Raw genomic sequence first — 288,358 nt, 5'->3', positions numbered from 1 at the left:
CTTTGAAGGCCTTTGCGTCATATTCCTTTCCGAGAATTATTCTTTCTTATGTTATTTAAAAAATAATGCACCACTCACTTCTCTAGACGCAAAGGTCTGCAGGCCAAAATCTCTCTCTATTACGATCCCATTTCACAGGCCCTAAAAACAAGAGGAGGCGACATATGGCAGGAGTTTCACAGACACAACCACACTGTCTGACTCACACATTGTACCCCGGTACACACAACGTGCCCCTTACTTCCGCTCTCCTACACATTGCGCCATTGTGCTCAGTGCAAACAGACTGCTTCTTCTGACTTATGAGAATTGAATGTTCCTCTGACTTCAGTGGTAATGCAGAACAGCTGTTGTGCTTTCCGAAGGACGCATTAACTGTGTCAGCAATCTGGATACTCCTCTGGATTACACTTCTGAACTTGCAAGGAAAGTCAGAGAAGATAATGTATAGCTTTCGCTAAATGTAACCTGTTTATTAAATACCTCACCTTTCCTTCAAGGGGGAGCAAGGCGGATTTTTACTGAGAAAGCAGGAATAAATTTTGCATGGAGATTGCTACAAAACACCCATACATATGGCATATAAAGGATTAAAATGATTACTTTTTCCATGAAGCAAGATTAACAAGGTGACCGGAACAGGTTTTTGGACCAAAGGTATATTCAACCCAGCTGCTGAACTTGATGTGAAGCATTTTACATAAACAAGAAACTTTGCACTGCAGATCCACACAAATTACATCAAATACAGATCATACTGGACCACTGTAAAAAAAAAAACACACACAACTACTACACACAATGATTAATTTAGTCGGCAGTCCATAATAATTTATTTCTGTTTCAGTAAATTAATTTCTGTTTCAATAAATCAAGGGCAATCAGATAAAGAATGTCTTCTCTATCCTTGACTGTGTTCTAGTGTAGAAGACATTTCCCAGTAGTGCTATGGTGTGCTCTGTGACTAGACACCAACAATTTTTCAGAGACACCTCCCTCCCCTTCCCTCTACGCCTCCCTATCTACAACTTAATCACTAAATGTTGCGTTTCTTCCCTTGAAAACTGTATATTCACCTAAGAAGCTTTCTGTAACACAACTACCCATTTGGTTACACGTACAGAGGTAAATACCTAAATATGAGGAGCTCTAGTATTCTCTTAAAAACATTTATCTGGGTAATAAAAAGTACCCCTGTGTGACTAACCACAATTTCACGATTACATCGCTGTAAGATGACAGCACCAAGGACAATAAACTATTAAAGCAGCTCAAAATACCATTTTGAAGTACTGGTCATGTACAGTAACTAGTATAATTTATTCTGATTATTATGATTTTTTATTACACCTAAAAAGTATAAACAACCTATTTGTAATGTATCATACAATAGCAACAGCCTTTTTTGGCTGAAAACTGAACATGAACTGTAGTAAGGTGATGCAATCACACCTTTAGTTAATGCTGCAAATTTGCTCAGTTTGCATTTCCTTCTCACAACAAACTGCGCTGTCACTTTATCAGCTTTCACTGTAACAGATGCTTTTTCGAAAGCTTTTCTTGCAATTGTTATTTTGTTCACTTGGAGCAGGATGCCAATCTGAATACGGTTTGACCAGGGCTCTGAAATAAAACACATTCAAGGCCAGCGTGTCTCCATCTGTGCTTGGACACCAACATAATGCAAGTAGAACAACCCAAGCAAGCGGCTCCAGGAACAAGCAGCTGTCTCCAATCACGAGCATCACTTTCCATTTTCTCAGAGTTTCCCTGGTTGCCAGCTGTCATCTTATAAATTCAACTTTCCACTTACCATTAAGAGGATGTCCACTGTCGCTGTCCATTGAGCTCTGGTAGCAAGCGAGGTACCGTCTGCCTCTACACAGCCCTGATAAAAAAAAAAGAAAAAAACAACAGCGAATTAAAGCAATTGCATAAAATCCTGCCCTGCACCCAGGTTCATCTTAAGGTACCAGGTAAAACATTATGTTCTAATGATAATTATCCTACAACATGGTTATGTCACTACTGGTTGTTCCTATAACCAAGAAAAGATTTGGATATAATGCAAATTGTTTCAGAATGATCAGCACTTTAAAAACCCTGCCACAGACAGCCTTCTGAGCAAATTTAAAAAACCACAAACAAATTCGAACTGATGTTCAGTTCCGTATTCTCTACAAATAAGCTTGGACTATGAACAAGAGCAATACAAAAGACACAATTTATATGTAAATTAAAGCGTACCATGTTGGTTGTTCTTGTCAGTTCCCCTGCAAATAAACATTTATAAACAAAAATTAATTTGTAAAGAAACAGCCTTTACAAATCAGTTGGTTTCTATATACAACTGAGTGTGCATGTTTATTTAATCACAACCTGAGCTTCAATCCACAACAACGAGAGATGATTGCATGTCCATCAGGGAAAACTACAGCATGAATCATAGCCCAAACAAAGCGGTACTCTAAAATGACAAAACCAAGAATCTGTATGCATGCATTAAGAGCATCCTCCAGTTGCAAACTACATGCTCTGTTTCTCTGAGCAGAAAATTTATTTTTCAAGGTGCATGAGTAATTTAGTTTATGCCTGTTACAAATGCACAATCTACTGTCAATTTCATTTACAATTAATTTTTTTTTTCACAAACCTGTACATAAGAGGGAAAAAAACTGGGGAAAAAAATGAAGAAATGATTCATGTATTTGATGTGGCATATTGAACTACTGTGAAATTTGTGGAATTTTACAAATGAACACAGAAATATAGAGGGAGCAGGGAAATCTTTTACTACCTATGAGCAATAAAAAGAGTCCACGTACTGCATCTACACTCCAACTCGACCACAAGAGCGTGTTTCCAAAATCGACCACTAGATGTCGCCATTCACCCAAAAATGCTACTGTCGAAGCTCCTTCAATCGGTCGCTGCGCATGACAGCCCTACTTTGCAGGATGCTACTTACTCTTCGGCTCTTACAAACTCAACTCCGTTAGGCACAAGACAAAATTATTACTTTCAAAACATGACAGCAACAAAACTGGACGGATTCGGCATCTGTTCGCCCGCTGTCAACTGTCAACCGCTGTCAAAATCTGTAGGGCACAACAACTTTGTGTTCTAGGGAATGAAAACAGATGTCACGAACGTACAATATATATATATTCCATAGAAATGTGGAAATAGTATGGAAAAAAAAAAAACTTGTAAAACCTCGAACGCATCTACTGTGCGGCTTCACTAGCCAGCGTCATTGAGTGTAACTGTTTGGGGTTTAATTCATTTTCACAAATTACACCACCATGTGCGCGTCCCATGAGAGGGTAGAGTGTGTCAGCATTTAAAAGGTTGAACGTCATTGCTTCTTCAGCTGTCATTTCGTCCAACTTTTTTTTTTTTCGTCGCGGAAAGTCATCTACGAGTTAGATTAGGGCATAGCGAAATGAAAAGGTTAACTGTGCTTTGGGGGGGGGGGCTCTTGTTTTAAAAAATTACCTGTTACTCGCAGAGTTGGGGGGGGGGGTCATGATTTCCAGTAAAGTGGTTAAAGGGACGTGTGGAATGCACGGTCTCGGTCTCCTTCTCGTATTTCAGTGCCTGGGACTGTTGCAGGACGTGGATGGAGACTGCGCAGTCCGGCCTCGCTTCTCAAAGAAGGGTTGCGAAAACAGGGCGCGAGGCACCATTCGGTCCATCGCGCTGCTTCTCACAAAACGCACACACACACACACACACACACACACACGGACACGACACGCACGCACACGCTGACTCGTTCGTACGTATGATCATATAAGTAAAACCGCAGAAGAGGCTGCTGCGCTCTTTCTACACGGGACTCTCTTCACCGGACAAAAGATGGAGCGTGAACGTTTTTTCCGCCCCAGGCATCTGCTGAAAGTGTTTCTGCTGCAGCTGATCGCCTTCCAACAAGCGCTGGCTGCACCTTCGCCCATCATCAAGTTTCCCGGGGACGACACGGCGCCGCGGACGGACAAAGAAGTGGCGCTGGTGAGAGTCCGCTCTCCTCTCTGAGCACCGATGACTGCACCCTTCCTTCATTTACATTGCACTGGCGCGCCTTTTTTTGTTGGGGGGGGGAAACATTGTTTTTATTATTCTCTTACTTCGTAACGACTCTGTGTGTTTAAAGAAACTTAGTCTTCGCGAGACCGCACAAGAATTAGACCACACATACACAGAGGCTTTTACAATGTATTCGGCTTATGCCAAAGTAATCCTTGACAAGCGGCCCACGAAACATAACGTTGTGAGATACACGTATTAAGTTGCTCTGAAACAAATCAATACATACATATTATAATTATATGGTGTCATTAAGCCTACAGTCATTGCTCCGTAAGAGCGCTACGTTCCCGGCGGCGTCAGTGGGCGTGGCTATAGAAGTGGGCGTGGTCATAGAGAACGCCTGCCCAATAATAGTTCGCCTTTTCAAATGTACGAATTTTATACTGATCAATTATTAATGACCTGGTTTTGCCACGAGTGAACTGGAAGCAAATATTAAACAGAGTTACTAAAACAGACGTAGAAGGCCTGCTAATCACATACTTATGTGCTGTACTGCTGTTATCGCAAGATGTGCAGTTAATAAAAGAACAGAGGACCGTTTTTTTGAAAATAGCCCTTAGCTTAATTCATCGTTCATCCTGTAAGTTACGCCACAGACACCGCCAAAGTAAATATAACTATAGCACGATTTGTAACAATAATACAGACAGTAGGCCTATGGCCGTAACAAAGCTGACTATAACAGACACCAAATTGATGTCAACAGTCAAAATTTCATACCTGAAGACTTTCTTTGGACCAAAGATCCACCAACCCACCTTCCTGCTCGATTGTTTTTCACCTGAGAGGAACTGCCGACTGACAGGAAATTTATCTTTGCATGATAGTGAATTCTGTGGTAAAACTTGAGTTGTTTCATCTTTCTACGCCGTTATGTAGCCCCCTCTATAGGTATAGTGAGCCAAAAGACCTTTTAAAGTCTTTTTTGCCCACCTTGGTCAGTGTGCTGCTGCAGACACCCACCGGACCCCTCGAAGGTCCACATCTCGTCAAAGACTGTAGAAAGAAACAAGACCCCGTCACTGCGCGCGGCGAGGAAACCTTTAGGCCTGGTGTCTTCTACATCAGTTTCATAAATTAACTACCAGTTTCCCTCAGCATTTGACATTCATACAGAGCATAGAAACTGACGTTTCCTTCAAATAATAATAATTATCATGAGTGTATTTCTCGAAGATATGAGTAATGATGTTGGGATTTTGAATACAGTCTTGAACCAATAGCTTGAGACATTTGAAAGGATGCTTACAGTTGTAACTGTCCAAAAAAACTCTTTTGTTCTGGAATTAATGAACAGATTTATGAACATGCTGTATTTTATGTGTGAAAAGAAACGAGTGCAGATATGTGATGTTCCATGCAGTGGAAGGATTAAGTAGGCAGTTGGCAGCATAGTGGTTAGAGCTGTGGCTGCTGGATCCTAAAGCTGCAGGTTTGAGACTCATCTCTGGCTGTAGTACCCTTGAGTAAGATACTTACCCTAAAATTACTCCAGTGAAAATGTACCCAGCTGTATAAATGGGGGAATAATTGTAAGTAACTTAATAGTATATGACACTTTATGGAAAAGCATCTTTTAAATGAAGTAATGTGAAGTGTCACCATGAGGTGCCTTCCATAACATTAGGCCCGTTCACCATACATAATGCTAGTGAAGTCACAATATAAATGATATTTCTTGTAATTCTCATATTCAGTGCTGGAGCCCTTTGCTACTAGTAAAGTAAATCAAAATTCTAGCCTAACTATCCTTTATCATAACAAAATGTTATGTGTTTTTTTAACTACAGTATTTAATTCCTTTGCTTGTTCTTTATCATGCCTTTGTGGTCACCCTGCACATGTATCAACAGCTCTCTAAGACATGTTTGCCTCTCTTTAAAGCATTACCTGAACAAGTTTTATGGATGCCCAAAAGACAGATGTAACCTCATGGTGCTTAAAGACACACTGAAGAAAATGCAAAAGTTTTTCTCCCTGCAAGAGACTGGCGAGATTGATCAGAAGACATTGGAGATCATGAAGAAGCCTCGTTGCGGCGTACCGGATGTGGCCAATTACAACTTTTTCCCCAGAAAGCCAAAGTGGGAGAAGAATGCAGTTACATACAGGTAGAAAGGTTGTCCAAGGGAATGTTCTGTACCTTTCTCAAATGAAAAGCATGACTTTCATACAGTATTGCATCTAACTGTAGAAACAAAAGAATACATTTTCTTCTCTGCAGCCACTTCAAACTATTTGTGTTTTTGTTTTTTCACAATTCTACAACTGCCTGAACAGTGAGGTCAGTTTTTGTGAACACAGTTTTAAAGTTAAACAAAAACAGCGAAAAAAACGAACGGGATACAAAACCAAATGAACCACATCAGCAATCTGAGACGCTATAGACAGGATGGCGGACTGAATCATTTGCAAAGAATTTCAGACAGCTGACTCAGGGGCACAAACAAAACTCAAATCACCTGGGGAAGTCACAGCTCAGCATTTCAGTCTTCTGAGCAGAGAAGGACACAGTATGTGTCTTACAGTGTTTTCCAAACTCTTCATTATCATTACCCATAATTCTTTACAATTACATTTATTCATTTAGCAGACATTTTTCTCCAAAGTGACGTGCATCTCATAGAAAACACAATGTGTCCATTACATCAGCAGAAAGAGAGACGTAGATGCAGACACGTGATTCTAAAGTAACTTTCCACGATATGAACCAATGTACATATCACGAGTTGCTGCATGAAACTTTCTGAGTATCGACGATTCCTAATCACCTTCCTAGTAATATATATTTATATGTATATGTATAGGTGTATTTATTATATAAACATTTATGTTACTTTACATCTTTGTTGTATCTCTTGTCTTCCAGGCACTGCTGTCTCTTAAGGTCCTATGTTAACTATTGCCAAAAAATGTAGCACAGGCATTTAACAACATGTATAGTTGGTGTTTTTTAATATTTTAATAGTAAACTGTTTCTTCGAGTGTTGAAGTTCTGGCAATATTTATTCTGCCCTGCAGGATTTTAGGATACACTCCAGATCTGGATGAGGAAACGATAGATGATGCTTTTTTCCGGGCTTTCAAAGTTTGGAGTGATGTCACTCCACTCAAATTCACACGGATTATGGATGGAGAGGCGGACATAATGATCAACTTTGGACGCAATGGTATTTTAAAATTGTTTTCATTAATAAAGTCTTTGGCCACAAAGCGTAGCCTTTGGCGTCACTTAGGATGAGAAGGAATATGATTCATCATTTGAGGCTGATTTTTTATAGTTCAATTTTGTGGTCCATATCTTTCTCAATGTTGGCAGCACGATGGTAGTTTATGAATCCCTGAGAAAATATCCTTACAGGAAGGCAATTATAGACAAGAAAGGCAAGAAAAGTAAAAACAAACCAAAGCTATGTTCATCTTGGGTTTGTAGATTGGCGCACTTTGTGGTATAAGTGTTTATAGTCTAAACCACACTAGCAAAGGGAGGGCAAGCTTTAGACAATTATTCATCACGTGAGCAAAACTTATGGCATGCATAACCTCAGCTGGACTTGACCTGGAGGGAAACAGTGTAGCTGGCAAAGATGAGAACAAAAAACAGAGCACAGATGCTAGGAACAATTTTCATTACACACTCAGTGAACTCTGATATGTTACTGCAAGCCCATCAGATTTTACTGGCAGCAGTGTGCGTAGATGTTAGCATTTATAGTCAAAACAGTGTCAAAGACCCAAGTATTTGGTCTGAGACGACGGGCTGAAAGAAGTGGCCGGAACCCAGTTGTTTAACAAATGGAAACATGATTTAGCATGCTTATCTCATCTGCAGAGCATGGAGATGGATATCCCTTTGATGGAAAAGATGGACTTCTGGCTCACGCTTTTGCCCCTGGTGTTGGCATCGGAGGTGACTCCCACTTTGATGACGATGAACAGTGGACACTGGGAGAGGGACAAGGTATTCTAATCAGTTGTTTCCACTTCATACCAAAAGTGATCTTCTTACTGCAGCTATGACTATAATAATCTAGCTTGAAAATCCTTCTCATAAACTACCTTCAAAAATGATATTCTACCTTGACATTAAAGGTCATCTTTTAGGAAACCAGGTAATCCTAGAGGGAGCATCTGTGTCTTTGCGCACAACCCTATGTCCTCCGTGCCATGCAGGCGCTGCCTGATATAAATTCAAAAATTAAAGGGGCTCAGTAGTGTAATCTCTTGTCTTTTTCTCTGTCTGCTAATGGGCTTCCTTCAGTGGTGAAGGTGAAGTATGGAAATGCAGATGGGGAGTTCTGTAAGTTTCCGTTCCACTTCATGGGAAAGGACTACACAAGCTGTACATCTGAAGGCCGTGACGATGGCTTCCTCTGGTGCTCCACCACGTACAACTTTGACGAGGATGGAAAATACGGCTTCTGTCCCCACGAACGTGAGTGTGGCGTGACGCAGATAAGAGACTGCTATACAGTAAATACAGTAGAAACGGAACAACAGTAAACCGCTGTTATGCATTTTTTGCATATCAGTTTTTTGAAATTCAGCTAGATGAGATTACATTTAGGAAGTCATAAATTCATTTTCACACATAGTATTTTCTTGTAGGTCTTACATTTACTCATTTAGCTGATGCTTTTCTCCAAAGCAACTTACAACGTTAAGCTGTCTATCATTTTTCACATATCTATGTAATTATTTCTACAGTTGGGTAAGTTTACAGGAACAATTCAGGGTAAATACCTTGCTCAAGGGTTCTACAGCAGGAGGTAGGATCAAACCCTACAAACCTGTCATAGTCAAACCTGTGACTCTTGGGTCCAAAGGCAGCAGCTCAAACCTCGACGTTACCAGCTGCTGCAGGCCTTAAACTGGTTACTGTGAAATACAGGAGAGGTCCCAGAAAACTGGCACTTTATTCGACTACGAATAATTTCATACTTTCCTCAGTCTACCTAAAGGTCTAAATTTAAAGCAAAGTCAGAACATTCGTCATTAATTTGTGCATATGTCCTTTATGTTCAGGGTGACAAGGTTTGCTCTACGTGGAGGTCGTTCCTGACCCTATTAGTATTAGTATTAGTCCTCTTCTATTAGAATCAGAAGAACCATTTACTGCTGTTCTGCAGCATTTTCCATTACTTTAAAATAAAATAAGCAATTGGCCTGATTGGCCTAAGAAAATAAGCAGCCTGTGCTGCTGTGGTTTGAGCTGGCCCATTATAGAGAGCTCAGTGATCCTAGTATAAATTGTACTTTACAGAAATTAGTATTTTCTGTGACAGGAATAATATTGCTCAGTAGGGTCCCAGCAGATTAAACAAATGAGGCGTAGTGAGTTTACTGACAGGCTAAGTAGTTCCTGTCTGTTTGAAAGGTTTTTAACATGAAAAAGAAAATGTGATTTCGGTGAAGTCACTGGAGTGTTTACAGCACTGCAGATATTATCTGGTGACAAACAACATAAATATTCACAAGTGTAGGCAGATTTGGAGCCTGGAAACAGTACACAACATTATACTGAAAGTTAATAGTATTTTCCTGTGAAATATGTCATGACTTACATTGTGACCCAAGGAATGGTCAGACAGTCACTTTTCATGTATAGTATTTATATTTTATCAAAAAACTTAAAAGCCTGACTTTTCTTTTATATTTTATTCCAACAGAGTCACTAGAAGAAAATTGATTGCCCCCACTTCGAAGTATGGGGTTATGGTGATAGTGAAGAACAGCAATATCGTTTCCACTGAACTGTGTGTCATTGCTATTGTGGGACTGATGCTCAAATATGGTGTGTTGCGTCTGTGTTGCAGTGCTGTTCACCATGGCCGGAAATGCGGAGGGGGCCCCGTGTAAATTCCCATTCGCCTTCCAAGGAGAGAAGTATGATAGCTGCACCACAGTGGGCAGAGATGACGGCTACCGCTGGTGTGCCACCACTGAGGATTATGATCGAGACAAGAAGTATGGCTTCTGTCCAGAGACCGGTGAGCTCTGCTTTCTCCACTGCTGGATCAGATCTGCAGCTTGCACAAGGTCCTAAGGGTAACTGCTATTCTACAGACAGTTGTAAGGCTCTGTTACTTCCTGAAATGCGTGGCAATCACTTCGTAAGTGGACAGATGCACTTCTTAGGCATGGAGCGCCTCTTTTCTTTCGCACATTTTCTTCTGCCTGATTTATCAGGTTGACACCTACTGTGGAATAAACAAAAAAGCCAGGTTAGTTTGTTTAATTTACACACACATGCATTGTCTGAAACCGCTCATCCCAAGCAGGCTTGCGGCAAACCAGAGCCTAACCCAGCAACACAGGGCACAAGGTTGGAGGGGGAGGGGACACACCCAGGATGGGACACCCGTCCATCGCAAGTCACTCCAAGACCCACCAAACAGCGGCACCTAGCCAAACCCACTGCACCACCACACCCCTCGGTTAATTTCACTAGCTTTTAAATTTAACCTCGCCAGCATTTTTATGGACGAGGTGACGAAAACAAACACAGTCACATTAGGCATAATAACAATTCTTGGTTGCTCACTTACCGCCATGTCTATTTCCAATTAAAAATACAAATTGTTTTGCAAGAATAGGCAGCAAAGTCTCGCAGTGTGACAAATTCTTTAAACAAAATCCATCTGCTCGTAGAAACTAGAAGTTCACATTAAAAAGTGCAAGCTATGCTTCTATCCTGCCCCACATCCCAAAAAAAAACAGAAACATAGCACATTCTTGCGCAGTCTGGGGATGTGTTGTGTCTGGAAATGCACTATTTATCGAAGCCCCAAACCGAGCCTGTCCACAGACAGTTATACTACCAACACTGGTAAAAAAATGGTTAAGGCAGACCACGTACTTCATTCATACACCATACCACCACTGACATCTTTTGTTGCGTGTTCCATGCAGCCATGTCGACAGTCGGCGGCAACGCAGAGGGAGCGCCTTGCGCTTTCCCCTTCAAATTTCTGGGCGACAACTACGACAGCTGCACTTCCTCTGGCCGCAGTGACGGGAAGATGTGGTGTGCCACCACGCAGAGTTATGATGAAGACCGCAAGTGGGGGTTCTGTCCAGATCAAGGTACAGTACACACTGTACTCAACCAGAGCCCCTGCTAAACCACGCTAAGCTTAAAGTGACTTACGAGGGGGAAAGTGAGAAAGTCAGTTTGAGTGCGGTCACTTTCCCAAGCTTGAAGCACTCCGGTGTTAAGGACTGAGATGTTTCTTCTGACAGGCCAGGTGTGTCTGAGTCTGTTGTCACTGGTACATGGATGAGTGACTCACTGCAAAGTGGCGTATCTACCATTGTAAACCATCTTGGCTGAATAAGGTGTGGGCTGGTATTGCTGCAGTGTTCATTGGAAGTCACTTTGGAGAAAAGCGTCTGCTAAATGACTCAATGTTTATGTGTTTCCCCTTCTTCCTCCAGGATACAGCCTCTTCCTGGTGGCAGCTCATGAGTTTGGCCATGCTTTGGGGCTAGAGCACTCGCAGGACCCCGGGGCACTGATGGCCCCAATTTACACCTACACCAAGCATTTCAGGCTGTCCAACGATGACATTAGAGGCATTCAGGAGCTCTATGGTACAGCGTGAAGGCAAAGCACATTCAGATAATGTTGAGAACACAGCACATTTCAGAATGTGGGGCAGCTGGTAGCGTAGTAGTTTCAGCTGTTCCCTTTGCACCCAAAGGTTCAAATCCTGCTTCTGGCTATTGTACCCTTGAGCAATGTACTTACCCTAAATTGCTCCAGTAAAATTACCCAGCTGTGTAAATGGGTCAATAATTGTAGATAGCTTAATATTGTCAGTCGCTTTGGAGAAAAGTGTTGGCTTTAATGTCAGTGATGAAACTGGCAAGATTTACTAAGTTGAGGGATAGCCTTTTCCAAGGAAATGTACTGTGATATCAAGTGAAACATACGCTATATGGTATTACTGAACATTGGAATGATCTCCAGTGCTTTCTTATTGCTTGATTTATACTTGAGGCTAAATAGAGTTAACTAAGAGGAAGTCTCCACTACCAGGGGTTCCAACGGACAAGCCGCTACCACCCACCCAGGGTCCGGTTACCCCCATGGACCTGTGTAATGAAGACATTTCCTTTGATGCGATCGCCCAAATCAGGGGGGAGACGTTCTTCTTTAAAGACAGGTAACCACAGTAAATGAGTGAAACACGAGATAAATAACAGGCCCAAAGAGGTAGAGGATCGAAGTAAAGCAGGAAGTTCCTTCTCGCAAATTTGTTTGTTCTTCACTCTCATATTTTGCGTAGTCATCATTTCTTCCTCACAGTTCAGGGGAGAGGGTTACCTCATATCTGTGGGCGCCTCTGGGTTCGGTATCCAAAGCAAACAGTACGGCAGACGAAGCAGAAAAGGCAACACTCATACTGCCAGCCCACTCTCCCCCAGACCAGAGCCAAAGCTCTCAGTACCACCCACAAACCCTGCACGTTAAAGTAAGATTTGTGTTCGTTCCTTTCCGAACGCTTCTCTGTAGAGCCCTGATATCACAGCATTTTACCTTTTCAGGGTGTAGCTTACAGCTCGGCGTGTTTCAGTAGCACATTTTTAAGTGTACTGCTTTCTGAGATCAAGAGGAGCTTCCTTTCATAAGGGTGAAGCATCCAAAATCCGAGGACCGAAACTGAATGCAATGAGCCCGTGGATCAGTCTAGGTTTTAATGGAATTTCATAAATCAAATTTACCTGAAGTGAAAAGGTACGGATGCGATGCTTTCAGTTACCTCACAAGTTTGCTGCGTGGCTGTCTTTTGTTTTTGAAAGTAAATGATGTGTGAAAAATTGTAAGTCTAATGTTCAACACCCCGCTGCAATGAACGAGAGGTACATCGTCCACTAGTATTTTACTAGAACACTGTTCACACCAGCGTGCAAAAATATCACTTTTTAAAACTGGGTATTAGATTTAAGGTACTCATTATTATAGGAGATCATTAATTATACAGAGGAAGCCGATGATGTGTAAATTGATCATTCACTCAGCCACCCTTCAAGAAGAGCCCAGCGAGGTACCTGGTGTACAATGGGAACCTGGGCTTATGTGGCTTCACACAGTCTGTGACCTTCATGGCCCTCCTCCCGTCCTTACAGGTTCTTATTCAGGACAGCCAATTTCAGGGCCAAAATCAATGGACCTATGCTGCTGGCCACCTTCTGGAGTGAGCTTCCGGAGAAGATTGATGCTGCGTATGAGAACCCGCTGGAGGAGACTACCGTGTTCTTCTCAGGTACAAAGTGTGTCGTACATTACTGAAGCGGCACAATCCATTCACCACATCACCGAGTGCTGGTGAACTATAGCTGCCCTTAAGCAGGATAGCTGGTAGTGTAGTGGTTAGCTCAGCTGCCTTTGGACCCTCAAGTCACAGGTTTGAATCTTATCTCCAGCTATAGTACCCTTGAGAAAGGTACTTACCCTAAATTGCTCCAGCAGAATTATCCAGCTGTATAAGTGGATAAATACTTGTAGGTGTATTAACATTGTATAAGCTCTGGTGTGTTGGGACAAGCAGTTGTGGACATTGTGTGGAATAACAATGTAAGTCACTTTGGGTGAAAAGCATCAGAAAAAAATGAATAAATGTAACTGCATGGATGAGAGGCTGCTAAAAAGTCCTGATGGGTAGTGGTTTTGATCTGTGCTGACCTTTGTAGCATCTTCCTTGCCTCTTTTAATGTAAGTCCATTGGCATCGTCTCTGTTTGTGAGCAAAACTCGGTGACCGTGGGCTGCAGTGAAGCAAAACGATTTATTCTATCTGCAGATGGGTAGCGTTCAATAATGGCCAGATTCATGATCGAAATGACAGCAGACTTATTCCCATACAAGTGCACCCACTGCACAGAAACAGTTCTTAACCTCTCAAGTTCATACTAGACGTTTTTAAGCAAGCATGGTGAGCATACATTGTCTCCAAGTTTAATTCTACCAAAAAATAGTCGCCGATCGCCGTGAACCATGAACGCCGAATTAATACAACTAATGCGCTACTCCACAACGTAGTCCTATTAAAGCAGCCTTTTAGATCTGCTTTTAGTAATACGAGTGGGGCTAATTGAAGTGGTCAGTACACTGGTACCTTTTCCCAGTTCCCCATTTAATTGGGTCTACTGTGTGTGTCCTTGTCTAGGGAACGAGGTGTGGATTTACAAGGCCAGTACGCTGGAGAGGGGGTATCCCAAGAGGATCTCATCCATGGGGCTGCCAGCAGACTTACAGCGCCTGGATGCTGCCTTCTCGTTCAGCAAGAGCAAGAAGACCTACTTATTTGCTGGAGATAACTTCTGGAGGTGATCCTTCCCGTACTTGATCTTCCCAACCACTTTGCTCATTCTGTTTGATGTCAGCACGTGTTTCGCGTGGTTTTCCGACACACTTTCAGCATTCACAACAGTCCTTCTTATTGATCAGTGGTATTGAAAGGACCGCCTGTATCCAGCACCGCTGAATCAGTTTTTCTCATCCAGTATTTTCAAAATGTTGGTTTTGTTGCGGGGGTGCGGTGGCGCAGTGGGTTGGACCACAGTCCTGCTCTCCGGTGGGTCTGGGGTTCGAGTCCCGCTTGGGGTGCCTTGCGATGGACTGGTGTCCCGTCCTGGGTGTGTCCCCTCCCCCTCTGGCCTTACGCCCTGTGTTACCGGGTAGGCTCCGGTTCCCCGTGACCCTGTATGGGACAAGCGGTTATGAAAATGTGTGTGTGTGTGTGTGTGTGTGTGTGTGTGTGTGTGTGTGTGTGTGTGTGTGTGTGTGTGTGTGGTTTTGTTGCGCCTATGGAGCACACAGAACTGGAAAATATATTTAAATGTTATTCACTTTGTATTCCGTATAAGAGCACGGCCTGAAATTAATTCATCAATCTCCCAGGTACAACGAAGCCAAGAAAAAGATGGACCCGGGCTTCCCCAAGCTTATTGCAGAATCCTGGAATGGCATCCCAGATAACCTAGACGCTGCACTCAACCTGAATGGGCATGGTATGGGCAAACACACGGCTGCCTCACCGCTCGGGCCTCTCCTCTATGTAACTGACTCAACCGTACGTTGCTTGCAGTTACGAACCGGCACCTAGTCGTTTTCATCGTGTGTGGCACCTTTCCTTTGTCAGCAGCCGGGTTTTCACTACAAGAAGACCAACGAGGAGAAACCGGGCGAGTGGCGTAACGACTGAGCAACGCATTTGGAAACTGCGGCAGGGCTTACCCTTGTTCCGCTCCAGGCTTTCCTGTGCTGCGCCTTCTCCTCCTCCACACACACACACATATATAACTTACAGTTCCTCAACATCCTCAGAAAACATTTAATAGAGTGAGCCTGTGTTTCCTCACAAAGGCCCCTCTGTCTGCTCCCTAATTAATCAGCACAGAGCATGCTGGGTAGGCGCTGCTTCAACAGCTTCTTTTCCTTGCAGCTCTTCTGGTTTTGCCCTCCCCTCCAAGCACCCCTACTGTACTCCGCTGGTCTAGCTAATTCGGAGCTGCCGAGGAATCACATGAAGCCTCGAGAACATGCACCCCACTTTAATGGATCCCTCGGTGGAGCACGTTAAGGAGTTGTCATGTGGCCTTGTGGGAAATTTTCTTGACAGTGTTCCTTTTCTGTAAATTAGAACCACAGGAGGCCTCTTACCACTGTACCCAGAGATGTTTATAAGTGAGTTACTCAACATTCTCTTCTTTTTTTACAGGGCACAGCTACTTTTTCAAAGACGGATACTATCTCAAACTAGACGACACGAGCCTCAAAATTGTCAAAGTCGGGGACGTCAAAATGGACTGGCTGGGCTGCTAAGCACTAAATGTTAAATGGTAGGCGCTGGTGCTGTGGGGGCCCTGGTCGGGGTGACCCGCTGTGAGAGGCCACCGCACGCTTCACTACGGCTGGTAACATCATATGTGCTTAATCACACTTACCAGCGTATTTTCCTTCTTTAACACGGAAATTTAATTCAACGTTTGGTTCTTGTTGTCAAACTGAATATAGGTTATGGAATGGATTTTTAAAACTGTATTATATCACTTGTAATTTAGATTTTTTGATAAACTCGTGTTCGACTGGTCTGATTTAGATTTATACTGTTCACCCTGAAATAACTCGGACTGTATTTTATATGGTAGGAGTGCAAACTGAAACACTGGTACTTGCCTTATAGTAAACTGGCATCAGGTACGTCCATACTGAAGCCAGGTGAGATGTCGACGTCTTCGCTCCAAAAGACGGACATTTATCATTCTGTGTTTGATCACAGGTGAAATGTGTCTTATCAGATCAGTATTAAGTCTCTGTTACTCTTGTTTGTTAATGTTAAAGAAAGGTTTTAAGGCACGGGTTGCCCAAAGGTTATGTGTAGTGTGTTGCATGATGGAGTCATGACAGAAATATACCATTAAAGTGTTGTTCAGTAACAACTGATCTTACTGCTGTCATTACTTTTCTGTCCCTTTTTTAAGTTTTCTGTTAGTTTTCTCACTGCTGTAGCTTATTTTTATATTTAAAAGTAAAATTAAATATCCATTTCATTTTTTTATATTGGCTAAATTCAGACAGTCCTTACGGAGTGGGAATGACTATAAAACCTCTGTTTTCTCACACATGCTCTGGTCAAGGCTTTGGGATATATAATCTGTTCTCTTAAGGAAAACAAACTCTGGTATATGCCTTGGCCCAGCCCCTTTTTTTAAAATATTGTGCATGTTTGTTTAAAATAATAAATGCCAATAAGGACATTCATAATTCTTGCTCTCAATTTTAAACATTCCAGTTTGCAACAGAGGTCATGCTTTTGGGTGGCCTTGGAGTTATTACAAAAAAATGATTCCCTTTCTTACTGATCTTTGAGGTCATTACAAGGTCATTATTATTATTATTACTAGAACAATAATAATAATAGTACTGTCATTATTAGTTGGAGCCCTTATAAATACAGTACCTTTGCAGCGACTCAGTCTATAAAACACTTATGAAATGCTGACATCTAGTGGCAAATTGCAGCCATTCTCGTTAAACGTATTAACTGTGAAGAATGCAGGTCTGTGTCACTTCATGAATTTAAAAAAAATAAATAAATTGAAGAAAAATGTGTTTTGTAGCATATAATATTTTTTAGTTGTACAAACAAGTACAAGGATACAGAATACAGTGCAATCATAACCTGTAATTTTCCTACGTTCTTCACACCAAAATCCTGAATGATGCAATTCTCAGAATGGACAGCAGATGGCAGCAATACCCAACATGACGGAGCCGCACTGCGTACAGTACAGCCTGGCGCTTTAGTGCTGCACTAACTGTACATGTACAGTACACAGGGCCACAGTCACAAGGCAATGCTTCCAGGTTTTAGTGTTGTTCACACTTTAGGTTCTGTAAAATCTTCTGTCTAGCTAAAATAAACAAAATACTAAGACTTAATACTCCATTAATCCATATTAAATTTAGATCAAAATTCAAAGGAATTTAAAAAAATAATTAAAAATATACTCTTCAATTGACCTCAAGAATAACCTTATAAATTTGCACGCTTTGTCGTATTGTGTTGACGCAAAATGCCTGAAGATGGTCGGTTTTCACCTAGTTTCGCTGTGCTGCTGGTGTGTTTGGGTACCACAGTATTACTCTGTACTGCAGCAGTCACTGCGAAAAAGTACCCCGGTAATCTCCTCTGACTTTACTGTAAGTGTCCCAGTAAACTGGTCATCTGCGCCACCTCAGCGAACACGGTTCACATCCAAAGTATGTGTGTTTTAAAGACTTCTCTCCATGTCTTCGAGGCCTGTGTTCCAGAAAAGTCCGAAAAAACAAGTCCATAACAGCACTACTTAGGCAAGTCTCCTGTGTCTGTGGCCCTACTTATCCACAACTGAGCCTGGCATCAGTTACTCATGTTTTAAACGTATGGGTCATAGCACGAGTAAGAGTGCTACTACCAACCAGTCCATTCTGACCCAGAACAGGGAATAATTCAATTAACTCCACCGCTGAACTCAACGGCATCGCTTAACGATCTTAGTAATAATAATAATAATATTATTACTTCATCCATAGCGGGGGTGCGGTGGTGCAGTGGGTTGGACCACAGTCCTGCTCTCCGGTGGGTCTGGGGTTCGAGTCCCGCTTGGGGTGCCTTGCGGCGGACTGGCGTCCCGTCCTGGGTGTGTCCCCTCCCCTTCCGGCCTTATGCCCTGTGTTACTGGGTAGGCTCCGGTTCCCCGTGACCCCGTATGGGACAAGCGGTTCTGAAAATGTGTGTGTGTGTGTGTGTGTGTGTGTACTTCATCTATCCATTGTTATTAACTGCTTGCCCTGATCAGGGTTGCAGAGGTCTGGAGCCTATCCTGGAATCACTTGGTACAAGGCTGAAGATAGGTACAGCCTGCATGGGACTAATAATAATAAATCATCATTATTCTTCTTCTTCTTATTATTATTATTAGAACATTAGTACTTATAATTAAAGAGAACCTAAAGGTGGCTAGTGGCAAGTCTGTGGTAATACTCTTTGAGCAGTGTGTGTACGGTGAATAGATCCAGTAAAAATACAGTACCCAGCTGTACAAATTAGTTAAAACACTGTGCGTACCCCGGGAAAAAAGGGATCACCGATGCAGGAAATTAATTTGCTCCTTTTCTTGTTTATTTGTACAGTGGTCTGCATGTCTTAAAATTTAACCTGAGGTCACTGGCTGTGTTGACCTAATAAATTCCTGAAATAGGAAACATCCTTTCAAGCTGGAGGAAGGGAAATAATGACTGCATTAATATTCCTTAAACGAATGACTCCGGACTGTCCTATTCTGCTTCAGTTTTCAAGAAATCTCAGTGATAACGAGAACAGACATCTTGGTGTAAGGCTATAGCTGAAGAAATAATAATAATAATAATAATAATATGATTATTAAAAGAATGCATATTAAGATTTATTATAAGAAATCCTTGAATGATACTTATTGCCTGAGTATAAGGCAGCGAGACAGTCCATCCAGTGGTGCACAAAGGGAATAGAGGACACAGATGATGTTGATACTTGCTGGGTGAGTGTGAGCAGCATCAGCAATGTCCTGTTGACAATGATAGGGAGGGACAGAGAGGGACAGAGGGGGACAGAGAGGGACCAGAGAGGGACAGTGTCCTGGAACTTTTCTTATTAGAAGGAAACAGACACTGTGTGAAAGTGGCAGCAGAGTAACTACACACTTTTCATGAGCGAAGAGGACTGGCTGCACTCACACACTCTCTCTCTCTCTCAGACACACACAAATACACCCAGACAATGTTGTTAAAGTTGAGGCTTCAGTTGTTTAACCGCCAATTACCTTTTTTTTCCCGTTTATTGTCGCAAAATACCCCTTGTTCTTAAAATTATTGAACCACTGGTTTTGCAAGACATGAATGTATAACTGGTGGTCATGTTCATAAACTGTAGAGTGACTTGAAGGAGAGGGACAGGGACAGGGACAGAGGTAGGACGGCGGTGCAGAGACAGAGGGGCGATGCGCGTTCACGCGTTTCTCGCGGCGCCGGCGGTGCCTTTAAATGTTTGTACCTGTTGCGGTTCCCCCGCATTAAATTTTGTGGAGGACAAGGACTTGTCCACTAAGTGCACGTGCCGGGCTGAGGGAGGCACGGTGCCGTGGCGTGGGGTATAAGTGTGCTTTTTACTGCGCTCCGAGTGCTCTCGATCATTACCGCGCTGCTCTGTCGACTCTAGTCCCCTGTTGTACCGTGTTGCTCCGTCTTGACAAGCGTGTCCCCGTCCTTCATGCAGCTCGAGTCCGTCCGTGTCCCCACGTGTCGTGTCTCGGCTGCACCGAAGCGCAAGATCCAGTGCCGTAACGCCGGGAGCGCGCTTCTCCCGCCATTGATTCGTTTCCTTTTTTTCAGAGACAGTGAGTGTCATTTCTCTCTTGAACTCTTCCGCCTCCATTCAGTGTCCAAGACTAAGTATCTATCTCGTCGTTTTTCAACTTTCCACTACGGGGGGAGGGACAGCTCTGCGAAGCACACGCGCTTCCACGGCCACGCCACGTGCCGTGCGCGCGCCAGCATTTACGGCTTAGTTTGCGTGTGTGTTTTAACACTTCACTCGTGTTCGGGGAAACCGCTTCGCTTGTGTGTGTGTGTCGTGTGCGGACGTCACGGAGAGCACCGTATCCAGATGGCCGCGGCGCTGACAAATCTCCACAAATCCCACGTCTCAGCCTGAGGCTGGTGAATAACGAGGCGCCCCCACGCCGCGAAGATACCCGTCTTGGCCACGAACCGCGAGCGGCGTCACCCTCGACACCCACCCGCCTCCCCCCTCCACACACATCATCACCGTCTTAACTTCTTCACTTCGCCGTCCAGTCGCGAGGCTCTGCGCACCTGCCCAAGGAGGAGATGAACCTCAGCCTGCACGTGGTGTCCGACTACAAGCTCGCGCCCGCCGTCCCCGCGGCGGCCCCGCGCGGCGCGGAGCTCGGGGACGTGGTGGAGCTCGTGCCCGCGAAGGACCCCAGCAGCAGCAGCGCCGCGAGCTCGGCGGACGCGCAGCCGGCGGAGCCGCAGAGGGAGACGTGGAGCAAGAAGATGGACTTCCTGCTGTCCGTCGTCGGATTCGCCGTGGACCTGGCCAACGTGTGGAGGTTCCCGTACCTGTGCTACAAAAACGGAGGAGGTGGGGGCGTGGGGACGGAGCGGGGCGCGCGCGTGGCCCGAGCGAGTGCCGCTAATTAACAATGGCCGCGTGACGAATTCGGCGGAGCGGCGGTGGGTGGTGGGTGTGCACGCGGGTGGGACGGTCCCGGGTCCCGGGTCCGAAGCGAAGCTGCTGAGAGATTCATTTCGTGGCGAAACCGGAGAACTGAGTGAGTGCGGATGAATGCACTGACTGAGCTCAATCAATGCATAGTTTGAGCAACACTGAATCAGTAATAATAATAATAATAATGATGATGATGATGATGATGATACCGTGGGGTAGCTGCTGGCCTTAATCTGTCTCGCTCCGTGACGAGTCTGCCTTCTGTCCGTGTATTTCGGTCTCCTCCCACAGTCCAGAGGTGTGTTTCAGGTGGACTGGTCACTCTAAATTGCCGTGTGTGTGTGTGTGACAGAGAGTGGCTGCACTGTGATGGACTGGCGTCCTGCCCAGGATGGACCATACATCTCTTACACCTTGGATTGGCTAAGTCCAACAATGGATAATAATAATAATAATAATAATAATAATAATAATATAGTCGTATGACCACCTGTACTGGAATACAGTAATGTATGACCTATGGGTGACCTTCAGCTTTCATCCAGCACTTGACTCCACGACCCTTTATCAATTGCAGGTGCCTTCTTAATACCCTACACACTGTTCTTATTCATTGCTGGGATACCTCTATTCTACATGGAGCTGGCGGTGGGCCAGTACCACAGAGAGGGGGCTGCCACTGTCTGGAAGATCTGTCCTGTGTTTAAAGGTAAAACATGGTTTTTCTCGTCTTATCTCATGATTTTTGCTTGTTTTTCGTACCGTTCTTATCAGAACCCATCCGTTCTCCGTGTTTTCAGTCTCGTTGCTCCTCTCGTCTGTCCTGGAGCGGTTTCGGAAAATACCGGCCCATTTATTTACGAATAAGTTCTATAATGTAGACGTGAATTAAGTTTACGTTTTCGTTAAGGCTTCATTCTCTTTCGCTCGCCCTTTTCGGTGGATGTCGTGCATCGTGCCGAGTAAATACTTTCTCCCATTAGAGTCTGTGGCCAAAGCCATAAGAAGGGACAAGTCTTGCGAAATCACTGCTAGTAACAGTAGTGCGTGCATGTTTGGCGCCGCTCTTATTAAGTCATTCTAGACAGATCGCATTCACATTGTGTGGAACATTTGCTGATCGTTTTATGAGGACCGCCTATCCGTGCGAGCTCTCATTATTGTGTCTTTATCGTCTTTTCGAAGGTGTGGGCTACACGGTCATCGCTATAGCGCTGTACGTAGGCTTCTACTACAATGTCATCATCGCTTGGGCTCTCTACTACCTGTTCTCCTCATTCACAAACGAGCTGCCCTGGCTCAAATGTGGCAACAGCTGGAACAGCCCCAGATGCACTGACCCCCAGCTCCTGAACGGCTCCGTCCTCGGGAACGAGACGTTCTACTCAAAGTACAAGATCACGCCGGCTGCTGAGTTCTACGAGTGAGTGCCCTGGGAGCCGCTGACACGCTGTGTCCTGGCCTGCTCGGGTGCCGTGGGGGGAACGAGAAAGGGCACATCACCCTGGAGAGTTTGCCTCCGGAGGCACGGTGAATCCTGAGGATTAAAGCGCTGGAGTACAGGCGGTCCCCAACTTACGATGGTGTTACGTTCCGCGAAACCCATCATAAGTCGAAAATATCGTGAGTCGAAGATGCATTTCATACACCTAATACACACCTCGAGTGACAGACTGATGCAGATCGCTGCCGCTGCACAGCATCGCGAGAGAGTATCGCACCGCATATCGCTTTCCCGGGAAAAGAATCTAAATTCAAAATTCGAAGTACGGTTTCTACCGAATGTCTATCGCCAACTCGCCATCGTAAAGTCGAAAAAATCCCAAGTTCAAGCATCGTAAATCGGGGACCGCCTGTACTGGAATACGGTAATGCGTGACCTATGGGTGACCTTGAACTTATGAATGGGAGGGAGGAAGACTAAAGGTGAGCGTGCTGCAGTATACAGTGCTGTAAGGCTCTAAGATCGTGAGTCCAAGACCGAGCTGTGCTCTTTCCTATGCGCATACCGCCGCTCTGTGAACACACACACACACGGTGTGCATGCGTGCATTCTGGAGACCCACATACACTACTTATCTGGTATGCGATCTGCTGTTGGTGTCAACTCCACAGCTGTAGAAATAAAAACTAAAGGAGAGCGAAATGGCTCAGCTTCACTTTCTCTGTCCTCGCTTACCTGGACGTCCTTTGGTACCACGGTGAAAGTTTCCCTGGGGCCAGGTCAGAGTTTATATCTTATTAATTCCTAAAGACGAACGACAATATAAGTACATGTCAGCAATATCTGAAACTGTAGGATCATCCACAGGTCGCTTTTTACAACTTGCATTCGGCTGATTTAATTCCGAATTCAGCAATTGGCAGGAAATCGGTTGCGATACGGCACGTTACATTCCTACAGCACGTCAAGCTTATGTCCAAAACGTTGCGACGTTTCTGAGGTCTTAACTGGAGAATGTAAAGAGTCTGCCCTCTGTTCTGGCTGTGACGCCCCATGGTTTGGTGTTGCGAGATAGCGCTCTATTCTGAACGGACCGCTCTTTCTCGGAGTCTGTTGCTGCAGTTCTTTCCTGATGCTAAGGGATCGCCGTGCAGAAAATCGGTGCGTCGTTCTATAAAACTCGGACAGCGATCGCATCTGTACGCCTGCGCTGTCAAAAGAGACGTTCTTCACGAAGCGCCAAAATCCGTTCCCGGTTAGAAAGCGTCCGTTGGCACTTTTGATTGCCGTTTTTAGGTGTTGTGCGTTTAAATGTGACAAAGACGTACACTCAAGGTCGCCGAAATGTACTTGCTCATCTTCCTCTGTGTTGCTGCTCTCGATGCCGCTGTTACCAAATTAAAAATCGTGATGATGAATGATTTGTTTCCATCGAGTTAAGGTATTCATCCCAGAAGACAAAAGTCACGCTTCGTACGCCGCCTCTTCCGGGTCACTTTTGTTCAACTTCTGTGCATTGTCCTCATGTCCTAGGGAAGGTGTTGCGCAATCGCGGGCCATAGGGCAGCCGTTCCAAGACAGCTTTAGCTGCAGCGTTTGAAGTCCGCAAGAAAACATCCGTTTGTACTTCAAAGGGAGATAATTTTTGCAGCGTCTGTGTAGATTGGTTCTGCGGCCCAGGGGAAGTTGAAGGAGGAGGTGAATGGAGCAGGACAATGCGAGGCTGTATCATTCAGCTGATGTGCAAATCAAGTGGGACCAACAGCCAGAGGATGCTTATGTTTTTTGGCCTTTTTGTGTACTTTCATAGTCTTTCCCGTGGAGAGGATTCATGCAGGCCTGGAATAAGGTAGTGTCTCTGTGAAACAAACACTTTCTCGGTCATGCTAACCCCTAGTATGTACCAGCTGAAGCTGCCGTTCAGTTTGGCGATTGACCCGGAATTGACGGGCAGGAAGAAGCGCTTGATTCCTCCGGCACATGTTCAGTCGGGCCTACGTTGACAAATAAGTGAATTAAATAAAGGAGGAAATGGCGTTGTTGCAAGAGAGTGGAGGACAAGGGAACAGCCATCTGTCTGTGCACTGTTCATTAACATCTCTTTGGGGATGAGGTCTCTGGTCCGATTTTATCGGGAGGTTACCTGTCTCCCAACATGCTCATGTCTTGTACTGGTAGCCATACTCTGTGCTCATGACAGGGTCACAACAGGATCAGGTCAAGCCCCTCAGTGTGACGGGCATGGGCACGTGACATCCTAGCAATGGGGTGTGCTGTAGCGTCATATCCGAGGGAAAACTTGTCATCGGCTTCCTCTAAGGGGTCGGAAGCGGGTGGGCGAGCGCAAGAAATTTTCCCGGATGTTTGGCTCTCTTTAGTATTCGGTTTGGAAGGGCTTCACCCTTGATGATGATGAGATCTGCATTATTTAGATTTTCCGTTGTATGGGAACACGAAGGAACGGAGTTACAGTTTTGTCAAGAACTGCGTTCATCTTTCTTCTGGATAAAAACTGATTGTACATTGCGGGTTATTGAGTTCCTAATACATTCATTGTGCGTAATAAAATGTACGCAAATGAGATGATGTTAGCAAATGTATATAGGGACAAGATCACTTACTCATTTTTACTCCAGTCATATCGGATACACAGAACCATTACCTCCTGGCAGCACGTGGACTACAGCCGACCTGGGATCATATCCCACTTTCTTTGCTATAATATGACAAGATGTGGAAGGCAGGCTATAGATAACGTCATTTGGTCTTTAATGAAAACACATGCCCGATTATTCAAAATCTAAGTTCCGTACCTCCAGTTTATCAGCAGAAGACCGATGAGCCAATAAATCTACTTTTTTCCAGTTCATGAAGTTCTCTGAAGACTTTGATCCAGTTTACCATTGTTTTCCTTTGCCTCCATCAGCTTAGGCTATAACACTGCGGAATTCACAGTAGTGTACACCTCTGTCCCTCTTCCACGTGGTCGTCCGGAGTAACCGGGGACACAGGAGATAAACAAACTTTGATGTCATGACTGACTCCAGCGCATGGCGCTCTGTCATTGGCACTTGCTTATGTAGAGAACACAGGTTTATCTCTTTGTTCCGATCTTAAGTAACATTACCATCCCGATCTCCATTCCTTGAAACCTCAGGTCTCTGGATTCATTTAAAGATATGATTTAAGAACTGGATGAAACTGAGGTGTTGGGTTGGGTTGACGTCACCTCGACTGGTGATGAAACGTTTGCAACCTAAATGCCAAGCTCGGCGAACAGCCCAACACCTCAACCATCAGCCCGAGCTACGAAGACCGCCAATATTCTCTATGATCTTCAACTGGATAAAATGCATGTAAGAGATTCCGTGGCGTGCCTTAGCATTCGCACATTCCATGGCGATTTAAGTTAAAATGTACTTTTGCTGTCTGTCTGTCGAACGTGGGTATGAGATCGGAATGTAATGAACCATAACTGTCTTCCAAGGTCGTCACAAAACGTTTGTGGCACGTCACGCCCTGAGTACCGGCTCAACGTAATTGACTTAAGAAATGAAGGCAACTTTGAAATAACGTCTCATTCTGGAGTGACATTTTTAGTAGGCTTTTAATTTCTCTGTGGTGGCAAGACGGGGCTCAGTCTTTGACTCGGGAGACAGCAGGACCTTGGGTTTTCGTCGCTGTTTGCTTTAGTTTCATCTGAAATTACATGTCGCTGCACCATCTCTGATCCTTATTCCCTATGCGTGAAATTGCTGCTTTGCTCTATAAACAGTAATAATCAGCGGGACCTACTGTGTTTATTTACTTTTCCCTCTGTCTTGATTAAATACAAAAAGATTATCAACTTGATCTGATATACGTTTTTAACAGCGATGAAAAGCCAACTGACATGTTGCCTTTCTGTCACCAAACCAGCAGGACGCTTCTTGGCCTTGGACCAAACGTGTAAAGTTTAAAGTGCAAGAGTGCAGCCGTGGCAACTTCGCTGAAATGGAAAAAGAAAGTGTGTTTTTTGTTTGCTGGTTTTTACTGGTGTTGAAGTGAAAGGTTTGGGTCAGAGGAACCGTTTCTCAGCAGATCTCCTAGTTTGGAGTTCGTGCTGTCAGTGCACTCTGGGGGGCGAGTCACGTCGCCATAAATCCGGTGGCTGCGAAGGTTGTTTAAGAAGCAATGGCTTTTGTCAATATGGGAAAAAAGCCACAAGGTCCACAGCGGTCGCAGCAAATTTTGTTTTTCTTTTGGCATGAGCGGTACAAGCTGATGTTACAGCCTATCGACCTCTGACTGATCCCGCTCTTTGTTTTGAATATTCCATCTTGTCCGGTCGCATTAATGCGCAGCGCGCCGATCTGCGTCTTCAGCGGTTCGCTTCCTTCGCTCCTGTGGAGTCTCGGATGCGTTGGGCCTTTTTTGTTATGGGAAATATCAAATGTCACATTTACTCAACCCGCCCCCGAACGGCGCTACACGGTCGTAGTGTCCCGATGGATGTGTAAGTAAATGAGGATATAGTGACAACCAGCTTGACTTATCAAAAAATTCCCTTCCGTCTGTCGTGTTTTTATGGCGTAACTTCTTAAAGTTAAATTACCTAAGATCTTACAAGAAACACATCACCTGCCCTGAATGATAAGGGAGGGAGATTACACACACATCCTCTGAAACCACTTGTCCCCTATGGGGTCGCAGTGAACCGGAGCCTAACCCAGCAACACAGGGTACAAGGCTGGAGGGGGAGGGGACACACCCAGGACAGGATGCCAGTCCATTGCAATGCACCCCAAGCAGGACTTGAACCCCAGACCCACTGGAAAGGAGGCCCTTGCAAAACCCACTGCACCACTGCACTACTGCAACCCAGGAAGAACTAGTGGTGTGTAAAAAAAAGTCTGTGCTGCCCTCTGGCCTTCCCAAAACTCTCTTCTGAATAACATAGGTAAATGCAAAATACTAAGAGATTCATTTAGTAATTGACATGCAGCAAAAATAGGCTTTATAATACGTTTCTTTGAGAGAGGGCCTCTTCGTAATGGAGTCGGTGAGCATTCTGTTAACTCGGTTACGGGGCTGTGACTGCTCATATCTGGGAAGAACTGGAAAGTGTAAATGTACCAAGCTGAGCTGCTCATAGTGACTCAACAAAAGTATGAAGTGTTCTTGATCACACGGAATGGTACAGTAATGCACTGGCTTCCCTTTTCAGCGGCTGTCTAGACAACAGATGGCACTGTGGATGGAGAAATGTGAGAGGTCCTCCATGCCAACTGGTCATCTGTCACATGTGCCCCTGTCACCAGGCGCGGAGTGTTGCACCTCCACGAGAGCAAAGGGATCCAAGACTTGGGTCCTCCACGCTGGCAGCTCACGCTGTGCTTGGCCCTCGTCATATTCGTCCTCTACTTCAGCCTGTGGAAAGGGGTCAAGTCTTCGGGCAAGGTACCCCTCCGAGTCAAACCTCTTCACCCGTACAGTGTACCAGTTGCTGTCTGAAACCCACTAACAGCCTTGACGCAAGTAAATGCCGAACAATGCGTTCATGCACACACTTGACTTAAGGACTGAATACCGAGCCGTCGTCAAGTTTTGTGAATTCCAAGCTGTATCTGCAACATAAAGCAGTATTTGTTAGCTTCGAAACGGTTTCTCCTCCACCGTACGGTTAAAAATTTTCTGCCGTATAACCTGCGGTTGCCATGAGACCCGTACAGCTTTTAAGGTGGAGTCGGCACGTTTTCGAGCGTTCCGTCATTAGGGATGAAACATCGCGCGGTATTGAGAGAAGGTTTAAGTAGGGGTTCAGGTGTGACTGTGAGCGAAAGGTACTGCGATGCTGCGTTTACCTGTGTGCAGGTGGTGTATATCACAGCCACGCTTCCCTACGTGGTGCTGTTGGTGCTCCTCATTCGGGGCGTCACTCTGCCTGGAGCCATGGATGGCATCAGGGCCTACCTCTACATTGACCTCAAGCAGCTCGGAAATCCCACGGTAGGGTATCCTTCGAGTACCTCAACGATGCGTACGGCTCACTCTCGTATTGGCATCAGAAGGGCGTGTCTGTACGTGTTGAAGTAATCGCTTGATCATTTGAGAAGAGCCCTCTGTAAAAATACCTTGACTTGAGCTGAATTAATGTCTGCACGTGTATTTTTTGCCAATGCAACCTAGTTAGAAGTTCTTATATCTTTGCTGCGAACAAGAATACTAAGAGCCATCAACTTCTGCTCATGCTTCAGACCGCTAAACTGTTACGCACACGTCTGTCGTGCGTGTCATTTCAAAGCCTCGTTTTGAATACGTTTTGAAGCCTCGAATACATGCAAATTAGCTGATATGCTGACCCGTTTTTATGAATTGATCTTTTGGTACTTCTGGAAATTCACTATGAATTTTTATTGTTTCTGGGGCAGCTGGTAGTGTAGTGGTTAGCGCTACTGCCTTTGGATCCAAAGGTTGCAGGTTCAATCCCCTTCTCTGGCTGTGATACCCTTGAGCAAGGTACTTGCTCTAAATTGCTCTAGTAAAATTGCTGAGCTGCTTGAATGGGTAAATCATTGTAACCTTAACATTGTTAGTTGCTTTGGAGAAAAGTATCTGCTAAATGAGTGAATATTTTTTGCCAATAGAAAGGAGACACTGTAACAATGAAAACCAGAACCACAATTGTATTTAAGGTACAGAGATACAGTAATGTGGGTTGTGTATATGTGATACATCTAACGGCTTGTTGTTACGTAGGTCTGGATCGATGCAGCAACTCAGATATTCTACTCCCTGGGAGCCGGATTTGGTGTTCTGATTGCGTTTGCCAGCTATAATAAATTTGACAACAACTGCTACAGGTACCGTGAAAACAGAAATCGAATTTTAAACTAACGAAAATTAATTTTTGAGGCCATTATTTCTAATGGTGTGGCCGAAATGACCGAAAAGGCGTTTGGGCATATTAATCTGCTTGATTTTTCTTTACTCTTTAATGCAGTTTAATTACATCCTTTAGTTCTCATTCACGTGAATTTGTAGAAAAGATTTACATCTCTTGCTATCCAGCCCGGATTCCTGGGGTGACAAATGTGTTTCACCATGAGGGGGCAGGTAGTTAAGATGATGAATGTTGAGTTTTATATTTCTTCTGTGGGACAGGAGTCATCACATGCAATTATTCATGAGATCTCTTAGTCTTCCCTGCTAGTGTCACATGGGACAAGAGGGAAAACTGTTTTCTCGTTAAGTTTCTGCACCCCTGGTCAGGAAGAACTGAGAGGGAGAAATCCAGCTCTGCTGCGTTTGCACAAGCGCATCGGATCGAAAACTAACAGTCTGTCTCCTGTTCTTCAGTAGCAAAGTATTTGTCTGCATATTGACAGGAGGCACTTTGAATCCTGCAATATTTCTTCTTATGTACGGCCCTGTCCTGAAGGCAGGCTCGGAGGATGTTCACGGGGTTACGAATAAAACAAAAGACAAGCCATAAGCACTGACATTACTATCTAGAGGCATTCATAAACATTTTTATCTTCTTGGTAATATTCAGCATATGAGTGGCTGAAATGATCTTTATAATACCATTTATACTTTGTTATATTGGGCAAAGTTGCAGTATGATGCATTAACTGTGGCCTTGTACATCCTGCAGGGATGCCCTCTTGACCAGTGTGGTCAACTGTGTCACGAGCTTCTTCTCAGGTTTTGCCATCTTCTCTGTGCTCGGCTACCTGGCTTTCAAACACGGGGCCAAGATTGAGGACGTGGCCACTGAAGGTGTGCATTTCTTATTAGGTCTATTTTAATATCTCTTTTGCAGCATTATACTATTTTGTAGGCTCTTGGAATGATGGTATGGAAAATTGCTGGTGATATTCTGTGCTGTGATATTCATGAAATGCTATATTCCGTGATACGTATTCCATGGCTTTTTGTTTCCGTAATAAATATCTATGTATATTTACAGAGAAAAAAAATACAGGGTCACTTCAAGTACTTTCCTGCCTAATATTAAAAATATTGACTTATTTGATATCAGATTGCTTGCAAGGCATATTGTTTAGTTATTTATTATACATTATACATTTCTGATGTATTAAACCTGGAGAAAATGCTGCACAATTTTCTGTGCTAGTTGAACTGTTAGTGGCTGCCTGTCAGTTCAAAGGTTGTAGGTTTGAATCTCGACTCCTGCTGTAGTTCCCTCGAGCAGGGTACTGACCCAAAAAATATTTCAGCAAAAATAACCCAACTGTATAAATGAGTAAATAATTGTAAGAAGCTTAACATCATAAGCTGCTTTGGAGAAAGGTGTCAGCTGAATGAATAAAGGTGATTGAAGTGAGTATTTTGAAGAATCGCCCCCATGTTTTTGCACACAATAGCTTTTTAGTGCCTATCACTTGTCTGTATCGCGGAGCAACATTTGTGGTAAAGAACACGTCGGTCCTCCGCTAGACTCTGAACTCGGTCTTTTTGTTTCACTCGTTGTCCTGCTCTTGTTTTTCCTCTCCTTTTCTGCACCTGCATCTAATTCTGTCTTGTCCCCTTCTGCCTCTTCTACTTTCTGTACATCTATTCTCATTATTTTTACCATGTTTTCGTTTAACCTCCCTTCACTTTTCTTTTTTCTCTCCTGTCCAGTCCTGCTATAGCCTTCTCTTATCTTCCGACTTCTTCGCTTTATATCTGGGGTATTGCAAAATGCGGAACTGGGCTGTCTCCGTCGCTCCGTAACACAGTGACATTTTTACTGTTATCAGTTCCGTATGTTTCTGTTGAGTTCTCGTGATTTACATATACGGTAATAAAGTGTCTTTGTCCTCTGGTGAACGAAGGGCCAGGACTGGTGTTTATCATCTACCCAGAGGCTATCGCCACCCTTCCAGGCTCAACCCTTTGGGCCATAATCTTCTTCATAATGCTCTTGACACTTGGCATCGACAGCTCTGTGAGAACCTTGCACAATACATTAACAACCATATTTATTTATTGCTGTTTGTTTTCACTCAACTGTAACATCGCTCATTCCAAAAGGAGCAGACTAGCTAATTATTCATAATGGAAACGACACAGATAGAAACAGTTCTAGCAGAAATACTTGGATAGAAATAAGTTGGAAAGAGTTACTGATAACGTAGCATTAGCCGATACAGCAAGTTACAGCGGATATGTGACCTGCGACTGTTTCTCTTTTCTCTTGAAGATGGGAGGTATGGAAGCAGTCATCACGGGCCTTTCAGATGACTTCAAGGTCCTTAAGAGGAATAGGAAGATGTTCACAACGGTGGTTGCATTTGGAACCTTCCTAATGGCTTTGCTTTGTGTTACAAATGTAGGTTGTTTCTCGGTGCATGTTGTTGAAAAAGGGATTTTTTTTACCTATTATTGCCACTGTGATTATTAAAAAAATGCTTCTCAGGGACATGCATGCCTTCGCTTGGCAGGGTAATGAGAGAAGCAGTTCGAGAACCTCCTCCTTACGGTAATAAATTTAGATCGATTCCATCACCTGTTACTTTTCACGCATTAAATGAGTACCTTATTTTTACGCGTGTTTGTGGAACACTGGCATGCCACTGAAATAGGGAGAAAGTCTCATGGTTCGGCTCATATGACCTGACACGTACATGTGTAATAGAAACATTTCACGGTACATAGTGGCTGTGGTAGTAGCTACAGTAAATACTGCCTACGGGGACAGAAGCAAAAAGATCTACAGGGAATCACTGGATTTGTCAATCTATCACCTAGGGCAGAAAGAGAGCTGTTTGAAACAAGAACGTCTCTTTATCCTCTTGAATGAGAAAGTCAGAATATGCAGGAAATGGTGCCAACTTCTACTTTCTCAATTTTAGAAGCTCAGTGTAGAATTAATGCATATATAGAGGTATATAAATGTCACGATTGTCAGTTGTTCAAAATTATTGCAGGCAAAAAATATATAGTTGTCACACGCAAAGTAGATGTTAAAATAATGTACACAGGCTTCTCGCACATAACACGTGTAATCGGTTCCTGAAGATGTGCTTGTGAACTGAATTCTTGCGAACCAAAGCCTTTATTACCCTTTATTTTATATGGGGAAAATAAACATACTGAGTCCTCAACTTGCAAGTACTTAGAGATATTGCCTTTTGGCTTTTAGTTGCCTTTTCATTTTTTAATGCTTTCTTTAAAATGTTTGTGGCTTAGGACTCGTTATTACAATCTCATTAGTACAAGCTAAAGAGTTGCAACGTTTCCGAGTTGTGTGCGAACAGGCACAAGGCCGTGAGGCCACCTGAGATGTATGGAAGAAGCCGTGCTCTGCATGGCGGAGAGGCTGTTTGTGAGGTACTCTACATCAGCAAGGCTTGTATTTTGAGTGGAAATTTTCCCGTGTGAACCAGTTGCTCATTGTCAGAATTTATACCTACAAATTAAATTCGCTCGTAAATTTCAAATTTCGTAGAAGGAATAATCATTGCGCTGTATAAGGGAAGCCTCTATTTTCATCATTTGCCAGTGGTCCCTACAAATCAGTGTGCATTCTGGTATTCCGGTGTCATAGTGGTATGATGTGCATTCTGGAATTTCAGGGTGGAATTTATGTTCTTACCCTGCTGGACACCTATGCTGCTGGAACATCTATTCTTTTTGGGGTGCTAATTGAGGCCATTGGGGTGTCCTGGTTTTATGGTAAGTTACTCCAATCCTCACCTATGCACACAGCCTAAACGTTTTTTATTCACCTTAGAATAAGTCCTTTTTACATTTTATGAGCCTTTCTTACCTGCATATGAGAGAACCCATTTAGCAATATATTCAGAAATTATTTGCAGAAAACTGTAAAATACATTTAAGGTACCTACCTAGTACATAAGTAAAAGTAAAGGAAACATATTGCTGGATTTTGAATGAATCACTTTGTAATGAGTGGTCTGTACCGGGTCAGACTCTCAACTTCCTTATTCTTCATTTCTCTTTTCCCACCTCAACATCTAGGTGTAGACAGATTCAGTGAGGACATTGAGCGCATGATGGGCTTCAAGCCTGGACTATACTGGAGGCTCTGCTGGAAGTTTGTCAGTCCTGCCTTCCTATTGGTTCGTTTGTTTTAAGGGTTGGTTCTCTGAGCTTTTGTAATCATCAATCGCTTATGACTGATAAGATACATTGCCGTTAATTCAACGCTGCTTCAAATTTCAGGAGTCAGAAGTATTAGACTGGTTGTGCGTTTGAGTGAATGCTTGGTGTACTTTCCATACGGACCTAGAGCCTGTCGCAGGGATTGGACCTGCTATCGAGCAAGGTTGCGGACTTGGTGGACTCTAAGCAGCTGGAATTGAAGTGAGGTTAAGCACTATGCAGATATAGTAGAGGCTAGGACTTGCATGGACTCATAGGAGGCTGAGCAGATAATAGCAAGGGTAGTTAAAAATACAGAGTAGTGTACTCTCTAGTGCATGTTAAGGCATGAACATCATATCGAGGGAGAACACATGCATAAAATATGATTGCATATTTTGAAATGCAAAAAATAAATTGCTTTACTGCACAAAATTGAATGTGTTTGAACAGAGCACTCTTCTTGGCAGAGTCATGCACAGCGCTGAACAACGGGCAGTTAGAGAACCAGAGATGACGTATTGCTGAGTTGGAAAGGTTGGCAACTGAGGACAGAGAATCAAGAAGCTCCCAATCATGATGGGAGAAAAATAACTTCTGGGTGTCAAAGTTCCTTCCTCTCCTCTCAGCTGGCTTACTCTGATTTTAACTATATCGGTTGTGTCTGTTAAAATTGTACTTTAGCATCATTTACAGTAACCTTGCTCAGCGCTCAGCGTCACTCTGGTGGCTCGAGGAAAATAAATTGAATTGGATTGAACTTCAAAGGACATTTCTAAACATTGGTGGTGGTTGCTTTGTTGCTCGTTCGCTCAGGGTTAGGAGTTTGCGTGTAGAGCAAGTGGCGATGCTGGCACATGATGGCAACATGGGGCCATGTAGAGGTCTTTAGTGGTGCTCAATGACGGTTTGGAGGTCACAGTGGTGTTGGTATTATTTAGAAGGAGGTGAATCAATGGAACAAAGAAGGGTAAAGAAACCGCTACAGAGAAAGAAGTGCAGAACAAAAGTGGAAACGGAAGCCTCAGCCCATACGGGACGTGTCGCTTTGTAGAAAACGGTGGGCGCAGGGTGCAGAGCTTAGTGGGCTTTATATGCGTTGTGCATGATTGACAGCTGGGCGTGGCCAGGCGTTTGGTCTAATACTTCTCTCCCGAAATTGAGTTTTGACAGACTCCAATGTGGACCCCTGCGAAAAGTACACAGTTGTGTATTGCGGTGTCACACAAATATCGTAATCCCAATAGAGCAACGTGCAGGATACACACGTTCACGTATGTTTTCTGTGTTCTGTTTAAATGAAACAAATCTATTAGCTCCTCTTTCTGAGTTCAGCCTGCCATCGCTTGGAAGATATTGTTTGTTTTGTCATAGCGAAACTTTAATATGTAACATATACGGGTGGTCCCGACTTACGATGGGGTTACGTTCCGCGAAACACATCGGAAGTCGAAAATGTCGTAAGTCGAAAACGCATTGAATACACAGCTCTGCGTGACAGACTGGGAGATGCGAATCGATGCCGCTGCCCAGCATCGCAAGAGAGTATCGCACCGCATAACACTTGGCAGGGAAACAAATCAAAATTCCAAATTCGAAGTACGGTTTCTACCGAACGTCTATCGCCAGCTCATCATCGTAAAGTCGAAAAAGTCGTAAGTCGAACCATCGTAAATCAGGGACCACCTGCACTGAGCTACAAAACTACATTGCACTAGAATATTTTGCTTTTTGAAAGCACTTTGTGAAAATGTAATGGTGTCTAAATTCCCCTGCTGTACATGAATTCATGTTCATATATCACACCATTATGACAGCGATAAGGTGTTCGGTAACTGAATGGCTGATCGTAACGCAGTGATCTTGTAGCGCTTCAAGCTACTGCATTTGTTCAAAATAAGAACATGTCTTATAAATAAGTATTTCTTGTCCATCTCTCTGCTTCCAGTTTGTTGTGATCACCAGTATTGTGACATCCGGTGGCCTCAGATATGATGACTATGTCTTTCCTGGGTGGTCCAACGTGGTTGGCTGGGGGGTAGCGATGTCCTCAATGCTCTTTGTCCCAGGATATGCCATCTACAAGTTTCTCACAGTGCCGGGAACTTTCAAAGAGGTCAGAATAAAACGCTCAAGCGTTTTGCTTCGTGTTGAAATTGTCCGTGATCGCAGTACGGTTTGGAGATTTTGCCTTTTGCCGCCGTAAATTTCGGATTTTATCTGCGAATGAGAATTTTAAAAACAATGGCATGAACTGAATATTTTTGCAGTCCAACGTGTGTTTTTACTTTGATGTTTTACATTTCAGAGGTTAGCTTACTGCATCACACCGGAAAAAGAACATCATCTTGTTGCTGAAGGTAGTGTTCGAGGATTCACGGTAAGAATCGTCAACCGCAAATATCTGTTCGGAGCTATTTAGAGCACTTTATAAAGCAGTCTCTTCTGTTTTCTGTTGAAATTGTGATTATATTTTATATTTGCGTTGCAATGTGCTTTGGGACCCTGGCAGGAGAGATTTTTTATCTCAGTGGGACTGAGATTAAAGGGAAGTTAAATTTATAAATAATTAAAAGGTGAATTTATAAAAAACACAGGAAAGTGGTGGACAAATTAGTTATAAATGATGGCGAGGAATTAAAAGGATGTTACTAACAAATATAATGATTTGGTTTCAGTTAAAGCACTGGTTGGCCATCTGACTCCAGCATCTTCCTGCTTCCATCTGAAATGTGTGGTGATGCAGAGCGCTGGGAGATCTCGGTCCCCAGAAAGGTTTTACATCCAGGTGACCTTCAGCTAGGTGAAGGCTTTTGAGTTATTAAAGATATTACATATCCGCTGTTCCATTTATATTGAATGGTATGACTTCTGCTGCGTTCTTTGGGAACGTTCTCTGTTTCGCTTCTCACAATGTGACGGCGCTTCTCAAATTTTGTATTACTCAAGACACTTCGGGAACTTTCCAGTGTAGCTAGGAGCTGCACGGCTGTTTGTTAACCTTACTTTTTTTGGAGCATTAATAGTTTTGTTGTTGATCGATCGGTAGCTCCGCTTCCAAATGCATCATAAGGTATTTGGGACCTCCATGAGCTCCACAGCTTTTTGAAAGACTGGCACAACTGAACACCATATTTTCTTCATATATTGCATTTATTAAAGACAGTTATTACAATGTTTTGTGAAAGAAGCTGTTTGGAGTTTTGAACTGTTTGTATAATTTCATTGTCTAGTTTCATTCTGTCTTACCAAACTGTTCTGCCTTGTTGTAAAATAACATTTTTTTTTTTTTCTTCCAAAGATTTATCCAGTATTTATCTTGTGCTTGTGTTGTGATGAATGAAGCTTTTCTAACCTGACCACACTCATGCCGTTCTTTTAAATCAAAGCTCGGAGCTTTTTTGTATCATCCGAAAACATTGTAACTGAGCTGCTTTTTATAGATTTTTTTAGATTTGCACAGGGAGCGTTGGCAGAGTAAAAGTATCATCCAGTGCTGGGATCAGTGCTGCTGTCTTTGGACTCAAAGGTTGTAGGTTCAAATCCCACTTTGTGCTATAGAGCCCTTGAGTAAGGTGTTTACCCTGAAATGCTCCTTCAAAGTTTACCCAGCTGTACAAATTGGTAAATAACTATAGGGGGTGTAACATTGTCACTCTGGATAAAAGTGTCAGCTAAATATAAAAAGTGCCATAAGACATTATTTTTTATTTGATGTTGAATTAATATTTAAATGTTAAAACGCTGATCCTGTTTGTAAAAATATATGATGGTTCTGAAGAGAATGCCGCCCATATAAAATTATGTGTTATGTTAATCTATCATATACTGTTATTCATGTACCAAATCATATTTATAAGCCTGCTAATGAGAAAAAGTGCATTACATGAATGTATTTTCATATCCGTTTCCTCGTATACCATGTTGTCTGATGCCAGAAGAGAAGATGATACACAAAGCGATCACTACAATGCAATGCTGCTACATGAATGGATTGAAATGTCCACCCGTATTGGTGAAGTGAGACTATAGGTCACTACCAAGTAGAACACAATCTCAAGAAAGCACAATAAAGGACTCCTTCGCACACATGCCTGTGGACATGGTGGAATGGTGGGCTTCTTACGGACACAACCGGCGCGCTTTATAACGCTTTATAAGACCATTTTATCCGAAAGCATCTTCCTGTGCCGCCCTGCAATGGGCTGGCGTCCCATCCAGGGTGTCCCCCCCCTGAGCTTCGTGCCCAGTACTTCCGGGATAAGCTCAACAAAGTGTTTTTTGACAATGGATAAATGCAGTTTTACTGTATCACATATTTATGGATTGATGGATATTACAGCGGTAATGGGAAAACACTGTGAAATTTCTGGGACTTTGAGCCAGTACAAAAGCAGGACATAACACGTGTGAAACTTATTTCTAATGCTGGTGAAAAATAACGACACAGCGAGAAATATGAATGTTAGCATTTCTAAAACAAATCGCTCTTTAGAATAGCACGTTGCGGTTCATACTCAAAACCGCTCATGAGAAACTGAGCAACTGTGCAAACGAATAGAACTGGGGCAAAACGCTATGAAATGAGGGAGGGAAAAAAAAAAAAAAAAAAAAAACCTTTTTTGGAAAAAATGCTTGTTTCTGTGCAATCTGTGGTTTGTTTTCAACTCGTACACCAGCTAGCAGAGATTTTTCCATAATTAAGATACAATCTTTCGTTTGTTTGGGAAACAGGCTCTTTACATAAAGCCATATCAAGAGCAAAGACAGGGTGGCTCTGCCAAAGTTATAACGGTGTACAAATACACTAAGAGCCATACTGGAACTGGTTGTGGTTCAGCACCAACATACATACATCGTCTGAACCGCTCATCCCATACAGGGTCGCGGGGAGCCAGAGCCAGAGCCTAACCTGGCAACACCGGGCATAACCTGGAGGGGACACACCCAGGACGGGACGCCAGTCCATCACAAGGCACTCGAACCCCAGACCCACCGGAAGGCAGGACCCAGTCCAACCCACTACACCACTGCACCCCCCTCAGCACCAACACGAAACACAGTATAACAATATGTAAAGCGGTGAAGGAGAAGACAATAACGGCAACCTGATGAAGTATCTGGCATCCGCTATGAAACTTCTAGGGAAACATCCTAACTGGTGAAACTCATTTTTCAATTTTATGGCAAGGGTAAACTTCTAAGAAAAGCCACGGTGATGAAACACCATCAAAAATAGAACACATTTTTCCAGATTTCAGTCTTTCGATTGTTTTTGGAGACTGGATCCTGCTCATGCAAAGGACAACATTCACTTTGTTATGCCAGTCTTCGCTCATATAGCACGGTGCTACAGTGCCCTCACCGATAAAGATGGTAATGTGTCGCTGGTGTATATTTCCGCTCTTTTTTTTGATACCTCTGGAAAACTGTCTTTCAAAGGGTCTCAGTAATTTTGCAAAGCAAGGAAGTCCTTCTTTACTCTTATTCTGGAAGGTGTTTTGATACATTTAACTAATCACATCATATCGGCACTTGAGACAGTACATTCAGGTAGGCAGCAGTTGTGCATTTATCCACAGTGGAGAACACACACACACACACACACACACACACACACACACACACACACACACACAGACTGAAACCGCTTGTCCCGAGCGGGGTCACGGCAAGCCGGAGCCTAACCCGGCAACACAGGGTGCAAGGCCGGAGGGGGAGGGGACACACCCGGGACGGGACGCCAGTCCATCACAAGGCACCCCCAGCAGGACTCGAACCCCAGACCCACCGGGACCCGGCCAAACCCGCTGCGCCACCACACCCGGTATCAGCGGGGAACCGGAAACATTAAAAGATTAACATCCTACACCGAACTCCTCGTGTGCGACTTTAAATTCAATCTCAAAAAATCAGAATGTACTCTATACGTATTATTACATTTGAAATGTCCGCAATGTATATCGATTATCATCGACGCTAAAAGAACGTCATCAGTTCAGTAACGTGACACTGTTACGGAAGACGGGACCCTCACAGCAAAGATACCGTGTTCGCAGTGCCGTGTCCTGTCGTACATCGGGTTCAAAGGTAGTCCTCCAGCACAGCAAATATACTCCTCCTTGTTTTTGTTGGAAAGGGAAGGGAAAGCAAACGGGGGGCGCTCTGTTTCTCCGCTCTATTTTTCACTCCAGGCAGAATCAGCGGGTGACTGTGAAGATAGCAGGGCCTGATATTTGCCTCCGTTGTTCGTATATTTCACGAGCCGTTCCGTTTCCACTGCTTCGAGCCAAATACGTTGAATGCATTACAGCATCACCCCACAAGAAGGAAATATACTCTCAAAATGTAATTAGGTATCAGATTGGAGGAGAGCAAAAATATCTACATTAAAGACTTATGGACGTGGGAGACGCCGAGTACATTAACAGTCGCTTTTGTAGGAATTAAGCAGCGGAAGTAAAAGTACTCAAAATACCACAGATAGGTATGGATATTACAATAATCTTCTTGTAAATTTTTGTAGTAGTGAGAGTATCTGTTGTCCTCTGTGTTCACGCCGTGGTCCAGGAAAAGCGTCATTTCACTCCTATATATCATGTACTAAACTTATTGTGGGGATGACAATAAAGCTGACTTTAGGTGTTACACTACTAAAATCACGACAGCTGTGAACATTTTTTCCATTAACATTTTTCCATTTCTTTCCAGGCCTGAGCATGCATCCCCACGCTAAATTGTAACACACAAAAAAATATAATGCATTTACTGGAAGTATGTCAGTCACTACCACTTCAGGCCAAAAGTTTAAGCCTGGGCGGCATGGCGGCACAGCAAATAGTGCTGCTGTCTCTCAGGCCTGGGTGGTGAGAGAGGATGTGGGTTTGATCCCTGCTTGGTCTGCGTGGAGTTTGCATGTTCTCCCTGTGTCCGTGTGGATTTCCTCTGGGTGCTCTTGTTTCCTCCCACACTCCAAAGAGATGCTGTTCAGGTTCCCCATAGTGTGTGAGTGACAGACAGAGAGAGTGTGTTCCACTGATGTATGGATGAGTGACCCAGTGTAAGTAGTGTATCTAGCAGTGTAAGTTACCTTGGTGAATAAGGTGTGTGGGCTGATAACCCTACATAGAGTTCACTGGAAGTTGCTTTGGAGAAAAGCATCTGCTAAGTAAATGTAAGCCAAGAGAGGCCAAGCTGTTAATTTAAAAAAAAAAAAAAAAAAAAAATCATGGTTAAAGGGGATATATTTAATGGTGAAACAATCCTTTACAGCAACACAGAACTTAAAAGATTTTTTGAAATCCTTTACTCCTGCAGTAAATTGGCTCCCATGCCAACACCAGAGAGCTGCGTATCTACAAAGGCCACATCAGAATGAGAACGACATGTATCGGCCACATTCTCCATACCAATCCCAGCATCTTTTGCTGAGGACTAAGAGGGCTGGAAAAGAAGGTGTCGTGGAAAAGCCCAGAGCTCTACATACAGCACCCATATGCAAATGCGGTACTAGGGGGAGGGGGTGTCAATTTAATGTTATATACTGCTCATTGGTAATGTTTAAAAACTGCTAAAAGCTCTCAGCCACAGAAACATTACATTCGTCTGTGGTCACCTGAGCAAATATGCTCAGAGATAATAAGCTGAGCAAGAACATTTATGTGCATTGCTGAGATTTGTGTTTTATTCCAAAGTATGAGATCTGTTAAGGCACGAATTATTATTGTTATTTCAAAATGATTACTATCTTACTGGCTTCATGCTCTGACTTGTTTATGATTGAACAGCACTTCCCTTTAATGGAGGATCCTGGATGCAACCTCATGACCAGACTGGTCTGATGGTTGAACCCATGATGTTACTCATGTTCAGTGTGATTTGTGAACAGACCAGCAGTGCAGCAACTCACAGGAAACCTACTGCAAATACATGGAAGCCCACAGAACAGAGAAGCTTCTGGAATGAACCCTCCTATGAAGCTCTTCTATGATTCGCATCATGTTAATTAAACAGCTGGAAAATGGCAATATGTAGTAATTTCAGTATATATTTTTGTTGAAACAACACATTACACAGTAACAATAAGGACCAAAGCTGCAAAATGAATTAAGAAATGTGTGGCATGTTAGAGTACGGCCCTGCTCACCTGCTAGTTTATTTGCAGCAAGCGCGACTATAGAATTTTACCCATAGGCCTTAATGGGGCAAGTGAAGACGCACGAGCCAACAAGATGGTATGGCGAGGGAGAAAAACTGGCACCTCGATTTTCCAACTAACTGCTGAGTAAAGTTCAACAAAACCGCCCTGTGCGAGTTGGCTTCATAAAACTTCCCTCATTAAACAAGAGTCATAACGAAAGAAATCAACAATCATTCAAAACGAAGGACATACTGAAAAACAAAACAGTAAAAAAAAAAAAACGAACAAGTTTGCTTAAAACGAACACATGTCCACTACTGTTGCGAAATATATCAAGACATCAAAATCTGCAGAAATGATAGATGGATACATAGATGATGTGTTTTATGCAGCTACTCGTGTGATGAACATCAGTTCATGTGGTGGAAAGAAACTAAATGCACTTAATCACGTGTCTTCATCTAAGTGTCTCTTCCTACTAATGTAACAAACATTGTATTTTCTATGAGATGTACGTTGCTTTGGAGAAAAGCATCTGATAAATTAATAAATGTAAATGTACACACCTTATTCACCGTGGTGACTTACACTGCTAGGTACACTACTTACACTGGGTCACTCATCCATACATTAGTGGAACACACACACTCCCTCTGTCACTCACACGCTGTGGATGAACCTGAACAGCATGTCTTTTGAGTGTGGGAGGAAACCAGAGCACCCAGAGGAAACCCACACAGACATGGGGGAGAACGTTCAAACTCCACAGACTGAGCGGGGATCGAAAGAAGAGAAAGTGAAAATGCAAATTATTCCCAGTGAGACAAGAGGCAAATTTGAGGGAATTTGACACAGACACAGCTTTCAGAGGTTTGGACGAGGTGGAACCTGCTCAAGGGCCATAGGTGATCATGATACAAAGGAATATACTGTGGGAAACACAGTAAGCTTTAGCTCTGGACAAAAAACTTTTTCCAAAACAGCTTTCTCATTCTGCTATGTCCGCGAAGTCGTGGGAGGCATCCGATGGCAAACAAGACCGCAAAGCTGGGAGGCCCAGACACGGAGGATGCACCAAAGTCTAAATGTTTTCACATTTTTTGTGCATTTTTTTTTTTTCCCCTTCTATAGAATTAGTAATGCCCGTGACTGAGCGAACGGTTCACGGAACAAAACCAACACCGCCGTTCCACGTCGGGTCTGTTCTCAAAGCACCGCTTGCAGTTTCACTGCATTCCATGCACTTAAAGAACGCGTAACCCAATCCACTGCAGCATTTATCAGCAGCACTTCCGAGCTCTCAGCCTTGACACACGAACTACAAAAAAAGACGGCGAGGAAAGCATTCCCGCAACTACTTTCGTAAACCGTTTTGCTTCGCAATATATTTCAAAATCCTCAAGATCAAACAGCATTGCTGCCTTCCCGAATGGCGTTCTCACTGTCATAGTAACCAAGGAACTCCTTACAGAACCATTCATGCAGCCCAACGAACACTATTTTATCACACTGCCGTGCATCTACTTTGCTGCATTATCAAGCTGTGACATAGATTATATCCAGGCTAGATTTATTTTTTTTATATTCCAGCAGACTCACTTCCTGAGAAAAGCTGACCCATCAGCAGAAAAAATATTTTATGCAAAGGAATGTTTAAAAATTTATTTCAGACAGTAATAAACTGCCCAAGACTGTGACATTGTGACAACAGGTTGGGAACTTTAACTGCTGTCAATATAGTAAAAGCAGGGATCTTTCCCAAGCTGGGAAATTTTTCTAAAAATTCATAAACTAGTGAGTTGTTCCCTGCACACCCCTCACCAAGAATGAGAGTGAATTTCATAAAACAGTCATATATACTATGCACTGGGCGCTGAAGAATAAAGGAAAGAACAGCTACTCCAGCACAAAGCCTGCATCAGTATTGGCATACAGGGGAGTACGAGTTCGGGTTTTCAACAAGCAAAAATTGCACCTTGGTTCAATGTCATGGGCTAAGAAATATCGCCTACAAGGCAGCAAGACTTATCTCCATCACCTTATTGAATAATACTCGTTTCCACAGATGAACTGTCATACATCGCATACATACAAGCAAAGTCTATTATTGCTGAGATGGCATGCAGAATTCAATTTACAATAAAACACATTCCAAATTCTTTAAAACATCCCATACGATTCCAAATATCAGTTCTACAAACCAAGTTCATGCTTCAGATATATGGATCAAGCTCTCAGGTTTATCTTGTCAGACGAGGGGTAATGTAGCATCCCAGAGCTCTTGCTGGACAATAGCAATGAATAGACATACCTGCTATACCAGGATATTTGTCATGTAAGTTTTTCCATCCAGTTCTTTGCACCATGGAGTGACTAGGAAGCAGACGGCCCTAGTGGTGCCACAACCTGAGAAAAGATGCCCGAGTTCATCCATGGACCCACAGCAGGTCCTTTCGGCTGAATTCACATCCACGTACCTTCCCAAGGCTCAAAAAAAAAAGGCCATATGTGTCTAAGGAGGGTATTGTATGGACTTACCCCACTTAATGTAGTTGTAATGGACTGGCAATGATACTCATGGGTGAAACAAGTAGTGATACAGGTGCTAGATGGGGGCGCAAAGCAGGAATAGAGATGCAAGAAACACAAGAAGCGTTACTTGAGGGGGGTGGGGGAGATGGGAACATCAGTAAGCACAAAAATAGATTAGGAGTTTTCTACTAAAAAAAAAACACAGTTAAAAAGACTGAAGAAATACATTGAATGAATTATTTTCTGAATAAATTATGTCTAGACTTCCCATTTTGTCACCAGTGTAAATATGCAGCATACAACTTAATGCTGCCCTCAAGTGGAGCTTCTGGGTAAATTGTTCTTTTCCCCACACAAATCCCCAGATCAAGTTTTGAGTAAAAACCTTCACTAAAAATGGATTTTGTAGAACTGTTGAGGAGGAGGAGCAGCATTTGATGGTAGTTCAACTTTATTTTAATCACTTTACATTTGTAATGCATTGGAAAAATTACAACATTTCTAATTATTCCTTTGCTTAGGCACAGATTTGGATATGAAGACCAGTCCAATGGGTAATGCATTCTTGTATGACAGTATACATGTGTAACTTGGAAAATATATTTAATCAGTCAAACAAGAGGACAGAGTCAGGTAGTCCACAGTATATTAAAAAAATGGGGAAAGTAACTGTCGCACAGTGCAAATGAGCTAGGAAAGCACAGATAATTCTTGCATTTTTTAGACTGGTTTTTCCTGGTCCCGGAAACTCACCGTGCCAATTGATCATTTGTTCCAGCTGAGCTTAATAAAATAAATAATGCACTAATATAATGACACTGCAATTCCTGACAGTTCTAAAGTATCTATAAATGAAGTAAGACAGCAACCATTTCTTATTTTCACCCATTATAATCTTTATGGTGGTGTATATCAATAACTGAGCTAATGGTTACCTTATAAGGCAAAGCTGATCAGGAATTAAGTTGAAAATAAAATCTGTCGAGCTAATAGTAAATACTTACAATGAGCCTTACTAATGACGACGACGACAACTGGAACAAAGGCCAGCATATACAGCGGGTCCTCGGGCGCAGGGCCACGAACATTACGTCAATACTGAAAACTTTAAAATTCATCTGTGCATAATGGACATCAAAAAATGACTCAAAAGAATTTGGACGGATTTGTCTGAATAAAAAAAGTTCTTTGGACGGGTTTTACTGCTCTCCACTCGACAGTCATGCATAAAAACATAGCAGAAAATAAAAGTACACAATCACAACATGTCAAGGCAAAAGGTCTGGCAGCAACTTGTAGCACTCAGTACTGGAACTGGTGACAGCCTGTATGCGGAACACAGACAGCGGTCATGAGACACGGGTTGTGCTGACAAATGACAGTGACTTCAAACACGAAACGGCCACACAGACGAGAGAGACGTCCATCGCTGGCTCCCGTTACAAGACTCGGACTACAGTCAGACAGTTCTCGCTTGCTTTCACGAATTACAGATGACAACACCTGTATCCATTCTAACATTGCTCATATATTTGTACTTTAATGGAAACTAAATGGACCATCAGCATAAATAAAATGGTATAACAAATACCAAATGGAATAAAATATGAATACCAACTTTTCGCATTTTGCCCACATACTGTTATGCAAAAATTTTGGCAGTGTTCTTTAATAATGTCCTTTGGAATAATAAAAGTGTACTAGTATTTTTAAATGAAAACTGTTAAACAAGTACACACTGTTGCAATGCAAAGTGGACACCATTAAAGTAGAAAGAGGCATCCAATGGAGAGTGATTTATTGGAAGAAACGTTCTGGTTTGAATGTTTCAGTATAATATGTCATACTAGACCGCCGCTAATAATTAAAACAGTAACTAAGAAATCTGAATATCATCATGAATTTGTATGATCAAACTCAAAAGTATTAGCAGCAAAAAAAAAAAAGGGGGGGGGGGAAATAAAACAATTGCTTTTTATGTGTGTAAAATATTCATGCTGCATACAGGTACATACAGACACTTTGTGTGATCAGTGTTGTCTTGGCAAACACAGGCGCTGCAATAAAAACAGCGACATGTAACCTGTCTGAAACATACCCCTTTCACACAACTGTGGTTTACAACCTCTTCACTTCTGGCACACTATACCATGTACAAACCGCTCATGCTGTTAGGAGCTCAATACTAACGACAGTACTTTCCATCATCACTTTCCATCTTTTTTGCAGCATTTCAAAGCCTCACGTTTCTTATTCAGTTAAGCATATTCCTTGACCATCAGGCATTAACACTGTGCACAAATATATTTCTCTGCGGACAAAGTTATATAGAAATTTCAATATTATGTTTTCCATCTTCCATCCAATAAAATTTATATATCCAGATCACATCTGTCTGGAGTTTTAAAGAGTTGCACATCCAAATAAATTTAAAAAGATGCAGAAGATGTCCTAAGCACAGGGCAACTTCTATTAAAGCCTTCTGTATTAAAGTACATTCATATTACAAAAAGAAACTTCAACACAAAGAAAAAAAACCTTCAGCATCTTTTAAATTTACAGCTGATTCTTAACATCTTTTCAAAATAAAAATTTCTCTTGAGATACCATTATAACATTGGTCCTGATTCTAACCAAAACCCAACTGGTCACAATCAGAAAATGGTTTGCACATGTCCATCTCACCATAATGTATGGAACGTACGTATGAGACAACCTGCTCGCTACACAGCTCCTATACTCGATGGGGTGCGTTTCCTGGGTTGAAAATTAAAGGTTTGAACTCCCAAGACATAGTTGGGCTCTTGAAAAGGTTTTCTTGCTAAAGCAACCCAAAGCAGCATACCAAAGTCACAGCCTAGCAAAATATCATGCCTGTTCCAACATATTTTGGAAAAGAAAGAACAGCAGGAGAAATTTTTCTTTCATCAGGATTTCGACATTTAGAATTACAGGGTTCCAGGCAACAAAATGTATTGCAATGAGTTTATCAGGCTTTAAATTTGATTTTTTCATGTTTCTGGAAAAAAGACTTTCAGAGGTAATTAACAGTGCATAAGAAACCTACAGATGCAGCATTTCTGTGCCAATAACTAATTCTCAAAGAACAGCACTCGGAGCCCCACAATTCCAAAGTCTGGACCTCTAAGAGTCAGTCTCTAGTGCACGCGCACACACACACACAAGGAGACTGTTGCTGGTGTGAAGATACACTCCCAGTGGTTTCCTGCTCCAACCTCACTGGGACAAGTCCTGGGGCCTGTGCAGCCGGCGCTCTGCAGCGGCAGCTAGCATCAGGCGGCGCATTGAAGCCAAGTCTGACCCAGGGGAGTTGTCCTCCAGCCTGGTTAAGATATCTTCATCATCATCTTCCTCAGGGCTCTTGCTCAGGTACCGCCTGTGGGCACACAGGTAGAGGTTTTTTTTTTTTTTTTTTTTTTTCTTCACTGGGTAGGAACACTGAAGAAATCCATTTAAAAACAACATTTAATATTTATACAAGACGGAAACCACCATGAACCAGTAGAAATCAGCTTATAATTCAGCAAATTTAAAAGCTGTGCTTCTTGGTGCCCTGTCTAGTAAGCTGATCCCTGTAGTCCCTGCCCTGGTGCCTAGCAGACACAGTCTGAATGGCCCTGTGCTGTACACAGGACTAAGGGATAGTGGCACCTGCGTGCTTGCTGCAGCAGTTCCTCCTTCCTCTGTAGCAGCATCCTTTGCCTCTCTGCTGCTGACTTGGAGAAGCGGTTGCCCCTGATCTCTGTGTCAGGCACTTGGCCTGGTGAGACATCCACTGTCCCGCCACTGGCCTCCAGAGGCTCATCTGAGGTGGAGCTCTCCTGGACGGAGGGCCGCTCACTGGGCTGAGGAATAAGATAGCATCAAAGCACTTCATCAGCTCATGAACTAACCTAATCCACCTGCACCAAACCTTTATCATAATCCTTTGAAAGGGTAAATATTTTCCTTGTTATGTTAGACATACAAAATTTCACCAAACTTTTGGACCCAACCTCTGCTCATACAGTCTCCTGTTCGGGCTTGACAAACACCACATACCGGTGCAGTGAAGGGCACCTGGATGCGACCCTCCAGGATGTTATCAGTAGTAATCTCCATGGAGCGCGTGAGTTGTAGGTCCTGCAGCACTAGGTGATAGGGCACCTGGGGAAACATCTCTTGGATCTGGTGTGCCTACAAATTGGAAAAAGGTCAGTTATCATGGCTGAACCTCGGTGCAGCGAGTGGTAGGTAACAAACTAGGTTTGTTTGAGACTTTCATGTCTGCAGTTGTCTCCTTCTCTTAATGTAATGCATGAATTGTACTTTTGCTGAGATGTACGTCGCTTTGGACAAAAGCATCTGCTAAATGGATAAATGTAAATGAACAGAGTCCAGCTTTGGGGATACCAGAAGATTCAGAGTACTTACCATGACATTCAGTTGATAATTGTTGGCCTGAACCATTCCCAGGATGTTGGTGGTGTGCATGACCTCCACAGAAAAACTTGGCAACCAACTGGCAATGCGGGATCCTGCATTGGGGTAAGTAAATTTCAGTCTGTAACTTTGTATCAATGAGCTGGGAAAATACTGCATTGCATACCCTCTATGAGTAACAAGGGAAATTTCATTTTCTTTCTGATTTCCACTGAAAAGCTTCTTGTGTAAAACACATAGGTGGATGTAGCCAACTGAAACATCTTTAGGGGAATTTCTTCACAGGAAACTATACATAACTAAGCATCTTCTCCACACAAATCTATGCAGTGTATAGAATTTACTGAACAAACTGCACAAACAAATTTTTGCACGATAGTGTCAGCAAAAAATGTATTCCCCATGCACTACTTATCTGTGTTAATTGCATATTACCATCAAAGTGGAAGAAGTGGTTGTGCTGATTGTGAAGAGGTCGGGCTTCTGCTCCAGGCACAGCGCCCATGTTGTCCTCCAGGGCCTCTCTCTGCCGCTCCCCCTGAGCCTGGTCACCCTCGTTGATGTTCAGAGACATGCGACATGTAGGACAGGAAGTATCCTGTTCTAGCCAGGATCGCAGACAGGAACTGTGCCCAAATAAACATGCACCTTACCTAAATAAGTAAGTTTATTTATAAGAGTGCAACTTACTACAACTCTACACTCATGGTGGAAACTCAAGTGACTTCAACTTAAGAGGCCAAGTGACTCATTTGCTTACTTGTGAAAGAGATGTCCACAAGGAAGCTTGCGTGCAGCCTGCATAGAATCCCAGCAGATGGCACAGTCATCACTGTTGGCAGCCAGCTCCTCTGGGGTGGCCACCTCAAACCTGAACATACCTCATATTTCAGCACAGCAAACCTGCCTAACACAATGAAAGTCAATGCAGTGACCAGAAAAGAAGAATAAATAGGAAAGAGCTTGAACTCCAACCTGGATTCCATGTTATCGATAACACGTAGGTAGTTCTTGTGGCGTTGGATGCGCCGCTGAACCTCGTGGAAGAGGTAGCGGAGCTGCATGAAGATCACCAGGCTAGCCATAGACAGCCAAATGTTGCCGAAGAGCTGAGGAGGGACAAAGGGAAAATCAGGATCCATTATGATAAGGAGCACCTCACCTGACACAAATTATTGGCAAAACTGTAAACCGCTAAAAACAGAGGCTTTTGTTTATTTACTCTGTGTCCCATTCTATAATATTAAGGCACATGTACAAAACTAAATGAGAAGCCTGTGTGAAAAGTTTCAGTGGTGTTGGACTACAGCTCCTCTACCAGCATGTGGATATGGTGCATTAGGTCCAGGGTCAGCAAGGCCAACTCCATGATGAAATCTGTGTAGTACACATAGGTGCCTTTGCTCTCCCAGGTACCCTCATGATTCAGGTCCCACAGGTGGATGGTATAGCTGCAATTAAAAAAAATCATCAGGTCTCTTAATAAGAACAAACTGTCACCATAACTTCTTTTTCTGTTTTATTGCTTTCTGATGGAAAAAACACAACTTTTCTTTGCTAAAATGTAACAAAATTTGGGAAAAGAATAACCAAAACAAATGACTAGATAATCCAGAAACATACTGAAAACTCACCGCATGATAACATGGCCAGTGCGGACAGTAACGAGCAGACACTGGAAAAACAAGACAGGAAAACTATTGCCACAATTCTTAAACAGCATTTATACAGTGACCACCAGCATCCAAAAATGTAAATAATATTAATCATTTATGGATGAATACACATGTACAATTTGTAATGTAGTATGACCCACTCAGGTACACTTTTATACACACACATGCTAAAATTTCCTAGCAACAGCAACTTTTTTTTTTTTTTTTTTTGAAATTTGAAGAGTATTCAGTCAGTTATTCATTTACCTGACACTTTTCTCTATGTGACTCATAGTTTTAACCTGCTTACAGCAATTTACCCATTTACAAAAAGCGGTAATTTTTATTAGAGCAATTCAGCTAAAGGGTACAATGGCAGGAGGTAGGAGTCAAGCTTACATGCTTTGACCAAAGGCACAGACTAAGTACTATATTCCCTAAAGCCAGCATGAAGTAAGCATTCAGTTTTCCACAAAACTGAAATAATCTTAAAACAAGTTTGCTCATGCAAACCAGCCCCTACCTCTGCAGCCATGAAGGCCACTGTGTGGAGGCCATGCGGAACCCCCACCAGCCCACAGAGTACTGCCATGCTGCCACAGGAGACCAAAACTGCCACCAGCAGTGAGAGCACACGCACATGGCTGCTCCTTGGCGTGGTGGGTGAGAAAGACAGCTGTGAAGGGAAAGAGTAGATGAGCCTAGCATGACCAGAACGTGTCTCAGCAAAACCAAGCGCTCGGAGATCCTACAATACAATGCTGAAGTGTTAATAAATCTGACAAATACCCATTCATCCAACCAGTTACTCTGCTGTAGCAGTTCAGGTCAAGTACTGTGACCAAGGCTACTACAGTAGGAATCCTACCCAGGATTTTGACAACATTCAAGTCCAGCCCCTGAACCAGAAAAGCCATCTTGTTTCACCAGAAGACAGAGGAAGAGAGGCCCACTGCCAATTAAACCTACATATTCAAAGCGGTCTTTGCAGAGCTGAACCATGAGGTGGAGGAAGATGAGTGCAGCAAACCACAGGCACCACATGACCACCTCCTCCAAGGTTTGCACATTCAGCACTCCAAAGATGAAAATGAACTTGTAGAAGATGAAGTTCCAAAATTTGTCCTTCAGATGCTGGAATGGCAGTAAACAGACAGGTCTGGTGAGAGGAACATAAAGGGCAATTCATGTACTACAGAAAAGATCGCAGACAGCCTGACAATGAGAAGTTCACCATCTCGAACTTTTATGAAAAGTTAGTATTTCACTAAAGTCAGCTAGTGAGGTCTAAACAGGAATTCACATTTGCTTTGTCCAGCTCTGTAAACAACATGGTTAAGCAAAATTTAACCTTCAAAGATTCAAAGGCAAAGGTATTTATACAATTACAATAACAGAGTGATTTTTTTTACAATTACAGACAACAATCTGATAAAGAGAAAAGCCAACCGATCATTTTCTTCCTCACCTGTTTTTCACTGACCCTGAGTGGTCCAAACACTATACACTGAATCGCCTTGGCAACCAGCATGAGGAAACAACAAGCTGTGTTCACCAGCACCTATGAAAATAAGCAGTTATTGGAAAGAGCGCTGTAAAAGAGGCAACTTGTCTTCCACTTGTACTCGCTAAAACTTGTCACTGCTGCACGTTCAGTCCAGTCAAAGTGTACCGTGGCAGAAGCGATGTATTTCTCACCCACACGAAGAAGCTGTCGTAGAGCAGGTAGGACAGCACACCTGAAGCCACCCCGCCGCCGGAGCCGGAAAGCTCCTCTTCACCCGCTTCCTCCGAGAGCCCCAACCCCGGATCCGTCACCGTGCTGTAGGCGCTCAGGACGCTCCCGGCGAGCAGGGCGGCACTCAAGGCTGTGTAAGTCTGCAGACTGGGCCAGGGAAACCTCTCCAGGAAAAGTAGTGGCATTTTTGAACACTCTCACCTGGATACACCTGACTTGATACTGAAGTGTACCGACTCGACTGGTAGTCAGAGTCAGGGACCCATGTGGGTCTGGAGCAAAGCGGCTCACGGTTCTACACCCAGTTTATGACGTAAAAGGCTATTTTTTGGTACCCAGTGCCACAGAGCTACACAGGTCAGGGCGTGACTCTCGGGTGAGACTGTTAATTACGTGCGTCCTAACTGCGTAACACCTACTTCCGACCAGAATTACGGATCCACTTCAGCTCCATTCCAAAGTACAGATTACACAGACGAGCCGGAGGTGCTGTGTCTGAAAACAGCTCAGGAGCTAACTCAACTGGTTCTAGTTGAGGCGGCAAAAGTATAATACGGCATTCCTAATACGCTTCCCGACTAGTCGAACATTTGGCACTCCCAGTAAAAGAAATAGAACAAAGTGACTTTTCGCTTAATCCTGTTTTTGACTCAATATTCACGTTTTCTGCTTGACACAAACAGCGCCGAAGCTGGAGCTCTTAACCAGAGCTATCCAGCATTAACGAGCCCTCACTTCCGCTTCGCCGTAATCACTTCCGGTGCATCCGGGTCTTTTCATCCTGGGTTTCAAAGCCATGGTTTTACCGCCTGTTTTGATAGACATATAGTAACGCGGGTTTCTTTTAGGGCTCGAGATAAAGACAATCCGGCAGAGAATGTTCAGTTTTCAGTTATAATTTGTTTCATTTACGGTTTTTGTATATTATAACCACTGTCTGTTGTTGGACTAGACTGTAACTAAATGTCAAAATGTTTTTCAATACAGGGCAAACAGTGGCACAAACAACTAAATAAGTAACAGAGGGCAAACATAAGTAACCAAGGGCACCAGAGTAAATAAACAGCCTGCTCTCTTTTTAACTCTTTTTTAGTCTCTCTTTTAACTGTGAAGTCATCTTTGGCATCACCTTCTTTTGTTCTCAAGGGAAAATAGCCAGTAGAGACAGCAGTATGGCATCCAGAAATAACTGTTGTATCCAGAATCATAGTAAATAGCTCCAACTTCCACCATAATCATCCAGTAGAGCTGCCCTGCTAGATTGCAGAAAATCAAAACTGCTCTCATCTGCTGAGGAATGACGTTGTTTGGCACGTGTGCTATAATTTGCTCTTTGTTTCACCTCAATGTCTGACCTATTTTCTGTGACTTTGTGAAAAAATTATTTTAAAATGAATATGTTAAAATAAGTTTAGTATGAAGGATTAACTAGCAGCTTCTTTCAGGTTCGCTTCGTTTAAAAACACTCAAAAAGAGCCGTCAGTATTATGAAGCGAAACGTAAAATTGCCTGGGATGTGTTTGCGCTTTAAAAAATCGGATGTTGCGTTCTGAAAGTGTCGTACGCACATCAGTTGAGATATTTACATGTTATCATGAACTTATGCTTACACTCGTTTATATGATATACACTGACTGAATAGTTTTTTTTCCTTCAACACAGACAACCCAGCTATGATGCAGAATTTCTCAAAATAGTCTTTTTCATTTCAGGCTAAATGCATTTTTTGTTACACTTGTCTTCTGCCTGAGGTGACACACATTTTCACTATTATCTCACAGTGCAAGAATGAAATGTATGAGTCACTATTCTCTGCCGTGCAAGAGACCTCCCAAGAACATTGTTCCTCTTCTTGTCAAAGTCGTTTTTTGACGGGAACAGAGTTGTTGCTTGTACAGTGGTAAGCTTTGTCTGCGCCTCCCAGCATACCGGGGAAGACATGAATGGCACAAGCACATTGCCCAGCAAGGAAATGGAAGCCTTTGACGGAGGATCTGTGGCAGCCTGCGTAATTCTGAGCATCTCTTTCCTGGTGGGCACACCGGGGAACATTCTAGTCATCTGGACAATCTTGCAGCATGTCAAGAAGCGGTCCCACACCGTAATGCTGATCCTGCATCTGGCTATTGCTGACCTCCTGGTGCTTATCACGCTTCCTCTCTGGATTTTCTCCTTCATCCACTCCTGGCTCTTTGGTGAGGCTGTATGTAAAGCCATGGTCTACATCGTCAACTCCTGCATGTATGCCAGCGTGTTCCTCATCACGTTAATGAGCATGGAACGATTCATTGCTGTCCGACACCCCTTTGCCTGTGTCAGCTGGAAGAAGAGGAATTTGCTGAACAAGGTACTGTTGCCCTTGTGGATTTCAGCCTTCCTCCTCAGCATTCCCGTCATCCCCACGCAGATTCTGGATGACGAGGAGCAGTGTCTGTCCAGGAACTACACCTCGGTTAGTCAGGAGGTTGTCTGCTTGCTTCTGGAAACTCTGCTCGGATTTGTGATCCCTTTCTCCATCATGGTCATCTGCTACAGCTGCCTGTGGAGCCGCATTACGCAGATGACCTTCAAGTCCAAGCAGAATCCTATGGTTTTAATTATTAGCATCGTTGTCCTCTTTGCCTTGTGCTGGATTCCTCACCATGTGGGAAACATCCTGTCCCTGGTAGCACTCATCATTGAGAATTCAAGTTCATATTCTGACTTGATGCAGAGTCTGGAGTCTGCCAGGGAAAACATGGCCTTCGCTACAGGGGCTTTGGTTTTCATCAGCAGCACTGTGAACCCCATTCTATACGTCTTCGCTGCACGCACATTCCGAAGTTCGCTCTGGGAGAGCGGCATGCTGAAGCTCTTCCGCCACATCTCCAGCTCAGCTACAGGTGAAGGGACCAAGGAACTGTCATTTGTGTCCAAAAGACACAGTTCTCAATGTGAGCCCTCTGCATGCAGCACAGATCCAAAAGTTTTTGTAGACATTGATATAGGCGAAAATGCTTTTTCCTGAGCAGCTTTCCAAAATGGTGTTTTTATTTTGTATGTACTTACTGAATGGAATTTTTTTTTTCCTATTTCTGTAACTCGTGTTTCTGTACAGAAGATGTTATGTATTAATTTAAACTGTCAGACTCATGGATATTATTTCATTTATTTTTGGTTCTTTCCCCAGAGCCATCACGGGATTGCAGTGATTTTAATTTCACAGACTTCATACTGAACTGCAGTCATTGTAATGATGCTTTTGAGAAATATTCATTTTCTTGACCATTCGTGCAGTAAGGTTTTAGCTTTACATTCAGCTGTTTGGCATAGATAAAACTAGTTGTAATGATATTAGTTCTCTGAAGTCCACTGTCGTTCATATTTTGTTCAGATTCTGCTGACATTGATAGTTTTTCACTTCATTTAACTCTTTTTGTTTGTGATCATTGTGTTTTAAATTAGAGAGCTTTTCAGTCACATTACATTTGCATTAAGGAAGCATGTTTTAAAAATGAGGCTGCTCCTTTTACAAGAGATCACGTATGGATATTTCTATAAAACTTTGTAATTGTTTGTTAATTTGATAATCTGTTTTCACACCTCAGGTATTGTAAAATATGCATCTGAATGTTCATCAGTTTTTTAAAAGCAAGTTTCGCAGTTCATGTGCCGCAGTTTTAAACACTGGGGTTTCTACTTCCTTTTTGTGAATTGCAACATGAGAATATTTCAAAATTCCCCCCGAGCTTTCAAGGCAAAGACGCAAAAGAGGAATAAAGTCTACACCACATTACCAAAGGGACACGGTAAAAGGGTTACAAACAGGATTCCTCTCTGTGGAAATGTCTTTTGTTTATTTTCCATTAAAAGTTTTGCCCAAAAACCTGCTTTTCCCAACGATTTCTACATTGCAGTTACGTCTGAAAAGCAGAACACTCAATGTCTCTTCGCATGTAACTGTCACGCCCACGACAGCAAGCCAAGCGACCGCACCCGTTGCCAATCCGAACGACCAGGTATAAATGGAGCGCCGTCGCCCCACAGGGTTGCGGAATCTTACAATGCCTTCCTGCTGGGCTTGTGATTCAGCGGTCCGTTCCCCATACCCGTTTCCTCGTTCTTTGCTCCTGACTCTCCTGGCTCCTGACCCTTGCTTGTTCACGCGGTTTCTGAGACCTGCTTCGCCCATGAAAACGATGCCCGCGCCTCGGAAGACCCACTCCTGTCCATGACCTTTGTTCTCTGTCTGCTCTTGCGTTCTGCCACGAAGTAAACAAACCCGCACCTGGGTCCAAACCCTACCTTCTGTCTCCCGTCCTCGTCGATGACGGTAATTCTGTAAGGCAAAAACTTCTTAGGAATGTAAAGAGGAAAATAAAACTGAACCAGAACCCCACTGGTGAGAAAATAGTTACCTGAAATGGACCACAATAAAATGAGGTAAATACACAAGTTAGCGTCTGAAACATTTTGTAGAATTTCATGAGAAACTATAGGAAACCCTGAAAGCACCACAACAACCCACACGCACAGAGTCTGAAACCACTTATCCCAAGCAGGGTCGCAGTGAGCCGGAGCCTAACCCAGCAACAGAGGGTGCAAGGCCGGAGGGGACACAACCAGGATGGGACGCCAGTCCAACGCAAGGCACCCCAAGCGGGACTCGAACCCCAGACCCACCGGAGAGCAGGACCCAGACAAATCCACTGCACCACCGCACCCCCTCACGCCAATCTGAATAAGCAAATATGTTGTAAAGCCGATCAAAGCTGTTGCTTCGACAAGATGAGTATGGAAGAGGAGGAAAACAGGACACTTCCTGCACTGCTGTTTTTATTTAAAGAAAACATCTATTTTGCGTTCTCGCATTGTGCAAACTCTACGTGAGCACTTGAGTCTCAGGCCAAAGACAAGAGGAACTGAATCCTGCGGAGAGAAAGTCTTTCTCACAAAGAAAAGCAGATAAATTGGACTGAAAGCATCACTAAATGTGGACCTGCGGTCTAGTTTGTTTGTTGTGTGGCCGTCATTAGCTGCATTCATTTGCGTCTACAAGGGGAGGTTTTGCATGAGCCAGACCACCTGCTTTTCTTTCTGCCTTGACTTTCTGGGTCCGTACTTGAGTGAGGCCTCCAGGCACTCATCGCTAGGCTGGGTTTCACTTCTGCTGTGGTACGCACAGATATTCCATATTTTGACTCATAATCAGCCTCATGTTTATGCTGCGTAAGCCGAAAAAGCGGCGATGCTGGTAACAGTTGACACTGTGTCATTCCACATGTCTTCACCAGAATGCAGTTTATCGGGCTAATTCCATAAATATTTCCCTTCTCGGATAGTCCCTGTGTGTTCAAGAGAAATACTGAACGATACTTGCTGAATATACTGAATGTGCAGACGCTGTGACTGATGCTTAGGATTAAAAAGAAATCGTGGTAGAAGAATCAAAGCTTGAGAACTTATGCGGAAAACTATCACAATGCATATTTTAATACATTTCTTTGTGTTACTAAGGCATCACTCATTCTATTAAAAAAATATAAATAAATAAAAATAGATTATCTGAGGAACATGAAAGGCAGCACTTGGACAAAGTGGTTACAGATATGTATATTTCTGCTGAATATTAAGTGCCCTGAAGCTGTATCCTTAAGAGAAGTGTTCGGTCTGAATTGCTCCAATAATATACTGTATGGGTGACTTGTTTCCTAGTACTAAAGTGCTGAATGATGAATGCTCTTCTGTGTCCAGCCTGTACATCTCAAAGAAATCTGGACAAGCAATGGCGGGACGCAGTGTGGGTGCCGTGGAAGTGCTGAACAAAAGAATATCGGTGGCTCTAGGAAAATGCAGAGGGAATGACTTTGGTTCAGTGACGTGTCCTCATGAATATTTGTTTTTTAATGTCAGGTTAAAGGACACAGTGGGAAAGGGTTATACATGTGAGTTACAATTGAAATAAACAAAAACGCAGTGTGAGTGCGTGGCAGGGAGGCGCTGAATGGCGGCTCTCCGACTAGTTCTTTTGCCCTAAAAACAGACAACGCTATTAAGCTCATAACTTATGAGAAAATGGGTAGCATGGTGGCACAGTGAGCAGTGCTGCTGTCTCACAGCACCTGGGTGGTGTGAGAGAACAGGGTTTTATCCCCACTCAGTCTGTGTGGAGTTTGCATGTTCTCCCCGTGTCTGCGTGGGTTTCCTCTTTCCTCTGTGTGCTCTGGTTTCCTCCCACAGTCCAAAGAGATGCTGTTCAGGTTCCCCCACAGCATGTGAGTGACAGAGAGAGTGTGATTCACTGATGTATGGATGAGTGGCCCATTGTAAGTAGTGTATCTAGCAGTGTAAGTCACCTTGGTGAATAGGGTGTGTGGGCTAGTAACACTACATAGTATCTATTGTAAGCCACTTTGGAGAAGAGCATCTGCTAAGCAAATAAATGTAAAAATAATGACACAAGAACTCCACTAACCCTTTCTAACAGATCTCATACAGTAAAGACCACAACTTTGAAACCTTCATTATCACACTGCTGCTGAAGGACCAGAAATATTTTCGTATTTCCTGGTGCTGCATGAGCGGAGCCCAGAATGCACATCCTGTGGTAAGTCTTGTTGAACATGTCCCAATAAACCTGTACTAATTTGCATTCTCTAAGTACCATGAAATGAAAGCCATTCTCTCTCCTGAAACAATTTTGATCTTATAGGTTTTCTCCAAACCATACATAGGCAGCAATGTTTGAGGACAATCACAAAGGCAAAACTTCATAGCACTTTCCTAGAGTTTTTTTGTAAACATCTCAGTATAATAGGTGTATATTTTTGTTTAAAAAACTGCATATGGTTTTAAAAGCTAAAAAGACAATCTGACATTGATAAGTAAGTGCTTGCAGCTTTGATTTATTGTGACAAGAGCACTCAGTCCAAAGTTTGAACTTCCCATTAGTGGTGGTAATAGTGGCTAAAGAACTGGTGCTTTTCTTAACTTTGCAGTTGGAGTTTGCAAAATCTCCACATAAGGGCTTCTTTACAGGCACAGCATTCACTATAATTTACCTCTCCTTGTGCAGTGTAAGGACCTTTTAAACAAAGAATGAATGCGAAATCCCCTCCGTGAACCGCCACCTTACCGTGGTGGAGGGGTTTGAGTGCCTGAATGAGTCCAGGAGCTATGTTGTCTGGGGCTATATGCCTCTGGTAGGGTCTCCCATGGCAAACAGGTCCTGGATGACAGACGAGACAAAGCGCGGTTCAAAAACCCCTTATGAAGAAAAAATCAAGGCTTTCGTTTATCCCGCCCGGTATGGGGTCACCGGGGCCCCACCCTGGAGCCAGGCCTGGAGGGGGGGCTCGCATGCGAGCGCCTGGTGGCCAGGTCTATGCCCACGGGGCCTGGCCGGGCTCAGCCCGAAGCCATGATGTGGAGCCGCTCTTCGGTGGGCTCACCACCTGCCGGAGAGACCGTAAGGGGCCGGTGCATTGTGATTTGGGCGGTGGTCAGGGCCGAGTGCCCGGCCGACCCAAACCTCGGGCGCCAATTCTGGTTTTTGGGACTTGGAATGTCACCTCACTGGGGGGGAAAGGAGCCTGAGCTGGTGCGGGAAGTTGAGAGATACCGTCTAGATATAGTCGGGCTCACTTCCACTCACAGCTTGGGTTCTGGAACCACTCTTCTCGACCAAGGGTGGACTCTCCACTATTCTGGCGTTACCCAGGGTGAGAGGCGGCGGGCGGGTGTGGGTTTATTAATAGCGCCCCAGTTTATCCGCCATGTGTTGGAGTCTACCCCGGTGACTGAGAGGGTCATCTCCTTGCGCCTTCGGGTCAGGGAACGGTCTCTTACTGTCGTTTGTGCTTATGCGCCTAATGGCAGTGTAGAGTACCCGGCCTTCTTGGAGCCCCTGGAGGGCATGCTGGAAAGCGCTCCCACTGGGGACTCTGTTGTTCTACTGGGGGACTTTAACGCCCACGTGGGCAGCGACAGTGATACCTGGAGGGGCGTGATTGGGAGGAACGGCCTCCCTGATCTGAACCCGAGCGGTGAGTTGTTATTGGATTTCTGTGCTAGTCACGGTTTATCCATAGCGAACACCATGTTCATGCATAAGGGTGTCCATCAGTGCACTTGGCACCAGGACACCCTAGGTCGGAGATCGATGATCGACTTTGTAGTCGTTTCTTCTGACCTTCGGCCATATGTCTTGGACACTCGGGTGAAGAGAGGGGCTGAGCTGTCAACTGATCACCACCTGGTGGTGAGTTGGATTCGATGGCGGGGGAAAAAGCTGGACAGACCTGGCAGGCCCAAACGCATAGTGAGGGTCTGTTGGGAACGTTTGGCGGAGGCCCCTGTCAGAGAGGTCTTCAACTCCCACCTCCGACAGAGCTTCAGCCAGGTCCCGAGGGAGGTGGGGGACATCGAGTCTGAATGGACTATGTTCCGCGCCTCCATTGTCGGGGCGGCAGTTCGGAGCTGCGGCCATAAGGTCTCCGGCGCCTGTCACGGCAGCAATCCCCGAACACGGTGGTGGACACCGGAGATAAGGGATGCCCTCAAGCTGAAGAAGGAGTTCTATCGGGCCTGGCTGGCTCATGGGACTCCTGAAGCAGCTGACAGGTACCGACGGGCCAAACGGAGCGTGGCTCTGGCAGTCGCCGCGGCAAAAACTCGGGCTTGGGAGGAGTTCGGTGAGGCCATGGAGGAAGACTTTCGGTCGGCCTCAAAGAGATTCTGGCAAACCGTCCGGCAACTCAGAGGGGGGGAAGCGGTGTTCCACGAACACTGTTTACAGTGGAAGTGGTGCGCTGCTGACCTCAGCTGAGGATGTTCTCGGGCAGTGGAAGGAGTACTTCGAGGATCTCCTCAATCCCTCCGACACGCCTTCCGTAGAGGAAGCTGAGGCTGGGGACTTGGAGGGGGACTCGTCCATTACCCTGGCTGAAGTTGCTGAGGTAGTCAAAAAACTCCTCGGTGGCAAGGCTCCGGGGGTGGATGAGATCCGCCCCGAGTTTCTCAAGTCTCTGAATGTTGTGGGGCTGTCTTGGCTGACACGCCTCTGCAGCATCGTGTGGAGTTCGGGAGCGGTGCCTCTGGACTGGCAGACCGGGGTGGTGGTCCCTCTTTTTAAGAAGGGGGACCGGAGATTGTGTTCCAACTATAGGGGGATCACACTCCTTAGCCTCCCTGGGAAAGTCTATGCCAGGGTACTGGAGAGGAGAATCCGACCCATAGTCGAACCTCGGATTCAGGAGGAGCAATGCGGTTTTCGCCCTGGCCGTGGAACACTGGACCAGCTCTATACCCTCACTAGGGTGCTGGAGGGTTCGTGGGAGTTTGCCCAACCAGTCCATATGTGTTTTGTGGACCTGGAGAAGGCATTCGACCGTGTCCCTCGTGGCATCCTATGGGAGGTACTTCGGGATTATGGGGTTCGGGGCTCGTTGCTACGGGCTGTTCGTTCCCTGCATGACTGGAGCAGGAGCTTGGTTCGCATTGCTGGCAGTAAGTCAGACCTGTTCCCGGTGCATGTTGGACTCCGCCAGGGCTGCCCTTTGTCACCGATTCTGTTCATTATCTTCATGGACAGAATTTCTAGGCGCAGCCAGGGAACGGAGGGTGTCTGTTTTGGTGGCCGCGAGATCTCGTCTCTGCTTTTTGGTCCTGTTGGCTTCATCAAGTCAAGACTTGCAGCGTGCACTGGGGAGGTTTGCAGCCGAGTGCGAAGCGGCGGGGATGAGAATCAGCACCTCCAAATCCGAGGCCATGGTTCTCACTCGGAAAAAGGTGGATTGCCCCCTCTGGGTTAGGGGGGAGTTGCTCCCTCAAGTGGAGGAGTTTAAGTATCTCGGGGTCTTGTTCACGAGTGAGGGAAAAATGGAGCGGCAGGTCGACAGACGGATCGGTGCGGCGTCCGCAGTAATGCGGTCATTGTACCGGTCTGTTGTGGTGAAGAGGGAGCTGAGTCTTAAGGCGAAGCTCTCAATTTACCGGTCGATCTACGTTCCTACCCTCACCTATGGTCATGAACTCTGGATCATGACCGAAAGAATGAGATCGCGGATACAAGCGGCAGAAATGAGTTTCCTCCGCAGAGTAGCTGGGCGCACCCTTAGGGATAGGGTGAGGAGCTCAGTCACCCGGGAGGAGCTCGGAGTAGAGCCGCTGCTCCTCTGCATTGAGAGGAGCCAGTTGAGGTGGCTCGGGCATCTGTTCCGGATGCCTCCTGGACGCCTCCCTGGGGAGGTGTTCTGGGCATGTCCCACTGGGAGGAGACCTCGGGGCGGACCCAGGACACGTTGGAGAGACTACGTCTCCCGGCTGGCCTGGGAACGCCTTGGGGTTCCCCCAGAGGAACTGGAGGAGGTGTGCGGGGAGAGGGAAGTCTGGAGGACTCTGCTCGGACTGACCCGGCCCCGGATAAGCGGAGGAAGATGGATGGATGGATGAATGCGAAATCGAAAAGACAATGGCTTGCCTGTTATTTCTCTTTCCCACTTACTAGCAACATGAGGGAACATTGCAAATGTTCCGAAATGTGTCACAGGAATTAAATAAACATGTTGTATGGATAGGGGGGCGCGGTGGCGCAGTGGCGCAGTGGGTTGGACCACAGTCGTGCTCTCCGGTGGGTCTGGGGTTCACGTCCCGCTTGGGGTGCCTTGCGACGGACTGGCGTCCCGTCCTGGGTGCGTCCCCTTCCCCCTCCGGCCTTACGCCCTGTGTTGCCGGGTAGGCTCTGGTTCCCCGTGACCCCGTATGGGATGCGCGGTTCAGAAAATGTGTGTGTGTGTGTTGTATGGATTAAATAATGTTATAAAGATAAATTAAAATAAGTCCAGTATGAGGGATTCTCTGTATCTGAGAAGGACTGAGAAACAGCTCTGTATTCAGTGGAAATTCAGAGGTTGAAATGCAAAATGCCCCCATGTAGCTAGGAATAATTAACATTTTTGGAGGCCAGAGTTTCACATGTCAGAGTTTTTAATGAGTGATGAATGTTGATGAATGGATGCTGCCTTTTTAATACTTTGTGCAGCCTAGTGTGTCTGACTTTCCTGCACAAAATCAAACCTGTGTCTTCAGATCAACACTGAAGCTCATGTCACATTGCATTGTGACAGACTCAACATATAGCTCAACTGCACGTCTAGTCTATGTTCATCATCAGTGCTGATGAAAAAGCAATGTCATTTTTTTATGTGGTGTTTTTCAAAACGTGGGAATTAATTTTTGAGTCTCAAGGCACAGTCAGATATTTCAGCAATACAGCTGCAGGAAATCACGTTGTCCATCTTGCCAGTGTCAGCAAGTCCGCATCTGTTCTGGAGAAATTGGTAAATGTCAGCTTTGGTCATAACCAAGACTGAACCAAACATCTGCACCTTCAAAGCCAAAATTGTGGAACTGAGAATAATATTTAACATAATAAACAAAGCGAGACTAAGGATTTCTTGAATGACTTTACTGTAATACATAGTAACATTTTCCAGTTCTTAGTGTTTGTTGTTTGTAAATATAATGTGCATTCTTTCTTTTGAGGGCTGCGTCCATAGTTTTGTAGGCGTGATGTTTCTAACAATAGTTACACACTTGGGCTTTCTAAAAAACTTAGTTACAATATTAGTAGGTTTATTTTCATTTATTCATTTAGCTGATGCTTTTTTCCAAAGCAACTTACAATATTAGTCCACCTGCAATTATTTACCTATTTATACAGCTGGGTAACATTACTGGAGCAATTGTAGGGTAAGTACCTTGCTCAAGGGTACTACAGCTAGATGGGGGGGGGTCAAACCTGCAACCTTTACATCCAGAGGCAGTAGCTTTAATCACTACGCTTCCAGCTGTCCTGTTTTAATTTCAGCAAAGTGAACAGTTAAAACGATAACAAAAGAAAATATGGTGAAAATCTCCTTGGGCTTCAATTGAGGAGGAAGGGAAGGATGGAAGGAGGCAGATGGAGCATTGAAGCTACATTTGGTGAGGAAATCGTCATCTGTTTCTCAGCAAGAGCCACATTCCTGCATTCTAGATACTGCTGCTGTATTTTATGTCCGTTTACGTTCCCAAGATACGAAAAAACAGTTGTGACACATTCTTCCCTTGCTGTTGCGTGATCTTACAAAATGAGCTTGCCAAAAAAATGTGACTGAACTGATGTCTTTTCGATGTATGCAATCACTTGATCTGTGGTGAGAGCAAACATAATGTCCTAGAATTTTCTTTTATTCTATGAACAAGTTGACATCATTGTATCAGTGAATCTGCCCTAGATGCATCACTGCTGCATTGGAATCTTTCGGATGCTGGGATATGTGCTAACAAGACCAGAAGCTTCAAAAACACATTTTCACTTGTTTTCATGTAATTATGTTCAGTCATTGTATATTAGGGAGGACCCATCTTGTAGTTCACTTGACCTTCACCAATCAGTAGTGTGTGTTTTTCCACGGTAATAATGCTTTTTAATTGTAAATAGAGGGGGGGCATGGTGGCACAGCAGGTTTGGCCTGTGGCTGCTCTCTGGTGGGTGTGGGGTTTGAGTCCTGCTTGGGGTGCCTTGCAATGGACTGGCGTCCCATCCTGGGTGTGTCCCCTCCCTTTCCAGCCTTGCGCCCTGTGCTGCTGGGCTAAACTCCGGCTCACCATAGCCCTGCTTGGCACAAGCTTCAGTCAGTGTATGTGAATTATAAATAACTAAAAAGGAAAGTCCCCCGTTGCTATAAGGGGAATGGTGTCTGGAAAAGCTATACTCGAAACTGATTGCCCAATTCTTGTACAGGGAGAACCAGATGACCACCTACATGAATTGTCCATGGTTACTCATGAGGTCATACAGGTAGAGCTACAGGCACCCACAGTTTGGAAACCTCACATATGACCCTTTTGGTATAGTCTGGTGCTAATAGGAAGTACTACACTTCCAATTCACATTTGAAACTGCTATGGTATCTTTTTGACAAAAGGATCTCATCAGCATCTCTGGCTGCACCACCAGTCTTACCTTCATCTTAATCAACAGAGGACCTTTCTTTTTTGAGTCACCCTTGGAGATGCCTCCAGTCAGATGAGGTCAATGAACAGGCCAGAACTTCTTCAGGAAGGAGAAGAAGGGTCATTTTGTGGAAGCATTCCAGTGGTTTGTAGATGAAACGTGTATGGTACTGATGGGGGTACATTGGACCACAGCGGGCTGTTTGCGTTCCACCCTGCAAACTATCATGTGCTGTTATTATCACCACACCTCATGTTCAGTAGTTGCAGTCCTAGCCACAGTAGGCCTCACATAAAGAATGTAAACACTTTACTCTCTGAAGACCAAAAAGTACAACCAATGATTAAAAAATTATAAATATCTATAACAAAACTAGAAAGAACAGGCATATGCCTACATTTTCCTGCGACTGTGTGAATCAACAGGAGGATGCCAATAGGGTGTTACATATGGTCCCAGAAGTATTTCTTTCACAGTACATTGGGTATTCATGTTATGAATGTCTGAGACAAATTTTTGAAGTTACAAATATTTTTCTGTTTAACTTTATTTTTAATTTTTTTGGATTTGTTTTTAAATTGATCCTACCTATTTCTAAAAATGATATAGAAATGGTGGCAACTGGTTACAGTTGCTGCCTTTGGACCCAAAGGTTGCAGGTTTGAGTCTTATCCCCATGTGCAGTACTGTTGAGCAAGAAACTTACCCGAAATTACCAATATCCCAAATGCGAATGTTTGTTGTGTTTCCACATCTTGACAGTAGTGGGCAGTAAAAATACATAAAGAGGAAAAAGAATGTAGGACCAGATTGACTGAACTTTCTTCCATCATGCTTACTGTTCAAATTTGGTTTTTCTCAGTGTACCCATGATCAATAACAAAAGGAGAAACTTTGCACATGTTTATGAGATATCAGTAAACAAGAATGAAATAAGATTTAAAAAAATTTCAGTCATATTAAATCAGTTTTAATTTTAATGCATCTCAAGGTAAACAAAAATGTTAAAGCTCTTATTGTAGCTATATCCAGGATTTCAGTAAACTTGCCCAGTAAATAAATCAAGGTTCGTCTGTGATGTTGTGAATATTGTACATTTCAGATTAAACATACTGATATTTATTCATTTTTTACATCCTTTTCTCCTAAGTAACATGCACTGATTACTGTGTATTATATAACACACAATGATTACTATGTATTATATAACTTACCATGTATGATATATCACCGTAAATCTCCTTGGATAATATTATATAACATTATCCAAGGAGATTTAGAGTGATAGTTACCTTATACTGTACTAGACTCCATATAATCATTCACCCATCTATACACCATAGCAATGCAAAACACATTTACAAAGATATTACTGGGAAATGTAGGGTCGCCAGTGCACTTGAAACACGAGTCTTTAGTGACTGGATTTACGAACAATTCGTTACAACCAGGCTTCCTGCCCCAGTTGTGTTCTTAAGTTGAGGATCCAGCGCATTGCCAGGGCAGCCACCTTCACTCTTAGTGTAATCTGCTCTCATGGGAGTCTTACAGCAGGTTCACCTGGTCAGGTCTCAATACCCCACCCCCCTTGCAGTGCAAGGTCACCGGTCTCCCGACCGCGGATTGAAGGTGTTTGTGTGCAAATATAGCCACAGCTACAAAGTCTGTGTTTACACTAACCCCAAACCAGAGCACAAGAGCACTCGTATCTACAAGTCTGTTTAAAGTACAGGTGTTGGATGACTGAAAACCGAGCAGGGCTATTTCTAACCGCTGTATTGCTCTCCCTTCTCAGTTAAGTAGGTACGTTGATATCGAACATTGATGTTGGGTTGCTGAATTTACTCTTCAAACAACCCTTCTGCCTCTAGCAAGTACAGGCTGAGAAACACGCTTGTCCTGCGAAGGACTTCTTGCGTTGCGGAGACATTGTGCTCGTGAAGCGAAATCGCTGTGTAGAGGGGCTGCTGGCTCAATGCAGCGCTTGTAAGGGCGAAGCGGGGGGTGGAGGTGCTGCATCGCGACAGGTGAACGTGACACTGAAAAGCGTTGGGTGCACGTTCGGCCGACCTGTCTTGATGTCGCACCGTGTTAAAGTGACATACAGAGTCCAGTGCTCCTCACTTCCGTAGCGCAAGTGCTTTTCCCCTTTCATAGACACAGCGGTAGGTAGTGCCGGTACCTCAAAACTCTAGGGATGTGTGTTGAAAGGAGTATTCGAATCTGGCTCACTTTGCGTGTTCCCCTCCCACAGTCCCAAGAGATGCGTTTCAGGTGTTCACTCCAAACTGAAAGTAGTGTGTTTATGTGTCCGTGAATAAGTGAGCGCGATTGCCCCGCAACAGACCGCTATCCCATCCAGGCTGTGTCCTGCCTCATCGCCTCTGTTTCTGGGATGGGATCTAGACCACCATAATCCTGGAATGGACAAGCAGTTTTTCATAACAGACGGAGAGATAAAGCAGCATCGTGAAGCTGACGATCAATCTCTCGAGTTACAGTCACCCATTTAGCTGGTGCTTTTCCACAAAGCAGCTATCAGCTAACTGCAACTCTTAACCCATTTATGCAGCTGTGTAACTTTTGACTGGAGCAACGCAGGCTAAGGGCACTACAGCAAGGGATGAGATCTGAACCTGTGACATCGCAGTCCAAAGGCAGCAGCACCAACCACCGTGTTACACACTGTTCCTTACATCGCGTGCTTATGCGATGCTGTTTTTTTTTTTTAAATAACGGCTGTGTTCAGACAGCGTATACGTTATTTCTCCTCGACACCTGGGCTTTCTCATATATTTCCCTTCAGCTTCCCTCAACAAACTTTCTTGCAGGGCCTCTTCAACTTATTAGGGGTTCCAGTGAAATCACACGGAACCATGCTGACTTGCACATTCATTGTGTGTTCATCGTTCCCTTGTATATTCTTGCATTCTACATGAAAGGCTTAACGCTGATGGATGCAGTAGAAGGCACTGTGCTTGTCACTGATTTGGATTAAAAGCCGCTAATAAAGGCAGGACTGTTTTGAGTACGCTAGAGACCTGGTTACGGTGGTAACCCTGGAGACTGTCGTCAGGGCCCAGGCTAAGCTTGTAGCACGCTGTGCTGAAATCCCACTCAGACACTGTCCTCCTGCAGAAACAAAGTGAGCAGGCAGTGAACTGCAGAGGTGCCACTGGCCTGCTCCGGCAGGAGGCCACGACAGCAATGGAGGAGCACTCCAGCCTTCCCCTCCTCCGCAGGCTGGTGCAATTCAAAGCCTTCCATCGAACAGAACTTCATCCGAAGTTTTGTTTGGAAAGGAAAAGGCACCAAAAAGGTGCATATCGACTGTAATAGTTTCTCACCCACCCTATTTTTGTTTTTCCATCGTCACAGCTGGAAAAAAAAAATGTTTCAGTAGACAAGTTACACGGCAATATTATACAAGCAACACAAAGATAAAATCGATGCTGACAGCCTGTCTTTTCGTGCATGCAAACATTTGACATCCAGGTTCAGTCTGGAAGCTGAAAAGGGCGAGATTTTTATGTTTAATCTCATACTAATGCATCCAGGACAGAAAGTTTCATATCATGTTACATTAGTGTAGATGGGGTGTTTGACATAGGTGTGCCGTGGAAATTCTGCAGGCACAGCTTAAGTTTCATGAGAAACTCAATCTGCTACAGCCTGTTCTTAAGGAGAAAACTGGCATCAATTCTTGAGACTTATTTTATGTGCTTTTATGGACCAGAACATTCAGCCTCCTTCTCTGTGACACTCTTGGTGGACACAGCCATACTGTCATCCACTAATTGCCAAGGTAACCATGGCAGTGACTTTTAAAGTAAAGAATAGGGCCACCCTCACTCGTCAGGTTTGGCACATACTCCTACCCCCAGAATTTGTACCTTCGTGGCATGAACGCTTTTCACAGGGGTTCCCATTGTCTCCTGAAACCAATGTGTGATCATCACACACCAAACATCTTTTGAGCTGTTGTCAAACCTGATTTCGGGGGGGGGGGGAACACAGAGGATGACCTGCAATAATATTAAATCCATCCCTGTGTTTAAGTTTTGGTGCATGTAGTAAATGGTATTCCTTATTTTAGACCATGGAGAATTAATATTTCTAAATTTCTAAATACCATCTAAATACTTATTCACAGAGTCTTCCAAGTCTACCAGCTACCGTGTTCCCTGAATCCTTCAGTCACCACATTTTTCAGGTCTCCTGGTTTGTGCACAGCACAGATTCTGCACTAATCACCTACGCACTTGTATATGCACTCTGCACTAAAATTCACAGACAATCCACGTTCGAGTGTTCATGATAGCATCAGAGACTCAAAGGGGCAGTAACGGCTAAAGCAGAGGTGGCAGACAGACTAGTGGACAGAGCTGATGCCTTGCACTTAAAGCCCTTGGTTCAAATCCCACCTCCTGCTGTAGTACCCTTGATTAAACTAAATTGATCCAGTTGGGTAAATCATTATAAGCAGCTTAACAACAAGTTGTCTGGAGAAAAGCACTAGCTAAATAAATGTAAAATTCTCCGGAGCTCAACGGTGGGGGGGTGAAAAAAAAAAAAGCATTAAAATGACTTGAGAGCACCCTTGCTCACCAAATCAGGACTCAAGAGGCATTGTCCTTACGGGAAAGCTTACTTTGAAACTTGTTTTTGCTCCACTTTTAACTGCAGTTACCTCACCTGGTTCTCCAGACAGAGTAGCAGGGTGGAGGCCAGCTGTGCTCTTGTGAGATTAACAAGAGGTTTGCTTTCTCCACAGAGCCCACAGCACACCAACAGAAAAACACAGACAAATTCGTATTTTTTTTAATTTTTTTTTTTTATTGATACACTACCAATTAATAGCCTCAAATGCACTTTTAGTTTTTCCTTGGAAATTTTCATAAAAGCACTGCATTTAATTACAAAAACATTAAAATACATAATGTACATGAAATATTACAAGCTCTGTAAACATACGCTAAACCTGTACTTCCCTTTTCACTTTAACAACTCTTTATATGTTTTTTTTTTTTTCTCTAAACCTTTAGGAATGAAATCCACCTAGAGTATCAAAAATAGAGTTTTAAAGTCTGTGTTCGGACTGGTGAGTAAAACGTGAACACAACTGTTCAGTCTTTGGTACAGAAAAGGGACGGCAGCATGCAGACAGCGGACGCCGGTATCATCTACAAACAGCACCCACTGCACTGTCCTGCCTCTCGCTTCCTAAAGAGCGTACTCTCAGACAATAAAAGCTACTCATGTTAAGGCTTTCCTAGGCTACACTTGTGATCAGAATTTGAAAACACGTCAATCGTTTTTCCTACTTAACAGATGCGCTTCTCGCTAAAATACAAATTAGGAATTTCAGTATGGGAATTTCATACATTTGTACTATTTGTACTTTATTTCAATGCAACGTTGCGTTACATTCTTAGTTTGCATAGTTGTGCATTTCTGTGCTTTGTCTTCATTGAAATTCAGACATTTTAACAGTCTTGAATCTACAGTTTATTGGAAGCAAACAACAACCCAGTAAGATGCTCATATTAAATGCTTTTCTCCAAAGTGAAGTAAATGGAAACAAACATGTCACCCCTGCACAGGGAAGCGAGTGTCTTATTTTTCAGTGGAACTACATTAAAGCATCTCTACAGCTGCTGCTTCTTCAGGCATCAATGTTCTTTTTGAAAGGCATCAGACAAAATTAGTGCATAGCAGGTTTTGTCTCACCATTGCAATTCTGCAATTCCACACACCTCTGCAGTGCTGTGTCAACACAGTCTCAGAAGATCTCCACAGTCATCCCTAAAGTGGCTGTACCAACTCTTAAAATATAAAAATATACACACACCAGTACCACTACCACAACAGATAAAAACTGGTTAAGGCAGAGAATAAATACCATCCTGCATAGAGACGTTTATACAGTATCACCTGAACACATCCGGTATGAAACTACTTGTATAGAGAAGCTATAACCATTTCTACGTTGTCATTCATAACGTAAGCCTGCATGCAAATCTTTCATAAATCAGTTTTAACAAAACGTGCCTATGATCTCTTCAGCTTTTAGTCTTGTTTGGATTTATTTTTAATGCTAAACATTAAATTACCCCATTACACCCCCTTAAAGAGTTTGTTAACTATGTTAACTAAGTCTGATAACATTTCTGCAAAAAGTATATCGTAACAAAAACCGACAAAGGTCTGGGCTGATTATAAAGTGTTTGTACTCATTAAGGACTAACTTTGTGCTATGATCTGTACTCGCACACAGTCAACGCGAACCAGTGTTGTCCATGGAGGCTTTTCACCTAATGAACCCATCATCTCATCCCTTTCCAACACCACGGGAGAGAGAAACCGTGGGGTCGCTTCTTGAGGAAAGCGCAGGCGAGTTTGTTCTTTGTACCGTTGCTGTCGGACACATCTTGTTCTTTGGGAATTTGCCAGTTTTCTTATTCTGTTTCCTGAAGCCTCCTTTGTACGCTCAACACTGTGATATAGTAATCATTAGTAGCTCAGAACTTGCAATTTATATCGATCAGAATGTTCGGGTTCAACTGGAAGGCACACAGGAAAACCCCTGGAAACCAGGAGTAATATTTCCTGGTAGAGCTGCAGATCATACCACCAACCGGCAGGGGTCAACATCTGTCTCTTATTCACTTTTCACCCCACGTGGTTTTTTTTTTTTGTACAAATGATCAAGACTTACCACTGCACCTTAATTAAAATATTGAAATAGTTTCTTTTTAAATGGCTCCTCAGCAAATCTGATGACATAGTGATAAAGCAACCAGGCAGTGACCATTTGACCAACTTTACAAGCATTTCCTGATCCGCCATCCGCTATCTACAAATAGGCTGAGCTATTTTTAAAAAACCTTTTTTTTACTCTTTATAAGATTAACATTAAGATTAAAGTCAGCTATATAAAAACAACATTCTATTAAAAGCTTCTGACATCTTTCAAAGCGACTATATGTTTATAAGGCAACTGTGCATCCTGAAGAGGGGAAAGGAAAATATCAAAAGTCAACAAGTTTCAAAAAAAAAAAAAAAAAAAAAAAAAAACAACAACAGAAAACACTCTAAGTGTGGAATGTTGCATATTACAAACCCTCACGGAGCTCCAGGGCACAACAGTCTTTTCCATCTTCAATTCCAAGGCTACTCGAACAACTCTGCTCCAGTCACCCAAGCTGGACGATCTGTCTCGATGACCCACAGAGCACAGGAGGGTGACAGACCTTCCCCGGCAGGGAGCGACACTGGACTGTGCCTAATCCCTGCCCCATTACCTGCTGTGCTGCGGCTGAACGAGCTCAGCCTCCACTTCCTAGTCATGGCTGCATCTCTTCTACAGCGGGGATACAACCTGTGTGCTTCTTAACATCATTCATTGGTTTTAACCTGTGACATTACAGCAGGAACACGATGCTCTTGACAAATTCCATATTTTCAAAACAACTGCTTAACAGCTCGGCATGCATCCTCTGCTGCTTAGTAACTTTTGGAGCGTAGTTGTAGTTCTCAGCAGCCAAACTGGACCAGGCCTCACGATCAATGTGAACCTTTTACTTGCAAGATGTCCAAAACAGGGCTAACAAATCAGCTGCTTCTGCAGAAAGGAAAAAAATCACCTCCTTTAATCTTCTGTTGTTATGGTCTCCATGCCACTGAACCCACTGTGGAGTATCTTGTGCCTCTCCCAGCTGCTGCGTCTGGAGTCCTGAGAGGGGGTGGCCGCGATCGCTCCTCTTTTCCAGCAGGGTCCCGCAAGGGAACGCCGCAGTGCCGGAAACGCAGGTTAGGGAGCACTGCGTCCGGTCAAGGGGGTCCTTTCTTGGCTGTGGGTGGAGCTACGACTGACTGCGGGAATCTGCTGGCCCGTGGGAACCTGGGGACTGGGACATATCACGTCCAATGATCTCGTTCACTGCAGAAAAAGGACACACAAGCATGCAGGTGACGATGACTTACGGGACAGGTATCAAAAAATGCGCATTTCACCGCAGCTCTTAGTGAAAGAGCGCAGATGTTCAGGACACACACCTGAAAAGAACAGTCACAGAAGAGTAATGTACAAGTCTTTCTCCAAGATGCGCCCATTCGATTGACAAGACTCTACCTTTACTGAGAGTTTCATTTAATGCCTCTACTTCATCTTACAATGCAATTCTTTGTGTTTATGAGAACCGAATTTGGATTATGTGTCCCTCCCAACGGATGAGCAGCACGAGACATCTACATTCATTCAATTAGCAGACACTTTTCTCCGGGACATCTTATAATGGTTAAGTATTATTCAGCTGACATATTTATCCAAGGTAATTTACAATGCTAGATACAGTATGCTATAAAGAATTTACACAGGAAGGCAACATAAAACAGTGTAAATACTGCTTCTGCAGGAAGGAAAGATCACCTCCTTGAATATTCTGTTGTTGTGGTTTCCATATACACACACTGATGCAACACGAGCCATTGACAGTCAATAACGCACCCGAAACGCATCTTTGGGAGGAAAGCCACACGGACAACACGTAAACATGTAAACTCCGCACAGCCTGAGCAGGAACTGAACCCACGTTGAATTTCACATCTCAGGTGCTGAGAGACACTGCGTCAACATATTCCACGAGTGTGAATTCACATGCATTGTTTTCATTGAGTTCTTTTGTCTTTACTGGTACATTTTTGTTTTTTTGCACTGAAAGTTAAATCAACACCTAAATATTATACAATTTAAGTTTTGTGACTGTTAAATATATAGCCATAAGACAGCTGAAAGAGTGCATGTGTATTGAATAAAAGTATTAGAGTAATTAATGAAGGGAAACTGCCTAGTTATGTTGTGACATGTGACTAATGTTAACTTGGGGTAATTGTGTTATTTTAATGTGATTGGTAGTGATATTTTAACAAAAAAAATCTCTTTAGGGCTCAGTTATGCATAAAATCATACACCGTTGAAACTGATTGCAACTATGAATTAATTTACAATAATTCAAAATACAAAGGGTTGCTGAGAAACGCACAACCCTCAATGTGGGGGAAGACCCTAACTGCGACAACAAAAGTCATCTGGTTTGCATTAAAGCGCAAGATACAAATTAGACAGCTTCGTCTAAGGCAACGCTAAACTACTCACAGTTCACTACCAATTCATTGTGCAGTGCAGCGGTGTGTGTGTCACACACACACACACACACACACACACACACACACACACACTGCATGCAATTCAGAGTCACCAAGTCATCTGAATCATCTGTATTTGGACTTTGGGAGGAAATCGGAACACCAGGAGGAATCCTAAGCAAACATGAAAAATGTGCAAATTTCGCACAAACTGAGCCGATTTCAAAACGCACAACCCCAGTGGCACTAGTGTTACCTGCTGTGCCACCATACCACCTTGTACACGTACACCATTATTCAAAGGCTACAGCACAGCAGGGGAAAGTCTTTTCTACCACGTTTTCTTTTTAACCACACTGGGGCAGTATTGTCGCTGCCGAAGGACTGCGTTCACACAGAAATCTAGAGAGAAGGCGACAAAGATGCACCAGCTTAGAATGAGCTTTGTTGTGACAAGTGGAAAGAAGCTATTCTGGTGAGGTTTAAAGTGCTGCAATCTGGGCCATGGGTCACTGTGCTGTACTAGTGAGATTTGACCTTTTGATGGTACTATGACAGAATGCATGTCTTAACCCAAGGTAACTCGCTTAAACATCAACCCATTTGCACGTCGGCTGCAAGTAGGCCACTGCTCAGATAAACTTTACAGAAAAATGAGAGCTGCAAATCGTACAAAGCTCACCAGAAGCACCCTGGAAGCTTTAACTAGGCAGCAGCGGATATACTGGTCAACAAATCAAACATAACCATATCTTGGAAGTTGTCCGTTTCAATCCCCGGACAAGTCCTGTTACACAACCATTGAGCACAGACCATTACAGCACTGTCTAAGTCAACAAAATATGTCTATTACTGTGTTCATAATAAAATTGATAAATAATCGGGCACAATTCTGGTGAAGCCCATTCTTTTAGGATCTGCTGTGGAGGTTTTCTTCATAATCAACTGGTTGCTTTACAGTGAAAGAAATAACAGCCAGTGATGCCAGCTGTGGCCAGTAAAACCCGTGAGTCAACAACAAAATCAAATTCATTAAAGCTGCTTTCGGGAGCACTGACTCAACAAAGCAAGGAGCATGGCGAAAGAAAGTTGTCCGTACCATCGGAAAAAGTGATAAATATTTTTGTCGTCTCATTGATAAAATGACTAATAAATTTTCTCGTTGATAAAATCTCATTGGTATATTTACATTTGCTCATTTAGCACAAAGTTTTATCTAAGGTAATGTTACGGGTTGTTAAGGCTAAGCCAAAGGATAATTGTCACACGTGTAACAATTTTTAAACTTAAGTCTAAAAATCTGCTAAAAGTAAGACCTACAAATCCAGTTACTGTCAACAAAAATTACACTTTTTTTTTTTTTTTAGCACTTGTTCACTGGCTCTTATGACAGTTCTGGTCCCTGAATTAGTTGCTAACATGTCCCTGAATTAGATGCTAACATTTTCCATTTACAAGCATCTGCTGGAGGGCATTTCTTAAATTATTAAGCACAAATATCTAATATAAGGTTACAGAAGCATTTAATACTTTGCAAAGCAGAGTATCAAGAAAACACAAAGAAAGCAGAGGTGCGGGCTGCTTTTTCTGGTACCTATTTAAATTGTGAAAAGAAAGAACCCACAAATGCTATAAATAAGCGCCTATGAATAGGCTGCGCATGGAAACACGGAGAAGGCTGCGTGCCCCGTGGCTGAGACTGCTCTGACAGCAGGTGAGAGGGAATGAATGGGCAGGTAAACAGATCCGCACGCCGCGGCAGCTCGCCATTGTGGCCTCTCTGGATCGCTCAATCAACGCAGCCTGATGTGGCCGTGCTGCACCTGTAGCCTTCCTCTCGGAGCAAACTCACAGGGACAGCAGGAGAGCAGAGCATCACCCACCCACACACGAACAAACAGGGGAGGGAAAGCACTCAAGAGTGGTACGAAAAGACAGTGTTAAGGTAAGAAAAACGCTCAGCTCACTATTAAAACGCTACTTCAAACGACGGGAGAAACACTGTCATTAGCACGTCAAAGCCGGCGCAGTACATTTAAAGGTCAGTATTGTATCGACAATGACACCCAATACAACACTTTCATGTTGAGTTCATTCTCACAGAAACAGTTATTTATTTGTACTGTGGATATTTACAAGCTGAGAAAAAACACGCGCATGAAAGTGCACACATGCAATTCAGGTCACTTTATTGCACGTTACTGCAGTTTTATTTTGTATAAGTGGTATTCGAGACATGAAGCGGTAATAAAGAACCGTAACAGCAATGTTACCCAGAGAAGAACAAAAGAATATGTCTCCATGAGGTACCAAATGGATGTCCCTGCTCTCCATGTTACGGAAGTTTACTCTACTTTGCCCACTTAAAAGGCACTTTTAACCCTAATTTGCATAACCCATTTACAATCTACTCCCTGTTTTTCTCCTTCATGCCACAGGCGAAACGGGAATTCAGCAAGTGGCTTTGAATAATTCATTCTGCAAGCAGGAAGGACTCAAAATGGAACATCTACAAAACATCTAGTGCTGGGGCGGATGGTTTTAACACCACAGGATGGTCAGGGACAGCAAGAGTTTGAGTTTCTGCGCATACGTCTGGCCCACAATGACAGAGGACAATCTTTTCGGGTTACTTTCTCTACTCTGCAAAGTGTACGGCAACTATGTAGTGGCATTTCCAAATACTACGCCATGTATCAAAGATTCAAGAAGAGATAAGTTATTAAATATGAACTACAAATACACTTCAATTCCCCAAACATCTTAAACGCATGAAAATACAAATATTTCGTAAGACAAGAATGAAACGGTTGTGAAACAAAAAAATGTGAAAATAGATATCAAGCACAAGTGAAGAAGTTTGTTTTTATGTTTGCTTCCCCAGAAGATGTGAGAGATGTTCGAGCAGCCACAGTCGGACTCCATCCTGTTCGTGTGGGCGTCTTCCTCTCACAGCCACACACTTCTTCACACCACGAGAAGACCGAGACCTTCAGACTTGTTACTCTTCCAGGTTTCTGCACAACTTTTGTTTACATCAGAAATTTACCACAACAGCTGTGTGATGGTAGTTGACGGCTTTTTGTGACTTTTCTGTTTTTTTTTTTTTTCTTCTCCTCCCCCTTTGTATTTTTCGATTGTAGTTTTTCTAATAAAGGTTCAATTTCTGCTCTCAAAACACCTTAAAAATAAGTTGCTTTTTTTTTTTTTTTTTTTTACAAAAAAACTGCACTGGGGAACTTACTGCTTAAAATTCTCCTATTGATATTACACATTACACAACTCTTTCTGCTTTCATTTGTCGTACACCTTACAGAACAAGTATCGATTAATTTGAATTATGCAACCGAATTTCACTATTTATTTTGGAGGGAAAAATTGTGACGGTTTAAAGAGATATGTTCAAGCAATGCATCAAGTCAGATGTATCTAAATGCGCTCTGCATTTAAGAGCTTGTGCAACTTTGCTGCAAAATTTAAACACTCTTGGTTGACTCGTTTGTTGAAAAGGAGACCCCTGAAGATGACTTGTGGGGGCCTCCCCTAGATTATTGCCAGTATTGTCCAATGAAGTGTGTGTTTCTGTGAAGTACTGTAATGAACACACACTAATGTCTCAGTCTGTTTTGTTCTCCCTCACGGCCCTTACCGTCTTTATCAAACCTATGAGGTCATGCTAGTGTGTACGTGTTCCATACCTGCTTTCTTCTAGACACATGTTGATTTTTGATCAGTTAATTTCTTCCTCGTTGGCAAGAGTATCACGTCACCATTCTTTAAAAAGAATTTTTAAGAGGGAAATCTGCAATGTTTCAGCCCTAATTTTAAATGGTCATAAGAATATCACAGCTCCGCAGCTTGTAAAATTTGAAGGTAAACACTAGACCTGGCAGCTGCACTCTCCAGCAAATACATGTGTGTAAAAAACCATGATGTATCAGTTGCTTCGTTGTGTTGAGCCAAATTTCACATCACATACTTGTAATTGACGTAGAAATTCCCTTTCATGCTGTGTGCCAGAGAACGTCCATTCATCAAAAACCACATTAACCATATAGGTAAAACATCCCGGATCAAACCCGTTTTTCAAACAAATGGCACACAAACAGGAACGGGACACAGTGACTCAATAAAAAGCTCTTTCACTTCAAGTCACCGAGAAGTCCGTGCAAAAACTGCTTTGACATGCAGTGAACAGTAAAGAAATGTAACTACAGTGTTCCATTCAACCCAACAAGTCCTGCCGTAAATGACGACACGCTTTCTGCTTACTACTTCTCAGCAGTGAGAGAATGCTGTCCATGGGCACACATTATATCTGATTGACCCTTCCCATACGTAGCCAATAAAAGTACCGTACAAGCTGCAAAAAACACTCTCAAAACAAGTTGAAAATGCAAGGAATTACAAAGCAGTGCAGGGATTAAAAATGACCCATTTAGTCCCATAAACAGTTTAGAAAGATCGCAGCTTATTTTTAGACAAGATATCATGGAAGCAAAACCGAGAAAAGCAAAAAGTAGCATAACCACACTGTCAAAACACTGTGTGAGGATATATATGCATAATAGTAGGAGGAAACATGAACTGAGTGTCTATCTTTAATCATGTAAAGCCAGCTAAAATGGTCCGAAGTTACTTTTAATGTAATTTTTAAGATGAATTTCACGTTCTGCTATTAACCTGATGAGACTCGTTTCACGTGCTGCCCTAAGCTTATGTTCTCACTGTGGTATGGCGCAGACATATTTTCTAATGCTGCAGACCGGCCGCAGCCTTAACCTAAATGGACAGCAAATGTATCTCCTGAGCATGAGCTGGCAAAAAAGGGGAGGAGGGGGGTGGCACTCATTGTTCTTCTAAACACTACTGAAATAAATCTGGAAAATGTCTCAGGGCTCCACCTCATTTCTCAAAGGAAGCATCTGAGACCTCACATGACAAGTCATGTGTCCTGAGACCTCTGATGTCCGAACCTATTAGTTAATTTAAATATAAATCTCACCTACATCCAACACTGCTTCTGGCGAACGGAGTAGATGTATCTCTACATTCTTCTCCTAAAATGCGCTCTGTACTGTGCTCCAACAGTCCCGCCCCAGAGACACCCTGCGAGGCAGCCCGACTCATCGGAGGCTACGGAGCCACAGCGACCTGTGAGCTGGCGTGGCACATTGTGTCTCGTGCCCAACGGCGCACGCCCCTGCCAGCGGGCCGCTGTCAGCACAGAAGGCCTGGCCTATTATTAACCAAGGCTGCAGGGCTCTGCTGGAGCGCTACGCAAGACGGGGACATATGGCTCGCGCAGACAGCAGAAACACCATGCAGCGTGAGGTGATTAATTAAAACGCACGGGTCCTCGCCATAAGATTTTGACAGTTTATCGCCATGACAGGTGTAATTATGTTGACGAGAGTACAGGCGCCATTGCCGGTGGCGTTCGGAGGTACCCCTGTGTGCGGAAGCCGTGTGCCCCGTACCCTGCAGGCTGTACTGTGGCAACAGTTCAGCACACTGCTGAAACTCTGGACTATGTTCCTACCCCCAACCTGGCATCATACAGCACAAGTTAACATACTGAAGCCTGATGGGAATACTAACTGTACTCAATGCTTTCATAACTGACCGATTATGCCTTTCTAATTCTGTAATTATGTGATGTTGATAAAATACCTGCATTTCAGCACGTGCGCTCAACTCCAACAGTCACTTGGTAACAATGTCAGCGAAACCGAACGGAGTGTCTCAAGCACTTGTGGTGAAACGCAGTCAAAGACCATCTGAATCACAGGGAAAACTCTACCGGAGGGTCTGATCAGTTCATAAAGCAGTGACATTTGTACTTTCTGAGGCTGTGAAACAGGGAGGATTAGAGGCGGTTGACAGGAATGAGAGACTCAAACAGGTGAACTGAAAACTCAAGCATGTCAAATATTTTTATGAACAGCAGCTCTAAGACAAGAGCCAGTTACAGCCCTTACCATAGACCTATGGGAGGCACGGTTAACACCAACTGGAATTTTACTGACGCTGAAAGATTTGATATAAATCTGTGTACCGATCCGAGCGGTGTATTTTTTTTTTTTTAGTACTCCAAAATAAATTTCAGGCAGCATAATAATCTCTGCTGCACTTCATACTTATAGCTAAATCCACTTTATATCTCATAAAGCTACTCTGCATTCCTGACCTTTTTTTTTTAAAAAATATTTTTAAAATAGTCCTTCTTACAGTGCAATCCTTGATATGATGTCCAACAGAGTCAGCTTTCTATTTATAGAGAGCCCTTTGGGGAGTTTAATCCATTGAGGAACCTCTGTGCCAAAATCCAAAATTTCCTTTATAGAACACCGCCATCCCAGTCCAGCATGGGCGGACCCACTATCCCCGCGTGCGCTACTCCCTTTGCTCCATGCTTGCCTTCGCACGTGTCGAGCAGGAACGGTGGAGCTCACGGGCTTCTCTAGATGCATTTCACAACAGGTTCATGCCTGTGTACCTACACCCGTTTGCATAATCCCAGCTTGAGCCTAGGAATTCCTTGCAGGGTTCATAGAAGTTGCTCATTAACAAAAGGCCCTTTGGCTACTCATTTGTACAGGTCTGAGAGCGAAGCTCAAAGGAGCAGCAGGAAGTACAGTGGTTATGGCCATGGACTTGTAACCATATGTTGCTGGTGTTGCTCAGTCATTTGGTGCATATCCTTCAGTTTCTGTATAACAGTCTGTTTTGGATGGTAAACACAATAATGAAAAACGAGAAGACTATCTCATACATGTGTACTTAACAGCAACCTCTATTAAGATTAGCATGGAAAGTTACTAATTCGTTGGAAAGTTTTCAAGGATGTTTGGTTTTCATGCAAGCTAATTTTAGGTCTTGCCTGAAAAAATGTCTTGTCAGTACATATGCTCTGCATCTGACCACTGCTTCTGTGAAAAACATTTGAAGATTTTCCTTTACCACATCCTCTATACGCTAACTGCCACTTCCCTTACAAAAATGGCTTGTAAATTCACCCAAACTGAGGATCATTACCTCAAGCTGAAACAAATGTTCAGGAAGCCTGCTGGACATGCAATGTGCCACACATCACATGCATTCAGGCCCGGAGGAAGCGTTTAATGAACCATGTGAACCGGATTCAGTTTCAGCGGTGCTGACGTGAAATTGCGTGGGCCAGAAGGTCTAAAGCCACAGCCCTCCACCACCCTGCTGCATCTCCGCTTACCACAACAAGTGTAAAGACAGAGAGCACAATGTAGGCTGGTGGCACATGGCCTACAGCCCACAACTTCCCTCCATTCGCTGGCCTGGATCCCCATTAATCCTTGCTTTATTAGCGATATAAAAAGGTCTCGTATTAAAATTATTTATTATATTTATGTACTGTATACCTATTCGGTCACTCGTGATTATGAAAATACTTTATTGCTTTTATAATTAAACAAATTTTCTCTATAACGCAAATTTTTCAAGGAATGTATTTCAAGAATCCAACAATATTCAACTCATTAGAGCAGCTTAGCGATCAGCCGTTCAAAACCCAGATACAAGGAGGACAGAATTAAAGAACGGTTTTCCTTCTACGTAGTGAGAGAGGGAGTAGAACTGGAAGCATTTCACTTCTAGTGATTATGGAAACGCATGAAAAACATACAGGTGTTTACACTATGAAATTGCAACAGTAAGTAAAACGGAATTTGAGAACTACCTTCAGCGTCACTCGTTTCACAGAAAAAAGTGAGATGAATGCAAGTGCCGTGGTGTTCAGCCTTACCGTCATCCAGGGTGATGTCCTGCAGACCGATGGATCGGAAGGTGAGCTCCTTGTCCTCTGGTTCTTGCTTGATGGTCAACCTCTCAACTTCTTGAGGAAAGGGCTGCTGGGCAGCCAGGGGGTGCCCTAATGGGCCCACTGAAGGCAGGCTGCTCATGCTGGGGCTTGCTGCTTGAGGGGAGGGCTGGCCGTGTGAGAGGTGTACAAGAGGGCTACCAGCTGTAGGCGGGGGTGAGGAGGTTGAGTCTGGAGTGGATGACTGGTATGGAAGCGAGTGGAGCTGGGGGGAAGAAGGCCCGGAGTGTGGAGAGGCTGTGACTGACACAGGGCTTGTGGTTGGAGATGGGCACGAGGCTGACCTCTGGGTGGCAGAGTGGTAGCCAAGGGCATGCTGGAGCTGTGCTGGTGTTTGTGCCATGGGGTGGCTGGACGATGAGACCTGCAGCGGGTTGGGGCAAGGGAACCCCAGTGAATGCAGGCGTGGGGGGCCGTGGCTCAGGGGCTGGCCAGTGCCAGAAGGGGAAGTGGAGCCAGAAAGCGAGGCCATTGAGGAGTGGTAGCCAACACCCATCCCCAGGGTCTGAGAGACTGCTGGCTCACCTTGGAAGGGCATCTGCTGAAAGGGTTGGGTGGGGACCGCATTCATGGGAAGACTGGTCTGACCATTGGTCAGCAGGTTGGGTGGCAGAGGCTGGTACGCCTGCCTTGGCTGGGAGTGGAAGGCGATAGGCGGCCCTATCAACTGGCAGTTGGAGCCTGCAGAGAGCCCAGGGCCCTGGAGCTGTGGCAGGTGCTGGAGTGAGTGGGAGCCTAGCGAAGGGTATTGGGGCTGGGCCGGAGGAATGCCAGGCACCAGACCCCGGGAGGAGCTGGACAGCATGCTGTGGTGGGGGTGGGCCTGGTCAGGGGAGGACAGCTGGGGCCTGGCGGGGTGAACCAGTGGCAGGGGCAAGGGGGCAGTGGGTAGGTCTAAGTCATCCCTGTGCTCTTGTTTCACCAAGACTAGGAGGAAAACACACAACAAACAACGGTCAGATCGTCACTGTGGCCCTTTTCATTTGAGATTGGCAGTCAAATGCAATATTAGATACAGTAAACCCAAAATGCAGATCTACACACATTTCAAAAATACAATACATTACAAAGACACATGCAGGGGAATGGTTAAAAAAAAATAGTAAATTTTAAAAATTAAATCAACATTTTAATATGACACATAAAACTGAAGTATATGTATATTAGAATGTGAACGGCAAATATGAGACGATGACATCTGTATTCTGACTCTGAGGAAGATTTTGTTTGTCATATTTTTTTGCCATGCTAGTGATGAGCCCAGAAAACACATTACTTTAAATCTAAACTTTAAATCTAAATTAGGACATAACATAGATAGAGCAGACCAGCATCATCAACAGTAACCCATTTCTCAATCTGGTGCTCACCAAACAAATGCTTTAAGAGATTATTTTTATCCAACTGCAAAGCCAAGAGGGCATATGTTGTTTGTCCTTGTGCCATGGACACCATTTTGTGGGAAAGAGAGAGCACCCCGAGGCTACGGCAGCCCAGGGACAAACCGGAGAAACATGGGTTTGCAATCCTGCCTGCTCTGCACTGTAGTTTGCCAACCCCACTGCCTCTTCGACAACAAGAAAGCGCAACAGCAGGTACAGGCAGACTTGGATGTTGCTGAAAAGGGTAACTGTCCCTTGAAGCAGTAACACAAAAGTGATATTGATATCCTATGCTCGATTAGCACCGTGACAAAGGGAGAAGCTTCTCAATTTGCCAAACCTAAACCGATGCTGTTCTCTGACTGCCAGAGCAGAGCAGAGCAGTTGGACTTCGTTGACTTAGAGGAGGTAAGAGGGCCCTTGCCACTCAGACACCATTATTGCAGTAGAGAACAAAACAACAAGTATGCCTTTACCATGTATCCCTTTCATCAATAAAAAATTATGTGAAAATGAGCATTTCTAATTAATTTACTTCAAGTAAAGTCTTCCTAACTACACTTCCCACACAGCTCAAAGACCAGGCTGCAGTTTCCTGAAAAGAAGAGCTTTGCATGCTGAAAACTTAAAAACAGTTGGAAAGCATTTCACAAACAGTTGCACAGGTGTGAAACATAACTGCCAGTCACGTGACCTCTCCCTAACCACATCACATACAAACAGCCAAAGGGAAAGCTCTTCAGAAGGTGAGGCAAGAAATGGCGGCCATGGGTTCAAACAGAAGGTTCCCGTTGGGCCGGGGGCGCCTTCCTGTACCTGACAAGTAGGTAAAGCGCTGGGACTGGCTTCGCTTCCTCTTCCCGTTGCATACGTAGAACTGCACCTGGACAGCGGAGGTCACGGCCTTGCTGTGGTAAGGGGGGACCTCCACCACAATGTTTGACTACAAAGAGAAAAGCGAGACAGCTCAGGCTTCCACTGCTTATGCAGCCGCGTGTGCGCACATCTGTCGAGTCTCCTTGCAGTACAAACTTCTGCTCCATCAATCTGTCGTTCATGTTTCAACTTCATTTAGAACACAACGGTATTCTGCTGAACAATGTATTTTCAGATATGATAATTTAGACAAATTTCTACTTACTCCGTGACTTTTTTCTCGTATTATTTTTGCATCGACTTCCCACTGCGCACGTCCATCTGGAAGGCAAAATTAAATTGAGTTCTGCTGCTCACATACAAAGTTGGCCCTCCTTGAGCAATAGCACAAATACTTCTGCAACACAACTTTTGCTGGAGCTGCAGTAAATCTCCTCCTTATGAGGAGTCTGGGGAAAAAGAAAAAAAAAAAAAAATGTTTTGCTTCTTTGGGAAGTTGGGTCTTTTTTTAAATTTTGATCAGTCCTGGAAAATCACCTGAACTTTTCACTTGGCACTGGAATCAAAATGTGCCTTACCATAAAAAAAAAGAAATGATAAATATCTGTATTTTCCAGTTTTAAACATCACAAATTTAATTTGTAATAAATTAATGAACAAACATAAAAAACAAAGAGCTTCAAAGTCCCTGCTTTACCCCACTTGCTCCCAAGAGTGTTTGTTCATGTGTTGTTCATGTGTTCCTTAGAGCCAAGGAAAATCATCATCATACAGTTCCCTGAAATAACCCCCACAAATCATGCATTACTATCACTATAATAACAGTGTTACGCAAACCTTTTTACAGTGTTCAAAAATTTATGAAAAAACAGCAGGAAACAACAAGTATGCCACGATAAATGAAATCTGTGGTCTTTAGCAAACAACACCTCCTTTCCAAAGCAATCTCTAGTACAATGTGCTTAAATTACAACTTTTTTATTATTATAAATATCAGTTGAGTTAGGACCCAAGATGTGCCCATTCAGGTCACAAGAATTCAGCTTTAGGACAAGTACTTACATTTTACGCCTTCTCTTGGCTGAGAAGACATTCACATTTACAAGGAGAAAATCAGGATTTTTTGCACCTCTTGAGAGCTGTGTCCTGTTCTAATCTCGGTAATCATGGCCTGTTTGGACTGTCTAAATGTCTTCAACTTGCTCTAAGTTTCAGTTCATTTGCATTCATTTCATACCTTATTTTAGTACTGTTCAGTTGCATTAAAGGTTGAATTAATACATAAACACCGAGCATCACTTTAAAGGTGAAACTGGTGCAGATTGGGTCCAGAGACAATGATCTGTCTGAAATGCAGTCTTGAATAAGACGCGATAGACAGTACAGGAACTAAGACCAAACATGACCGAAACCCATGTATATCACTCCCAACCATACAACGGCTGTCCACAGCTGCCTGGCCCAAACAGAAATCCCACAATGCACTGTGAGGCAAGCACTGGAATAAACACTAGTAAGAACCAGAACGGTAACCTCACTGACGTATGTAGAAAAACAAAAACGGGCTTGGCAGAGGGAACAACAGGGGAATTCATTTACAGTTTTCTGCCTTAGCACCGTCACAATGTGTGTGTATCTCTTGTTTGTCAGCATTGGTTAAATGTACGTTATGGAATAGCTCTAAAAAAGCTGAACGAGCACAGGTAGACAGTTATGCCGTATTAGAGTACCTAATGAAAGAAAATAGCCTTGTTACGTTGTATTACGGTAACTACTAATATAAAGATTTTAACCTAAATGGGTGTCAATTTTTGGGCCCAAAAACGCATTAAACCATCTACCACTGAAAGTAATAGTAATTGGTAGGAAAGCTGGCAGCGTACTGGTTAGATCTGCTGCCTGTGGATTCAAAGGTTGCATGTCCAAGTCTCACCTTCAGCTCCAGGGCCCTTGAGCAACGTACTTACCCTGAATTGCTCCAGTAAAAATTACCCAGTTGTATAAATGGGCAAATAATTGTAAGTAACTTAACACTAAGTCACTTTGGAAAAGAGCATCAGCTAGATGAATAAATGTAAGTTTTCAATTTATGAGAATTCACTTGAATCATTTTTCAGAAACAACCTTCATACGATGGGAGAAGACTATAATATGTTTTAAAATCAGAGATACATTTCATCATGCTGTTGTACTGCACATCAATATCTGTTATCTCATGTTATGCTTACAACCAGTTTAAAATGGTGAAAGTGATTTCAAACTGACTAACCTTCACAGAAAACAGAGAATGTAGGATCACGACTTTGGTGGGATTAGTTGTCCATCCCTACAATCCATGTTTTCAGTGCCACTGGTCAATTAAAAACTTAATATAATTTTCAGTAGAGGACACATCAGCCACAGAAAAACCCACAGTGATCTTATGTCCCTGTAATAACAGACACAGACTCCAACTGACTTATGCTCCATAACGGTACGTTTGCAGTCACTGAAAACCAAAAGAGTTAGATATCATATACTAATGGGAGTCCAAAAAGTGTACAGTCTGGAAGACAGAAAGATGAGCGCAGTCCTGCTGTTCATTTAAAAAAAAAAAAAATCACAAAAGAAATTATTCACACAGTCAACATTCTATTAAAATAAGTTATTACACATACTTAAATACCTGGTTACCATATTTAAAAGAATAATTTAGATGAGGAAAGCTTAAGTGGGGAAAAAACACTCAGTTGCCTTGGGAAAAGGCAGGGTTACTACAAATATTAATGCTCATACTGGGATCCCAGAAGCAGAGATGAACAACAAGTTCCACTCCTATGTTCCCTGTCCGATAAAAAAAGAAATATCACGAGTGGAAACCTCCCTTTAAAGCCTAATGTTACGTCAGTACGATAGAAGCAAGTGTGATCTTGCACTTGACGTCTATACCAAGGGATCTGGCAAAAAAAAAAAAAAGGGGGGGTCAACCCGCTTCTATAAGGCCACTAGGCCAAAAGATAAAAAGTCATTCGGTATATAATGCCTAAATCCGAGTTTATCACGTTACCTAGAAAATATTTCTTGTACTACCGTAAATAAGTAAAATTAACAAAACCGTTCATAGTTGTAATAATCCAGCGAATGACCTCTGGGCCACTGCTATTTTAGCACAGGATATTTTCTGCAACAGTGTGAAATTTCACACTGCAGCAGAGGGAAGACCCACATCTGAACAACTTCAAAAAACAAGTTCAAACTATAATCTCAAGCCTCACTGGGAGCCTCTGACACCAACCCATATAAACCAAGTTTCACAGTCTCACAATAGCTAAAAAGATGCAGAATTTTATAATAATATACGTAACCCTACAATGATTAAACAACTTAGGAGAAACTTGCTCGCACAATGTCCTGAATACAAAAATAAAGTTAAAATCAGTAATATATTTTTGCATCCAGTCCTTTATGAAAACTTCCCCTAGAATATAGGACAACCAAAGGGAAGCTTTCTAGGGCTGACTACACATTTTGATTGGCTGTTTCTGTTGACACGGCAACTATGTGCTAAACTGAAGCTCTCAAATTGATCAAATTTTTCATAATCTTTCCAGTTCCCTCTTCTCCATTATCTAAATAAAGCCAGTTCTGCACAAAGGAAAACAAATACCTAAAAAGAAGCAGGAAACAGACTACTGTGATTGTGACGTGAAAGAGCACATTTTCCTGGCAGGAAAAAGGAGGGAGTGTGTTGCCATCCAGTCGGACCACATCCCACACCTGTTTTCCTTTCCCTGCATCAGTTCCCGTCCCCATTTGCCCCTTAGAAACACCGGTGTTTCAAATGCGCATCAGTTCTCCTAATTAAGAGAAGCACATCTTGTAGTGATTTACAAACATCATGGCATATATCTCAATGCAGGCTGCACCCTGCCTGCCAAATTATCCCCACTTCCCTCGGCTGTCTGACGGGGAACTCAATAGCGCCCGCAGAGCAGCACACGTGGCCTCTATGGGGGGTTGGGGTCTTGTCGGTTCAGGCTGCTGTCAAGCAGCTGGCGCAGATGAGGGAGGAGTTCTTCGTGATTGCATCCTGTTGACATGATCCTGTGAGCCCTGAGCCCTGCACCTCACCGAAAGGACATTCGCATCTTCTGCCCGATGACCGGTCACCTCACAACACGTGCGCAAATTATTCTCTGATAAAAGAGCACATTTTTCCATTCATGTTTCACTTCAGACAATACAAACCAAGACAGCAAGTCTGTTCAGAGCAGCAGTAGCAGAAAAAGACTAAACATGAAGCTTTAAAAATGCTCACTTGATTTCCAACGTTCAGAAAAATCGCTGGTTCGATAATAGGATACGATGGAAAAAAATGTCACCTTAAGAGCTGACGTGTCAAAGCACAAACTGAAATTTAGCTACGTCTATTTGGGATGACTGAAGTGATCCATGCAATGCATTAATGACAGACACGGCCTGGGGCAGGACTAGGATGCTAAGCTAAGCATTCAGCTTGTGTGTTCATCCTCTGCTCTAAGAGAAGTAAGAGTAAAGCCAAAAGCACACACTTGTTCAGGAACAGTTATGGTTTACAGAGGTTTAATCAGTGGAAGTTATTGTTCTCCCATTCCACCCATGGGGTTAACAAGCAATGGAATCAGGTAATCACCCGCCCTAGAGCACTCCCATGGGTCTATCGCTATCCAACGATGAGAAGTTAACATCAACTGCAAGGCCTCTCAAAAGTTTTCTACAAATATTTTGGAAAGATAAAGAAACAAAGAGAACAGAGACATTTCTGCAGGCAGTCTCGAAACAGTCTTGGCAAATGTCAGTTACAACGATTGTGAAGATTACAAGTGTTCAGACTTAATCCCTTTTTCCTTTCCCCTTTGCAGACATAACAGCCTCATGCACAAATTTAAAAGTCATTTGTCAGCATTTAAAAATTTGGACTCTCCTCACTGGTCTTTGGACCTGAGAACGAAAAGCTCTGGGTTCTGCTAGCAGATGCACAGAGGTACTCAGAAGATACACAGGATGTCCATTCTACTACTACTACTACTAAGATTTTATTGTGCATTTATTGTCCTGTGTATCTGCTGTTCTGTTCAGTATATTTTTTGCCGTGCTCTTGTCTCACACTGGCGTGTATTTGCACTTTATGTAGTCTTGCGTACTGTTCTGTGTTGCATCGTGGTCCTGGAGAAACGACGTTTCGCTCCACTGCATACGAGCTATATAGAGGAATGAGAATAAAAATCTACTTGACTTGACGTTTTACTGAACATTTTTCCAGGAGAAGTCAGGTTTGGCCAATGCACCTCCAAGTCCTGCAGCATTTGGAGGTGTGGTTAGAGCAGAGATTTTATGACCAGACACCCTTCCTGATGTCAACCTGTCAGGAACCATTTTATCTGGGACTGGAACTGGCACTGAATAACCAGTGGCTGGGGCGATGGGTAATTCAGTGTCACCAACTAACCTAACTATATATCTTTGGACTGAGGGAGGAACCTGGAGTACCTAGAGGAAACCCACGCAAACATGGGGAGAACATGCAAACTATAAACATGCAGAGCGGGGACTGAACCCACATTCTTTTGCACCACACAGGCACTGTGAGGCAGCAGTGTTACTCACTGGGCCACCGTGTTGCCACAGGATGTCTATTTATGGTCAATAATATGAGAGAACAGGGAAGCCTGTTGTGTTCCGTAACCTAATGCATGTGACAACAGCACTGGCACAGATGATTTTAGAGTTTCAATTTTGGCCGCTTTTCTCCAAAGCAACTTACAGTGTTAAATACTTAGTACTTACGCATTTATACAGCTGGGTATTTTTTGCGGGAGCAATTTGGGGCAAGTACCTTGCTCAGGGTTACTACAGCTGGAAGTGCGATTCAAACCTGCAACCTTTGGCTCCAAGAGTAGAAGCTGTAACTACTACACTACCACTTGTCCCAAAGCTGCAACCGTTTGCTATTAAGAGACTTTGGCATAAAACCACTTAAAAAAAATAACTGAATAATAGTGTAAAGTGTGAGAAGAACTCCCTATAAAAATATTCTGAACTTAATTGAATATTCTCCCTATATTAATGCAAAAGAACAAAGAGGTCAAGCAGAAGACTGAGCTGAAATGGAGATGTACTCTTGTGCTGCCTGACCTAGAACTAGAGGTATTTCGTAAGAGGTGGTTGTCACAGCTGTTGGCAAAGGGGACATATCAAGGCACTACAGAGATAGCGCGGACGGGGGGGGGGGTGTATCTTTACCTGGCCCCTTCTCCACAAAGACAACTTTGGATTCAGGGAAGAAGTTGGAACCTGTGATGACCATCTCCTCACCCCCACTAACGGAACAGCTGTTCAGGCTGTACTTCTCCACCTGGGGCAGCTCCTGGGCTGAGCGTTGGGCTGCAACACAGTGAATGGCCAGCAGGTCAGGATCTTCAGTGGTCAGTGCACAAACACAACTGCACACACACTTGCCTTACATGATAGTACGGACTTCACATTGACCCTCACAAAACTTGAAAACATATGGAAGTTTTTATTATTCCTTTTTTTTTTTTTTTTTTAAAAAGATGAAACATTTTTCAGGCTTTACTACCCTTCATCAGCAATACATTTACATTCAAACAAAACCACAAATAGTTACAGTGACACAAATATAACTAAGACAGGAAGAAAAGAATCTGCAGATGGGTTTCGCAATTTCCTAAAGGCACAATGTTCAGCCAGTCAAAACGAGCATCCACAACTGTAAGCCTCCAACTAACTCATAGTCATCATCTACCAATTAAGTTCTACACCACTCAAACGAACTGTAGCAGTCATCGCTCTGGCTCATGAGTTGAGAAACAGTAGGCTCATAGTTACCTCACTATGTCCTGAACATAATTTAGCACATCAGAAAGAGTGGAAGCAGAAGCCTCTAAAACACATCAAAAAGGACAGTGTGGAGTTATTGGCAGAAACACCAAACACTACTGAAACGTGATGCACCCATCAACCCAGCCACACACTCGCCTGACCTCACACACATCTACTGCCTTTAAACGCTGTCAAGGCAGCTCAGAACATCTCAACTGTCACAGTCAATCTGCATCCCGGTGCCCCTCCAGACACTGTGTGCTCGTGACAAATGGACAGGGGCTCTTTGTGTACAAAAACACGAATGAGAGTAAGAGGCTGGTTGTTGTAGGATGGTTATCACTGCAAAAACTGTCAGCTCGAGCATACTGTAGTTATGCAGGTTCCTGTGACGACACTGAACCTGGGATCCTGTACGTGCGTGTTGGCTATGTGAGAGAAGGTTAGGGGAGATACGAGAAAAACCACACTCACAGCACTCGACAGGGATTGAGGCCACCTGCAAAGACAGGACCTTCCCAGTGGGTTGTGGGATGTGCACTCGGAACACCACTCGCACCCGTGTGTTCTTCCGTCCAATGTCTGTCTCTCCCTTCCTCAGCTCGATATCAGAGTTTCGCAGCTTTAGAATGCCGGCGCAATCGATGCTACAAAGACAGGAAGGGAAGAAATGTAAGATTCTGAAAAGAAACACAACATATTAGTCTCATAGATATACATTATATGTAGAAAAACCATGTAAAACATCCTCCTGGATCACACCATCAAAGGAACATAAACACTACATTTACAAATTGAAGGTTTTAAAGCAAGTACATAGGCTATAACTTATTCCTTAGACTTCTTTTTTGCGGAATTTCTCAGTTTCCTTGTGGACATGATTTATTTTGGGTTCAGATTCAACATTTATTAAATTCACCAGGTAAGACATCACAGGTCCAATAAATGCTAATGGAACCACTGTTATTTTCACATCAACAGAATCTCAATGGTGACACACCCAAGAGTGAGTAATGCAACTCTGAAGTAGTTCACGACTGTTACCTGGCAGACATGTTATTTTCTGGAAGGAGAGGTATTTCCAGGACCTTTGTGCTGGCGATCATGATTTCCTGGCTAGCCGTAGCAACCGTCTTCCCAGTGATTCGGTGGACCTGATAGAAGGCGTGTGGCCTCAAATAGCGGTCATCAGCAGTCCCGATGAACATCTGCAGGTTGACCGGCTTCTCATTGTAACCTGTGAGCTGCAACCAAAATGCAGGTATGTTAAGGTACACGAACAGCTTCCATCCATTGACATACAACTTTTTTTTGGTAATTTAAACACTACAACAAATAGATTCACTGTGGAACGAGAAATACTTTCCATCAGCTTGGGCAGAACCCTCTGGAGCTCTGGCCTTCAACCAGGTCAAGACTGAAGTTTGCCATGAAGGCCTTCATCATACTTTCCCTGCTGTGTTCCATAACAGGGATTACGTGCACACACACAATACTGGTTGGAAATATGCCTTTCTACCACTGATTACCTTGGAAACACCAGGCATACACTAACCCCGGGCTTTCCAAAAGAGAAATCCACAGCATACCGTTATTCCGAAATCTTGACCTGAACTAAGATGCATTTTCCAGGCTTGCGACAGGGCATAGCAACTGAGACCAGACTAAAACAAAACCATGAGGAGAGAAGAGCTCCGCAGGCTGTAAATTAGATGCTAAAGACCAAGAAACACAACCACTTCTGTCTTGTGAAGAGGAGTCAAGGCAATGCCACACTGCACATCTTTACTCTACCTTAAAAGGCATTTATTCTCCAAGACTTAATCCACGAGACAGGGATGAGGATGCCTCAGGGAAGCCATCGAGAGAGGGGGCTTTTCTACTGCCACTAATGCTGAAGGAAAACAGGGTACCTTTACAACTGCGCTGCTGTTTGTGTTATGACTGGCACAGGGAGGGACCAGCAGCCACACCGGGGCTCTGTGTAAATGATAGAGGAACTCGAAGCCGCTTCCAAGAGAGCCCCCAGGCTGAACACACATCTGATCGGTGACCTTTGTTATGTACCGTTACTTCCTGCCACGGCAGAAAAATTTGGAGCGCTCAGCCAGTTACACATGAAGGGTCACATGTTGTCACCAGCTGATACACCAAAATAATTTTTTTGAAAGCAAACTCTATAACACAAATATAAAAAGAAACACTGCTGGTTTAAAAATTTTTTTTTTTCATCCTTCAGCCAGTTAAAGAAAAATGTGGTTTTTGGAAAGGCTCTCTACACTGACAGGTGTTCCATTCTCTGCAGACAGGGTGGTGAACTAATCTATTGCAGGTTCAGCACCAAGAAAACGGGATGGAGTTCAGCTGTTGTATTCTCACTTGGCGTTTCCATTCCTGGGGAAAATTCAAACTGTCACATCTGGACAGCTCTAAAGAGGAGTGGCCAGGTGAGTAAAAGTGCCATTTACAACACAACAGGTTAAAAAAAAAGGGATTGCACTGAAAAGGCCATGATTTATGTTGGCTGTGAAGCCTACAATTATCGAGTCCAGCTAGACAAACTGACTAATTTTTTTCGGTGTGGAAGAAAAAATAAAGCTCGTCATTCCAATGAAAACATTCCGATACATGGGCAACTTATTTTACTGAAACATTTTCCTACGTTTTCTAAACCGTTATTTCAAGAGGTCACAATTTAATGCAGTTGGGTAATTCAGGAGGTAAACTATCGCATCACAGGAACACGAATGCCCACAGGCTGCGAACACAGAGCCAATATAGAGGCAAACAACAATAAACTGAACGTAAGACCGATATGAAAACTTTTCCTTCAGAATTTCCTGCGGAAAAAGAATTACACCCAGAAGCACAAACTTTCACAAATTCCATTAAATAAGGCACTACTGCTTGAAAATCTGCACTCCGCCATGCTCATCCCCTCCAAAAACAGAAAAGAGGCTACGTCAATACTTAATGCGGCCGTGACTGCACCCCCTACAGCAATGCCATGAGAGACTGGCGTCCTATTCAGGAAGGAAGTGGGAAGTGCTGACACTCCCTAAGCCTGGTCCCAGGGATGCTGCCTGGCAGCTGGGACAGACAGTAACATCTCTGTGACCCTGACCACAACCTACCTCTCCGAGTTGAATCGGCCGTGCTCATTAATTACACACTGGAGGGCCCACGGCAGCCGAGCTCTTTGGCGACAGATGCAGGTACACAGGGCTGTTGCTACCAGGGTTAACAAACACTATCACCATGTTTAAAAGACCCCAAAATTAAACACACTCGTCAAACTCAAGGCCAAATATCAAAAAGTCTTAAAGGTAAAAGAAGAAAAAGTCTCCCTTTACTTCACATTAAAAGCAACCGTGAAGATTCACATCGTATTTTTTTTTTTTCGATGTCGGCATAAAACACTGTTCTTAATCACCTGTGGTATACAAGCACCTCAAATGTGTGTCAGTGTGCAGTGAGGAGTGCAAAGCTGAAAGCTTGGGAAATCTTTACTCCAACATCCTGGGAATGGCGGCCGTAGACAACATAGAGGAGGACTGATGAGTTAAGCAAACAAGACTAGAGTGAGGGTAGGGTTAGAGGCATAAACAAGCGCGAGATACTGAGGTGTGACACACTCTCGCCCCGACATTCTGCTCCTTTCCGTGACAAACCACTCCTCCCAGCTTACTCTGGATCTCACACACACACACACACACACACACACACACACACACACACACACACACACACATTTTCTGAACCGCTTGTCCCATACGGGGTCGCAGGGAACCGGAGCCTACCCAGCAACACAGGGCGTAAGGCCGGAGGGGGAGGGGACACACCCAGGACGGGACGCCAGTCCGTTGCAAGGCACCCCAAGTGGGACTCGAACCCCAGACCCACTGGAGAGCAGGACCCGGTCCAACCCACTGCGCCACCGCGCCCCCCTGCTCTGGATTAATAAACAGTAAACACTTTTTAGATTAAATGTGAATTACATCAGCACAAAAGCAAAGCAGAGAGCATATTCATTTTTGGTTCCTCATATATTCAACTCAAAAGACTTACTGGCTGCATGGAATTCCATTTTGGCCTTTGTGAAGAAGGACACACAGGTCTTGGAGAGGGCTTGTGATACATGCAGGGCTAAAGGGTGGCTGGCGCCACTGAGCAGATGCTGCTGGAGGGAAGTGTGGATCACTAGGTTGGACTCAAACTCTAAAAATGACCCCAAGAGAATAGAGCACTAATCCGGCAAATGCTCAGAAGCTCTCTGCAAAATTGTGGGATTAAAGGTACCTAGAAAGGTCTGTTATACATACCAAACACATTCATTCATACTTGCAGTTGTGGTTGAAGTTACTGGCTCCTCAATCATCTTTCAATCTCCCAAAACGGATTGAAATTAAAAACAATGATCGATGTTTGAGTTCCAACAGAAGATAACAAATTTGATCTTTTTCTTTTAAACTCAATAATGGCTAGGACAAACTTAATGGCACCCCACAGAAAGTTAACTGTTTAGGGATGCTCATTTCCTCTCTTGAAGAAGCTGGAGGTAACCTCAATGTAAAAATGTGTACGTAGTAAGTTTTGAAGTGGGTCAGAACAACAGTAGAAACTGTTACAATATCATTTTAAATTTACATGAATTTGCATTTGTGAGAGATTCGTGGTCTGCAACGTAATCATCACAAAGAACAATTTTAATGAAAATAAATACCAAAACGTAACAACTTCAACTCTGCTTTCTGAATTTGTAAACAAAAATAAAAATCTCAGAGTAAAGACACATTCCCTAGTTTAATTTTTTTTTAAGACTGAAGAGCCAAATGCGATGGCATCGCTACACACATAAATACTGCCAAAGCAATCATTAAAATCATTCATTCATTAAAATCATTCCGTCACAAAAATCCCAAGAGGAAAAATTATCCTCTATTCATTCACATACAAAACCTGAGAATGCCATGGTGGCCCTCAGGAAAGCGCGCCCATCAAATAGGAGATCAGAGCAAAACATGAAGGTGGAGCCATCCTTGCATTTCTCTGCCCTTCTAAAACCCTTTCACAGCAGCTGGAAACGGAGGCCTGATGAATCCGCAGTTATATTAAACTGGTGACATTAATACCAGCGCGAGGAACCAGTTGCACGTCTGGCCTTAACGCTAGAATAGTAAACTCAAACTTTAATGAATGCTTTGGATAATATTACATATGTAAGGCTAAATAAAGCTGGCTTATTTGGGGCCTGCATCTGTTGCACCGATCCAGCAATAGGAGCGAGCAGCGTGGCAGGTCGACGGTCGACAGAAGAGAATCGGCACCTTTAATGCCCCGGCATTTGTGGAGCAAGAGCTGAAACGCACCGAAGGCGCACCGGCCAAGCGGAGGACGAGCGCTCCTCCTTAGCCCTCACCCCTGCGAGTGAGCGGCGAGGCGAGCGTGAGCATTCCATGTCGAAGCGTGTGTGGCTCCCCCTCCCCCAACCCTCCCCGCACAGAGGGGCCCGATGATCGACGCAGGAAGCCTGCCAAGTTGTGTCCCTGTGTTTCGCCGCGGTTTCCATGGCGAGGGTCAGTGCGTGCGCAAGCGAAAGCGCCAGCCTCAGAGCCGGGGACTCAAGGTCACGGACGAACCCAGCCAGGCCCCCCCCCCCCCCCGGGGCCCCACGACGCTCTCGGACGCCGCTGCCTGGGCACAACCGACGGCACCGGCTCGCGCACAAAAAAGCCCAGTGTTGTAGGGCACCGTGTTTGTCCGTGGAGGCAGGCCACAAGTCAGAAGCAGCACGTTTTTCTCCCCCTCCGTGTCGGCTTGTTTAAATAAGGTCAGCGCAGAGAGGCACAGCCCTCTGCGAGCGCCTGCTGTCTGTGACACAGGAAGCGCTTTCTAGGTAAAAGACCGCCTGCGGCTTATCCTAACAAACCCTTAAATTTAAGGCGCGGCACCGATATCTTGTGCAAATCAAATTAATCCCCCATCGTAATAACCCGATTACACAGTGAATAATCAAACCCTCTATTTACCAAACTGCAGTGAAACCTGTTTAGCGTCAAGGACGCTTCCTTTGACATACTTTCCCTAAATGTTATCCTTCAATACGTGGGGCTGCAACTAAATGCTGGCGTGGCCCTGCCTACCGCTACCCATTTTATAAATGTGGAAGTTTAATATGTGGAACATTTTCACTCTTTACAAAGCTGGAAATTTTATTTGAGAAACTCAGACAGTAATGTCTCCAAATACTACAGCGACATTATTAAGAAAGTATAGAGTACGTATGCCGCATATATGTTTATGCTGCGTAGAAGGGCCGCCCGATGGGCTCCCTGATAGGAGCCAGCCGTAGGAAGAGCAGCCCGGTTACACAGCCCAGCGGCGTGAAGGGGGAAGAGCGCTACCGTCCCTTCACGTTAGGAAACGCAATTAAGCCGATTAAATACGCACAAGGGTACCGCTGCCAGACAGGCTATGGGCTTACACGTCTCCTAGCAACCGGCGTGACGCAACCGGCTGCCCTCTGCGACGCTCACCTGAGTCGGTGCACCTCCTCGGGCCGAGGAGTCCTACCCACCCCCACCACCTACACGAGCTTTCCGTGCTTTCCGCACGCACAACCTCCGGCATCAACGTACACAGCGCCTGCTGTGTTTGCTCGCTTTACGTGACTGTTGTGGCAACTGTTGCAGAGATAGGGGCTTCGTGCTGCGGGCTCTGGTTTTGCTCCAGCTGCTGTCAAAATTGACAAAACCATTCATTTCTAGTTAATTCTGGATTCTTTTTATAGACTTCATTACGCTGAGGTTCTGGTTTAAAGAGGTGGTTCTATAAGTGATATAAGTAACTGTACAGAAGCCAATTCTGCTTCCATGGGTGTGGAACGATACAGGTGCGATGATCACCAAACTAACCTCCGCCTTTAACGGCACTTTGCGGAGCATTTATCGAACAAGACGACAGAAACGTTCCGTCGTGTGCGTGCAGAGCCCTGCACCAATAGCTGAAGGTTATCGATAACACAACATACCCAGACTACTGAAGAATTACAAAGTGAACATAGCACGCTGACTCGACCAAGCATGCTTTCATTGCTGTTACAGCTCAACAAAGGCTAGAATATTTGTGATGTGACGGCATAAGGAGTACAGATCTGCAGACCTAGAATGCCCTCTCTATCAAATTTACACTTCTTCACAACGCCCCCCCATCTCAATGCAGCCCTCAGCTTCACTCAGGGAACCAGACAAGGCCCGGCAGAGAAGATAAGTGAACGTGGTCTCACTTCAGAAAAGCAACATAACAACTGCGAGGCTACAAAGAGCTCAGCACAGGACATCAATAATGCATTTCATCACCCCCTGGGTATCTTACACATTTAACAAGACAATGGCACCCTTCCAGCTCTCATAGTCTGTTTGCCTTTGACTTTGCCACTTTGCACTACTTTCTACTCTGGGAGGGTAACCGTCAAACCCAAGCCTGTTCATCTGATACAGGAACTGGAACTGATCCAAACGGCGGAGTGTCGTCATGCTGGGTAGGTCCCGGATTCCCGAGTTCCCCGAACGTACCAATGTACGGAGGGGAAAGAGAATGATTCGGGATGTTCTGCTTTCTGACAAACGTTGAAGCGAATTGCTCCAACGGGATGAGGTCGTCAACCTGGGCAAGGTGCAGGTGACGCTACTATTGTGACGCGTTACGGCTACATTATACATCAGCAGAGATCCACCTGGCTTCAGTGATGGGCTGCTGCTAGAGTAGTTAATCATTAGCCACAAATAGTTTTGGGATAAAGATCTGTTCAGGAAACAGGTCAGAAGATGTGGGAATCTGGAAACACTTTTAAGGAAAACAAAGGTCTCAGAACAGAAAAAACATCACATGCGAATGAAGACACATTAACGACACTATGAGAAAAGTTAGGAAAATGCCCTACCAAAGTGTGTATACATAATTATGTGTGCTGTTTTATTGTATGATTTTATAGCAATATTTTCAATCAGTCATCATTCGATTGTATGAATGCTGTTCTCTAGATTACTTGCCCCGCATATAGTATTATATTTAGTACATATACATTTATTGTATGTTTTCAGTTTATCGGGTTCATCACGTTTTATTCACTTAGCAGACGCTTTTCTCCAAAGCAACGTACATCTCAGAGGGAAACTACGAAGAATGCATTACCTCAACACAAGGAGAGATTTGGATACAAACACATGATTCTGAAGTTCAGCTAATTAGTCACAACCCCCCATATGAACCAGTATACATCGTATAAACGCTTCTTTTTTGGCAAACTCCAGAAATCCATTAGAGTCTCAGCAAATAACATTCGAATAAAGATCCGAACAAAGACCTGCCTTTTCCTCAGGACAGCATTACGTATTTTGTACAGGATACAACATATTTGTATTTTGAACTGTGAATCACCAGCAGAGCAGCCTGGCATTTCACACAGTATGTCTTTATGGTTAGGGGGATGCGGTGGCGCAGTGGGTTGGACCCCAGTCCTACTCTACGGTGGGTCTGGGGTTCGAGTCCCGCTTGGGGTGCCTTGAGACGGACTGGCGTCCCGTCCTGGGTGTGTCCCCTTCCCCCTCCGGCCTTACGCCCTGTGTTACCGGGTTGGCTCCGGTTCCCCGCGACCCCGTATGGGACGAGCGGTTCTGAAAATGTGTGTGTGTCTTTATGGTTTACAGCAAACAATAACAATTACCAGTACCTTCTCAAACTGTCTATCTTTGTATCATCAATATGACAATTTACTACATTACAGTAACTCCAGCTATCCTGTCATGTGCAATGATGGCGTGAACAGAGCTGTGAAGAAACAGCGTAAATGTTTCTGCTAAATATTCATCAGCTCACAACAGTACTAGACTTAAAGGCCAGAGAGGAAGGTCACAGGAAGGCTGCACATGAACCAGCTCCAATACTAAGACAGTGCAACGCAAGTGTGGTTCATACACCCCGCAAGGAAATTAATCTAGGATATGCCGAGGAACACAAAGAGCACAAACCGACGGCACTTCCTGAAAAGTTGAACATTTGCAGCTTATACACCAAAGACATGACTTGATTTCATAAGTGACATCACTGTCACATGTGCTTAGCTTTTTTTAAACGTATCCCCATGGTCATGGAGTAAACAGTGAGATGTTCCATACATATTTTCACGCGTCACATGGAAACACTTCTCCCACCAGAAACACTATCATTGCAACTCAGGATGACATGAGGAAAAAAGAAAAATATTTTAACCCTTTAGCGCAACTCCATCAGCTGCATAATACTGGCAGGCAATACAGAAGTCACAAAACATGTTCATGACCACAGTAACCATCAAGTAAGGGCTAGGGGTCTTACCTTGACCACTGGGTGTCCTCCAGAGGCTGCCTTAACTGCCCCTCGACTGCCCTCGGTTTCATAGTGGGCTCTGTGGTGAGCCTTGGGGTGTACTTCGATCTTCAGTTCATATTGTCCAAATTGGCTGGGCAACGGCCAATCGAGGGGGGGGAGGGAGGAGGTGCTGTTGGAGCAATGCAGAAAAATGGTTTGATGAGAAGGAAGAGGAGGATATCTAGCAACAGCTCGTAGCAGTTCGCGATGCTGCTTTTGGATGCAAAGGTCGCAGGTTCAATCCCCACCTCTGGCCGCAGTACCCTTGAGCAAGGTACTTACTCTAAAATTGCTCCAGTAAAATTACCCAGCTGTACAAATGAGTAAATAATTGTAACCTTTTAACACTTTTAAGTCACTTTGGAGAAAAGCATCAGCTATATGAATAAATGTAAATATCGTTACTACGGTATTAAGATAGGGATGTCTGAAATACACTCATTGAAAACGGCAGAACAAGTTGCGTATTGTAGAGCTGTCTTGCCAAAACACTGGTTTCAATGACACTACACCACCGCCAATAGCAGCTACATTTATTTAAACAAAGGTTTTACATTTAATTTTCCTGTAAGCTGTGATGCTCTCACACAAGCGATGAAATCGTCTCCAGCTAATGGGTCAGAGACAGAAAAGTGCTAAATGGGTATCAGTATCCCTGTGTGGAGTCAGAGCCTTTTTACTGCACCGACAGCAGTATTTCTGAAAGAAAAGGTGGTTTAAAAAAAAACAGAAGAGAAAAAAAAAAAAAAAAAAAGGTGTGAAACTGCAGGTCACACTCCCGGCTGTGTTTGGCATCTGTGCTGTACAGGTGTTTTCTGCGCTATTTGCAGTGCTTCATCCCGGCTGCAAGAGTTTTATAGCACATGAAAATCATGGCTTCATTACTTCATTACTTAACTCACCTGCTTGGTCCAACTTCAGATTCAGAGAAAGGCTACATAGCACGCATCACATCAACAACACAAGCTCTTTGAAGGCAAAAAAAAAAAAATATAAAAATGCTAGTGTGTTATACACATGTGAAACTCATGAAAAGGCCACTGTAAAGACCAGACTGGAAAAGTTCTAACGAAACATTTGATTAAAAGCAAACGAAACACATGATCCAGCAACAGATTCCTGTGACCAGATCTCTCGTTTCATTGCGACTGCCTAATATTTTCAGTGAGAAGATGCCACTGATTTAGGCCAATCAGTATCTGGCCTGCATTACGCTGATGGTCTGGAAAATGCCCATCTGTTGACAATGCTAGCAAGCTGCAAGAGTACACTCAAGTCCACGAAAGTGTTATTTCCCCCAGTTTTGCATACAGACTAACTATAGCCCTCATAATTTTCCACAAGACAAAAATGTGGTTAAACTGCAAAACACAATGAAGGTGACAGGCGCATTTCTCCCCACCAGAAAATTGAGCGAAAAAAAGAAAAAAAGTGGGGGGGGGGGGGGAAGCACGTCTCTGCTTTTGGCATGAAAATGAAAACGGACACACAGGAAACGTGGAGCTGGCAGGGCTCACCTCACCTGAAACCTTAAATAGCCTAACCTTTGCTCAGCATCCGCTCCCCTCCATAGAGATCTGGCTCTGGCTGTGGCCACCTCCTGGACCAATCCCTCCCCAGAAGGCCTCTACCCTGAACCGGAGGCATTTCTAACGCCACGTACAGCTCTTCTCGGGGCGAAACGGCAACTCTTTCTACAAATCTCGTCATCGACTTCAGCAGTAAACCCGAAATCGATTTTGATATTTGCCTACAGACTTACTAATAAAGGCCCGCAAATGATGCTTCCGTGCAAGTGGCTTTGTTCACGAAGTGTCGCGTTTTCATTGAAATTTTATACGTTTCCAGTTTGCAGAAGGCCAGAAACAAAGCTTTCCAAGTTCGAAGCTGCAGCTTCATAAACTTGTTTATCCGCTGTACAATGTAATCGACGCGGAAAACTATGCCTGGCACCACCGCCCACTGAAAAACAGGCGTTCCAAAGTAATACTCACTAGCATATGCTGATTGAATCCTTTCAACTTCGGCTAAAACGGTCTCCAAATCTGAGGTTTAGATAGTACAGTCATTCTCTTGTTAATGCCATACGTGGTCAAGGTTGGTGCACTTTTACAGCCATACCATTTTTGGACCATGTTCATTAACGCTTAGTTTCGGGACCACGCGCATAAGCGTGCTTCATTTAATGTACACGTCTATGAGCGGACCTGCACGACCTACCAACAGTCTGTAAAAGAAATGACACCCATTAATTATTTGAAAACGAAAACATACCTACGCATGTATTTATTTATACGTAAAAAGTAATGGGAGGCTTTCCACTTTTCTGTATTTTTGTTAAAATACTGAAATAAAAATACGGTGAAATTATGTATTAAAATACGCATGTAACTGTCAGTTCTACTTTTGTTAAAGTGCATGGTGTACAATCTGCATTGTATGACATCACATCATATTTATTTTTCAAATACCGCGGTATAGCAGGCATACCAGGTTCAGGAATGACCAGCGATGAGGTTGTACAAGGTGGAGCGTTTTATTAAACATATTAAAAACTAGAAAAAATATAACACACACACACACACACACACACACACACACACACACACACACACACACACACACACACACACACACACCATGAGCAATCAATGCAGCAGCATCCACATCATCACCAGTCCTATTTCCACAATGCAGCAACTCCTGTCTTTCCTTAGTCCATTGAACACTACGATAGACAGACATGGCTCAGGTGAGGCCACTAATGGAGGAGGTTGGTGCGCCCACGCTCCCGTGTGCCACAAACGTTAAGTTTTGTAATGTTAATTTTCCAGTTCCGGTGCTTATTTTTAAGGTGTGATGTGGTATTCAAGACATTTATATTAAAATAACTGTACGCTGCCATTTGTCAAGTAAAACAGTACCGGTCATAGAACCTCACAGGATGGGGCATATAACCCTAACGTATTTTAGGAGAAAAGTGCAGACACCAGCAGTGCTAGAGTCCCTAACCTTGATGTTAACTCGTCAGCGTCTGTTCTTGGTTGGCTGCTTACTGACAGGGAAGAGGAGTTCTCCACTCAGAAGTTAAGACAGCCACTAGCACTATCTGCTGCCCACATCTCTCAGAGTCATCCTCAAACCCTTCAATAGATTCTATCTCTTTGAGGGAACAGAGCTCTCACCAGCGAAACTGGATGTATGGCAGCATACTATCTGCATGGTACACTGCCTTTTGTTTTTTTACACCACATTTCACTGGAGAAATTCTGAAATGACTTTTGGGGGGGGAAAAAAAAAAAAAAAGGAAAAACTGACAAGCTACATTGCCCAGTGCAACAAGTGAAGTCTTAATTTAGTGCTAGTCCTGATGAAATTCCAAAGATAAAAAAAGAATTTAAGGTCAGTATTGTGAATTTGCCAGAAATATGCACAAAAAAAAAAAAAACTTGCCACCTAAGCGTATACATGCAAGCTTCCTGTATACATAGAGGAAAATGAAACACACATGCAGAACGCCATGGGAAGTGTTAACACACCCCTGAGCTATGAGTACGATTACTTATTAAAATGAAACTGATAACACTGAGAAGTGAATCAAGGCTATGAGAGAAACTCAGCCTTTGATCTTGTGTCATTTAGCAAACAAGTCTTTTGGACTTATCTCATATAACTCTCAAGATTAGTACTTGTTTTTACCTTTAATGACGGTGACAACATAAAATAGTTCGGTACGCCTTTCAGTGATAACCTCCAGCCTCAGTAATTTCTGTAATGATTAGAGAATGTGCCTTTTAAATAAATAACTCCCTTACAGCTACTGACTTTACCCTGTTAGCATACAAGAGTACCTCGTATTTAGAACTGTGAATGAAATGAATGAAAAGCTGTACCGGAAAATGGGAGTGTGGCCTGGTTTTGGCTTGTTCCAGGTGAAGTGTGAGGGGACGGACAGAAACTGCTCCCCAGTGCCATCCTTCTTCAAGCCTTGCAGAGCTTCCTCCACCGGAGACTCCAGCGAAGGGGACACGGCACCCCCCGCATCCTCTAGACCCGAGTCCCCCTTCCCAGGAAGAAGTGCTGTCCTGTCCTGAGACGTCTTCCGCGTCTTGGAAGGAATGTCCACCTCAGAAGGGCAGCACTGGAAAGGAGAGATGGCCAGCGAGGGACTGCCAACCCAGGTGTCCTCTGTTACGCTGCCCCGGGGGGAATGGCCAGGCGTGGGAGTTGGGGAGTGATGTGGAGAAGTGGAACCTGGGTAGCAGATGTCGGCGCTGGAGTGGCGCCTCTTTCCACAGGGTGAGGTGGGCCGGGAAGAGGGCCGAGAGGGTGGCCGGGGGCTTAGCCAGTTCTCATCAGTGACACTAGTGCGGGGGGAGTGGCCTGGGGAGTGAGCTGGGGAGTGGCGGGGTGACAGCGAAAGTGGGAAGGCAGTGGGGTGGTGCTGCCAGGCCTCCTCCCCTAGCGCAGCCTGGGGGGAACAGCCTGGGGAGGCAAGTGGGGAGCCGAGCGTGAAGCGAGCCGCCGCCTCATTCAGCTCCGAATCGACGTCGTCATACACGTGAGAGAAAGACTCGCAGGACGACGCGTCCGAGAACCAGCTCCTGGATGAGAGGCTGCTACAGGGGCTGGGGCTCAGTGAGGAGTCCCGATATGAATGGTCCAGCGGCAGGTAAAGATGGTCTCTGGACAAGGGCCGCTCGTGGTACTCGCCCTCGGGACATTTGGCTCGCAGGACGTCCTCACTGGCCTCCATCTCCTGCTGGCAGTTAGGAGAGATGGAGGTGATCTGGATGCTGGGACACTCAAAGGCCTTGGGGCCTCCCACAGAGCTGTACTTGGAGCCCTGAACATCATAGCCCGGGTCGTAGACTTTGTTGGCGGGGGGCCGGGGGGGTGCCGAGATGACCGGGGAGTGAGCGTGCTGGCCATGCCGAGCGATGCCGATTGGCTGGTTAACCACTGATGGGGGCTGGCCAACATTGAGGATGTAGAAAGAGGTGTTGTCATCAGGTTCAAGATCTGGGTGAGGAAAAACAAAACACACTTGAAGACCCGAAGAAACACCAGAGAGAACTGCATTTTGAAAACTGCTAATAGGAGACTTTACCAACCGATAGCAAGATATTAGCAATGCTTCTCTTCAAAGTAACAGGGCTGTTGGTGTAAACAGTCTCAGACAGCACTTTAAAGCTGGAGAGATCATCCAGACAAATCACGTTTTCAGTCGTAGCCATTCATAGGCGAGACATTAATCCGAGCCTAAACAGTAAGGCTGCAAAACCAAAGACTGCCTGTGCCAAAACACTGGTAAAGTACTATGTATAAGATGCCGCAGCTGACATCTTTACTTGCCCCCGGAACAGCTGTGGGCCGCCCGCTCATTTAGACACAGAAGTGATGCACATCGGAAAACACGTGCATGCAACTGGTGCTTGTGATGGCTAACTATTAATAATACAACTCTCAGTGTTCCCGCCTACACACACACCCCATGTCCGCGGCACATGAGACCGATGAAGCAAGGGGGAAACCACTCTCTCACTGCTGAAGTCAACTGACTTCTTACAGTCAGCACAGCCAACACTGGCCCTGCACGTACAGTTCCGTACATTTGAAAAGACGTTACATTAATTCTTACCGACATATACGACCAAGTTACAGATGATAACAACAACAATACACGCATACAAAGATGAAGGCACTTTGCAAGTACTTTAATAATAAGATGAAATGCCAACATGCCATTAGAAAATTAACTTATTCTACTCCAAATGCCCTCTGTTATACAATGCAGAACTGATTTACCAAAACTGAAAGGGAAAATGAAGAGCTTAATGCAACAATAAACCCACTGGGCTGTTTAAAAAAAGTCCCTGCACTCAACACCTGAAGGTGGCAATCAATTAGTAATCATTCTTCAATATGTCCACTTTATCAATGTGATTACATTAGAGAGTAAAATAAATACATTTATACAAACAGCAGGAGTCTGCAAATAGTTTTCATTTTAATTTACCCTGACTGACATGGCCCATGTGCCATTAATCTGATTGAGAAAATAAAGTGATGACAATAGGACGTATTCAGACAGTGTGAGTGGGTGGTACTGAATCTCAAACATGTGACAAGCACACCCCTACCAAGAAAGTAACAACACAAAGAAAGACAGCAATCAGATCGGATAAAGGCAGAGTAAATTAAACATTTTCTGCGACACGTTTCTATTGTTCCGTTTTCATCAACCATTTATCCAATGCATGTTTCAGTGTCCCTCTAACACGGAAATATCAGGTATGACGCAGGTATGGACACGACGGCAGTCAGTAGCGGTACTTTTATCACCTTTTAGCTTGAAGCAACACTAAAATGAAGTCTACTTTCAAATAACTGAAAATAATAATAAAAAAACCCTTATTTCCCATTCATTGCGTTGTGTTCCGCTATATTCGATATAAATGAAAGAGAGTGCCGTATTCCTCTTGAGCATCCGGCAGCATGACACTGAAATAGAGGACAGTCTCATGAGAACATATTGAAGTGTTTGACTTTAAATATTGACTACATGTCTTATTTGTGACTGAGGACAGAACAAAGCTGCCAACGAGAAAGGGACAGATTAACCACAATAACATGCAGCACTCTTCAATCTGGACACTTCAGTTTGCTTTATTATGTACACAATCAAAAAAGCCCAACGACAGACATTTAACTATTCATTTACTAGAAAGTTTTTGCAAAAATTCTGAATATAATTGTAATAAATTTAAAAAAATGCTGAATGAAATTGTCTGACAACTCCATGAAGGTGCCCATGCTACACACAGCACCACTGTTCCTATTCAGAGAACATTTCACTGGCAACTAAGAGAGGCAAGTGGAAATGCAAGTCTTTTTTGTGCTGCAAGAGAAATCTGCAATAATAATAATAATAATAAATAGAATCCTGAAGAAAAGTACAACTAAAAATAACAAGGAAATATTTGTAACACAAGGTACCAGCATGTACAGTTTTAACTTCATTGCTGCCGTTGGACTTTGATGTTTGCCATCGAGTAGCATAGTGTTTAGACTTGTCACCTTTCAATTGAAGGACTCGGGTTCAACTCCTGTTCCTGCTGTAATACCCTTGGCAGGGTACTTAACTTACCCTGAACAGCCCCAGTAAAAATTACCCAATTGTTTAAATGGAGAAGTCATTTTAAGCAGCGCCCTACTATGTGGTGGGTTTGAGGTTTGAGTCCTGCTTGGGGTGCCTTGTGGTGAACTGGCGTCCGTTCCAGGGTGTGTCCCCTCCCTCTTTGGCCTTGTGCCCTGTGTTGCCGGGTAGGCTCCGGTTCGCTGCGACCTCACTCGGAACGAGCGGTTTCAGATCGCGTGCGTGCGTGCGTGCGTGCAAGAGATTTTAAGAAGCTCACTATACAAACCTAACATTCAGTTGCTCTTGGAGAACAGCATCAGCTAAATGAATGAATGTATGAATGAATGAATGAATAAGTGCAAGTAAAGCACTCTGTCAAGGTAGCAATGTGCTTCAATCAACACATTATTAATAACCCTTCGTTCCTCACTCCATCCTTGGACTGATGAAGATGGAAGTCCATGGACAGCTCTGAGTACTGAGTTGTGAAGGAGATCTTGTTGGGCAATTCGTGGGGCAGAGGCGATATGCTCCTCCGCACCCAGATTAGCCCGACACCCGAAACCAAGCGCTACACATAAGCGACGGCCAAGTGGGAAAGCACCCTGTGAGGCCAGGCTGAGAGCACCTGCTCCAGCGGGGGGGTGGGGGTGCCGAGAGGGGCATGGGCACATTCTTCACAGTGTCTGAGGTGCTGGTCAACAAGGTCAAGGCATTCCAGTTCATCAGTCTCATCAGTGCCCCAAAGCAAAAAAAAAAAAAAAAAAACACAAATCACACAACACTTCCATTCTGACACATTAAAGTATTTATAGACCTGCCTCAAAGGACTTACTCAGCAGTCTTAGTAGAACTGTTGCTTGAGATAATGTTTGTAAGAAGTTTCATGAAGGGCAAAAGTATACAGGACACCCAGGATGGAAGCAGACCGTATTTTGATTTAAATACCGATGCATTAAAAGGAGCAGAGAAGTGTGTACATGTGGCACAATTTGGCAGACTGTCAGTTCATGTAGTCACTTCACCTGGATGGTTCGTCTGGTCCCAACCTGATGGTGCCCACTGGCCAAGGACTTAACCAAGAACGTCATTCACTACTGAAATGCACACACTTCACAGAGCCTATCCAGTTAAATAAAGCACTTTAAGAGGCTTTGCTGTTCTAAAGCTAATAATAGCTGGAAATCGCCAATGGATTTGGGCGCTCAGTGGCGGCTGCCTGTTCGTGACATGCCGCGGGAAATCAAGGCCAGCACGAGGACTCAGGCTTGATGGTCCTCCACGTCATCGGGGGATTCTCGTAGACCGATAAAGCTGATCCGAGACGGCTCATTCAGTTGCCGAGGCTCCCGAAAGCCTTGGGTTAGGGAAACACGTCAGGATCCTCTCCCTGCTCCACTGGGCATGGCTGGTGTTGACACCGAGATACACATCTCCGGAGCCCCCTTCCACTTTGCCGCAACCCTGCGCGTGTGTACACGTGCATAAACAAAAACAGAGAAGCACACACACACCAGATGGTAACTGAACAAAGAACAGAGCAGACACTAATTCTCACACACATCGCTGCTGCACAAAGAACTAAGCACAAGCACACGCGTGCACCCACTTGTGCAAGCACAAATCAGCCTTTGTTGTGAAACACGGTGGTAATCCAAAGTGCAAGCCAACTTAACTCAGCAGATAAACCATTACAGGACTGCGTACACTGGCACGCCAAACTAGCCTACCACCTCAACTGTGCCATTAACCAAGCATTGCTCTTGTTTTTACCAGACGGAAAGGAAACAAAATCTGACTTTTTTTTTTTTTAAAAAAGGTTTTTTTTTTTCTAAAGGGTAACAGCATCACAATATTTTCCTAGCAGAAGGGGAGAACTCCACATGTAAATACACAACACACACACTGGAATGAACACAGCCAACTGCACATGAACATATGGTCATAGATTTAAGATGAACAGCTGTAAAAAATTGGTGTGAACTAGCAATTACAAGAATGACACCCATCTTGCAGCAAAAATCTACAGGTAAGTACTCTTCCTTTAGTGTTTTATCTGCAGTAGTGCTAATTCCATCGCTAGTGGTGCCGTCCAAGATCAATATGACCTGAAAAAACATTAGGATGTTTCTACAAAACAGGGGAACTTCTTCTCATCCTCAAGAATCAATCCGCTCTCAAACCTGCATTGCGCACAAATGCGGCACCTGTGAGACTCACTTCGGCCAGCAAAAGCGTATCTGTCGACAGGCTACTACATTTCAAATGAAACCTTTATAGATTAGTCTAACGAAGCCACTACGATGCTTACATAACTGCTGATTCGTGACATGAGCAAAGGTTTCCGTTTCCCATGGTGCACTTTGAGTAGGCAGGAGGAAAACGCCACATGACAGTAAGCACTTCTGGCATGGATCAGCCTTGTCACAGTGCACACTGCCCTCTGAAATCTAACCCTGCCGAAGCATCCCACAAACCTTAAACGTACCTTCAGCTCCTGAATAAAGCTCCTGGCCTAAAAAAGCAGTGCCGTGACAACTTTACAGTCTCACACACACACACACACACACACACGTCACAGGGACCACCAGAACCTTCTCCCCGTCATAACAGAACGGACATTCTAATTTAAACAATATTTCGTATACCAGGCTAATTTGTGGGAGGGGGGGACGACCTACAGTTGACAGCCAAAGCTTCAAATTGCCCTGAACCAATTTCAAGCGTACCTCAGTTTTAGCCAAGAATTACCAAGTAATGGCATTGTTTATAGCTGCTGAAGGCTACGGGTACATGTAGCACGAAATACCCAAGGACGCCGGCCGGTCGCCGGGAAAGCCACGTCCTTCTGCTTTAAACGAAAACAAGGTGCCCGATACAGACACATACAGGCATGAGCCCGGCAACACGTCATCGCCTGCACCTCAAGCTGTGGGCAACACTGGAGGTTTTACTGCACAAGCGTGCTGGGTGACATTTAAACAATCTGTCAGGGCCTACTGTATGCCTCGCCAAACAGGGCAGGGAGAAAGAGTGTGTGCGCGAGAGAGAGAGAGAGAGAGAGAGAGAGAGAGAGAGAGAGAGAGAGAGAGAGAGAGAGAGAGAGAGAGAGAGAGAGAGAGAGAGAGAGAAGTGGCCCCACAGAGGAAAAATGCTGAATGTGACAGCCACAAATTAACTCGGGCTAACATTCACGAAAGGTATACATTCAGACAAAAATAAATCAGTGTTGATATGTTTAAACAGCGGACCTTACCGGGGCTAAGAGGAAAGCTTGCTCTCCAATCGCAAATACAACACAGCCAACCCAAGCAACGGTGCGAGCCGTTCCGTGAAACGGCTACGCACCACGTATTTACTTCTTGAGCAAAAACCGTAGCCACTCGAAATTTAGTCCTTTAAAAGTAAAGGCATAATGTAGAGAAATAAAGCTCCTCCACGTTCAGAAATCTTCCAGAGGCTAACGCCGTACAAAAAAAAAAATGTTTCAATCAAGTACGGACCTGCAACATGCCGGCAACGCCGAGAATGCCATGTTTGAAACAGCACGACATCATCTCAGTGAAATGTGCATTAACCTAGTGTGTTTTAAAGACTAATAAAACAGCTTGCTCCCATTTCCACGGCGCACAACATCTTAAAGAATTTGGTCACGTAGCCCTCGCGCTTGCGAGTAACGTCAGCAAAGAAACACGAGCTGCGAGTTCCAGTAAAAGGCCACTGTGTCCGCAGCCTCTTCAACTCACCCACTCCCACGGAGCAATGGGCTCCCCAGTCGGGGTCACCCGCTCCCCCACCTCCACCCATCTGGAGTCCCCTCTGGCAGCCAGTCAATCACCCAATGGCAGCATCAGCTCTCTAGGCATATTGTGCAACTTTAGCTGCGAAGCGGCAGCCGGCCGGAAGGTGAGAAGGCAGCAAGTGGATCCCGGAATTGGAACGAGACCGTCAAGGACCACGGAGCGCTTCACAATGCAGCGTCTCAATATGTGGGCCTAGCGTACGCGCCCTGGCTCACAATTACTGCGGTCCAGACCCGATTCGCAGCCCAACAGAACATCTTGCGAGAAAGGCTTCGCAAAGGTAAACGTACACACAGAGTTCAAACAAGTAAAAATGACAGCCTTTTCAGATTTTTCAGTTTTCCCTAAATAGACGCTCACGTGTACTGAAGAATGGCCGATTATACACGCGAATATTTCTACGGTTTAGCTGGAATAAAGCTTGATATTCTGATAATCTCTTACAAGATGAAGAATACTTTCGAACAAGTCTGGTCGTATTTATCGATAAATCAACTTTCCGGCCTTTGGAAATACACGTAAATGTAAAAACGAGAAAGGCGTAAAACACTAACGCAACATTTCGGATACATTTTCACAAAGGGACTTGAAACAACTGATGGAATAAAGACTTCAAGCTTATCGAATACTGCAATGAAAAACTTTCACATGAACAGGGAGTCACCCAGCAGGACAAAGTGAAGGAGAGAAAAGAAGAAGAAAACCCAAACAAGCAAAAGGGGGCTTTAAGCACTGGCGAGCAGTGCGATGCAGCCTCCTTCTGTCCACTGGCATGTTGATACAGCACAGACAACAGTGGCTTCAGTTACCCTAAATTTAAACTACACAAATGCCACACGTAGCTACTCATCCCTCACCCGCCTAACACACGTGCTTCCTTTGTCACCCACAAACATCAGGGCCCTTCAGCTTCCGTAATGGGGAAATGCATGGGACTCACTGGAGACAGAATTGCCCACCTCCCCCCCCCCAAGAGGGGCCCTAGGCTACCCCCTAAGCTTTCTAAGGGTGAGGTAGAACAGCCTAGAGAAAGCAATTTGGCTCACGGAGCCCTGGGCCAGCTCCAGCTGCATCGCTGAGTAGAAACAGTGCAAATTGAAAAAAATTTTTACATTACAAATTTCTCTAGGTGGGCTGGTGGTGGGGGATATCACATGACTGAAAGGTTACAAAACATCACTGCTTCAGTAACCATGTAAAAAAGAAAAAAAAATGCAGAAAAATAAGTTCAAGGCAACGCATGTGATGATAATATTATTATTATTATTATTATTAATAAATAATAACAATAAAACAACCTCTGAATAAATAAAAATCATGTGTGAACTGCTCTGAATAAGGAATTCAGCCAAGCAATTAAATAAATAATGAGAAGAGGCTTACAACTTTCAGTCTATGGCAGCATGACCACTACAGGCCTACCTCAGTAATTATTAACACGGTATAATACAACAGTTCTACCTTCACTGCTACCACTAATACCAGCAGTCCACCCCGAGTGCCCACAAACAGACCACTCCAGGCACTGTCATATCTCCTTCCCTCTCCCGCAAGAAGTAAAACCAAGGAACCACATGAAGCAGGCAGACCAACACCAAGCTCTAATACTCTCTGGAATTGACTTCTGAACTTTTATCTAAGCAAGCTTTGCAGGTTCAACAACTCTACGGTTATTAAAAGCTTGCCGGGAGAGATGTTTGATCCGAGGGAGTCACGCACTCACGAGCCATGTTGAAAATGCAATAGAAGAGAGAGGGTAGGCCAGTGTGTGTGTGTGTGAGAAAGAGAGAGAGACAGAAAGAAGCAGAGAGAGCGCAAGCTCACCTGGTGATGAGGCACAGAGCATTCTTCAACCACTCCTGCTTACAGTTTGCTCAGCAGCGAACTCAGAGCGACTCCTGGGCTCCTTTTTTGAGAAAACGCCGTAACATGCCGTCTCCCTTCTGGTACTCTTGCTGGGAGCTCAAAATAGTTCACCATGAGTGCGATGTAATTTCAGTCTTTCCCAAGATTGGCAAGCAACAAAACGGACAGTCAGATGTCCGGGAACGTGCGCTTCAAAGAAAGTCTTTGACTTTGGTGACTTTGGTCTGTGTGTGTGTGTGTGTGTGTGCGCGCGCATGTCTTTTATGTATCTATGGATTCATCTATAGATCAGCCCATAAACCTCAAAACAGACAAACTAACTTTTTGTTTTGTCAAGTTCTTGCTTCAGCTTCACAAGTCCATGCAATAAACTATCTACAATGGTGTTATTTTTTTAAACATTCCACAGAGTAAACTACATGTCCTGGATCTTCCTACATAATACCAGTCCTAATGCAAAACTAGCATGATCAGACAGGTACTTCCAACAGACAATGTGGAAGAGAGGTTCTGTGGCAAAGGAGAACCAAAGTGGGGAGGGAGGGAGGGAAGAGGGGAGAAAGCCTCCAACACTGCACTCTCCGAATTCCAGCAGCATCTGAGTACCACATGGCATGCTTGGACAAATCGGATGACTTGGATGATGTTTAAAAGTCTGGGCCAAAAGCCAAAGCTGCTACCATGGCCTGTGCCTCCCAGAACCATGGAGGGCTCTTTTAGAATATTGCTCCAGAGCCTCCTAGATCCACACTACCCTTTTCCAAGAGCACTTCCCTTCCCTCATGGACCCCCTCAAGGGTTCTTCTGACTAAACACTGCTCCCTTCACTTTCAAAACCCACTAAAAGGCTACTCTCAAAGAACATCACGCCTGCAATTCCAGAACCCATGAGTACCCTACCCTACCACTAAGAAGGGTACCATTATTCCACCTCCAAACCCCACAAAGGGCTCTCCTCCAAGGACATCACTACTAAAACTCAAAGAACAAACAACACTGTTACAATATGCTCATCGGACCTGTGACCCGGTGATTATCCTGAAAATTATCCTGAAAAATGCTACAAGTGGCTGAGTCTCAAACCCAAGCACTAGCTACATAAGACAGACATCAAAAGTTGTAATTACAATGCATGTATGCTTTTCTTCAAATATTTTTCATTAAACAAAATTAATTTCGATGCTTTCATACACACACACACACACACACACACACACACACACGTGTGTGCTTTTATACACAAGATTGAAAAACAAATTTAAAATCATAATCATTTTTTTAACAGCCCTAACTGGGTCCAATGACCAGGTTGTTCAGTCATTTTACAAACTACACCGCACAGTGTAGCCTATATTTACCCAGTATTAATTAATATATTAGTGTTTAAATATATGGGTAAAGGCTGATGGGCAAAGGGTTCAGAGAGGTCTATTACAAATAAGAGGAGAACTTGGGCTTCAACTGCACAACAATTTAATAAACTACAGTAGTTTATTTTCAGGTGACTGTACATTACAGTCTTCATGACTGTAGTCAGCCAAAATTTGTCCTGAAAGCACATACTAAAAGTGCAACAAAGTGTGACAATAAGAACTCTTTTTGTCCTGATAAAGTATCTCCAACACCAAATATCCTATGGCTGAAAGACAACCCTTAAAGCTAACTTTTTAGAACTCTAAAACTTCTCCCAGTGCCTAACTGGTGAATAGCTGCTTAAATCCCTGGCGTTTCACACTTTAAAGGACAAGTCCTGCCTTGTGCGTGAGGATTGCTCAAAGCAAGTCAACACCCATAAAAAACACAGCCGCTGGATTCAAAACTACAACCATCTGTGTGCAACCAAATTATGTTTCCAATAGCAGTTCTCATGTCAGTACATGAGCCAAACATTTATTCCTATCAGCTAAGATTTATCTTGAACAAATAAGCTTTACATTTAGCTTGAATCTACAAAAAAAAAAACATCAAGTAAAAGTGGGGAGGGAAGAAGAAAAAAAAAAAAAAGGACCCTGGCAGGGAAAATCACCTTGTACTCAAATGCAACTTCTATGTAAAATATATTTGAATGACTAACTATTTCTGGTGTTTCTTAGAATTAAACGGGGTCTTTAAACTCAAAGAGGTTCCAAAGCCCCCAAGTCATCAAGGAACTAAAAATGGTGTCATATGTTTAGATTTGGGACAAAATTTTTCAAGTAGAACACATTGGCATTGAAGAACACTGCTGAGATGTCAACTTCAGAGGAAGCAGAAGTTGCATGTCCCTTTCATACTCATTTAAACAATTCTAGAGTTGTTTTAAGGCCTCATGAAGTCCATCGTATTCTTCCTCGAATTCAGAATATTCGGTTCAATTACTTAACACTCATTATTTCCACATGAGTACCTGACTTTTACAAAAATCAACCCTGCGAATAAGATCTCCAGTACAAATTTTAGGAAGCCATCTAACTAAAATCACAAAAACTAAGTTTTCATCTGCTTCTCCACAGAAGCAGTCTTTTTGTATCACATATAATTTAACATGCATATGAAAATGGACCTCTTCAAGCTTGTAATTAAACTGGCTGTCATCATTCTCGTGATTTCCTGACACAGTAAGCCCTTAAAAATTTCAAAATTCATACGTACTCTTCTGAATTGCTTAAAACAAAGTTCACATCAGAAAAGTCTGGTATTTTCAGTCTGAAATTTACAAACAAAAAAAAATCTACACTAAAATCCATATATTGTCCTACAGTATCAGCAAATTACAGCAGCATCCCGGTCAGATATATGACAGAGGGAAAGATGAGGAAAAACACAAAACTCAGTCATCAGGTCTTACACTCCACCGAGAAAAACACTGCGTTTCCATCTCTGGTTGAAAATTAAATGATAATCCCAACTAATCCAGAAACAGTTTATTTTAACCCAACCGTGAAACATTCCCTGGCTGGTTTGGTCATTTCACTCTCATACTCAGACATCCAGCATATGCCACCATTCACAATACTTCCCACAAACATTTCAGGCATAGACAAAAAAAAGGTTCTCAGAATTAACAAGTCATCACGAACAACAGAGTCTATGACTACATTGTAAAGTGCATCAGGATGGGGGGGGGGGGGAATCCTCTTTTCGTAGATTTTACAGGATGAGTACCGGTTTTGTGCTGTTCAACTAAAAAACCAAATGAGGTTATTTCTGGTACAAATACACACCTTTGAATTATGCAAGCACGTCTGAACCAGTGAATACAGTTATAAACACTGGGCATACGCTCATTTCCCCCCCCCTCCCCTTTTCTGGGGTTTTCCTTTTCCATTTAAATTTTTTCAAAAATGTTTTAAAACTTGATATTTATAAATACATTTAATTATTTTACGAATCTACAAAAACAAAACAAAAAGTCTGTAGATTTTATTTTTTTCCTACCCTGTAAAAAAAAACACAACATAGAAAATTCAAAGCATCATCAACTAGGTTATTTTATTAAGATGCCCTAAAGAGTCTCTTTACTGTGGACATTTGGCATATGATCACAGAAACCCCCCCTGGGGGTATCAGCAGAATCACAAAGGTGCATTGCTGTGGTTTCAACCCAATAAACAGAGTGTAACCAACTGGACAGCACTTCCCTGTACAAACATACATACAAATTAGAAATGTGCAATTATTTTATGCATCATCATGTAAAAAAATGCAGTTGATGGGAGACGGATCTCTGCGAATCTCTATAGAAATGTACAAAATATAATATTGGAATCGTTTCGTTCTGCCATCTGGGGCAACACAGTGTGTAACATATTGATATTATTGCCACATAACAAACAGTTGCATTTTAAAAACGTCAGATCTATACGCAAACACACTTACTCACCATCTCCTAATAAAAAATAGCGAAATAATTTTAAGAAAAAAGGCACACTTTCTGAACAGAAGAGTCGCGCCATTCCAGATTGTCAAGAGTATGGAAATAAAAAGTGTGTCTTTAGTCTTAAGCGCAGAAATATACGAACCGACGCGTCACTGAAACGAACGCCTGAACAGACAGATGAATGAATCATGTATAAAAAGCGAAATTAAGCACTTGGTAAGTGCCATTTTCCGCGTGTATTAAAAGGAAATGAGAAGGAGCCGCTTGTGTGTAAGTGGATCGCTGGGCTCGAGTCGTACACTTATATTACGCCGGTAATAATTACCGCGTTCCACTCTGAGAAAGAAGCGAAACGTGCGAAAAGCGCACGACAATGGAATCATGGTGAAGTGTGGTGCGCTTGGCCAGCTGCTGGAGTATATGAGAAGTCGGTAAAGATTAGTGGCCACTCGTGGTGAACACTTTTTCTTTTTTTTTGCGCTGACCGTGTGCGGGTCCATTGTGGCACGTAGCTCGAGTGCTAACGTGACACGGATGATCATCGTGATGTACACGATTTAGGCGTCTCCGCCCGCGCTGTGTACGGAGGGAGCAGCGCGGCGGGCGCGCGGGGTCCGGAGCGCGAGCACGAACACGAACCTGCGGGGCCTAGCGACTGCTGCTGCTGGCCGTCCTCCCCGAAGATGAGTCTGAAGTCCAGCTCCTCGTTACCGCTGCAGTTTGCGGTACTCATCGGGTTGCGCGGCTATGGCTCGCCCCGGCGTCACTTTTTTACGCAGCAGCTCCTCCTGTAAAACACTGTCCCCTGGGTGCATTCAATTTCAGCAAACTTTTCTCGCCAGTCGCTTACGTCCAGCTACCTAACCTATCGTGCATGAAGACCTCCCTATTATTATAATCCGAGTTACTTTCCCTTCTTCCTTCCTTCCTTCCAGGCTTTTGTTCTCGTTTTACTGCAGTGTTTCTTTCTTGTCTAATACGTCCAGAGAGAGAGGCGTTCGGACGAACCGCCGGACGTCAGACAGCCGACACTCTACTCTCACGCTCGTCCGCACAACAAAGTCCCTCCACTCGAGTCGAGCCTCAATCCCAACTTTTACTAACAGCTCGTGACAGTACGGCTCCGGTGGTGACGTCAGCAAACTCGGCGGAGAACTCCTCGCGGAGGGGCCACGGGCACGCGTGTTTACACACAGAAGGCATACTGTACACGCTCGCCAGCGGCCCGTGGCTTCATGGGAAATGGAGTTCGCTGTACGTTGGGAAGAATGACTTCTTTTCGGCGAACTTGGCGACATAGATGATAGAGGCTGTGACTGAAGTTGTGCAACACAGTCATTGCTAAATTTGGTTTCGTTGCATAACATTGTACTTCTTCTTCATGTAATGTGCAGATGTGTTTACGGAGACGAAATGGCCCGGTTTTAATCTCTTCAATCTTTTTCCCCCCAGTGTAACGTTCACAAAAGCTTGAAAATGCGTGTGTCCACCCCCCCGCCCAGAACGGATGCAAACCACATTACCATCAGAGAAATAATATACAAGTTCTTAGTTTTCCTTAAAATTATCTAATACCCATTTGAGAATTGTCCTAAAATAGCAAGTTTGCTTCACTTGGCATTTTATATCTCTTGGTAATCTGAGACTTTCCCTCGGGTTCTTGCAAGACAAGCATTTGCGCTAGGCCCTAGGTGATCTCAGAAGAAAAATTTCAAGAAAATATTTCCAGAAATCAGCACAGTTTGCTGCACTTAGAGAGCGACAGTCTTTTTTTATTGGCTTCTGATCACAATAAGGAAAAGTACAGTTATTCTAAATACAAGTCTCTCTTTTGTTCATAGTGGAGACAACAGAAATGTTACACAACAATTCAGCAGGAATTATTGGCGTTGAACTGAATTGAACAATAGGTGTTATTGGTATCATGTACTCCTTTTGAAGGCACTTACTGCTCAGAAATGTATTAAGCTGTAAGGCGACTCACGTAAAGTTAGTACCAAGTGCTTTCAATTTTGCAGTAGCTGCAACAATGTGTTCATTGATGCAGTATAGATCACCTGTGTTTCATCTTCACCGATGACCTTAGAATGAGAAGAGTGAGAGCACAGTATCGGCAGATTGTGTAGGTGGGTGTCGTTGTGGTTCGCGATAATATTTCTTGTAAAGAAAGCTGTCAAGAAAACAAAACTTGTATGTGCTGTTTTCAATTCAAAAGGAGTTCTTTAAGGACTAAATGAGTCAGTTAAATTTACTTCACTGATCATCCACCCCATACCAAGTTTCCTCTCAGTTTGTAGGCAGCCACCCTGTGTCATGAAGCACACACTCCGCAATCAGTGGTCCTGGACATAATATAAAGTATAACTCTTTAGCTCTTAGGCTAATATTATTCTGGAATGAAATCCTAAAACAAATAATTTATATGTGGAAGAATCCTGACATTTTCTTACATTGTGAAAACCTGCACAAACATGTTCATTTCATGGTTTAAGTGGAGAATAGGTGGTAGTGTAGTGGTTAGTGCTACTGCCTTTAGAGCCAAAAGTTGTGGGTTTGATCCCTACTTCTAGCTGTAGTACCCTTATGCAAGCTACTTCCCTTAAATTGTTGTGGTAAAGTTACCCAGTTGGGTGAATAATTGTAAGTTTAAAGTGACATTATAAATTGCTTTGTAGAAAAGCATCAGCTAAATGTAATTTTCTATTTATTCATTAAACTGACACATCCTCTAAAGCAACTTACCTACAACTATTTACAGTAACTTTACTGGAGGAATATGTCATAAGTACCTTGCTCAAGGGTACTACTGCTAGAGGTGAGATTGAAACCTACAGCCTTTGGGTCCCTAGGCAGCAGCTCTAACCACTACACTACCAGCTGCCCCTTTGCTTAAGCCATGAAAGTGTTGTAATATGGAGACTTTATCAGCTTTTTAGGTCTCTCCTTTTAGTACAGATTCAAAACTGTTCTGCAGGGCTTTCATTTCACTTCATCTGGCTGCACCCCAACATGTGATGTAATATGTACATATGTAATTCATCCTATAACTGGTAATCAATAATGAGGGAAGGAGAAAACTGATTACTAAGGCCTTCGCCTATCAGCCACCCTTAACTTACTGTTGAAGTATTACTGCATTTTTCCATCATTCTTACAAATTAGCAAGTATGGTATAAAAGCCTATTTTCTTTTTTAACTGGAGGAAAAAAAATGAATGATGTAATATTTTTACCACAGTTTATGTAGTGCTTCCCCCTTCTGGTTACACTGATAAAACACAACCAGTGCCCAGTGGTGATAGCATGTGTTTGTGAGATAAATTAGATTTTTTCACTGTGTTCATTGTTGTATTGCCTCTGCACAGTCAGAGACAGCTTATCTTTGCAGTGAAAGTTCAGCATGACTGAGCTTTGATGCTATTTTTGTAGTTATGCAGACATATTTAGCAGCACACCTGGTAGGTGTGATGGCTGTTTTCATGTTAGAATGAATTAAACCAGCAGAGTCCTCTCATTGAGTAAATAGCTTGTGTGTGTCAGGAGGTGACACAAAGCAAAAGCAGCAAATCTGTGCATATATCTACATAACCACAAGCAGTACTCAAGATCAGCAACAGGGGGTGGTCTGACCCCTCCCCAATGACACAGCCTGCTACAACACAAGAACATGAGTCTAACATTCTCCAGATCCCTGCACACTACAGATACATCATACCCAGAATATATATATATATATATATATGCACACACACGCACGCACGCACGCACACGCGCACACACACACACACACACACACACACACACACACACACACACACACACACACACACCTTGTCCTGAGTGGGGTTGCAGCAAGCCAGAGCCTAACCTGGCAGCACAGGGCAGAAGGGTGGAGGGGACACACCTAGGACAGGATGCCAGTCCATTACAAGGGACCCCAAGCAGGACTTGAACCCCAGACCCACCAGAAAGCAGGCACAAGTCAAACCCACTGCACCACCACACCATCCATCCTTGGACCTAATAACCAGTTTTAAAATTAACAACATGTAAATGTCACCATTATAATATTCAACTTTATATAAGTATTTGGTCAAATTGTGCACTGGTTTTTATGTACTTAGTGCTATGAGGCCCAGATGTCACAAAAATGTAAATATTTTTCACATTACTTTAATGGTAATTAATTTTAAATCCACATACAGCTGATTTATTAACATCAAAAGCAGCATCACGAAAAAGCCTAATGCTGAGAGCCTTTTTCCATTTTCTACCTCATTAGATAAAATCAGGCCTTTTCACCTTATTTGAACAAAAATGACTTGACTGCATACTTTTACAGCACATGATTTTGAAGTAACTGACTTTTTATATTTATTTTTACATTTTGAAGAAATATTGTCTGATTCATAAATTTCCATTATTCCTTGATGAAGGTTGGAACAAAAGTATGCATGCTTTTGTCAATCACTCACCTTCATTGTTCATGACATCTGCTCTTGTGTCTCTGTGTTTCCTGAGTTCCATTTCTTTATACCAGGCTTTTCTAAACCTGTTCGTACAGACTTAATATCCTGTTGCTTTGTCTCTAGCGCTATTTTAATTCTGTACTTGAGAAGTCACCTAATGATGGTCTCAAGGAATGTAGAATTTGTACCAACAACTGTGTTTAAGTTATCCAAGTAAAAATGTCTCTGGCCCAGGAGGCCTCCAGAGGTGTGAGCAGGGATAAACGAGAATGCCTTGTCCTTCACTCCCTTGTAAGAGAACAGGAGATTGTTAGTAGAGTGGGAGCTGGTAGTGTACTGGTTAGAGCTACTGCCTAGAGCTACTGCCTTTGGATCCAGATGTCACAGGTTTGAGCCTCACTTCTGGCTGTAGTACCCTTGAACAAGGTACTTACCCTAAACTGCTCTAGTAAAATTACCCTGCTGTATAAATGGGTAAATAATTGTAACCTCAACACTGTAAGCCAATTTGGAGAAAAGCATCAGCCACATGGATAAATGTAGTAGTTTAGTCTCCACCTATAGTGTCATTGATACCCCTTACGGAAGCAATAATTTCACTTCCACTTCTAGATTAGTGAAATCAGGCCAAATGAAAATGATAGATGCAGAGGAGCTGTACAGGAGAGCACACCTTGAAGGTTACAGTTTGGGAGTTCTCAAGTCCCACCCTTCTAAAAATGCTGAGCACTGAACACACATAGTGTCGAAAACCACTTGTCCCAAGTGGACCGGTGGTGAACAGGAGCCTAACCCAGCAAGACTGGAGGGGGAGGGGACACACCCAGGATGAGACACCAGTCCGTTGCAAGGCAAGGCAGCCCAACCAGGACTCGAACCCCAAACCCGCTAGAGAGCGGGACCCAGCCAAGCCCACTGAACAACATGCACTAATAGAACTTTTCTAACACAGCTGCATAAGATCCTGTTGAGATTTGTCAGTGTCACTGATCACAGTTATCTACAAATAAAAACACATAACATTATTATTATTATTGTTGTTGTTATTTCAGCCATCCAGTTTCAATAACCATATGTCTTCAGCAGGTTCATGAAGTATTACATATTAGGCTGAGTGGAGTACACCCTTGATAATACACCCTTATTATTATTATTATTATTATTATTACACTTAGTGGGGAAAGGTAACGTTCTAACATTGCAAAGCTCAGACAAACATGGGTGAACATGCAAACTCTATGTAGAAAGAACGGGACTCACATTTAAACGTATAGCCCTGGAGATGTGAGGTCACTTTCCTATCCACTGAGTAATCTTGCAGTCTTTAGGTTTCATTATTTACACAGACATCAAAATCTCTACTCATTGGATGCTTCTGCAATGCATTAACATAAATTTGTAGCTACGAACTGACATCTGGCCTGTCGTATCCAACCTCTTTCACCTGCAGCCCCGGTGGGGTTGTTCTAAGCTGTTTATCAGGGGCCAGCTGCAGAGAGTCTGATTATCTGAATCACAGTAAGTGCTGCAGAAGATAGCAGCTGCATTAAAAATACTGAGAGCAGCCTGGAAGCTGCGTTTACCGATAACCCTGATGGAGGCCAAAATGACACTCGTTTGGACTTAACACCACAGCATCAGTAATTAAATGCACTTTGAAAAAGATGATGTCATTTTGGCGACTACCTGGTAAATGGGTTTTATCATTTTCATAAAAGCAAACGTTGTTAAATGAGAGAAACAATGCATTAACACAGAATATCCAGCAGTGTCCACATAAGAGGTATTTTAATTGCTGGAAGGATTGTGCTGTTACTGTGGCTTATTTTGTCTGACATTTCTCAGACCTACAAAGTACACAAAGCTGTCAGTAAAGATCAATTTCAGGTTTCTCAGAATATTCTCTGCAAAAAAAAAAAAAAACAAAAAACAGTAGAACACTGCCACTTAACCTTATCAAGTCTTGTATAAACACTGCAAGAACACATAACAAGCCTGACCTAATCCATAGGCAGAATATTGCAAAAGCAATCAGACTTCCACATGAGTATCTGGCTGCGAACTGTCAACAAGAGAACGCCAGAGGACACAGCAGGGTGTATGGATTTTTCTCAGAACCGTGATGATGTTGATTTGTCTGTGCCAGAGGATCCCCAGGGCAGACTTTTCAACGGGAGGCTGAGCCACTCTGCCAGATGCCCAGCCAATCTATTCTTTGGTCAAAACTGCCACTATCTCCCTGGGAGTTGGTACAGCTGCAGTCCACACATAGTCACATGTAATGGGGATGAGGGAACAACAGCTACTGCTCATTAGCTGTAATATGGGTGTCTGGATCAACATCAGGTTTCATCGAAGCAAAAGAGGCTACTGTGTTAAACGGAAGAGTCACACATCTGTCTGTGTGAACACATCTGCTCAGGGTATTTCAGGCTACCTGTCAGGCAGTTAACAAAAGGCACTTGTTATCACTTGTGTAAGAGGAGACATGTCAAAAGGAAAAGGATGCCCTTAAATGTGTAGTTTTGTATGGGTTAGAGAGGACAGGGACCAGGTCCCATCTGCCTGGGTGAATGAAATGATCGGTGATGAGTGCTTGCTGTGCTCCCGAGCAGCACCCATGTCAGTGCTTTGTCATCGGCGTGGGAATAATGGTCACAACATGACACCTTCAGTTGCAAAAAAATTCTGGAACGCTACCACAAAAGCACTGTTTGTGATAAAAGCACTGGGTAGGAAAAAAAAAAAAAACAATATTTTTTTTTGTTATGAAGTCATTAGCAGCACTTAGGAAGAGCAAAATTACAGAGAGGTCAGCCAGAGTGTGAGAGTGGTTGACAAGTTCGGTTTAAACTAAATTACTGCGATGAATTAAGGATACAGAACGAAAAGTCTTTTGTAGAGTTAGACCACTTTCAAGACAAGTGAAGAATGAATTCTGCTCCAAATTGCAGTTCACAGCAATTACAAATTACAAAGCCAAGTGACTACACAGTCTGACTTACTGTAGGTAGCTTGATGGAAGGAAACTAGAAGATCTGCAGTTTCAACAGGTGTTTATGCACTTAGAACTCCTGTCACAAACATCCGACTTACACATTTTTGAAAATACTGATATTTCCAATCCAGTTTCAACAACCACTTGTCCTCTGTAGGATTGCAGCTCATAATATTTGAAATTTCTTTATTACATTTTCTTGACCCGTCAATTTTCTAAAATTTATCTGTTGCAGAGCAAAAATGGTCTGCAGTTCTGAGAGGTAGAAAAACATTCTTAGACAGAGTAGAAGCTCAGGCTATGGAGGAAGGAGGAGCTGGCAGTTTCTCTGAGCAATTTCTGAGTGTATTTTTTCATTGTTGTTATATCTAGAAATTACCTGGAGAATAAACAGAGGTCCATTTCTGTTATTACACTATTTTGACTGTAAATTTAACTAAATCAGACACTGACAAATATTTTTGTTATGCATCCCTCTCTTCCTTACAATCAGTTTTGGTAAAGCTTATTATCCCACGGGTGGTCGACATTTATGGTGAAACGCTTTTTAATTTGTTCTCCGCAAGCAACCCTCCATTGGACTACAACTCCCACTCACCTTTCGTTGTCCCACTGTTTCATTCTCCGGTTGCTCCTGGTACAGGAACATGGCACTGTCTGCTCTGTATAAGGTGGACACAACGCACTGGCGATTGCGGAGATGATGTATTTTTTTATTTTCAGTGATTTAAAAATAGACTTCAATGCTGATTCATGTAAGTAAAATATAATAAAATAAACTGGTGTCCACGTTGAATCCTGTATCATGCCTGATATTGGCAATATAGAGGGACACCGAGACCCTGTATTGTGAGAGCTGTTGATGGAAACAGAATAAATAAATATCCAGCCATGTCAGTTCACCTCAGAGGTAGACTTGCTTGCTTAGATGAAATAGATGAGATCAGAGAGATCACACACACTGGCTGAAACTGCTTGTCCCGAGCAGTGTCGCGGCAAACTGAAAGCTAACCCAGCAACACAGAGCATAAGGCTGGAGGTGGAGGGGACACACCCTAGACAGGACACCAGTCTATCACAAGGCACCCCAAGCAGGACTCAAACCCCAGACCCACCAGAGACTGGGACCCAGCCAAGCCCATTGCACCACTGCACTGCCGTGCCCCCCTTGGTCAGAGAGAAAACTAGCCAAATGCTGTTTGGGCAAAGCCATATGTAAACTAAACTAAGCTCTATTGAAGCTGAATTAAGTGGTATGGAGCCAATCTCACACAGCTGGATGATCTCAATGCCAAACTGAAGAAACTCTTCTCCCCCATTGCAGCTGTAGAAATACATTTCACTAATTTAACTGATTGTGCGAATTGTTTTCAAAACTTGTATTTCTAGAACCGAGCACCCAACCTACAAACCAACTTCAAGAACCATTCATTCCAAGCAGGGTTGAGGTGAGCCAGAGCCTATCCTGGAGACATTGGGCACGAGGCTGAAGGGGTAGGAGGCACACCCTGGACAGGACACCAATCTATTGCAGGGCCACAACTAGGTACCCAGGCACACAGCCAGGCAAAGGTACTGGTGCCATCGCAGAGCAAGTACCTTACTCAATGGCACTACAGCCACAGGCAGGAACTGAACCAACAAACCTTCAGAGCCAAAGGCAGCCTTGCCAACCATGGTGCCACCAGCCATCCTAACACTCAGCTTCTGCTTCTGAAAAGAAGGACAGCTCAGAAGCTGAATCAATCAATGCTCTAGAGTGAAAAGTATTGTTGCAGTAGTTGAAACTGGACAAAGTGAAGCATAAAAACCAACATAATCATTTTAAGATTGTGGGAATCCCTGAGAACGCTGAAGGAAACGTTCTTCTGAAATGGTTTCTGCAGGACAAGCTATGTTGCTGGGTGGGACTACCATCTGATTTGTACCCAATTTAATTCAAAGGCATAGAACCCAGATTGCTTCTGTTCTCTTCCTATTCAATTCTGTTCTATTCTTATTCTGGCTTCTTGTTTTATCTCTTACTTTTGACTGGTTTGGGGGTTTAATCTTTATAGCTTACTTACAATTGGCCTGTAGAGAGAATGTGTAGCCAGAAATCTTTAGGGTTAGGAGTTCTATGCAGCACATGTAGACAAAATGATGTTTTATAGGTTGTCTGAGAAGGTATACAGCCTGATTTTGGTTTTCTTGTCTCTCCCTCATTCTCTCTTCATCTCCCTCTGTCTCTCTCTGTTTTCTGCCTCACTGCATTATGTTCTCTTGTTTTTCTGTTGATAATATGACAGATTATATTATTGGGATTACAAATTTGTTTCACTGTTTTATGGTAAAATTACACGTGGTCCCCTATTTACTATGGTTCAACTTACGATTTCTTTGACTTTACGCTGGTGAGCTGGCGATAGACATTCAGTAGAAACTGTACTTTGAATTTTGAATTTTGATTTTTTTTCCCAGGCAAGCGCAGTGCCATGCTCTATTGCAATTCTGGGCAGCGGCAGCGATCCGCATCTCCCAGTCTGTCGTGCGAGAGGTATGTGGAGAGGTGTGTGTTGAGTGTATTAAATGCATTTTCAACTTACGATATTTCCGATTTACATCGTAAGTCGGGGACCACCTGTACTTGCATGTCTTTTAAAAATTACTACCTGGGGATGTTAATATAATTCAAATTTAAATTAAACATGCTTAAATGCTCTTCATTGGAAGATGAGTGCAGCATTTTAGCATTATTAATTCAGAAATAATGTTTTGTTGTGAAGGGGGGTGCGGTGGCGCAGTGGGTTGGACCGGGTCCTGCTCTCTGGTGGGTCTGGGGTTCGAGTCCCGCTTGGGGTGCCTTGCGGCGGTCTGGCGTCCCGTCCTGGGTGTGTCCCCTCCCCCTCCGGCCCTACGCCCTGTGTTGCCGGGTAGGCTCCGGTTCCCCGCAACCCCGTCTGGGACAAGCGGTTCAGAAAATGTGTGTGTGTGTGTGTGTGTGTGTGTGTGTGTGTGTGTGTGTGTGTGTGTGTGTGTGTGTGTGTTTTGTTGTGGTTTGTATATGAATGTTTTCTGCAAAAAACAGTATAAGCAGTATGCAGTTGGTCCCCCAACATATGATGGGGTTACATTCCGCAAAACCCACTGTAAATCGAAATTATTGTAAGTCAAACCACCATAAGTCGGGGACCACCTGTAGTATATAGTATACTTCTGCTAAGGAAATTAATGTGAATTATAATTTATATGAATGCTGAACTCTTCTTTGGATAGTACAGCTTTTGTCCTTGCTGTAGTTAAAAAAAAAAGTCCTTATGTAGATGACCGTAGTCGTAACATATTGCCATTTCAGTTTTTATGCTGCTGTTACAAAATAAAAAAAGAACTATTGAAATAAATAAAAGTAAGAGTAAATTTCAGTTACTTTCACTTTTAAGTGATTTTTGCAACAGTAATTAAAGATTAAGCTTCACTAATAATCTTTTGTCGATTGTGGCGTAGTAGGTGGACTTAGGGACAACTTCATGTTATGAACCAACCTCTGGTCCCTATTACATTTGTAAGCTGAGGTACAGGTGTATTGTTTTATTGATTGAATAATTTACTGGTTGTATTTTTTATTGCTTTAAGTACATTTTGTTATAGGAATTAATGTGTACATTACAAAAATAAATTGAATTGACGGGTTCTGGGACGAGGCCCCGAGGTCGGCCCAGGACCCGCTGGAGGGATTATATCTCACAGTTGCCCTGGGAACAGCTGGGGATCCCCCAGGTTGAGCTGGAGGAAGTTGCAGGGGACAGGGGTGGCTGGGCCTCTCTGCTCTCCCTGCTGCCACCGCCACCCTTTTAGGACAAGCTGGACAGAAGATAGATGGATGGATGGATGGATGGATGGATGGATGGATGGATGGATGGATGGATGGGTGTAGCGAGGAGCACAGTAAGTAGCACTGCCACCTAACAGCCCCTAAGGTGTTTGGGTGCAGGTTCCAAGCTTGCTCAGTCGGTGTGAAGTTTACATGTTCACTGCATGTTTGTGTGGGTTTCCTCTGGGCACTCCTTCTTCCTCCCATAGTCCAAAGACTATTCAGTTCAGGTGGACTGATAACACTGAATTTACTACAGCTGGGGGGGTGCAGTGGCGCAGCGGGCTTGACCAGGTCCTGCTCTTTGAGAGGTCTGGGGTTTGACTCCCACTTGGGGTTCCTTGTGATGGACTGGCGTCCCATCCTGGGTGTGTCCCCTCCCCCTCCAGCCTTATGTCCTGTGTTGTGGAATCAGGCTCCGGCTCGCCACGACCCTGCTTGGGACAAGGGGCTTCAGCCACTGTGTGAGTGAGTGTCTCCGCTTGGGGTGACCCTGTGATGGACTGTACTCCCGCCCTTTGGTCATGGGTGGATTATTTATTTATTATTGCACTCAACATACACATATATCATACAGGTAATTAACTCAGGTGGCTTAGAAAAAACTGCATACTTTTACATATTTTTGAATTGGGAAAACAGAAATTCCTGAAAAACACATGAATTCCTTGAGGCAGGAGTCAGTGTAAATGAAGAAAAAAAAAAACATTTAATGATCTAAACTTCACACACATCGTCTGAGCTGCTCATCCCATACGGGGTTGCAGGGAGCCGGAGTCCAACCCAGCAACGCAGGGCGTGGGGCTGGAGGGGGAGGGGACACACCCAGGATGGGACACCAGTCTGTTGCAAGGCACCCCAAGTGGGATGTGAACCCCAGACCCACGAGAGAGGAGGACCTGGTACAACCCACCGCACCACTGCGCCACCGCCCCCCCTCCATCTAAACTTCAAAGATTTATTATTTAAAAATATATTATTTTAATAATGGTGTTCACACACACACACACACACACACTTTCAGAACCGCCTGTCCCATATGGGGTTGCAGGGAACTGGAGCCTACCCGGTAACACAGGGTGTAAGGCCGGAGGGAACACACCCAGGACAGGATGCCAGTCCATCACAAGGCACCCCAAGCAGGACTTGAACCCCAGACCCACCGGAGAGCAGGACTGCGGAACAACCCATTGCGCCACTGCACCACTGCACCCCCTGTGATGGTGTTCAATAAACATAAAATGTATAGGCTTTCATGTTTCTGAAACCTTTAATGTGAATTTTATAGCGTTTCAACCAAAGCTCAAAGACGGGATGCATACGCACACGTATCCTGAACACGTGACAAAAATCTATCGCTTACTAGATACAGTGAGTACATTTGTTCTGCTCGTGGACGCTTATTATCATATCCTTCATACGCAGATGGTTAGTCTGGTCTTAGGACATAGCGATGGCATTTGGAGAAAATTTCATAATTGGGCCCAGAACACGAAGATGAACGAAGCAGAGGTTTACCATGGGCATTACTTCTAATCGCCCCATACTTACATCAACCACAGCCAAGTCATTTCAGCTTTTTTACAGAGCAAACAGAAAAATAGAGCTACTGTGCTAAAACTGGTTAACAATGAAGCAGTCCCATCCTGGCTCATTTGAGAAACAAATGCAATGAACAATATTTTATGGTTAGTTATAATTGCTGCAAAAACACAATTATTGAATAAGATTTGGATAAACTTAGAGCATTCAACTGAGGCTGTGGAACAGCGAGAGAACTACAGGACTCAAACTAGTGAGTGTACTGAGTGTATAAGGGATAAGTGAGAGGATGAGGAAAAGAGAAAGGACAAGGAGAGGAGAGGACAAGGACAAAGAGAGAGGAAATTGTCTGATCTAAGGGCAAAGTGAAGAGTAAAGACATGGGACAGTAAAGGAGAGACTGAAGGTGAAAGGAAGTGTGCAAAATCATTGGCACAAAAAATGGCAAAACGCTTAGGAGAAAGGTCAATGAAGCAAATGTTTTAAATAAATAAACTATGATTTATAGCGGCGTTGTTGCTGAAACCCTATAGTGTGTATATTGAAGTAAAGCTGGAGACTCCTTTAGGTATAGAATGGTGCAAAACATATGCCAGATACTATCAAGTAGACGTCTTTGGAAATAAACCGCTGTCTACCCAAAACCTTAATCAGGTGTCATCCACAGCATAATTGGTTTATTCTCCTTTCATGGCTGCTGATGGACCTAACAGAAAGCATGCGTTACATTTTTAAACTCATTTTAACGATAGTTGAGCGCCGGAGAGATTCAACCTTTGCATTTTAGCAGAAAATGACAGCCACTGACATTTAAGTCAGTAACATAAGACAGAGAGGCAGTAATTTTACCAGCCTCTTGCCTTTTGGCATCTATTTTGTACCATGGTATCAAATGCGACAATTGTACCAGAGACCTGCAAGTGCATGTATTTTGTACAAAAGTGAATAATGCTCTGTAACTGTTTCCTGACTGGTTCATGCGAACGCCTTCAAACATTGCTAATCTCCGTGTAAAATGTGAGAAAGTCCAGACAGACGACTCAACAGCCACTTCTGCTAAGCTGTAAACTTCCACAGCCAGCTCTGCAATTTGTACAAACGGCACACGTCGCTCGGCGGCATACGCAAAGTAAACGAAACGATGTTGACAAAATGAATTACACCGCATTCCGCTAGTATCTTGCCGGAGGACAGCGCCTCTCCCTACTCCGCCAGAGAAGGTGTTTGGGAACTGGTCGCACCTGGCAACGGCTGCTCAACCTGGGGCGGCACTGCGCAGGTGGGCTCGGCGTGGCCGGTGGGGCAAACGATTGTTTTCATTTGCATAAAAAAGCCACAGATTTTTTTTTTTTTTCCTGAATACATGCTACGTTTGCATGTATTCATTTAGCAGACGCTTTTCCCCAAAGTGACGTACATCCCTGTCATGAGACAGATACTGGAGACAGGTGAGTGTAGGACCCAACCGCGGGTGAGATTTTATTCAAGTAATCGGATTTCAGGGACAAGGCGAAAGCAAGGTCGGGGACAGGCGAGGGTCTTCGGGGTGCGAATGTCACAAACCGGGAGATCCAAATCGTGGTCGAGGAGAACAGGCTAAGGTTAGGAACAGGAGACAGTCAAGGAACCAGCGACAGGGCCGCTGAGACTGCAAGGCGCAAGGCGATTGCAAGAATCCGCATCGGTGCGTGGATGCGGACCTCCTTTTATCCTGCATCCCGATTGTCGGCAGGTGTTGCTCCTTCGCTCATTATCGGCGGCGTGACAATCCCATAGAAAATACAATTTGTGCATTGAATTAGGAGAAAGAGACATAGCTGCAGGTGTGTGACTCTTAAGTACAGTTTCGTTCATATGGTGGAATGAAACTATGTTCATCACATGAGTAGCTGCATAAAACTTTATCCGAACATTCACATCATCCAAAACTGCTTATTCTATACAGGATCGGGGAAGCCGGAGCCTAACCCGGCAACACAGTGCATAAGGCCGGAGGGGTAGAGGACACGCCCAGGACGGGACGCCAGTTCATCGCAAGCCACCCCAAGCGGGACTCGAACCCCATACCCACCGGAGAGCAGGATCCAGTCCAATCCACTGCCCCACCGCACCCCTCTGTCCACAATACATAAGTAAAAAAGTAAATCTTGGGGCACAGGGTTTTGAGAAAGGACGTTTCATCGAGGGCTGCAGGGGGATTATTTCGTTGTTTACACAGCTTTGTTCATCTTCACACACAGTACAAACAATACAATGATTTCAGTATATTACAAAGTTACAGACTTACAGCACTTGAAATGCTTACCCAATGATAAAGAATCATAAAACCGGTATGGCAAGATTTTACTTTATATTAAAAAATTCCAGAGGAACCACAAAGAACAGTACAACAGTCAGTGCTACAACACACAGACAGCAAAATGGAACAAGAGAAATACATGTTATTCTTTATGGGGAATTTTCAGCCTGTTCTCACAACATTGGCTTCCTTCCAGGAGGGCTTATGTTTTTTTTTTTTTAAAAAAAAATCTGTAAAATGTCAGCCACCTCTCTCTGCAATTCAGAAAATGTCACTTAAAATTGAATCTACTTTTCGTAAAAATTAATTTTTTACCAAATGGGCTGTAATCAATTGCAGAGATGACATTTATTGCATTATGATGGAAAGGAAGGTCTAAAGGTTACATTTATATTTTATAGTAATAAATCAATTAGACTTTTTGGACACCACAGGCACCACCTGCCACTCAACACACAGTGATATAGAACTCAAGCAAGCAATAGAAAGCCAAGAATTTAATAAGCACGCGAGCATGTACCACAGATACCCAGCTGAAAGCCAGGAACGTTATTTAAATACAGTACTTTGAACACACCTTTCTAAGCAACCCCATGAAACCTCGGGCCATACTCGCTTCCCACTGCAAAAACACAGCCTTATGGTCGTATCAAATGCCTATTACTGATTTACAGCCATGTGTACCTACATGATAAGACAGCAGGCACAGCACATTGTGTTATCTGCCACAGGTAGGCATTGTGTACAATTACCACACTTTCATAATGGCTAGTGAACATACAAATACAGTACCTTGAGCAAATCGTTTTTATCAGCGCACTGATTCCTGTACAACAGGAACTTACAGGCACAGTTCCCCTTGTCACCAACAGTACAGTATCACCACTGGTCTGATAATCAAAGCAAGTTGTTTGGGGCATCTGGGATGCAGAACTTGCTGGTGGGTGAAGATGCCAAGCATGTTATTAACATTCATGTTGAAATTTAATACATTTCAATGTTGTTATTTTAGACATTTTAATCAGCCTTTTCATAATTTTCAATGATGTTTTTTAAGTTTATTCCATTATGATTTCAAATGACAGATCGGTACATAGCATATTTACATGACATCATACATTTTTTATACATTCTTGGTAGCTATAGGAGTAACTTTGTGTGTAATTTATAAATAAGTTGGAAAACAACAAAAAATCAAGCATATGGATGAAAGAGAATGAGCACATTTCATATCTGACAGACTTTAAAGCACATTGTCTCACAGTATATTAGCGTGGAATTTTAATACTACTAAAAGCCATCCGACTTTGTAAAATCACATAATCCACAGCATCAACGTGACCAGGGAAAGAGTCCAGTTGCTTTCATTTCCCCATTAAATCTGAGAGTCTCACAGTGAAATGTACTTTATTAAGGTCATTTTTCACAGTCAAAATAGAGTCTCGTTCATTTGAAACCTGACATCTTTCGAAAATATTAATATACTTGCTTTGGGATAAAACACCCCCCATTGACAGAATACACACACACACACACACACACACACACACACACACACATTTTCTGAACCACTTGTCCCATACGGGGTCGCGGGGAACCGGAGCCTAACCCGGCAACTCAGGGCATAAGGCTGGAGGGGGAGGGGACACACTCAGGACGGGACACCAGTCCATCGCAAGGCACCCCAAGCAGGACTTGAACCCCAGACCCACCGGAGAGCAGGACCCGGTCCCACCCACTGCGCCCCCGTCATTGACAGAATAATTCACACTAATGTATATGTACATACAATGCATACTACACACACACACATTTACATATACAGTATATACATATATATAATAGAACATAAGGAGACAATACGCACATTTTCTTCAACAGTAATTCTGAGGTTAAACTGCTGTCTCAAAGTCATCAAACACCTCAATGTAAAAAAAAAGTGCATTTCACCAACAGACGGAAAGATACAGATGCAAGACACACAATTCTCAAAGTGTGGGCAATGAATGGGAAAAGAAAGAAAGATATTATTGTTAGATGTGATCACTATTAATAAAAAAAAAGCCAGATATAAGACGAAAAGCTACAGTTTACAACCCATTTAAAAATCATTTACGAAGAGAAGTTGCACAACTTATAATTTTAGATAGATCAACGCCCGGTGAGATGTTGGAACCCATGGCTCACACATTGGTGGTAGAATGGGTGGTGGAGAAGTTCTCCATCCGTAAGCGGACGACTGTGGCCACTGGAGGTGCCGAAGTCAACAGTCTGCTTGTGAAGACCTGCTGGCAGGCCTTGCGGAAGTTCTCCGACAGGAAGGCGTAGAGGATGGGGTTCACGCAGGAATTGCCATAGACGAGGCAGTGTGAGACGATGCGCAGGACGAAAGAGCCGTCGGTCAAGGGGAAAGTACCGAACTCCACCCACATGACGACGACGTGGTGCGGGAGCCAGCACATCAGGAAGGCAGCCACGAGCAGGAGCACAGTCTGAGCTGTCTGGGGTGACAGAGGGAGGAAGAGAGTGATTGCAGGGTCTCCACTCACCCCGTGTGCTCCCAGGCATGGGGTACATTCATGCCAGCTATATCCTCTTCTAAAAAAAGGGTATAATCATATAGGACAATAAGAAAGGCATTAAAATGTAAAAAAAAAAAAAAAAAGTCAAAATACTGTGATAACGTGGGGACTGCAGAAACAGAACAGAGGTGGTGAATTTCAGTACGTCAGTTTTGCAGAGATAGGTTTTTTATTTAAATCTAAAACAGAAAAATGACATAATGAGGAAAGCATATATCTGAGAAAGAGCTGAAAAACGTTGTGAATGTTAATTTCACCATTACAGAAACAATAAGAGGAACATTCTTTGCTGCAACACAGATCAACATAACGTTCAACACGACAAGACTTTAAAAAAGTTTCTCTACATGTTATTTGGTGTGACAAAATGTTTGCATGTGACAGTTTGTGGGTGGTAGAATATTGTCATTCTCTTATCCCTGGAGATGTGAGTGTGAATGGCTAGGACAAAAAATAAAACATGACACTGTCTGCTTCGCTCAGAATATCTCTGATTTTTTCCCTGCACGCCGCCACTCTTTGCACCCTCTGCTGCTCTGCTTTGTCCAGGAAAGGACTAATACACAAGCACTAATACGCAAAAACAGGTATAATGGATTGTGCATGTCATCTGCTGAAAGCTAATTACACGCACAACCTCGGCCCTGAACATGGCAGCTGCGGCAGTAATGACAGAAAATATACCTGAATACACAGCGGTAGCAAGAACATTTCTCTGAATGGGTCATACAAGATTAATAATGAGCCAAGTCAGTGACACTGCAGCCTTACACTCCATGAAACCCTTTGAGAGAAGCTGTTACAGAAGAAAAACAGATGCTTGTATAACAAATGAAAATCCTCTTATTCCAGGCTGATAAACCTGTAAATGTTCACAACAGAAAAGTTCATAAATTAGCTTGTGGGAGCCTACTACCATCTCTGTATGTCAAAAAAGCAGTAAAAAATAAACATTATTTAAAAAAAAAAATAAAAAAATTGCAAAGCTTTTCTGCAGACTGTCGTTTATTTCTTTTCATCTGCGAACTAAGGCTTCATTTCATTAAAATGAATGAATGATGAATAATTATAATCATTATCATTTTTCCCTTACAAAATCTTACAGAAGTTCACAAATAATAATTATTATTATCATTAATTTACTTAAGATGCACTATAGTAAGTGACAAATTATTTACACATCTATACAGCAGAGCTGCAGAACACATTCTTACTGACATATTGAAACATTATCGGCAATTTAGATTCCCAATTTTATATTTCTTGGAGGAAATTGCAGCACTCATGCAAACACAGGGAGTGCATGCAAACTGCACATAGACATAGCTGAATTCGAAGCCATGTCTAACCCTACATCCTAGGACCCACCAGTTTATCTTTGACATGACGGCTGCTGATGGCTGTAATCGTACATTTGCGCTGCATAACAATATTTACCGTTGCATTGCTTTACTTTGGTTTATTTATGTAGGTTAACTTAAGGGTGCAACTGCGGTACCTAATTTGAGTCAGCAGAGTTTGTAAATTTGAATAATCGGGACATTTTTTCGAGACATCGCCAAAACGGTGTCTGGCAATAAATGTTTCGGCGAAGTCGGTTTTCTTCTGCACTCAGGCTTCGTGCAGGAGCACAAAAACTACAAATTTCAAAGTAATCCAAAAGGGTTTCTCACTGGAAAGTTTAATATTTCATTTCAAAATAGGGACTTAAGTGGTGTGGTATCAAACAAAAATTAATCAAGTTAAACACACATTGTGGGGGGTGCGGTGGCGCAGTGGGTCGGACCAGGTCCTGTTCTCTGCTGGGTCTGGGGTTTGAGTCCCGCTTGGGGTGCCTTGCAATGGACTGGCGTCCCGTCCTGGGTGTGTCCCCTCCCCCTCCGGCCTTGCGCCCTGTGTTGCCGGGTTAGGCTCCGGCTCCCCGCGACCCCGTATGGGACAAGCGGTTTCAGATGATGTGTGTGTGTCTGTGTAAACACACATTGGGCCTTTGTGTACCGACAATACCGAAAAGAAATTTGTGTTGTTTGCTGATGTTCACTGGACAAAAAATAGCATACAAGAATATTTGAGGTAATATGACTCGGAATCTTTGGCCTCAAACCCCATTTCTTTTGCATCATATTCACTGTGAGAACAGTACTTCTGTTTCCCCATACAGTGTTATAGTCAGCTGCCTCAAGTCTCTTGCAGCGAATATTATGGTATATGAGCTAATTAGCATCTGTGTCTCCTAATGAGCTCATCATAGCACAGATGTCCTTCAGAGACACTAAGCAGTGCAATCTTCCCTTGGCAAAGCCTTACCCCAGGGACTGGGCCTGGAAGGTTTCACTTACTGTGTATAGAGAATAATGTCCAAAAACTTGGCAGTTTAAAAAATGTCCTGCTGAAACTCTGTCATCATTACCTGAGCTGATTTTGACAAACAGTGCTGCCTGAAATACATGATCTAACTAACAGTAGACTGGAAGCAATTTTTTCACCGCAATGCCTTTCCTGCCATCATTCGATTAAATAACTCTGCTTCTAATTCACGTGTAACATATTTAAAGGACTGCTCTACTGTATCACTTAGGGACAAATATCGAAGGATGTGTTCCTGAAACATTAGTAGAAGAAATATTAATGTTATCTTAACCAACCGTAGCAGATCAAAGAATGCCAAAGATGGGTGTTGGAAAGCGGTGTAAGTTTAAAGGATCTCAGTGTAACTAAAACATTAAAGCCCAAGAAATACTACTAAATTTGCAACCAGAGGAACGCATAATTTATGCATCAAGCAGCATTTATAATTTTCCCACGTAGATTATTATGTAATATGTAGAGTATTGTTATGGTTTGTATTAGCTGTTGCGGCTCATTAAACCTAACACGCAACCCCAGAGGTATAAATGGATTATTTGGTATGTGTAAATGACAATAATTGCTCACTTGCCTCCATCCTCACACCCATTCATCATCTTGAAAGGATATGCTCTTAAGAGCTTATAAAGGAAAAGCCAGACACGGTTCAGTTTGCTGAGGATGCTGTGCCTTTACTAATGAGTGTGTTAATTGCTGAAGGTCCAAACAGAGCCTCACAGAAACCGGGGGGGGGGGGGATAGCTCATCATACGTGGGCTCATAGCATCCTGTTGTAAATGGGAATTAACGGTCTTAAGGGTTGGCGGATTTGTAAGGAAGGTTTGAGTTCCATATAAACTGTACGCGACTACTGCAACTTTAGGCTAGCTGGTCTATTAAATATTCAGTTTTCTATCAATTCACTAGGGTTAACATAAAAGGCCTTCAGCGCATCTGTTATGTGAAGCCAGGGCTGGTTATTATCTTTTTCGTCGTCCAAACAAACAGGGTTATCAGGCCATTCTCATTACATGCCCTGTTTAAAGGCCCTACCCATGTTAACAGCTATCAACCAATAAAATTATCAACAACATAACTAAGATAATATGACAGATTTTATATATTTCAAAATGTTTACTCTTTAAACTACTAAAACTTAATTATTAATCCATGCTTGTGCTCATGTGACCTGCTAAGATCTACATTACTATTAGTAGCCGCTGTAAATACCTCTCAGTGCCACAAGTTTTTGCAGTAAAATTTATGACAGTATGGTTTCAGTATGATTTCGAACTCATACACTTGTACACAGAAATGACTTCATAAGGTCCAACGGAAGCAAAACTAGTTCTAATTATTTAATCTGACCTTATTTTGAGCAATCTCTGAGAAGGACTGCAAATGTTGGACTGATGAGTATTTAATTGCTTTGCAGAGTTATTCATAGCCCTTTACAACATCTAGCGGCAAACAAGCCTGTTTAAAATCTGTGAGTTCAGTGTCTCACTCAAAAAAAAAAGCCATGATCAGGTCTGAACTGCATTCAGAACATCTCAGCTCCAGAGGACACAGATGTAGAAACTGATGATATTTTCAGCAATAAACGCAGAACAACTATATATTAAATATCCATCAAGCAAAGCAGAACAGCAGTTACATCAAATACCTTGTGTGCCATCAGCAAAACTGAGAAGCCAACCTGTGAAATAAGAGGAGCGACATTCATAAGGTTAATAGCTCTTAAAGCTATTAAACCTCCTGGTGTAGATGCACTTCTTTGTTTAGTCAACTGATGAAGGAATGATTTTAAGATAAATGCTTGTTATTTGGCCTCCAAATAGATACTGCAGACATTTATTTCTTAAATCTCAATTTAAATTAATTTCTCCACATTAAAAACTGAACTCATGGCATATGGTACATAGTAGGGTTAGTGGTTTGTTACTATAACTACCGATCTCTGCCATTATGTTATAAAAGTGTCTTCTCTCTAGCAACTCGTGGTAATTTCACCTGATTTTACACTTAGCAAATGTTTGAAAGTAAAATATTACACCGTTTCTATAGGTTATAGACATGTTACCTTGAAGAACAGATAAAAGCATCATGCTGCTATAGAACCATTGAAAACAAACATATATAAAATGAGGAAGGAATCATGAGCACAAAGTACAAGGGTTCAGCTGAAATGTTATACAATATACAGGAAAACTATTTTTTCCAATAAGTTCATTACATAAATATAAACTAAATTAAAACAGATTTTTACATTACCATGTTAACATTGACAAAAGTAAAGCATGGGTTGAAATAATTTGCATAGCTGGTCCAAACACTGCAATGAAGTCCTCATTTCAGATATTCTGTCTCGTTTCCAATTAAAATTGCACTATTCTCGCTGCAGATATGTAGTTTTTCATAAGTGCACCTGTAACGCTATCCAATCACACAGAGGAGTATAGTAACAGCTATTTTTAGCATCACAGTCTTCACAAAATCACTTACTATCTAGCTGACATTTACATATGTTATTTTTAAAACTTACAAAACAGGAGACAAAATATTCTAATTAATTTCAATAACTATACCTTCCTTGTTCGTGTTATATGAAAAAAACAAAACAAAACAAAAAAATCCTCAGTAATTACTGCAGAACATTGTCAGTAAAGGTATCACAAAAATGTAAAGTTGCCTTTATTAAAGTTCACTGTAGAACACAGATGCAGTTACAGCCAATGCAGTTGTGCAACAAATAACATCTCTCACTGTGGATGGCAACAAGCAGTAAAAGACATATTTGAATTGTAATCAGAAATGGAATGATAATTTCTTTACATTAGTCCCTCAAGAGTCCTATATGAAGATTATAGTACTATTAAAATGTTGAATATTGTATGCCTTACCTTTTTCTTGGAGCGTTCTGATTTCTTTGACATATTCTTTATCTTTTTATGTAGGTGGTACACCACCTAAAAGTTTAAGAAAAATTGTTATCTATGCTTGTTTCAAAAGTCAATATTTAACCTATGATACAGGATAGTTTACTTGTGACAACAGCGAAACTGGAAAAGAGTTATGTACAAAAACAGCTAAATGAGCCATGTGATATACATGCAGTTGATTGTACAGATGCTTGCATCAAATGAGCCATAACCTCACAAGAGTATAGATTTTACAATATTCTACACCTTTGATCAATGCAAGATGTATATGCAACATTAAAATGCGCAGGAATACAGACATAGGTGTTAAACTAAGAACAGCGGATGACACAGTTGGTAGATTCACTGTCTTTGAAGTCAAAAGACCCAGGTTTGAATCCCATCTTATAGAGCTCATTAAAATTGCTGAGCTCTATAAATCTCTAAATTGCTGTAAGTTGCTTTGGAGAAAAGAGTCAGGTGAACGTAGAGCCTTTTCAGTCCCTTGTGACAAATACATCGTGGAAAAACTAAAAAGAAATGAAACAAAGGATCACAAAAATCTCACGTACAGCAACTAAACTCGCACCCTCCTCAACGCACCAAAAATGCACCATCTGCCTGGGTACTTCTTCATCGCAATTTGCAACAACCCTTGCTAAAATGTGACAGCTGGTAGCATAGTAGTCCGAGTTGCTGGTGTTGGACCCAAAGGTTGCAGGTTTGATTCCCCCTTTAGCTGTAATACCCATGAGCAACATACTTACTATAAATTGCTCCAGCAAAGAATTACCCAGCTTCATAAATGGGTAAATAATTACAAGTACCTCAACACTATAAGTTACTTTGGAAAAAAGTGTCAACTAAATGAATGAATGTAAAATATGCATCTACCCTATTCTGAGTGGTACACTTAACAGACACAAAACACAACTCTTTCCAGCAGCCTTCTTGCGTGTATCGTCACCACAACAGACTGCACAAAGAGACCTCGGAGACTTTTTGGCATGGGCATTTCTGGGAGAATGTCCACTGAGCCTGCACAACGTGACAAGAGGAGCTCTCTCAAACATGATGCCAATGTGAGAAAGTAAACACTGGGGGAGGAACGGTTTGAAAAAGAACAGAACACACAACTGTGGAGGAGGGGTACTGTATATCTGAGTCTGAGGGATTTAAAGTGTAAGTTGTGTGCACTTTGCAACGACAATCATCAACAGCCTTGACAAGCAAATAGAGCACATCAACAAAAGTGATTCCATTATCTTCTTGTTCAAAAGCAATCATCTATCTTTTCCTGGAAAGTCGAGAGGTGAAACCTGCATACCTAACAGACTTCTGAGAAGTGGAGGAAGGTGGTGTCCTTCACTGTGTTATGAACAAATGTGTGCCTATGCACTTGACAATTAACGGCAAGCGGAAAAACAGTTCGGTAGTTCTGAAACGTTATAGATTTCCCGTTTATTTGGATAAGAAATAGTCACAGCAATGTGATGTCTGACCATCTTGAGAGATGATCTGCGTTTTGGGACGGAACGTCCTCTCCCTTATGGGAGGATGTTTTCCAGGATGACGATGCTCCAGCCCACACCAGACTTATGGTGATTAAATGGCTGTTTGAGGTGCATATTGACAGTGTTTCCATTCTATATATGGCTTCCCAATAACAACACATCAAGGGTATTAAATAAGACAGTTATTTCCTCCCACGTCAAATTTACATGTAAGACTAGGAGTGCATGACTCCTGCAAAACAGGTCCAGACCCCGCATTGCATCCATGACAGCCTGGCTGCAAACACTATTCAATCTACTCAATTCCATTTTGGTAATTTCTTATTTTTTGCTCACTAGCTCTACCTGGGCTGCTTAATATTCTAGTTGAACATCTCACCTCTTTGAAACAACCTGCACTTTGTACATCAGCTTTCACCTACATTTTATTGTTTACATTGTGCTACATCTTATGAAATATGCATTCATTTTGAAATATATCCGTTTAACCTAAAATGTTTGGCATTTCCAAAACAGTAAGCAGAATGTCTTGTTTTTGGCATTGCAGAAGGAGCTGAAAAGCGAATACATTAGATGCTTCATTCTGGCTTGTTGACTCAAAGACAAAGAGTCCATAAATAGAAGATGCCAGGCGAGCTTCAACTGTATAATAAGTTTTTTTTTTTAACACGCAAACAGAAAATAAACTGCAACAAGCATAACTGCCATGGCTTTAACTTAGCCGAAAAGAAAAGGACCAAAACGCATCTTGTTTTGACTGAAATTGTTGTACTGAAAGCTACTGAACAATCCTTTCAATTACTTTTCAACTAATTCCATTTGTTCTGCAGGGCAGTGAGCTGTTGCCTGTTACATGGGGTTTCCAGTAATAGATAACAGCCATTTATTTCTTTTACTACTTGATTTACTAAAACAGAAAAAGAGCGGCAATTTCTTTTCATTGATTCATTTTGAATGCTTGGAAAATATAAAAAACACAGGCTTATGAAAAATAACCCTGACTGCTATTAAAAACAGCAAAAGATGATCTAAGGTAATACTAGTATAACACCAGCCAAAATCCCACCTGAGATGTTCTAACAGTGCAATTTAGTAAAACTCGCACTGCGTGAGTGAGAAGGAAGATCAGCATTTCTAGTTAAATGCAAATGTGCGCGTCAAGGCAGCAGTACAAAGTCCCGCTATTTTCACTATGTATTAAATTAAGTAAATCTCAGCGAGCGGTATCAACCCGGGAAAGTGACACGGGTTCAAACAACGACACGTGCCGAGCTGCCTGCTGCAGGTCAAGCTCGCGCAAGAAGAGCACTTCGTGTTTTAAAAGTTACCGCGACTTTATGGAGTTTATAGGAATCCTGTGAAAGCGAAGCAAAATTGCAGAAGGAGCCACTAGTTAGGTTGTAATACAGATGTGCCGCGCGTGCGAGTGAAAGACGGCTGTGATTGGCTAAGGGCATCAGCGCGAGGAGCGAGGCAGGATGAAGAATTCGGGGTGTTTTATTATGGGAGCGGGAGAGCGGAGCGCTCTCTTTGTTCCTATAATAAACCTGCTTTTAAAATATGATTTAGCATTTACAATATCCCACCTGCACCCTGTCCAACCCTGCATGATTTACCCCGCAGGGCTTCCGAACTGCCGCCTCCAAAGACCCGATGATAGTCAGTGTGCAAACTATCTCTGCGGGGGGGGGATCTAAGTTACATGATCGAAACAGGAGTTTGCTTGCACCTGCTGTGATTTTACCGTACTCCCTCCGTCAACTTTCTCGCGCGCATGTGCCGTGCAGCGCGTCGCGCGCCACCCGCGCAGGTGTGTCGACGACGAGGGGGCGAACGGAGCGGAAGCGCGGAGGAAAGGCGAGGCGCGCTCACTGACACACACAGTGACCAGTGCAGTAACTCGTCCTTACCTTCGCGTAGCAGCATGTAATCAAAAGCAGGGGTAACAAGTAGCCAATGACCAGGATGGTCACTTTGTAGGTGTGTCTGGACACTCTCTCGGGCCATTCCTCCCAGCAAAAGGAGCTGTTGGGCGCGTCCCGGTGCTTGGTGAGCCGCTGGTGCTGCGCCACGGGCACGGCGAACACGAGCGACAGCAGCCAGATGACGGCGATGCCCGCCGACGCGTTCCTCTGGCTGCGGATGCACGGCGACTTCTTGGCGTGCACCACGGCGATGTACCTGTCCACGGACATGGCCACGAGCGTGAAGATGCTCACGAGCATGCTGACCGTGACGAAGTAGTGCACGAACTTGCAGAGGAAGGCGCCGAACACCCACTCGGTCAGGGAGTAGATGGTGGCCTGGAAGGGGACGCAGAAGAGGAGGAAGGAGAGGTCGGCGATGCTCAGGTTCAGGATGAACGTGTTGGTGGTGCTCTTGGAGCGCCGGCTCTTGGTCCTCGCGATGACCACCATGACCAAGGTGTTGCCCGCGACGCCCACGAGGAAGATGAATCCAAAGACGAGGGGGACGATCACCACCTCCGGACCTCCGTGAACCTCGCTCGGCGTCTCGTGATCATCATGCGCGTCCAGCCCGTCGTCTGTCCAGAGATACGTGTCGTTCCTACGGCTGGTGAACGTGCTGTCATCCATCACCGGTATCATCCAAGAGGCGAAGACGCGAGGCGCGCCCAGAAAACCCGCCAAAAACTTTAGTGTCGCTTTAGTCTTTATGAAGGGCGCGTTTCTCCTTTTCCACCCGGTGATCCACAGGTGCTTCTCTCCAAGTTTGCGTGTCAGTCCTCCAGAAGTGAGAGGGGGGCAGAAGCAGAGGCAGAAGCAGAGGCAGAAGCATCGGCGGTGCCTGTAAGGTCCAGACAAGTACTAGCGCTGCTCTTTGGCACGCGCCTCATGCCGTCTTAAAGGGACACCGCTGCGCCCTCGTGCCGCCCTTCGCTTTTATTCAATAAATTATTGGCCTCCCTCCCTTCACCCAAATGTCTGAAAGCGCTGCTGGCTCTTTGCCTTTCCATCCTCCCAGAGCATCTCTTCTCTTCATGACTGCATCTTTCAGTATTTTGCGCTGATATATATTTGTCACCCAGAGCTCTGCTTTTTAAATTGCATCTGGTTGCTTAACGCACCTTAAAATACGAGGCATAGGTGAAATTTCTAGACCTTAATTGCAGTGTCCTCTTCATCTCGTCAGTCTTGCCATCTTCCTGCTGCTTATATATATAGATTGCACTTTGCAGTTTTTTTTCTACTTAGTGTTTCTTCAGTTCTGTCTGCAACACGACTCATTTCTCATTTGAGTGTTTGTATGCACCATAGTACAATTATTGCAGGTTTGTCTGAATGAAGCTCATTAACACGAGCATATAATTGAAACATCATAAAATCGGTGAACTAAAAAAAGGTACTTTTTGAATTGAAGGCGATTTTCCGATATGCAGATCTCCTCGATAAGACATCTGATTATCATGTTTAAGTCTCCTTGAAGTGTTCGATTGCGCTGCAGATACACAACACCTCTTTTACACTCAAGGCCTTCTGAAATACCAATTCTTTGTACTGTCGTATTTTGGATGTTTGGGTTCGACAGGCTGGAAGCAGACACGGCATTCAGCGTAAGAAGTCCATTTTTACACACTGTCAGATGAAGAGCAGCATCTGCGGTACAGCTTTTTTTAACCACTCCTTATGAGCAAAAATCCCCAGTTGTGCCTACTTGCTGCGATTTTAACTCATTTTGCGTCCGAAAGGTTTCGAGCTTTCGGAGACATGGCACGAGACGCCTCCGCACAAAGTCTGACTGCCTGATGAATTTTACAAAAAAACGTTTCATAAAGGATGAACTTGCTTATTCAGCTGTCTACATTAAGAAGAGGTACTATTTGATCACTTGTACTGTGCTGCATAAAACACCCGATGGGACAAACCCTTCAAATATATCTAACTTACGGGTATCTCTTTTGAAAAATGTGCAAATTAGTTAAACTTTTGTCATGCAGTTCAGTCTAAACACAGAGATACTCCTGACACTTTTTTATGGAACAATGACAGTTTAATTACATTTGATTCCTGACCAATCTGACGCAAGGATACAGTACGAAGAAGCTTCGTAATGGCTGTGACTTGGTGAAAAAATAAAGGAGATGTTGTAGAAGGTTGAAATGTCTTTAGCAGAAAGTAACAGTAACTCCAAAACTGTTAACCCAACGATTAACTGCCTTACTATTTACATGTTATACCCATCCCAGAAACCTCACAAAAGGGATTTGGCTATCATAACCACTGGAGATTAGAGTTCATTTCTTATGGCCTGTCACCAAAGAAGTGGCTACATGTGGGTTAAAGGTGCGATATGTACTAAAGGATAAACGTTAGGTGTCCTATGCCTGGCAGTTGACTGGAAGTTTTGAAGGACGCAGAAAGACGTGGAGTGGCACTTGTGTCTTTCTGGTTTATCATATGATCCAACTCACTATTAAGCAGTTTTGAGAACAAATAATTTATAATGATAAACCTTAAGTTTAATGTGAATTAAGTGGTATGTGAAATCAGTGTCCCAGTCAAGGCTAAGTAATTAAGAGCTCTGTGAAAAAAAGAAGAATTAATACTATATACTAAATAATTTTACCCCTTAGCATGCAGTGACCAGGATGATCAACCTCTCATTTGGTACACACTGGTTGAAGCTGCTAGTCCCAGGCACGGTTGTGGTGAGCCAGAGCCTAGCCTGGCAGTGCAGGGTATGGGGCTGCAGGACACACACACACACAGGACTTGAACCTCAAACCCACTAGAGAGCAGGACCTGGCCAAGCCCACTGTCCTTCCCATTTTGTAACAAACTCACACACACACACTTGCTGAAACTGCTTGTCCCAAGCAGGGTTGCAGTGAGCCGGAGCCTAACCCAACAACACAGGGTGCAAGGCTGGAGGGGGAGGGGACACACCCAGGACAGGATGCCAGTCCATTGCAAGACACCCCAAGCAGGACTTGAACCCCAGACCCACTGGAGAGCAGGGCCTGGTCAAACCCGCTGCGCCACCGTGTACCAAACTCTAAGCACATTAATACAATGTTTTAGTCAACAAAATAGAGTTGGTTGATAAACATGCTCGCGTTCAAGAGATTCATAATTGTACACTACTGCTTCTATTTAAATTGTACAATGCTGCCACACTGATTCAGTTTATAAGGGATTTTCTTTATTTGGTCCCTTTTTTCAAGATTTAAACATTGTCTTATTTTGAGTGCCAGCATTGTCTAGCTGTGTACGTAGATCCTCTATGTCTACGAAAGCCATACCTGTTACCTTTAAACTAAATGAAGCACCAAAATGATACACGACTGAAAGATTTCACAATTTCACGTGACTTCATGCTCAAATGTGTTGTGTGCAAAAATCAGTGGTGACAAATACTGGGAGACATGAATAAAGAAAGTCTGCACTGTAAGAGTCAATGCTTTGCAGGGTTTTTTGCCCTGTTCTGCGTATTTACTATTCCTGTTCATTAATGGGGAGCTCATGGTACTTTTGAAACAGTTATGTTTAATCTTCCTCCCTGTTAGACAGCAGTTCCAGGCTGATTTTTAATACAAGATTTAATTTAAATCAAGAGTTTTGGAACTCCCGGTGACTTTGTCACTTGTTTTCTGCCTGCGGTAAGTGTCTTCATTACATGGTGGGCAGGCTTGTCACATACTGGTATGTACAGTCATTTAGTTATTTACTTGTTTGTTGATAATGTTCTTAGTTATTCTGAGTGCATCTTCAGTCAGATGCCCATGTGAACAATATTTGCATTGTTTTTGACAGACCCCTATATTTACATTTATATTTATTCATTTACATTATTTATTTACATTTAAGGGGGGTGTGGTGGCGCAGTGGGTTTGACCGGGTCCTGCTTTCCAGTGGGTCTGGGGTTCAAGTCCAACTTCGGGTGCCTTGTGATGGACTGGCGTTCCATCCTGGGTGTGTCCCCTCCCCCTCCAGCCTTTTGTCCTGTGTTGCCAGGTTAGGCTCGTATGGGACAAGCGGTTTCAGGTGTGTATTTACATTTGGGTGGCACAATGAGTTGCGCTGCTGTCTCACAGTGCTTGAGTGGTGCAAGAGGATATGGGTTTGATCCCTGCTCAGTCTGTGTGGAGTTTACATGTTCTCTCTGTGTCTGTGTGGGTTTCCTCCAAGTGCTCTGGTTTCCTCCCACAGTTCAAAGACATGCTGTTCAGGTTCACCCATAGTGTGTGTTCCACTGATGTATGGATGAGTGACCCAGTGTAAGTAGTGTATCTGGCAGTGTAAGTCACCGTGGTGAATAAGGTGTGTGGGCTCATAACACTACACAGAGTTCATCGGAAGTCACTTTGGTAAATGTATTAATTTAGCAGATGCTTTTCTCCAAGGTGACATACAATTCAGAACACAATACAAAATTTCACTACATCAACAAACAGATTTCTTGATGCAGAAGCGATGACTGAATAAAAAAATTAAGTTGAACCATTTCTTGGCTGTATTCATCTGTAACACAACATGAATACAGTCATGTAAAATTGGGTTTAAAAGCAATGGCCTTCATTGCCTGGTAACTTTTCTGGAGCACAACAGTGTTTATTCAGCTGCTTTTCCCCTGACATCAGTACCTTTTCTTTCTAGGCACAGGTGTCTAGGCACACATACTCATGTCCTTGAGCTCAGAAAAGCTTGTGCCCAGGATCATTTTGGAAATTGCTTCTTTTAGACTTGTTTCTGGTTCAGTTTATCTGTTTTCATTTTTTGCTGTGTCAAGATAACACAAATATGGCTGTTTTCCTAAAATGTTCATTCAGAATTTCTCTGACTGACAATGTCATTTATCACGTAGCACTTTCCCAGTTACCGTTTTATTTGTTAAGTATCTTTCTAGGTACTTTTCCTTTTATCATTTAGCAGATGCTTTAGTCCAAAGTACATCTCAGCAAAAGTACAATTTATGCATTACATTAAGAGAAAGAGACATAGCTGCAGACATGTGACTCAAGTAAACCTAGTTTGTTCCCTACCACTTGCTGCACTGAGGTTCATCGTTCGAGTAGGTGCATAAAACACAGGATAGACAAATCCTGATACCCTCCTACCAGTTTTTTTTTTTTTTTTTTATTAATATTATAAGATACACAAACAAGCAAATACAATGCTGGAGTAGTGGCTGAATAATAAAGGCTTTATCTGGTGATGCTCATGAAGTTACGGTGCATGAACATTTACACCGTACATGAGCTGGAGAGATCTTGGGCGAAATGGGTCCGGAAAAGGTGAGTTTTCAGACCCTTCTTGAATGTAGACAGAGTTTCCGCAGTTCTGAGTGACAGGGGAAGGTCGTTCCCCCACAATGGAGCCAGAACCGAGAACTTGCGTGCTTTACCTTTCTTGTGTGGGACCACCAAGTGAGAAGAAGTAGATGAGCGAAGGGGTCTAGTTGGGGTGTAGCAGTTGATCAAGACCTGTAAATAGCTGGGAGCAGTACTAGGTAATTTCTCTGATTAAAAAAGGTTGTTTAGCACACTTCTCAAGAGCAAACAAACAAAATGAAATATGTCTTTACAAAGTTTGAAATAAAAATAAATTAATTAAAAATAATTTAAAGAAAAATTCTTCAAGATATGTTTTTTTGTCCAGTGGAAAATTGTCCTGTAGTTTATCCATTAATTTTATTCTGTTCAAAGTCATAATAAGACTGTATAAATGGTACTGTAATACATTGGATGACAGTCATTTTTTAAATTATGCCATCTCTGGTGCTTATGCACTGCATTATATTGATTTCTCTGCACCCTTCATTTTTCTCTTGTAGGAGATTAGCTGGTAATACATGGACTTTAAGAGTGTCAGGGACGTTGCTACGGAGACCCATCTTGAGCAATGAGTTCCTTGTGGAGATTTTTTACTCACTGCACATCATGCTTTTATTTGTTGTATTTTTCCACTTTTTGCATATAAACAAAGATTAAATGGATTTTACTGATTGTGCACTTTTTATTAATCAAATATTGTTGTCTGAATAACATAATTTGAATTTACAGGTGGTCTCCAGCATGGTTGCATTATCAGTGGAGCAATACGAACAAGTAATTGATAACTGGGCATTTGCGCTGCATTAAAACCACTGGTGCTATAAAGTAAAGCGACAAATGTAAATGCTGTCTCAGTTCCATGGACAGTGGGTCTGATAATCCACATTGTGACTATTGGCAAATACAGAAGAAGGAATACATTTTAGTTTAATATTTGCGTGTGTTTTTGGTAATATGATCAACTTGGCTAAATGTAGGAATTTAGAATTGGAACAACTAAATTGCATCAGATCTAAAGGTAAAAAATAGATGATACTTTCTGCTGGCAGAGTATACTAAGACTGTTCTTGTCATGTAAACGTGAAAATTATCATGTGGTATAAAATAATAGAGAACCCTAACTAGATTTCACAAAAACACATTAGTGTGCCTTCTCATGGTCTACCTGCACTTTTTCCACCTTTTCATCTATTGTTGTGTTCAGTGGAGTATGTTGGGGTTTTCTTGGTTAAAATTCAATTCTAGTGTCATCTAACCCCAGAACAGTATTTTCTGTGGTTGGTGCACAGCTCCATCTCCCGGCAGCAAAGAATTTGAGAATTACTGCAAGTTTTACTGTGAAAAACTTTGCTTGAATCGTTTCTCCATCTGTAGATCTATCTGCTGCGCTTGGTTCTTATGTACATTTACTTGTAAACTATATACCACATTCATATTTGCATTTATTAATTTAGCAGACGATTTCCTCCAAAGCGCGCGCGCGCACACACACAATAAACGAATAGCCGCAAACAGAGGTTTTTCCATTTTTAAACAAATTGTTATTAAAATCATCAAACATATCAAACACGTACACGAGTACCGAGCACTTACGAGATCGGGGGAGAAGTGAGACCGAGAGGTGAGTTTTGAGAGCCTTCCTGAATGTAGAAAGAGATTCAGCAGTTCTGAGTGAAAGGGGGAGGTCATTCCAAGACATCAAACCCTGAACCGAAAACCTTCGCGCTTTTGATGTCGGACCTCTTCCTCTTACACCTGACTTCACATTTTTTGTTCCAGTTGTAAAATCACTTCAGAATTACAGTACTTTCCCAGCATAGGATGACAGTCACATGGATCATGCAGCTAACTTAGCTTTTTGTTTGGAGCCATTTCAATGTTTTCCTAGTTCACCTTTGAAATTACTGAAGTAAGGTCCATTTGCCATGATATTATGGGATACCATGGTGGACACTGCTACCACCCTTAGACTCGGACGGAGCTCACAGTTTCGCACCCCGTTTCTTACTATAGTAACCCTGACCAAGGTGCTTACTTCAGTCTGAGCTGTACAAATGGGTAAATCATTCAGTGCAGCTTCGCTTTGAAGGAAAGGGCATCTTAATTAATTAATACAAATACTCTTTTTAATAAAAGTATTAATCCATTATTCAGTGAGTTATCAATTTTTGGGCTGCTATGACGTATACTTATTTCGGAGAAATCAAAACACCAATAATAATAATAATAATAATAATAATGTTCATCGTTTGTTGTTGTTGTTGGGGGTGGTAGGTTAATATAATAAAGCCGAGAGCAAGCTGGAATCCGACTCAGTCAGTCTGTGTGGAGTTTGAATGCTCTCCCCCGTGGCTCCGGTTTCCTCCCACACAGTCCACAGACATGCAGTTCAGGTGGATCGGTGCCACGAAAATTGCCCATAATACGTGAGTGTGGGGGTGTGTGCGGCTACCTTGTGGTGTACTACCCCTACCTCCAGTGATTTCGGCATAGGCTCCGGACCCAGCGACCCTGGTCTGAGCAGGACAAGCGCGGCTAATAAAAATGGATGGATTCTTTTTTTATAAGTATGTTACAGTATAACTTATACTAGTGCAAGTAGAGCAATATTTGAGAGCGAAATGCCCGAGCTCATCCATTTCCATGTGCGTGGTGCTTTCTTTCTTTTTTTCTCTTGCACCGTGCGCAGTTCGCTGCCAGCCGCGGCTCTATTTTCGCTCTCGTGAGTCAGTGCGCTTAGTCCGCGCGCGCGGCACGCGGTCAGACGCGCTCGAGCTCGAGCCCTTGCTTACGACGCCTCCGACCTGACTCGCACCTCACCTGTGGCACCGGTCCGCCGCTCCTGACGGCAGAGAGAGAGGCGCTCTGGGCTCCAGCAGCAGAAAACGCAAGAACAGAAGAGAAGCATGGTGGTCCTCACGTGCCGAGTGCAGTACCTGGATGACTCGGACCCGTTCGCGTACGAGAACTTCCCGCAGCCGAGGAAACCTCTGCCGTACGAGCTGGACGAGAATGTGGCGCTGAGCGAGCAGATCGCGGGGGTCCACAGACTGCTGGAGCCGCCCCTCAAGGTAACATATCATGATACACGGGCCGCGGCAGAGCCTCAGCTCCACGAGTCCTTTCCAGACATTTGCAGCCAAGTAATAAATCTCTGCAGTCTTCTTCTTGTCGGGTGTTCTTAATTCTTGACTTAACTGAGCTTAAGCGAAGCTCTAGTGAGGTAAAGAAGCATGTGGACTTTGGGTTTTCCTCAATCATTCAATGATTCATTCAGTCACCGTGTGAACTGCTGCCTTTGTTCACTAGTCCAGATCTTCAGCCACATCACACTGAGGTGTAAACAGTGCCTGGTGAGGCTTTCTAGAGTAAGAAAATGTTTTTGGACATCATCTGGGGTGTATATGTTTTTATTTTTCTTTTTTTTTTAAAAGAAGATGTTGGTTTTAACTTCACAGGTCAGTGTGGTGTTGCTGTGAGCTATTGTCCCCCCCCCCCCCTTTTCTTCTCTACCAGTTGGAAGACTGCACTCTTCAGCGGACTGCCAGCGGCAGCTACCTAGACGTGGAGCTGTCCCTGGCCGAGCAGCGAGATGACCTGGAGCAGCTGTACGAAGACATTGCGTAAGTTCGCTGGGGTCTCGGAACTTTCTGGCAAACCTCACATGATGCAGTTAAGACCTACATCTCTGGTGAAAATCATAAATAGATTGATCGCACACGTCCACAACCGGTGAGAAGTAATAACAATAATCAATTTATATAATAATAATAATAATTTGGATCCAAATAATTATTTGGATCTTCCCATGCACTGGAGTATATTTTTCGATCTCCATTGCCTTTGGGTGTCCTGCAGACATTAATCCACAAATCAATACATTAATACAATATTCACGTGCTTCTTTGGCCTGCCAGACATACTGTACATCCAGGTTTATGCAGGAGCTTGGAGTTGTGAGCAGTTAAGTGAAGAACACACTACAAGAAGTAGGCAAGCTGAAAAAACAGACACTTCTTCTCTTTGAGACTTGTAACTTGGCATGGATTTCAGGGTGTTAACAGCAGTAATAAGCATGATGTGATGTGTCATGTCAACACTTACTAGCAAAACCCAAGTTAGTTTTTAATGCATGTTTGCAACAATAGCTGCGATATGGGAAATCACTGGCTCCCGAAGACATATGAGATGCATTCTCGGATGAAGTGTGCTTGTATTTATATTTAGAGACCATGTGTCACTACAGAGAGAAAGCATCTAATGTGGATCTGGATATCAAGTAGCCAGACCAAAATAAAATCAAATCTGTGATTTACACCATGATGTCTATATACTAAAGATGCTATTTAATGTTTTACATGCAATGATGTGAATCAATGAGGCTTTATTTTGATACTGTTTTCTGTCTCTCTTTTTAAAGCAATGGGAAGAAGCCCATCTTGATTCTGCGGACACAGCTGTCTGTGCGCGTCCATTCAATTCTAGGTACCGAGCCTTTCTTTTTTGACGTAGGAAAACGTTACTGTTCATGTCTTTCATCCTTTGGGCAGTTGGTCCCCAAATTATAAATTTAATCGAGCATTGGTTCCTTATTCGAAAAGATTGTAAGTTGAATGTGACATGGACTAGTTGAAGGGTTCCTCATCAATTCCATTGTATTTGCAGCTACACATGTAATTTGTGCTCGCAAAAGCCATCATATTGGACTAAATGACTGTACTGTGGAAAGTGCGTGTTTGCATCTTTATCTGTCCATCTAATGGTGGAATGCTCTTTTATTCTTTTACTGATTTGTATATCGCTTTGGAGAGAAGCTCTGCTGAATGAAAAAAATGTAACTTAAATTCCAGCAACCTGGACAGCTATGCAGGTTGAGAAGTAACAGCAGGGATTTCTGGATTCTCTCTTCCTCCTGTTGAGGAGACTCTGGTGCCAAAAGACAGTGTCTCCTTCTAGTGACCTGTTACATCTCATACATACGTCCTGTTGTCTTGAGTCCACTGGCAGGTGTATTTACGATGTGGTGCAAATAAGTAAGTCTAGTAAAAAGCCCTGTCCAGAACTAGACCAGGGTGTAATAAATAAAAGTCAATTAAGAAATAATTGCATAATTATACATTTTGAAAACATTGTAAGTCTTGTTTACATTGAAGCACAGACAACTGTGCATAAACTCGGAACAGGTGATATTATGTGGAAGTTGAGCATAATGAAGAGGCAGCACTTCCATGGGATCGTCTACAACTTGTTCACCTTCTGTTTGGTTCTTTTACATCCTCTCTCTTTTGGAAAACTTAAGGCAGCGCTTACTGCCTGTAAGAAAATGGCAGCAAGATTCTACATAATTAGATGTAGTTGCTGACATATTATTAATAAATACACCAAAAGTCACTAGTTCACCTGAAGATATTTTTAAAGCATGGTAGCCAATGGGAGCACCTGGAGGACCCATACAAACACAAGGAGGACATATAAAATCCATGCCCCTAGCAATTTTTTGTTGTCTTCTAAAATATATTAAAACATAAGCTTTTCATCTTCACAATTTTATAGATTGAAAGTTTTGTAAAGATTACAAAAATGTGATTAAATTTTCTAATATTTGTTTAAGGCGTCGGACCCAATCGCAGCGCTCACGGTGGTTTATTCAAGGGCAGTTCAATCTCGTAGTCAAAAACAGGCGGAGAGTCACCGCGGCGCAAACGTAGTTACAAGGGGAATCCAAGAGACAAAATCCAAGAAGCAAGCTATGAGTCGTGGAAGCCGAGAAGACAATGACAAGGAGGCAGACAGGCAAGGAAACAGGGAACACGGAGGGGATCAAGGAAATTAGGCACAAACGCAATTGTTAGGGAAGGCTGATCTAAGGTTCTGCAAACCATTGCGTTCAGAGCCGCCCTTTATATTCCCGTCCCTTGATCATCAGCCGCATGTGTCACTTGTGTGGAAGCGAGGGGCGTGACACATATGTACATGTTGGTGTTTTCTAGCTGTCGGAGGCATCACAGCAAACCCACAGCTGTAGGGGCAGCCTTCTTCCTCTGAAGGTTTAATCTGAACATCTACGAACGAAAAAACAGTTTTTCATTTTTAAAAAGCTCTAAATGGGTTTGGTCTCTCTAAGGAACATTTTCCTCCAAATATTCAAGCTTTTATAACTGGGTTTTTGCTTTCATGTTTATGTTTCATTTTTTATTTCTGCAGGGCTTTCATAAGATTGTCTCCAAGTTATATAACTCGTTTTTTTTTGTTCAGATTCCAGGGGTTTGTGTGGGTATCATTCCTGACCTCTCCAGGTCAGCCAGTAGTTTTTTTTTTTTTTTCAGCAACTCTAACCAAATATATTGAAAAGTCTTGTGGGCAAATCTGCTTTTAGCTCAATGACCTAGGATGTTGACAAAGGGTTCATTGTTTGCGAATTATGATGAAAGCACTGAAAGCAGTAAGAACAGGAGAACTCTTGGAGTTGGATTTGAAACCATGCAAAATGTCACTGATTGATACGACATTTTTAGGATGCACACATACTTATCTACTGTTCACCTTTTTCACAGATAGCTTAACCACAATTCAAGTTTTTGCCTCCAAAACTTATAGAATGTGAAGCTTTAGCATACCTATCGCTATGTACAGGAACTTGTACAGCAAATCTTTAAAATGATGCTGTGCTATTGTAAGAAACATAGCTGAACGCAGATGAGATGAAGTAGACAGCAAATGAGAATCAGTCGTGTCTGATCAAATTTAATTGTGATCTTGTGCTCTTTAATTTCATTGTAGGAATTTTTCTATTTTCTCATTTAGCTGACACTTTCTTCCAAGGCATCTCGCAATGTTAAGCTACATACTATGATTCATCTGTTTATACAGCTAGATTTTTTGACCTTCGCAATTCATGGTAACTACAGTACCTTGCCCATTCACGCTAAAACAGGATGCGGGATTTACCCCTCCGTTTTTTTCAGCGCAAGGCAGCAGCTCTAACCACTCTGCTCCTTGCCGCTGAATATAAAATTAAAACACACTTTTTTTATGTATACTTCTCGGAAGGGAGGTCTTTTGGCGCAAATCAACAAAAGCTTCAATTAAATTTACACAACCACAGATTAATTTTAAATAACCAAACACTAAGAAGTGAGTGACTCAATACATTTTACTTTATGTAACTGGATAGATTTAATTAGTGTCGTTTTTCAACACCTTTGTATTTCCTATCAACTCTACTGCTGTCGTGTTAATATTACCAATACTTAACTATCTGCTGTACCAATTCTATATGCAGCTGCCCATGCAATGTATGCAGCTTTAGGGGGTGACATCAGACAAACTGACTGTACTTTAGGAACTGCATGTCTGCAAATATGTCCCTCTTGATGAAATTAACTTTTATTCTCGCTTAGCTGTATGCCATTTTGTATAAAAGCGACTATTAAATGAATAAATGTAAATGGAAGTCGGTTTTTCATATGTGATTGTTTGAGATTTTCAATGCAATTAAAAAGGGTCTGTGCTTGCCTCTTAGCGTTTGGAAACGTCCATTGTTCTTTCCCGGAACGGAGAACATTGGTTGAGTTGCAGCATGCTGGCTGGCAAAGCATCTTGTTTTATCTTGTAGGTAAATGTCCCCAGGATGTAAGAGTCAGAACTTGCTGCCTTTAACTAATCCCTAAAATGAACTGCTATATTTCAAACAAATACCTTGGATGTGGATGGTGTGAAAAACAGTTCATGACATGCCAGCTCTTCAGCTGAAAAGTAATCATTGAATTCTCAACTGTGTGTTAACCACAGAAACCACCTTATAGAGCCATAGTGGCCACCAGCAGCCGAATAGCCAGATTCCATGAGGGTGCTGCAGTTGCTTCATTTCCAATTACCTAAAGTTTACTAAATGTAATGGCTTCACTAAATATACACACACACACACATTTTCAGAACCGCTTGTCCCATACGGGGTCACGGGGAACCGGAGCCTACCCGGTAACACAGGGCGTAAGGCCGGAGGGGGAGGGGACACACCCAGGACGGGACGCCAGTCCATCGCAAGGCACCCCAAGCAGGACTCGAACCGCAGACCCACAGAAGAGCAGGACCTGGTCCAACCCACTGCGCCACCGCGCCCCCGTCTCTCACTAAATATAGCACTCTAGAAATGTTGTAACAATTGATATGCTGCAATGCCTGGTATAATGTGCATGTTGCTTTGTATCTGCTGTCCACAGAAATTGTAATCGATAAAGATGGCAAGCCTTGTGTGGTACCAGCTGGCACACCTTTGGGATTTATTGGAGACATAGTAACTCGTAAGGAAGGAAAGAGTCTGGGTATAGCACATTATGTTTTAGGCTTTTTAACAGTTTTACTTGAACATAAACAAAGTTGCATGCTCCGCTTTTATAGGTGGATGTTTTGTCAGCTGGGTTAAGCACCTTAACAGTCTTACGTATATATTGTGTATATTGCATTATGCGAATTCTGTACATACTGTACACATACTGTACAGGTGTTTCTTGTGTATATTTGTAGTCTGTATGCTGCACAGCTGCAGAGAATGCACCAAAAATTTTCACCACCTGTACAATTATGGTTATGGTGAAGTGACAATAAAGTGATCTGATTTGATTTAAGAGTAAAGCAATAGTTCCCTGAGATTTTGGATTCCCTAGTCTAAAGTGTCAGTTTCACTCAGTGCAGCCCTGTTCTGCTTGTTGTTTCCTGCCCATAACAGGTTTTTGCTTTGTCACGATAGGTATAACATGTAAATTTTTGGCGAAATATGCCGCATGAGAGGGGGCGTGGTGGTGCAGTGGGTTGGACCGGGTCCTACTCTCCAGTGGGTCTGGGGTTCGAGTCCCGCTTGGGGCGCCTTACGACAGACTGGCGTCCCGTCCTGGGTGTGTCCCCTCCAGCCTTACGCCCTGAGTTGCCGGGTTAGGCTCCGGTTCCCTCCGACCCTGTATGGGACAAGTGGTTCAGAAAATGTGTGTGTGTGTGTGTGTGTGTGTGTAGGCCGCATGACTTTCTGTAACCGTGCAATTAGAGGTGCTCTGGAAATTGCCAACACACTGTCCCAAAGAACAAAGTTTTCAGTAACCTGTTTTTTTTTTTTTTTTTTAAAAATTTGCATACGTTGTTCTTGAAGTGTTTTGAAGCTGTGTTTGATTTACAAAACTGGTATGGATTCCTGTGTACCATTTATTTACATTTATTGAATAAAGAGAATCTTTTGATAGATATACTACACTAAACTCCAATATAACGTACCAGAGCAATGTAATACACACATGCTGCAGGAAATTCAGTCTCACGGACACATAAACTACACATTAACGTAAAACAGGAGCATCGGGCAGCATCTGCATCCACGCCTGCCGCACTCCTGCGTGCCGCAGTTGGATTACCTTTAACTATTGCATATTGAGCGATTTTTCATTTTAATTTAGTGTAATTGCAAGCTGTTACAGTAACCTAGGAATACTGGGTAGGAGCACCTGTAATTAATTTACATAACTTTAATTTTACTTTTCTTAGCAAGATAAGATTATAGGTAATTTGTCTACATTTTGAGTAAAATGGTAATACATACAATGTGATTTTTCTTTCTAAAGCTTATTTTAGGCATTTAAAGTCTGAATAATAATGTAATGTAATCATTTATGGGTACCTTTTCATAGTCACAGATTGTATATTTGCTGCAGGTTATTAGCACAAGTATTATTTGTGCAGTTACATTTTCAGGACAACCAGAAGCCAAGATAGTGAATGCTCTGTTAAAAAACATCAGTGGCAATGCTCTATAGTAGTTCCTTTGGAAGATTTTGCAATCATTTCTGAAAGAATTAAACCCATTGGGAGGTTTTCTCTATATCCAGTTGCTCTTACATCTTGGCATCTCATTTGCTCAAGGGTATATCAGAATCACAGCTCTATTTGAATAAACTCAAATTTCATAGATATGCTTTCCTCTAGCTAGATCTTTTAGCTAGAGGAAGAATATTTATATAACTAACAACTGCTAATAATAACCAATCCATAGCATTAATTATCCAGAAAAAAATTTATCTTTTAAAAACTGAAGTGATGGTTAAAAACACTGCCTTGAAAGTTACCTGTTCAGGTACTAGAAGGGGCTGTGCAGATATCCCTTTCAGCAAGGTAATAATGCCCGTAGTATATATTAATTATTGTAAGGTTGACACTTAACCCGAACAGTTCCAGTAATGGCTAAAATTGTAAGTACCTTTAAAAAAAAGTGCTGAACTGCCTGCTTTTCAGCTCAAGAACAGGTAAAGTACACTTGCAGTGAAGGCCGTAGAGTGAAGTATTACTGCATGCTACAGTGAAGGCCCATTAGGTTACTTATGTTCCACAATGCAATGACCTTTTATAATTGTACAAACTACCCTTTTCTTGTATTATCACACGATTTATTGTTTCTCATTGTAATTGCCTGCAGCTATATTGAGTTAAGGGGGGGCGCGTTTGGTCTGTGCCTGCTCTCTGGTGGGTCTGGAGTCTGAGTCCCACTTACGGTGCCCTACAATGGACTGGCGTCCCGTCCTGGGTGTGTCCCCTCCCCCTCCAGCCTTGTGCCCTGTGATGCCGGGTTAGGCTCCGGCTTGTCGCGACCCCACTTGGGACAAGCGGTTTCAGCTAATGTGCATGTGTATATTGAGTCAAGATGTTTGCCGAAGATACCGGCTCAAAGGATTTTTCAGACATTTCTTATATCCATTCTATGGCCATTTCTTGCCTTCTGAGCAGCAGAAGCCCATCACTGAGCTTATGCTACTGGAAAACATACCCCTTCCCTCACAACCTCCCTAGAGGACTCTAAAGGTCTTACATGTTGGCATGCCACAGATTGTCTCTGTGCAGTCCTTTGACCTGACCACCCTCAAGTTACCCACTCAAGCCTCTGAGATCGCACTGACATCTTGCTCTGTTGCAATTCCTGGATTTATTGTGTACATAGTGTTCTTTCCATATACAGTAATCCAAGGACAATTTATTCCTAACCCTTAAGGAAAAACTCTAAAGGGAAGGCCATGCATGACTCAGTGCTATATGTAGTAAGTATAAATTTGGATTCACTGTTGGCCCACATGTTGAATGCTGATAGTTAACAGGATCTTTAGGTTTGTGTTCATCTTGTATCCTTCGCTATAAACAGGGCTGAGATATCCTCTACAGTGTCAGGTGACATGTCATTCTGTTCAGTCACTGGCCCAAGATATATTTTTGGTCAGAGGGTAGGCACAGGGTTGTCCAAGGATACAATGCATGGATGGTGCAATTTGACTGTGGTGCCTAAATCAAACTAAGACTACCAGTAACAGACATTACAGTACATTACAATAACCAGCCCAAGAAAAATTTCTTATTAAAATAAGTCTAAGAAATAAGCAGAAAATATTATTATTAGAATGCTCTATTAAAGCAATCTTACAGTGGCTTCTTATTAGTGTTTATAAGCAGACCGACATTTAATATAAATGTGCCAATGCCAATGAATTATGAATATTCACAAAGTCCTGTTGAGACAGGATGGAGCATGTCTCTGTGGGTAAATTTTACATTTTTTTTCATGCTGTTTACTCTGCATAAGCTTCCAGAAGGTTATTGTGATTGATCCCTTCCAGATCCAGTTTAAGTGTGCAACAGATGTTAGTAGATATCATTTTAAAAATCATTGGATGGTCTCAGAGTGTATTCCCCTGTTTCGAGTGTGAATGGCAGTTGGAAATGGAGAAATGGAGGTCACGAGTCTGGAAAAATTGATGATTTCTGAACTGAAACTGGGAATATATGTATCGGCATTTTTAATAAGTTTAAGGCATGTTAAGCATTTAATGGATGATGAGATACATGAGACGTGTGGACATAAATATTTTCCTGGGTTCTGCTGAGCAGAAATCTGCACCACCCTAAGTGTACACATGCTTAGTGAGTCAGATCAGATGTGAAACTGGTTTATCACGAATATTAATCAAAACTGCAGACTGGTGCGGATTAAAAGAAAAGATAAAGAAAATGAGTGTGCTGCTTTGTTTAGGTACAGCGATAGCAAACAATCCACATAATTTAAGCCATTTAAGACTTACCTGGAACAGTTTGAATGCAAAGTATCGCCTTGATACTGTTTTTTTTAAATGGAAGAATTGGAAACAAAACCTAATTAAATGTGTGATCTAAAGATATACTTTGGAATGTTTTTTTCTGTGTTTTAAGAGTAGAGTTGAATGCTTATTTTTCTTCAGATAAGAGTTGAAATCTGTAATTAAAATTCATTGTCAGAGCGTATTGATTGACTTCTTTAATAAGGATTTCAGTGCTTGGGAAAGTGTTTCCACATGCCTGTTATGGCACAAACCTCTGACTCCACCATGCCTGCAGAGGCAACCCCTGGAGCATCTTAAAAACACCTTATTAATTACACAGTCGCTTATGAAATAGGTAAAGCAAACTGGTGGGTATAATTGTGGCCTTTTCATACGCACATCATATCAGTGATAACCCCCTGCACACACACCACAAAAACCGCCGTATATGATTGCAGGTTTCAGATGCAACACATCTCAGGTAAAGGGTGTACAGAGCTACATTTATTGTGGCTTTGGTAGTGTTTTATTGCATACTATGCATTTCTTTCCCCCAGAGTTAACTGAGCGGCTGGAGCCGAGTAGGTTGTGAGGGTACAATAAATGCTTACATACAGCTTGGCATGTGCTAACAGAGTTCAACTTGTTAAGACAGCTAGAGTTGGACATTTGCCACGTTGCAGTTTTCCTGATTCTGGGAATAATTCAGATTGTTCCAAGTTTGGCAGTTTACACAAAAATGTTCTTTAATCATCTACGGGCCCCATGTTGCTCAGCATGCCCTTATTTGGGCTTGGAAATATTGTCTCCGTACTCTGGAAATGGCCCACATCAAGTGCCTGAAGGACTGAGGCTGAGACCTTTGGCCCAGACCATGCTTCTGTCCTGGTTTTTCAGCTGTAAATCTGGAAGCCAAGATCACGTTTTTGTGTGGTGGGAAATTAAGTAATGTAGTTTATTGCTTGTGAATGTCAGTAACCAAACTACCATAAATATCCAGCACTATGCGTACTGCCATTGGTACAAAGCTCGTGCATTACGTAACAACAAACACTCATCATACTGTCACATCCCAGACTAGTAGTAACCCCTGCGAAAATAAGAGGTGTCTCATCAGCCCAAATCGGCATAGCTGTTCATAATCTGATTATCAGCAATCAACGGCGATAAAAGGAAGAAAGAACATACCCCCGGTTGCGGACTCGTGATCAGTGCTCTACTGCCTTGTTTATTCACTCGTTTCCCAAAACCTGTCCCATGGGTGTTTGTGTATGAGTCCCAAATTCTTCCAGAGTACACACGCTGTCTGAAACTGCTTGTCCCAAGCGGGGTCGTGGCAAACCGGAGCCTCACCCAGCAACACAGGGTGTAAGGCTGGAGGGAGAGAGGACACACCCAGGATGGGATGCCAGTCCATCGCAAGGCACCCCAAGCGGGACCCACCGGAGAGCAGGCACAAGCCAAACCCGCTGCGCCACCACACCCCCATGCTTCCAGACTATGTCGACAATATTTCCAAGCCCATCTTGGCGTCCAGATTTTCAATTGAAATGTTTCCATATTTCCTTTGTATTTGAGTGGTTATTTATTGTTTACTCTTGTTTATCCACAAGCAAAGTGAGTATGAACTCTTCTTTTAGGTTTGAGCATGCACCAAAAGCTGCTCTCTATTAATCCCTTTGCAGTCATTTCAGTTTGCATGCTTCTAGCTACACTGGCTTAGATCGTAAAAGATAAATCAAAATATGATGCTATTGGGGAGATTTAGCGCTCTTTACTGAAAATGTCACATGATGTTTGAATCGCTGATATTATGGCGCAAGATCCTGAATCCATGGTAGTATCCGTAATAAAAGTAAAAAGGTCAAGGTCTCTCAGTACCAAAAAAAAAATTGGGCTTTGTCCCAAATTGCTAACTTTTATTTATAAATGTAGACTTGGGAAGAGCCCTTTAGCTAGAGTCACATGCACTGTAAAGTGAAGCAAGAAATATGGTCAGTTTTAAAATAATATCTGAGATAATAAAATTCTCAGAAATGTATTGTCTATTACATTTTTTTCCCTGCAAGTTACCCTTCTTGTTTTTTGCTTTGCTAAACATAAAGCTGTAAGCAAGCTATGCAAATATATATTTCTGTGGATAAAAGGTTTTTTACAGCTATGGGCAATAACAAAAAGACATGTATGTTAACAAAGTGACATAATTTCTTGCATATGCTGGCCATCAAAATTTTTGGGACCTGAGATAAAGATGAACAAAAAAGCAGTGTTTAATAAACAATGTGGATAAACAGCAATGAGTCCTCACAAAAAGTAAGGAAAACTTTGGTCTTCAAATACAGTTATTTAAAAAAAATATGTTCATACATGAGAGGGGTGCGGTGGTGCAGTGGGTTGGGTTGGGTTGGGTTAGGTCCTGCTCTCTGATGGGGCTGGGGTTCACATCCCACTTGGGGTGCCTTGCGACAGACTGGTGTCCCGTCCTGGGTATGTCCCCTCCCCCTCCAGCCTTACACCCTGTGCTGCTGGGTTAGGCTCTGTCTCCCCGCGACCCTGTTTGGGACAAGCGGTTCAGACAATGTGTGTGTGTGCTCATACATGAGCAGTGCAGTTTTTTATGTCAGATTTTTCTAATTACAGGCAGTCCCACGGGTTATGAACGTCCGACTTATGTAAAACCCGTAGTTACGAACCACCCCCGTAAAGCCCATTATATTAAAAATTTCAGTTACTGTACATTCAATGGTTTGTAATAACAAATGGGCGCTACTTTGCAACGCGCATCAAAACATTGTCTACAGTGCTTCGTCGGCTCGTGGGTGCGTGAGCCCGAGGTAGGGAAAAGGCTTCACATCTTTTCAGTCAGACTGTCACACCCATGACCTCGCCCTGAACATGCGCACCTGCCCGAAATCAGAGCAGTGGGGTATAAATAAGCCGCATCTGCACACCCTCGTTGTTGAATCTCATTTGAGAAACTCGTCTCTCCAGCGCTCTTGAGTGAACCCACGACAATCTACCTGTCTTTCCAAGTCCCTCATTATCCTCAATTCCTCGTTCCCGCTCCTAACGTCTACGACATGTACGCACCTTTGCCCGATCAGTATGACACAGACCACGTTGCAATTAACAGTGTCTCGTGTGTGTTACTGCGATCGGAAAAAGGTGAAATGCCAACGGACATTGGAAAAGGGAACATTAAAATTTCTTTAATGTTTTTATATCTACACACACACATTCTCTCTCTCCTCCTCTCTCTCTATTATAAGTACTGTACATAGTTACATTTAATATTATTATTATTGCATTGTTATATTAAAGATGTTTTAGTGTATCTGAAAGTTTTTCTTTAATGTTTTTTTATGCATAGAAAGATATATGATGTACTATATACTAAGACAAACATTTGACTAACTGACGTTAGACACAAACCGTACCTAACCGTTCCGACTTAAGTACAAATTTGACTTAAAGTGAAACTTTTGGGAAAACAAACCCGCGGAAATCAGCCGGCCCAGACAACATCCCTGGACGCGTACTTAGAACCTGCTCATCGGTGCTAGTTGATGTCTTTACGGATATATTCAATTTGTCCCTTGCACAAGCCTCAATTCAAAAAAAAGAGGACCACTATGCTAAAAAACAACAAAGCATCCTGCCTCAGTGACTACCGACCCATTGCACTGACTCCAATAGTGATGAAGTGCTTCGAAAGAATCGTCATGAGGTACATCCAGACCATCACTCCAGACACTCTGGACCCTCTCCAGTTTGCATACAGATGGAACAGATCCACAGAGGATGCCATCAGCACAACAATACACACTGCCCTCACCCACTTGTTTCGAATGCTGTTTATTGACTACAGCTCAGCATTCAACACAGTAATACCTTCGAAGCTCATCAAGAAGCTTCACAATCTTGATATGCCACCCACCTTTTGCAACTGGGTTCTGGACTTTCTAACGGGCATACCCCAGTCCGTTAGAATGGGGAGCCACACATCCAGGTCAATAACCATAAACACAGGAACTCCGCAGGGCTGCGTGTTGAGCCCCATACTCTACGCACTCTTCATTCATGATTGTGTAGCCTCCCAGAACAACAGCAACATCATCAAATTTGCTGATGACACGACAGTCATTGGACTGATAACGGAAGGTGATGAGCTGGCATACAGGAGGGAAGTGGCTGACCTAGTAGAGTGGTGCCACGACAACAACCTCTCCCTCAATGTCAACAAAACAAAGGAGTTGATAATAGATCCACGGAGAAGGAGGGAGCAACACTCATCACTGCATATTGGTGAGACAGCAGTGGAGAGGGTGAGCAGCTTCAGATTCCTGGGTGTTCACATTACTGAAGATCTCACCTGGTCTCACAACACTACACATCTGGTCAAGAAATCACGTTAGCGTCTGCATTTCTTGAGAAGGCTGAGGAAATTTGGCATTCCAAGCCGAATCCTCAGAAGCTTCTATAGGTGTGCAATCGAGAGCGTCCTCACCAGCTCTATCACAGTGTGGTTTGGAGGCTGCACAGTACAGGATCGTAAGGCGCTACAGCGAGTGGTGAAAGCTGCTCAAACCATCACTGGAACGTCCTTACCGTCACCGGAGAGTCTATACCAGGACAGAACCATCAGGAGAGCCATTAACATCATCAAGGACAATAGTCATCCCCAGCACAGCCTTTTCACACCCTTACCATCAGGCAGACGCTACAGGAGTGTCAAAGCCAGAACCTCAAGGTTCAAAAACATTTTTTACCCACAGGCCATCAGGCTTGTGAACGACACCCATCCACTGCCTCTCCACCCATCACAGCAGACACAGTTCACCCTCTGAGCCTGAGAGGTATCAACTACCCCCCATCCCTCCTACACACACATACACATCCACAATGCCAATAACATCAGAGACCACAGACTACCTCTGCATACCTTGCATACACAAATACACACCCCCTCTCAACTGCGAATAGACCCAATCAGCCTCTGCAGGATTTTGCACATGTACGACTTCCATGTTTACATTGCGCACTGCACACTTTATATATGTATATAACCTCGTTTCTTGGATTTTTGCACTAATAGTAATTTTTGTAAATTTGTGATTTATGCCTTGTGTTTTCGTTGTATTTTTCTTGTGCTTTTCTTTCCTTACGTCCTTATAATTTATGTCATAGGCTGCTGAGAGGATTCGCAGAGTAAGAATTTCATTGTATAGTGTAACAAACTGTTTACTGTACACATGACAATAAACTCTTGAATTTCGAATCTTAGAGACGGACTTTGGGATGGAACTCATTTGTAATCCGGAACTGCCTGTATTGGATTCCTTGTTTCTAATATTTTGTGCAGCATCCTGTGGCACTGTAAGCCCAAGCAATATGCCCAATAAGCTTGGAATTTTGAGATTATTCTCAATAAAAAAGCATACTTCATATGCTTTTTGATGGCAGCTTTTACATCATAGACCTTACTATATGGCAACCTTTGGCATTGCATTCCTTCACTGCAAATCCACATTTCAATTTTTTTTAAACTTTGAAGAACTCTGAAGCAAGATGGGGAGTGTGCGGTGGCGCAGTGGGTTGAACCAGGTCCTGTTCTCTGGTGGGTCTGGGGTTTGAGTCCTGCTTGGGGTGCCTTGTGATGGACTGGTGTCCCATCCTGGGTGTGTCCCCTCCCCCTCCAGCCTTGTGGACCTGTGTTGGTAGGTTGGGCTCTGGCTCCCTGCAACTGTGTGTGTGTGTGTGTGTGTGTGTGTGTGTGTGTGTGTGGCAACATTTTAAATGTATTGCTTTTAGATTTCAAATTTAAACCAACAGTGTGGCATTAAAGGGGAGGCAGCAGCGTGGTGGTGCAGCAGGTTTGGCTGGATCCTGCTGTTGGGTGGGTCTAGGGTTCAAGTCCTGCTTGGGGTGCGTTGTGACAGACTGGTGTCCTTCCCTGGGTGTGTCCCCTCCTCTTCCAGCCTTGTGCCATATGCTGCCAAGCTAGGCTCCAGCTTGCTGCAACCCCCCCTGAGACAACTGGTTTCAGAGAGTGTGCAACGACGACATTACATAATTTCAAAATTAACAAATAAAACTAGTAAATTTGCATTTATTCATTTGGAAGATGCTCCTCTCCAAAGCATCTTACAAGGAATACTGTGCAGTATTTGAAATCACACTTTTTCATCCAAGATGATTGTCTACAATGCTAGATACTTGATATACATAATCACTCATCTGTACAACAAATGCACTCTCACACACTATGGACGATTGTAGAGCGACCAGTTCACTTGAAACTGACATCCTCTTGCACTGTCCAGGAGCTGTGAGACACCAGCAGTACTGACTGCACCACCATGTATCTTGTATCTGTGATGTTATGGCTCTATGGACCTCGAACTCCACTCATGCTGATCTGTCATATTAATGTGTCTTTTGCAGAAAAACTGTACAATTCACATGGACCAGAACTGAGGAGATCCCTGTTCTCTCTAAAGCAGCTGTTTGAGGTATGGACCTGCAGAGAACTGAGTTTTGTGTGTCACGAATACAACTGATGAAAGAGAAAAATAGTCCTTACTTTGACCTTTTAGCACCAGATGGTGTGTGGCCTACTTGACAACCTGTGAGGTTGATCAGTATTGAATGTGTTTTCTCCGTGGTCTCAAAGGTGAAAAAGTCTTTTGGGGAAGTCAGCACTGATTGTGTAGCTGTGGCAAGCTAAATTTAAATAATAGCAGAAAAAGCATTTCCGTTCTGTGTAACATAACAGAAGTAATTTCACTTTCAGAACGTAAAGTTTAACCCAAAGGAACAATACTGTTTGTGATTGCCTATCCTTACATGGAAAAGCATTGCACAGAAAGCCCATAGAAAGAAGTCAGTATTATTGTATTTAGTGATTCATCAGCAGTCTAGCTACAGTTCCAGCTTTGTTTGTTTTTGATGTTTTTTTTTTTTTTTTTGTAAATAAATTCAACAGTCAGCCTTACAAGGTCATCAAAAACTTAGTTTGGGCTATGGTTTTCCTCAGCAGCTGTGGTGCAAATGTGGTTACCAGTATTCCAAGGGGCTCGCTTGAAAATTACCCTAAATATTTTGTTCTTTAAATGACCTTACACTTACACACACACACACACACACACACTTTCCGAGCCACTTGTCTCCCATATGGGGTTGCGGGGAGCCGGAGCCTAACCCAGCAACTCAGGGTGTAAGGAACACACCCAGGACAGGATGCCAGTCCATCGCAAGGCACCCCAAGTGAGACTTGAACCCCAGACCCACCGGAGAGCAGGACCCAGTCCAACCCACTGCACCACCATGTCTCCTGCTGAATGACCTCTTTCAAAGTATAAATTAAAGATTTTAAAAAAATGTCTGCTTACCACCTTTTTATAGACAGCAAATTTGGATGTGGTCATTTCTGTGTGGTTTAAATTACCAGTCACTTTCATTTTAACCACACATAATGTGATATGACGGGGGGGTGCGGTGGCGCAGTGGGTTGGATCAGGTTCTGCTCTCCAGTGGGTCTGGGGTTCAAGTCCCGCTTGGGGTGCCTTGTGATGGACTGGCGTCCCATCCTGGGTGTGTCCCCTCCCCCTCCGGCCTTACGCCCTGTGTTGCCGGGTAGGCTCTGGTTCCCCGTGACCCTGTATGGGACAAGCGGTTCAGAAAATGTGTGTGTGTGTGTAATGTGATATGATGCCGAATATGAAAGTCAGTTCCAAATGTAGAACTCAGTTGTGGAGATAAATAAACTTGTCATTATGACATAGATGGAGAAACAGATTTAACAGATATAAGTAGAAGGAACTGAAGACCATTGCCCTACGGCAGAAGTGCAGTAGAACAGCTAACACTAAAATTCAGTTTTATGATGTCAGCCTTTATATTTAAAGATTGAAACCTTAGCCCCAGCTGGGTTTAAACATCTTTGTTTGAGTCTCCTTCTCCCTATTGTGTTCTTTCAAATGTAGGTGGAATGAGGCAGGAAACTCTATTCTGTTTCCGTGGTAACAGCTGTGTCTGAGGCTAGTTCAGAACAGTACTTGCAGGAGCTGAAGTGACTATTATGATTTTGAATAATTAATTGGAATCAACTACATGGAAGCCGGTTTGTTGTTAATGTGCAGTATTTCTCACGATCAGACACACAAATGCATCAGCACATTTATATTTTAGATTCTGCAGGCACCTGGACACATCATCAGTATGGTAAATTGGGGTCTCTGAGTGTGTTGAGCCTGTCAGGATCAAACACCTTCACTTAGGTGACCCAGCCAGGATTGATCAGTCCCCAGCCTGCATCCAGGTGCCACTATTTTGAACTGTTGGGTCACCTCTCCTGATCCACAGGCACCTAGATGCTCATTCCACAAATTCAGTAATAACTTTCATAGCCTTCCTCCTCTGGTTACCTGTGATCCCTAACATACTAAAGGCTCTGTGCACTTTCCAGCAAAGCCCCTGCAACCTTCTTCCATGGGCACACAGCTTGCCTTCCAAGGTTTTGAGCAGCACTGCTCTACCAGTTACTGTAAGCTCCAACAAGATGATTTGTTTAGAGCTTTGCAACAGTGGCATGCTGAGTGCCTCAGGGATGTCTCTGTCATATTGACTGGAAACCCAAGTTGCATTCCTAACTCATCCATCAACTGACAGTCTAATACCAATACCAGGAGCCTTGAAATAGCACTGGCTCTTGATTTTGCTCCTTCACCTTCCTTGAGAAATGCTGTGGTCTGCCTTGCCACCAAGCAGGTGCTAATGTGTGTTGACTCCACTATGCATGAGGAAAGACCTGTTCCACGCTCTACTACAGCCCTGAGTACCTACTACAGGTGCAGCTCAGGCACAATTTTTGTACAGTTGCAGGAAGTGCTCTATTCTTGCTATCTTTGACAGACAACCAAATTTTCCCCAGCTGTACAGCTTGGATGGACTAGACAGCACATCACAAACTGCTTGGATCAAGTACTTCCTATGTTAGGATTGTGCTCTTCAGAGCTCTGCCCCCGAGACCTTACATTTCAGCTCTTGTTCCTACCATGTCTATGTTCCATGCTGCTGCATTCCAACCATCCTAGTCAACTGCACTTCTTCAGTTGCTCCGCACAACTCTCCCTGAATCAGTGTCTGCTTCTCTATCCCTCATCAAATCTCTGTAATGGAACAGTGCCCAAACCAACCCTTCCACAAGTCACCGTGCCCACCACAACGCTGTGCTGAAGCTGGGACTCTTGCTGCCCTATGGCAGACAGAAGCTCCACTTCCTTCTTTTCCTTACCTCAATGCCTGCTCCAGAAATCGTAGGACCGCTTGAGTTCCTGCACTGCAGCACTTCCCTTTCCCATGTTACTGTAAACCCCTCCTAAAGTGTAAGGGTATCTATTCTGCCCATACAAAAAATGCTGCTCAAGCTTTGAGATACACTAAGTCATCTACAGAGGTGACCGCTAATCTTTCACTTGAATGCTACAGCTGTCGATATTGGGACTTCATAAACCGAAAGGAACCAGAAAACTCTTGTCAGGATGCTGAACTGATACTGTATACACATGCTTTAAACCTGCTGGGACGTTAGCCACCCCTCAAAGTATTTGCAGGTTGCCTGAATTGCTACTCTATCCTTCAAACTGCTTTGAAACCACTTTTTTAAGGTCTTCAGTGAAATCTCCAAGACTGATGGAATCGCTGTACTCCTTGTGCCTAAGCTGAACTTTGCAGTAGTTTTTCTTCCTCAACACCAAAGATATGGACTTTGCTGGCTTGAAATTCATCCTTGTCCAGATGATAAGCTTCTCCAGCCCCTATAAAATCTTTCACATCACCCATGAAGGCTTGGACTTGTGGTTGTCCTGACACCAGACTTGATGCATGCACCTCTAGACGGAACCTCTATCAATTTCACAAGCATGTTCATAACTGTCATGGACAAGGCTGGGAGACAGAGGGATAGGCGGACCCAATCGTGGGAACTTTTAATGAAGAACACCAAAGGGGCAAACCAGAATCATAGTCATGGGGCAGGCAAGGGTCAGTCGAGGGGTTAACGTTGTTCCGAGGACAAAACAAGAGCCAATGTCGATGTAACGAATCTGGGGTCTGGAGCCAAAGATGTGAAGCCAGGGGATGAGGAACCAAAGGGCGAAGTGGGACGAGAATGTTGTTTCAAGTTTCAAGTTTATTGTCGTAGATACAAGTACCATGTACATGTATCATGAAAATCTTCCTGAATGCTTCTCCACAGACTATGGGCAAGGACAATAGAAATACAGCACAAACAAAACAGTGTCAATGACAGTAAATAACAATAGCAGCAATGACAGCAATAACAATAAATAATGGTAACAGTAGTAACAACAATGGTAACAGTCAGAGAACTCAGAACAAGAGAATGAGAATGCTTAAAGTGACAGTGTAATTTACCAATGTGCTTGGGTGGAGAAGTCCAGCTCTAGTTACTCAAGGTGGCACATTGGTTAGTGTTGTATAGTCTTACAGCAGTGGGGTAAAAGCTGTTCCGGTACCTAGCTGTGCGGGTTCGAATAGACCTAAGCCGTTTTGCAGATAGCAGGGAAGAGAAAAGTGCCCGTGCGAGGTGACTATGATCTTTCATGATGCGCATCGTCTTTCTAAGGCAGTGTGTGGTGTAGGTGTCCTTGACTGTTGGTAGCTGTGTGCCGATGATTTCCTGAGCTATTTTGACCACCCTCTGTAGGGCTTTCTTGTCCTGTATGGAGCAGCTGCCATACCAGGATGTAATACATCCTGTGAGGATGGACTCCACAGCACACCTGTAGAAAGTGGCGAGGACTGTAGTGGACATCCTGGCTTTCTTCAGATGCCTGAGGAAGTGGAGGCGTTGATGGGCCTTTTTGATGGTTGATGCTGTGTGCTCAGTCCATGTGAGTTTGGCAGTGAGGGTGACCCCGAGGAATTTGAAGCTGTTGACCCTCTCTACCATGTCCCCTCCTATGTGGATGGGTGCCTGAACCGTATCCTGTTTCCTGAAGTCAATCATCAGCTCCTTAGTTTTACTGGCAATTAGAGACAGGTTGTTGTCCTAGCACCACTCTGCCAGGAGCGTCACCTCCTCTCTGTAGGCCGCCTCATCGTTGTTGGTGATCAGACCCACAATGGTGGTACCGTCAGCAAACTTTATGATGGTGTTGAAGTTGTGACTGGCCACACAGTCATGTGTGAACAGGGAGTATAGCACTGGGCTCAGGACACTTCCCTGTGGAGTGCCAGTGTTGAGGATCAGTGGGGAGAAGGTATTACTGCCAATCCACACATGCTGGGGTCTGTTGGTGAGGAAATCCAGGATCCAATTGCATAATGCAGCGCTCAGTCCCAGCCCTAGTAGTTTCTTGATCAGCTTGGTTAGGATGACAGTGTTAAATGCTGAGCTATAGTCTACAAACAATAGCCTTGCATAGCAGTTTTTATTATCCAGGTGAGACAGAATGGTGTGAAGTGTGCGTGATATTGCGTCTTCAGTGGATCTGTTGTGGCGGTAGGCAAACTGCAGTGGGTCCAAAGTGGCTGGGATAGTGTCCTTAATGTGTCACAGCACCAGCCTCTCAAAGCATTTCATTGCAATGGAGGTCAGTGCCACTGGGTGATAGTCATTAAGGCAGCTCACTTTGTTCTTCTTAGGAATGGGGATGATGGTGGTGTTTTTGAAACAAGTGGGTACAGTTGAGCTTTTTAAGGAGGTGTTAAATATGTCCGTGAAGACAGCAGCCAGTTGCTCACTGCATGTTTTTAAAACTCGCCCTGAAATTCCATCCCGTCCAGCAGCTTTGCGGATGTTGACTTGGCTAAAAGTTCTTCTCAACTTTGCCACAGAGATGGTGAGACTGGCGTTATCATGTACTGTGGGGATGCGCAGTGGGGGGTCTTTGTTCTCGAACTCGAAGCGGCCATAAAACGCATTCAGTTCGTCTGGGAGAGACGCAGCGGCACCTGTCAATGACCGCCTTTGTGGTTTATAATCCGTTAATGTTTGGATTCCCTGCCACAGCCTACGTGCATCTTGAGTGCAGTTAAACTGTGATTCCACCTTCCTGCTATATTCCCGTTTCGCGCCGTTTGTGTGCTTTGTGGACGAGTTGAAGCGGTGGTTCCGAAGAGCTTCCGCATCCCGGTGAGTCAACGTGATGCTTTTATACCCTGCTTTTTTGATTCGGTGCAGGTGCCGAAATACATTCACAGTGCTTACAACACATAACTATTATGCTGATCCCAGCATACAAACCACTCCTGAAACGTGCCGAAGCGGTCCTGAAACAGGTGAGAACCTGGTCTGAGGGAGCCATCCCAGCACTTCAGGACTGCTTTGAACACAGAGATTGGAAGCTGTTCAGAGAGGCTGCTACATACCACAATACCACAGACTTGGAGGAATACACACCATCAGTGACTGACTACATCAGCAAGTGCATAGATGATGTGACTTCCTTCAAGACCATTACCACACATGCAAACCAGAAACCGTGGATGACTCCTGAAGTGCTCGCTGCTGAAAACCCGAGACACTGCCATCAGGTCTGGCAACAAGACAGCCTACCGCACAGCAAGGTCCAGTCTGTCCCAGACTATCAAAGAGGCGAAGCTCAACTACACGGGAAGAATCCACGGTAACTTCCTAAATACAAAGGACACAACGCGCATGTGGCAAGACATGTAGGCCATTACAGACTACAAAGCTACAGCACTTGTCTGTGATGGTGACGCCTCGCTTCCAGATACCCTGAACGATTTCTAAGTTTTGGTTCGAAACACAGAACAACATACCAACAGGTAAGACCACCCCAACTCCCACCGACCAGATACTCTGTCTGTCTGCACTAGACGTCAGGAAGACTCTGTCCAAAGTTAACCCACGGAAAGGTGTAGGTCCTGGCAATATACCCGGCCGGGTGCTCAGAGAATGTTCTGTTCAGCTTGCAGGTGTCTTCACAGACATCTTCAGCATTTCTCTGAGCCAAGCAGTTGTCCCTGTGCGCTGAAGACGACCACCATCATCCCTGTGCCGAAGAAATCGTCTGTGTCCTGCCTGAATGATTACCAGCCGGTTGCACTCACACATATCATTATGAAGTGCTTCGAGCAGCTAGTCATGAAACACATAAAGAGCAGTCTTCCCACCACACTGGACCCATTTCAGTACGCCTACCATCCAAACCGCTCAACAGAGGACGCCATATCTGCTACCACCCACCTTTCTCTGACCCATCTGGACAAAAAGGATGCTATGTAAGGATGCTGTTCATAGACTTCAGTTCAGCATTCAACACAATCATCCCTCAGGAACTGATAACAAGGCTGAGCCTGCTTGGTCTGACCACCTCCCTCTGCAACTGGATCCTGGACTTTTTGACTGAGAGACCCCAGTCCATTAGGATTGGCAACTCCACCTCCAGCACCACCACACTGAACACCGGCACTCCGCAGGGCTGTGTGCTCAGTCCACTGCTGTTTACCCTACTGACTCTTGACTGTGCTGCAAAGTAGAGTTCAAATCATATCATCAAGTTTGCTGATGACACTACAGTTGTGGGCCTCATCAGCAACAATGATGAGTCAGCATACAGAGAGGAGGTGAACCAGTTCGCAGAATGGTGTAAAGACAACAATCTATATCTTAATGCTGATAAGACTAAAGAGATGATTGTCAACTTCAGGAGGACCTGAGTAGACCACTCACCACTGCACATCAACAGAGCAACTGTGGAGAGAGTCAAAAGTACCAAGTTTCTTTTTGTGCACAGGATGGAGGACCTCTCCTAGACTCTCAACACCACCTGCCTAGCCAAGAAGGCCCAGCAGCACCTCCACTTCCTACGGAGGCTGAAGAGAGCCACACTCCCCCCTTCCATCTCACTGTGTGGTACGGGAACTGCAAAGCCTCCGAACACAAGACCCTACAGTGAATTGTGAGAACAGCTGAAAAGTCTCTCTACCCTCCATCGACACCTCATACAAAAACCGCTGCATCCGAAAAGCCGCCAGCATTGTAGACAACCCCTCTCATCCCTCTCACCCCTCTCATGGACTCTTCGCCCCTTTGCCACCTGGCAGAAGGTACAGGAGCATCCGCGCCACCACCAGCAGACTCCGCAACAGTTTCTTCCCTTAGGCAGTCAGATTACTCAACACCCTGCTGCCTCCCAACGCTCACCTGGCCAAGTCAAACAACAGCTAACCCAGTATGACTCAATACCTCTGCACACCTACGCTTTACAAAGCTGCATCAGACTCTTTTTTTTATGGAACTCATTTTTGCTGCTACTCAATACTTATTGTTGCTACACTACAAACAGTTTACAGTTTACAGCCCCTGTCTTGTGTATTTTTTGTCCTGTGTATGTACTGTTGTGTTCTGTATATTTATTGTCCTGTACTCATCTCACACTGTTGTGTATTTGCACTTTATGTATGTAGTGTTGCGTACTGTCTTGTGCTGCACCATGGTCCCGGAGGAACATTTCGTTCCACTGTATACAAGCTATATAGAGGAATGACAATTAAAACCCACTTGAACTTGAACTTGAAATACATAAACAAGCTAAATGTGCTCTGACCCTATGAAAAACAAGTAGAAGCACACACACACACACACACACACACACACACACACTTTCAGAGCCGCTTGTCCCATACAGGGTCACAGGGAACCAGAGCCTACCCAGCAACACAGGGCGTAAGGCCGGAGGGGGGGGGGGACACACCCAGGACGGGACACCAGTCCATCACAAGGCACCCCAAGCAGAACTCGAACCCCAGACCCACTGCGCCACTGCGCCCCCCAGACAAGTAGAAGCATTCAACTGAATTTTCCTGCAGGATGACAAGGACTTGGTGCCAGAGTTTGTGAACTCTGAAGGGCTGGCATGCTTCATCAAAGTGGGAGCAGAGGCAGATCACAACTATCAGAACTACATCCTTCGAGGTGGGCACAACTACAGGATCAGATCGCAGTTTCTGTCTCACATCAAGGTGTTTGAAAGCGACTGGGGTAGATTAAGCCTCCACCCCATAGTACTTGCAAACTCAGTACACAGTGGACAATGAAAATGCTGTTCTAAAATGAAAAAAAAAAACATTGTTTTCATTACCAGCCTTGAGCCAGATTATGCTGTTTGTTGATGGGATGAATGGAGTGATCAACCACAATGAGACTGTGCAATGGTTATACACCCTCACAGGCAGCTTGGTGAGTGTTGCGGCATCAGAATCACTTCCACACTGCATGAGCCTTAGACATTCACAACAAAGACCTTTTTTTCGCTTCCTTTTCCGATGTTTTTTTTCACATGAAAGAAAGTGTATTTGAAATATAATTAAAGAAAAAACAAAAAGCACAGCTTTACAATTACTTATACTTAGATAATTGCGTTTGAAAAAATAAAAATAATTCTCAAACGTGTGTTCAGCTTTGATTGCGATGACTGGGAGCTGCTGTAAGTTGATTTGCAGCGCCACCTCTGGGAAGGTATAAGTACTGCTGGTTGATTTTACACTGACACTGACTCTACTACTGCAGTCTAGGCTGGTGGTTAAAATGGCTCTCAAGCTTCTCATCGTCTTTGTGGAGTACACACAGTCTAATGCCCTGCTGCTCATTCAAGCTGTTAATACTGTTGATGACAAAAGGGGTAAGTGGTGTTTCTGGTGCAGCCATACATTGCTTCAGGAGAACAAATTGAAAAGAGCTGGCCGTGTACTGTATGTCCACCAGTGTGAATCTGCATGCTACAGGTGTGGGATCCTGGTCCTACCTAATTGAGATCCTAGAGGAGAGGAATCTCTCAGACTGCGAGCTGCTGATATATACTATGTCCCTCATCAATAAGGTATTCTGCCTGGCCGCACAGATGACCACATACAGTATCATCAGCTGACTGTGCTAGTCATACAGCCTACACATGTCACTATTACAAACACACTCCTGATTGAAACAAAGAGATGAATTATATTGCATTCATGTACATACACACATTTTCTGAAACCGCTTGTCCCATGCGGGGTCGCGGGGAGCTGGAGCCTAACCCGGCAACACAGGGCGTAAGGCTGGAGGGGGAAGGGACACACCGAGGACGGGACGCCAGTCTGCCGCAAGGCACCCCAAGCGGGACTTGAACCCCAGACCCACCGGAGAGAAGGACCCAGTCAAACCCACCGTGCCACTGCGCCCCCCTTCATGTACATACTGTACTCTAAATGTAATGTATACTTGCTGCTGTAATTTTTTGTCAATTTGCTGTGCTAATGTGGTCCTAAATGTCTTGGTATGGTCTCACAACACACATATCTCACATCTTCAGACTTTGGCAGCCCTTCCAGATCAGGACTCCTTCTATGATGTCACAGATTGTTTGGAGGAGCAGGGAATGGAGAGTATCATGGAGAAACACATGAACAACAAGGAGACAGAGTCAGAGCTGAAACAGCAATTTGCCATATATGAGGTATGAGCTCAAGCAGTAGTATATCACATACAGCTGCAAGAAAAAGTTTGTGAACCCCTTGGAATTACCTGAATTTCTGCATTAATCTCTTATGTGATCTTTTCCTCAAATAAATCACAATAATAGACAAACACACACACACAGTTGTTCTTGTCAATATTCAATACATCATTTAAACCTTCATAATGCAGGCTGGAAAAGATATGTGACTGTACTCTTGAAGAACAAGGTAGCAACGTACTGTTTCAATGCCAACAATTTAAAAACTGGTATCAGATTAGGCACAACCCTCAATGCATGAGATGCCACAGGGGGGTCTTCAGCCTTTTGTTTGTGATCAGCAATGCTTTATATTCTATTGCGACTGTACAGTCTTTTTGTCATTCTGCAGAATGCTCTGAAGTACGAGGACGGAGAAGTGGAAGAAGCTTTACCGAACATTCGAAAGGAGCGCAGAAAAGTGGCACAATGTGCAGAGGAAGGCAGAAGGAGCCGTCGGTCAGTTGGGCAGAGCCCAACAGAGATGCTGACACTTGCCAGCTCCATCTTCTCCCCTGCTTTCCAGAGCCCCAACAGAAGCCTCGATGAAATGGCCTCCCCTCAGGTTTCTGAGCCATCAACGCCAGAATCAGCCAAGGCCATGCCCAGCATCTCAGAGTCTGGATCTCAGGGAAGCTCACCCCTGCTGCCCCATGTTTCCAGCAATGGTACCGCTCTCTCTCCTGCTGAGTCAGAGAACAGCACTCCTGTCAGCCAGTAAGTGCGTCAAAGAGCTATGCGTGAGTGTTGTTGGGCGGCTGTTGGGCGGCCGATCCTCACTGCAGAAGCCCAGTGTTTCTCTGGGGAAGAAAATACAGAAAAAATTCCAGTGTACAGTCAAAAGTATACCATAGTAGGTGTTTCAGTCAAGACATTGAAATTATTATCAAAGGTCACAGTGACATCTCACAGCAAGAGAACAGAATAAAATTGCTGCTGTTGGTGTAAGGTACTTAGAAGGACAGTAAAATGTGGATACTGATAGATAGATAGATAGATAGATAGATAGATAGATAGATAGATAGATTATTTAAAGAAATAATATGCTGGCTACATCGAAAGCCGCATCCTCTCCACTGTAGATGTATCGTACAATATGTACTGCCTACTTTTCTATTAAGTATGCATTAGGATCCAGGGATGATCCTTCATTTCTGGACTCTGTGGTCCAGTTTTCTCAACACACCCCGGTTGGCTTTTAGAACATCCTATAGGTGTTACTTGTACTATTTCAGAGGATCATCTTATATCACATGACCACGAGATTCTCAGGGCACCTCAACATTTTGGCAGATCTTACTGAAGGAGAAAATGGAAAGAGTGAGTTGTTTGTGTCACTTGCAGTCAGCTGTTTTGTGTCTGTTGATGTATGTAAAAACTAAAGGGGAGAGCATGAACGCTTCCTAATCAGAAGAAATTTACATGCGTAAAAGAAACTCTTGTTTTGCAAAATTTAAATTCTCTTTTGTTCATCCTATTGGCACAGCTTCCGTAGTGTGGGTATGCAACCTACATTTTTGACAAAACCATGAACAATAAGCTGAGGACCCAGTTTACTTATGGTTATAAGAAGCACATTAAAGCTGGATGAGTGAGTATGACTGGATGTTTTGAACTGTCAGGTATGCGATGTTGTTTGGCATCTAAAAGCGTTCTAAAAATCCTGAAACTGCTACATGTGCTTCTAAGTATAGTTTCTGGAAAGGAAAAACATTCCCCTGAGTTGACAAAGCCACTATGTACACAGAGAGGGAATATTTTCCTTGGAACACACATGTCTGTGAGTAGACCAGCAGAAATCCTGTCCATGGATTCTGTCTCTGTAAGTGTGTGTGTCTAGTTTCGACACATATACGTGTGTTCCAATGGATACTGTGTCTGTGTGTATGTTTGTGCAAGTGTATGTTTAGTACAGTGACCCATCCATGTACTCCTTTTGACACAGTGTGTGTGTGTTGTTTGAGTGTACTTATGTGTGCGTACACAGACCGAGCTCAGTCTCTCGGTTGTGTTCGGTCTCATCAATCAATTTCCCTGCTCTGGTCCTATGGTTTAAAATCGAATGAGTTTGAATGAATGACGGTAAGCTGTACGGTTGCGTAATCCTATGGATTTTTAAGGGTACTACATCAACTGTAAACTTCTTGCTAACAGTAGTAGAGTCTTCCAGTGAGAACCTGTTTCCTCTCATTTCACTAAGCTACTAACTCATACTGCTTTCTTCCTCTTACCCTGTTTCACTAGGGAGCACTCATTTGTGAGCCAGTATTTTTCTCCTGTGGCAATTTGCAAGAAATCTCTTACCAAAGACCATTCTCCTGTGCTAAGCAGGTCAGTGAGACCTGTCTCAAAGCACATTCAGCTTCGAACCATGTAACGTAAAAATAGTTTTTCATTAGTTGCCAATTGCATTTTTCATATGAGATGTGTCTTTGCGAGATGGAGGGATTTATTTGTGATGTTTGACTGTGGATAATACTACTCTTCAAAAGCAGGTAACCATATCTCCTAAATTTGCTGTATGTCATTAGACTACTATTAACAAGGGCACAAAGTCCAATGAGTAAGTGTTTAAAAGTACTTCTCTAAGTTCTTTACCACACCCCATCTGTCTTTGTACATTCTCATGACATTACAAGAACCATCGAAAGGGACAAGTTAATGTTAAAACTACCTTGTAATAGTAATTTATGCCATTTACGAGGTATGTAGGACTCAGCTAAAGCAGAAACACTCAACCCATCTCTCTCGGACTTTGTCAGCTTGGCAGAGGGAGCTCTGCTAGCACTTATGTGCCAAATTAATCTTGTGTTGTTTGGATTAAATGTAGTTTACAGACACCCCTCTGTTTACGTAAATTCGATTTACGGAAATCCGGATTTACGATAAAATTCCCGGAATACGCATTATTTACGGATAGCACTTTTATTTTACATAAAACATCTGAAATATGTTAAGCGCAAGTTCCCGTGTGTTTTGTGCCATGAACGCATCCCCTCTCCTTAGTGTAGTGCTTTTTTGCATATTTTATACCCTTTTCATTATTTGCAACACCTGACAGTAAACGTGCACTTGAAGAAAAACGAGAACCATCTCGCAAGTGTACAGCAATCGATTTGGAGATGAAATCAAACATAAAAAAGGAAGTATGAAGGTGGAGAAAGATTATCGTCTATAGCACGGGAGCTAGGTTTAGCTGTATCGACTGAATACGATAGTAAAGGATGCTGCACGTATAAAGGAGCATGTGAAAGGAAGAGCTAGCGTGAAAACAACAATAACAAAGAAACGTCAAGGTGCAATAACAGATATGGAAAAATGATAAATTATGCAACAACAGCACCCTCTTGTGTGCCAGCATACTACTAGATATAAGGTAAGTATGCGCAGTACAATACCGTACATGTACCGTATGCAGTAGTCTATTTTTTTAAATTAAATGTATGCTTTATAGAAATGTAAAAATGTATTTAATTGACTAGGCCTATGTCTTATTACAGTGTTTAATATGTCTGACATTTACTAGAGAATTATATTGTGTAATTTCTTTAGACCTGTGTTTGCAACAAATGCAAAGGAAATGATAAGGCTTGGCTCTGTAGTGGAGGGGGAATCCGACATACGTACATTTCGAATTACGTAAGGAGTTGAATAACGATCTATTTGCGTAAGTCGAGGGGTGTCCGTATTCAGCTTTGTATACTCAATTTAATTTTGCCCGTTATAACATTTACATGTGCTAGCTGTTGCTTAGAGGATCTTCAGGTGAGTCGCTGTTGATGCACAGTATACGGTGGGTCCTCTACTTATGAACGTAATTGAGAGCGAGAGTTGGTTTGTCACTCCGGAGGTTTGTTAGTCGAATGCGACACAAAGTGGGGCTCCTCAACAATTCTACATGTAGTTGCAGATGTAAAGGGTAGAGTTGGACACACCAGCTGCAACGAGAATCCTGTGTCTGCATGCATAACTCAGTGTGTTGTGAAATGCACTATTGTTTTCCTTGAGTTGTGTGTTGCTTTGGAGAAAAGCATCTGTTGAATGAATAAATGTAAATACCACAAGCCTGACAGCACCATGTTTTGGATACTGGAGCAGTACAGCACTCTCTGTCGCTGTTTCCTTCCCAGAGAGCAGGCTTGCAGACGACCTCGTGCACATGCCTGCGTGCTCCCAGTCCCCTGCCTGGGTATTTATGACCCGTTGTAAATACGAAAATACAGCACATATGCATAGTCAGAGCCAGAGCAGGGTGTTGGCAAACTCGAGGCACTATTGACTATTTGCACCGTGTGTCGGCTAATCGGGTGAAGTTTTGGCACGTGAATTGAAAAAAAACAATTTGTAGCAGTCAAAAAGTTTTGTTACTGCGGAAATTTTGTCAGTAGAAAGTTCATTAGGGTTTGAGTTAGTACCCTAGGCCTAACTCGCAGCATTTTATTCCTGAGAGAGAGAAATAAGTAAAAATACTTAACTTTTCATAATGTGCTCAGGATGTCCTGAAATGGGCATGCTTTGTATAGATGAGCAGCTCATACACAGTAGTGAAATAAATTCACATGCATAGTTACACATTCAGGATCAGTGTATGCCTCATGGTGCAGCAGGCTGTTTGCATGTGCTGTCTGGAGACACAGAGCATCTAAGCTCCTGTTCTGTCACTGCCTGGCTGCTCATTCTTTGTGTGTGTGTGTGTGTGTGTGTGTGTGTGTGTTTTCTTCTTTTGTTCGCAGCCCAACTCCCACAGACTCCACTCCTCAGGAAAAACAGCCCCATCCACTTGCGGACCAGCCGCCTAGGACCGAAGGCAGAGGCATCTTCAAGTGAGTACCCATCATCAAGGGGGCCAAGGAGGGCCAGATGGCGCTTATGTGGACTCTACCGATAGAACACGGTTCGAGCAACTGACAGCTTAGAAAAGTACAAGGCGAAGGGAGAGATGTCCTAGAATGAGCGCAGTTGATACGCGAGTGAGTGAAACTGCTGAGTTCAGTGTGAGAGCAGGCTGACATGGTGCTCCTAAGTGTTGATTTGAAGCGGGCGATACTCTGAGGTTCCTATAAAAACGGAATATGTTCTTTAAAAGATCAGCCTGTCTGGAATGTTTGTAACGGCTTAAAATTTCAAACCGGGTCTTTACAGACAAATCTTAATCACTACTCATTCTTTTTAACTAGCAGCAATACCTGTGCTTTTTGGGTTTGTAAATAATGTGGACAAATCTTTTTTTTTTTCCATTTTTCTAAGGTTTCCAACTTTATTTACTGCGGAAGGCTTACTTTATCACCTTGCTCTCTTCAGTTTTTCTTGTGAACTTCATCTTTATAGTACACTGAAGGGGTATTTGGTGTTTCTGCGTCACTGATAGCCATTTCTTCCTCTGGTAATATTTGACTGCAATCCTCCATCTCTGTCCTTGCTGTTCTGCTGTCCAACATTCCTCTCGTCTCTCATTTTACAGACTGCACCAAGCCAGTGCAGTCTGGTAAGTAAGCGATGACGGGGCCAGAAATTACGTTCTTGGAGGTGCTGTGGGCTTAAACGTTTCTGAAAGTGAACAATCTCTGCGAAGGAAAGCAAAGAAATGACACATGTGCCATTGCTGACCTGTTCAGCTTGTGTTAATCAATACAATAACCCACTGTAGCCAAATTTACAATATTCTTATAAAATGTCAGGTGATTCATTTTTTGGAAAATTATTAATCTTTTTTTCCAGAGATTGTACCTCCGGGCAGTGACCTCCTGGTGTCTTTGTGCTCTGCTCCGTGTCTAAAGCAGAATTTATTAACCTTGTCCAGGACTATATTGCATTCGGTTTATTGCACTGAAAATTAACCTCACATATAACTGTCAGTGATAATAAAAATGAGGGAACTTTGTGTTCAGCTTTCGTTTAGTTAGCCAGTATTATTTTCAAAGCATGTCTGTTCTTCACGCCTGCCCACCTGAAGCCCAACCAGGTTAAGAGCCGCTGTCTTAAAGCATCTTGTTTTGATATTCAGGATGAAGATGGATGATGTGACATCTTTGCATTGCTAATGCTGAAAGCTGAAAATGTATCAGTGGCAGTCCGTGGGTTGCTTTCAATCTAAAATTGTTCTGTTTACAGCCCAGATGTGTGTAACGTAAAATCGGACAAACCAGTCCTAAAGAAATTTGAGTGAGTATGGAGCTGGGGGTGTGTTTGCCTGTTGATACTGTACTGATCAAGGTGGTCGGGGATTAAGAGGTTGTGGTGCATGAAATCTAAACAAAATGCAAGAAATCAGTTACCGGAGACCCTTCTCCCCTTTTACTCTTTTTAATAATAATATTATTAAAAAAGTGCTGGTCTGATTCAAATAAAAAAACTTAATTTTTATGTAGGGTAAAATGTGCAAGTGAAATAATTTCTTGGTTGATGCCCTTGCTCCAGTCAAGATAATTTAATTATTAACAAGGGAAGTTGTGTCTGCATTGAAAATGACATATTTGTTTCTCACAAATCATAACAATGACAGCAAAATTAATTATGCAATCGAGTGATTCGAACCCAGTCATCAGTATGTAGTTATAGCCAGCAGGTGGTGCAGTGGTTGGAGCTGCTGCCTTTTATGGGTTGCAGATTCAAATCCTACTGCTGCTGTAGAACCATCGCATAAGGTAACTATTCTGAATTGCTTCAGCAAAAAAATACTCAGCTTTATTGCTTATTACTTAACAATTGCCGACAGCTCTTAAGATAAGTGTCAGACAAATGTATTTATAAAGAAGACAACATTATTTCTGTACTGCAAATATTAAAATATGCATCCAATTTTGCAGTGGAAAATATTAAGGACTGGCTTTAGTTTTCAATAACTTTTTTTAGTGAGCATACATTTACAGAGCGGCGGCGGAGTTTAAGGAAAAAAATCCAGCTACAAACTAAGACTATATTAAGGGTGTATTATATCTTTATTTCTTGAAAACATCAAAATATGCAAACTATAAATAAACAGATTGTATCTTTTCCTAAGGATGTCTACAATAATATTTTTATTTTAGCTTTATTTCCGCTTTTGCTCTCTCCTCTCCTCAAGGTCCCCAGGGTAATCTGAAATCTGGTGGCTATGAGAGCATTCTGTGGTGTGGGGCTTGGCATTTGCTGTTGGCATGTGTTTAACCACCAAGGGTGCAAATAAGGGGGCTGTGATGTGCTCTGATGTGGGAAAGGTAGTGGCTTCCATTTAGTTGCTGGTGTCCTTGTCACATACTAGCTGTGTCATTAATGTAATATCTCACAGTCAGGCTGATTTGTAAAAGTCATTAGTGATGTATGTGTGAAATAAAAAAATCTTACTTTATTGCTTAGTTATTGCAGTGTCTGCTATTTATAAAGCTTTTTCTCCCCATGTCTGCATAGGTGTCTTTTCTCTCATAGTCCAAACATGGTTCTGGTGATTTGGTGGTTCTAGTGTATGAATGTGAGCTTGAATGTGTGTGCATTTGGTCATCCTGCAATAGACTGGCATCCCATCGGGGGTGTACTCTGCCTTGCCTAACACCTTATGGTTCTGGGATAGACTCCAGACCACTGTGACCTTATAGGAGAACAAGTAGCCATCGGTTGCAAGTGAATATTTATACAGCTATTTTTAACTAATGTAAGAGAAGCCAGAATATAAATAATGAAAGCCCCCGTATGGCACTCAGATTTGATTCATAAAATGAATAAGCTAAATTTTGCTGAGACAGCTGGAACTACATGGATGAGACTGTCAATACAGAAGTGACGGCTGTGACTAGATGCTGGTCTGCCCTGCTTCGGCCTTCCATATGTTTTATGGGTGTGGCTCCCGTAACAGTTTGTACATGTGGAAGTGCCAGCCAGATTCACCTCTTAGTGACTACTTGAGTGATCTTCTAGGCAAGGAGGGAATGGAAGTGAATTGCCAGTTCCTTTGTTTGTGTATGTCTTCGGGCAGCAAACATGGGGAGAAACATGCAAACTCTGCACTGACTGAGCTGGGCTTAAACCTACACCCACTGCTCAGGATCTATAAGGCACCAGCTTTATCCACTGTGTCACCACTGATCAACACAGGCAATGTGGGCTCTGCCAATGATAAGCCTTGTACTACCTGTGCCCAGCACTCCTTCCCTTTTCCAGAGACACCTTTTTGAGCAATCTGGTTGCCACTGAACTTGAGAAGAGACGGAAGCAGCCCTTCCCTGGCCCCACACCTGATGAGCCAAAACCCCAGAAGGAGGATTTCTCACCTGAGCCCAACACATATAGTGACCCCACTGAGAAGTCTGTCACCAGCTTGACTCCTGCAGGTATGGTTGCCACCCTGACCAAGGCTATCCAGAACTGCTCTTCTGTGGCTTAGGTTTTTCAGGGCTGCAGCTGAGTACTAAGGGAAGTAATATAGAGTCAGTCTTCTATTGCTGTTTCCTGTACTTGGAGATAACTTTGCAAGGACAAAAAATGGGCCACTTGAACAGATGAAATGCAGATGTATGTAACAAGTAACTAGAGACAATTAAGCTTATGAAGGACTGACTTTCTTGTTAGCTGGACGAGCGCTTTAACATAAGGCTCTCAGAGTATCTCACTGAGTTCTAATTAGAGGTGGGTAAAGAACTATTACAATCATCCTCTGAGATACACTAATTTTAGTTATGAGTATCTGACTTTATGGGGTGTTTTAAAGGTGACTTTATGGGGTATTTTAAATAATATCCTTATTTAGCTGTAGAGGACCATGGTGGCACAGCAGGCTTTGCTGGGTCCTGCTTTCTGGTGAGTTTGGGGTTTGAGTCCTGCTGGGGGTGCCTTATGATGGACTGGTGTCCTGTCCTGGCTGTGTCCTCCCTTTGTTGCTGGGTTAGGTTCTGGTTTGGTGCAAGTAGTGTAAGCCTGTGTGTGTACTTAGACATAGGCAATTCTTCAACTTTACAGGGACCAAGTTGGGCTGAGGCTTGGCTCCCAAAAGCTAAGTGGCACAAGATATTTACTTAGGGGACACTTGTCATCAAAGAGAATTACAGTGATTATTAACTAGTATTTAGCCAACATCTCTGTCCAAGGTGACTTATTATTGAACAGCTGAGTTCCATTTTTTTTTTTTTTTTTTTAACAAATTTCAATCTCAGCTTTATGTCACTTTTTTGCTTTAATGTTCCTATGTTTATAGTAAAAGACTGCTGAATCCAGAAAGTTCCTCTCATGATAAGGGCGTGATTGTAATGACTCCTGATTCTGTGGATGTGTGTGTTTGGGGGGTGAACATATAGGGACAATCAGGAAGTCCACTCCCACAGCACCCCAGAACAGTCTGTGAACAGAGCAGAAACTCATAATGACAAAGGCAACAGATGCATATTTTTGTTTCTGCTCTCATTCTTCATTTATATCCCTATCAATTCTCTACACTCTCAGTATACTGTCCCAGTATGAAGTATGATAGCAATATATTTCCAAAAACAATGACGATGACATCAAAGCTGTAACTGTAATAATGAAAACGTTGCGAGAGCTTAGGCATTTAGACTAAATGAACTTCCTTCTTATTTGCTTCCTGTGCCCCGTTCCGGAGGCTGACAGCCAAATGACTCCACCCCAAGTAAGATCATCAGTTTGTTGAAACTGGATAACGGACAAGTAAACAGTTTACAGAAGGAGAAGTGGATATTTTCCCATTTCTGTTTTGTTCTACCCAACAATTAGGCAAACTTTAAAGATTGCTGGCAGATGCTTGTGCAGGCAGTCATAGTTTAGCAGCAGCTCCTTCGCCCCCCACAAAGGGATTAGCATGGTAGCTTGTGGGAACACCGAGGGGTGCTTGTACGTGGAGCGTTTTAATGGTAAGGGCTTCCAAATTTATTTTACGTCACACTACAGCCATATAGTTGTATGTTAAGATGTAGAAATTTCAACCCCGAAAATGTATCCGTCAAGATGATGGATTCTTCGAATTTTTATTTGCTCATTTGATATTGAATGAGTCATTTTCTGAAACAGAGGAACATAAGTGATGCTTTTCTCCAATGCACCTTATAACATTAGTCTACCTATGGTTACTTACTTTTGTACAGCTGGGTAACTTTACTGGAGCAATTTGGAGTATGTACCTTGCCCAAGGGTACAACAGCTGGAGGTGAGATCTGAAGCTGTGACCTTTGGGTTCAAAGGCAGCAGCTCAAACAACTACACTACCAGCTGTCCCTGTAATGTCTCAGTCAAACCTGGCATTGTAAATGATGGTTATGGCTTATGTTAAAAATGTGCTTCAGTTCAGTGTTGTGTTGTGCTTCTTGTGCTTGTTGAGAAAGGACAAAGTGTAAAATAGTTTGTTCTGTGATGTAGGCAGAACTCTACAGCAGCAGGACAGCGTGACAGAAATATGTAGCACACTCTCCAATGACAAGAAGTTCATGCTGGATATGCTGTATGCCAGGAGTGCACCAGAGACTATGAATAAGCTGGAGAATCAGGAGGAGAAGAGTGCGATGGAGGTCGGTGCTGGGATGACAAAGGTCTCGGAAGCACAGGGCTGTTTCTCAGCCCCACAGGCCTGGAAACGACTGGGAAATAAACAGAAACAGTGGCTGCGTCCTCAGTGCAGCATTGATGCAGAAATGCACTCCAGCAACTTGGAAAAGACGCTGATGATGCCCCTTTCCAGGGATAGCCAGCACACGGTGGATGGACTGCAGCCTAGCAGCATCATACTAAAAATCAAAGACTTAGACTTCTCTGACCTTCAAGAAGAAGAGGACATTGATGTTCTGGATATAGATTCCTTTGATTCAGACATGTCTCCCCCTCCACCCATGGCTGGTCTGGGCACTCCTCCCCCACCCCCTCTTCCTCCTCCCTTTGGGAGTATAGGCATGGGATCCCCTCCTCCACCTCCACCTCCACCCCTTCCATGTGGAGGTCCTTTGAACCCTCCCCCACCACCGCCGCCACCATCGCCCCATGGTATATCACCGCTTTCACCTACAATGAGCCAAGACTCTGCCCTCATCAAGAAGAAGAAAACGGTCAAGCTCTTCTGGAAGGAGCTTAAGCAGTCAGACAGCCCTAGCAAGTCCACATTTGGGCATGGTACCATATGGGCATCGCTAGACAAAGTGGCTGTGGACACGGCTAAACTGGAACACCTGTTTGAGTCAAAGGCCAAGGAGATTCCTCTTGGCAGGGTACATGTGTTTTCTTTTACACTTATTGTTCCTATTTCATTACTTTTTCAGGATTAATCATGGTTTTTATTTCTCTGCCTTCTCATCATTAATTCACACAAAAATTACTTTCCATATGCAGAACAACGAGTTTCTGGAACCACAGACAGCAAATTAAAAATAATTTCTTTTTTTTTCTTTCTGTAAAAAAATAAAACAATGAAAATATGAAAAGATAAAAATTAAAAATTTCAAAACAACAAAACAACGAAATATATAAATTAAAAATAATGAAAAAATTATAAGTACATAGGCAAAAATGTGCACATACCCTTGTGTGTGCACAAACATTTCTAAAACATGTCGACAGAAGATCCATGCTAGCCTAGAACATGATCTAGCACATGACCCAGACTTCCTCTGTCAAAGTTTTCAAAGCAGGCTCTTGTTCGCATGTGTTTTGCAACGCTTGTTACCTGTTAATTTTTTTCATTTATAAAATTAATTGAATTTAATTTTTGTTTGAATATACATATAAATGTACATAGTTACTAAAATTTCAATATAAAAAAACTGTGTGTGTGTGTGTGTGTGTGTGTGTATAGTGTATATATGGATAGTATATGAAAATATGTAATTTTCAGAGTAACAGACAGTGTCGCCACCCATATAATCCGTTGCTCTTAAGGATGGACTGTAGTGGGAATTACAGCTGACACTGCATACCTTTACAGGTATAAATGGCTTGCAATAACCATTTTTCTCCCTGTCTCGTGTTCTGCAGAAAGGATCTGAAGGGAAAAAGCCAGAAATACACATCTTGGATCCGAAGAGAAGCAATGCCATCAACATCGGCATGACAGTGTTGCCACCCATCCATGTCATTAAGAGTGCCATAATGAATTTTGATGAATTTGCAATAAACAAAGAAGGCATTGAGGTATGAATACTTGCCCCTCCTTGGAGGGCTGCCTGTAGTAGCCTTTTCTCTGTATCATCTCTTAGCAATGTTTTTTATTAGAGGAGTTGGTCTAATGATGAAGTTCATGATGTTCTCCTTTTTAAATATGAAGGATTAATTAGATTTTTTTTTTTTTTGCACATTATTATACTTTCTATTATGTTTTACCACTAACTTAATTATAGACTTTTCCCTGCGACGTTTTTATCGTCGCAATCATCAATGATGCTACTTATTGAATTTCGCTCTTCTTTTTCTTGTTTTATGCTGTATTACACACGTTATGAGACAACATATTTGAAACATCCACAATAAAAAAAATCAATACTGTAGCTGTAGTGAATTGGCCATGTTAGAATATGTAGTAAAATTCACTAGCGATTACGGCAGTTGTCTTCGTTATTATGCGGACAGACATAGCGATGGTGACTTTCTCATCTGTGGCAGAAAATCTTGACCATGGTGCCCACTGAAGAAGAGAAGCAGAAGATACAGGAGGCACAGCTAGTCAACCCAGACATCCCTCTGGGGAAAGCAGAGCAGTTCCTGCTCACCCTGTCTTCAATCAGTGCACTCAATGCAAGGCTGCAGCTCTGGTCTTTCAAACTGAATTATGATGTCCTAGAGAAGGTTGGTGTTCCCATCAAGATGTCTGTCATACTAGAATGAATAAATATTGTGACCACTGAGCAACAGTGGGGGTACACACAGATAGGCTGAAACCGCTTGTCCCGAGCGGGGTAGCTGCGAGCCGGAGCCTAACCCGGCAACAGAGGGCGCAAGGCTGGAGGGGGTGGGGACACACCTAGGACGGGATGCCAGTCCGTTGCAAGGCACAGTAGGGGTACATTCCTGCTAAAATGCAACCCTGTACTTTTTACAACTCAGGAGATTGCCGAGCCTCTGTTTGATCTGAAGTTAGGAATGACGCAGCTTGCTAGCAACGCAACTTTCCAGCGAATCTTAGCAACACTTTTGGCTGTTGGAAACTTTCTAAACAACTCAAATGTAAGTACTCTGCACCTATATTAGCATCTAATTCATTAGTGTGGACCCTGATGCTGATGATGAACAAGTCTCTAAACTTTTAGTATGAATTATCCTTTAGGACTGTAGATGGCTGTGTGAATTGGTTTAAATGTAACTCCTGCTTGATATTTTTCTTAAAGCTGAGTTTGAGTTTGTGTGGCTTTGATGATGCGCCTGTGCACCAGAAGTCAAATCTTGTCAAGTCAACTGGCATTGGAATTTGTGACTAACTGCTTTTGAAAGCTAGTTGTCTGACATCTGACCTCTGAAACCTCAGGCTAAAGGTTTTGACCTGAGCTACTTGGAGAAGGTGACAGAGGTGAAGGATACTGTGCACAGACAATCACTCCTGCACCACATCTGCAGTTTTGTGGTGGAGAACTACCCAGACTCATCTGATGTGTACTCTGAAATCCCTGCTATCACACGCTCTGCTAAGGTACGCCTATGGGCCAGGATTGCCTCATAGTGCAGTTATCAATACACAGACTTGGTGTATTTATTGGACTCAAAGGTAGCAGTTTCAGTTCCCACCTTCAACTGTAGTATCCTTGAGCAAGGTACTAACCCTAAAATTGCCCAGCTGTAAAAATGGGTAAATAATTGCAAGTCACTTTGGAGAAAAGCAACAGCTAAATGAATAAATGAAAATTCAGCCCTCTAGGTAAATTCCCATTCTGAGGGGATCAAATTACATTTATTTCTTATGGAGAAGAAACCAGTTCCTGGACACAAAAATAAAATTAATTAAAATACCAAAATAAAAAGTATATTATTGCATGAAAATAACAGCATCATTATCATTTTATAGTATTTGTAATGAAAAAGGGTCCAGTACAATAAAAAATCACTGCAATGGCTTTTTTTCCACACAATGGGCCTATAAATTCAGTACAAGGGCATTTTTAGCTAATGTAAATCTCTGTCCCAAAACGTCTAATGCAAGCAGCGATTCCGTTGTACAGTGTAAAGTACCCACTATTAAAGTAAAATTATCACTTAATGGACAAAAATGCTGTTGGATAGAATAAGGCTGTCATATGAAAAAAGGATATGTATTTTCACAAACTGTTGCAATTTTTCATTGTACGAGACCCTGTTATTTAGGTAATGAGTGTTGCTTCATTCAACTGTAACAATTTTTTGAAAACATTTTTTTGACTTGATGTTTTTGCTGAGGTCCACAGATTGATTTTGAACAGCTGTCAGACAATCTGATACAACTGGAGAGAAAGTGCAAAACATCATGGAACAACCTGAAAGTGATGGCTAAACATGAGACCAAGGTGCTGTTGAGGAACAGGATGACGGATTTCCTGAAGGACTGTACAGAGAGAATCATCATCCTGAAGGTGGTGCACAGGCGCATCATCAACAGGTGACAAGCCCTCTGTCTGTCTTCTGCTCTGAAGCCAGAATTGACAGGGGTGATTTTTTTTCTACAGAAAAAATTTAGTTTTCAGTAGAGAATAATCGTAACCTGCAGGAGAGAGTCTTAATCATCAATAAAAGACAATGCAATTTATTACTATACCATAGCGTTCTGTTGGACACACACAGGTCAAATGACAGATCAACACAAAACATATTGGAAAGGGACACATATACATGTAAGAACAATTAAAAAGTGGTCGTGAAGTCTTGACGATCTATATAAATGAAGATTTTTCCGAATGTATATATACCAGTACAGTAACCAATTTGAACAAGTCCCATTTCATGAAGGTCAATCAGCAGACCTCTGAAAATGTCCAATTTGTCTGGACAGATTTCACTCTTTCCTGCTGTACTTGGGGCAGCCATCGTACTCTGTTCGGGAAACAAAGGTGACCCACTTCTGCAAGATCATTGGTGAGTTCTCTCTGGAATACCGAACAACCAGGGAGAGGGTTCTGACTCATAAACGCAAAAGGGAGGCTTTCCGTGAGCGGACCAAGACACGAGGAAAACTCATCACAGAGGTGAGAGGACTTGGCCAACTACAGAGTTAGTGTCACACACCTTGAACGATACAAACAAAGAGTTTGTAGAACAGTGCAATATGTATGCAGTCTTGCCTTTTTGTCTTTTTATTCAGATTTTATTTTGAAACTCCAGTTGTAAGGGTATATGTTTACTCATCACCCATTTAGCGGAGAGTTCCACACCACAATGAACACAACTGTCTGAAATTTTTCCTTAGTGGGACACTTAGGATCTTCAGCATATAAATTCTCAGCCTTGTTTAATTTTCAACCTTTCTTCATATTTTACCAGTTTCATTTCATGATTTTCTTCAAAATAACGATGGCTATTTTCATTCAGAACTTTTACCATCATCGTCATCGTATTATGGTCTGACGTGTCATACGCACCACAGGAATTCCACGATACGCAACACTAAATTCAACTGAAAAAGTGCTGCATGCACCAAAACAATGTACACTCATTCCCCCTTATTTGCTCTTCTGATACCCAGATTTTCATGCGTTCACTCTGAGATCATTAATACCACTTACTGTACGTCTGTCAAGATGCTCATTATCATTAGACACTTCATGATGTCTAAGAACTGGGGGATGAGTGTAATTTACACTTGTTCTCTAACTGCTATGTTTCAGACTGAGAAGTTCTCCAACGCCGTGGCCTCAGAGGCACATGACAGCCTCCAGCCTGCTTCTACAAGCCCGGAACCCAGACTGGCCCAGGAAGAACATGAGAACATGAAGAACATGCTGATTGCCAGTATGAACCCCAGCGCTCCCCGCCACAGTCGTTCCATTCGGAGTAAGAGGCCCTTCTGTTTGTTGCATTCCGCACTTAGCAGAAGTGACCTCTTCCTAACTCATTTATATTTAACCTCTTAAAACTATCTCAAAGTTTAGTTTCACACTTTCGTTTGACCGTTTTTCAGCTCAGGTGTTCCAGCTTCTTGTATTGGGTGAAGACACAATATTTTTTGTTGTGACCCTGCTAGGCTTTGTTGCAAAAACCTCGAGCTGCTTACTGTACGTCTGTCAAGATGTTCATTATCATTAGACACTTCATGATGTCTAAGAACTGGGGGATGGGTGTTCCAGTTTCTTGGTGACCCTGCTAGGCTTTGTAGCAAAAACCTCGAGCTGCTTTTACGTGGACATTTTGAATACACAGCAATCTGAAAGGTAAAGAAAATCTTGTTTTTAAACAGGTCTTGGAAGCACCATGGCATCCAGTATGTCCACATTCAAAGAGGACAGTTCAAGTGATGCCACAGATGAAATCATGGACCTCTTGGTAAAGTCTGTCACTCAGACTCCTGCTGAGAGACCATCAAGCCCAAAAACACGCAAGCGATCACGTGTCAACAGAAAGTCCTGTAAGTATATCGGCCAGTTATATTTATATACCGCATCATTAGCTGTTAAGGACTTGGATTGCGAAGAAGGAAACCTTTTTTTTAAATTGTTTTGCTAAATTGTGTGCTAATTAAGTTATGCGATGATTTGGTAGTTTGGTAGAATTCTTCAGCTGGAATGTCCTGCATACACAGCTCCTGGCCTCCACAACAGAGTAAGATGATGACCTTAATGGTCCATGCTCTGATAAGACAATTTCATATCTGTATCCAAAGCACTTTTTGTCTTTTTTGCATAAATTGCAACAGTTTATGAAAGGTTCCATAGTTTTTTTTTTTTCATAGAATTTATTCCCTGTTGATTTTTGTATCCTTTTCATATAATCAAATGGCACATTTAATCCAAAAGTTTCCCTCTGATTTTTTTTTTCCCCGGTAATGTAAAATGTAGAAGCTCCGGAGAGGTTTCCTTTTTAATATTTATCTCAACGCAGTCTTGCTCTGCTTGAACACAATGCATAAGTATAAAATTGTCACAATAATCTCTCCTTATTGGCCTTAGTGGTACAAGTATTACCTTCCTGCCTTCCTACATACTGCGCTTCCAAACAGCTACCCAGTGCCTTCGTAATAACCAATAATTCCAGTGCCGTGAAAATGTGGCAGAAACTTTTCCCTTGCATTATTTCACTTCAGTATTCAGCAGGACAGAAGAATTATTTTTTCTGCATCTCCGTATACACATAGCAGGTAGCGCAGATACCTCACAGTGCCTGGACTGCGAGATCAAGCATAGGTTTAATCCCAGTTCAGCCTGGTTGGATTTAATATGTTCTTTCTATGTTTGTCTTGGTTTCCTTCCACAGTTTGAAAACATGTTTTGAGTGAATTGGTGATTCTGCATTGTGTGTGGATGAATGCTGTGATGGACTGTTGTCCTGTCCATGGCATACCCTGCTTGACTAGTGCCTTATGCTTCTGAGACTAGCAGTTATCGATAATGATTGAGTGAGTGATACATGTACGAAAGTGTTGAATAACATTTAAGCATAAGTACTTTTGCTTTGTTTCAGTGCGCAGGACGTTGAAGAACGGACTGAGCTCAGAAGAGATGGTTCAGGCCCTGAGTTTCAGCAAACAGAGTGAACAGGTGTAAGCAGCCCCCCAAGACTGAGGCATCTCATATGCAACACATAATAGGGCAATTCATGTCAGTCATGGTCATTGTGGGAGAAACACATATCTGTACATTATTAGCTCACGGAAAGTGAGTGAGAGAGTAACTTATATACTCATTATTATTATTATTATTATTATTTAGCTGATGTCTTTATCCAAGGAGAATTGATACAGTTCATCCTCACCTGACCAGACTTTGGGTCAGTGGATATTGGAATGATGGGATATACTGCATATCATAATATTATGTATGAATGTATTTTGAAAAATTAAAAAAAAAAATATTTTTTCCCCTTCACTAGGGAAAAAAAAAGCGCTTTATTTTAAGATATCAAGTTATTTGGACAGCTGGTACCGTAGTGGCTAGAACAACTGCCTTTAGACCTGAAGGTTGCAGGTTTGTGCCTCACCTCCAGCTGTAGTACCCTTGAGCAAGGTACTTACCCTCAATTGCTCCAGTAAAATTACCCAGCTGTATAAATGGGTAAATAATTGTAACCTTAATGTTGTAAGTCACTTTGGAGAAAAGTGCCAGCTAAATGAATAAATGTAAATTTGCAAGCAAAGCTCATGAAACAAAAACACTTTTTGTAAAAATTTGTTCATTTGTTACAATAAAACAGTTTATTTATCTATAACAAGATTGCTATTATGCTGAAACGATTTTAAAGAAATCGTGTATGTGATACATTGGAAGGACCATGAAATCGCATGACTAAACCCACCTCCCTCCTGTTGGTCTGGTCATGCAAGGATAAACTGTACCTTGCAACTGTGTTATCGGCAAACATTGTGCTCTTCTAACAGCCTGGGCAACTGTATCATAAGCTGGAGTGTTTCTTTACGCTCTCTGTCCGAAGCTCTGTAAGAAGTAAAAGGTAGAGATCAACAAAGCTGTCAGCCGTTTTACAATTTGAAATACAAATCTATCTTTTCAGGGACTTCCAAGCTATGTTATAGGCATTTGGTATGTATTGGATGATATGTTGCCAGGGACAATTATTCTAAGTTTAATAGTTTAAAATCAAGGTGTCTAGGAGCAGGGAGCTATTGGTAAAAAATGGCAAACTGTCATATTTTAATATCTTGTCACGATTCTACGTCTGACTATAACTGATTCCACTTCTGACTTGTAAAGAATTTGCTTGAGCTTTGCATGCATCTTGCTGAAAGGAACTCAGCTGTGGAACTGTCAAAATAATAAATGACTCAACACAGAACCTTAAAGAAGGGATTCTCGATATACTTACTGGTGCCAAATGCACAATGAATTCATTTTAACTGTGTGTGTTATTTTGCCTCTGTTAATTGACACACTCTTCTTAATGCATGTATTTTATTGTCAAAAAAGTACTTGGAGCACAGTCAAAAAGTTTTTCATACCCAGATAAGGGTTTTGCTTTTTTGCGGTAATTTTAGGTGTATTTTTAGTACTTTTTATGCTGTTTTTGAATGTTTATTGTCATTAAATGTTTATTTCAGAAAACAGTTGTGTTTATTTTCAATGCCACATGTTTATCTTATGAATTTCCTGCTGTCTTATAGTAATTACTGCCTCTCAGGCAGAACAACAATCATTAAAGATGCTTTAATTTGAAACATTGTTTCCGTCAAGGCAAAATAGCAAAATGCACCTGGAATTATTTTGTTGCGAAATTTAAAACCCAGCTAACTGGAATAAAGTTCAAACTTATTTGATAACGTGCAGTGATTTGCGGTTGGCACAGTGGCACAGCAAGCAGCACTGTTGTCTCACAGTGACTGTGTGGTGTGAGAGGATGTGGGTTTGATCCCTGCTCAGTCTGTGTGGAGTTTGCATGGATTTCCTCCCACAGTACAAAGACATGTTTTGAGGTGAACTGACAACTCAAACCATGGCCACTGGGTGAGAGATGTGTTTTAAAGAGTCAGTAGTGCATCTAGCAGTGTAAGTCACCTTATGTGAAAAGGATTGGGATATACAGTATATTACTACATAGTATTCTTAAGCAGGGAGAAAAGTGTCTGCTAAATGAACACATGTAAAATATACTAATGAAATATTCTTGGCTTCTAAGTTGTCTAATGCTATTTGGAGAAGAACTGACACAGGTGCCAAAAATCCTTGCATACTGTAAGTGTAACAATTCACTTATAATCTTCTAATTGGTTCTTTACACTTGTGTTCAAGATCATCGATATAACATAGCAGAACATTTGGTATTCTCTTGTAATCCACTTCTGTCACTGAGTTGTGTCTTGCTTTGGAGAAAGTGTCTGCTAAATGAATAAATGAAAATGTAAATATGAAAGAGTGGTTGCTTTGTGTCGTATTTGACTGCACAGCACTGGTCACAACCCATGAAGTCCAGGTTTGCATTGAGAATGAGCCTGTTTGTTAAGATATGACACTGCAGAGTAAATTAATACAACAAAGGCATAGAACGGAATTTCTCGGTGCACTGCTAGCTGAAAGGTGTATTATAGATTGATAGAATAATATAGTGTTATAAAATGATTACTGGAAGTGAGAGGACAATTTTAGGTGTGCAGTTATAGATAGGGGGCAGTGGTGTGGTGGTGTGGTGGTGCAGCAGGTTGGACTGGGCCCTGCTCTCCGGTGGGTCTGGGGTTCAAGTCCCGCTTGGGGTGCCTTGTGATGGACTGGCATCCCGTCCTGGGTGTGTCCCCTCCCCCTCTAGCCCTTTGCCCTGTTTTGCCAGGTTAGGTTCCAGCTCCCTGCAACTTTGTATGGGGCAAGCAGTTTCAGATGATGTGTGTGCGTGTGTGTTATAGATAGAGCAAACAGAAATGAGCTATGAAGTTTTCAAATCATAATTTTACAAAAGAATTGCAGTCAGTCATTCTTAATGCTTTTCTTATGTCTTCCAGTACATTTGGATAAGTGTTAATTTTAATAATTTTCTGGACAAAGATCTGTAAAGAACAGAAGAAGCACCACGCACCCAGGGGCACTCAGAAACATTCATACTCACGACAAGAGATTCTTATGTCTTGGGACAATCATGAGGTCTCATACTGAGGGACAACCTATATTTTAATGTGGGGCAGTCTTTTCCTGAGGAATAGAGTGAGTTGTGTGACGTAAGACACCACCACATACTTTGTGCTATCTTCGGAAATTAAAATGATTTATAATGATTTTATTTTTTCATTTTTCATTCTTTTTAAATGTGTTAATATTTTATTGTCAACATGGAATAGCCTGTTGGGTTAGTGTACTGCGTATGACATCTGCAGTAGTTATGTTCAGACTGTTCAGCACTATCCCGAGCTGAAAGCACTCCCTTGCAGTGTGTGCGTATTTGTTTTTGTTTTCTTTGTTAAAAAATCCCCCTAACCCAGTACAAAATACAAGTGCGCATAGCCCAGTTTTAGGGACACTGATGCTTACCACCACGTATAGAATAATTTTGATTATCAAAATACAGAAGTAAAACTTTTTTGTCACAAACTTTCCTATTACAGATTTTGCTTTGTTTTAATTGTACTTTCTTCACTTGTCTGTTTCCCAAAATTTTTGAGGAGCTCGCTTTTTCTGTCTAGTCGTTAGTTTGCTCTCAAACACCCCAAAACAGAATAGGAGTATTGAACTGGACTTACTCAACTCCTTACTGCAATGTTTTAAATAATTTTTATTTATAATTTAGCCAAAAGTTAAAAATGCTAAAAGAAACATCTAACATATTTTTATTATAGCTATATCCAAGACTTTTTACAAAAACAGGAAATAAAGGTATGTCTATTTTAACACTTATTGCTTGTAATAGGGGGGATGCAGTGGCGCAGTGGTGCAGTGGGTTGGACCACAGTCCTGCTTTCCGGTGGGTCTGGGGTTCGAGTCCCGCTTGGGTTGCCTTGTGACGGACTGGTGTCCCGTCCTGGGTGTGTCCCCTCCCCCTCTGGCCTTACGCCCTGTGTTACCGGGTAGGCTCCGGTTCCCCGTGACCCCGTATGGGACAAGCGGATCTGAAAATGTGTGTGTGGATCGTCACTGCCGTTGCCGTGTTGCGCATTTGCTACGGTGAACTGTGTATTTCCAGTACTGCTGATGTCATAAGTAACAGCGTGTTGTCTGACGTTTATGGAAACACGCGGCACGACATCATTTGTGTGCGAACGTGAGTGACAGGTCGCCTCGACATATACAATTTATGATGTTCCATCATTTTTCACAGCTTGTGAGGCCTGTCTGTAGGAGAACTAATCTGCTTTGCCGGAGTGATGGTTGCAGCATCTGGTGCCTATTATTTATACCAGAGACAGAGAACAAAAGGTTCAGAAGAAGGTGGTAATTCACCATTATTCACAGTGACTGAAATAGCCCAGTGCGTGAGACCTATTGGCTTTTGTTCTGGTCGCTCTGTCTTTCTCTCAGTCTTCTGGGGAAGAGCGACTAATTTATTACCACCCTGGTACCTTGTTGATCGGACCCTTTGGATATCTATCCCTAACCATCTGACGTGGCAGATAAAAGTTAATATATCTTGTGAACAACTGTGTATGTAGGAAATTAAATTCTTTATTTCACAAGTTTGGGCTTTTTTTTTTTTTTGCTCATTTTTTACTGTGGTGGATACACTTTAAAGTACAGTAATAAAATGGGAATGTTTTCTCTCAGTTCATCTCTTTTTCCTTTTGCACAGTTTTCATCACCAGCCTTTTCTTTTACGTTCCCTCCAGCGCTCGCTTTTCCCTCCAAAACGCTCCCCCGTTTGTCGTCCACTGAGAAGACAGAATGGACGTGTGTGGCGTTTGTTTCTCGTCCTTTCTTCGTTTCCCCGTGGATTTTGGATGTTCTTGTACGAACAGGCAGGGACCGCCCCTTGTGAAATACATCCCTGTGGCTGTTTTTGAAAGAAGAGACACTGTAAGCTGCAGTTTAATCATACCTTTCATGTTACTGTTATTTTCTTCTCAACAACTGTTATAGCTAGGGGCTGCATATTCATGTTGCGTTTAAAATAAGTGGTTGAGCATATCACTTTGTTGCTGAGATTTTTGGCTGTTAAAATGAATTTTGTTGCTTTGCCCCCTATTTTTTCCGCTGATGCCAAGAAGATTCCCGTCCCTCACCACAGCACAGGTTCTGGGTTACGTAAAAGTCTTAAATGTGTGCTTTTAACTCACCTATTGTAGGTATTAAGCCTGTTTATTGGGTTTCCTCCTGTGTAAACAGGCCTATTCCCCCACTATAGTACACACACACACACACACACACACACACACTGTGCCACCACACCCTCGTGATTCCCTGCAGTTTTTCTCAATTTCTTCAGTGCAGTTTCTGAGACAAAGTACTTCATGTTAGGAACATTCGACTTAAATTTGAGGAATTTTCGAAAATTTTCCCGTTTCCGAGTTTATTTCTTTTTAAAAGAATTTCGTTGTTTGTTTTCTAACGTTGCTAAGTTACGGAGCAAAAATGACCTGCAGTTTCGTTTTCGACCACGAGAGGGCAGCAAAAGGCGCTCAAAGGCAATATAAACTCCAACGGCCGGGAGAGGGATGGAGAGCGAGGAACGTGCAGTTTGTCTGACAAAATTACCAGTTTGTCCGCGTTTCCTACCCTCCCTTAAAAAAGAAGACACCAAAAAGAAAACAAAAACCCGAAAGGACACATACATAACTTTTGACACATGGTCTATAATTTTAAATCAACATAATATTTTAAAGAAAGTCTACAATGTTGTGTAGATGTACCAAAATGTATTCATTAACTTACCTTCCACACATGAAAGTGGTACCTGTTGAACACATTTACATTTATTTAGCAGACACTTTTCTCTGAAGTGGGGTGGGGTGGGTCCTGCTCTCTGGGGGGTCTGGGGTTCAAGTCTTGCTTGGGGTGCCTTGTGGCAAACTGGCATCCTCCTGTTCTGGGTGCATCCCCTCCTCCTCCAGCCTTGTGTCCAGTGTTGCCGGGTTAGGCTCCGGCTTGCAGCAACCCTGCTTGGGACAAGTGGCTTCAGGCAGTGAGTGCTTTCTTCAAAGCGACTTCCAATGAACTCTATGTAGTGTTACCAGCCCACACACCTTATCCACCAAGGTGACTTACACTGCTAGATACACTACTTACACTGGGTCACTCAACCATACATCAGTGGAACACACTCCCTCTGTCACTCACACACTATGGGGAACCTGAAGAGCATGTCTTTGGGCTGTGGGAGGAAACCAGAGCACACAGACATGGGGAGAACATGCAAACTCCACACAGACTGAGCAGTAACCAAACCCACATCCTCTTGCAGCACTACTCACTGTGCCACCATGTCACCTCAACAGAAAACACTGGAAAAAGTGATATAGATGTCTGCTGCAGTGTCTGGGCTGTTTGTGAGCAGTTTTCATACCTGAAGGCTTGACTATGACTTTACAAAACCTTAGGCTTGTTGCTGAACTGATTGTCCAGAGATGCAGGCAGCACAGTGAGTTAAGGGGTTTAAAATTTAAAGGTTAAAAACAGAAGGCCAAGAAAAGGCAAAGTTTCTAAACAAGATTCCACAAACACTGGGGGTAGATCTCCTTCTTTTAATGGGGTTTTTAATGAGGTGCAGGTGTGTTGCATGTATCTGGGATTAGCTATGATGTCCTCCCCCATGGTCCTCTGGGGTATTTTCCACAGAGCTTGTGACAGAGAAATGCTAATTCTTTCTCATAGGTTGAAGAAGGCCAAGATGTTTTAACTTTCTACATACACACACACATCATCTGAAACTACTTGTCCCATACAGGGTCATGGGGAGCCAGAGCCAAACCTGGCAAGACAGGAGGGGACACACCCAGAACAGGACACCCGTCCATCACAAGGCACCCCAAGAGGGAATCAAACTCCAGACCCACCAGAGAGCAGGACCCGGTCCAACCCACTGCCTCACTGCCCCACTGCACCACCATACCACCACATCCCCCCTTTTAACTTTTTCCATATGAGGAAATTACTATGAGTTATGATAATAATGAGTTATTACTTTGCCTTCAAATAATAAGTGAAAAAATTATTAACGGGGGTGTGGAGGGGCAGGATTTGGGCTGGTGGCAGCTGCGTGGTGGTTTCAGGGACCAAGCCCTGCTTGGGGTGCCCTTGCGGCGGACTGGCGTCCTGTCCTGGATGACAAAAATTAGAGAATAAAATAAAATAAATCAAGAGAGAAATAATTTTAATGGTGTTAAAATAAATAAATGTCACCTCTTTATTTTACAGAATTTAATGTTTTTTCCTCATTAATTTGTAGTTAAAATTATTTAGGAATTTTATTTGAAAAACCCTTAATTCATACTCCGTCAACGAGACTGGACTTTTGCAATTTCTTTCCTGTCTTGTAGTCGCCACCAAGCCTCTCCCGTTGATCCAGAATGCCTCGCTTAGGACAAGTTGTGTTTGGCTTTCTTGACATATCCATGACTACAACGTATCTTCTCATCATGGGAAAATCCACTTATCTTCAACTACCTGCTCATCTTTCTTCATTGGATTCCTGTAGCTACCCTAAACCTTCATGCAACTGCACCTGTAATGTAACGTAAATGTATATGTATGTAGATATATATTTTATTAACTAGGAAGGAATCGTCAAAATTCGGATAAAGCTTCATGCAGCTATTTGTGTGGTGTAAATTAATTCATATAGTGGAAAGAAACTATAATTAAGAATCATGCATCTGCATCTAAGTCTCTACTAATGTCATGCACTCAGTGTCTTTTCAATGAGATGTACGTCACTTTGGAGAAAACCGTCTCCTAATTGAATAAATGTAAATGCAATAATCTTTGTATTTCTTTCGTGAATTAATTCAATAGGCAGCTACTCGTTCAACATGCGCTTGACAAAAATCTTTTTCTTATTTTTATGTAGCCAGAAATTACTGTCAGTAAAAATGTATCCAGAACCGAAGTTTTGCTCTGTAGAACTTCTCACATTAACTGCAACGATACAGACTTAAAGCAGGTTTTGTATGTTAAGCTATTTACAGTTGTTTAGCCATTTACATAGCGAGGAATTCAGAATAAGTACCTTGGTCAAGGGAACTGCAGTGGGAGGTGGATTCAAACTGAGGATGGAATTGTGACTCATCAGCACTAACCATTGCATCTACTGCTACCATATTGATGAGATGGCTTTTTGAGCTCATTAGCAACAGAGTATTGTTGTTATGGGTTGTTGTAAACAAAATATTACAATTCAGCTTTATGATGTCATTATCAGTGGTGGGTTGCATAGTTGCAGTTGTAAACAAAATATTCTGCCTAGTAGTTATGGTCAACACAGTGCAAGATAATATCTCATTTTGGACATCGAAGAGGACAGACACTTTTCAGCAGCTCAGTCATTTGCGTTGCTGGATTGCACCTGATACCTTTTACATTGTGTTACAAAAGAGAAGTGAGACTCAGATGAAGGTCACTAACAGCAATGGCATTAAATTCAGTATTATAATTAATAGGAAATTGAATGCCTTCTAACTAATATGTAATATTTAAACATAAAAAATGACCATTAATTAACTGTTATTGAACAGCAGTAGACAGTCTTTTTAGCACGGGATTCTTTTCTTCCTACTGTAACACATAAAACCCCAGTGGCAGAAGCTGACTGTAATGACCATACTCAAATGTTCGTACAAGTGTAAGGAACAGCAAATCCAAGAAATTATACTGAGTTTTTATTGTTTTTTGTAGCTTTGAAGACTTTCAGCGCAAGGATGGGGCAGATTCCACACAAAAAGTTCAGCTCTCTATATGCTTTAACTGACACTGGCCACTTTTCCGGCTACAGGCCTGTCCCTGCTGGTTCTTCTGAAGATCTTGCTGCAGCTATTGGATATAATGCACTTCCTGACATCATTCTTGAGTCCGACTCTGATTCAGATTCTTATATCTTTGACTTTGACTTTGACCCACAAGATATAAACCCCAAGTTCTTTCTTTTGTGTTTGCTTTTCTATTTTTTTGGTGCTTTTTTAATTTACTTTTTGTTTTAACTTTGCTATAGTTTTTTGACCCTTGTACAGCTCTGGATGACATCCATCCATCCATCCAATTTCAATAACAGCATGTCCTAAGCAGGGCTGTGGTAAACCAGAGCCTGTCCTGGAAGTACTGGATAGAAGGCTTAGGATAGGTACACCCTGGACAGGACACCAGTCCATGGCAGGGTAACCACACACGCACACTCTCAATCACTCATTGACACATGTATACTATAATCATAGGTATCAGCTGTGGGAAATGCAAATAATGTTCAAATACATATATAATAAAAAGTACACATTGGTTCCTCGCAACTTGGACGAGATGCCTGCAACAAAAAGAATTTGTAAATCTACAGTCACTATTACCACTTAGTCACAATCAGTACAGTCATACAAACGTAGTTCAGTTTAATTACAGGTTTGATTCTGTAAGAGTCTCAGATACAGCTACTTTACAGGGGAAGTCTTGAAGCATTGTGAATGATCCACAGCTGCTGTTTCTCTGTTTTGATGGTATTTAACCGCCGTATCTCCCATAATCCCCTTTTACTTTTTATTTAATGCTTTTTTGCTTTTTTATTTTGATCGTTGCTGTGTTACTTGTAAGTACCTGTCTACCACAGGTTTGCGGTGGTCCTGAGCCTACCCTGTAAGCATAGGGAAGGAGGCAGGGTAAACCCTGGAGAGAACATCTGCATTACAGCATAACATATGTACTGTTATATAATTATTTTATTTTTTCTGAAAATAAAAAAAAAAGCTGTCTCCACATTGCCTATTCAATCTTGATTGTTTTTCTAAGCTCAATTTGCAGTCTTTTTCAGATTGTGACCATTTCCAACTTTCAGTATTATGTACATTTTCAATAAAAGCTCAATTAGATGTCCCTTCATTTATGTAATATTGGATATAGCTATAATAAAATTATCCATAAGACATTTCATTGTAACTGTCATGCCCTTGGAGAACGTGACCTGAAAGATCCACCCACCACAGCTGGATACAACCAAGAAAGGTGGATAAAAGAGGCTAAGCAACTCCAGGATGATTGTGGAATTGCTTTCAGAACTCACACTTCCCTTTGCGCTTCCCCTCGCCTTTGACTCCTGGTTTAATCATATACTCAAACTTTGCTTGGATCCTTGACTCTGATCTCGATCGCATCATACACTTGGGATCCTGCTCTTCTCCTGGCCACGATCCTGACCCTCCCCTTCCACCTTGACCACAGTTCCACCACATCCTCATCCAAGCTCCCAACCTCAACTCAGTTTGTGACCACGAAACTCACTCCAACTTACGTCCTGCACCGATGCTCAGTCTCTATCCCAAACACCCGTCATGCATTGTTCTCTAGCTCATAACACTGAACCCTGCATTGGTTCCTGGGTTTTTCCATTCAATAACATTTGTTCTTGGTTCCACCCCCATCTCCTTTTGGTATAATTCATGACCACAACATAATTAACTTTGAGCTACATTAAAGCTACATTAAAAATAAAAGTAAAATGACAAAATAAAAATACCCTGCCTCCACACACTCTTATTCAATACCACCTCATTCAGTATATGTGCGACGGTCTTTATTTTGTTATTGATCACCAACACTTAAGAATACCGGACACAACTTTAACACTCGAAGAAATGTGAATTAGTCTCTCAGTCTTGTTCTATTGGAGTGTGTTTTACTGCCAACTCCGCAGCAAACAAATTTTTAGAAAGCAGAAATGCAATCAAAAACAAAAACCAACAGGAATAAAGAAAAATAAAAAAATAAATAAATAAGTAGGATCCACCTGGTCAAGGAGGACAGGAAACAATAACTCCCAAACTACAAAGAAGAGGGATAGAAAAAAACCTCTTTTGGTCCAAGTACCAGTGGCTGTCCACCCCTCCCTGGCATTCTACTGTGGTGAGAGAGGACTGTGCGGATATGCTTAAAATCTAAAAGTCTAATACTACTGTCAGAACTAAGCCATTCGCTATGGAGCCTGAACATATGAAATTATTTTTCATAGTTATAAATTGTGAAGAAAGAATGGTCCTTATGAAATGGGCATTTCTTCTACTCATTATTTCAAGGCAAAATCACTGTCAGCCATCAGCATTAGGTGACCAGTGAAAGCAGTAAATGAGCCTGCAATGGCTTCTGCAAGAATTACTGTTGGTGAGATGCTATTTATCCATCCAGATGCTATTTTAGTGCTGTAACTGCTATTTAATTGAACTTCTAACTCAGAGTGATGTACAAAATTTTTCTTTACAATATCCTTTATTTGACATTTCTTTACAATATATTCGTAAAGACTTGGGATTTGATTATAATCAGCTCAGAAGTGGATATGCTGCCATATTTGTATGTTGGATGGTTAAAGCCTCGTGAAAGGGCTTGACTGCAGTTTACTCTGGATTAGTTAGTGCTCGCTCAGGTGGCAAGCTCTTCCCATCACCACAGTCAGGATACTCTGTGGTGTGGAAAAACTGCTCACATTCCTGTCCTATGATTCCATTTGTCACAGCTCAGCTCATCAGAGAGAAGCCCATGTCTGGTAATTTTCCACGTGACTGATGTGTGAGGTGGCTAGTGAACCCGCCCACAGAGCATCAAGGTTTGCATGTTAATATGAATGAAAAACACTGATTTGGTGTACTTAAAACTCTGCTGGCTTTGTTGCCCTTCACTGTTATTCTGCCCTCTTCTCTTGTCGTGTGTAAAGCAAAATGTGGTTCTTGAGAAACCAAATGTGACTCAATGTCAATATTGTTAAAGCCCTTGGGGCATGTTGACCTGTAATTTCTTCTAACTGTCATCTTGATCTTCATCTTGGAGGGGATACTTTTTACCTGTTAGAGCATGCTGAAATATTTTCATATTGCACAATATTTCAAACAAGACAGCTGAGAGAGTGGAGACTGGGGAGTACAAGGCGTCAAAGGAATAAGAATCACTGCATCTCTTCCATTCTGGTGAATTCGAGAAGTCTGGTCCAAGTCAAGTGTAACTGGCCTGTTGACCAAGAACCCTCAAGAGCTCCATCAGTCACCTCAGTACAGCTGAAGAGGGTTTCTTATGAACATATCTCACTAAGGTAAAATGCACAGTTTCCTCCCAACAGATGGTTTAGATAATAACTGTTTCCTATTTAGAAAACAAAAACAGCTGAAAATGGTTCAAGCCAGGCAATGATGAGCTCTCCACAGACATCTTATGCTATGATTTTTTTAAAGTGGCACTGCACTGTTTTTAGTTTGTAAACCCTGCCCTGGCTTAATTGGTTTCTTTAGAATTGTTTGGACAAGTTCCACAAACAGACTTGTAATTACTATCGAACTAAGAGTTTTTCTCTGAAACAGGAGGGACAGAAATTGTTTCCAGTCTTTAAATGTGTTTCCTGAAGCGTACTGCCTCAGTGGCCTAATGGACAAGGCGCTGGCCTTCTAAGCCAGAGATTGTGGGTTCAAATCCCATCTGGGGTGTATGTAATGTGTTAATATCTCTATGGTGTGTGGCAGTCTGGCCAGTATTATGGCCTCCTGATGTTTTGGGGGTATGAAGGAATATGGGCTTCATCCCTCCCTTGCTATGTGTGGAGTTTGCATGCTTCATGTGCGCATTTGTGTTGTGTCTGTGTGGTTTTCCTCCCAAAGCCAAGCCGTTGAGGTGAATTGGTGACTCTAAGTCTCCTGCAGTGTGTGAGTGATAAAGAGTGTATTTCACTGGTGTACAGATGAGTGACATTGCAAATGGTGTATCTAGCAGTGTAAAGTCATCTTGGGTGAATAAGGTGTGTGATGATAACACTACATAGTGTAAATGTGCCTCTTTGGAGAAGACTCTCTGCTAAAAGACAAAAGATGTCTTTTACCTGATGTCAGTCAAGGTTGTTCAGTTACTGACATAGAAACACAACTGAATGAAAAAAGCAGCTTTGGGGTGCTGTGAGCAGAGTGATTGACAGCTTGTTGAGGGTGCTCTGCTACCTTCCCCAAAGCAGTTTTCAAAAAAAGCCCTGCTTGTAAATCATTTGAACATGTAAAATTGAGAGTGTTCTGCCCATGGGTGTATATAAAGCTCTGTGACGTTCACTGCTCCATGATGAAGGTAGCTTTGGACAGAATGCTAATTTTATTCACAACACACACACATTTTCAGAACCGTTTGTCCCATACGGGGTCACGGGGAACCGGAGCCTACCCGGCAACTCAGGGCGTAAGGCTGGAGAGGGAGGGGACACACCCAGGACGGGACGCCAGTCCGTCGCAAGGCACCCCAAGCGGGACTTGAACCCCAGACCCACCGGAGAGCAGGACTGTGGTCCAACCCACTGCGCCACCGCACCTCCCCTTTATTCACAACATTAAGGCTGAAACAATACATTTCAGTCTCTCTTGTGTTATTTAGCGATTCTTATGGGTATTCTAGGGGGTGCGGTGGCGCAGTGGGTTGGACCACAGTCCTGCTCTCCAGTAGGTCTGGGGTTCAAATCCCGCTTGGGGTGCCTTGTGGCGGACTGGCGTCCCGTCCTGGGTGTGTCCCCTTACGCCCTGTGTTACTGGGTAGGCTCCAGTTCCCCGTGACCCCCTCTGGGACAAGCGGTTCTGAAAATGTGTGTGTGTGTGTGTGTGTGTGTGTGTGTGGGTATTCTGGTGAAGAAGTTCTTGATATTCATGGATTTTTATGAACCCAATTATCCATTTCTTACTAAGATTAAACGAACTTCTGTTTTTTGAGCCACAATGATAAAAATTTGTTCATGCTCGCTCGTACGTACAAGACGCTAAAAAATTATTGTAATTTCCAATGATTCATTTGGTTTTAATTGTATTTTAGGAGGGTTTTGCTCTTAAAAAACTTGCTTTGCGTGCTGAGAGCATTTTAAGCATCATTATAATTGTCCCAAAAGTGGCGCTGAAAGACAACAGACATATTGAGGCATATTTCTTAAAAAAATAGGTGATTAGTAGCATTTCCTGGTAGTGTAAGGGTTAATGCATAGTGGTTAAACTTGCTGCCTTTGGCCCCAATGGTCACAGGTTCAAATCACACCTCTCCCTACAGTAGCCTTGAGCAATGTACTTACCTAAAAATTACTTTGGTAGAATTACTCAGCTGGGTAAACAAATTACCATAACAAGTTCCTTTGGAAAAAAGTGTCAGCTGAATGAAAAATTCCTTGTATTTGTTGAGTGACGTCCATGAAATGATTTACATTTATTTCCAGAGAAAAAATCTGGTAGCTGTAAGGTTGGATACTTCTAACACTGCATAAATTTGTCTTCCCCTCGACATAGCACTGGACCTGGTGATTTTATTAATTACGTAAGTAATAACATATAACAAGCCCATGGTTCCACCTGCAGGGATCTGAGATCAGGTTCCAACAGAAACAGCTATAGTTTATGATGTTAGCGCTATGCGTGATGAGGATCCGGGAGTGCGGACCGTGGGGTGTACATTCATGGCGCTGGGTTTGGAAAACAATGCCATCACGTTCGTGAACAGTGGAACACTGGAACTTTGTACTGGAGTGCAGACTCTGGATGTGCTTCTTGACCATTCTGCCATGCTGGGGAGAGAGTGTGAGAGTACTTATATGAAGTGTTGGGTGCAGGTATCCTTTGGGTGCCTGTTCCCTCTCCCTCTCACGCTCCAATAGCCACATTTGCCACATTACACTTCAGCACCAAAGTAAAACAGCAGTTTGTGTATGTATGCATGCATGCAGACATATTCACCTGGGGCACTGGATGAACAAAAAGCCTTTTAGAAGCTGGGTCAACCTGTTCCGAGTTCAACTTTCAAGTTCCTGTCTGACTTCATTTCATTGTGAGAAAGTTATTGGCTTGCACGGTCTACAGCAGAATACTCTGCTTGTATTGTATTTGAAGTCCCTCATGAACATTTCACTTGGGAGAAAATAAGACTAATAAGGTAAAAACACACCAGGACCTCGTGGTAATGTTATGAGCATAAGGGAGCACCGTTGTGATGGATAACATGGAGACAATTTATAACAGTGACATACTATGTCTTCCAGAGCCCGTGTAAATGTGAATAAGAAGGACAGGGCAAATTCTGTACTTCCCTCTTCTTGCAAAACTTGACGTTATGTCGGCTGAAGTGTGAGCCACCCTTGCTGCTAAAGGCTGTTTGAAGCTCTTATGCATAAAAGCTGTAGGTTCTTACTGCTCTGTCCCTCTAGCACTTCTGCCAGTGGTCTCTCTAAGTGTATCCAGAGACCGTTGAGACACGGGCGATGAAAAATGTTGCTGAATGAGGGTGGGAGGGGTCGGCCTTCTCTGCCCAGCTGTCTCCTACATTCACTGACGATGAGATAGGGCAGCTCACATGCTAGAACAAGTAAATGATAAGGGGAGGGAGCGAGGAAAGGGGATTGGGAGTGAATGTGCCTGTGTGTGTGTGTGTGTGTGTGTGTGTGTGTGTGTGTGTGTGTGATGGGATTGGAGGTTCAGTATTCCACAGAGACTGGGGGAGGGCTGAGCAGAGGAGGAGGAGCACTGAGTGCGAGAGGAGGGTGTCCAGCACAGATTCACCTCCTGTTCTCGGCGCTCGGTCCTGCCGACTGTACGGTCGGGGGGAACCAGGCCACATGTGCTCCTCCAGGCTCCTGGTCTCGTGTGCTTTCTCCGCCTTGGATTGTGCACAATTTGGTTGTGAAGGGAAACGCCTGCACAGAACGCCAGCAGTTGTGTTTCTGAGGTGAGTTCCGTTTTTCACCTGCCTGCCGAATTCCAGCTGCTGACATGAGCTCGCGGTGTCAAGTCCCGTTGGCCTGGTGACAGGGAGCATGGCAGCAGAGTGCCGGAATATCTTTGCCTTCTTCAAATTGGAATAGCGTTTCTATTCTTTATACTTAACTACTAATTTTTCATACAAACTTCGCTTTGTCTCTTCGCCCCACTTTGTTGTATTTAGCTGATTTTAATTGATTCATTACAGTTGAACTGACACATCTCAACAAGTTACTGTTAGTCTTGTTCATAGTAATTTTCCGAAGGTTCTCTAAAGAAATAAAAAGAAATCATGTTATTTCTAACCCAAGAAATCAATTTCCAATTATGATCATTCTCAAACATGTCGTACTCCAGATGTTGTTATTAAACTGTCAGATGGCTAATATTTAGTGCAGGTAGCCAGCAGACGGTGTTTTGCAGGAGTGAACTGTTTCAAAAAGGAACGTTAAATGCTCTGTGTACTGTGTTTGGGCGCCCAGAAACTATTCACTTTACAGCATGGTGCTTATATGAAACATATACTTTGTGGAACATTGCAGAACACTTCGAAATGTCGTGTTTGAGCCTTGATAACCTCAACAATGAATAACCATGGAGCCGGTGAAAGCAGTGGCGCTGTGATGGATTTTCCTGCCTTGGCTGGAGAGGCCCAGTGACTTGCCAACCCCTGGCCTGAGCGGTTCCTTTTACTCTGTAGTAACTTCCTCAGGATTGTAATGCAGAAAAAGCCTAATGCATTCTGCATGGCCCTCCTCCATCTGGCTGAACCTCCGCTTCAGTCATCCCTCAGAAAATAGGTGCCCAGCAGGACACTTGCAGATACCGGCCAAGATCCTAAAGAAATGTTAACGGGGTTAAGAATATTTACTGCAGGTTTGCCTGGGGTCTTCTACTGTTTGTGTGAAAACTCCATGCTAATTGTTAAGGGAGCTTGAGGACTTTCCTGGGAATTAATGCTATGGGCTGGATTTAGAGAAAGGCGCTTGTTTGGGAAGCCATGCCCAGAGTTTACAATATTGCTGGATGCTGTCCACAATGGCTGAGTGCTTACTGTAGCCACGTCACTCTTTCATTGATTGAGTACTTGCATGGGAATGAGGGCAAAACAAAGTATTCAGTATCCAAAAGATCTTTCTAAGGTCCGTAGAATATTTACATTTATTCACTTAGCAGACGCTTTTGTCCAAAGCGACGTACGTCTCAGCAAAAGTACAATTTATGCATTACATTAAGAGAAAGAGACATAGTTGCAGACGTGTGACTCAGGTAAACCTAGTTTGTTACCTACCACTTGCTGCACCGAGGTTCATTGTTCGAGTAGGTGCATAAAACACAGGACAGACAAATCCTGATACCCTCCTCCCAATTTTATTTTTTTAAAGGAGAATATTCTTTTTGTAGTGTTTTCATGTAGTCTGCATATATACATAAAATGTGATCTCATTAAATTTTAAGTTCAAAAGCTTATTTGGGAAACATTTTTAATATGTTTGATTTTTACAAAAAAGGACAAAAATAATTGCAAGAAACCTTCAGTTTTACGATATAGATCATTCTCATTAAATTCTGGTGCAACTGAATACAATTAAAATATAATTGTAACAAAATAATAAACATAATAATAAAACTGAAAAGGCAAATTGTCAAAATTTGACAAATAATTTGAAGGCACCTGCGACATTAATTATGAATAATCATTTGCACCGTGTTAAATGTGCGGTTTTTCACTCACCTTTTCTCCCAAGTAAATGTTTCTCACGGCTGGACAGTAAATCACGATCCACAGTTTTGCAGCACCGCTACTTAAAACCACGAGTGCTCATTGTTCCAATGCAGGATATAGCAGGCACAGGATATTGCAATGTCTTTAGACAAATAAAATCTCAGTCAATGCCTTGTCAGAGTTTAATTTCCTGCTCACTGACATTGCCATCTGCTGCATCGCAGACACAAAGAGCAGTTGTTATCTCTCGCTCACAAAGTTGGCACTTCAGGTTTTTACTTTAAATACACTTGACATTTACAATAGAACATGTTCCTGTTACTGCTCTCATGGGCAATAAAATGTCTGTGTTTAATAATATAAGGCATACCTGTTAGAAAGCTGAACAAAGTGAGCAAAGAGCTCAACGTATTTAACCATCAAAAAGCAAACTTTGAAACTGAAATGTTGTAAAATGATACATTTTGAAGAGTGAAAAATAGGACAACAGAACAATTTTTCAATATGGAAAATAATTTTATGTCATTGGAGACTCATACTGCAGACTGTTGTAGATGATTGTAGCGGAATGGCTTCCATTAAGTTTGGGTATAGTAGCTGAGATGCTATTTAAAGCTCTACACATTTAACAAATAATTAAAATAGTGAATTTAGCTGATTTTTCCCTAAGTGACTTGTGTCTCTGCGTAAAGGTTTTACAAATAAAATATGTTGAGTAGCTATGCAGTCCCTCAACGGAGATTCATTATTTCTTCAAGAAAAATTATGATTTGGAGGCAATGCTGTGGAAGCAAAAGGGGTGTGAAATGCCCCACAGTCATGTCAGAATTATTTCATGAATGCTTTTTTGGCGGAGTGCACTTCTTTGAAACAACGCAGTGAAGAGTATGAAAGAAACATCCATCTTGTTTGAGAATCCAAGTCTTGATTGAAACGCAACAATTTAGTTTCGGTCCTCCCGTCCCAGAAAATTGGTTCATGGATACGTTCTTTGTAAATATGAATAAATTAAGATACCATATGCCTCATGTGTTGGCAGATGTCTCTTGGAAAAGCAAAGGTAGCAACATTTAGTTAGTGGTGCGTAATTAGCCAACGGTATTACATGTAGCAGGCAGCAAAAACAAACTTTAATTAATGATGAGTTAACTAGGTTAAATTTATGAGAATGATAACCCTTGGTCTTGTTTGGGAGGCACTGGGAGTCTAATACCTCTGATGCCTTGGACAGACCCGGAGCTGCCATATGCTGTCTGTAGTGACCCTGTATTCTAACCTGTGTCACAAACTATCATGAATGGAGTCTCATCCTCACCTTAGTATTAATCAGCATATTTATTTAAGGTTTTCACTATGCCCATGATTGTCTTGTACATAACAGTCATTGTGAAATCTCTTCTGAAATCATATTGGGAAAAACTGTTGGTGTCTGATTCCTTTTACTCTATGGTAAAAAACAAAATAAAAATGTTGAAGAAACCAATTTAGTAAACAAAACCATGTGATAAACCTACTCTTTTTGAGAATGTAGGAGCCTACGTGTATTACTGCACCAAGTCAGGTTATAAAGTACACTTTGGAAAATTTAGGATTCTGTCTCAGTGGAAAACTATCACTGTTTAACTGTTATTGCTCTTACTTTCAGTCAAAGCGAGTGCAATGAAACCGTGACTGAGCACTGATTTGTTGAAGCGTCTAATGATAGTAAAATGCCCAATGGAAAAGATTATGTAAATTAAACCAATCAGTTCACTGGAAAATCAGTCCCATTCATGTTTTTAGAAAGGTGATGCTGGTAATGACGCAATATTTCTACAAAACTAATTTAAGTGCTGTAACTTTTCAGTATGGATGATATTCTTGATATTGTACCAGTGTTAATGCTTTTACCAAGTTTAATTTTCCTCAGCTAAAGTGTGAAGAGTTTATTTATAAAAATGCGATTTCTAAACATTTTTTCTATAGCTTTTCGTTTAAGTTGAGTTCTTTTACATATAGTACATTCGATGTAGCTTTATAAAACGGGTTTAAAATGATGAACAATGTCATTCAATCTCAGTGGGTTAATGGGGTTGTCAGGCTATGAAATAAATAGCTTTCAATTATCAGGAAACATACGGCAGAACTGGTCCATTTGGCTCTCTGGATTTGTTTGTTTTGAATTGAGACTCCAAAAGTTCGGCGCCCGTATCAAATAATTTGCATGACTGAACCATTTATCTCAGTTACAGCCAAGATCAGCTGCAGCATCCTCTGAAAAGGTAACTCAATTAACAAACAATGTATTGTCTTCAAACATGACAACTGTCACTTCTGATGGGTTGTGAATGAAAAGAAATGAAAGAAACCTTTTTTCCTTTTAGTTCACAAGAAGAAAAACCTTAATAGTTAATTAGAAGAAACCCAATTAAATTAAATAATGCAATGATTTTAAAATTTATGTGGAATAAAATACACAATTGCATCAGTAGCTTAACCTTCTGCTGTCTGATTCTTGCTGCCTAGAAATGCCTTGCAGGATTTTTCGTTTTTGCGGCTAACGGGGATGTAAAAGTATAGTGTTACTGTGTTTGCTTAAATAAAGGATGGGCCTCCAGCATTTGTAAGTTGATATGCAATTGTAGACATGACCATGGTAATATCTATTATGCATCAGAGTGGTTTGGTTTTTGCATTTGACTTTGAGTTTTGCCTTTGTTTTCTGAATTTTCACACATTTAAAGTGCTTTTACTTTATGTTACAAGTATTCGACTCATGAATTTTCAAGGATATGAACATTTCCAAGTTTATTTCTTTTTAGTAGTCTTTTTCTTAACTGGCCTTGTTTCTAAAACGTCACTGCTGCGGAGTGAAAAATAGCCTGCAGTTCCAAAAGATGCATTCAGATACAATAGAAACTGAAGTTGTGAAGGGAGGGAGAAGGGGAACAGGGAGTGCCTGTTTTTTTTTCTTTTTTGAATGATTGTCAATATATTTTTTTAAGTTTATTAAAATTTTATCCAGATACTACCCAGCAAATAAACAGAGGTCCATTGCTAGTATTGCACTGTTTTGACTGAAAACTTTTTATAGTTAAATGCAAATTGCATTTATAGTTTCCTCCTGGCCAGTTTTGTTGGTTAACCATGATACACACAGTTGGTATTTAAGGTAAAACACTTTACAATTTGTTCTTCCAACATGATCCTCCTTTATATTGCAACTCACCCTAGTTTCTCAAACACCCTGTGGTGCCTGATGGAGGAACATGGCACTGTCGGATGTGTGTAAGACAGAACACAGCACTGAATGAGGTTGAGGAGATCACCTGCTTTCATTTTCAGTCATTTTAGAGTAGATAGAGTTAACTTTAAAATTGCCTCTTATTAACAAAATTTAAGTAAAACAAACTGGTGTCCCATCCACGTTGTATCCGCAATATACAGAGGTATACTGAAACTCTGGATTGGATGAGCTGTTGATGAAAATACAATAGTTTTGTAACAATTTTCCAATTAATTTTAGCTTTATTTGATATTTCTAACATACATTTAACCTAACCCATGCATACATTGATTGATTAAGCTGTATTATGAAATTTTTAATTATGAGGATGTGGTGGGTGGACTTTTCTGAAGTATGACCTGACTTGCGGTCCCAACTGTATTCATAAGTTAGAAGTTTTTGTCCGACCTTTCAACAACTGTGGGGCACCAGGTGATGTAGCGAATAGGACTTACTTTCTAATTTAAAGGCTTCTCTGCTGCTACTGTAGTGTGCTTAAGCAATGCACTTACCCTGTATTACTCCAGTAAAAATGCCTTGCTATGTACTGTAAGTGGTTAAATACTTTAATGCTTTATAATAAAACATTAGCTCAGTGACACAAAATAATAATATCTTTTAAGATGTGTTATGTACAGTATTTCACAGGCACTATTTGTGTATCTTTAATTGCTGCTGATTTCACAAGGAAGTAGATGTAATGGTAGCTGAATGGAATTTTGTGAAATTATCCAGCAAATGACATCCTGTTTCTGCATAATTAGCTTCTCTCACAGAACAGGAATTTTATATGGGCCTCCAGGCTGTGGGTGGTCTCATTTAGTCCTAATTTCGACAATCCACCCATTAATACTTTGATAGACATCAGCGTTCGGGTGTTCAGGTTAGGATCAAGGTTCTGTCCTAGGTGATCCACATCCATACCTCAGAGTTGTAATATCCCCATCGATAGTGTGTCATGGATACTTTTTAAGTCAGTGACTGATAAAACATCTAATGTATTGAAATTTTTTACTTAACACTATCATGGATTGTACCTTTGCTTTTTTATTAGAGGTGAACAGATTGCTTTTTTTCAGTTGCTGCTCCATATCTTTTTCTGTTGTTGCAGAAAGTTTAAAAAGCTTGCACAGAATTTTTTTTCACAGTATACTAATATGCAGTATTTATTGATTGTTGCAACAAGGGTATTTTAAGTAGTTTGGACTGTTGTCAATAAGCTTGCCCTGATCCTAAAATTTAACTTTTTTGCCTTATCAGCATTTAGTTTATTTTATGGATATCAGAATTCTCAAACTGTGGGTTTAAAAAAAGGAAAACAAGTACACATATGAGAAATATCTTGGCAGCAGAGATGGTACGTGACAGTCTGTTTGAAAAATGTGAACTCACGCCTTCCCTGTTGGCATCATGTCTGATTGCTGATGACTGGTGATGGGCATATTGAGTCCAGTTAGTGGTCATTCTGTCCTTTGGTTACCATAATGAGTTAAAATAGGCACACGCTGTTAGCATGCCAGGCCATTTTACTACCCCAGTGAGGTATCCCAAATGGTATTAATTTCACTCATGCCCAAGTCACATTCACATTTAAGTTAAGTCATATTTAAAACTGACTGAATCATGTTGGTCTATACCAAGACATCTTATTAATGGGATTTTCTTCACGAAAGAATGTATATGTGTATATGTTTTTATATTTGAGCTGGGTAATAAGGCAATTCAGGCCCCAGCAGCCATGTCTGCTCAGACTGTATCTATTAGGCAATGACACATAGGTTCAGGGTGATGACTGACACAAGAATATATCCGACAAAACCAGGCAGCACTGGGGCCTAAATTTCTTCCCTCCAGGGATGAAAACTCTCATCTGAAAACTGTTCTGCTACAGCAACAACAAACAACACGTATCACAGCAAAAACAAGAGTATTGTGGCCTAAATTTTTTCTTAGCAAGATATACGAATTCAGTGTTTACCTGCTTTATACATACATATTGTATTATGTAGCCCAGCGTAGCCCAATTTTTACAGAAAATTTGTCCTACTTGAGCTAAACTTTTGGACATTTCACACGAGGATGCTCCCATCAGGGATTTCTCTGAGTGGGAAGAGTGACTTCCTCTGAAACGGGTTTTTCCACACCCAAACCAATAACACACTCTTCCACTGAATCAAGAAAAAAAAAAAACATTTCACTCCAAATTATCTGAGAAACGTGATCGCAGACTGATGCTGATGATGTGTGCATATAACATTGTGGGGAGAGTCCCTAGTGCAGAGTATCAATGAATATTTAAAGATCCATTAAGCATTTGAAGTCATTCATTCATGAGCACCAAGGTGGTTGTCAGCCAAAGGCCACTGGGACAGGAAACAGTTTGGGACTCAAGATATTTTAGTTCCAAAGCATTGTGCTTTGGACAGAACATTTGGAAAGAAAAAGGAGCATTGAGAAAGTCCAAGGAAATGTGTTATCCAATACTGATTTGTCTAATATTTAAATCATGAGGAATGCTTACCAATACTGATGTAATGTATTTTTAAGTGGAACAGTATTCATCTACAGAGACCCACCCTATTTTCATAAACCCTGCAGGTGTGTTTCTGGGCTTAAGTTGTACGGCAAGTGCTAGGTTTTAATGAGAGGGACAGAAACCCCCTCATGACAAGGCATCATCCGTATTCCACAGTGGATGAAGCAAGCATGCAGAGATGGAGTTTAATGGTACAGCGATCAAAAGCAAGGCTGTCCTGCAGTTGGCTGGAGACAGGCACAGCTGTGACCTTTCATTTGAGCTTGCGTAGTAGCTGGTCTCTCTGCTGGTCTCTCTGCTGGCCTCTTGCCTTTAACTGGGCTGACACCTAGGCAGCAAGCCTGAATGCTGCAAGTTCTGGAGAAATTCATTTTGTAGACACAGCACTTACGGGAAAAATGAAAAAAAGAAGTAATAATAAAGCATATTTTAAAACATACTACACACACACATCATCTGAAACCGCTTGTCCCGTGCGGGGTCGTGGGGAGCCAGAGTCTAACCTGGCAGCACAGGGCGTAAGGCTGGAGGTGGAGGGGACACACCCAGCATGGGACGCCAGTCCGTCACAAGGCACCCCAAACAGGACTCAAACCCCAGACCCACCGGAGAGCAGGACCCGGTCAAACCCACTGCGCCACCGCACCCCCCTGGAACATACTACAATATCACTATTATAATGACAAGTTTAACCCTGTGGAAGATCTGTTTTAAATGAGTCCTTTTTATTAAACTCTGATTTTAAATTGGTCCCACCAAAAAGCCAGCACTGTATTGCGATTCGCTAGACTGACGTTTTCTACCTGTTTGAAATGCTGTTTTCAGCAGGGTATTGATTTAGCTCCCTTGGTGTGGGTTGTCTGAAACCCCCAGGTGGAGCCCTAACAGTCGGTGTGGCCTGAGGGAGGGAATTTTGTATAGGGACGGGGGGGCGAGAAGGGGTTCGTCTGTCTGTGGAGTGTTACTGCAGTGTGAACACCGGGTATGTTGTGTGAGCTGCAGACCTGTACTTTTAGATGATGTATCTGGTTGGAAGACAGGAGAACAATGGAAAAAGATGGAAAAACTTCTCCCGGGAACAAGACAGAGTGCTGCCAACAGGAATTAGTAAGTTGAGCTGCAGTGTGAGTGTTGTTGGTGGGCTGTCATAGTTTTCAAATGTTTACCTTATTGTGGAGGAGGAGGGGAGAAGAAGGCGGTAAATCAGAGTTGTACCCACAGGGTGCTGAGAACTGTGGTAATCCTGGAGTGAAAAAACTATTGTAATTCTAGTATGGGTCTCTTGTCCTTGCATTATCAGAGAACCAGACATATATTGGATACAAGCAGTAAGTAGCTCAGCAAAAGAATGCCAGTAGTTTTCTAAAGAACATGGTGAACAACTGACTTTGCTCAGTAGAATTCTACTTTGAATTCAGTCCCATCGCTCTCCCCCCCTTAAGTGTCAACATTTGCCTTAGGAAAGTACCCGTCTCATTGACCTTTCTACCCGTATCTGAGAGCACCGCTTCTCTGCAGGTCTTGTTCTAACCTCCACAGAGCGATGAGTTTCTTTATCAGTCCCATAGGACAAGAAGAAGCTCTCAAAACACATTACCGTTCACTGTCTTCAAGTGTGGCTTCCTTACTGCTGCCTTTCGACAGCCTGCGCTCATCAGTACCCTGGAATCTCCTCTGCTGTCACATGAGAAGGAGGGTGTTGTACCCTCTTGTGAGATTCTGACCATGTTTCTTTAGATTTTCCAAGCTTTTCACGCAAAATGGACTGATTAAAATCTATTATGGCAGGAAACTTTTGCGAGATCTACAAGAAGTCAGACAATCGCAGTCAGACTTACTGAAAAATGCGACATGATTCAAGTTAATTTCTCCCAGCTGCTGGTGGAAGTATAGATGAATGTTGTTTACAAAATGTCTATACAGCCTTCCTCGACTATGAAGGTAATGCCTTCCAGAAAATCCCTCGGTGAGGGTTAGGGTTATGGCTTTCGATTCTGATTTATGCTGAAATCTCACCAACTCCAATTAAAACCGATTACTTCAATTACTTCAACGGTTAGCACGAGTTATGATAAGTTTCATAACATGAAAAGCAAACACAGCATAAGACAGCTTCCCTTCATTATTTACTGCCTACGACTGTATGAATGTTTATCCGTGCTCATTCGTACGTATTGCGGCGATGGCCGTTGATGGCGAAAATGAAGAGTTCAGCTCAAGCTACAGAAGCAACAAAAACCCTTTCTACCACTAAAGTATACGCAGTGAACAGTGCAACACCATGAACAAGTGTGCATCAACACTTATTTACACAAGTATTTCCCCAGTAATGAAGAGAGATATAGACCTTCTTGCATATTAAAATTAAAACCATCACACTGTAGTTCATTTTCCAGGCTGACTGAAGAAATCCCTCGCAAGCCAAAGTAGGGGTGTGAAATGAAACTCCTCGCAAAGTGGAATTCTCATAAACCGAACGGATGCGTCCTGGGGATGACCGTACTGTGAGAATTCAAATCGCTGTATTTCCTGTGCTCAGAGTCCCCTTTAAGCAGGTTATCGTGACAATGAGAAGTGTATTCTTGTACTTAACCCCTCATGCAGAGTTTTACTTCAGAATTTAACAGCAGTTGCTCAGAGACAGCTCTTTCTGGTCATTCATTGTATAGTCAGGGAGGACATGGAGGAAGGAAGATCCCTGAGCAGAATGGCTTCACCGGAGTGTGTCGCCAGCCACAGGTCACGGGCGGGGCCAGACGCATCTTAGCGAAGGGGAGCGCTCTGGAGCAGAGTGTGGGGCTCTGCAGAGCCTTGTAACACAGTATAATAAAGCAGATTTGCTGATAACATTTTGTAAAAATTTTGCATGTGGGAGACTGCAGCAAATAACACTTGTTGACCAACTCATCTCATAAATATGTGCAGTTTTCATCATCTTGCTATAGAGATCGATGACACTCAGGAGCACAGGACATGAACTGTAAATGCTCCGGAGGCTGAGTTAGGGTGGTCCCGCACTCCTACGCTATTTCTGTTCTGTCTGACCGTGGTTTACTGTAAGCTAAAGGCTGGATATAGGAATTTGGGTGGCTTTTGCTCTTCGACAGACAGAAATTTTAGAAAAGAAAACGGTGCAGAGAATGCAATAAAATAAATTTTCAAAACCGGAAAAGCTTTACATCTTGAAAATCTTGCAACAACTGTTTGTGATACATGGCAGTGTACTTTAAAATACAAATTTGAATTATTTCACATAATATAGCAGCATTAGAATAATTTGAGTATAAAATTTTCAGCCTACCTGCTGTGAACTATGATTCATGCTGAAGCAGGACAATCGACTACTAAAACGGGAAGCCTCTTCTGGGTCTCTGTGGACAGCTGAACCTGTTATGGGGTTCTACAAGTCCCATGGGAAAGCTTTTTTTTAACACAGAACGTAACCTCTGACACTCAGTCTAAGGATATGCCCACTAAGTGACAACCTCTCTTTGTGACTTTAGTCTTTGGTAATACCTTTGGTGAGCGTGTGTTTCTGTTGTCCTGCATGAATCGGATTTCATGACACCTGTGATGCAAGAAACTTTAGAAGCAAAATGCTACCAGTCAAATTACGGTTAGCTTACAGTCAAATTATGGTTTTATTTTCTTTTGATTTAATCACCAAGTGTTGGCAGAAGAGGGGGTGCGGTGGTGCAGTGGGTTGGACCACGGTCCTGCTCTCCGGTGGGTCTGGGGTTCAAGTCCCGCTTGGGGTGCCTTGCGACGGACTGGCGTCCCGTCCTGGGTGTGTCCCCTCCCCCTCCGGCCTTACGCCCTGTGTTACCGGGTTAGGCTCCAGTTCCCCGTGACCCCGTATGGGACGAGCGGTTCTGAAAATGTGTGTGTGTGTGTGTGTGTGTGTGTGTGTTGGCAGAATTTTTTATGTTGCTGATTGTATTGAATATTTTACCTGTGTTGTCACTGCAGTATTACAACTATGATTATTCCACATGTCACCCCTCTTTGGACAATTGTGGACAATTTTTCATGTCTGAGCAATTTTGTACGATATATATTGTCCCTCATAATTGTGCTTGTGGTTGTAGACTGCTGAGACAGTCTTTGCCTCTCTAGTAACATGAGGCCCTGTGATGATGAGATGGCTGATGAGTCTTGGTTCCTCCAGGAGCCAGGGCTGCTGTATGCCTGATTCTGGCCTTTGCTGGTGGTGGTGGACAGCTGGTAGTGTAGTGGTTAGTGCTGCTGCCTTTGGATCCAAAGGTTGCAGGTTTCATCCCCACCTCCAACTGTAGTACCCTTAAACATGGTACCCACCCTAAACTGCTCCAGTAAAATAATTGTAACCTTAACATTGTAAGTCACTTTGGAGAAAAGTGTCAGCTAAATGTATAAATGTAATGCTGCATGAATGGACCAGTATGAGGATGCAGCATGTAAAGTGCTATCTGGTGCCAGGTAATCCCATTTTCCAGTGTGCTCAGTGAGGGTAGCTATGTTAGTATCCATACCCTCCCCATCCCCCTGCAGCCGAAAGCCTCCAACATTCGTCATACTGGTGCTACAACAAGGCAAACAAAGCAGGAGTGAAAGAAGGCCGGGATGTAATCGCCTAGCCTTTGTTTTGGTTATTTGAGAAGTAGGCCCACAGTGTTAGCACCCTAAAACCCTTCCTCCATCGCTGTCTTCGTTTTCTCATTAACACGAAGGTAATAGTTCTCTGAAAAATTTTCTCAGGAGTTTTATACGGTAGTTAGCATACCCTAACTTTATATTCCAAGCCAAGCCATTTTTTTTCCCAATGCCACAAAACATAATAGAATAATAGTTTCAATGGACCTCCAGGTAGGTTGTCAAAGGACAACATCAAAGGCTTCTTAGGTTTTCATGGTGTGTGACACTGTCATTAATCGTCTTTTCTCTGAGGGGCAGTGAAAGCCACTGATGACACCCCATCTGCTCAGAGTGGGCCTCCTGCATTGACAGCACTGTCACCCAATACATATTCCCAGGCCTCGGAGCTTCAGTAGATTACATGAGTTTATTTAGGTGGCAAAAACATGGACACTGCTCCCTTGACCCGGCTTTCAGCATGCAATCCCTTAGGTATATTGCTCTTCAGTTTTGCTTTGCTAAATTAATGACAAAGAAGATTATAATAGATAGAAAGGTGAATGTAACAACTTTCTGAACACTAATGACTAATATCATGCTTTATAAATCTTTTGAGTAAAGCCCAGCTTTTCAGTCGGCTCAGTTCAATGTTAATATGATATGCTAGTCATGTAGCTATGTGTATTGAATGAACTTAGGAATGCTGGCGAGAATTCATAGACCTGTAAAAAGGGAAATATACTGGTTTCACATGTACTTTAGTGTTTGCCACAATTAACACGTGGTGTATGATAAGGACCTCAGAGCCCAGTTTGTCTACATACTGTGCATACATGTGAGGTTATAGCCTAGGGGCTTCAAGAGGTCAAGGAGCTTCTGCGCAGACTGGAAACACTGCAGCAAGGGAGTTCATGGAAAAGTAGGAACCGCAAACAAGGGCAAACAGAAAATTTGCAAGGAAAGGCCCTTTGCCTCATCTCCTTGGATAAATATAGTGGAATCATGCACTGGAACAAGAATATCAGTGCTTGCGTTGCATGTTATCCATGAACAGCGTGGCCAACTGATGTCATGTGAGATTGTTTAACTTTGCAATTATGGTTCAGAATTTAGCTATGACTAAAAACTCTTGCATAACAACTTTTTTGTACATAGAGCCTCTTAGAAATTAGAGTAAACATTGGTCCAAAGACATGTTTCAGATGAACTTGTGATTGTCAGTTGCCTGCAGTGTGTCAGTTGATGAGTGAATGTGTGTGGCTACCCATGCATTGGACAGGCTTCCCATCCAGGGTGTATGCTGTCGAGGCTAGTGCCTTGTGCTTCTGGGATAGGCTCTGTTCTAAGGCAACCCTGCACTGGACAAGTGAATATAAATAACCAATGAATAAACAGATACAAATGAGTACTCGGTGAATCTTTATGTGCGGAATCTTCCAAAATTCCACATTAATAAGCTATTTATATATACTTCAGAAAATGTATTGTAAACTCACAATTTTTCATTTGAGGAAAAAATGCAATTGGATTAACATAGCAGCAGTCAGCTTTTCCTTTTCTTTTTGGTTAATTTGTGTATGACTACTCTTAATTTGCTGCTTTTTTGTGCAATGGACTAGCATCCTGTTCAGAGTGTGCACTCCTTAGCTTCCTACCCTGTGCTTCTGGGATAGGCTGTGGACCTCTGTAATCCTGACTTGGACAAGTGGTTACTAACAGTGAATGAGTGAATGCTGCTTTATCGAAAGGGACTTGCACTGTTTGACCCATTTGCACAGTTTGGTATTTTTCCTGGAGCACTTCAGGGTGAGCACCTTTCACAGAGGTACAACAACAACTTTTAGGTTACCTGTCCATGTATTGAAACTCTTCACTTTGATATAGCTGATGTCTCCATTGTACTGTCTGTCCTATGACATCATGCCATTTACTCCTCTTCCTTCTCTGCAGTTATCCTGCCCTGAATGTTGTTCTGAAGGATGACCACTGAGTGTCCATGAGAAGCCTGTCATTCAGCAGCACCCTCTGGGGCCTTGTGTGCTTCCATGCAGGGACATCCTCCATGCATCATGCTCCGGTGTTTGGATGTGCAAGTCCTGGGAGTAGCTTCAATCGTCTTTTTCTGCGATGGCATGCCTGGGCTCCTTTAACAGGGAGCGAAAGGGAACAACCTTGGACACCTACCTGTTGTCCAAGGATAGAGAGGCATTCTACATGCCTTGGGAAACACTGGTCTGCCCTGAGATTGTTAGCAAGATGAAAATGATCAGGGATGAGACTCCAACTGGTGGTGCCGTGGACAACGGAACTGGAAGTGACACTGGTCCTCTGAGCAGCACTAAAGACTTCCAACAAGAAGGTGACTGGACAAACCAGGAGTACCTTCCAGTCAGCAGACCGGTGGAACCAGACCATATGGCAGATACCTTGGACCATGTCATGGACAACTTGGACCATGTGAAGGATAGTTTGAGTCACGTGATGGACAATTTGAGCAATGAGGGTGAGCATGCAGTCGGGGATGACATCACCCTGCCCCGATTTTCCCCATATAAAGGATCGCTGACTCAGTCCATTAGCTTGAACTGCAACAAAAAAACCAAACCAAGAACTAGCGAGGAAGATCTGTCCAAAACCACAGAAGGCCATCTGAAAAGTAGCACTTGCACTCCAACTATGGATTGTACAAAATCTGATAAAGAGAACCAAAACAGCAGTCCTTCAAAACCCTTCTGCTCCCCAATAAATACAACTGTCTCTGTGACAAATACAACAAGTGAAGCTCTTACACTACAGAACTCTGATTTCGGTGTGGTGGACAGTTTATTTCTAGAAAAACCCACAGATGCTTCTGTATCTGAAAGATCATCTTGTGCTGCTCCTGCATCTGTTTATTTGCTCAGTCAAGCCACGGTTCACAGCTGGCAGTCAGACTCTCCTGGAGATCCAGCACACTCAAAAGTATCCCTCTTGAGTCACAAGGCTAGTTTAACAGCTATTATGGAATGCGAAGAAGCCACAGCAGTAGATAGGGGTGGAGCTGAACTGGCCCACGGCCTGAATGACACTGCTGTCAGGGAGGTGATGATTTTAAAGCCTGTTCCTGCCTGGGGAAACTCTGACCAGGAAGCAAGCACCCAGGCTGGGGCCACTGGGGGTCACGGTCATATTGAGTCCTTTTGTGCTCTGGTCTCGTGTGGAGAAAAGCAAGCCCTCCCACAGACGGAGGACAATCCACTGAAAGGTGTAGATGTTTTTCTGGCTTCTGGGAGGGCGAGCTGTGATCATCTTAAAAGCAGTGTTACTGGAGCGGAAGGGTGCTCCCCCTGTATGAATGACCCCTACGCTGAGTGTTTGGGCCAAGGTCAGTGTCAGGTTACAAGTTCCGTGGGGGCTGAGGAAGGACCAGCAGGTGTGGAGACATGTCATACAGAATGGCAGTGCATGGAGACAGAGGCTTCGCTGCTCACAGTGGACTCTGACTCAGAGACGTCTGGTACAGTAGAAGTCCCGGGTCAGGCTGCAGAAGGGGGCAGCACCTGGAGAGCTGGAACAGGTGAGACAAGAAGAGTGCGAGAGGGAGAGGGCGGGTGCTACAGGGAGGCTTGCACTAAGGCTTGCACTGACAGTACAGGTCTGAGCGCGAGCAGACAGTCTGGCGACAACAGCGATGAGGGGAGCACCACCGAAAGCAGAGTAATTGCTCCTGAGACCCAGTCTGCAGGTGCATGTGACTCCTCCCCTTTCAAGAGCAGGAGTGGCTGTGGTGGGCAACACATACAGAACAAACAGGTGGAGGTCTGTGGACCATCAGAAGACACAGACACCACTCCTTCTGCTGCTGGAGTGGGGGAGAAGAGACTGGAGGATGGGTTCATGGGTCAGGTGCAGGCGCAGAGGCTAGAGGAGCTGGCCAAGGACTCAGAGGATCTCACAGATGAGGGGTCGAGATCATCCCCCGAATTCCTTGTAAAAGGTAAGCCTTATATGCATTTACAGATTTTCCTCCCTCCCAGATTTCCCTCCCTCTCTCACCAAAGTTCACGCCGACTAAACTACTTTTTCTTTCTCGGCATTTACGTAAGCAAACACTGCTGCCCTGTATTTCCTCGCAAGCAAATGGTATGTAACAGCATAAGTTCCTCTTCATGACTCTTGACCTTGTTTTTCACAGCCTCTCAATCTCTGAAGATCATGTGAAACCTCCCATGCTGACACTGACCCTGTTTTCCCCTGCTCCGTTGACTTTAGCAGATCGTGGACGTTCATGACCACAATATACAAGCCTTTACTGTGTTCTTGTTGAACAAAAGCCTTACCTTTTACTTTCTTTCAGCTTGTGCATACAAAATGCACAATTATCCCTGATTATATGCTCTTAGTGGTGCTTCACCTGTAGCACTTCGATAAATATAACCGCAAGCCATTCAAGGCTCACAAAAAGAAAACCTTTCATATTCAGTTTTCAGATTTTTTTTTTCGTTTGTTGGAAAACTATCCTCTCACAGCTTCCTGTTTTCTCTCTAACATCTTCTGAATTAATCTCTTCAGCATATTCGGTAGCGTTATACAACTCATTAATCTTGGGTGTTTGAAGGACGTGTTTACAGTACGGTGACTCAGCGTCCTGTTCTGATGCCTTTGTGCCGTGATTGTTGACAGCTCTCCACCTTACTCAAGCGAAATGCATCGCTTTCGTGACATTTTTTCCCCTTGTTGTTGGAGTGATTAATGCACTGAGCTTTATGCTTGTATCGCAACGGAACTGTGCTCCCCTAGTGTAGACCTGTTTCGCTAATCTAGGGATGGTACGCCACAGAAAGGAACCAGGATTTCTGTGTTGAAAACACAGTGAAAATACTTTAACCATAAGAAACACAGAGTGCAGATATGTAGGAAAAATAGTGTGCAGTTTATGGTCTTCCTTTGATTTGTATAACTGGATTCATAGTGTCAGGAATGCTGACGACCATTCCAGTCTGGTGTGTGAAGGCACCTTGCTAATCACGTGGAATGTGCTATTTTGGTGGACTTCCGTGGATTGCAGTGAGGTGTAGGCGGTGTGCATGCCTCCTAAGGTGGAGGCAGGCGTGTGTCATTGGTGTAACGCAATATGTTCGGCATTCAGCGAGGCGTGAAGATCGATTGGGTGGCGTTCGGACTTTCAGAAAGTGGTTTTTTTCTGGGAGGGACAGGACCATGGAGGACACGAGCACACCAGTGAGTAACTAATGTTAGGCTGGAACACAAAGTAAAACACTATGATACTATGCTGATGCTGTGACAACAGTGGATCTTTTTGTCATTTGCTCAAATACAACAAATGCTTTGACTGGGGCCACTTTTAGGTCCTGAAAGTGACAAGCATAGAATACAGAGGTTCTGAACAATGTTCTTCAGTAGATTTTTAGCACACATATTTTTAATTTGTACTGTTTTTATCTCATACAGAGGTATTATTTCACTTGTGTTTTATGATACGACACTAGGTAGCCCCATTTTCCAGAAACTGTCATGCTTGCAGTTCAGCCCATGTTTTTATAACCCTGCGTGAGTGTTTTGCTTGAGAGTCGAGCTGCAACGCCCATTATAGCACCATGGGCATTATCTCTCCATCCGTGTCGCAGCTGAATCCAGCGAATGAGTCCGGGTCAGTTCACGTCACTCTAATGAAGAGTTCAAATAAATCTATGGTGTGTGCTTGTGTCTAGTCTGGTATTTGGACAGAAAACAGGCAAATATTCCTCCTTGAAAGTGGGCTGGTGTATGAGTCCTTTGATCAGATATATTAATTTCTCTGTGAATCTTGGAGGTCAGTAGAGTGACGGAGAGCAACTGCCAACATAAACAAGGCAGACCCAGTAAAAGGAGACAGGATGCAGAAAGGTCCTCCTCTGTTGGCTTCCTTTATGTACTGCTTCACCTGTACATCAGTTATTTCCATTAGTGAGGAGCAAGAGCCGTTACAGCCCCACTCACAATTGTAATGACTTGCTCAACTTCTTCTGCCCGAGGCAGAGGAAATTTTGGTGCTGAAGCGATGGAACAGCTTCTCGGTAGACAGCCCAGCCCATAAATTCCACAGGCTTGGAGCTGCTCCTCGGTTTGTATCAGTGTTTGTCTGCGCACATTGGGTTCAGTGTGAATCATGCCTCATTCCCCTGTGCTCTCCTTGGGGTTTGGCAGGGTCGTGGCACAAGGGTAATGAGCATCTCCTGGCAGGATGTGGGGAGGATGGTTACGTGGGCAAAAATGAGGAAGCTCTAATGGGGAAGCCTCAGGGCTCCCTCCTCCCTCAGCCAGCCTCCTCTGAGACTCAGCCTGCCCTTGCAGAGGCACACAATATCAGTGGTGATGTGCTGAACTCCGGCGTGCTCTGTCTGCCAGGTAAGTAGGCTTCCCTTTACAGAAGACAATATGAACTTCATTTGAGAAATTCTGATAAAGAGCTTCTTGCAGCAGTGAGTAATGGCTTCCGGTAATGCGTTCACTCATTGTTTGCATCTGCTTTGCAGTGTAGCACTGAAGGTGATTAAACTATTTAAACTGGGTTCTTTAATGTCTTCCTTCCTAATATTTTGCCTTGTGTTTCAACAAAGGGACAAGAGACAAATATGGACGAGCCCTAGTAATCGTGATGACAAGGAATACAGCGTGGTTGAACCCGAACTGCAACAGCAGTGAACTTGTACGCATCCTTATTTACTTCTACAACATAATAAGGTAATCTACATGTATTCAGTTTTGTACAGTGTTATGATCCATCATTGTTGTAAGTTACCCATTGTCTGAATCTACAAACATAATGTGAAAATTTCCCTGCAACATATATTCATAAGGATAAAGAGAAATCTGTAAGAATATTTTGATATTAATTTCAGATAAAAAGTCTTTCCGAATGATCCCTATTCAGTACAGTTTGTAGAAGGTAATTACTCGTAAGAACTGCTGGACAGCAAGAATCATCACTCCATGTTCAAAGATTTCCTCAGTCATGTGCTGCTTTGAAAGAACTCTTCCAGTGGTTTTGAAGGCAGCGTTTGTCATTTGGCATTCCAAAACAGGAAAGAAGTGCAAGCGCTGGGTTTGACTGTTCTGGTGGATTCCCGCCGATGTTCTCCTGTCCCTGCACTCTTCAAAGCATTTCATATCGTACAGGTGAGAGAACAGGTCAGCAGCTGCTTTTCTGCCAGTAACTGCAGCCCTGTTACAACCATAACAGTGCTAATCTGAGCAGAATATTTCATCCATCCATCCGTCTGTCTGTCTGTTCATTCATTCATTCATTCATTCATTCATCCATCTTGAGACCGGTAAGTGAAAAAGTACGCCATCTGAAATCCCATGCCACAGTTATATAGAGAATGTCTGAAGAACTTCAGCCAGTCAATGAAAATTTCGCAGAATGAATCCCCATGTATGAAATAAAAATCACAAATGTATTCTTTTTTCTCATAAAAAAAATGATAAAATCCTATCTTTTAAATTTTATGCTATTTATTACATGGATTTACAAGTGCATAGTTTTAGGATGCTGCATTTTCTGTGAAATCTTCTTTAAAACCTAGTGCTAGATGCAACTAATGGAGCAATATGGCTACATCTTTTTTTCAAAGTTATTTTTATTGTCACTTACACAATATGTTCAGAACATACACCCGAGTGAAACAACGTTTCTCCTGGACCACGGTGTGACATAGAGGACAACATGCACAACATGTACTATGACAGTACCGTTCACAATAACTAAGTACCAAACTAAAAATACTGGAATAAAGTGCAGTGCTGTGGTTGGGTAAATGGCTGATTATGTAACCCTTTTTGGCTGATTATATAACCTTTTGTCCTGAAGAATGAGCATTTTCTGTCGGTCATGGTTAGTGTGTTGCAAACAATGCAGCCACATTTGGGTAACTAGGCTAGTTGCGGGCACCTGATGAAAGGGAACCAGTGTAGTACACAGTTTGGAGTGGGAACCAGTAGGACTCATTTTTGCTGTGTGTGTATTGCACTGCCAGTGTACTTGTTTCGTATAAAGACCTGGTTCAGACCTGAGGGGTGCAGGTGCTGCCCGTGCAGCAGACTGTAAAACTTAGAACAGTTGAGAGCTCACGTCTGGTCTTTGCAACTGGGAAAAGCAAGTAAGTACTGGGAGGTTTTAAATATACACTGTAAATCACTCTTGGGTCTAGGCCTTAGAGATATTCTGTGCTGTTTTCTCTACAGCAGTGTTTCAAAGGTAAAATTCAGTTTAGTTTGTCATAGATATGTTGCCTTTTCTATCACCTTTCATATGTATCCAAGCTGAATGAAAAATATGTATTTGGAGAAGGGTAAAAGACATAGTTTTAAAATGATCTGTGTAATGAGAAGTGTGTTCCATCCTTGCAGAAAACCATAGATCTCAAAACACGAGCAGAACAGAAAGCGCAAAACTTTACACAAACCACTCAGGGCCACCAAAGCAAATTGTTTTATTGTGTGGTGATTTCAGTTAGAAATTAGATAAACCTTCTGGTAATGGATGCCTGCAATGGGCATTTACTTCCCTTAAAGCCGGATCTGGATAACCTTCGCGCTGATCCAGGGTCACTGCTGACAGTGACAGAGGAGATGGTGTGACCTTTGCCTATAATGAATATAAGCTCAGCTCTAATGCCCCAGGGTGAAGACCTTGGCTCATCCCTATGGGGTAGAACACTTACTTGAGATAAACATTATCTTGTTTAAGGGAGTTTAAGATGAAACTGTAGTGTCCTAGATGCACTTATTTAATTTGATTAGAGAGACGTTGGGCTCTTGAGTAAAAAAAATCCATATTCTCTCTTTTAGTCACTTTGGTTTCTGTAAAAGTACAGTACGCAGGTATCAGCATGTAGGGTTTTCCTAGAACCCTGCAAGGCTTAGCTCATGTTTGCCCCGTGTTACACCTTATTCATTGTTTCTTCATAAACTGTGAGTCAGTTCAGCTGTGATTGGCATTTCAATGTAGTGCAGTGTTACTTCCATATCCTGCAGCATTGGCACAGGTTACTCACCTTGAAAAAATGTCCTTACAGATTAATGAGAACTGAGATGAGATCCAGCCAGTAAAATATTAACCAAGAAAATCTGTAAACTTTTCACCAGCTAAAGAAAAACCCTTGTGTTGTGTATTGGTTTCTTTGTAGAGCTTAAAGACATCTGATCTTTAATTTTCCTTTTCTAAGGGGCAGGTGATAGTCTAGTGGTTAGCAGTGCTGCCTTTGTACCTAAAGGTTTCAGGTTCAAATCCCCTCTTCAGCTGTAGTGCCTTCTGAGCCAGTGCTTACCTTGTATTGCTCCAGTAAAATTGCCCACCTCTCTAAATGGGTAGGTGAGTGTAAGCTGCTTAAGAGAGAAATGCACAATGAAGAAATGTGTGGCATAGCTGCTTTCTTCTGGTACTACAAGAGTGCACACTTGGGTGCTGAAGGTACATAGTAGAAGAACTACATTCCCTTAAAGCACCTCTGCTAAGGTTGGCTCTTCTTGTTTCATCAACAGGCTTGGTGATGAGATCACGTTGAGACAGGCCTTTTCTATTTATTTTGTTTTGCCTTCTCCGTATCATTGTCTGTTGCAGACTCCAGGGTGTTCCCTTTCAAATCTTTTCAGGGTGACACACTCTTGAGTTGTGTGGAGCTGCATTCTTTTATCACAGCAAAGTCACAACCTCCATGCTCATTAATTCTATTCTATTCTTTAACAAGACACCTCTGTTTTTTTTTTTTAAACGCTAGTGTACCACTTTGTGCAGGGGCCCAAGTCTGTGTCTGTTTCCACTTTTATTCTACAGTCACATTACATTTACATTTAGATTTATTCACCTGGCAGATGATTTTCTCCAGAGCGACTTCCAATGAACTCTATGCAATGTTATGAGCCCACATACCTTATTCACCAAGGTGACTTACACTGCTAGATACATTACTTACACTGGGTCACTCATCCATACAGCAGTGAAACACACTCTCTCTGTGTCACTCACACACAAGCAGAATCAATAATATTTCTTCCCTGTCAGGGTCTATCTTTTGTACTATTTAGCCTGGGTTTAGACTATTCTGTGCTAAAAAATCTGTCCATTTATTATTATACTGAGTCCTTCTGAAAGCTGCTCATATTTAAAGGCTGTAAAACAACTGAAGTGACTTGACAAATTACTTGGGTTGGTGCTTGAAAGGCACTAATGTAGCGTTTTTTTAAATTTTAGTGTGTCCAGTTCGTCTTTGAAAGTAGACATAACATTCGTTTTATTGTGGCTGTTGTTTGCGTGTTCTGTAGTTGCTGTGCAAGGAGAGATTTATGAGAAGCTGAGACTTAGGACAAATAAAAAATGCACACCCTCTTGGCAAATACCACCCGGATAAAATGGCTTTCCTTCGCTTGTGCTCTTTATTACAAAATCACTGCCACATGTGTTGGGTTTTTCAAAACACTTTTTTTTGCTCAATTTTTGGTCAGTAGTTGTCTTTGGTATGTGGCCTTACTCTTTCGTATGTACCTTTGTGAGAAGACTTATCTCTAAGTCCGGGCCCCATCTAACCTTCACTTCCCGGACAGATAGGGCTCCTGACAGACCTAATGGGGGCACTTATGGTGGAGGAAATGAGTTTGATTACACATGCCTTTGTACCATGGTTCCATCAGGTCTGCGTTCCTGATCAAATCGTTTCTAACAGAGTTTCAAACAAAAGAGTCAAACATAAGCTAGAAGGGCCTGCCATAAAACTAATAAAACAAAACAGTGATCTCACGAAAGGAGAGCACCCTCCATTTAAGTGCACATGCTAGCAAGGACTCTACCTCTTGAGGAACCATCTCCTATCATGGAGTTCTTTGTGCAAACTGCTTTGAAAGAGCTGGATTGCTCATCAGATGTTAAATCAAGCAATAAACCAAACAATAATATGAGAACATGTTATTTCTAGGATGGTGTTTAAAAGGAAGTGAAGGGTTTGCTTAGAGATTAAGAGATGCTATGCCACTCCCAACAGGAGGCTGTGCCCAGATGTATCCACACCATTCTGCTCCTGGCTGACAGAGACCTCACGTTCCGCACGGAGAAGTCCACTTCCATGCAGGTAACTATCAGTGAGTGCTTCCTCTTTGCTCATCAGCCAAACATATCATTTCTTTCACATCAAATGAGGATACTGGGCTATTATACAAAGAGAGCATATGATTTTGCTTGAATATTTCTAGTGCAATAAGGGTAGAGGTTGGTAGAAAAGGATGGAACCGATGTTTTACTTCAAGCTACAGTTTTTTTTGCTTTATTTTTAACTTTTCTTAGTGTCTGCTGAATACATCGATACAAGGGCTTGGAACATGCGTATATAAAATGTTCTACTTTAATATCTACAAGTTTGCATGTAAAATCTTACAATTCATTAATAGGAGTTCATTTAGTCTTGCAAAATTTGCCATTGACTGAATGCCTGAAGTGTTTTTGCAACTATATACGAACATTATGTAAGGACAGCGCTCTCAACCATAATTTTTTAAATGTTTTTATTCCAAAAAGAATAATTTGTTAGTGTTTGTCACCATGCTAACACACATAAATCAAACTGTGCACTGCAGTTTGAGCTCCTTACTTCTCTCAAGTCCCTTCACAAATATGTGGACACCAGCCAGCTGCCGGCTGAGTTTGATGGTACCTTTCCTTTCTGCCACAACAGCTGGATTGGGTTCCGGATGGTAAGAGTTACTCTTGTCTCATTTTGTTACTTGCCATTTAACTTTCTTTGGCTGTGTTACCAGCACAGAACTGATTAACTTTATACAGAACCATAGTTATTGCAATGATATACAGTATGTTGTAATTTTGATATTATTTAATTTTATTTCATTTTAATTTTGATAATTATTTAATATAAACAGTGTTTTTTGTTCTCTGCAATGTAAAATTGCTAACAAATAGCTTTAAATACCTTCATACAAAATTGTGTAGTTTGTACTAGACTTTTTAATTACCTAATTTTTACTTTTGGGAATCCATTGACCCAGAGGTTGGAACAACTAACCCGTACCTGTCAGGATGCCATCAGCCTCCTCAAGAGCAGTATATCCAAGCTGGAGAGCACTGCATTGCCAGTCACTGCTGAGGTGAGGTTTGGACCACTTTCTTGCCGCACTTGAACCTGGGTACTTTGTCATCTCACCTTCAAGTGCTGTGCTGTGGTCTTTGTGGGTAGTTTATTCTAACATAGGAGCCTTTAGCTAGCGGAAGCACTCTTGTATAAATCGCTTAACAACAGATTTAGCCCAGCAGTGTATTCATTGTGACAAGGGAGGAGACTGCTAAAAATTTCCCCACCATACAGAGTCAAAGACATGCATTACAAAGAGCTTACTTAAATTAAAGGGTCATCCGTGTCCACATGAAACGTATTTGGTTATGCTGTCGCTCTGGAAATGGAGTCTTATTTTGTGCACTGTGCTTGAGAGTGTTTCTTAATGCAGTAAATCCCATGAGGAAGATTTTAAGATAGAATTTTGTGGTCTAAGTGGCAGTTGGCATTTAGGTAAAACAAGACTTGAGGGAAATATGACTTAAGTGTACATGCACAATTGGATTGAGATGAATGATGACTTTCTGTTCAAACATCTTTTCCGTGATTTGCTCGACCTTTCCTGTCAGCGGGGGTCACGGAGGAGCACACAAGCACTCTAGACAAAATCCACGGGGAATGGATGATTAACAGGAGATTCCAAGGAGTGTCTTGTTGTAATTCATAACTGCAGTTTCCCATGATGGAGTGGCTGAGGGTGTCGGTAAACAGACTTTGAAGTGTGTCAGCTGGGAAATTGGCTCAACGGTCAGATGTGGATTTCTCTCAGCCATACGGACCCTTATCACAAACCTTTACCTACTGGAAGGATGCACTGTGCTAATATTTGAAGAGTGGACTGAGAGCAAATAAATGGCTTGTGGGTCCTTTCACAGCCCGATGCACACTGAAGTGTTCAGCTGGATGTCACGGCTTCCTGCTGACACAATGAGGACTGTGCTGTGCTCATTTAGGCTGGAGGAAACAGCTAAGTTTGAGATTTGTTTGAGACAAAGAACCTAGCGGTGGATATTTTGTTTATGTGTGTTATAAATATCAGGTTGAAATAAAGTTTTGTTGCTTTCCGTGCTCATTCACTTCAATTCCGACATCTTCATTCTGACATTCGTTTTGCAAGAGTTAGCCGTGCCGTTAATGTGTGAGCTGAATTCTTTGGCTTTCATCTGAGAATTTTGAAAGCAGATTGAATTAATTACATTTTGCTGAGTGAGGAAGAGGTTAAAACAAATGTCTTCAGATGGTGTCTTTGTACTGTTACATCTAAACATGTAATTTACATAATTACAGAACAGTGACACACCTACGCTGCATATTTGAGTTATTTTATGTGGCAGCGTACTAAAGGCCATATTTTCTATGTTTATTCTTGGTGTGAACTAGTTAAACTTGTGAAAGTATTTCAGTTTCAAGAATGTTTTTGGCTTAAATGTGACACAATGAAGGCCAAGCCTTGAGTCACTGTCATAGTGAGGGAATATCTCGCGCTACTCAACCGGTATTCAAGACATTGAAGGTGTTCCAAGAGCCAAATAGGGCACAGTACTTTGTCTCTCCAGGAGGCCCAGGAGTTGCTCTGCAGCTACAGAGACCAGATGCGTAACATCCTGGAAGACAGCAGGCTGCTGCGACTGCAGGTGGAAGGCGGTGCAGCGTTGTCAAGACTCCGGAAAGAGGAGTCCAGCGTCAGCCTCACCGAGGACTATAGGTACACTGGGATGGTTGCTTTTTCATTCAGATTGTTCAAATTCCATTTCACTTGTTTCTTAAGCTTAGATAATCTTAGACTTATACTTGTTCCTTGTGTTATTAATGGTCAAATTGAACATTTTTAAAGTTTCAATGGTGCAAAACTGACCAATACAGCACTCCCTGACAGAACAAGGTCCCTCACAATGAATAAGTGGTTCAACTCCTTATGAAAACACATAGTTCTTTCTTATGCATAAGGCCAATGGTTATATGCAATTGCATTTTTGCTCATCAAATGTGCAGTCTAATTCCTTTGTTACGCTGTAATCTTAGCCAAAAGGTTGAAAAATACCAAAAATATTTGGTAAATGAAGGATTAATTCTACAGAGGCATTTGTGATTGAACTCAGACAAGTCTATGCTATATTGTCTCAAATTCAAAACATTGAAATACTTGTTGGGGGGTGCAGTGGCGTGGTGGTGCAGGGGTGCAGCAGGTTTGGCTGGGTCCTGCTCACTGGTGGGTCTGGGGTTCAAGTCCTGCTTGGGGTGCCTTGTGATGAACTGGCAACCCGTCCTGGGTGTCCTCTCCCCCTCCAGCCTTGTGCCTTGTTTTTTGGGTTGGGCTCTGGTTCATCGCGACCCCACTTGGGACAAACGGTTTCAGACATTTGTGTGTGTGAAACGCTTGTCGGAGAGCTGGATTTTGGCCTTGTTTTATCCTTTCATTCTCCTCTCTCAGCTATCAGTTCACAGATCGGTCATGCTAAAAAAGGTTTTCAGGGTTTTTTATCCATTAAAGAGATGAAACTTAATTCCTTTGTGTCTCAGCCAACTTTGTGAGATGGCGCCCAGTGAAGAAATTCAAATACATTACATTTACATTTTTTCATTTAGCAGACACTTTTCTCCAAAGCAACGTACATCTCAGCAAAAATACAATTTGTGCATTACATTAGGAGAAAGAGACATAGTTGCAGACATGCGATTCTTAAGCAAACCTAGTTTGTTACTATCCATATATACTGAATTGTGAAATATGCTGTAGTGGCAGAGATACAATGGCTGGTTCAACCGGTGTATCTGGGGCTTTAGCAAGTGACAAAAGACAATACTCGCAACAATGACAATCACATTCTCATTTTGTGCACTTCACGCTCCATTTGTCAGGAAGCTTGTATGAATCACGATAGGCTGTGCACCCCCTTGCAGTTTCTTTACCATCTTCCTTGGCCTGTGCTATAGTAAGAAAGTAAAGCATTTATCTTCTTCTTGTCTTTTAACAAAGATGAGCACTTCATGCTTTTCAGAGAGAGGACAGAAATGTGTTGAGACTTGGTTCTTCACACTGACTAAGCTATCTTGTGTGTAGATTATTTTAAACAAGAATAGACTGGCTTGTGGTGGAGAAGCAGAAAGGTGCTTGGCTGGAACTAGTACATACTTTATAGATAATGGAACATCCGAGGCATGCAAGATTGTTACTATGTATAGAAAGCAAGGAAAACTGCGTGGTGTCTTTTAACTGAAACAGATGTGTATGCCGTGTGTTTATTTGCATTGGTTTTTGTGGATTTAATCCTTCATTTTTGTTCAATCTTTTAATAATTAAAAAAAAAAAAATAAAACGCTAAATATTTCATTTGAGATTTCCAAAAAAATAAACTTGTTATAAAGCTCATAACCAACAGAACTCGGAAGACGACAGCAAAATGTTCTCTGCCTTCAGTATGAGTCTTTTCCGAGAGCAGGAAGCCCTTGGTTTTTGCCAGTAGTTTATCATCCAGTGCTGATATCAAGGTCATTTGGTTTTTCAGAACTGAATTCAACACCAAGTCTGGAGTATGGTGATTACAGGGCTTTTTAAGCGGTGGTGAGACTTATCATATAGAAGGAGTCCCAACTCATCAGTTTTTCTCAGCTAATCTGCTTTTCTCCTGAAATGACTTTGAAATGTCTGATTTGCACACGCTCCATGCAGTTTGTCTTGAGTGTGGAACATGAGAAATTGCTTAATTAGCAGTGTTCATGGATCCAAACATTACCTCAGTGTGGTAAAGCTGTGCACGACTCTATTTGCAGAAAAATCTTACGGCATTCAAGAAGCTAGTGGGATTTTTCATGCATTTGTATGCAACATTGTTTTTTGTGAGCTGTTCATGTTGTATATGCCTACACTATGTATACTTTATAAAATGATGAAATATTTCCTTTTTTTACAAAACAAAAAATGAAACTTTAATTTACAAATATGTTGTATTCAAAGAATGCAAAGCAAAAATTCACTATATATGGGAATATTTTTTTGTGTCACAGGGATGCCATTGAGATGGTTAGTGCACTGTATGACCAGGTGGATGAGCTACTACATCATCTGGTGACACTGTCCAACAAGTCTACTAAGCAGCTGGAGTTCATTCTGAACTTCACAAGCCTGGAAGAACGTTTCACGGAGGTAGGGGCCCCTACTGGCAGCCAAGGGTTCAACTGTGGTGTTTACAGTCATTTACTAAAGGCTTTCAGATGAGGGAGCTTGGTCTGTGGCTTTGCAACACACTATACAGAATTAAGTATAAAACCTAATGTGGATATGATACTCTACTGGGTTGTTCAGATTGGTATGGTTTGTGTGTGGCCAGGTGAGAGGGTGGATCGAGGATGCAGGCGAAGGACAACTGACAGCACTCTGCAACTTGGAAGATTCCCTGGAGCAGCTGCACAAACAAAAAGCCCGCTTCAGAGACTTCTACGCTTTGGCATGTGTATGTCTGTAATTTTTCATTTCAATTTGGAGTAGGTATGCAACACATGACAGCTGGTAGTATTTACATTTACCTTCATTCATTTAGCTGGTGCATTTTTCCAAAAAGACTTACAGTGTTAATCTACCTACAATTATTCACCCATTTGTACGGCTGGGTAATTGTTTACTGGAGCAATTTAGGGTAAGTACCTTGCTCAGGGGTACTGTAGCTGGAGGGGAAATTTAAAACCCGCAACCTTTAGGTCCAAAGGCAGCAACTCTAACCACTATGTTACCAGCTGTCCCCTATAAAGTAATATAAATGATACTACATTTTGCACAGATGTAATATATTCATATTAGAAAAGCCTATCAGAGGTTGGCTACACTAAACTCGAGAATGAAATATACGGTATATGTTGCTAAAAGAGAGACTTGTGGCTGCCTGTGCTCACAGGAGCGATGTAAGACTGGGGAGGCACTGCTACAGAGGCTGCAGCAATGGGAGGCTTTGGCCACAGAGGAGCTACAGGAATACCAGGTCAAGGTGTACACCTTCGCTGCACAGCTCAGGGACTTCGCCCAAAGGGTCGAGGATGCCAGAGACAAGCTGGACAAGACTGTCAAACTGTACGAGTTCTTTGACAAGGTGGGAGAGCAGCCCTGGTCAGTGCAGAAGGATGTGTTTTTTCTCGGTGCTTTTTTGGAATGCTCACTTGTACAGTCCATTTTCTAAAGGTCTATACTCACTCTTTATCATTTTATGAAGTGGTCAGAGGTAGTAATTTTTCCAGCAATCTCAGCATTCCTAGTCAAGCCACTATTGTTGTTTCAGTCTTTTCAACACCTCTGCGTGTTTCGTCTCTGCTGCTTACATTTACAATTATTTAATTAGAAGACGCTTTTCTCCAAAGTGACATACATCAACAGCAGGCAAGATTTGGATGCAGACACGTGATTCTGGAGTACAGTGAATTTGTCGCATTCCACCATATGAACCAGTAAACATCACACAAGTAGCTTTATATAGGCTTTTCCATCATTAAACAGATTGTTATTACAAATTTTAAATATAAATATGTACACATTTATTTATGTTTACAAACCCAGTACACACACACACATTTTCAGAACCGCTTGTCCCATACGGGGTCGCAGGGAACTGGAGCCTACCCGGTAACACAGGGCGTAAGGCCAGAGGGGGAGGGGACACACCCAGGACGGGACGCCAGTCCGTCGCAAGGCACCCCAAGCGGGACTTGAACCCCAGACCCATTGGAGAGCAGGACTGTGGTCCAACCCACTGCACCACCGCGCCCCCAAACCGAGTACAATAAGTACAAAAAACATTGGCAAAAAGTACATAATTACTATAAAAACATCTTATGCATAAGCTGAGTACTTAATACATTATGTGTAATGCATTTCACATTACTTCATAAAAAACATGGAATAAATTAAGTTTAATGGTGATGCACATTTCAATAAATACGGTACATTGTACTCTCTAAAGCACAGCACTGCTGGCTATCAAACACCACTGGCTCATTGCTGCAAACAATAAGCAGTAATAAACAGTAAAAAAAAACAAACAATAAACACAGTGAAGGAAATAAAGCCAACTTTTTCCATAAAGTTAAAATATTTCACCCTTTTTACGCTTTTGTCTTTTCCAATTAATATAATTAACTAAACATATCACAGAAAGATTAGCAAATACAGAGAAAGTTATTTACCTTGCATTTAGGGTGAAAACTTTCCATAAGAGCACCAACCCACCTCTAGCAGCTCCTTGCTTGGCATATTCTCTACATTACTATATACCTACAATATTGTGTAAAACTTGATGGTTTCTGCAGTGTATTATGTGGCCATGTTATTTTAAAGCCTAGAACACATGACCAAGTTGCCTTGGAAAACATATCACAGAGATCTTGAACGTTGCAGTACAGAAGATAGTATCTTAAAACACGTTACACCCCATACAACAGGTAGCCACACCAATGAATGTATGTTGCAAAACACAACATAATACAGAGAACAATAACTAAGTAATGAGGCGTGGCCTTGTTAATTAGGTTAGTTTAAGTTTGTGGAGTGGTGCATTTGCAGGTTTTGTTGGCAGGTATGGATGGTATGAATTTATGAAGAAGGTGGATTTGAAGTATGGATCAGCAGTTTAACTGGGGTACCTGAGTTTGTGGAGTTGCGATATTTATTGAGGGTGAAGGACATCTACTGTATGTGTAGGGGGGGGGGGGGGGGTTCTGGGACGCCAAACTGCATTGCTGAGCCTTCAGGAGGTGCCTAATTCAACGAAACACTAACGAAGGGAGGTGCCCGCTTGACAACCTCAGTGAAATACCCATGTTAGTGCCCTGTGATTGTGTTGGTTAGGGAAGGAAGTTAACATTCTTGGTCTCGAGTCATGGAGATGTATGTTGGCAATGCTGGGTGTTCTCTGTGGCTTCATAGTGAGGTCGATTGGTCTGGGTCCTTGGGTGCTGCCGTTGTAATATACGCATGGGGTATAAAATCTTGTCTTGTGTATCTTGAATGAGAGGTTAGCACAGTGTAAAGACTGCTTGAAGTAAAAATGTTTCTTCCATTGAGAAAAAAAAATCTCTTAAATTAGCCTTCTTTGTCATTGTAATTTATTATTACTAAGGAATATATGAGTTTCATGATAATGCTGACCTTGAGTGCATAGTAAGACAATGTTGATCTTGAGCGAATGGTATGAGGAAATTCTTTACAGAGTCAATTAAATATGCAATACACAAGGAATTTGATTAATAATTAAGGGGATGCTGGATTAATAGAATTTTGCTGCTTTTGGGGACAATTTTTTTTTTTTTTTTAGTTTTTTACTGTTTCACTCAAATGTGTGTTTTATGGTGTTATACAGTCTGAACAGATTCAGTAGTGACAAATACTTGAAGCAGAGAAATCACAGTGAGTGCAGCCCTGCTGCTGAGTTCATTTACTACTGTTCAGTAATCAGAACCATATGGGCTTACGGGCTTTTAGCCAGGCAACAGACACCATGGGGTCTCACACACCATTTTTACAGTGGGTGGTATTACTTCAACTTTGATTCACTAGCTGGACACTGAGCGTCCATCTCAGGTGGAGGCCAGCAATCTGACCTTGTTCAGCTGATAATCAGACCAACATCCAGAAACCTCATGCATCTATGCACATCACGTGCCATGCTCTTCAAATAAGGAATCAATTTAATCTTTTTTTTTTTTTTTTAACCGAATTCCTGACAGACAGTTCTGTGACATTTTTTTTTTTTTTTTTTCTGTAGTTCACAGCATGTGACCTACTAACAGAAGGTCAGCCATGCACTGTGTCAGACACAGCAGCTGCCATAGAGGTTAACTGCTATCAGTTTCTTCTATTTGCATAATTGCAGTTACTATTTGGGGCTTTCACTCCCCCCTAACCTTGATTATGCAAAATTTAATTGTTTGTGCAGAGTAACCTTTGCCATCTGCTCACATATGGGACTGCCTTTAACACTGGCTATATTTCTTCATATGACAGCAGTTTGTCACTAGAAATAAATATTGGTTGGAAATTTTTGGAATTGAGCTTAATGCAAACTATAATACCTTGTTTTTTACCTTTGCACGTGTTTAATCCTTTCTTGTCTTCAGCGTTTCTACCTTTGACACAGATTTGTTGCTTCCAGCTCTACGATGTGAAACATAACAAATATTAAATATATCGCTGTGAGACTAATTCAGCTTTTTCCTGCATTTTAATTTCATTGTGCAGGACTTTAAATTTTGATACAAGTTTGACTGAAATATAACCCAGCATTGAAGTTGGGGTTAAAGTTAAGATAGAACTTTATTTTCATCCACAAAATCTAGAGAAATGCAATGAACATTAGGTTTGAAATAAACAACTACAATGTATATGTATATGTTTCACAATATCATAAGTCCTTTAAAACATACTTTGCAACTCCAAAGACTGTTACTTGGGGTGTCTAAAGATCACAGGCCACTGTCTGCTCTCTGAACACAAAAATAGCCCACGCATCGTTTGAACTGCTTTTCCCATACGGGGTCACGGGGGGCCGGAGCCTAACCCGGCAACACAGGGTATAAGGCTGGAGGGGGGAGGGGACACACCCAGGACGGTACGCCAGTCCGTCGCAAGGCACCCCAAGCAGGACTTGAACCCCAGACCCACCGCCACCGTGCCCTCCTACAAAATAATCCTTAAATTCAATATAGAGCAGCAGTTATATGTGAATAGATGCATTCAGTTCAGTGAAGCTTGTTAGTCACAATGTTTTAATTTCTCAAGCTACAGCAAATTCTGGCCCTGACCAGAAACATTGCAAACAAAAAATAAAATGGATCATTGAAACAGGAATACGAAACATGCTATGAAGAGTATTTTTTATTTTTTTTGTGCAAGCCATCACACGCAAGTTACAAAACTAGCTGCAAAAACACTCATGCCAACTGACGTTTATTAAAACAACACTTCAGGAAAGAAGTATTGAAACATGCCCACATGCACCTGTGAATCACAGAATGCCTACACAGTGACGGTGTACAAAGCTATGCAAATGTCAACACTTCTGCTTAAGATGTGTCATGCAATCCAGCACCACCCCATGTCACCCTATCTCCTGTTTATGGTGTTGCGCTGAGTGTGGTGGGGGGGTCCTCAAAAGCCTTACCCAATGGCAGGTGCGAGCCCTCCAACAGACTCAGATGAAATGCACTCTAAGAACCCACTGATCTAATACTTCTGCTGCATCCATCTCCTGAAATGCAGTTTAATCAAATCCAACTATGTTAATAAAGTGCAGTACTGCACTGGCAGATCACCACAAATTTCTCATCCTGTGTGACAGTTACATTTATTTCTGACATACTGGGATGATGTAGCTCCTATTTGTCACTGTGATCCAGAGGACTCAGGCCAAAATGGAGGAAAAAACTCCAAGTCAGTAACAAATAAAGAAGGTCCTCAAATCTGAATGTCAAATGTAGCCAGATATTACAAAAAACCCTTTCATACATGAAAACCCATATCTCAGGAGTGTCATGCACTCGGTGACTCACTCATTTTGACCACATTAGAAGAAAGGTGACCAGCTGATCAGGGGGAAGTGGGAAGAAGAAACCACTCGCATGATGTTGATGGAAAAAAGGCTCACAACACTTTTTTTTCTGTAGAAATCACATCACAATGTGCAACAGGCATTATATTAATTGCTGCATCTTGCACTTGCAAGAGAAACAAGCCTGTTATGACACTGAGAGGCTTCAGGAAGTCTTCATATTACAAGCAGTAAGTAACTGTTGTAACTGTTCGCACTCCAGAAGCTACTATGTCCCCCTGTGTACAGTGTGGACCTGTAGCCGCCTATGAATATTGATAGCAAGGCACTGGGGTCCGCATGGTGGGGATTCACTGTGAAACGGGGGCTGAATGATCATAGGATTTCCATCATCTGCTCTAGTGTTTACTGCTCCATCTCAGCAGCCCAATAGGACCTTTATGTAAAAGCACAATCTTGAACTGGCCGTACGGGTGCATTTCCAGGGCACTGTTCGCTGTGGCTCTTTCTTCTCTTGTTTTCCCTGTTGCTCATAACTTAGTGGTAGTAGTTAATGTGAGTTTGTGAGATTGTCTTTGATTTTTTGCACAGCTGAGGAAACCACAAGTCACAAAACAAATTTCTGTGAAAACACGCTGCATAAAAACAAAAAGTGTTGTTATTAGCACATTCTTCCCTGGTCGGAGGAACTGTTTCCTCCTCAAGGCCCCAAATCCTAGTTGTAGGATTTATCTGTGATGAATGAGCATGTTTTCCTTTATACAGACAATATTTTCCTTACCCTGCTTCCTTGTGTTTAGATTGATGGGTTGTCTTCTTAAGGTTAATGCCGCACAGATGTACACTGCAGTATTGTCATTCTTCATATATTTTTACTCTAATTTTCTAGTCCTTGTTATGTCTCGAGGGGTGCACGGTGGTGCAGTGGGTTGGACCAAGTCCTACTTTCCAGTGGGTCTGGGGTTCGAGTCCTGCTTGGGGTGCCTTGCGATGTACTGGCGTCCCATCCTGGGTGTGTCCCTTCCCCCTCCGGCCTTACGCCCTGTGTTGCCGGGTAGGCTCCGGTTCCCCGCGACCCTGTATGGGACAAGCGGTTCTGAAAATGTGTGTGTGTGTGTGTGTTTGCTCTTTATACGGTGTTGACTGTCTTTTACAGTAAAAATTTTTGATAGTTAGTTTTATATTCCTTTGTTTTGTAGTTCAGTCCAAAGAGAAAAAGGTAGTACTTTGTAAGAGTGTACAAGGAGCTTGACAGTGTGGATTTTATCTTGTGGAAGAAAACTGGAGAGGAACTGCAGAATGGAGTTTTTTCAGGGAGGAATTTTCCACTCAACAATAGCTGGAATGTCAGGGATGTCAATGCTGGTGGCTCAAACTTGATGTCCCACCACATGCAGCAGCATGTGTTTAATGTCAGTAAAAGGGCGCCTCAGAAATTTCATGCCCATCAACTTCTACTAAAATGTTCCTTCTGGGTGCAATACATTGCCCTCCAGCTTGGTTTCAGGGTTTCTGACTTTAATGTAAATGAAAACAGTTGAAAGCCAAAGTTTGTGTTTTGCTGGTATTGCCAAGGAAATGTGTTCCAGTTTTGCACTGGCAAGCAAGATGGAAAACATTAAGTCACAAGTAGAGTTGTAAGAATTGTTTAAAAATTACAATCTGAAGAAAGATGCATGCTGGGATATACAAGGAGCATCACCATGTTTGATGCAATTGTTGCATCTTTGGTTGGTGAGATTTGAGAAGGATTGCACCGGTTGTTTTGGAAAAAAAAAAACAGCTGTTATGAAATAAAATCTGTGGCCTACTATAAAAAACATCATCACACATTGTTTAAAATACACACTATGCATGTACATAGTCCTCCTTAGTGACATGGCTGAGGCTTACATTCAAAAGATTTGTTAGCAAATGCACCTCTCTCAGTCTAAAGGCCTCTCATAAATTGAGCATTAGCTGACATGAAACGAGACTTACTCTACAAAGACTTTCTCATTCTTTCAGTCACACATGATGTACAGCTCTTTGAGATAAGCACTCCTTCTCCCAGGAGTCCTATCTGTCTGCCCTCAGCCACTAGACTGGCAAAGAAGACCGCTCTCTGTTTGTCTGAAGATGTCTGTATAAAGACCCCCTTGTCTGTTCTCTAACATCCATAAAACAGCCCCATTGTACCATCAGATCACTAGCTTGGCCATCAGCTGGTTTGCTGCACATTTTCATTTCCATGTGCTTGCAGGCATGCTGACCGCTTCCTTCCTCATCCTCTTTTGTCCCCTCATCACAGGCCTACAAGTGGTCATTGGAGGGGATGCGCCACCTGGCTGGCATTAGCACAGAGGACTGCAGTCTGCCAGAGAAGTGCCACATGGCCGTAAAGTGCCTGGAGGGCTACCGTCTGCAGCACCCAGAGATCGAGGAGAGTATGTTCCAGAAGATGAAAGAACTTGCACTAGAGCTGAGGAATGATGCAGGCCTGAAGCAGTGGACATTTGCCTGGTCCAAATGTCAGGAGACCAAGCAAATGTTCAAGAAGAAGCTGGAGATGGCACTGCAAACCTGTCACTCCCAACCTCTTGAGGGCAATGGAGAGGCAGGCAACGGGGAGGCTCTGCCCAGGGTGTGCTCTGGTGTTTCAGTCCACAGGCAGCCTGAGGCATGGGCCAGCAGCCCATCCTGTAGAAGAGTGGTTCATGGGCCCAGGGCAAGAGAGAGACAAGCCACAACCTCCTCCAGAGCAGCCAGCAGTCCTGCCAGGAGCAGTCTCATTACTCAGGACTGTCAGCTCCATAGAAGTATTTCCACAAACTTGATGTGTATGGCACCATTTAGTCACAGTACACAGTCAACTGTAGTGTCCTCCACAGAGGAGTTCCCATGCAGAGCTCTCCATGAACCCCAGGCCAAGTCTTCCTGTGACTCTAACAGTCCCCGGAAGCCTGCACTGAGGCTAAGCCATCGGGTACTGAGGAAAACGCGGAGCTTTGATGTGTCCACCACTGCAAATGTGCCATGGAATGGGACCTATCAGCGAACACTGAGTGAGACAGCCAGGCATGGCAACACCGGAGTCTTCATCAAAGGCCTGGAAGTCAGTAGTACAGAGGTGGCAGACCGCTCCTTCAGCTTGCGTCTCCCTGCTCGTGCCTGGATTAATACAAACAACCTCAGATTTAACATTCATGCCCAGGAGGTCAAAGCTAAGCGCAGGTATGTCACAAGAATAAATACCAAGTTCAACTGAAAGGCTCAGCATTGCCTAAAATTCCTGCTCGGTCTCTTCTAAAATTTGATACTGTTTGTTCTGCTGAAAATCCAGCTCTGTCTGTATCTTGGTTAAGCCAAATTCATACGAATACCACTAGCAGCCTTCTGCCAAAATGTACAAAAGTTTTCCATTTTCTTTAACAATGTAGATATTTACTGTTCAAAAGGAGCCAACCATGTGATTTGCACTAGAGTCTAGAATTGGCTGATAAATTATAGTGGTGAAAAAATAGCCTTGTTGACCTTCCTATATGCTAATTGCTCTACCAGAGCTGGAATAGCTCTCAATGGTTTTACCACCTGTGATCTGTGGTGAAGAATCTTCTTTCACTGATTGGAAAACCATCTGTCAATGAAAGATGTGATATATGTAATACTTAGCTCCGTGTTTGCTGTTAGAGCAGAATCCAGTCAGTCAGATATGAGAAATCGTTCTGGTTCAGGCTTGGATGTGGAATTGCAAGGAACATTAAACTTAGTGAGCCAATAAGCAGGGTTTCCTCTTCCTGTCATCTGGATCCGAAGTACACGGAGGCAAGGACTAGCTTCCTCATAGACCTGGACAAACGAGTGTCATGTTTTGTTACTGTTACAAAAAATGAACTTTCTGTTTCATGTCCAGACATGTTTTTTTTCTTAAATGCACATTTGCCATCAATCATAACAAGTCTATGTAATCTTTGTCATAGTCATTAATAGTCTTAGAAGTACAGCTATGTCTGCAGAAGAAGCAGTAGAAATAACAGTAGTTATAGACTCTTAGAAACAGAGGATTAGGCTTCCTTTGAAAATTCAAGTCCCTGAAATGTTTGAAGCAAGCAGTGAAAAATCTAACTCTGAAAGCAGTGAGGAGGAAACCCTTCTTCCTTAAGAGGCACATCCCTCTTCTTAAACCAGGCTCTTTGCAATGGACCTTTTCGATCTGTCTTTAGCTTTGCCTTGTTTGTCTTGCACAGCAAGCTGCATCACATCGTGGACGAGATGATAACGACAGAACGTGAGTATGTGAGGTCACTGCGCTACATCATCGATCAATACTTCCCCGAAATGGAGAGGCCAGACCTGCCGCAGGACCTCCGAGGCAAGCGCAGCGTTATCTTTGGCAACTTGGAGAAGCTGATAGACTTCCACAGCCAGTTCTTCCTGAAGGAGCTGGAGAGCTGCTGCAACCACCCACTGCGCGTTAGCCACTGCTTCCTGAGACACGTAAGGATGTGGCTCCATGTGTCTGTGCCCTCAGTGGGCTGGATTTTCCCTTCTAGAGTCATTTCCAAAGTTCAACATTCCTGCTCCTCCAGTTTAATATCAATCAGAACTGGTTTCGGGAACTGTGTGTGTGATCTGCATTGCAGTTTGGTGATAATCTGTCAAATACTGTTGTTTCTGTAGGAAGACATCTATTCAAATCAAAGTCAACTAAATATAATATAAAACTAATATTGGTCTGTTCTAATTCATCATTGCCTCATACGTCAACTTTGTGGTAATCTTTTTGGAACCATCCAAAGTTAACAGGAAGTGCAGTTTCCACTGCAGGATTGTACAGACTGGAGAAAAACTTTTCATAGACGCCATTCTGATTGTGAAATACATCACAACATTTCCTCACATGCATTATATAGAACGAAATGTCCTTTTTGGAGTACACACACACACACACACATTTTCAGAACCGCTTGTCCCATACGGGGTCGCGGGGAACCGGAGCCTACCCGGTAACACAGGGCGTAAGGCCGGAGGGAGAGGGGACACACCCAGGACGGGACGCCAGTCCGTCGCAAGGCACCCCAAGCGGGACTCGAACCCCAGACCCACTGGAGAGCAGGACTGTGGTCCAACCCACTGTGCCACCGCACCCCCCCACTCCTTTTTGGAGTAATCAATGTCATATGTTGACATACTAATGACACCAAAGCAGTCATATTATCATATTGCACACTCTGAACAATGACAAATTTTTCCATACAATTTGTTTCTATTTACACTGCACTAGAGAAAACTCCTCTTGTAAATAAAGGGGCAGAATTTTTACTATATTTCTTTCTTTACTGATCAATTTCAGCAAGACCAATTTGGGATGTATGCCCTCTACAGCAAAAACAAGCCCAAGTCTGATGCTCTTCTGGCCACTCATGGAAATGCCTTCTTCCGGGTGAGTGACATTTTGCATAGCCAGTAAGTGCAATTATTTATGATGTAGAATGAGAGCGATGCAAAATGTAGCATTTTATACAGTTCAAAAGTCTGTGTTGAAGGAGGCATCTGATTAGACGCTTATTTTAATTCTTTTATTAAAAAACATCCTCTACTTTTTCTTTCACATAATCCACTGATTATTTTTTGTAAGGAATAGCTTTGAAAAAATTGTGTGAATGATTTCTTTGACTCTTTGTTTTACTGTACTTCCCATAATATTCTTTCATGTGCCACCCAGAGCAGTGCATGTGAATAATTGTGAGGTTAATGTTCACTCTGTAACACAGTAGATTCAAGCAGATGAAGGCAAAATGTTCCTCATTTAACTTTACATCATGCTGGCGTTTCCCCAAACACTCGTGAACTACTCTCTGTCCAGAACAAGCAGCTAGAGTTGGAGGACAAGATGGACCTAGCCTCCTACTTGCTAAAGCCCATCCAGCGCATGAGCAAATATGCCCTACTGCTCAAGGACCTCATCAAGGAAGTGAGCGAGACACAGGAGCAGGAGCTGAGCCACCTGAGGGCTGCTGCCGAGATGGTCAAGTTCCAACTGCGTCACGGCAATGACCTATTAGCTATGGATGCAATCTGCGACTGTGATGTGAGTCACCTAAAGAGTCGCTGTAGTTCACCTGGGTTCAGAGGAACCAAAGTCTGCACTTGTTACAAGGTGGAAATGAATATGCAGTGCGGCGTCACCTTGTGTTCCAGGTCAACCTGAAGGAACAAGGGCAGCTGGTGCGGCAGGATGAGTTCACCATCTTCTATGGCAGAAAAAGATGCCAGAGACATGTCTTCTTGTTCGAGGACTTGGTTCTATTCAGCAAGCCCAAAAAAATTGAAAGAGGGCTGGACATCTATATTTACAAGCACTCCTTCAAGGTACAACTATCCCAAAATTGCATGAGGAAACACAAACTCAGCAGATATGTAATCTATACTGGTACATGTTCACCCCGCACAGGTCCCCAGAGATCTGTAAAAATGAGCCTCTGGAAATAAGGCTTTGCATAACTACTGCTGTAGCATAGAAACCAGCATTTTCAGATGTTGTAGCACTTTAGTATGTTATGCTTTCTTTACACTCTGCCATTTAATGCCATGACATGTTTGGTGCTCCACCTCAGACTGCTGATATTGGGATGACCGAGACCTCGGGTGACAACAGCCTTCGTTTTGAGATCTGGTTCCGAAGAAGAACTTCAAAAAGTCAGACGTTTATCCTGCAGGCTGGAACGGCTGGGATCAAAGAGGCCTGGACCTCGGACATTGCCAAGATCCTCTGGCAGCAGGCCACCCGAAGCAAAGGTGATGCACAGTTAGGCATACAATTTATATGCTTATTATTTTAAGATTTTGGTAAACATAGGCTCTGTTCAGTTATTTCATATTTTGCGCTACTATTTAAATATTCAGACCTTTTCTTTTGGAAAAGCACTGAACCGCTGGAACATAGCTTTTTTTTCTATCCACCTACAGAAATCCGCATCCAGGAGATGGTATCCATGGGAGTGGGTGACAAACCATTTTTGGATATAAAACCCAGTGATGCTGCTATTAATGACAGAGCCATAGACTACTTCATGAAGGGAAGAGGTAAATCCAGTATGTGTATTCAGCTTACTTAAAGCTACTTGAAAGCACCCTATAAGGAATCATATGTAAACACATTTTTATTCCTTTGTCTTTAGGCTAATTGAAGTTAATGATATTGTAAACGTCTTACAATTGACTTTCATGCCTCCAGAATCCAGGACTCGCGCATCGATAGCAGTGTCCCTGTTCGACCATTCCAGCCCCTTCAACAGAGCGCAGGTGACCGTGCCAGTGGGTAGAGTCTCGTCCTCCTCTCTTCTTGGTTCCCTCAACCTTCACATGTACAGCAATCGGGCACCAGCGCCTGGGGAACGAGCATTTGCTGGCCCCTGCATCGAGGAGGACGAGCAGGAGCACGAGACCAGCAGCCAGCCCTCCATGAGTACGTGCAGCATTACCCACCTCCGTCTCTCTCTAAACATTGGAAAGCGGCCAGTGGTATATTGTTAGGAACCAGTAACAATTGCGCCTTACGGGGTTTACATTACAAGCAGAGATCTGTTACTTACATCTTCAGACCAATATGCCAATTCACAGTGCCTAATATCAGCTGATATACCTAAGCATCTTCGAAAAGTTGACCATAGTGGTCAACAAAGCTATGGTGGGCAACGTGTGACAAAGCAGTGAGTCGCGTGATTTGCTTTGCCCACAGCCACAGAAAGCTCAGAGTCGTCCTCCCACTGCATGTCCGGCAGCGGCTCCAGCGGCTCGGACAGCGGCTGTGCGTTTGGCAACCTCCCTGAGGGCTCGTCTGAGGGTTCCAGCTCCCCCTGGGACCCCACCTGTGATCGACGTGTGTCCACACCCACTGGGGACAAGGGTGACTTCAGGGGCAAGAGTGTTTCAGCGGTGAGCAACACACTGAACTGCAAAGTACAGTCAGCTGTGACAGCCCTTAATGCTGTCAAAAGCATCATTTTTTGAGTCACCCGTAGGTTTCCAGATATTACTGTTTGTTGGCAAAGCATGGTAATGGCAACTTCTACTTTTCTGTGCTGCTTATACATGATATATCAGTATATTTGACAAAAATTATGGAAAATGTTGGAATTAAATTATGGAAGTGAAACGTGCCTCCTGTTAGACAGGAATAGCATGGTTCTTGGCACAAAATGTGCAGGGATTTGACATTCTCACAGTGTTGTGTTGCACTTTTCCTTTCCCAGGGAGCGCACCAAACTGTTTGTCCATCCACCACTGTGTGATCGCTGCGAACCGGTCTTGAGTAAGCATGAAGTCTGACACTCTTCCGCCACTGCGCCAAAGCCCAAGCCCGCTAACAGAGCTTTCACCCACCAACTGCCCATCTCCACTGAGAAACAGAGGTGTAATGTAGCCCTTCTCTCTTCCAGGTTTGCGAACCCTCCGAAGCCCTGCTGCCACATGAGGACGTGTCCAGTACCGATTTCTCTTCATTGCACCAGCACACGTCATCACAGCTGAATGAGAAAATGCCAAGCACAGTTTAAACCCACTTACAAACTTTTTCATAAGCTATAGCTACATAATAAAGATTTGTATGATTTTTGTGATGGATCGGTGAAGCACATGTAATAGTTTACAGTATGGTTACAAACATCTGTTGTTGTCCATTGTTGACTGTTCGCTGTAGCCCGAGCACTGCAGAAACTATAGCTATAAGGTGTTCACGGTCAAACTGAAGATTACAAACACACATCTCCAAGGTTCAAAAGCTACTTTCTCTTTTCCAAGGAAACATGTTTATATATCAGTGTCACTTTAAGTATTTACCCATTGTCAGGTTTTGTGGCCGCTCCTCGTCAGATATCTACTTGTTCTTAAGATGTGATCCTTTCTGGCGCCATGTTGCTGGAATACCCCGCATTCCTACTGGTTCTACTTAGCGATGGCTTTGGGCAACAGGGCTGCTGATGCAGTGCAGACCCTGTGTCTGGTCCCACCCTGGGAGGGGATGCAATTCACGCTACTATGCACCCAAGGCTCTTTCCAGAGGTGTGCGTGACTCACTTTGCACCCTGGGATGGGAGCTCTTTTTAGAAAAGCTAACTGTGGCGTCCACAGTGAATGCTGAAAGGGCTGCGTTCGAAAGCGCAACGAAATGTACGTTGTCCGTACGTGCTGTGACAGTGCCGTTTTGTTAAGTTACTACATTTTTTTCCACGATTGTATATATTTCGAATGTCCAGCAAACCAGGGAATCACTAAAGTGCCGCTCTTAGCACGTAGGGGCGCCTGTACACGTCTCGTAGTATTTAATAAAGACATCCTTTGTACCAACAATGCGATAACCGACGCAGATTTTGTGTGTAAGTCGCCGTAACAGATCCTTCACTACATTTCGCTTAACATGCAGTTGCAGATGTCTTTGTTCGGCTGCGTTCTGTGAGCCGCACATTTCAGTAAGTAGAATAATGGATACGACACCATAAAAACAGTGCATTTACACGTGCATACTCAGGTAAACACTTCTCAGGGCACAACTGAACAGTGCAGCTAATCCATCCTATTTGTCTAAACTGAAAACATGTGCCAGGGAAAGAAAATATCAATCAAGTGCAAGTTGCTGTGCGTTGAAGAAACAATTTGGAAAATACAGCCTGAAGCTGCCATCCTGTGGTTGAGTACGAAAACGGTATGCTGTTCACACACGGCACATACAGAGTACTGTGTGCTGGTCCTCAACTTGCAAACACGTTAGGACTGGAAGTCTGCTTGTAACTCAGTTTATTCATAATCCAACCACTACTTCACAACCAATAAAAGCTTAATAACAGAAATGTCCCATTCTGTAAAAATGACAAGTAAAGCTACAATGAATGAAATATTCACTACAAGACTTATTACATTTTCATCAACCACTTGTCCTGCACGGGGTCGCTGTGTTCCAGAGCCTATCCTGTAATCGTAGGCTTAACATGAGGCTGTGCACATTTTTTCAAAAACAGACAAGTGAGGAAAACATACCACAAAGCATGTGTCAAAAAATAGAGAATACGTCTTCTCTCTGCATACTGTAACATAGGGCAAAGTCACAGATAGGGTGAGGTGTGAGCTTATGTGCAGATTAGGGTTATTTACAGTGACTGGTGTCCTGCTCTTCAAACAAAATAAAACTTTTTCACAGCACAGGACAATGTGTGCTGGGACAGAAACAATGGGGTGAACACACAAACACAGGTGACCATAGAGGTCAGAAGGTGAGTTGTAACACCTCTATTCTGGGGTAAATGAGATCCCGCAACACCGTTTTTAAAGTCGCCCTAGACTGGAATGATAGAAACCTGTTGTGCTGCAAGCTACTCAGTTTCTGAGGGGAGGACGGCTGGTGGTCACTCCTGCTCCCTGGGATCTTGAGATCTACATTTATAGTCACCAGTCACCTGAAACAGTCACCAGTTCACCTGAAACAGATGTCTTTGGGGTATGGGAGGAAACCAGAGCATTCAGAGGAAACCCACACAAACACGGGGAGAACATGCGAACACAAAGCACAGCAGTGCTATGTGCTGTGTCTCTGTACCACCCTTGACATGTTGACACAGACACAGACTAAAGCATATGTTAGAACTCGTGTTTTTTGTCTTCGTAATAAACCACGTGTGCTATTTTGTTTCATCGGGCAGAACTTTTCAGTGAGGATACTTTCAATGTCCAGTTATTTAGTTTCAGGTTTCCTTCAAGGGTCTCATCAGCTACTGAAAACATATGGTCTGTCAGTATGGTTCGCTCTTAAGAAACAACTCCAGAAAAGACGAGATTGCATTTCACAGACATGCTGCACACTGCTCCGCGGAGCTGACGCTGTAGGTTATGATGGTAAAAGGAAGTTTTTTCACATTTTCTTGCCAGTAGGAAGCCTGCAGTGGTGGGAAGTGCCGAATGGGTTTCTGGTATGCTTCCATTGACATACGAAGCCAATTATTATTGTTGTTAAACAACTCTAACTTGCCTCCGCTGCCATTCCTGACCGTCAATCACACATTATATGACCGCTCCGCACCACAAGCACAGGCTAAAAGGAGGACCATAACAGCACATTGTGCTCCTCGGTGGTGCAGTTCTTGAACACAAGAGTGCACACCACAACCGTTGGGCAGCTCTGACAGAGGACATTTATATGAAAACTTCCAAGGAGATGTCAACATCCAAATGAGACATGTCCTGAACTCACATGTGCAGTGTTTTTTGTGTACGTAGTGGTTGCCGTGGCAACCATGGCAAGTCACCCACTTGCTAGTCCTAGCTGTAAGGTGGAACGCCCCTGCTGTGTGCAGTCTAACAGAAGTGAACGGATGGGAATGGACTGTAATGGGTTGGAATTTGTGGGAAGGGGTGACTCCTTGCTCAAGGCACAGTTATTATATGCTCCTGATCTGCTGTTAGCTATGGACTGTGGGGAAGATTTTGCAAGATCAGACCTTTACATTTGGGCCATCCTTTAAAGGTTTTGCAGATTCTTGTCATTCTTTAAAATAGAAATAAGAACTTTCTGTAGATGGTGACACCACAGGATAAAATGGTACCTGACCTCAGTGACACTGTAATCCTTCTTCTGTATTGTCCTGAAAAAGTAACTTCAACTAACCGTTCGATTTCTCCATTTCTCATATGCTCGTGCTCATTCTGCTCCATAGCAACAATTAAAATTTTTAAGCATAAATCTCTGCACAGCACCACTCTGTCCAACTTTAATGGGTTCTTTCACAGAAGCTTCTTTATTGAGAAGCATACTTAAAAAGACATGAAAACGCACAAAATGCTACAAAATAAAGGGAATATGAAATACGTCTTGAAATACACAAAGTGTATTAGGTACACAAAGAACACATGTAAAAATAAAAACATTACTTAGACAGCTGTTAGTCATTCAGCAAAGCCGTATACTTAAAATCATTAGAATATTTTTGAAAACAGGCAAGGTATTAAAATTTTTTTTTGCAGTGAGCAGCATCCTATCACTGTCTGCAAATTGAAGTTTTCTGCTGTTCCACAGTTCAGCTGATTGAGCCAAAGCCAAAATAAAGACTGCAGGTCGTCTGATGTACGTCACACGCAGACAAAACCATGTCAGTGTGTGTTTATGGTTAGGTGCTGCTGCAGGCCAGATGGTGCTTGTGCCTACTTGGCTTTTGTCTTCTCCTCATAGGTCCCAGCGTGCTTGTAGCCCTCCACGTAGCCCGTGTTCTCCTGCAGATCCTCGCGGCCAATTTTCCCCCGGCCCCGCCCACTCTCATCAAAGCGCTCCTTATGGGACCCTGTATACTTAGATGTGTCTGTCAGTCTGTCCACCACACTGGTCTTGACTGCTTTCTAGTATAGAAAATACACACACACTATTCAGTTTGTGACACTGTTTCATATTCTGCAGTTGCTAATTGATTGACTGAATGTCCAGAGTCTGATATCTTAAGACAGTTTACAGGTGAGATGATAAACAGAAAAAAAAGATCCATCCATACAGTTTCAACAACTGTTTGTCCTGAGCAAGGTTGGGGCGATCCGGAGCCTATCCCAGAAGCACTGGGCGCAAGGCTTAGGGGGGCATTCACCCTGGACGGGACACCAGTCCATCGCAGGAGAGCCACTCACATACAATGGCACATATTGGGCAATTTAGAGTCACCAAACCACCTAAACGTTTGGTCTGTGGGAGGAAACTGGAGCACCTGGAGGAAACCCACACAGAAATGGGGAGAACATGCAAACTCCACAAAAACTGAGTGGGAACCAAAGCCACGTTTTCCTGCACCACTCAGGCAGTGGGAGGCAGACCCATGCCGGCAAGGTTTCATGGTAAAATCACTAATGAAATGGAACTGTAAAAATAGTACTATATGGAAAAGTGTGAATAAAAAAAAAACCTTTAACCATTTGTAGCTCTCTTTTTGTACAGCATCTTTACATATGTGCCAACAATATGACGCTCTTTTGAAAGAAAGAGGGACTCAAGCTCTGTGCTGCATGAACTCACCGTTATGCCCATGTTGGCTGGTTCTTTTCCCTCCACCAGCTTGTAGATGGATTGCACTGCATCCTCCTCGCTCTCTCCTTCGAACCGTTTCGGGGCCAATTCCTCCAGGGCTTTCTGAAACTCCTCGTACGTGATGACCCGAGATGTTTTGGCTCTGACCACAAAATACGCAAAAAAATGATAAAAGCACGTAAGTGTGAACACTCATTGTAAACAAACAACAGTCGTTCCAAACAAAACCCAAGAGGCTCTGGTGGCTCTGGCATCGAGACAGCTCACTTCGCTTTAGAAAAGACAATGTCCACATCAGTGCCAGTGACATTCTTTCCATCCACAATCTTGCAGTCCTTGCACAGCTTGGCCCAGTTTTTCCCGTTCATCTCCTTCCCAGTGGCACTGGTGTCTCCATGGATGGCAAACTTCCTGAAGGCCTCCAGGAGCGGCTCCACATCTGCATTTTCTGCCATTGTGACTCTGTCAAGGATAACAAAAGTGTGTACCATACTATATATGCAATATAGTGTGTGTATGCATCTGTGTGTGTACCCGGATGTTGGCTCTTCAGCTTATAGATATAATCGGCATCAGAAGCCTGTTTGTAATTCATTTTCTTCGTATCGCTTCACTTTAAGTTAGTAGCCACTTTAAGAACTCGGGCACAATCAATTTATTTACAGATAAGGGTTTGTGAAAATTTCCGATGTAATTTAATAATTCCGTAAAACTTTTTAGTTTTTGAGCTGCACTAAAGTCGAAATTAGTTTACACACCAGAGCAACCCTAACACACACAATGGGCAACTTGAACATATTGATGAAAATTAATGAAAATGTGTCAACTCCTGCTGAGCCCTTATTGCTGATGAGCAGCTGTTTACATTTTTTGTTTTTTATGGCAACAGCACACCTCTTATTCCGAGTGCTGTTAGAAATGGTGACACTTGCAAACACCGGATGTGTAAACCTTGCAGAAAGCAGCTGAGTTAAGGTGGCCCCACACTCCTTTTCTGTTGTTCTGACATCTGTTGGCTTGGTGGGCTCAACATAATTCTGTTTGTTCCACTAAATATGTGTTAAAAACTAGAAATGTAAAGAAAACCAAAAATAAATCTCTATCCTTGAAAATACACAACTCGCCCATTAGTAGTCTAGGGAGCAAGAGTATTAGAAATATACAAAATGCATGTTCATTGGAAAGCATATTTCAGTGCAAAATAGCATTATTAAAAACAGTCAAATATAAATAATGCAACTATCTTATTTTTTACTGTGTTCTCCATACTAATAAATGTTTACATTAAAATGTACACAGACACATTAACTTCAGTACAATGAGTGTGAGCTCACTGAGTGCCAGTATAGAATGAGTTTTTTGCATAACTACCACAGACCAAACAAAATTGATCCATTATTCCATTAACAAAGCAGCAGGATGAAGGAGGAATCAGTGAACATAATCTCAACTTCATTTTCACACCGCACATTCATTTTCAAAAATTCCCAACACATCGTAGTAATGAATCACCGTGTAGGCTTATAATAAAGCACATGTATCCTGAAGCTGAGTGCTGTGAGCAGAGAGTATGGAGAAAACTGCACGCCTGAAACTGCGAGCGAACCCAAAGCTGTGCCACACATGCAGCTCTCCAAAGGAGTCTGAGCAACGGTCAGTCTCACCTCTGCAGAGTTTCGCTCACCCGTGGTCCTGTGCACGCTGCGCTACCCTCCCTTGCCTGCGTCCCGCTCGCTGCCCACCTGTGCTTTAAAACCATGGCCTTGTTATCTTCTGTTTACACCCGTATCCATGGAGACATCCTGTCCAACATCAAGGGCAGTGCGGTAAAAAGGAAAGAGACACTGAACTGCCTAGAGCCGTTTATCATACCTGTGGTCGCCGCTGGATGAGAGGACAGACTGGGCTCCTGCAAAAGAGGAGGACACAGGGCTGGTGGACGAATGAATGTGAAACCACACCTGGGCCATAGCCAGGGTGGGGTCAGCACAGTAGGAACTCCACCACCAACAACCCACTGGGATACGTGGATCACAAAAAGCCTCTGTACAGACCACAGGCCCACCATACAAAGAAACTGCAATGACAGGAAACTCAGAGAACCAACACCTGTACTGTACTATTTGAGATGCAGAGCAAATATATACAAACCCAGAGGTAAAGATGCAACACACTGCGGGTGGGCAATTGAATATTACATGCACATACATAATAAAATACTGCAGAGACTCAACCACCAATTAATACAATTAGCACATACTTATTAAACATACTGAAAACACATATACACTAAGCAGCTAAGAATGATGGAATAGTTCCCCTAACCTTAGCACTACATCATGATCAGGAAAAACAAATAAGCCAGGATTCATAACCTTCATGATTTGTATCTCTTTCATGAAAAACATACAACTGTCTTGCCAGCATAGTGTACACTTGTTCAGTTAAAAATTGCTGACCCATGTTACATTTGTCTTTAAACTGTAGCCATGCAGGTGTAACTACAGTTTCATTTCTTAAATCTTGTTTTTACTTATGAGAGTCATAAATTCCTGTAAAGCTGAAATACATCATACCTGTTTGGAAACTGGTATTAGAAATTACCAAGAGTGTTGGTAGAACAGCTGGATCATAGGTGAGCTGCCCCCTGTCTAGAAGAAACAACCTTTGAGCTGATTGGGTGGGATCTTTCATATGGCACACCCAACCAAGTGGGTGGGGCCTTGTGTATGGCACACCCAACCTAGTGGGCGGGGCCTTGTGTGGGTCACACCCAACTTAGTGGGTGGGGCTTTGTGTAGGACATGCCCAACCCAGTGGGGGGGCCTTGTGTAGGTCACACCCAACTATGCAGATATGGCCTTGTGAAAGGCACAGCTAAGCCAGTGGGCAGGGCCTTTTGGGTGTCCACTTCAGTGTCTTATGGCTGGGGTGTGGGGTAGCAGCCAGGTGTTAAGACAGTGCTGGGCAATGCAGACAAACCCCTACCTCCCCACAGCTCCCCAGTGCCATCCTGCAATGGTCAGATTTTCCTAGCTTTCTCTCACTCCCCCCCATCTCTATTTTTAAACATACTGACATGAGCCATAAAAACAAGGGTACGCTAAATTTGACCGGATGTAATACAGATTTATATTTTCAGTCGTGCCTGGTTCTTATTCATTTCACGACTGCAACAGGAATCTTTCCCAAAAGCTATAACCTCCTGCTGTCTTGCTTAGGTCTTTCATTTCCAATAACTTTAATTTTGGAAGGGTTCAAAAAAAACTAGATGTGATTTTATGAGCACACTGACATGAGAGTTAAGTCAGTTTCCCTTAACTACTGGGAAAGGTTTTGGTATTAAACTTGCTACTTAATGAAGGCTTTAATTAGTAGAGTGCCTAAAAACGACATGCAAATGGAAAATCTTTTCAGTGACTGAAGTTCCTTTTCCACCACGTCTCGCCTCTTGTTTGAAATCCTTGCATTCTGCTGCCTTCTCGTTAACTCTTCCGTTGTTCGGTCATTTGCGATGTTAAAATACACACACACACACACACACACACACACATTTTCAGAACCGCTTGTCCCTTACGGGGTCACGGTGAACCGGAGCCTACCCGGCAACACAGGGTGTAAGGCCGGAGGGGGAAGGGGACACACCCAGGACGGGACGCCAGTCCGCCGCAAGGCACCCCAAGCGGGACTTGAACCCCAGACCCACCGGAGAGCAGGACTGCGGTCCAACCCACTGCGCCACCGCACCCCCATGTTAAAATATTTCTTTGGATTTTAAGAAAATACTCAGATCTAACTGAAAACAGTCACTGGGGCACCAGGAGGTGTGAGATGAGGGTCCCAGCAGCCCCTGCTGTAGTACCCTGTAGTACCCTTGATCAAGATATTTACTCAGAATTGTTCCTAGAAGGGCAGATGGTGTGGTGGTGCAGTGGGTTTGGCCAGTGCCTGCTCTGTGGTGGGTCTGGGGTACAAGTCCTGCTTGGCTTGCCTTGTGGTAGACTGGTGCCCCATCCTGGGTGTGCCCCTTCTTCCTCCAGCTTTGTACCTGGTGATGCTGGCTTGCTGTGACCCTGCTTGGGACAAGTGGTTTCAGACAAGGTGTGTGTGTTTCTATAAGAACATCATGCTGTATAAATGGGTACCTATTTGTAAGTAATTTGCTGTGGTGCAGATCTAACATTGAAGGGTGCCTTGGACAGCAATATCAGCTAAATAAGGTGTTATAATACTTGACAAGTAAAGCATTGTATTGCTACAGTCCTCACCAGATGCTCCCTCCACAGGTACCTGGCTGATTCAAGTGGCCAAGTCAGTACTATTATAGAAATGCATTACAGTCCTAGTGAATCCTGCAGCATCTGGTCACCCTTTTGGAACTTCTTAGCTGGCACTGTCTGACCACCCTGTTACTATCCCTTCCCTGTTCTGCTCTGATGTTGATTAAATAAAAATAATTATAAGAGTAAACCTGTCCTCTTGGCTGTTGGCCAAAATACCCCTTGGATGAAGTGTATCCCAACCCAAGTCTTTACAATACAAGATAAGGAACAGAAGGATGCCATGGAGAAGCGAGCAGGCGTGCGGTTGTTTACCGGCTGGGTCAACAAATGAACGCGATGAGAAGCCTAACTAACCCTAAGGTCCCAGAGACTGGGAAAGGGTCACTTACTTTATTGTGGGCTTTACCAGTAAATGTTACGTAGGTGTCCTGGAGACTCCACTGGATGCAGAAAACTGTTAGCAGAACCCCAGGAACAAGAGCAACTGAACTCCACTGTTCATTCAAAGTGTGTTTCTCTGCCTTTGAGGAGAGGCTGACCATAATCATACCAGAAAGACACACGTTATTCATTCCTTCATCTGGTGGTGGTCCAGAGCCCATCCCAGAGGCACGATAAAGTGTGCACCCTGTGCAAGACTCCAGTACATTGAGCTGTGCAGCACTCCTGAGTGGCCACTATAGTCGAACCTTGCAACAGATAGTACATCTGGAATGCTTAGTATCTTTACAGGAGATGCTCAGGATAACTATTACTTCAGCAGATAAAATATTTTGTCCATGTTAATTTTTGCAGCTTTTAAAGATGTGAGTCTGCTAGATGGATCAAAGTTGGGCAAGTGAACAAAGTTGTTGATCCCTCGTTAGGACGTTGTACTCAGGGAAGCGAGACAGAGATGGGCTGGTGGTGGGATCCAGGGATCAGTTGACATAGCTGGAAAGATCTCTGAACGCTTTAGGCCTTCAGGGTCTCTGCCTGTCATTTCCAGCATCCTCTCCGGAGGTTGTTGTTCATCATCGGCCATTATTAGCTGACGTGCTTCAGATGGAGAGATGGCAGGACATGGCACTGAGAGGAAACAGATGTCCACCTCTGTGCCTTGAAGGAGAACAAAGTTTTAGCATAAGGGCTATGGAGCACCGCTGCCATAAGGAAAGAAGGATGAAAGCACATCTGAGCATCCTCAATATCATCAAGGTGATACGCCATAAACACATCTTTCCTGGGAGCAGAGACAGCATCAAAGGAAGTCTTTATGATTTCAGACTGTTTCTCAGCTGTTGCCATGAAAACAAACACTACTGACCAGCTGTTAAAGGCAGTTAAAGGGAGACACATTATGTTTCTAGGGGAACAAGATAGTAAATATAAATTGCAACAGTCTAGCCAAGGCACATCCTTTTAAATTCTGAAAGCAAGCCATAAATAAGTATAAGAAAAAGTATAAAAAACTATGTAAAAAACATATGGGACATGTGACTGATGCAGATTGAAACCGTTCCAATGTGGGCCCCGAACAGTACCGAGAATGTATTCGAAATTACATACTTTTCTTTCATGTACTGAGGAAAATGGCACATCTGTCTGGTGATGGTTTGTATTCAGGCAAGTGGTTCCCTCTTGTCCCAGATCAGTGGGATTTCCTGCACCTCTTAATCATACACATTAAAGATCTGGGAAAATTGCCCTTTTATTGGGGCCCTTGCAGAATTTATTTTGTCAAAGAACAAAAGTGCAGTTGGTGCAGCGGGTGGCATAATGGTTAGAGACGAGTGCATTCAGGACCGAACGGCAGCTGCTGCTGTAGTGCCATTGAGCAACGTATTTACCCTGAAGTGATTTGGTAAACGTTATCCAGCTATACAAATGGGTAACTCAGTGCAAGTCATTTAACACTTTGGAGAAGCTTTGGGGAAAAGTGCTATATAAACGAATAAAAGTAAAAGCCAGAAAGAACATTAGATTATTTCTGTTTGCTAGCAGAAAAAAAAGAAGAAAACATCCATCCAGCACCCACAAAATACTATTAGAACATTTTATTTCTGTACCCTCTGGTATTCACAAAAATTAGACATAGCAAGAAGGCTGCAGGTTAACAACCCACAGGTCATTGCTTCGAGTCCAAGGAGAAACGCTGCTGTGGATGGAGTGCCATACCTGACCTGGTCTGCTTTAGTAAAAACACACCACTGTATAAATAAAAAAAATGACGAGATGTTGGAAAGAACCAACATTATTAATAATGATACATTACAACCTGAATATGTGCGTATATTAACTCATTGAGTATGAAAGTATAAACGGGACAGTTGGTGGCATAGTGGTTAGAGTTGCTGTCTTTGGATCCAATGGTTACAGGGCCAAACCCCATCTCCAGCTGTAGTACCCTTTGAGCAAGGTACTTAGCTTAAATTTCTCCAGTAAAACTAGTGAGCTGGGAGGTGCTTTGGGAAAAAGTGTAAACTAAATGTGAAATATTTTATTGTTCCATTTACCAACAATTTTTTGCAGGATTATGGAATTTTGTGGTCAATTACACCGCACAATGACAGGTGAGCTGTTTCTCTCCGTTCAGTAAAGTCAGACATATAAACATCACTTTGCACATGAGAATGGCTTTTAGGTTTATTGTAGACGCAAACTACCTATGCAGTGAGCAAAGCACCTGCAGTGGTTAAAATACTGTATCAAAGTACAACTAATAGTACAGTTAAAATAAATATTTTTTGTGGTCCTTCAAAGTTCTATGTGCTACAAAGTGTGTGAGCTGAAAGAACAGGTGGAATCTGTAACCAGGTAACCAAGAGTTTGATCAGATACAGAAATAAACAACAGGATTTAACACAACAGCATTTTTTTATGAAAGTGTCCATATAAAATTAAGGTTTCAGGTAAAGTTTTATATAGCACAAGTTTGGAGAAAAAAATTAACAGCTGACAGGTCCTTCATCAAAAGGTTGTACACAGTGTATGACCTTTGGCATTTAAAACAAAGAAAACAAAAATAAAACATTTAATTGGAAAAATATATTTTAGTGCATTTATACAACGAAGTGCAAGTGGAATAAACGGGAAAATGAATAAAGAGAAATGTAAGTAGTTATAGCAGTGGTTATCATTTGTGTAAATGCTGGCACACTTAGAAACTGAAAGACATTGAAAACACTTCTTCCCGTTCTGGAGGGTTTGCATAGGCTGTGTCCAGTCTCTCATCTTCCTTCTGTGTCATCCTCATCCAGAGCAAGACACAGCAGGTTCACCTCTCCAAGGACAGTGTGCCTCGCATTCTGGAGCTGCTACTCACTTGACTCCTCCCAAAAGTGCCGAGGGGCCCTTCGCTGTTGGGCCCTTCAGGCACGTGGCTGCTACTTGCAGGCTCTCCGCTGCTCCTGCTGACAAAGACCGTGGGCGCCTGAGTCACCATCTCAAACCTCTGCATTCCCCACCTCTGAGTTTGGGAATTCCGCTTGCTGCGGTGCTGGCTGGCAGAGGGGAGCAGGGCATGCTGGGAGGACGAGGCAGAGGTGGAAGTTGAGGCACACGGTTCCGCCCCAGGGCTGCGAAAGCCCGCCACCGCAGCACTGCCGAGCCGCGCCAGGACTACAGGAATCTCCTCCAGGGATTCGGCAGAGTCAGACTGGTACTCGGCCGTTTGCGCAGGGGTCCGCGGCGGGAACGCCGGGAAGGGCAGACGTTGACTCAGGGTAGACACAGAGGTGGCCGCACCCATAGTGGCTTCTACAGAAAAATTAAACAGTTTAATGGAAGTCACATTTAAACATGAGATGTCCCCTCCCCCTTCAGCCTTGCACCCTGTGTTGCCGGGTTACGCTCCGATTCGCTGCAACGCCGTTTGGGACAAGCAGTTGTAGACTGTGTGTGTGTGTGTGTGTGTGTGCGTGCGTGCGTGCGTTCTATATCCTCAAATCTCATAAAACATCTAAATGAATTCAAGAGATGTTTACATGAAGTTTCACACATAAACAGGAATGTTCAATTCTCGCTTGTCAAATGACAAAAAAAAAAAACACAATACAAAGATCAAACCTGGTTTCGAATAGTATTTTCTTTGAAAAAATGAATGGGAGAATCTCTTGAAAGAAAAAAACGAGCCATCTGCTACAGCTGCAGAGGCTCATTTGTGAACATAACAAAAACCAACCAACATCAACAACCGCTCTTCACAAGCCCTATCCCAGAAGCACAGGGTGCAAGGCTGAAGGGGGAGGAGACACACCCAGGACGAGATGCCAGTCCATTGCAGGGCACCCCAAGCAGGGCTTGAACCCCAGACCCACCACACAGCAGGCACAGGCCAAACTTACCATGCCACAAAGCCCCCCTCCAACAAAAACCCTCAGTAATGAATATATTACACTGCCTTTAAAAATAACTGCGGGGTGCATGTGGGCTGGATTTAGGATGTTCATTTCCTTGATAGTATTATTCTTTAGCAGTCCAGTGATATATAAATCAATTCGGTTTTAAAAGGATCTGAAGATGGAGTTACCTTTTTCTTTGCCACAGTTCAATGATTCTTATGAAGAAGGTTGAAGCACCATCTCTACCATCGCTATGCACAGAGAACGGGGGGGGTTATGAGACACAGCGAACCTACCGGCCTCTGCAGGACTCAGGGTGGCCTTGCCAGCCCCGTCCTCTAGCAGCGTCTCGGTCCTCACTTCTGCTGGAGCTTTGTGCACCTTCTTCTTCTTCTTTTTCTTCAGTCCCATGAAAAAAGTAACTTTAAAACCACACGCAAGCAGCAGTGAAGACCATTCCCACACCATACAAGAAGATCATGAATGACTTTGCCACAACCCAGTAAAGTTTTTTTTTCCCTCTGTGCTGTGGAAAGGCTGTTAGTTGGACTACTTTATAATTTTTTTCACAAGTGAAACATTTTAACATGTTCATTTTGTTCTAACGAAGGTGAGTATGTACTCCCGAAAGCAGCTGTTTATCACGACCGGCACAGTTTCGGGATGTGGTTGGTGTGTTTGGAGCGTACCTCAGTCTGTTTGTGGCGGGAAATGGCCTCCTTGCACTCCATGGAGGCCATGGTGAGTGACTCCTCCTCAGTCAGTCTGGCGGATGAACTCCTCACACTGCCGTTGCCGAGTAACCTGAGCATCAACACGTTTGTCACACACCTCCATTTGACATGAAAACTGCTTCTTCCGTGACTTCACCGCTGGGTTGAAAGTGGACACGTCATTATAGGTGAACAGAGCAGTTTAAGAATATTCATGTAAAATTTGTTGCAAATAAGACATCACGCTATTTTTAGAGCACATTTCTCGACTTCGTGCATGGGTTTCAATGCAGCTCAGTCTTTGCAGACCTTGCACGTTCTTCACGTTTGCATTGGTTTCGTCCGGCTGCTCTGGTTTCCTCCCACAGGCCAAAGACATATTTCAGATAAATTGGGAAATCTAAAAACTGGTCTTAGTGTGCATGTGTTACATTGTTCTGCTGTACACGTGTGAATGACTGTATGGAGTTTAGTGTATGTACTGAGTCATCTTGATAAAGGTGTCAGCTGACTACTGTTTAATAATCACTGTATGTGGTTTTGGAGAAAAGTGCCTGCTAAATAAAGAAATAAATGTAAAACATTTATAATGACATATCTGGTTAACCTGAAGTTAAGAAAGCTCAATTACGTGTTTACCACTGAAACACCCTGTTGAAGGACCCGACCGGAGCGGAGCAAAAGCCCTTAAGAGTGTGAGGAACTCAGAAGTGCCTCTGTGGAAAAAGCAGCTAGAGCTGAGGATGTGCGGTGACCCTGCCCATGTCCACTGCTTACTCGGTTCCTGGCCCTGCTGTCCTAGTAGTGTGGTGCTCCAAGTCCATCTCGGGATTGGTGTAGCCCAGCATCCCAGAAAAGCTCACGTCCTGAAAGGAATGCAGAGAAAAGGTGACGAAAGAACACTCACACTCCTCCAAGACTCAGTCAAGGACCGACACAAAAGATACAAACACGGAGATGAACACACATGCGCCAAAATGTTTTTATGTCATGATCCCACAGCTTTTTAAGAGCTCTGAGCCTATTTCAGCACAGCTTTTATTTACATATCTGCCCCTTACAGGTAATAATTTACTAATTATTTTGAATGGGTGCTTTTCGCTGCATAGCAAATAAACAGAATGCTGTTAATTTAAAACAATTTCCTTTCAGCCACATCTTGTGTAATGTCATCAAAAAAGAAACACAAAACAAAACATGTGTTACTATATTGTTTGTGTTAATGATGTGAATAACATTTAAGCTCCGTTCCAGTTTCTGCTGCCATTTTAATTCTTCACAGTATGAATTGCTCCATATGTCGAATTACCGTAACTGTGACCGTAACAGGGAAACTGGATGGTTTGCGCATGCAATCTTGTTTCAGCGACACAGAAAGTAACATTAGACCCATATTGTGGTGAATATGAGTAGCAACTTGAGTCCACTGTGGGGATGCCAAGCACAGGTGGCTTTACAAGAACTGCCCTCTTTCACACACAACAAGCTCCAAGCCTGATGGGGAGTTGCTATGGCTACCCCACATCTGCTTGTCACACAAGAGCCCCTGGCTACAGAATTTCATCGTCACTACTCCGTTCTCCCTCAAGTTTGGTAGAACATTTGTAGAGACACATTAGAGAAAATATTTTTAAAAATTTGAACCAGTTAAAAAGTCAAGCTACTGAGTAATGAACATAACGGCAATTAAGTGAATAAATCCTTTGTAATGTATTAATACAAGAAAGCAATAAAAACGGCAATTAAAAATCCAACGTACTAAAATGTTCAGACATAGTCTATCCTTGCCATGCTCCTTCAAATCAAATGAGCAAAGTTAAGAGCGATTTTTAATTTCATCAACTATTATTTGAAACTCATGTGTCACCAAGTTACGCAGTAAACAAAACACTGGAGGGAAAAGCCCTAGATCGTTAGCACATTATTTTCTTATATGATGTCATTTGAAAATTTTTCTCAGTCCTTGTCCAGGAGAAGGTTGGTTTTTAGTTTCATCTGATCTCTGTAGACTTGTACCTCATCTTAAGAGCACAACTGAGAGGAAAGTCTGTTTGTAAACTTCAGACAAAGCTATAATACACTAAATATTAGCTGAAAGACTATTATTTATTTTCATAAACAGCTCATACAATGCAGGGTCTCAGTGTTGCTCTATACGTCAAAGAGTGTGAGGCATCTACCTTTATTCATTTAGCTGACATTTCACCAAAGCAACTCATAACATTAAGGTAACTACAATTATTTACCTATTAATAGACATGAGTAATATTTACTACAACTGTTCACACTAAGCACCTTGATCAAGGGTGCTATAGCAGGATATGAGATTCACACCTGCAACCTTCAGACCTGAAGGCAACAGTTCTAACGTCTGTGCCATCAGCTGCCCCGGGGAACACATGAACCGGACGGCCGCTTATTATCTTTTATTAACATGAATTCACATTGCATTACTCTAAGCCTACTAGTCTTAAAGCATCTCTACATCCTCCTATTCAGTGTTGTGTTCTGCTTTATACATGCGAGACACTGATGTTTCTCCGATGCACCAACCATTGCAAGGGAAAGGAACAACAGAGAGTCAACTGCAGTGTAACAGAGGATCGCGTGAGGAAGTGTCTCATGGAAAACTTCTTCAAAAGTCGACACGAGGAAGCACCCGATGGATCAGATAAATGTGTGTGAGTACCTAGTCATTTTCAAATTCCAATGAAAAAGAACGGAAAAAGCTCTATTTGTTCACTGGGCACGGACAGCTTCTGGAAAAGATCGGCTATAGCTATAATACATAAAAATATGCGGGATGCGTATATACGGGAAAATATGCAGCTCTGAGATACTGTGCTCCCCCTCCCCACGGTGCCATCCGAGTTTCTATTCTGACTGCATTTTGCTTTCTATTGGTAAAACGTGGGAACGCAGGCCATTTTGACTCCCCAACAAAGAAATTTTACAATATAAAATGAAGAAGCAAATGCAATAAAAATAAATAAAGAAACTGGAAAATATATGTGTTGGAAAATGTATGTTGGTTAAATGGTTAGACTGATTCAAATGGCATTAACCGCCCAGCATCTATCCCTGTTACCAGCAGTGCGGGGCATTTTGCTCAAATGTCAAGGATTTTGCCAGTCACCTAATGAGTGGTAATCAGAGTGTGCCACATTGAACTACTTTAGGCCCTCTACCAGACTGGTCCTACAAAGGATTTAAGGAAGGTGTGAGGGACAGGACTGGCACATGCAGCCTCAGCAAGCTCATAACAAGCTGTAGTACATCTAATATAAAGGAAAAACAGCCGTAAAAAATAAAAGTATGTTCTTTTGCAAAAAATAAAAATATTTGACTAAATGTCAAAATGTCACAATCACATAAAATTGGAAGTAGGTAGCATACATGCTGGCCACTGATGGTAAGGTGTGGCAGTTTTAAGAAGACAAGCTGCAGGCTCAGTACCTTGAGGAAGCTGGGTTTAGGAGGCACAGAGTCGTACCCAGAGGAGCTCTTGCTTGGCTCTCTGGCCTCCTGGCGATGTCGCTGACGAACAATATACTCGTATGTGCTCAGCCTGTTCCACACTGAATCGACAGAAAACGCAGAAAAGCATTTCGGTTCCAGCCTCTCGCAAGGCCACTGTGTTTCAAAAATGAGCTCAGAGAAATCAAATGGTCTCAGGTGATTTTCCACGACCAAACACGACAAACAAACAAGCATCAAGTTTGTATTTCTCTCTCAAACACGTGAATCTCACATCACATATGTTCCTTCCTCATACAACATGCATTAATAACACAGACTTTTCCAACACTCTCAACACAGTCTTGGTTATGGCCACTGTGGAAAAGCGTGAGAATGCTTAAGGCCTCAAATAACGTAGCTCTCTCAGTGCAATGGTAGTGACTTGTGTTTGGTAAAAGCTTTGGCCTTGGCAACAGATGGCCTACTGCTGAATGAAGGAAATTAAGGGTCCTACCTGGGATTTTAAGTGCTGGGGTTGGTCATATTATAATATGGTGACCCAGCTGTTTCATTAAAGGCTACTGAACATTTCAAAGGTGTTATGGGCAAAACTGGTAGGGCTGGGGATGTTTCCCCAGCATAAATTATGCCTGTGTTGAATATTAAATGGTTCAAATATTACTGTCCACTTTCACATTTTTTTATCCATTTTCCTGGTTTTGGGTATAGACTGTGCACTCAGCATCTGTTTGCCTCTTTTCAGGTAAAACTGCAACACCACTGAAGTCAGAGAGACAAGGAAATGTTTAAAAAATAGTGACAATTCTGTTGCACGACTGAGGGAGAGCGAGCGCATGTTTGGGGAAATGCGTAGCTTGCGGAAGATTACTGTGGCAACAGGCGTAACGCAGATGAGAAACGTAACATTTTCAGAAATCTCAATTTCTACAACCGACCTTTCACAATAATTTGCATAAATCCAAGATTCCGTAAGCTGCATATCACGTATCCGGCGATGTGTCTGTGCTGCAATTGTGTCACTCCCGGTGACATTCGAAAAACAGCTGACATGTGTCTGCAAAGGGGCTTGTCTTGGTTCTGAATTGTACACCATGCCCACTAGACTGAAATGGGTTAACTTTAGCAAAGAGACAGATGGGTGAGAAAAACTCAGTGATATGCTAAGATTAGGGTTTCAAGAGGTCACAGGAACCCTCAGTCTCACTTCATCAAGGTAGTCGAAACAAACGCCGAGGACATTTTGAAATTCCTGACACTGTTTATTTACCCCGTCAAAACACAAGACTGACAATCATAACCAGAGACGCGTCTTATTTTTACAAGTACAGTGCAAACGGAATTGTATTAGGGTTAACTTGGTTAATGTTTCACCCTGACAAAAATGAACAATGTTAAGAAATCAACGACTCATGCAGTGTTGGACAGTGAGGTACACTCACTAAAGTTTACACTACAGCAGTGTATTCTCACTGTGGCAGAAGAAATGGTGTTGTGTCAGCCATAAAATACACTGGTTCATCAATTTATGAAGACAACAAGGACTATAAATCTGCTTTATAAATCTGTAACTCCAAAAGCTATTTTTCCCCAACAGCAGTCAACAAAAGCTTAATAAAGACCTACCTTGATTAATTTGCAAGTTTTGTAAAAACCTTGGATATCGCAATTTACAAAAAAAAAATTACTGAATCATATTTTTATTGTAATGTTTTTATCTGCTTTGTGTTATATAAAGCCTGACCCCTTAAACTAATTTAAAATGACTGAAAATAAAAATATCTTGTCTCCACAAACTCCTAATCGATGAGAACTGCTGATGCATTCATCCCATAAAACCTATGCAATGCCCTGTTAGAGACTATCGCTTTGCTAGAAATGGAAATTTTAGAAAAAGAATTAATAAAGAAAATGTAATTAAATACAAATAAATCAACTGAACGGTGTTTGTATTTTCAAAAGTTCATAACTGGAACATTCATAACATGCAGAACCAGTGTACACAATAAACTGTTGCATACATAGTGAGGTGCACATTACACTGATGTATACTCACTGAGGTAGATGTGGAAGCACAGAAGATGCCCCAGCAGTAGAGCTGACAGCAGCCCCAGTGCAATAGTGATACCAGCCAGGGCAGGGATGGCTGGGCCGGCAGTGGATACAGGGGCCACAGGCAGAAACACAAACCATACAACGGTCTCATTCCTGACTGCAGATAGAAGAGGCATGAAACGCAGTCAGCACAGTATGGATGCCAATCCCTGCTTACCATTCTTCATTAAACTGTTTAACTGTATTAAGATAACCGAAACCGAGACCAAGCCAAAGGCATTAACAGTAAGCGCATTTAAATCACGCATACTGTGTTGGGAATCCAAACCTACTGTTTTGTTTGAAAGGACTGCTATACTCTCAGGGGCCACTTTATTAGCTACACTTGCTGGTTAATGCAAATAGCCTGCTACTTGAAAGAGCAAATCATGTGGCTTCAACTCAATATATATAATAAACCCTGGGCCAAGAGGTTCTGTTACCGTTAGGATAAGTGTTACAATAGGCAAAATGGTTCAACTAGATGATTTTGGATGTGGCCAAAATCTCAGAAGCAGTCACGCTCCTGAGATATTTGCACACTACAGCGTAGAGTTCACAGAGAACGCTGTAATAAACAAAACGCATCAACTCAGTAGCATTTCTGTGCATGAAAACACCTTGTGAATGATGACAAGAGTATGGTCAAACTCATTCAAGCTAAAAAGAAGGACACAGGGGCAAAAATACCAGCTCAGTGGTGTGCAGAAAGGCAACTCTGAATTCTCTGAACTCATTGAACCTTGCAGTGGATGGGTTACAGTAGCAAGTTTCACTCCTGCCTGCCAAAAAGACCGGCATGATACTACAGTGGGCACGAGATCACCAAAACTGAAGAGCAGAAAAACACAGCCTTTATTGATGAATCAATTTCTCTTGTGACATGTTGATGGTAGGGTCAGAATTTGATGTGAATAGCATGAAGCCATCCTACCATGTTGTCAGAGAAACTGGCTGGTGGTGGTAGTGTCATTAGTTCTCTGGAATGTTGTCCCGGCACACATTAGTCTCCTTAATACCAACTGAGCATTGATTAGATTACTACAGCACACCACAGCATTTTTTGTGATCAGGTGTATCCCTTCATGGCCACAGTCCACCATTTTTCAAATGAATAATGCTCCGTGTCACAAAACACATATCTCAAACTGAGGTCAGTTCATACCAATGGGAAACAGTTCTCAGATCTGAACCCACTTCAGCACCTTTGAAATGAGGTGGAACAGGACACTCACAGCATGAACGTGTGGGAAATATTTCACGTTTGAGTCGGCACGGACGAAAACCTATAAGGAATGTTCCCAGCACCTTGTTGAATCATGTCTCAAAGTGTTCAGGCTGTTCTGGAGTTGTAATACGTAGTTGTACCTAATAAAGTGGCCACTGACTGTGTGCACAATGCATAAAATGTAAAAAAAAAAAAAAACAATCACAGCCAGTACATAAATGTGATTATGTAACATACCTTGAAAGTGCTTGTCAGAGCGCAGTTTTGACGGGTCGAGAAAGAATTCGATGAAGACGTAACTGGCAATGAGCACAACAAGACACACTCCAAGGAGAGCAGAAATGACACTGTTGAGGAATAGCCTGAAAGCACAGGGTGCCCAATGTCAGATGAGAAAGGGCTGCATACCTTCGACTGTGTGTAACCTCTAGTATAATGCGAAAAATACACCAGCAGCAAGACCTCAAATACAAAATGAGAAATTCTTACACAAAATGGCATTTATTGAGTAGAAACCTTAATTCAAGTACTACAGCACAATCTTCACATAATGCTGGGACGGCCAAAGAACTTCTGCAGACTCACCAGTAGTTTCTGCTGCCCACACAGTTATTGAGCCATCTGCAGTGATGGTCAAAGCTGGCCACACACTTGTTACACGCACTGCAATGCTTTGACTTTGGGCTCCTTTAAAAAAACAACAAAAAAAACAAAAAAAGTCTGCATCAGCACAGGGCTCACGCACAAAGCGACACGGCAACAGCAAGAAGCAAACGCCTCCACAAAGCAAAAATAATTACTCGGGGCTTTTGTTGAAATAACAAAACCAGCATTTAATAAAAATGGGAGGAACATGATAACTCAAACTGTTTGTGCTCTGCTCTTTTCTCTTCCCCTGTGTTTGGAGCGTGGCGATCTCAGGAGTGTCACACTCACACGTCCACCTCGCAGAGGTAGCAGTGGCAGTTCTCGATGACGTGGGCGTGCTTGGTGCGGTCGAACACGGGCACGGGGCCCCTGTAGCTCTTGGCGCGAACATTGTAGTCAGCAGGGTCAATGGAGACCGCGGTGAGATGAACAAAGAGGTGACACACAAACATGACACCGGTGCACTGGGTACCAGTTAAGTACAAAAACATCTCCCTCTGCTATGGAAAATTAAACCAACACTGGTAAACTGGCTCCTCTTAATAACAGTCACGTTCCAAACTCTCAAAGATACGAGCAGCTTCCAGTTTCGAAATCGGATTTTGAGGAAGACCACTTTCTATTTTTTTGGCATTTCCAATTACGTTTAATTTTAATGCAGCCTGCAGTTAATAAAAATATTAAAACATCCTACAAAGTATTTTTTATTATAGCTACATCCAAATTTTTTACAGAACTTATCTCATCAATAAATCACTTTACTTCTCCATTGTTAAGCTATTACTGACTGTGGCTTAGTAGCAAAAGTAATTTTGGAGTTACAAGGAAAACCGATTACAAACAGATGCCCAGTCTCAACTATATTTGTAACCCGACTCAGTGTACCTGTATTCGTAATTATGAGTAAAAGAAAACAGAAAATGAATAAAAGTTTGTGGCATATGTTAGTTATCTGTACCTTTTTTTCATCCCTTGAGATTTATAGAATGTTAATATGTTTTTTTTTTCCCAAAAAAAAAAAAAAAAATTGGTGGGAGGGTATCGGGATTTGTCTATCCTGTGTTTTATACACCTACTCAATCGATGAAGCTCGGTACAGCAAGTGGCAGGTAACGAACTAGGTTTGCTTGAGACTTTCATGTCTGCAGCTATATCTCCTTCTCTTAATGTAATGCATAAATTGTACTTTTGCTGAGATGTACGTTGCTTTGGAAAAAAGTGTCTGCTAAATGAATAAATGTAAATGTAAATATGTATACTCTTCATTAAGCTGCATACACTGCAAATGAAATACACGTTCAAATTTATTTTTATTTTGCTGATGTTTTGTCCAAATATTTATTCCTGAACACAATGTCTTGGAGAAGATATCGTGCCCAGCGGAACAGCAAGCTGCGCTGCACGGGCCGTCCTGAGAACACGGAACAAGCTGCCTGGCAAGCGCATGGAAGGATACGATGTAGCCTGCAGGGATCCAGTAGGAAGGCAGGAGGGGGACCAGCACGCCAAAGGCCACCACGGCGAAGTAGAGATACAGGAGCCAGGCCAGCAGCTGGAAGGGGTGGGGAGGCCAGCTCCAGCCGTTGGTTCGGGAGCACAAGGTCAGCTCCGGCCTCTGCAGGCCACTCTCACCCTCTGGGGCTGTGCGGTTCAGGTTCTTATTGCAGATGTCCATCGGGACCAGATTGCCTTAGACACAATTGCAACATGACAGCTTATTCAGACACACAACTGCATAGTTGCTGTATTTTATAAGTTTCTTTATATCATAACATATCCACACAGATCCCCTGACACCACAGTAGGATGCCTTTGAGGGGTGGGCAACCACTGCTACTTAAAAATAACCACACAGGTTTATTTTTTCCTCCTTTTCAAAAGCTGAGATTTTTTTGTGTTTGTTTTCCTCTCCTCAGTTGCCAGCTAGTTTATCCAAACAGGTTTATATATCTGCTGCTTTAGCGCTCCATTCCCTCCCCTGCTGTCCAACTCCTTGGAACATTGTTCATTGCTCTTTCACCCTGACAAGGAACGTAAAGATAAAATGTAAAAATAAAATATTAGTAATCAAATACAATTCTGTTCAATGTACATATTTACTATGACATAACAGTTGGATTTATGAAAAATTCAGGAGATGAACAAAAGTCCACTTCTCAACTTTTACTTGCGTCTCCGTCACACACCGTCCTCTCCATCATCACTCACAATCCTCCCACCCCACAACGTTCTCTCCCTCACACACCACCCTCGCTGTCAAACTGTCCTCTTACAGAGGTATTTATCATAATCTTTTTCAACATCAGTCCTATCTCATCATGTCTGAGGTTCACTTAATTTTCAGCATCTTATTTCATAACAGCCCACTGTTACCATCTGACTTACATTTACATTACTTCATTTAGCCGATGCTTTTCTCCAAAGCAACTTCCAATGAACACACCTTATTCACCAAGGTGACTTACACTGCTAGATAAACTACTTACACTGGCTCACTCATCCATACATCAGCTCGCTTGGTGGTCCCACGCACAAAATGTAAAGCACGGAGGTTCTCGGTTCTGGCTCCATTCTGGGGGAACGACCTTCCCCTCTCACTCAGAACTGCGGAAACTCTGTCTACATTCAAGAAGGGTCTGAAAACTCATCTTTTCCGGACACATCTCGCCCAAGATCTCTCCAGCTCATGTACGGTGTAAATGTTCATGCAGCGTAACTTGATGAGCATCACCAGATAAAGCCTTTATTTAGCCACTACTCTGGCATTGTATTTGCTTGCTTGTGTATCTTATAATATTTTTAAAAAATGGTGGGAGAGTATCGGGATTTGTCTATCCTGTGTTTTAGGCACCTACCTGAACGATGAACCTCGGTGCAGCAAGTAGGTAATGAACTAGGTTTACATGAGACGTTCATGTCTGCAGCTATGTCTTTCTCGTAATGTAATGCATAATAAATTGTACTTTTGCTGAGATCTACGTCGCTTGGACAAGTGTCCGCTAAGTGAAATGTAAAATGGATCACACTCTCTCTGTCACACACTAGTGAACCTCAACAGCATGTTTTTGGGACTGTGGGAGGAAACCAGAGCACCGGAGAGGAAACCTACGCAGACACGGGGGAAAAAACATACACGCAAAGTCCACACACAGACAGACCGGGGATCGAACTCATGTCCTCCTGCAGGGCCGCCAGGGCAAGCGCAGTGAAACAATATGATTGATACTCTTACTCGCTGTGCCACTTGCTGTCAGTCAGTGTACAGTCGTACTATATATAGACGCATAGCTCAAGCGCTCACTATCGCTACATGATCTGACTGACCCTCAGCAGGAATTTACCGGATGCAGGACTGAAGTGCAAAACAACTCCTTCTGTTCTTGTGCGTGTCACACTGCGGCTAGCTCAGCTACTAGCTACCTGGACACACAGCCACAGTGATTTACCCCGAAGCCCGAGAACATGAAAGTCTTGCGGCGCAGACACGCACACACCACCGCTCGCGCCTTACCATGACTCTGGGCGGCGACTGTTAGATCCGTTACGGCAGCTCGCGAGCCTGGCGCCAGCGCGGCACGAGAGCCTCTTCCTGCGCCTTTCCCTGCGCCTCCATTCCCTTCCGACTTCAGCAGCCGGATCCGGTGTTCCCATGGAAACGACCCTCCTTTTCACACCCATTGGTCAGAAGGGGATCGTGTCGCGAGCGTCAGGTCTTCAAGGAAAGGGTATCGTCTGAAGACGAGAAAATGTCACCGAGTGCGAGGTCGAGCTGAGCTTCTCGAGTATGAACGGCAACTTTAGACTTAGTGCCATAGTAAAACATCCACAGCGTTTACTGTTGAACTAACAAAAATAAACCTTTATTTCCCTGAGTATCCGAGGTTTAGCGGAGGGCGTGAAGCAAAAATCACTCTCCAGTTTTAGTGTAATAATTCCCAGAGAGCAGTCTCTTGTTATCCTGGATTATGGGATGCAGTGATGCTCACGTCTTCTTTGCACATGAAGTACACACACACAGACAGTAGATGGTGACGGTGTCCTGCGTGTTGTTTCTCAATCTCTCTGCCTGACGTGACGCGAATTGTAATTCAATCCCCTCCCGGAACGTTTGCCCAGCAAATTTGCGGTTTAAAACATTCGTAAAACTATTCATTGTGGTGACGTGACATCTTTCAACGGAGCGGTACTTAAGGACTTCACTTTTCAACACACCCGATACCAAATATTATACACACACACACAAACCGCCTGGCAGTGATTAAAGGCATTTTTTACGAACCAAAATTTTAACCTTTAACGTAACTGAATATAATGAGCGTTAAGTAACAAAAAGTTCGGTTGAAAGTTATTTCTGCGAGCCTTCCTGGGCGGAAGGTGACAGACACATCCAGTGCAGCTACCTCTGTGTGTCTGTAGTTACCAGGCCCTGTTTAACACGTCTACATTTAAAGCTCTTCGTCTCTTCTTCATGCGTTTTCCTTTGCTTCGGCTTGTATGTCCTTTAGCAGAAGAGTTTCTAACAGATGAAAAAATGTTATCTTAAAGTATCTGATCAGAGTGCCCAGTATTTTTATGAACTCAACTGCTTGTAGTACGCAGGGCGCTAGTTTTACTCAGCAGATCAGTACGGAGAGAAATTGTACGTAGAGGAAAAAATAAGATAAGCTGACGTGACTTTCGGAGGGTGTGGTGGCACCGCAGGTTCAGCTGGTGCCTCCCCTATAGTGGGTCTGGGGTTCGAGTCCTGCTTGGGGTGCCTTGCTATGGAGTGGTGTCCCATCCTGGGTGTGTCCCCTCCCTCTCCAGCCTTATGCCCTGTGTTGCCTGGTTAGGCTCCAGCTTGCCGTGACCCTGCTTGGGACAAGCAGTTGCTGGTAATGGATGGACAGACATGAATTCCCATGCGCTTCTTTCTCGCAAGTGGTGCACAGAGAATGTAATTAGTCAGTTCATGACATTTGATGTATATACATAAAATATGATCTGAAGCTGACTGCTTTCCCACCACCCGTTCCGGACAGGGACCTGTTTTCATTGGCAGAGCGACATTTTTCCCCCCATGCCGTAGAAAGCTCACTTGTTTGCCGTGCCCGAGTGCGAAGCTGTCCGACAGTGAACCGTAACCTCGCCGCAAGGCAGCATGGAGGACGGCCCTCTAATTGCGCTGCGCTTGGAAAACTCAGAAAAGAAATTAGTTTATGGTGTACACAGAGAAAAATTTGGAGGACACAATCAATAATGAACCAAGGATGTTAATTAAAGACAAGAGAAAAAGGAAAAAGTGTTCCTTGTCAGGTACAGAGGACATCATGCGTGATGGCCGTGCTGCACGGGTCACCCATTATCCCACTTGAGACTTTGAGGAACAGTTAAGAAGGAGGCATCTCTGTCAGGGCAACATTACCCAAACGGCCCGGGTTCCAGACTTGTTGTACTGTTGGCACGGCCAAACACACAAAGACACGTCTGGCCCTGGCAAGGACTGCAGCCAAAGGGATAAATTTAGATTGCAGGCCAGAACAAAATGTGAAGTCTTCCACATGAACTATCAGCGGTTCTTTTGGAAAATGAGATGTGACTACTGAGCTTTTTGTCTTTCATTAATGAACAGAGCCACCCAGTTTATTAACGCTGTCAATAGTGGACACCTTGGTAATGATTGCTGTTTCACTTGTACGCTGGTAGATTAAACCAATACATTTATTACTTTACTGGTGCTTCTTCTTGTTAGAAGCCATGCATATTACTCAACTGTTGCATTACTTCAATTCTTATCATACAAATCAAGCCTTGTATTTAGCTAAATGCTAAACATTTTTTACTGGACCACCAGTAACTATGCCTTGGTGGGTCAAATCACACGAGATCATCACATCTTCTGCAGAAGCAAACTATTTAACCTAAATAGTTTCTGTAAGTATATAATAATACGAAGAGGCCAAAATCCGAGCTGACAGAGTTCATCTGAGCTCTTGGGACTATATAAAAATACAATTGCAAAATAATTATAACTTTATAGTGAGAGCTATATAATTATCTTAGAATGAAGGATTTTGGTACACAAATGCATATTGTAGTGAAATATTCATGGTTTTGTGCAAAGCTAGGTATTTTGCAATGGAGGGCTTTTTATACTGTTTTTTTTGGGTATGGCACACACTGGGTGAAACTGCTTGTCCCAAGTTGGGTCACGGCAAACCAGAGCCTAATCTGGCAACACAGGGAGTAAAGCTGGAGGGGGCGAGGACACACCCAGAGCAGGACATCAGTCCCTCACAAGGCACCCCAAGCAGGACTCAAACCCCAGACCCACCAGAGAGCAGGGCCCAGCCAAACCCACTGCATCACCACTCCACCAAGTCCCCTCTTTGGATATAGCATTGTTAAACAATTCTCTTTCATAGTTTTGTTTAAATTTTGAAAACCCCTCTCTATGCTTTTGCTGGTTTTTCATTTGCTTCAGTAGATCCATTAATTTCTTTCGATTACTGTTGCCAGGAGTTTTTGTCCCACCAGCGCAGCCACCTCAGCTGGACACCTCGTCACACTTGGTGATGCAGAACTCTTTATACTGGTAATTACAGCTAATAGTAGCAGATGTTAAATCACAAATGCAGTTGAAAGTAGAAATAGCTTGCCATCTGTACCCAATGGCACCCTATGAAAATGTGACTTAGAGGATTGCTCCTAAAATGACTATATATTTTGTACGGAAATTTACATTCATCCTACAACCTATGTGTGGCTTCTATTTTATTGGGTTTTAAAACGCCCCTTTCTATTGTTAGGCTCTTTGTATATGTGCTATCACTGTGGTATTTTTAAACAAAGTGATAGAAATTCTAAATTATTCTCAAGCACAATTTGTAGACCGGGATTCCGTCTGCCATGCCAGCTTTCAGAGGACTCTCAGATCAGCAAGCTGGGTGGGTATTAGGGCCCCTTTGACCGGCACTCCCATTAAATGAGCTGTTTTTGACACACAGGGAGATCTTAAACCAGGTCACAGCAGAGTGTGGGGGAAAATGACAAGTTCTGTTACAAAAAAGATTTGTTTTACAAAAAAGTTGGCCTCATGGGATGATGCTGTTTATGAGAGACGAATATTTGCATATTAAAAATCACAGTCCTATGGTACAAAGTGTGCAATACCATATATGTCTTTGACTTCTGTTTGATGGTGTATACATCTGTTGTGGGGGCTGTGGTGGTGCAGTGGGTTGAACCACAGTCCTGCTTTCTGGTGGGTCTGGGGTTCGAGTCCTGCTTGGGGTGCCTTGCGATGGACTGGTGTCCCATCCTGGGTATGTCCCCTCCCCCTCTGGCCTTATGCCCTGTGTTACTGGGTAGGCTCTGGTTCCCTGTGACCCTGTGTGTGTGTGTTGTTCCTACTGGAGAAAAAAAAGGCAAGTAAATTCAAATGATATTAAACCTGCCACACCCTTGAGCTGACATGGAACACCTGGGATGCAGTGCAGAGTGGGGTGTAAAAGGCTGTGTCAGACCAGCAGCTGATGTGGGACCTTGTTGTTTGTGACCTTCTAGCTCTTCTACTTCCTGTTCCCTAACGCCTTCCACAATCCTGTACCTCTTTATGATCATCGACCTCTTGCCTGTGTACCGACCTCGCCTTTTGGATTCTCCCTGTTTCGACGTTTGCACCGCGAAGACTAATTGCCTGTTCTTTGACCACCTCTCTTGGATTTCCCTGAATACACCACGAATACCGCTGTGCACTTGGGTCCGCCGCTTCCTTCCGGAACCAGACATGACAAAACCAGAGTATGAGTTAAGAAACCTTACGACAGCAAAGTATGTCCTTGCAAATTTTTCCTGTGTCCCTGATAAAGAAAACAAAGAAATTCCTCTAGGTTGCTTCCTAACATTAGTTCACTGACATACAACAAGTTTAACTGTGAAAGAATGTCTATATGAATGTTTCTACTTCAAAGCGTGCATTGTTAAACTCACACGGTGTGACTCACTGAACTCGGCCTCTAGGTGCTCAGTCTCCTGCCTGTAATAACAGCCAGAACCTTCGGTTTAGTCGCTGTCACTGGGGTTTCTGTCTGTGTGAACCGCCAGCTCATTTCATCACAGAGCACCTGCCAGAGCTGATAGACTGAGGGATGGAGAAATGTACTTTGTCTAAAACAAAAAGATAATCAATGTAGGCAGCAATCAAATCAACAAGCATAGATGAAATCTTGGTGAAAAATGTATAAAATAGCCATCAAGCCAAAGTATTACGTGTAACAGGACATGCAGTGCCAGAGTTACACTGACTGAGATCTCACAGAGCCAAAAAATATCAAGTGTGAGAGCTCTGCTTCAAGTCTGAGCACAGAATGAATCCAAAAGTCAACTAAAATGGGCCGAGTAACAGAAACTGAGAACAGGTGTGGAGCCGAGTTGCTGTGTGCTGAACATGATCACCATGTACCAAAACCCTAAGCTATAGGCCAGATATTACACATTGGCACATCTATCTAAATATGGATAATGTGGCAGTACCGTGTGAAGGGTTCACCCATACAGGGACTGCTTGTCCCAAGCAGGGTTGCAGCAAACTGGAGCTTAACCCAGCAACATAGGCCTCAAGGCTGAAGGGGTGCACCCAGGACAGGACATCAGTCTGTCACAAGGCATCCCAAGCAGGACTTGAACCCCAAGCCCACGGGAGAGCAGGACCCACTCAAACCCACTGCGCCACCATGCCATTGCACCCCCATGAAGGGTTTACCTACATTTGAAATGCATTTTTTTCAGAGTTGATGCCACCAAGGAGGGCTTTGCCCACTGAATGTAGCTAACAGGGGTCTGAGGGTCACCACACATGGTTTCATCACTGCGGCATGTTCAGTGCTCAGCGATATCTTAAGCACAGACACTGAGAATGCACCAGATGTTCCTTTCCCAACTGAAATGTACATGGTACCACTTTACAGGCACCTCCCACACAGCCATAGAGCATGGCATCAGTTTTAACTTCCTTTGGTTGTGAGTTCAGAGTGATGGATTTCTTCTTTTAACTGAGGCATGTATGGCTTCTTCTCATGAGTGGACCCCTCCTTTAAACTCCAGTCACAAAAGTGTCATGTAAAAATGCCACAGATAAAGAAATGTGGTAAAAACCTTTAGCTAAAAAACCCAAAGAAAGCCACTTAATGTTTGAAATGCACAGAGAGGCATTGCATGGAACAGCTTGCTGACTGACATCATTTGGTGTCTCCTCTGAACCCAGAACTATTAGTGGAGGTGAATGAAGGTCCACTCAGTGCAACCTGAAGCTGTGGTTTATGCTGTTACAGCTAACATGAGAAAGGGCTGCATGTTCTGTGCTTCAGACCAAAGTGTTCCCATGACGGTATCCTTAGAGAAACTGCAACCCACAATGGCTACCATCGTGGGCCACCCCCACAAACAATGGAACAAAGCCATCTCCTCTGCTGGGCTTAAGTCTGGTGGAGCATGCACTCGTCCACCCTTTGGATACTCTGCTTTCTTTGTTTGCTGGAGTTGGAAAACATGTCATTTTGACAGTTGGACACAATAGTGTGTTAATATGGTGGTGAATTATCTTTGGAGAAAAGCGTCTGCTAAATGAAATGTAAATTGGACCACCTACCACTCTGAATGGACTACAGATATTTGACCTTTACCTGCTGCCAAGTTATTTTGTGGCCCAAGGGACTGAAACTAAATGTGCTGGCAAGATTAAGTGAAAATGAAGAATCAAAAGCTTGTATATGAAAGGCTAAACTATCTCAGTAAATTGATTGTTAAGAGAAAGTGTCTTCAAATCCTAATACTTCTGGCCTTTGAACTGCTGTAGAACTGTTTGGCTTTAGCAAATAACCCATGATGAATCTGCAAAACATATACATATATATACAGTATGTACATATGAAAATTCCAATACATTCTGATTATTGTAGAAATAATACTACAATATGAGGCAGTGTATTCTTCCCCAGGGGTGTGGTGGCACAGTGGGCTGGACCAGGTCCTACTCTCTAGTGGGTCTGGGGTTTGAGTCCTGCTGGGGGTGCCTTGCGACGGGCTGGTGTCCCGTCCTGGGTGTGTCCCTTTCCACTCCAGCCTTATGTCCTCTGTTGCCGGGTTAGGCTCCAGCTTCCTGCAACCTCGTAGGGGACAAGCAGTTTCAGGCAGTGTGTGTGTAATCTTCCCTAACAAACACTAAAATATTATTCAAAGAAATATCCTGGATTCCCTCTATTAACACCTACATGTTAACTCCACTAGCATGCATAAAGCGATGGGAGTCACATCCAGTCTTTCAAAAGGAAAAAAAAAGCTTATGCATTTACAAACCTATTGTCTGTGTTTATCATGTATTCTACTCCACTCTCGGAACTGAAACAGCATTGCCTTTTGCAGAAACACATATACCAGAAGCAACAGCTGCTCAACTGGAATGAGAAATCCTGCTCTTTCCTTGGCCATCAAGTGCTCAGCATTCCTCCCTTTTCAGTCACAACTATGTCAATATAGTCAGGAAAGCTTAAGTGTGGATCTGTGTTAGAGATATAACTAAAGCCTATATGTGCTTTTGAGAAAGGGACAAAGACAGCATTCAGTTATTCATTTAACTGAATCTGGCAAACATCTAAGCATCCTGAAGTTTGTGGCCGATCTTTAGTCCAAAAATGACTTGTCACTGACATATTTTAACATCAGGGACAGCTTCCAAGAGGCTATGAAGAAATTCTTCAATCCCCTTGATAAATAGAAGCCAGTTAAAAGAACTTTTAGTTGTAAGATTTCGGCCGTATCTGTCTTCATTACGATTATGTCGTATGACTGCAGCTTTCCTAAGGGGAAAATGTGAAAGTATACAGTTAAATGTACAACAAAGCTGACGTATTTCAAACTGGCCTTTATGTAAGCTGGAAGCAGAGCTGTCAAATCATGAAGACAAATTACTAGAAGACACTTAAGGAAACATGACCTGAATACAAACCAGGAAAGACAACATATAAGAGAAATGCATTCAATACAAAGTATTACAAGGTCATACCTAACTCACCACTCCATTGTGAGTGCCGTTTGTTTTAAAAGACTGTAGATGCAGTCTGGTAATTACTCAAAGAGAAAATGAAAAAACAAGTTCTCCGACTGTATGTGTGCTTATCCCAAGAATTCTGACGAAAAATTTAAAACGTGTCTTTTTTTTCCACGTATTAGGAGTAAATACACCAGACTCCTGAAACATGTGCATGCAAACTCATCTAGCCCGCAGACCCTTTTTTTCCTGCCTTATGATTGCCAAATTGTAGTACACAGGTTTATTTAAGAGTGAAAAGGATTTGTTACTATTGCATTTTGAATTTTAGGGATGCATAGCAGTATTAATGTGCAATTCCTATTTCCCCTAAAACCATTTTCAGGTACAGCTGATATAGAAACGTGTTTCTGTACACTTTATGGTCATTTGGACAGCTACATAAGTGGTCCAGCTGAGCAGAACATGACTGTATTGCAAAGTCTGACTTTGCACCCAGTACGGTAAGTGCTTCTTTTTTTGCTTATCAGTATAAAAATGCTTGTGAATGCGAAGAGGTTGAATTTGATATTGTGCTATATTTACACTGGCATACATGTGAACATACCTCATTACCGCCCTCACATGTCTTGGTTTGTGCAGCATTCCACAGCTGTCTGGATTGGAATACGAGTGGCTGTGTTCTAGCACACGGTGTTATCCTTGGTTTTCCGTGTGTAGGAGGCTGCACCGACATTACCACAAGTCCCTTAAAAAGTCCCCTCTTTCATGATGGCCAGTTGTTAATACCAGCCGGCTGACAGACGGGAACCGACTGGGGCAAAGCAGCCAAAGACCGATCCAGCTGCTCTATGTTCTGCATAAGCAACATGTGTGAGGCTGCACATATCTCAGCCACGCTAGCAGGAGAGCATGTTAAACAACAGTATGTGATCCCACTGGCTGCAGGCGATTTATCAGACCATGCAACCATAACGTGTAACCAGACTCAATTCACTACACAATTCATTCAATTACTACTCGATGGGTTTCTCCAAAGCATCTTACAACATTGAGGTTACAATTATTTATGCATTTATACAGCTGGATAATTTTACTGGAGGAATTTAGGGTAAGAACCTTGCTCAAGGGTTCTACAGCTGGAGGTAAGTCTCAGACTTGCAACCCTGGGATCCAAAGGCAGCAACTCTAAACACTGCTCTACCAACTGTCCTAAACTGTGTACTCTACAAGTATTTGTGTAATTCACAAGTATTTAGTTCGAACTAATGAAACTGCAGCATGAGGCAACGTGAGAGCTGAGCTTGCACAGGTGATTATGGATCAAGAAGGTCTGCATCGCAGTTTTGTTAGCACCGCATGAAAAAACAATGGAGGAAAACAGTCTTCTCATGCACATGAAGAACATTTTTTTAAACCACATTAACTAAACACAATTTCCTTTTTGGCACAGTGCAATAACTAAAATAGGATTTTTTTTATAAGCAGCTTTATCAAAATTTAGTGTCACAAACATCAAGTACTTTGTTTCTGTGTTATTTTGTGTGGCAAGTCGTACTGGTAAAAGCAGTTACAGGAAAAGAGGGAGTTTCTGCATGGGAAGGTGATGAATGGCAGATGGGTCAACAGCTTGACACCTCCTGCAAAAAAAAAAAAAAAAAAAAAAAAAAGCACTGCTCATTCTTATGTTGTGAACATTGTTGGAGTAAAGGAGTAAATCTTGATGACCCAGCTAAAATAACGGGAGAACACAACCAGTAGAGTAATAAAAAATTTCCAGTGCTGTTGACTGAAGTAATTCTGTATTTGTCCAAGGTGGTCAAAAGGGATGCTGGCAGGACCGTGTCTCAGTCCATCCAAAAAAATGACCACTCTTCTAAAACCTCATGGTTTATTTTAATTTCTTGTTCTTCTGCTTGGTTTTTACAATGCAATAGCCTCAGTTTAGAGGCTTAGGAGTCATACTGTGTAAGTCTCGGTAGCTTTGTTATCTACATTTTTTTGCTTTGTGAGATGTATGTCGATTTTCAGAAAAGCATCTGCTAAATGTACAGTATGTGTACATGGAACCTGATCAGAGTGAGTTGTGGGAAGCGCAATGCTTGTCTGCAGTTGTTTGAGAAAGCACTGTTTGATAAGTAAAACTACTTATTACTAGTATTAGTATTAGTATTACTAACTCTGTCCTATCTTCTCGTTGAGCACTACCTCGCTACATAAGACCTGAGGAGGCCGGCCAGTGGTGACAGACGAATCCCGTGCTGACAGAGGATGATGTCCATCTGCCATGACGATCGAGACGTTCCATGCTGAGCTGGGGATCCAAGATGCCATTTACCAACATTATAATTACTTTTTAAACACTGGCTTACAAATTGTTACTTTCTAGAATGCCCAGGAGGGGTGGGCAACCACTGGCCCGTGGACCCCCAGAGGTTTTTTTTCTCCCTCAACCTTCAGTTGGGAGTTTTTGTTCCTTTCCCCGGTGGCTAGTAGCTATATTTATAGCTCTATAATAAGTCCTTCATTATGGTAGCCAGTAGTTGACTGTCTTCTTTGTTTGTATCAGTTTTTCTTGCTGTATGCCTGTGTTAAAGCGCTCTGTGTCAGTGTGTGAGAAGAGCGCTCTATAAAAAATAAAAATGATAATAATAATAATAATAAAACCATCTAGAATATTTTATGATGCTGAAAATTTTCTGTTATTCCTACCCAAAAGTTTTGACTGTTCCTACTGGATTCTAGGTGCATTTGTGGGAGGCCAGTGCGTGGTGGTTTGTGGGGCCGTGACACTGTCAGATTTAGGGTAAACGTGACACCCCAAACCCACATTGGTGAGACAAGTCACTGCTTATGCCTTAA

At 42.9% G+C, this 288,358-nt stretch overlaps 10 protein-coding genes and 1 non-coding gene across 18 annotated transcripts; 6 read left to right on the top strand and 5 right to left on the bottom strand.

Moving 5' to 3' along the window:
• Window positions 1-3,550: 3,550 nt before the first annotated feature.
• Window positions 3,551-16,545, top strand: LOC108926353 (72 kDa type IV collagenase-like). Its single transcript, XM_018739020.2, has 13 exons — window positions 3,551-4,014; window positions 5,980-6,206; window positions 7,117-7,265; window positions 7,928-8,056; window positions 8,357-8,530; window positions 9,912-10,085; window positions 11,008-11,181; window positions 11,533-11,688; window positions 12,137-12,263; window positions 13,228-13,364; window positions 14,267-14,426; window positions 15,001-15,110; window positions 15,821-16,545. The coding sequence occupies exons 1-13, from the start codon at window positions 3,862-3,864 to the stop codon at window positions 15,922-15,924; spliced, it is 1,974 nt and encodes a 657-aa protein (XP_018594536.1). The 5' UTR covers window positions 3,551-3,861; the 3' UTR covers window positions 15,925-16,545.
• Window positions 16,546-20,116: 3,571 nt separating this feature from the next.
• Window positions 20,117-36,451, top strand: LOC108926194 (sodium-dependent noradrenaline transporter-like). Of its 2 annotated transcripts, XM_029253665.1 has the most exons (14): window positions 20,117-20,788; window positions 21,453-21,584; window positions 22,061-22,298; window positions 27,620-27,758; window positions 28,173-28,307; window positions 29,058-29,161; window positions 29,956-30,080; window positions 31,142-31,254; window positions 31,510-31,638; window positions 32,885-32,984; window positions 33,291-33,391; window positions 35,362-35,529; window positions 35,722-35,793; window positions 36,092-36,451. In XM_029253665.1, the coding sequence occupies exons 1-14, from the start codon at window positions 20,512-20,514 to the stop codon at window positions 36,113-36,115; spliced, it is 1,857 nt and encodes a 618-aa protein (XP_029109498.1). In that variant the 5' UTR covers window positions 20,117-20,511; the 3' UTR covers window positions 36,116-36,451. The 2 variants fall into 2 exon arrangements, with proteins under 2 accessions (XP_029109498.1, XP_029109497.1); XM_029253664.1 differs by lacking the exon at window positions 36,092-36,451 and having other exon boundaries at window positions 35,722-35,916.
• Window positions 36,452-46,025: 9,574 nt separating this feature from the next.
• amfra (autocrine motility factor receptor a) lies at window positions 46,026-52,656 on the bottom strand. The gene is made up of 13 exons (XM_018738747.2): window positions 51,882-52,656; window positions 51,652-51,744; window positions 51,153-51,317; window positions 50,707-50,859; window positions 50,163-50,203; window positions 49,847-49,979; window positions 49,504-49,637; window positions 49,289-49,399; window positions 48,964-49,154; window positions 48,520-48,623; window positions 48,148-48,282; window positions 47,758-47,951; window positions 46,026-47,482 (listed from the first exon to the last, which is right to left on the bottom strand). Exons 1-13 carry the CDS (start codon window positions 52,104-52,106, stop codon window positions 47,323-47,325), a joined length of 1,839 nt encoding a protein of 612 aa, XP_018594263.1. The 5' UTR covers window positions 52,107-52,656; the 3' UTR covers window positions 46,026-47,322.
• A 1,149-nt stretch (window positions 52,657-53,805) lies between these two features.
• On the top strand, window positions 53,806-54,928 carry LOC108926240 (leukotriene B4 receptor 1). The gene has a single exon (XM_018738830.1). It carries the CDS (start codon window positions 53,861-53,863, stop codon window positions 54,926-54,928), a length of 1,068 nt encoding a protein of 355 aa, XP_018594346.1. The 5' UTR covers window positions 53,806-53,860.
• Window positions 54,929-69,758: 14,830 nt separating this feature from the next.
• On the bottom strand, window positions 69,759-118,219 carry LOC108926313 (nuclear factor of activated T-cells, cytoplasmic 3-like). Of its 2 annotated transcripts, none has more exons than XM_018738929.2 (10): window positions 117,738-118,219; window positions 104,323-105,451; window positions 100,397-100,559; window positions 92,066-92,265; window positions 91,496-91,668; window positions 90,422-90,562; window positions 84,426-84,481; window positions 84,101-84,227; window positions 81,828-82,829; window positions 69,759-72,842 (listed from the first exon to the last, which is right to left on the bottom strand). In XM_018738929.2, the coding sequence occupies exons 1-10, from the start codon at window positions 117,829-117,831 to the stop codon at window positions 72,766-72,768; spliced, it is 3,162 nt and encodes a 1,053-aa protein (XP_018594445.1). In that variant the 5' UTR covers window positions 117,832-118,219; the 3' UTR covers window positions 69,759-72,765. The 2 variants fall into 2 exon arrangements, with proteins under 2 accessions (XP_018594445.1, XP_018594446.1); XM_018738930.2 differs by lacking the exon at window positions 117,738-118,219 and adding an exon at window positions 113,198-113,474.
• A 16,219-nt stretch (window positions 118,220-134,438) lies between these two features.
• Window positions 134,439-144,809, bottom strand: LOC108926289 (galanin receptor type 1-like). 2 transcript variants are annotated; one of them, XM_029253718.1, is made up of 4 exons: window positions 144,404-144,417; window positions 143,529-144,186; window positions 140,087-140,152; window positions 134,439-134,756 (listed from the first exon to the last, which is right to left on the bottom strand). In XM_029253718.1, the coding sequence occupies exons 1-4, from the start codon at window positions 144,415-144,417 to the stop codon at window positions 134,439-134,441; spliced, it is 1,056 nt and encodes a 351-aa protein (XP_029109551.1). The 2 variants fall into 2 exon arrangements, with proteins under 2 accessions (XP_029109551.1, XP_018594405.1); XM_018738889.1 differs by having other exon boundaries at window positions 143,529-144,809.
• Window positions 144,810-151,533: 6,724 nt separating this feature from the next.
• LOC108926239 (FH1/FH2 domain-containing protein 1-like) lies at window positions 151,534-195,567 on the top strand. Of its 4 annotated transcripts, XM_029253588.1 has the most exons (25): window positions 151,534-151,983; window positions 152,429-152,535; window positions 153,333-153,397; window positions 167,458-167,525; window positions 175,876-175,981; window positions 176,151-176,245; window positions 176,576-176,687; window positions 176,791-176,885; window positions 177,357-177,500; window positions 177,892-178,256; window positions 179,784-179,870; window positions 182,273-182,362; window positions 183,001-183,024; window positions 183,651-183,701; window positions 185,673-185,842; window positions 187,875-188,713; window positions 189,477-189,632; window positions 190,101-190,283; window positions 190,542-190,661; window positions 190,960-191,121; window positions 191,870-192,060; window positions 192,451-192,643; window positions 193,283-193,448; window positions 193,852-194,019; window positions 195,072-195,567. In XM_029253588.1, exons 1-25 carry the CDS (start codon window positions 151,819-151,821, stop codon window positions 195,152-195,154), a joined length of 4,005 nt encoding a protein of 1,334 aa, XP_029109421.1. In that variant the 5' UTR covers window positions 151,534-151,818; the 3' UTR covers window positions 195,155-195,567. The 4 variants fall into 4 exon arrangements, with proteins under 4 accessions (XP_029109421.1, XP_029109425.1, XP_029109423.1 ...); XM_029253592.1 differs by lacking the exon at window positions 179,784-179,870; XM_029253590.1 differs by lacking the exon at window positions 183,001-183,024.
• An 11,990-nt stretch (window positions 195,568-207,557) lies between these two features.
• trnar-ucu (transfer RNA arginine (anticodon UCU)) lies at window positions 207,558-207,630 on the top strand. The gene has a single exon. It is a non-coding gene; the product is annotated as a tRNA-Arg (tRNA).
• A 3,052-nt stretch (window positions 207,631-210,682) lies between these two features.
• Window positions 210,683-254,479, top strand: LOC108926341 (pleckstrin homology domain-containing family G member 4B-like). 2 transcript variants are annotated; one of them, XM_018739002.2, is made up of 23 exons: window positions 210,683-210,874; window positions 224,998-227,023; window positions 229,234-229,434; window positions 229,647-229,770; window positions 230,112-230,205; window positions 234,066-234,152; window positions 234,655-234,771; window positions 235,081-235,179; window positions 236,702-236,850; window positions 239,151-239,289; window positions 239,474-239,596; window positions 240,035-240,226; window positions 246,963-247,885; window positions 248,899-249,148; window positions 250,005-250,094; window positions 250,518-250,742; window positions 250,853-251,023; window positions 251,269-251,449; window positions 251,621-251,737; window positions 251,889-252,119; window positions 252,393-252,589; window positions 252,907-252,965; window positions 253,093-254,479. In XM_018739002.2, exons 2-22 carry the CDS (start codon window positions 225,175-225,177, stop codon window positions 252,943-252,945), a joined length of 5,598 nt encoding a protein of 1,865 aa, XP_018594518.1. In that variant the 5' UTR covers window positions 210,683-210,874; window positions 224,998-225,174; the 3' UTR covers window positions 252,946-252,965; window positions 253,093-254,479. The 2 variants fall into 2 exon arrangements, with proteins under 2 accessions (XP_018594518.1, XP_018594519.1); XM_018739003.2 differs by lacking the exon at window positions 210,683-210,874 and adding an exon at window positions 219,400-219,540.
• Window positions 254,480-256,213: 1,734 nt separating this feature from the next.
• On the bottom strand, window positions 256,214-258,160 carry LOC108926290 (tubulin polymerization-promoting protein family member 3-like). The gene is made up of 3 exons (XM_018738891.1): window positions 257,973-258,160; window positions 257,694-257,847; window positions 256,214-257,032 (listed from the first exon to the last, which is right to left on the bottom strand). The coding sequence occupies exons 1-3, from the start codon at window positions 258,158-258,160 to the stop codon at window positions 256,841-256,843; spliced, it is 534 nt and encodes a 177-aa protein (XP_018594407.1). The 3' UTR covers window positions 256,214-256,840.
• Window positions 258,161-264,825: 6,665 nt separating this feature from the next.
• Window positions 264,826-278,448, bottom strand: LOC108926196 (probable palmitoyltransferase ZDHHC1). Its single transcript, XM_018738768.1, has 11 exons — window positions 277,982-278,448; window positions 275,927-276,159; window positions 274,759-274,934; window positions 274,408-274,509; window positions 274,060-274,184; window positions 272,557-272,712; window positions 270,480-270,601; window positions 267,801-267,889; window positions 267,000-267,114; window positions 266,607-266,709; window positions 264,826-265,726 (listed from the first exon to the last, which is right to left on the bottom strand). The coding sequence occupies exons 2-11, from the start codon at window positions 276,143-276,145 to the stop codon at window positions 265,245-265,247; spliced, it is 1,689 nt and encodes a 562-aa protein (XP_018594284.1). The 5' UTR covers window positions 276,146-276,159; window positions 277,982-278,448; the 3' UTR covers window positions 264,826-265,244.
• Between the last annotated feature and the right edge of the window lie 9,910 nt (window positions 278,449-288,358).

The sequence above is a fragment of the Scleropages formosus genome, chromosome 7, assembly GCF_900964775.1.
Source record: "Scleropages formosus chromosome 7, fSclFor1.1, whole genome shotgun sequence".
Lineage (NCBI taxonomy): Eukaryota > Metazoa > Chordata > Actinopteri > Osteoglossiformes > Osteoglossidae > Scleropages > Scleropages formosus.
Note: the sequence above shows the minus strand (reverse complement) of the source record. Positions and strands in the feature narration are given on the sequence as shown.

Bases quoted from the DNA above. Each gene is read 5' to 3' on its own strand.
- LOC108926353 (XM_018739020.2), top strand. From the start codon at position 3,862: ATGGAGCGTGAACGTTTTTTCCGCCCCAGGCATCTGCTGAAAGTGTTT. The intron at 11,182-11,532 runs GTACAGTACACA...TTCTTCCTCCAG, and splicing joins GGGGTTCTGTCCAGATCAAG to GATACAGCCTCTTCCTGGTG. The intron at 12,264-13,227 runs GTAACCACAGTA...CCGTCCTTACAG, and splicing joins ACGTTCTTCTTTAAAGACAG to GTTCTTATTCAGGACAGCCA.
- LOC108926194 (XM_029253664.1), top strand. From the start codon at position 20,512: ATGAACCTCAGCCTGCACGTGGTGTCCGACTACAAGCTCGCGCCCGCC. The intron at 21,585-22,060 runs GTAAAACATGGT...GTCTTTTCGAAG, and splicing joins GATCTGTCCTGTGTTTAAAG to GTGTGGGCTACACGGTCATC. The intron at 22,299-27,619 runs GTGAGTGCCCTG...CCCTGTCACCAG, and splicing joins CCGGCTGCTGAGTTCTACGA to GCGCGGAGTGTTGCACCTCC.
- amfra (XM_018738747.2), bottom strand. From the start codon at position 52,106: ATGCCACTACTTTTCCTGGAGAGGTTTCCCTGGCCCAGTCTGCAGACT. The intron at 49,155-49,288 runs GTAAGCAAATGA...ATTTGGGCACAG, and splicing joins TGTGGACATCTCTTTCACAA to TTCCTGTCTGCGATCCTGGC. The intron at 48,624-48,963 runs GTAATATGCAAT...ACCCCAATGCAG, and splicing joins CCACTTCTTCCACTTTGATG to GATCCCGCATTGCCAGTTGG.
- LOC108926240 (XM_018738830.1), top strand. From the start codon at position 53,861: ATGAATGGCACAAGCACATTGCCCAGCAAGGAAATGGAAGCCTTTGAC.
- LOC108926313 (XM_018738929.2), bottom strand. From the start codon at position 117,831: ATGAGTACCGCAAACTGCAGCGGTAACGAGGAGCTGGACTTCAGACTC. The intron at 105,452-117,737 runs GTTCGTGTTCGT...TTCCTCACCCAG, and splicing joins GCAGTCGCTAGGCCCCGCAG to ATCTTGAACCTGATGACAAC. The intron at 84,482-90,421 runs GTAAAGATACAC...TTTGCCTTCCAG, and splicing joins CTTTGTGGAGAAGGGGCCAG to ATGGACGTGCGCAGTGGGAA.
- LOC108926289 (XM_018738889.1), bottom strand. From the start codon at position 144,227: ATGATACCGGTGATGGATGACAGCACGTTCACCAGCCGTAGGAACGAC. The intron at 140,153-143,528 runs GTAAGGACGAGT...TTAAACTTTTAG, and splicing joins TTACATGCTGCTACGCGAAG to GTGGTGTACCACCTACATAA. The intron at 134,757-140,086 runs GTAAGGCATACA...CTGTCACCCCAG, and splicing joins CAGAACGCTCCAAGAAAAAG to ACAGCTCAGACTGTGCTCCT.
- LOC108926239 (XM_029253588.1), top strand. From the start codon at position 151,819: ATGGTGGTCCTCACGTGCCGAGTGCAGTACCTGGATGACTCGGACCCG. The intron at 167,526-175,875 runs GTATGGACCTGC...ATTTTCCTGCAG, and splicing joins CTCTAAAGCAGCTGTTTGAG to GATGACAAGGACTTGGTGCC. The intron at 192,644-193,282 runs GTGAGAGGACTT...GCTATGTTTCAG, and splicing joins GAGGAAAACTCATCACAGAG to ACTGAGAAGTTCTCCAACGC.
- LOC108926341 (XM_018739002.2), top strand. From the start codon at position 225,175: ATGGCATGCCTGGGCTCCTTTAACAGGGAGCGAAAGGGAACAACCTTG. The intron at 235,180-236,701 runs GTGAGGTTTGGA...TTGTCTCTCCAG, and splicing joins CATTGCCAGTCACTGCTGAG to GAGGCCCAGGAGTTGCTCTG. The intron at 252,590-252,906 runs GTGAGCAACACA...TTCCTTTCCCAG, and splicing joins GGGGCAAGAGTGTTTCAGCG to GGAGCGCACCAAACTGTTTG.
- LOC108926290 (XM_018738891.1), bottom strand. From the start codon at position 258,160: ATGGCAGAAAATGCAGATGTGGAGCCGCTCCTGGAGGCCTTCAGGAAG. The intron at 257,848-257,972 runs GTGAGCTGTCTC...TTTTGTGGTCAG, and splicing joins ATTGTCTTTTCTAAAGCGAA to AGCCAAAACATCTCGGGTCA. The intron at 257,033-257,693 runs GTGAGTTCATGC...TTTCTATACTAG, and splicing joins CAGCCAACATGGGCATAACG to AAAGCAGTCAAGACCAGTGT.
- LOC108926196 (XM_018738768.1), bottom strand. From the start codon at position 276,145: ATGGACATCTGCAATAAGAACCTGAACCGCACAGCCCCAGAGGGTGAG. The intron at 270,602-272,556 runs GTGAGTATACAT...CTGTCGATTCAG, and splicing joins GTGCTTCCACATCTACCTCA to TGTGGAACAGGCTGAGCACA. The intron at 266,710-266,999 runs GTACGCTCCAAA...ATGGGACTGAAG, and splicing joins CCCGCCACAAACAGACTGAG to AAAAAGAAGAAGAAGAAGGT.